Raw genomic sequence first — 278,756 nt, forward strand, 5'->3', positions numbered from 1 at the left:
TAGGAAACTCATGTGCCGTGTAAACTTTCATCTAAAACAAGTTAATATTATCACAAAGGAAAGTCAGAGACAGCAGCTTTATCGAGAGATTCGGAGGAACACACCCTGGAAGTCTGGCAAGATTGAGGAGCTAACAAGGAGCACGAGGAAGAAATGTCTGGACTTGATTGTGGTCATGGCTGCACAGCTCTCAGGAGTGTGAGTGAGCTATTGAAACGCCTGCTGTGGGAACCCTACGCCAGTGGTCAGTGACTGTTACAAAGGGAGGAATCCCTGCCGTGCATCACTTGTGACTGGCCACACATCTTTACTGTCTGCAACCAGCACGCCCACAGCCAGAATTAGGATGCATCTGTCCCTTCTTTTCTTAGCTGTATCCTCACCAAAAAGAAAAAGAAAAAGGCCGATCAATGGCACTGGGAGAGATGGCCCCGGGAGCTTCTTTCACTTGAAACCCAAATGAACCAACTGTCAAGCCTCCGGGATGGAACATGACCTTGTCATGTTCTGGCATGACCTTCAAGGTTAAACTGAAAGGCTCACCACCTTTGTAAGATTGGCCTGGCCCTCTTTGGTCTCCAATAAGCACTCAGTTGTGGAAAGAGAATCCACAGGCCATTAGTTCCTCCTTTCTTTACTCGAAGAGCAGAGTAAGATTACCTGGCTTGAAATTGTCTCACTACCCCCAGTTCCAAGCTGCTATTTCTCTACGTAAAATCATCTTTTTTTTTTAAAGAAAGCAAATGTTGGTGAAGAGACCGTGGAGTCCCCGTTGGTGGGCGTGTAAATGGCACCACCACTGAGGTGTAAAACCCTTTGAGTTCCTCAGACGGAACTTTGGGGGAGGGGAGTGGGGGGGGATGAAAAGCTGATACCAAGGGCTCAAGTAGAAAGTTTTGAGAATGATGATGGCAACCAGTGTACAAATGTGCTCAACACAATGGATGGACGTATGGATTGTGATAAGAGTTGTACGAGCCCCCAATAAAATGATTTAAAAAAAGGACTAAACCTTCTGACCCAGCAATTTCACTCCCAGGTCTACAGCCAAGACCTTGCAAGATACTTGTACACCACTGTTCATAGTCATTACTCACAGTACTCAAAGGGTGGAACTCCAACGCCCATGATGATGAATGGCTCCATACACTAAATGAACACAGCACCACACGGGTGACCTTTGAAGGCATTGTTAAGTTAAATAAGCCAGACCCGGGGGACAGATATTATTTAATTCCACTTGGGAGGTCCTTGGATGGAGTCTCAGAAACCCACAGGAGGTCAGAGACTTAGCACTGCCTGCACGGCAGTAGTTTATGAGGTACTTGCAAGAGAAGGGGTTTTCTAATCAGAGTTCATTTCAGAAACTCACAAGGGTAGTTCTACCCTGTCCTGTAGTTGGCATGGACTCAATGGCAGTGTTTCAGGTATCTGAAGGCACCCATTGGTGCTAGGGTTTATGCATTGGACTGCTATATGCAAGGTCAGTAGTTCAAAACCACCAGATGCTCCACGGGAGGAAGATGAGGCTTTCTACTCTCGAAAAGAATTATGTCTTGGAAATCCAAAGGAGCAGTTCTCCTGCTGCTCTAAGTCTGTGTGGGCTGAGGGCAATGAGTTGGAGTTTATGAGGGATTTGGAGGTGCCCTGGTAGCATACTGGTTATGCATTGAATTTCTTCCTACAAGGTCGGGGGTTCAAAACTACCACATGCTCCAAAGGAAAGAGACAAAGCTTTCTATTCACAGTCTTGGGTGGAGAGCAAATGTTTGAGGATGAAGGCAATGAATGCACAAACGCGCTCTACACAATTGACGTATATATGGATTGTTGATAAGGGTTGTAGGAGCCTCTAACAAAATGATTTAAGAAAATTAAAAAAAACAACAAAAAACAGAATTAGTCTTGGAAAACCAGAGGCACTTAGTTCTACCCTGTCCTATAGTCACCGAGTCAGAATCATCCTGACAGCAGTTGGTTTTTATGAAGTATTTAGAATAGGCAAATTCATACACTGAAAATAGAAGAGCGGCTACGAGGGATGGTGGTGTTGTTGGTAAGGTTTTGACTGGCTAATTTCTTCCTTCTTTCTCTTGTATATGGTCACTGTGAGCGGGAACTGGCTCGAGGAGGGTGTGAGGAAGAGTTACTGTTCAACAGGCAGTTTTTATTTGCACAAAATATTCTAAGGGTCTGGAATGTGATCGTGGTGAATGTCATACAAAACTGAATACACACTTCCCTGCACACTAAAACATGGTAAGTGGCTGTATTTTATCACGGTAACAGGCAACAGAAAATCTCTATCCCATCTGAGCTGCTCTCCCAGAGTTGAACCAACTTTCCCTTGTTGCAAGTCCTGGTGACCTCGAAACAGTCACATGGCAGCCCTTCCTGGCCAGATCAGTCCTCATTCGAGAGATTAAATTCCCAACCTGTTTATACGCTACCATAATTACACATTCCTCAGAACTCTTCATTACCGAGCCACTAGGCCGACCAGTCTCATTAGAAGGCAGGCATATTCATTACCATTCAGTCCTGCGTGTGCCTGGACAGTACCACCAGAGTGCTCCCTGGAGGCAAGGGCAGTGAGACTGATGCACTCTGGACATGCTGTCAGGAAAGACCAGTCCCTGGAGGATATCATGCTTGGCATAGCAGAGGGGCAGTGGAAAAGGAGGATCTAACTCCAGGATGGTGCTAGTGGGGCAGGGTTTTTGTTGTGCATGGGGCCGCTAGGGGTTGGAACCTACAAGCACCAAGTCTTGAAGTACTACCTCGATCAGCGGTTCTCAACCTATGGGTCGAGACCCCGTTGGGGGTCAAACAACCTTTTCATAGGGTTCGCTTGATTCATTAACAGTAGCAAAATTAGTGATGAAGTAGCAAGGAAAATAATTTTATGTTTGAGGGTGTCACCACAACATGAGGCACTGTATTAGAGTCGAGGCATTAGGAAGGTCGAGAACCACTGACCTAGATCAGGGGTGTCAAACTGGCGGTCCACGGGCCACATGCGGCCCCAGAGTTAATTTTTTGTGGCCCACGTTGCTCTGAAATAAAAGGTAACGAGGGAATTGTGTGTATGGTATTGCCTCGATCTCCCCTAAGTGCTATTTTCTTTAAAAAATAATTCTATTTTCAATTTTATTTCATAGCATCGTGGGCCACAAAAATTACCTCTGGGGCCACGTGACACCCTTGGCCTAGATGATCAGACTGCTGAGGCAGCCACATTGGCCCTCTGGTTCCCTCAATGCATCAGGGAAGCATTACAATCCTGAGGACGCTTTTTCCTTCATGATTCATTAGGGTACAATTCCATTTTGCTTTTATTAAAACTCCTAAATGAGAAAACAATTTCATTCAGCGCTTAATGAAATGAGTAGAAACCTCTTGGCCTTTCAGTTTCTGGTCAACGGTCAAGGCATGTCAGTCATCAGATGACGGGATTTAGTTAACATCTCAGCATCTTCCAGCACAGCCTTCACTGAGATGTTTTATTGAAAAATGCGTTCTGTGAGATAGGCAGCAAAACAAAAAACCTTACCCGCCCACCCCACCCCCACAACTAGCCTAGTTGATGTGCCGATTAGAACTCATGGCGACTCCTGTGGGCCCCGCAGACCTGTGCTCCACAGGGCTTTCAAGGCTCTGACTTGGGAAGCAATCACCAGGTCTCCAAGCCTCAGGGAACATTCAAACAGCCAACCTTTGGTTAAAACTATGTTGTAACAGAAACCTTTTGTACAGAAACCCTAACAATTGGTGATCAGCTGATCACCAATCGACTAAGGTGCTATCTCTTGTGACATCCTATCCCAGTTGCTTTACAAAAATTCTGAATCCCACGTGGTTCTGAAAGTGCTGTAAGAAGGCAGGCTCAGGTGGTCCTTTTTAACAGTTCTGGAGGATTCTAACGGGATTTCAAGATCCAGAATTACCGAGTCAGATGTAAAAGCAGTCACATCCCAAATAAAAAATCACCCCCAGTGGCACAGTTGATCAAGAGACAGCCCCACTAAACAAGCACCCTCAAATCCTGGGGCTCCATTCCCCACCAGCCCCATGTCATAACCACTGCCCACTATACACTGACCCAGGTCTCCATCTTCTCCCCAAAACTGTCTTTACTCCTTACCCCTTTTTCCTTTCTCATCCTTCTATCCAATCCCATCTTCTTCAGGTGGGCTGCAACCTGATCCTGATTAACTTCCAGAAAACCAGTGAGACCCCCCAAAACCCCGAATAAATCAAACAAAACACTACCAAGTATTTGGACACTCCTCTTAGAAAGGTTCCTTTTGTTTGGGCCTCACACATTTTGTGGGAACGCAGGATATTTAGGAACACAATTTTCTTACCTCCCTAGATAAAAAGTATACCCAGATGTATTTGTCACATACTATACTGTATGTTTATGCTAAATTAATGTGAGAATAGCCAGAAAGACTACTGTTTAGTGGCACATTAACCAGAAATGGAATCCCATCACATGAACCTCTTCTCCCAAACTTAAAAAAAAAAATCACTGTCATTTCTACAATTCACTCATATTCAAGGTGTTTCCAAAATGTGCTGCTACATTTTACAACAGAACATGGCTTTTGCAGTAGTTACAGGTGTTTGGTTTAGGTGAAATGGAACCCTGTGGTATGGCATTACACTTTGTGTTGGGCTGGTAACCACAAGGTCAGCGGTTCAAACCCACTATCCATTTGGTGGGGGCAAGATGTTTTTTGCTCCTGTCAAGATGAACAAGCTCTGAAACCCACAAGGGCAGCGCTCTCTCCTGCAGGGTCATTATGAGCCAGAACAGACTTGATGGCAGCGAGTATGGAGGGTTTATTAAAACAACTTTTTACTACTAAAATAACTTCGGGTTTATTTTCCTCAACATAGCAAAAGCTCATAGTTGGTAGTAAGTACAGGTCTCTGACTCAGGGAGAATAAATTACGATTGTAATCACAATCCTAACACCACTTTGTAGACAAAAAAAACCCCACGATTTAACAATTTTACTATTCCACACAAGTCAAAAAAAACCATAGGGACTTCAAAGTTCATGGAAGAATGGAATGAAAAATGGGATTTTTCCAGGAACTTTGACACCTAGTACTTACCTGATTTCTGTGTACTAACAACACGAAGGCACGTTTTCATGAAACAATTATAAAATCAGGTTGGCAGCACTAAGCGGAGATAAAAACCCAGTTAACTGAAGATTCAGACACGCCCAGAGCTGATCGTCTAGTCTAATGAATTCCACATTCCTGGTCATCTACTAAAGCGGGGAAGAGGAAAAAAAAAGCCACAACCCCAGAAAAAAAATCAAACTGACTTAAGTAAATGAAATCACCCATTTGTGGTGAAACACATCAGAGGACCTGCCCCAAAAATGACAAATCTGTACACTATAGGGTTGCCAGTTTGGTTTCTGGAGACTCAAAAGTATAGGCTACTTAACAGGCTTCCAGAGACCTCCAATTCCCCGTACCAAGCAAGCTTTTACACCCCTCTCCGAATCCTCATCTCTACAGAAGCTAGACCTCTCCACTGGTTTCCGTGCCTGGAGAGACTGCCCCTAGGGGACACAGGAATGAACCAGCGAAGGGGCAAAAACAGATCCCTACACTTCATTCTGGATTGCTGGCTACAGTACTCTTCCAACTGCCAGTGGGGACACAGTACTGTTTCTAAAAAAGGGGGTGGCAGGCCAAGTTAAGTTTGGGAATCTATAATCTAGACTCCTCTATTTCTAATCCTGTGTATTGGCTCGATAGCTGTTATCTTAAGAAGTCCAACACCCTGATCAAGTCCTGGTAACGGATGCACACATTTTCTGTCTATACCCTCAAGGAACCCCGAAATCCTCTCAAACGCAATAGCCAGGATTGGTTTTGACTCACAGGGACCCTACAGGGCCATAAAGGCTATTAATCTTTACCCAACAAACTGCCTTAGCAGCTTTCTCTGGCAGAGTTCTAGCAGGTCCCAAGTGCCGAGCTATTGGTTAGCAGCTGAGCACTTTATAACCACTACATCTGAACTGCTCCAAACGCAAAACAAGAACTGCTTATGTCAGGTCAACAGAGAAAACGCAGGCCAGACTGGTTCCATGATGTCAGCTAAGGAGGCCAACAACCACATCTCCCTGGGCTGCCTGTAGAGCGGTGGCTGCGGTAATGACAATAAACCCTCATCTGACCCCTCCGTCCGTGTGGCTAGTAAAAGCCACCTAGGTGGATCTGGGTGTAACAGCTGTCTGAGCTGCTCGTCATGGACAGACGGAGGCTACTCCTCGTTGTGCAGTCGGGAAGCAGCTGGAGAGCTTCCTGCAAACCTGACTTCTAGGCGGTGCGCACACGCTCCTTTGTTCTCTGCACCAACTTTTTACTGGGCATTCCTCAGAATAAAGAAAACAGCTGATTTTAAACAAGAAGTTTATTTAAACAACAAGACGCTTGACTTGAAGGGAAAACTATCCAGGCTTCATTTCTTTGAGAGTAATTTACCCCTACTTAAAGACAGATTGCCCTACATGTAACAGCTACGTACAAAAAAGTTATAAAATTGTCCTTGGTTTTACAATGATAAATGAAAAACATTAAAATTCTCCAATCCAACAAGGTATGCAAGGATTTTTTTATGTCATTGTTTTTTGTTTTTGTTAAACAGTGAGAGCAAAATAACTTACTGGAATATAGAGAGAGGAGCTGAGTGAGCATGCCGCTGATGGCGAAGGGGGGGTTTTCACAGAGCCAGTGTTTCCCCATCCCATCTCCACTTGGTGTCGATCAAAACATACCATTGGCCATTTAGTAAAAAAACAAAAACAAAATAAACAAAGGGGAAAATGCAATATGCGTGTGCACATGCACCAGTTACTTTATGTACAATAAAGGAATGGGGAAGGGGAAATAAGAGAAAACTATACTGTAGTCGTCAGGAGGTGGTGCAACCAAATTGTGGTTTTCTAATAGAGAATGGATTCTTGGTCGGTAGGAAGAGAGTTCTGGAGGAAAGGAGCAGGCTCCCTTTTAGAAGACGCCTCCTGTCTGCTGCTGGAACACATCAATTGTATCTTCATCCTCCATTTCCAACTGTCACAAGAGACAAAACAAGTCAATAAATAAATCCGCCTTTATTTCTTTATAAACGCATCACATTCAGATTTTGGCGTCCTGACAACAAGGGTTTCACCCCGTTCCCACATTCCCTGTGTGCGAAGCTCACCCTTCACCCGGACTCTGTTAACAAAGGGCACAGAAGTCCCTGTCACAGCAAACATACCCACGGAGTGAAACCAGCTCACCTCTTCTCTAACTGCTAAAAACAGAAAGGTCCATTTTTACTGCAATGCAGTCTAGAGCGACAAAAGGTTAAGAATAACCTAAAGATCAGCAGAAACTCAAAGAAATCGCAAGATATGACAAAATAATTATTTATAAATTACCAAGGGTTCATGAGGGAGGGGGGAGGAAAACTGAGGACCTGATGCCAGGGGACTGCATGGAGAGCAAATGTTTTGAGAATGATGAGGGTAATCAATGTACAGAGGTGCTTTATACAATTGATGTAGGTATGGATTGTGTTAACAGTTGTATGAGCCCCTAATAAAACAATTAAAAAAAGAAACCCAAAGAAATTAAACCAGGGCATACTTATATGGGATACAATCTCAAGTTGTTAAAGATTAAGATGCACATGTGTAGACATATGCCTGAGATACAGTCTTAGGCTAACAGCAAAAACTTAGACTAGAACCATCAAAACATTTAGTATGCTTACGCCTGTGTCTTCCAAGTGCACATGTAAGTAACGGGAACATGCCCTTGCTTAGATGCAGGAATAGTGGCTATCCCCAGGCAGTTAAGGGTCAGGAGAGGACCCTTCAATTGCTGACCATGACCATGTTTTATTCTTTTCAAAAAAGAGAAAACTTCCTCTTTTAAAATTTTAAATAAGGTTTAAAAGGTAAGCATACATGGTTCATTGTACATAATCCAACCATTTTTCACACCACAGAAAGCTTTGGCACACGTGACAACATCCTAAATGGAACTGGCTAAGTCAACAATGTATCATGCTGTAATTTCTGGGGACTGGTAATTGTCAAAAAGAAAACGGCACCCCCGAAAGCTCCTACAGACGAGAGAAAGGGACCTGTCCGAGCAAGGTTTAGGTACACTAGAAGTAGGGCTGGTGCACTAAAATATTCACAGCAATCTCATTAGGTCTCAGTATTCTTTTGTTTAAAAAGGAATTAATACAATTAGAAGGTTCAAGGGAAGTAAAGAGCTTAACAAATGCTAGGCACACACTATCCTAGTGTTCAACTAGTCGGCTGAGATGTTCTGATTTATCCTAATCCAGCTGGTGACACGTTGGGAGAAAATCTCTAAAATGAACCAAGCCCACCTATTCCACACACAGTACTTTCTCCTCAAGATCACCATGCTGAGCAGATCCTTCTCATCTTTTTGCAACTAACAGTAGTAGACAAACCCGAGAAAGCTTTTTGTTTAAGTGGGGATAAAGAATAAACACAGAAAAAAATTCTCATTACCTGGGTTTAGCAACAATGCGTATGTATATATATATATATATATATATATATATATATATGTATGTATATATATGTATATATATATATAAACTGTTCCTTGTGCAGCTCCGATGCCAAAGAAACCAAACTCAGAGGCAGACCGTGGCTGCCAGGGGGTTTAATTTGTGCCTGTTTTGACACCACGTTCACTAGTTTCCGAAAGCGAACGGGCAACACAAAGGCATATTTTTAACCAGTATTTTATTTCTAAAACTACCAAACAGGTTAATACAACTTACTGGATAGTTAAAAATTCTCTACAATTTCTTCTGTCTTCAAAGAACCAGAGCAAGGATTCCCGCCCCTCCCTCCCTCCCGCCAACCCCGAGTCAAGAAAACCCACTCCTTGTGGCTGCTTCTTTGGCAACAGCCAGAGGCATTTTCTTGAAGTTATTACTGATGAGAACTCATTCTCATCAAGTCATACAAACAAATTCAAAGTTACAGGTCTCTAACTTAAATTTCTGTTATTCAAATCTTATCGCCCCCCTTCCCATAAGAAAAGCCGTAAATGAAGGCTTGACAGTGAAAATAAACAGGCTTCTGCCCAGAAGACACCACACAAAGTAACCCAACGGATGGGATACATGAAGACATGAAGGGATTAAGTGGGTCATCTTTTGCAATTAGGGTTTGGAAAGACACCTAGTATCAAAACCCGGTAGTTCAAGCCACTGGATCTCTTTAGTTCACAAGATTTAGCAGACAACAGTCAGTCACCTGTGGAGAAGCACGTTCTGAAGAAACAAGAATGCTCTTTACTCCATGCCATGCTCACCAAGTGAGGGGGAGAGGCCTCGCTATAGTGGCTACAAGGCACAGAGACGGCTTTCTACTTCCGTGAAGAGTCGGTCTCAGAACCTCCTAAGGGCAGCATCTATTCCAAGGCAGTGCTAATAACTAAAGGAGCGATTTGCTTAATTATTTTCCTTTAGATTTCCTGTAGCTAAATGTCACTTAGTTGAGTGCTGAGAATTCTATTCTGCTCTCAAATTCTTAAACACAGGTGTATTAGAAACAAGTGTTTTCCCCTCTAATTAGCAGGAAGAGATTTTTTTTTACCTGTGCAGGTGTGTCTGTTTCATTGATTGGCTGTCCGTCAAATCGGAATCTGATCTGCCTCATTGACAAACCCTGAACGAGAAAGTTTAACAGGAATAAAGAAGCAGAAAACTTTTAAGAACTTCAAACAGAAAAAAACCTTCAAACAGAAAACATTACACGCTTATTTAACCAAAAGACATATTAAAATACATCTCTAGAGAATAACCACCAAGATGTTAACATTTTTATGAAGGTAAAAAATAGGCAAGATAATTTTTACTTCCTATAAAGTATCTTGTTTGCTCTTTGGGAAAAAAGTTATTTTTAATTGGCTTTTGAGACCTCAAAAGATATACAGCAAATGGACAGTTCAAACCTGGAGACAAGCAATACTGCATCTACATGAGCCACAAAGACACTGAAAAGAAGAATCAAATTGGAGATGCTCACAGCCACACCTTACTAATCAAGAACACTGGAGGCTCCCCCTCAAGGTGTGAAGATTAAAATCCAACTTTCCTACAGTGACATCATTCCGTCCAAGCCCTACCACTCTCCAAGAACACATGTTCCACACAGTGAGAAGCCTGACACTCCTGACCATTTAACAAGTGGTTGGTGCTGAGCAATGGGGACCTTTCCCACTAGACCACAAAGTAGGCGGCTCAGGCCTTAAACCTTTGGGCACACACAACCCCCCTGGAAATCCAGCTCAAAAACAGCACCCAATTTTCCCTTCCCTTCTCTGCAAACCCTAAACTATGTCACTCCCTGTCCACCTCTCATTGAAAACCAAGCTCTGTCTGCCCTGCTGACTGGGTTCCTGAGGTCCCCTGCTCATAGGCTGGATGCCAGCAATAGCCAGGTGAATATGCTTTTTAAAAAAGTAGAAGAAAAGAAAAAAACGCCTTAAGGCAGAAATATAAAACAGTAATTACACGTTGGTTGTAAGCCTAAAGCTACAAAGTCAGGGGGAAGCTTCATTACCCCTCAAGTAAGTATCATTTACTAAAGTTTTGCTCCAACAAAATTCTGCGCCTACTAAGAGAAATGAGCCCAAGCACTCCTCTTTTCTGCACGCACACAACCCCCAGATCCTTGGAGTCTGGCTTCTCATGCCCGGTGCCTGTCAAAGTGGCAGGGAGTGGAGCACAGAAACACCAGTGATGGCAACCACATCCGCGCCAAGACAAGGTGGGAAAGCGCCGCTGGAACAATGCTTCGGGCCCTTGTACCGCCTCAGATGACAACAAACTACCGTTACAGATGCGCTAACTCCCCGGCAAAGTGTCCCAACGAACTCACCCATGTAACATGGAGTCACCCAACCTGTCCTTAAACTTACCTGCACCTTGAAGAGCCTATGCCATCTCTGAAAAGGAATGATTTGGGACTAGTCATCTCCAGCCAGGCCTTATATTCAGGGAGCACGACCTTCAAACTTAATCTGCAATTGCACAAAGCAATCGAGAAGCCATGACTGAGGCAGACGGCTTCAGTCCTGGAAAGCCTCAGAGACAGTGCTATGGTAAGGTGACCAGATCCTAACACCGGTAAAGCAGGACACCATTGATAAAACTCATATCCCGGCGAAATAGCCACCTGGCAGCTGAAAACCGTACACCCTAGCTTGTCGTGCATTCTTTCCAAAAATCGGGACTTTCTTAAAACGCGGTGGGACACGGGGAAAACTGTTAAAAATTGGGACTGTCCCGCCAAAAGCAGGGCGTCTGGTCACCTTATAGGGTCCCTGAGTCCTTATTGACTCCTTGGCAGTGAGTTTGCTCTGAATTTGGAGATATTTGCAAATACTCCTCGGAAGGTCCCTTGCTTCAACTAAAGACCCTTTCCCAGGCTGGCTTCCTCCACCCACTGGTCACGGCAATGGCTTGGACATCCCTCAGAAGGAAAGGCAGCCAGAAAGAAACTTTATTCCTTCAGAGTCATCTCTATTTTGAAGCAACAAAATGAATGGGCACACATTAGAAAGATTCAAAGAGCTATACCGAGACTTTGGAAAGCTTGAGCATAAGATGTTTCCTATCAGGTTATTACAGGATTACAAACATCTGTTTTCTGAGATAATCCAACATTCTTTTTTAAGGTTTTGTCACTAAAAGTTCTCTGAAACTAAAACCTCAGTTTAAAAGTACAAAATTTAAGTCTTTAAGATCCCATAACCAATGTAAATTCAAACAATGCATCTCCCTTTAACCAGTATTCAAGTCCCGCTTCTCTATCGATCCCACCCCATGAGTTATGCAAGTTCTCCCCAAAAAGGGTGTGTGTTGGGGGGTGATGTGGACGGGGCACAAGTTCTAAACTGGCACACTTGTGCTCTCAGAAGCCACTGACCCCAGGATGTGATTAATCTGAGGGGTGATCTGCATTAGAATGGAACAGTATGCTGGGAAGACTGTGTAGCTGGCAGAGTGGGCATGCAAACTAACTCTGTGTATTAAATCATAATTAGCTTGAAGGGTCTCTATCATTTTTATGTGTTTAGTGAGCACATTCTTTGTGCGAGAAGCTGGCCTAAGTGCTGAGATACTTCATTGGTGGACAGTTTCTATCCATCAGGGTTACACTTTAGTGAAGAAAGACAAGAAAACAAGTAGATCAAACTATGGAAAGTGATGGGAACAGGGCCACTAGGAGAGGCTGCTCAGCAGTGACTGAGCAAGATCAGAATCAAACGGCGCCGGCTATCTGCCAGTGCTTAGCTCGCAGGGGCCAACAACAGAAGACAAGCCGCACAGCTACTTCTACAGGCTCTAGTAGCCATTTCAAAAACAGGTACAATTTTCACAAAGTATTTTAACTCAAAGGAGTAAAAAGGGCAGCATTTCAATATATAAAAATTTTGAGAATTGTCCTTCAAACCAAATTGCTAAAACTTAAAACAGCAATTTTTTTCCGAACTGGTTCCAATAACCACCTGTGGCTTGTGGTTACTATAGTACCCAGTGAAGAGTTAGTTCAACAACAGAGCCTGCAGACGAATCGGATGAATTCTCGGGACATCATCAATGACGTAAAATGCACCCAGATGTAGAACAACTGTCATTTATTAGTGGGGACGGACAGAGACCGAATAGATTTCTAGAAGTAAAAATCACGAGTGTTTTTGTGCCTTCTGCTTGAGATGCCCATCTGAGATCCACTGGACCCTCACCAGAGGTACAGTGCCAAAGGGAGCTCATCACTAAGTAAATACAAGCAGTTAATTAATCTTGAGAGGGAATCCTTGTTGAAGGCTTTCAACAGCCAAAAACGGGAGAAATGATTTCCCAGTCTTTTGATTGCTTGTACTTCCTCCCCTTAAAATGCAGCGGGGTACCAGGTCAATAATGTGACATTTCCTTAGGATGAGAGTAACCTTTTGAAAAGCAGGATGGTGCGCGCTTCACCCTGACCTCCAAGTTTTTCCTAATTTAAGGGAATAACTAAAAGAAATATTTTCCTAAGCTCTTCCTGGATCAAATCTTTCAATCCTACTTACACAGCAACAGATAAGTAGCAGAAGTCAATTAGATTTTTTAATCTAATTTTTTATCTGATGCTTCTATTTGTAAATTCAGAGTGAACCCAACAAGCTGTCAACCATAATCTCAATTATTAAACAAAGCAAACTAGGAAAAGTCAAGAGCCATTTTATTTACAGACTAATACAAAATTAATTTTAACATGAAACGTAAAAAAAAGGGCCAATGACTCTCCATTTATAGGACATTTTCTAAGAGCAAAGGATAGGTATAACAAAGTAGGAAGTGGACTTTTGGGTATTCCCTGTAAAAATCCTGCTAGAGCTTTGAAAACTTTAATAAATTGTTACAAAATCTGACCGTTTCAATATTAAAATGTAGTAGCAGCTTTTAAAGCAGTGGTTCTCAACCTTCCTAATGTCTCCACCCTTTAGTACAGTTCCTCATGTTGTGGTGACCCCTCCAACCATAAAATTATTTTTGTTGCTACTTCATAACACTAATTTTGGGACTGTTATGAATTGGGGACCCCTGGGAAAGGGTCATTAGACCCCAAAGGGGTCTCGACCCACAGGTTGAGAACCACTATTTTAACATAAAACAAGGAATACAGAGAATTTTTTTTAATGTAAGCATGAGGGGATTTCAAAAAGAAAATTTGTAGGAAATTAGAATGAAGCGATGAAAACTTCCCATGAATTTCTGAAACCGTCTCCCTCTAAGGTGACTATAACCCCACCCAAAATAAATAAATAAATAGATAGGGTTGGCTTCTAAACAATTTCCCCTGTCACCTGCAGGGGCACTAGTGACGCCAGGGACCAAATTCTTTAGCTCATTCATTAGTACCACCAAGATTCTTCAGGTAGAAGTCTATTAAAGATCCAAACTACAAAGAATTATTAAGGTTAGCATGGGAAAAATCACAAGCTTAGAATCCTATTATACAGTAAATAAGCCAGGCACAAACGCATCAAACACTTCACAAAAACAAAACAAAAATATGGTAGCTTCAAGAGCTGTCAGTTGTTTTCAAACGACTTAGGTCCTACAAAGGATGCCGAAGTATCAACTCAAATGCTACTTCCCAACTTATACAAGACTAAGCTCTATTTTTAAAATTTATATTTAGGTCTCACATGGTAGGTAAGTTTTGCTGAACAACAACAAAAACAACCTTCCCCAACTTTTATTATATACTTGGTACGGATCAAAGAAACCTAACTTAAGCCAGCTTATTGTTAGATGGACTGCCCTAGGTACCCGTTTTGCTATACTTTCAAAAATTTATCTTTCAAACTTCTGTATTGTTACAATGAACATCACAAAAGGAACTCCCTTTGTCTTAGTAAAAACCAATGGTTTACCTCCCAGCATCAGTTCTCCACTTCTTCCTGTCTACTTTTTTCTGAATAAAATGGGAATAATCCTACAATACAAGAAGGCTGTGCTCAGCGGGGGCTGGATGAAGTCAAAAATAAAAAACCACAATCTGCATGCTTCACAAGAATTGCGATGCCCCTTAAGCTCACTTTCCAATTTCTAAGTTGTTAAATGCTCCAAGATAACCTGTGTTTAGATACAAATTTCAAGTGGATTAGGAAAAACACCTGTCAAGTTTTTAAAACTTTTCATTCTTTTCTTACCACAGCACAATTTTCACATCCCTTTGGGAAGAAAACAAGTATGTGTGTATGAATATCAGTTGATGTATTTGCCTAAGACAAGATCATATATAATACAAACCAACCCACGGCAAGGTTTTAAGAAGAAATCAAACTAGCCAGTGTGTTATAAAAACGTCAAGTTCTTATCCATCCTGCTAAACAAAGAAACGTCTTTACAGTACTGAACTCGCCTAGTTCCTATTCCCCAGAAAATAAGGGCTCATGTTCTTCAAAGTTTCAGTCAGCGGAAGTGCCCCATCCGCTCCTCACCTGTCGTTCACAATAGGCTTTCATTAGTTTGCTAAGTGGCGTATGCCTCTTAATCTTAAACTGCACCACGGAACCATCCTGCCCCGCCACCTTCAAATTAATATGATCGTTGTTCTCAGTCTTGACTCCTTCCTGTTGAAAGAAAAATAAAAGTGTAATTTGGAAGATGTGAAAAACAAACACCTTTTCAAAGCAGCAGCCCCGAGTTGCCTCAGAAATCAACAGGTTTCTCATGCTGCACACTACACAACAGCAGCCTTCGGCGGCTTTCTGCCTTGGAACCAATCAGAAAGATGAGCCATCCTGGCACAATATTAAAATCGCTGTTCAGACACCAAAGGCGCCTACATGTCATGGTGAAGCTTCAAGATGGGACGGTCCCACCCAACTGACTGCAAGGCAGTGTCCCCGAAATTTCAATGTTCTCCAATGGCTTAGTTTTAATCACGCCCAAAATACATCCCCACACGCCCCGGCCCACAAAAAAAAGTGAATGTGTCCTTTTTCTTTTCAAAATGCACAAATAAGAACAAGAGGGGGTTAAAGAAAAGAGGACCCCAGAGCTGGTGATGGAAAACTCACTGCAATTCTACCGTGAAAAGTTCTCAAGCCCCCTTTAATCCCAAACCTGATTCTCCCCCAAAAGTTAAACGCTGATCATCTAATTGCAGAAGCACAACGAAGTTCACTTAGTCGAGGTGCTTCGTGTTTTTTCACTGAAGACGTCTTCTCCCCCCTCGCTTTGTTGTCAGTGAGATTAGAGCGGGGAGATTTCCACGCAGCCTGGAACTCGCGACCTCAAGTCGGCACGGGAATTCGAGGGGCTCGGGGTCGGGGAGACCGACGGCGGAGGCCGAGGCCGGGCTCGGGAGACGCGGGTCCAGCGCTCCGGGGCTCCGCCGCGGGGGCCTCAAAAACCCGCGTTAAAAGTTCAGCCCGACGGAACCTCTCGGCTACCATCTGCCTCCAACTTCTCGAAACCACATGGTCCCCGCGGTTAGGGGCGAGGGGGCACCCGGGGAAGCCCGCTGCTCCCCCGCACCCGGGCCCTCACCTCAGGCCATCCAGTGGGAGAGTCGCCCCGGGGATCCCCCACCCGCCGGCCCCCCGCGACGCGCCCGACGGGCATCCGGCCTCCGGCGCCCTCGGAGGCCCATTGATTCGCCGCGAGCCTCCCCCGGCCGCCGCGGCCGCGAGCTGGGGTCCGGCCGCCCGCCGCCCCCACGCCGAGGGGAAGCCCGGGTGGGCGGAGGCACCACCCGCCGCGGCCCCGCGCGCTGGAGGCGGAGAGTGGGCACGCCGCGCGCCCCAACGCCCCTCCTCACGCGCGCCCGCCCGCCGCCGCCGCCGCCGCCGGGCCCCTCAAGCCCCCGCCCCGGCCGGTGGGCCCGCGGCGCCGGCGACCCGCCCGCCCAAGCCGCGGCCGGCGCGCACTCCGAGGCCGCCGGGGGCGGGGGAGCGCGGCGGGGCCTCCTCCGGCGCGGGCGGGAGCGCGGGAGGGAGGGAGGAAAATGGCGCGGAGCGCCCGGGCCTGAGCCGCGGCCGCCCCGTGGGGGGCCCGGGAAGGCGCGGGGCGCCCGCGGCGGGCTCGGGCCAGACCCCGGCCCCGGCTTGACCCCGGCCGCGCGGCGAGGCTCCGAGGCCGGCGCTGGGCTCACCTTGGGTTTCTCGTCGGCCATGGCGAGCGCCGAAGTCTCCTCAGCTGCCGCTTCACAAAAGAGGTACCAGGTCCGCACCAAACGAGCACACAGGCAGCTCCAGGAGCGGCAGAAGAAGGAGGCGGCAGTGGTGGAGGAGGGAGAGGGCGCGCGCACGTCGTGCGCTCCCTCCCCCCTCCTTGCGTGCGCGAGCACGAGCCGCCGCGACCTCCCATTGGCTGCTGCCTCGCGGGAGCGCGCAACGCTTACATAACCACCCCTGCCCCCCGCCCCGCGCTGCCCCGGCCTGGGCCCGGCGCCCGCCAGGCCGGCGGGAAGCGGCGCGGACACGCGCACCCGGCCCGCCGCGGGGGCGCGCCTGGCTCTGGGCGGGGCTGTATTGTCCTTCAGTGGTGGAGCATAATCAAAATGGCTTCCAGCTGGTGACCAGTGGGGACGAGGAGGCTGGAGGCCTTCGACGTGAGACCCGGCGCGGGGGAGGCAGGCGCATCAGAAGAGCTAAGGGGAGCCTCCAACAAGCTCCAGCATGAATTCTGGGAAAATCTCCCCGCATTCGGCTCCCTCAACGTGGACCAAGTGCAGCCCTCCCCAGCGCCAGAGCGCTAGCAAACTTCCTTCCAGTCAGCCGCATCCTTCCTGCCTCAGAGCTTCTGGTTCTCGCCTCCAGTGCAGTGACTTCGTCTGTCCCGCCGGGAACCCTACCCCTTGAGCAGCTGAGGAAACACGTTCGTTTGTTCATCCAACAGACTCCTTTCCTGATGGCCTGGCCTTCCAACTTTGAAGAGGAAATGGAATCCCTAAGAGGAAAAGTCACTCCACCTAGTAGCACACCCTCCAAATCGTTCACTCGATTCCTCTTCTCCGTGCTTCTGGTTGGAAAAGAGAAAGTTGGTCCCTCCTGTCTAATGCGCAAGCCCCCAACATCTGCCCTGGATTCCATCATCTCTGCCCAGATTTCTTTATCTCCTCTGCTTTGCCTGAATCTTTTCTCCACTCCTGTTAACCCAAAGGAAGATTCCCAATTCAATTTCCCTCTCAAGTTACCACCATTATCTTCCTCCATTTGTGGCCAAACATCTTGAAAAAATGCCATACCAGAGGTCCCTACTCGCTCACCTCCCACTCTCTCCTCAATCCACTGCAGGCTAGTGCTCTCCCCATGGCCCCACTGAAAAAGCTCGCCACGAGGCCACCACATCCTGTGCGCTTCCCCGGTGGCCCCACCTTCCCTCCAACTGGCTCCTCTTCTGTGACCAGTAGGAGGTGTTTTCGGACCCACCCAACTCTTCAGCCTCCCCTTACCTCCTTGACCATTTCTGTCTTCTTATCCAAGTCCTTTCATGTTCCTTGGGGTTTTTGGCCAAGATTGTTTCTCACTCTCATTTCTTCTCCTGGCAGGGTTTCACTGACTTCTGTTACCATTTATTTGCTAGCGATTCTCAAATCTGTATCCAGTTCTTTCCTCTGAGCTTTCAACCTGCATATTTAACAGCCTTTCAACCACTTCCACTTGGGTGTGTCAGAGGTAAATTCCACTAGGTCCGCCTTGCTTTACCTTCCCTGACCTGCCCCTCGCCTTCAGGGCTCCCTAGTGCACTCACTGGTACTCAGAGACCTGTCTCCCCAAATTAAAAAAGTTGGGCCACTGCCTTCTGACTCCCTCCTCGCTTTCTAAGCCATCTATGAAAAAACCTCACTGCCATCAAGTCCATTCCGACTCACAGGACCCTGCAGCACCCGATGGGAGCTGCCCCTGGGGGTTTCTGAGATTACCAACTCCTTACGGGAGAAGAAAGCCTCCTCTTTTTCCCAAAGTGTGGCTGGTTGCTTTTGAACTGTTGACCTTGTGGTTAACAGCCCAACGTTAAATCCACTATGCCACCAGGGCTCCTCAACCAATCTTTAATCGTGTGAATTCGCTTTCTAAAAGCCTACCAGACCTGCCGCCCTCTCTTCCACCTGTCTCTGAGCAGGGCTACACGGTCTTCTGTGTGGATAGGTGACTTACGCCGGCCTTATGCAGGAGCAGAGCCTGGGAAGGTAATCGAAAGAAAGAGGAGGCCTACTTCAGCCCACTTTCTAGTTCGGACCAGTTATCTCCGGGGCTTCTGCCGCAGCCTCCTAATTGGCCTCACTAGTTTTAAAATACCTGTCACACACCTGAGTATTTCAGTGAGTTAGTAGCCACCTAGGGTGCTGGGTCCTGGGCGTGGTCCAGAGCACTATAGCAGAGTGCGGTTCTGGGATGTGCCTTTTAGCAAGTTCCCCTAGTGATTCTTAAGCACCCTCTGGTTCCAAAACCATAGGCCATTCAAAAATAGGCAGAAGCTGCTGCCACTCCCTAGGTCAGTGGCAATTCTGAGCCTTACAGGATCACACAGCCTGTCTAGTTGATTCCGACGCGAAGCAGCCTGGGAAGACAGAGTAGAACGGCCCCATGGGGTTTCCAAGCCTGTCAGTCGCCATGAGAGGGCTGCTGGCACAGAGTGGCCAGCTCAGCTCATCGTTTCCCACAGCAGATTTTCGGGTTAGCAGCTGAGCACTTTATGAAACAAAGGAGAAGAGTTATTGTAAGATCTACCAAGGCCGTGAGCGCTGATCCAGGGGTCATGGTTTCTTGCTTGCTTCTCCTTGAAGCCTCAGCTTCAGACACCCTTCCTGGGATTACGGCGAGAGAGAGACTCCATCTCACATACTTTGGACGGACGATGTGTTATGGGGGAGACCAGTCCCTGGCAAAGCACATCACGCTTGGCAAAGTAGAAGGGCAGTAAAAAAGAGGAAGGCCCTTGATGGGATGGATGGACACAGTGGGGCAACAACAGGCTCAAACATAGCTGTGAGGATGGCCTGTCTTTCGTGTGCGTTAGGGTCACTATGAGTCAGACCTGATTGAACTCAGCAGCCCCGACCCACCACCACCACCACCACTCCCGGGCTACCTGCATGTGCCTGTTTGCACTCCGCTCTTAAGTTTTGGTCCATCGGTAGGTGTGCAGAGATTCCCTGGAGGATCGGCTTCATGGAATGGACCCTTCTGTGTCCGGCCCCATGAGAGATGCTGGGGAATCAAAGCAGGGCAGGCAAAGTCCTTGACTTTTCAGTCCCTTGTCATGGGGGCAAGCAGAGAGGAAATGCAAGAAATGAAAGAGGAAGAAAACCACCACTGCTCTCCCACCTGCTCTGTGCCAGGCACCGAGGGGCTTTGCTACCGTTAGCTCATTTCCTCCTTGCACAGACACTGCCAAGTCAGCTCCGGCTACTGAAGCGTGAAGGGGTTAACCCACTTGCCCCAAATCATACACCTGGAAAGTGGTGCCCATTGAGCATCTATGAGATGCCAGGGCCCAGTCCTGGGGAGACAGACATGAAAGAGGTGCTATCCTCGCCCTTGAGATGCTTCAGAATCCACATCCCTCCCTTGCCACCTTAATGCCCTTCTAGCCTTGTGGGACACAGAATCTGCCAAGAGGAGTAGGCCCTGATAAACCGACCCTCGTGAGTAACAAGGGGCCTCCAGTAGTCAGGTGGCTATGCAGTCCATTGGCTTCAGGTCACAGGGTGTCCCACACCACCCCCTCTCTCCAAAGTGAAGTTCAATTTCAAAATTACCTTCAGGCCAAACCACCTTCCACTCATAGCATCCCTATATGACAGGGAAGAACTACCCCTGGGGAGTTTCTGAGAGTGTAACTCTTTACAAGAGTAGAACGCCCCGTCTTCCTCCCAAGGAGCAGCTGGGTGGTTTCAAACCACTGACCTTGTAGTTAGTTAGCAGCCCAACTCATAACCTTAATGCCACAGGCTCCTAAAATAGTTCTGTGTAACATGTATTCCCATGGCCCCCTTGGATGGTAAGAGCTGGGCTGAGAGGTTCTACTACAGTATGGTACACTGAGAATCTTTTCTGAGTTTCCAGGGGGAGAGTGTGAAAGATAGAAATCTCCCAATGTGCATTTCACGCCTCCATCATTTCGAGATCCCGGTGGGGTTGGAGCAACAGCAATCTAGCTGAGAGGAATTACTAGGAGGCAGAAGAAGGGCAAGTGGGATGGTGGGGCAGGAGGAAGGTAAAAGGAAACAGGAAAAATCTAGGAAGCAAAGCTATGGATAGAGGTGTAAACATAGGTGTACACTTATGTAAATATATTAATTAATATAAATAGGTATTGGCATAGGTACATATATTTATATGGCAATAAACTGAGGTAGTGGACAGATTTTGGGCCTCTGCTCAAGCTCTCCCTCAATGCAAGAACACTTTGTTCTAACAGCCTTGCATTCTGTGGTGTTCAACATCCCAACATGATCCCTAGAGACAGAATGGGTGCATAGCAAACGTGAAGACAGCTTATGGTGCCCGGCTATCAGAAGACATAGCATCTGGGGTCTTAAAGGCTTTAAGTTAAACAAGCGGCCATCTAGCTGAGAAGCAACAAGCCCCCATGGAAGAAGCACACCGGCCTGTGTGATCATGAGGTGTTGATGGAATCAGGTAACAGGCATCAGAAGATCGAAAACAAAACAAATATATATATATATATTGTTCCGAACAAAGCGAGTTGGAGCAGAGACCCTAAACCCACCTGTAGACAATGGGACATCCCTCACAAAAGGGTCACAAGGAATGGATGAGTCAACCAGGATGCACTGTAGCACTGATGAAACACACAATATTCCTCTGGTTCTTTGAGGCTTCCTTAACCCCCACTATCATGACCCCAGACCCTTTCAATTCTGGCTAGACTGGAGCATGTACACTGATACAGATGAGCGCTCAGGACACACAGAATCCAGGTCAGATAACCCCCTCAGGAATACAAATGGGAGTAGAGATACCAGGAGGCTAGGGAGAAGGGGAGGGGAGGAAGGAGGAACCGATTGCAGTGATAGACACATAGCCCCCTCCATCCTCTCAGGGGGATGAACAACAGAAATGTGGGTGAAGGGAGACAGTGGTCGGTGAAAGAAATTAAAATAATTATCAAGGGGTCACGGGAGGAGGGAAGGAAGAAGGAAAAAGGAGGAGTTGATGCCAAGGGCTCAAATAGAAAGTAAATGTTTAGAAAACGATGATTGGCAACATGTACAAACACGCTTGGTACCACTGATGTATGGAGTGTTATAAGTGCTGTAAGAGCTCCCCCATAAAATGATTTTCAAAAAGAAAAGAGTTGACAGAAAGGACGAACAGTGACTGACACTGCGTGATTTTGAACTAAGCCCTTAATCCTTGCAAAGCCTGCATTATGACGATTAGCCCATTTTATTGATCGAGTGAGACCTCGAGCGGTTGGGTGACTTGGTCACCGGCTTGAAAGTGGCTGAGCCAGTGTGGGACTTCAGCCTTCTGACTCAGAGCCCTTAATGAGTATGGTTGCAGAGAGAGGGCTGTGGCAGGCTGCAGGAAGGAAAGAAACCAAAGGCGGGGTGTGGAAATCCCAGAACAGCGTGAGGGGCAAGTGGCTTCTACTTGAATTCATGTCTGCCTGTCTTCCCAGAAGAATGGAAGTTCTCCGGAAACAGCGGAGACCTACCTTTCCTATTTCTGGTCTTACTCCCAGACTCTCCTCTGCACAGTGTCTGGGAGGCGCCTTGTGGGCCAGTCTCAAGTCTCAGACGCGTCTCACTGCCATTCACTCCATTCCAACTCATGGCGTCCCTCTGGGCTGCATAGAAGTGTCCCTGTGGGTTTCTGAGGTGGTAACTCTTTAGAAAGCCTCATCTTTCTCCTGAGGAGCAGCTGGTGGTTTTGAACTGCTGACCTTGCGGTTAGCAGCCCAATTTGGAACCCAGGACACCACCAGGGCTCCTTCGCCAGAGAAGGAAAGGATGAGGATGGATAATGCAGTGGGCAGCTTTCACCTCTGGGGGTTGTATAGGCACTTGGGTCCAAAGCCCCAAGTCCTGAACACCCTGCTGTGGAGCCTGTTCTGCCTCAGACCCGCACAACACTATGGGGCTAATAGAACTGCTCCAGGTGTCCAAGGCTGCATATCTTCACGGCAGCAGACCGCCTTGTCCTTCTTTGGTGCGCCTGGTGGATTTGAACTGCTTGATGGCCTTTAGGTTAGCAACACAACATGTACCAAGGTGGATGGACCTGGAACAAACAAGACCTAATTCCCCTTGGAGCCAAATGAAATCACAGTAACTGGTGGGTAGGAGGAAGGAGATGAGGCCTTGGTGGCACAGTGGTCAAGCGCGGTGCCGCGAGAGTCGGTGCGCTCTGAAGCCGCAGAAGTCCTGCTCTGCCGCGTGGGGTTTGCAGTGGGTCGAAAATGGACTCCGGGGTCCCTAACAACCTAACAGAAATGGAGTAAACTCACCAGATGTGCTCCTCAGGATGAAACCTCACAGAAATGAAAACAACAACTTTGTCCCAAAAAGGATGGGAGAGCAAGCAGTACAGAGAGCATTTTTCTTTCTTTCTTGAGAGCATTCTTTTTAAAGAGTAAAATCTTTGCAAAAAAAAAAAAAAACCTTGCAAAAACTCCAAAACACAAAACCCGAGAAAGCTGTCCCTGACCTTATAATACAGATGTCGGGCTGGGCAGGGCTTCTGCCAGGAGAAAACGGAGTTGCGTGCGTGAACTGTCTTTGACTGCTGCAGCGAGGGTGAGTCCGGGGGCAGAATGGCGCCGGGGAAACCACCCAGCTTTCTGTGCCTGAGTCATGGCAGGGAGGATACCACGACCCAAAATGGGACCAGCAGCCAGGGCCGAGTGCCTGGGAAATGGCACTTTGGCTGTGTCCGTTGGGGCATAGAACATAGGGAAAGATTTTCCTTGTTTCCTGAATATTGGCATTTATGTTGCAGAAACTCGATGGTCCTAGAAGTTTTCCTGAGGCCAAGTGTCATTCATTACTCTCCATCTTTATAGTCTGAGCATATAGCAAAGTTTTGGGAATCAGTGGTGAGTAAAATGTTCACTGACTTATCGTTACAGTAACTTTTTCATGGTTTTCATCTGTTTTATTGTTACTGAGACTGCACACAGTAAGGTACACACCAATTCACTTGTTTCCACATGTACCGGAGATGCTGGCGAATTCCTTAACAGGGCCCTTCTAGCCATTCTTTCTGATTCCCTCATCATGATTGGATGAAACTATGCAAATAAGGTACTTGGGACCCACCAAGGGGATTGGACAGCTTACTGATAATGCAAATAAGGTCTATCAAACTGACTCGTGAGTGATAGTTTAGAGTCACGTGTCGCCTTGAGTGAGTCATGATTTTCAGTGGGTTGGCAGTTATCCTTTGAGCAGTAACAGACTGATGTAATTATCCTCCATGTTGTGATGTCCCAATTGAGAGTAAGTGGCCAGAATAGGGTGATTGAGGCAGAGTTAAGGTGAAATGTGTCTTGGGTCACCACCTCCCCGGAGGATGTGACTCAAGTCATAGCACTTCACAGCCTGTTCAACTCCGATCAGATAACGGGAGTTTCCCCGAAGGTGCAGTCTGCATCCAAAATCTGCAAAGGCTCTGGGAAAATCCCCTCTCCTGCTCTGGACCTTGCACCTGGCTCATCCTCATCTGACTTCCAAACCTTGAAATTTGAGCCAGCATCCAGTTTATTGTCTGACTGGTTTGATAGCTCCTGCAGCTTTGTAAGTTGGAAGTATTGTCTCAAATGACCCTTTGGGTTTGTCAGCAAACAGATGAGTTGGAAGAAGCCTCCAGACTGATGCCTGACCTAGAGGTTTGGGACTTGCCAGCCTCCACACTGACTGAGCCTTTTTCTAGATTTCGCCTGAGCTTTGTGAAATATTGCAGTGAATCGCAGACCACAGCAATGGAAGGGAGCGGGCCGAGAGGAGGGGCGCTAGTTGATGTTAGAGATTGTGGAATGATTTCACAGTTTGGAAAAGTTAGACACTGAGACATCCTTAGCCTCCATCTCCCAGGAACCAGCTCTGCACTGACTCTTCGACAGTGGGTGGATTCATGCAGTACCATTTGGTGGCACGCAGGCTAGTCTTCCAGCGGGGCAACCACTGACTCCCCACCTTTCTGAGTTGCCCTCCCCCCGCGACACAAGTGCACTGCTCCCTAAGGTTCTGAGTTAATCTTTCCCATTGCTCTTGTCACTTTCACATCATATGATTTTTCACAAAGATCATAATGCTCAAGACAGACGTTCTTTTTAATTTGGTTTGCCCTTAAGAGAACGTTTGTTATCATCCTAAGCAGGACAAGGGGAAGACTAAAGCAGATGATCCAGGTGGGGAAGACCATTGACCTGGGGTCCGAATGGTATCCAAGGGATGGCTGATGGGCAGAACGTTCAAGGAAAACGGTCACACATGCATGGTTTGTGGCTACAGGTGGGGTGACTTGGCAGGTCTGTGGCCGTGTCTGGGAAACACGCGTTGTGATAGGCAGAGGAGCTTCCAAGCTTGGTCTCAGTGCCTCCCAGGGTAGACATTCTTTAATGGGTTTATGAGTTCAGCTAACTTATTGTAGCCTTGGGGGAGTATTTTGGTTTAACTTTTAAAGATCATCTATCTCTTGTGATAAGAGTTGTATGAGCCCCTCATAAAACCATTAAAAAATACGTAGAAGAAGAAGAAGAAAAAGATCAGCCATCTCAGGGCAGTCATTGTAAGTCCGGAGCATGGCAAACACCTTCCTGACCCTGCTACATAAGCCTCTGCCCGCAGGCCTGTCAGTCCCGCAGCCTCCCCAGCGAGCGCGAGGGCAGAACATCCGGGCTTTCCCAACCCTGTTCGTGATCTGATCGTGCCCGTTGGCCACATGACGTTGGAGTCAAGCAATGAGGACCAGCCGCTTGAAGCTGCTTGCTGTTTCGTGAAATGAGCAGGACAGAGCTGGAGTCCGCACCGTGCACTCTCCCCGCTCTCCTTTGTGATCACTGGGCCTGCAGGCCGGGGAGATGGTTTGGATCTCCCAAGGTGGTCCTCTGAGTAACAGCCTCAGCTTCCCCCAGGTTCTAGTCAGAAATGCAAATGCCACACCTCACCCGGGGGGCTTCTGGTGAAGAAGGGTGGGTATGGAATCCAGGAAATCCTTTTGTGTGTCTCTTAGTACGACGACGACGCCCGGTGCTGATGGCCAATGTAAAGACCAGCAATGCGATTCCAACATGATTCCTAACAACCTAGACCTTTCAGAGATGAAGGTGTGGGTCTCCCCACCAGGCATACAACCAATGCCATCTTGCTCTCCATTTTCCAATCGCATGCCTTCTAAGTCTCTGAGCAGCCAACGCAGCCAGGCCACACTGGCTATAGCCCGAGCGTCGGTATGTCATCACACATCTGCCCATGTCCCCTTTCAAGCAAAGTGGACGACCAAGTCCCCTGGTGGGAGAGGTGCCCATCGGGAGGCTGCCTCTTCACCTCCATCCTTCAGTGAGGTCTCAGAAAGGGGTCACAGCGCTGTCCACGTTTGAGGGGTGCCTTTGCGATCATGCAAAGCCGTCGGGGAACAGGGCACACGTGCTTTCCTCCTCCGGCAAGCGCTCGCTCCTAAGGAAGCCCTCCGCGAGGTCCCAGGTGCCGACTGCGAAAGGAACACGAACGGGAAAGCAATGGAGAGCAGGCTATTTGGGCCACTTCCTCGGGCAATGAGCGTGTACCCTCAGGTCCGGTTTAGTGTCTGATGTCAAATGTACCACTTCCACCTAAGGATGGAATGCCTGCCTAACCCGATGACTCTGTGGGGCAGACAACACATGGTCCATAATGGGCAGCTCAGTCTGGGGGGCACTCTGTGGCTCAAGGTCAGCAATGTAGTCTCTGCTAAGGCTCAGTGGTGTCGTGGTTATGCCTAGGGCTGCAGTCTGCTTGGTCAGCAGTTCAAAACCACTACCAGCTCTGGAGGGGGGGGTTACTCTTGTAAACAGTTTCAGTCTCGGAATGCACAGGGGGTCGCGATGAGTCAGCAATGACTCCAGGACAGTCAGTTTGAGTGTTTTTTGGAAGGCCCACTAACAAGCTAAAGTAGTTCTCCAAAGGACAGTAGTTATCTGCATAGGATGGTAGGGCTTTATCTTCCAACATCCGGGTCTGCACTGATTCACCCAGTAGGGACCTGCCAAGGACCCAAGAGCTCCTCTAGCTGCCACTGTCACTTGATCCCCCTTGGACCAGCTGGGTCATGTGGTCCACGTAGCAGAGCAGCTTGAGGGGCAGCCTGACCCTGTGCCAGGGCCTCCTCTCGCTCTGAGTCCCCCTTAAAGGATCATCTTTCCAGGTCATGGGAGAAATCGCCTGGGGCAGCCCACCCAACGGAGGGATGTGCTGCTGACCTTCCAGAGAGACCCAGAAGGCACAGGGGCCTCCTTTCAGCTGCCAGAAGGGTCAGCTGTAACAAAGTATCCTTAACTGTATTCAGAATTTCTCAACATGCCTCCCACCACTGGACACCCCCTCATCCCACCACCCCCCCTGAAGTTTCACTGCGGTGGAAAGTGTCTGGATTTTTGAAAGGTTAAATTTCTCACCCTGTAGCTTGCAAAGGAGCGAAGCTGTCACGTTGGGGACTGAGGTCGGCCCGACCCAAGCTCTGGCATCTTCACTGTCTGCTGCGCATGTGGAAACTGGACCAGGAAGACCAACGGGAACGGCTGCATTTGAATGGTGGTCTCCATGAAGAAGGGGGAGAGCACCCTGACGGCCGAAGAATAGCATCAGTCTGGAAGAAGTGGCGTCGGGGTGCTCCTGAGAAGAGAGGGTGGTGGGACTCCCTCGCATGGCCTTTGCTCTGTACTCAGGAGAGACGGGTTGGTTCTTGGTAAAGTAGATGCTCCGGGAACAAGAGGAAGACCGTCACAAGGAGGGCCGCCACACGTCGGTGAGGAGGACGCACTCTGGGCAGTGTTGCATTCTGGGGTACGCAGGGTCGTTATGAGCCAGAACAGATTTGACAGCACCTAGCAACCACAGCATGCAAATCTCTGACGAGTCGGTCTGACGTCGCGGCTCTTTTCTTCTGACCGGACCCCGCCAACATCGTGCCGTCCACGCAGTGGCCTAGCGTTCGTGCGATGGCCTGTGGCAGAGAAAGGTGATCCAGCCCTGCATACCAATGATGACGGAGGAGAACTGATGTACTCGTGGGCAGGACAGTCAAGCTGTACTGCTGACCGGGCGCTTCAAGTCACCTGCTTCCGGCGTTCCTTCGAAACTCCAGGAAAGGGCCTGGCCAAATCAACAGCTACACACAAGGTACCAGACGTGCTCACCTGCAGAAGCAGTGAAGCCACACCTGGTGCAGCAGCTGCAGGGCGTCACCTCCTGATCAAGCTGACAATAAGCCACTCTCACCGGGCTAGGCTGGGTGGACTAGAGAAACAAATCATCTCTGTGTAAGAAAGAGCTTTCTATCAAGAAGTAATTGTACATCAGGAAAACAGCCTAGTCCAACTGAAGTCCACAAGTCTGATACGAGTCCACAAGTCCCTCTGTGACCCACGAAGCCTCATGCAATGGCGCAGAGTGCAGGAAGATCACAGGCCGGTGAGGGCACAGTCCCGTGTATCCAAGGGAGGTACCCAATCTCCAGGGCTCTGGCTGGTCTCAGAGTGGCTCCTCAGTAGAAAAGTGGAGGCGGGGGCGGGTGGGGGTGGGGTGTCCCTAGGGCCCTCTTATGAGAAGGCCATGCCCACAAGGAGTCACCATCAGGCTAAACTCTACCCCTCCGCTTGACATGAATCCTGTGACCGCCACACGCACTCTCCAAGACCCAGCAGCCTGTTGCCCGGAGCAAATAGGCGAGTTGGCTGAGGTTGTGGTGGGACTGGCCCCTGCTTCTTTCAAGTCCCTGGTGGTAAGCGGCAATCGTGACGATCCCCTCAGCAACATGGCACTGCATCAGGCTTACTATGTTCTGAGGTAGAGGCAGTTCTCATGGCTTCCGCTCGGCTTTTCCGACCACAGGCGCCCGACTCCACGTCAGGGATCCTACGCTGGGTGGCTGGGTTTGTCTGCTCCACGGTGTGTTCTGGAGCTGGAGCACTTTAAGAAGGGCTTGGTGACCACAGTAAGAGGACACAGGACAGACTTGACCTCCATATGTCCTCAGTCTGAATGGTAAGCCATGGTGATGCTGTCGTCCACTGACATTAGTGTCAGTTTAAGAATCTTTTCAAGTGTAGGGAAAGCACTGGACTGCTAAACAAAAAGTTGTCAGTTCAAACCCACCAGCCTATGGAGGGGGGGGAGGGGGGGGAGGCTGTCTGCCTTCTTTTTTTTAAACAATTTATTAGGGGCTCTTACAACTCTTATCACAATCCATACATTTACATACATCAATTGTATAAAGCACATCCATACATTCCCTGCCCCAATCGTTCTCAAAGCATTTGCTCTCCACTTAAGCCCTTTGCATCAGGTCCTCTTTTTTTTTCTTTTCCCCTCCCTCCCCGCTCCCCCCTCCCTCATGTGCCCTTGGTAATTTATACATCGTTATTTTGTCATATCTTGCCCTACCCGGAGTCTCCCTTACCCCCCCTTCTCTGCCGTCCCTCTCCCAGGGAGGAGGTCACATGTGGATCCTTGTAATCAATTCCCCCTTTCCAACCCACTCACCCTCCACTCTCCCAGCATCACCCCTCACACCCTTAGTTCTGAAGGTATCATCCACCCTGGATTCCCTGTGCCTCCAGCTCCCATATGCACCAGTGTACAACCTCTGCCCTATCTAGCCCTGCAAGGTAGAATTCAGATCATGGTAGTTGGGGGAGGAAGCATCCAGGATCTAGGGGAAAGCTGTGTTCTTCATCGGTACTACATTGCACCCTGACTGACCCATCTCCTCTCCTAAACCCCTCTATGAAGGGACCTCCAGTGGTCGACACTTGGGCCTTGGGTCTCCACTCTGCATTTCCCCCTTCATTCAATATGGTGTATATATACATACACACACATACATGCACACACACACACACACACACACACACACACATATATATATATATATATATATATATATATATATACACACACACACATATATCTTTTTTTTTTTGCATGATGCCTTATACCTGGTCCCTTTGGCACCTCAAGAAGCACACTGGCTGGTGTGCTTCTTCCATGTGGGCTTTTTTGCTTCTGAGCTAGATGGCCGCTGGTTCACCTTCAAGCCTTTAAGACCCCAGAAACTATCTCTTTTGATAGCCAGGCACCATCAGCTTTCTTCACCACATTTGCTTATGCACCCATTTGTCTTCAGCGATCCTATTATGGAGGTGTGCAATGATATGATTTTTTGTTCTTTGATGCCTGGTAACTGATCCCTTTGGGACCACTCGATCACACAGGCTGGTGTGTTCTTCCATGTGGACTTTGTTGCTTCTGAGCTAGATGGCCGCTTGTTTATCTTCAAGCCTTTAAGACCCCAGTCACTATCTCTTTTGATAGCCGGGCACCATCAGCTTTCTTCACATTTACTTGTTCACCCACTTTGGCTTCAGCAGTTGTGTCAGGAGAGTGAGCATCATAGAGTTCCAATTTAATAAAAGAAGGTATTCATGCATTGAGGGAGTGTTTGAGTAGAGGCCCAAGGTCCTTCCGCCACCTTAATACTTAACCTATAAATATAGACACATATATCTATTTCCCCATCCTCCTATATATATTTGCATGTACATGTCTTTGTCTAGACCTCCATGAATGCCCTTTGACTCCTAGCTCTTTCCTCCATCTCCCTTGACTTTCCTCCTGCCCTACTACCATGCTTCGTCGCCACCTGGGCTAGAGTATACCTCTTCTCTAAGCAACCTTACCCTTGATCATTTCCCACCAGGCCTGCCACTCCGCCCTCTCTACCATTTTGGGTCCCATGTTTTTCCCTTGTCCCTGGGTTTGTTAACACCACTTCCTTACCCCCCCCCTACACCCCCACCCCAAGTCCCCCCCGGAACTGTTGGTCCCGTTGTTTTTCCTCCAGATAGTTCATCCAGCCTGTCCTATTCAGACAGACCTGTGGAGACACTAACATGCACGAAAACAAGACAGAGGAACACAAAGCAACAGTATACAACCAGACAACAAAACAACAAAAACAAACCACTGACAAAGTACAAAACAAAACACTTCACAAGAGAAAAGCTTATAGTTAGTTCAGGGATCATTTGTTGGCCCTTTGGAGCATTTTCCAGTCCAGTCTGTTGGGGCACCACACCCTGGCCCCAAAGTCCAGTTTCAGCATTCCCTGGGGACCTTGCCACTCCATTCCCTTGCTGTTCCGCTGCACTCCCCCAGTGCTTTGCCTCGGTGTGGTGGGATCAGGTCAGGTGCAATTCCCACACTGTGTCTCCGGTGCTGTCCCCTGTATCGCCCTTAGTCACTGAGGGGCATCATGTCTCATAGTAGGGCCAGCCATGTTCTCTCTGTGGACTGGCTGCTCTACTCAGGAACATCATCCTCACGGCCTGGTAGGCCAGGCTGTGCTCCACTCTCTCCTCCTGCCCCTTCATCTGCTCCCGTGTGCTCTGATCAGATATGTCCATCTCCTGGAGCTGCAGAGTCAATGTCGTCCTTTGGAACAAATTCTTTTTGGGGGAGGGGCAGGAATCCACTTAATTTATGGTGCTGGGGCCAGCCTGCTGTCTGCCTTCTTAAGATCATTATGAGTTGGAATCAACTCAAAGGCGGTGGGAGGTACTGTCGAATCAAAGCCAATGTCTAGTAATCCTTTTCCCCAATGAACAAACAGTCACTCTCATAAAAAAGCTAAAGATCCATAATCCCCTTAGGACCAACAATGAGGGGAGCGATACCAGGAGGGTAGGGGGTTAGGTAGAGGGGAAAAGGGGGAATTGATCACAAGGATCTACATATAATCCCAACTCCCTGGGGGATGGACAACAAAAAAGTGGGTGAAGGGAGACGTCGGACAGTGTAAGACATGACAAAATAATAATAATTTATAAATTATCAAGGGTTTGTGAGGGGGAGAGGGGAGAAAGGGGTAAAAGTGAGGAGCTGATACCAAGGGCTCAAGTAGAAAGCAAATGTTTTGAAAATGATGAGGGCAACAAATATACAAATGGGCTTGATACAATGGATGGATGGATGGATTGTGATCAGAGTAGTATGAGCCCCCAATAAAATGATTTTTTTGTAAAAGCCATAGCTCCCTTTGGGGAAGGCTGGGAGATAGTAACATTGGGCGATGCAGTAGGTCCTTCCTTCCTGGGAAATCTAGCTTCCCCTTCATTCCAGGGGTTGTTGTTGGGTAAACTGGCCCACGGCTTTCTATTCTGGTGATGCAGGTTACACTGCTGTTGATTTGACCTGGCAGTTCTGCTTCTACAGCTTGAGGATGCTATTCAGTAGATGTCCACTCTATTTCACTCTTGGGATGCAGAGACGACGTAGCCAATGCTCTACGGCCTCCTAAGGCAGTTTATTCTGACGGCTGAGTTGACTCCGCTGTCCATGATGGTAAACATGTCCACCTTGTGTCTGAATTAAGTGGTGTCAGTAGACCCCTACCACCAAGGGGTCCATGCACCCCCCCCCCCACTGCAGTTAGAAGTTCTCACTTAGCTAGGGAAGTGTCCACTGTCAATTTTGGCTTCCATAAAAGAGCAACCACAAGCCTCTTCAAGTGCTGGGACCCCTTTACAAATGTGTTCCTCGTCAGGGTGGTGAAAGGTGTGTGTCCTCTGGGCACTCCATGGGCGGATCTGTGGGTCTAACTCTACATCCACCTTAAAATGTCCATTTTTCTAGGTCTCTAACCTTCTTCTGCAGTCTATCAGGGAAAGTCTGGCACTTCAACTTGACTCAGTGCTGATGTTAGGTGCTGTTGAGGCAGTTCCAACCCACAGCAATCCTCTGTACCAGAGAACAAAGCTCTGCCTGGGCCTGGGCCATCCGCATAATTGTTACCTTTGAACTTGAGGGTCGTCCTCGTTTTTTTTGCTGCCCCTGTTCTTTACCAAGCATTAGGTCCCTCCTGATTAGGGCAACTAAGTCTCACCATCTTCACTTCTAAGACGCATGCTGCTGAACTTCCTCCAACTCAGAGGTCCTTGTTCTTCCTCCAGTCCAAGGTCATTTCAATATTCTTTGATAACATTGTCATTCACATGACCACTCCTTCTTTGTGCTTTCTTTTCACTGTCCAGCTTTCTTTCTCTTTTTGTAATCGTTTTATTAGGGGCTCATACAACTCTTATCATAATCCATCCATACATCAATTGTGTAAAGCACCTTTGTACATTCATTGCCCTCATCATTCTCAAAACATCCGCTCTCCACCCAAGCCCTTGGCATCAGCTCATTTCCCCCCCTTCCTCATGAACCCTTGATAATGTACAAATTATTATTTTGTCATATCTTGTCTTGTCCAATGTCTCCCTTCACTCACTTTTCTGTTGTCCGTCCCCCAGGGAGGAGGTTATATGTAGATCCTTGTAATCGGTTCCCCATTTCCACCCTCTCCTCCCCACACCCCTCCCAGTATTGCCACTCTCACCACTGGTCCTGAAGGGATCATCTGTCATGGATTCCCTGTGTTTCCAGTTCCTATCTGTACATACATGCTCTGGTCTAGCCAGATTTGTAAGGTAGAATTGGAATCATGATAGTGGGGGGAAGGAAGCATTTAGGAACTAGAGGAAAGTTGTATGTTTCATCGTTGCTACATCACACTCTGACTGGCTTGTCTCCTCCCCGACACTGTCCAGCTTTCATGTGCATATGATGCAACTAAACAATGGCATGGGTTGGGTCTGATGATTCAGAGTCACCACCTAATCCATGTTTCATTGAACCAACCTAATAAAGGATTAGATTCTTTCCAAACTTCTTGGGCTGAAACATTGAATGAAGAATGTCTTTTTTTTTACAGTAAAAAAATAATTTTATTGGGGGCTTATACAACTCTTATCACAATCCATATATTCATCCTTGTATATCAAGCACATCTGTACATTTGTTGCCCTCATCATTCTCAAAACATTTGCTTTCTACTTAAGCCCTCAGTATCAGCTCATTTTGCCCCTCCTTCCCTGCTCCCCTTCCCTCATGAACCCTTGATACTATTATTTTGTCATGTCTTATACTGTCTGCCATCTCCCTTCACCCACTTTTCTGTTGTCTGTCCCCCAGGGAGGAGGTTATACGTAGATCCTTATAATTGGTTACCCCTTTCTACCCTACCCTCCAGGTATTGCCACTCTCACTATTGGTGCTGAAGGGATCATCTGTCCTGGATTCCCTGTGTTTCCAGTTTCTATCTGTACCAGTGTACATCCTCTGGTCTAGCCAGACTTGTAAGGTAGAATTGGGATCATGATAGTGGTTGGGGTGGTGGGGAGGAAACATTTAGGAACTAGAGGAAAGTTGTATGTTTCATCATTGCTACACTGCACCCTGACTGGTTCATCTCCTTCCCATGACTCTTCTGTAGGGGGATGTCCAGTTTTCTATAGATGGATCTTGGGTCCCCAGTCTGCATTCCACAATGACTTGATTTTTCACAATGACTTGATTTTTTGTTCTGTGATGCCTGATACCTGATCCCTTTGACACCTGGTGGTTACACAGGCTGGTGCGCTTCTTCCATGTGGGCTTTGTTGCTTCTGAGTTAGGTGGCCGCTTGTTTCCCTTCAAGCCTTTAAGACCCCAGACGCTGTCTCTTTTGATAGCCGGCAGAAGAATGTGTCCTAATAGGAGCCCTGGACTCACTGTCTCACTGACTCACTGGACACACTGACTTACTCCACCACTGACTGACTCACTGACTCACTTACTCACTCACTGTCTCACTCATTCACTGACTGACTCACTGACTGACTCACTGCACACACTGACTCACTCCACCACTGACTGACTGACTGTCTCACTCACTCACTCACTGTCTCACTCATTCACTGACTGTCTCACTGCACACACTGACTTACTCCACCACTGACTGACTCACTGACTCACTGTCTCACTCACTTACTCACTCACTGTCTCACTCATTCACTGACTGACTCACTGACTGTCTCACTGCACACACTGACTCACTCCACCACTGACTGACTGACTGTCTCACTCACTCACTCACTCACTGTCTCACTCATTCACTGACTGTCTCACTGCACACACTGACTTACTCCACCACTGACTGACTCACTGACTCACTGTCTCACTCACTTACTCACTCACTGTCTCACTCACTCACTCACTCACTCACTCACTCACTGACTCACTGCACACACTGACTCACTCCACCACTGACTGACTCACTGTCTCACTCACTTACTCACTCACTGTCTCACTCATTCACTGACTGACTCACTCACTGTCTCACTGCACACACTGACTTACTCCACCACTGACTGACTCACTGACTCACTGTCTCACTCACTTACTCACTCACTGTCTCCCTCACTGACTCACTGACTCACTGACTCACCGACTGACTCACTGCACATACTGACTCACTCCACCACTGACTGACTGACTGTCTCACTCATTCACTCACTCACTCACTCACTCACTCACTCACTCACTCACTCACTCACTCACTGTCTCACTCATTCACTGACTGTCTCACTGCACACACTGACTTACTCCACCACTGACTGACTCACTGACTCACTGACTCCACTCACTGACTCACTCACTGACTCACTGCACACACTGACTTACTCCACCACTGACTGACTCACTGACTCACTGACTCCACTCACTGACTGACTCACTGACTCACTGCACACACTGACTTACTCCACCACTGACTGACTGACTGACTGACTGACTGACTGACTGACTGACTGACTTACTCACTCACTGACTCACTCACTCACTGACTCACTGTCTCACTGCACACACTGACTTACTCCACCACTGACTGACTGACTGACTGACTCACTCACTCACACACTGTCTCACTGCACACACTGACTTACTCCACCACTGACTGACTCACTGACCGACTGACTGACTCACTCACTGCACATACTGACTTACTCCACCACTGACTGACTGACTGACTGACTGACTGACTCACTCACTCACTCACACAGTCTCACTGCACACACTGACTTACTCCACCACTGACTGACCGACTGACTCACTCACTCACTCACTGCACATACTGACTTACTCCACCACTGACTGACTGACTCACTGACTCCACTCACTCACTCACTGACTCACTCACTCACTCACTGACTCACTGACTCACTGCACATACTGACTTACTCCACCACTGACTGACTGACTGACTGACTGACTGACTGACTGACTCACTCACTCACTCACTGTCTCACTCATTCACTTACTGTCTCACTGCACACACTGACTTACTCCACCACTGACTGACTCACTGACTCACTGACTCCACTCACTGACTCACTCACTGACTCACTGCACACACTGACTTACTCCACCACTGACTGACTCACTGACTCACTGACTCCACTCACTGACTCCACTCACTGACTGACTCACTGACTCACTGCACACACTGACTTACTCCACCACTGACTGACTCACTGACTGACTGACTTACTCACTCACTGACTCACTCACTCACTGACTCACTGTCTCACTGCACACACTGACTTACTCCACCACTGACTGACTGACTCACTCACTCACTCACTCACACACTGTCTCACTGCACACACTGACTTACTCCACCACTGACTGACTCACTGACCGACTGACTGACTCACTCACTGCACATACTGACTTACTCCACCACTGACTGACTGACTGACTGACTGACTCACTCACTCACTCACTCACACACTGTCTCACTGCACACACTGACTTACTCCACCACTGACTGACTGACCGACTGACTGACTCACTCACTCACTGCACATACTGACTTACTCCACCACTGACTGACTGACTCACTGACTCCACTCACTCACTCACTGACTCACTCACTCACTCACTGACTCACTGACTCACTGCACATACTGACTTACTCCACCACTGACTGACTGACTGACTGACTGACTGACTCACTGACTCACTCACTCACACACTGTCTCACTGCACACACTGACTTACTCCACCACTGACTGCCTGACTGACTGACTTACTCACTCACTCACTCACTGCACATACTGACTTACTCTACCACTGACTGACTGACTGTCTCACTCACTCACTCACTGACTCCACTCACTCACTGTCTCACTCACTGGCTGACTCCACAAAAAAAAGAAAGAAAAGAAAAAATAAACAGGAGCCCTGGTGACGTAGTGCTTAGGCGTAGGATGGGATCCAAATGGTCGGCAGCTCGACATCACCAGCAGCTCTGCGGAGAGAGACTGGACTTTCTACTCCTGTAAACACTGACAGTCCCTGCGGCCCACAGGGCGTGCCTGTGCGTCACCACTGGCTCAATGGCGGTGAGTGTGGTGGGTTCTGGAAGGACGGTGGGCTGTGGGACGGGCTGCTGACGCTAAGGTCACCAGCTGCTCCACATTGGAACCACCTTATGGCAGCGGGGTTGCTTTGGGGGTTTAGGAAGTAAGCAGTGCTGCCCCGCTCGAAGATGGCAGTCACCTGGGGGCTGTGTACTGCTGCTGCTGCTGCTGCAAACGCTGAATGTGGGCAATCCTTTGGGGCAGTTCTCTGTTGGTTCACTAAGAGCGGGAACCAACCTCATGACAGGAGGCAGCAGTCGTCCTGTTACCAGGACCTGCTGTCCGGCTAACACACAGCAGTCCACTCAGACGGACACAGTTTTACGTTCTTTGCTCCACTAGCCAACATTCTGACTCGACCACTCCCACAGGTTCCCCGGGTTTCGGTTTACTTGTACTGTGTGTGTGAATAATTTTATTGGAGGGCTCTTACAAATCGTATAACAATCTATCATTCAATAGTAGTTTAAGCACACTGGTACATATGTTGCCATCAACATTTCCAAAACAATTTCTTTCTACTTGAGCCCTTGGTATCACGTCCTCAATGTGGCTTTCCAAGACTGTAATCATTTTACGGGTGTAGAAAGTCCAGTCATTCTTCTGTGGAGCACCCGGTGCTTACGACTTGCCAACGGAGTGGCTCCCAGTCCGATGGGTCCCCACTACACCACCAGCGGTCAGACCGTGCTCGGGAGTGTGGCGTACCCCCTCCTGGGTACGCTTTATATGCTACCTTTTGGGTTCTCGGTAACTGAAGCTATGGATTTACAGGCAGATGTGGGGTTCAGGAACGAGCAGCTGTGCCCTCTCAAACACGGTGTGTACCATCCGAGTTTTGAGTGTGCGTTGTGTTCCAGACTCTCTTGCACCGGCCTCGACCCTTCCAGGAGGGAAGGCTGCGAAGAGACTTTAGGAGTTTGTTCCCTGCTTGGGCAAAATATTACAGACTCCTATTCCTTACTGTCCCCTTCCCACGTTTCAGGATCCCATCTCTCTCAAGAAACGCCCTCACTCTAGCTTCAGATACCAATCAATGGGAGGCATTCGATTGGTGTAACTCAGCCACTCTTCCACGAAGACTTTGACAAGATTAGCGTTGCTACGGCAAGAAATAAGGCTATAAGCCACCTCCCCCAACCCCACCCCTGCACAAATGGTAACCTTCAGGTTAATAATACAACTGTTATGTTTTTAATTCAGTGCTTTGACACAGTTTAAAATAAGTAAATAAAATGTCTTGGGGGTCAAGAATTGAGCGACATCTTAGCTGTGGTTCTGGCTCAGAGTTTCTCATGAGAGGGCAATTAACATGCCCTATCATTTGATCTCCCTGAAGCTCCATTTACATTTGTTCTAGTTTTTAATATTTTTTCTGCTTTTTTTGCGATTAAGGTTTTTATTTGTTTTACTTGGTTATTATTTTATTTTACTTGGGTATTTTTAAAAAATGTTTTCCTGTATATGAAATCCCAAACAAAAAACCAAACTCACTGCTATGGGGCCAGAGCAGCCCTGTGGGTTTCCGGGACTCTCTTTACAAGAAAAGAAAGCCCAGTGTTTCTCTGTGGAGCTGCTGGTGGTTTTGAACTGCCGACCATGAGGATCGTATTTCAATGCGTGACCACTGTACCACCAGGACACCGGGATGGGTCAATCTATAGAGAGAGCAGCTTAATTAATGGTTCCTTGAGGTCATGGCAGGGGGTGGGGAACTAATAACGATGAGTACAGGATTGTGGTGATGATTGTACAACTCTTATTTTATTTAATTTTGTTTTCTTGCTCAATTCTTTAAAAAAAATCATTTTACTGAGGGCTCATACAACTCTTATCACAATCCATACATCCATCTGTTTTGTCAAGCACATTTGTATATTTGTTGTCATCATCATTTTCAAAACATTCTCCTTCTACTTGAGCCCTTGATATCAGTTCATTTTCCCCCTCCCTTTCTCCCTCTTAATAATTTATAAATTGTTATTATTTTTTCATGTCCTACACTGACCAGTGTCTCCCTTCACCCACTTTTCTGTTGTTCATCCCCCAGGGAGGGGGTTATATATAGATAGATCCTTGTGATCAGGTCCCCCTTTCCACCCCACCCTCCACTTCCCCTCCTGGTATCACTACTCTGAGGGGTTTATGACTTGGATTCCCTGTGTTTCCAGCTCTTATCTGTACCTATGTACATGCTGTGGTCTAGCCGGATTGGTCAGGTAGAATTGGGATCATGATGGGGGGAGGGGTGGCGGGAAGGCCACATGAAAGAACTAGAGGAAAGTTGTGTTTCATTGGTGCTATACTGCACCCTGACTGGCTCATCTCTTCCTTGTGACCCTTCTGTAAGGGGATGTCCAATTGTCTACGGATGGGCTTTGGGTCTCCATTCTCCACTCCCCCTCATTCACATGGATATGATTTTTTTGTTCTGGGTCTTTGATGCCTGATACCTGATCCCATCGACACCCCATGATCACACAGGCTGGTGTGCTTCTTCATATGAGCTTTGTTGCTTCTCAGCTAGATGGTTGCTTATTTATCTTCGTGTTGGGAAGGTGAGCATGACAGAATGCCAGGTTATTAGAACAAAGTGTTCTTGTGTTAAGGCAGTACTTGAGTAGAGGCTCAATGTCCATCTGCTACTTTTGATACTTAACATATAAATATATGTACATAGATATACTCCCCTATCATCATTTACATATGTACATGCCTGTATTTAGACCTCTATAAATGCCCTTTGCCTCCTAGTTCCTTTCTCTATTTCCTTTTTTTTGTTAAATTGTTTTATTAGAGGCTCATTCAACTCTTATCACAATCCATATATATACATCAATTGTATAAAGCACATTTGTACATTCATTGCCCTCATCAGTCTCAAAACATTTGCTCTCAAGCCCCTGGCATCAGCTCATTTTTCCCCCTTTCCCCAGTCCCCCCTCCCTCATGAACACTTGATAGTTTATAAATTAATATTTTGTCATATCTTGCCCTGTTCGACGTCTCCCTTCACCCACTTTTCTGTTGCCTGTTCCCCAGGGAGGTCACGTGTAGATCCTTGTAGTCGTTCCCCCTTTCCAACCCACCCTCCCTCTCCTCTTCCGGTATCGCCACTCTAACCACTGGTCCTGAAGGGATCATCGCCCTGGAGTCCCTGTGTTTCCCGTTCCTATCTGTACTTGTGTACATCCTCTGGTCTAGGCAGACTTGTAAAGTAAAATTGGGATCATGATAGTGGGGGCGGGGGAGGAGGCATTTAGGAGCTAGAGGAAAGTTGTATTTTGCATTTTTTCACCGTTGCTACATCGCACTGACTGGCTCTATTTCCTTTTACTTTCCTCTTGTCCTACCAGCAATGTCCGACCTCCATTCGGCTTCAGTAATTCTTCTCCGTTACATTGCCAGGACTCCAGTGCCCTCTGCCCCACCGAGTTCAGATCAGTTGTTGTTCCCTTGTCCCTGGGTTAACACCCACTTCCTTTTCCTGCCTCCCACGTCCCCTCCAAACCTTCGGTCCCATTGTTTCCTCCTGTGGATTGCTTATCCCGCCTAGCTTATCTAGATAGACATGCAGAGACAATAATAAGCATAAAAACAAGGCAAAGCAAAACAACAAAACCCCCAAAACAACAACAAAACTAAGACACAAATAAAAATAAAATAAAAGCCTATAAAGGTGTGTTGACCTTTAGGAGTGTTTTAGGGTTGAGTCTGATGGGGTGCCACGCCCTGGCCCCAAAGTCTATATTTGGTATTCCCTGTGGACTTCATTGCCTTGCTCCCCTTGCTACTCTGTTGTACCCCCTTAGCATTTCATCCCCGTGTAGTGGTGTCAGTTGGGCACAATTTCCACACTGTACCTCCAGAGTTGTCCCTGGAAGCGCTATGGGTCAGCAAGGGACATTGTGTCTTGTGGTGGGGCCGGCCCTATGGTCCTCTCTGTGCATTGGCTGCTCTGAGCAGGAATATGGTCCTCAGGGATCGGTGGGCCAGGATGTGCTCCACTCTCTCTCCTTCCCTCTTTGCTCCCGTGTGCTCTTATCAGACGTGTCCCTCTCCCTGAGCTGTAGCTTCACTGTTGTCCTCTGAAGTGCATTCTTCTGGAGGGAGAGGGGGTGTCCACGTACTTGAGACTGGGGCCTATCCTGTGTAAAAACGCTCCTTGAAGTGATTGAACTATTGAATTGTGTGATATGCACATTACATGCCAAAAAACTGTTGGAAAAATATGTTGATTAGGGTTGCAGTCATCTGAAGGTTTGGCTGGGGTCGAAGGATCTGCTTTCAAGGACACTTGTCAGTGCTGACTGTCTGCCTCAGTCCCTTGTCCCAGAGGCTGCTTGCATGCCATCACAGCAGGGGAGCTGGCTTCCCATGTTTGAAATCTGTGGCCATTACTTGCTTGTTTCATCTTGCCATTGTCTCCAGGGAGCGCTCTCCATCCACTAGAAGGCTTCTGCCAGCAGAGGGCGCAGGTGCCATGTGTGGGAACCAGGTGGTTGACTGGCAGAGGGGGAGGGGGCGTGCTGTACCCCTGGAAGCCCCTGGGCCCACAGGCCACCTAGAGTGGGATGATTTCTCTCTTCACTTTGTCCAGTGAGAGCAGGACCAGCCACGTCCCAAGCTCCACTCAGGTGATTAAGAACCACATGCAGGAGGCAGCCCGAGGAACCAATGGCTCTGCCAGAACCTATCTAAATGTACCAAGAGTCTTCAAAACGTTTGTGGGAATGTGGAGCACCAACCTCCACAATCAAACGGGTCCAAGGGCCGTTGTGTAAGTGAGGGGTAAAACTGTAGACACATCAGACAAGATAAAGTTTGCAATTGCTCACCTCGAGGACGGCCACACTCCCAGTAGTCAGGTCACCAGAGAGAGAGGATATATTTCCAATCACGGCTTATATACATTTTCGGGGATGTGCAAGCCCCCAATTACAGGTGACCACATATGTAACAGGAAGGGGCTGTACAACAGGCACACACATCACAGGAGGGGGACGAGCTAGGGGTGTGCACGCCATAGGAAGAGGAGGCACTAGGGGTGCACATGGGACAAGATGGGCGGATCCTAGAGTCAGGACTGCAGCCTAACCTTGGTCCTCCTAGAGTTGGCTTGACCTTGTCCCTGGGCTCTCCTTTGGGGGAGTGCCCTACTATCCTATCAGCAGGGACTGGGACCTACGCAGGGTGGGACAGACTAGAGTCTGACTGCTCTAGGTGGCTGATTCCCTCAGGGAGATGGCCTCTAAAGTGTTGACTTCCAAGTGTGCAGTCATCTACCATGTGTTGGCAAGCAGCGCTCTAGGTTTGGCATATATTTGGGGGGACAACCTGGGGAAAGACCTTTCTGTATCCCACAAACTCTCTGGAGGCCCCCCCATATTGGATACAGTTCTTTCCCCTGATTTCTAATACATATCAGATTAACTGTGTGATGAGTAAGAATGTAATTTGAGTCATGGCTTCTTCAGTATCTATTTGTGACTCAAGATACACGGTACTAAACCTGACTCATTAACACACCAGTTCAGATTCACAATACGTAAAAAAGGGATAATTACATTACATATCACGTAATGGATGGTCCTCACAGCAGATCACTAAATGGAGGCCAACCACACAATATCGGGGACCACGACCTAGCCAAGAGTTGACGCGTAACATTAACCATCACAAATACAAATATTCACATAAAATTACCTGGTGGTGCTTACAGCTAAGCATTGGGTTGCTAGCTGCTAGGTTGGTAATCCAAAAGATGAGGCGATCTGCTTCCCTGAAGACTTACAGCCTCAGAAACTCTAGATGGGGTCACCGTGAATCCACATCAACTGCGTGGTGGTGGAGTGGGCTTTAATGACAATATAACATGAAGTCACGCACGTGGGACACTGAGGTCATTTTCACTTTCCCGTGCTCCTGGGACCGACTGCCATCGAGTCAGTTCTGATTCATCGTAATATGGCATTCTGAGGCTGTGCGTTTTTATGAGAGCAGACAGCCTCAGCTGTCTCCAGAGGAGCAGCTGGTGGGTTTGAACTGCCAACCTCGTGACTGTGATCCAGTATTTAATTGGCAGCAATACTAGGGCTCCTGAGAGCATTTATGGGGGAAAAACGGGGACCATCTTAAAGCCCCTTGAAAGGTTTTTCTGTGTTTTGTCAGCCTCTGTGGTTTTTTCAATAGGTTAATATTTCAATTGCGATGAGTTGTTCTTCTCTGGTTGAGCCTTGCCAGTGGTTCTGACTAGGCACTCTCCTGCCCCCCAGAGGACATCTGGAGCCAATTTTAGTGGTCACAATCAGTGAGGAGTGCTACTGGCTTCTTCTAGTGGGTAGAGGCTAGGGATGCTGCTAACCATGACAATGGAGGAAAGACCAATTGCTGGGAAAGGACATCATGTTTGGTAGAGAGTGAGCAAAAACTAAGGAAACAATCGATGAGATGCAGTGACACAGTAGACACACAGTGGACTCCAACATAGGTCACAAAGATAGTGCGAGTCAGAGCTGACTCCAGAGCAACTTACAGCAATAAGCAGCTCTATTGGCTGCGTGTATTCAAATGGTTTCATAAGGTAGCTGGTATAGGCCAGCATTTAGTCTAAAGCATATTTTCAATATTTGTTCCTTATATTAACAAGGTGTAACTCACTGCCATCAAGTTAATACCAACTCACAGAGAACCTATAAGACAGGGTAGAACTGCACCTGTGGGTTTCTGAGACTGTGATTCTGTTTTTTTTTTTTTTTTTAGTTCAAGGACTGTTTGTTGGCCTTTAGGAATGTTTTCCAGTCCAGTCTGTTGGGGTACCACGCCCTGGCCCCTAAGTCCACCTTCAGCATTCCCTGGGGACCTCGCCGCTCCATTCCCTTGCTGTTCTGTTGCACCCCCTTAGTGTTTTGCCTTGGTGTGTCGGGATCAGATCAGGCGCAATTCCCATACTGTGTGTCCGGTGTTGTCCCCTGTAGGGCTATGGGTCAGTGAGGGACATCATGTCTCATAGTGGGACCGGCCATTTGGTTCTCTCTGTGGACTGGCTGCTCTAATCGGGAAGAGGCTGTAATTCTTTACGGGAATAGAAAGCCTCATCTTTCTCTCACACTCAGAGTATCTGACGGTTTTGAACTACTGACTATTCGGTTAGGAGGTCAACTCTAACCACTATGTCACCAGGACTCCCAATATCAAGGTGTGAGTCACACAGTTTCATTATTTCTAACACATTCAAATGACATTTTGCCAGCCTTTAAATATCACTTAAGAAACTCCACAGGGAGGGCGGGGGGAGAAACTCCAGGGTATCCAGGATTGATGAACCTTTAGGAACAGCAAATAGAGTAAGAGTTTCAGGGAGGTACAGTGGGGGGTGGGGTGGGGGTATAAAAGGCAGCTGATGTCAAGACGTTCAAGAAAAGAAAGTTTTGAAGCTAATTGTGGTAGCAATCGTACAATACTGCTTGATGTGATGGAATTGTGGAAGGATATATCTGTATTAACTCCCAAAAATGGTTTTGAAGGAAAAAAACATGGCACTAGACCCACAGGTTCTCGACCCCTCTGGGTGTCGAACGACCCTTTCACAGGGGTCGCCTGATTCTTAACAGTAGCAAAACGACAGTGATGAAGTAGCAATGAGAATAATTGTATGGTTGGGGTGGGTCACCACAATATGAGGAACTGTATGAAAGGGTCGCCGGCATGAGGTGGAGAACCCCTGTTCTAGAGCTTTCCACGCCCCTTTGTCTCCTTCATTCAGATGATCTCCACCCCCACCCCATGTCCTTTTGTGAGGTGACTTTTCCTCCACTTTCATTGTCATCCCTCACCAGACTTTTCTCTGAGGGACATCAGGCAGGACTGCTCACCATCAAGCTTACACTTGGTCTTAAGTTTGGTTGATCCAAGAATTTTGAAGAGTCCAAAGCAGATATAAGAACTAGTTCCAAAAACCTCATTTATTTGCTACTGAGTGAATGCTCACTTTGCTTTTGGAAGATATAAGGCCACGAGACAAGGGACATGAATTTCTAATTTCTCTGATTTTTATAAGCTACACCATTGGTATCAGAAACTCAGATCAGTTCAAAAGTGACACAACTTGAAAATGCAGCAAGAGTAGAAGGGAGAATTGTAGAATTTTGTGCAACGGGTTGACTTGTGATAGGCAATCCGATAAAATCAACACTTTTCCTAACCATCATGGGAAACCTTATTTGTACTCATTTATAGAAATGGTTCAAGATTTCAGAAAAAGCACTTATGTCATTCACAATTTTTTCTTTCCAGATCAATTTCCTAACAGAATAAAAACTAATATTTTCAGACGCTTAAAAGAAAAAAAAAGATGAGGTAAGACATGAAAATAATGATTTATAACTTATCCAGGGCTCATGAGGGAGGGAGGGAGGGTAGAGGAGCGAAGGAAAATGAGGAGCTGATATCAGGGGCTCAAGTAGAAGGAAAATGCTTTTGAACACGACGATGGCAACATATGTACAAACGGGCCTGACACAATGGATGGAAGTACGGAGTGTGATCAAAGTAATTAAAAAAACAACCTATGTCAGTTCGTTCAAAAAGCTGCTTACACACGAAGTTAAAAATGGGCATTCTGCTCTTACTTGGTGCGTTATAGGGCGATTAACAAGGCCACACCTTGCAGGGAGTGGCGCACGGATGCCCCGCCGGTTGGGTCAACTGCACGGTGGTTTCAGGGCACCGCTTTGCCCGCCCCCCAACTCCACGCTCCGGGCCGGCGGCATGAGGGGGAGGGGTTCGCGTACGCTGGACGTGGCCGGAGGAGGGCATGATGCTGCGGACACCGGGGGGCGAGGAGAGCCGCCTCGGGCAAGCTCGGGGGGCTCCGTGAGGGAACGGGCTCCGGCCCAGGCCGAGCGCACGCGCCGGGCTACTTCCCTCGCCGGCGGCCGCGCCGGGGGCCTTCTCCTCTCCGGCGCGGGGCTGCCCGCGGCGGCGCCTGACCCGGCGGGAGAGTTTCTGTGAGGAGGGGCTGCACCTGGCGCCTTTTCCTTTAAACGCCGTGGGGCTCAGGACATAGTGACACTCGGAGAGGGGTCCCGGGGCTGGAAGCAGAGGCCCGTGCAGCGTTATGGCGTCGAGCCTGACAGGCGCCGCCGGAGACGCCCAGGCAGGGTCCTGTCTCCAGCCGGAGCGCGGCGGGAGGCCCGGGAAGCTTCGGCGGCTGTTCGAGCTCCCGGAGTCGGAGGCGCGGTGCAATGGAGGAGCTCGGTGGGGAGCCGGCGGTCACTGTAAGGACGCCCCGAGCACGCTTGCCTCGGCCTCACGGCTGAGGGCTGTGTCTGCGCCGTCGCTGCAGGCTTGCCCCCCTCTTTGCGGCTCGCGAGGCGCCAGACCCCCTTCCTTGGTGCTCACCAGCCACGGCCGAGGAGAGGTCGCGATGTGAACTGGGTGCCCGAGTCCGGCTCCAGGGGCCGCTGGGCTTCTACCCCGAGATCCCATTCGGCCCCGCTCCCACCCTTGTCTCCTCTGCCAGTTTACTTGGCTACCCGTTTCCTCTTGGGCGCCGGAGCGGGCTCGGACCGAGCAGGGCTGGCCTGTTTTCTTCCAACCGAAGCACCCTGAGGTTGGCCTCTGCTGGTCATGCAGGCGGGCTTGAGGTCTTTTAAACGTATTTATTCCCCGTGGACACTTCTAGTTGTACTTCTGTGCTTGCTTTCCGTTCAGGCTGCGCCCTCAAGGGGTTGTATCAAGCGTGAATGGTCCGTGATGATTAGAAGCGATCCTTGGGTTAGATACTAGACCGTCTTTGGCTATTGTGTTTCCATTGCCCTTTCTAACCCCTTTCTTTCTCTCTCTGTTTATTCCCTCGTGTTTTATAAACCAAGTCCCATCACCTTTTCTCGGGAAGGCCTCTTCTCGAGGCTTAGAGTTCTGCACCTTTTAGCTCTTGGAAACCTCTGGAAACAACAAAATCACAACATCAAACCCGTTGCTGCTGCTGCAGTCTTCCATTCTCACTCTAGAGGACCCCAGGCGTTACATAGTATAACTGAGTAGATAGAGTTTTCGTGCTCATAATCTTCTAAATCGCCAGGCCTTTCTTCCACGGAGCTGCTGGGTGGCCATGAGTCATTTGTGTCATCCGTCACCCAGCGACTTCCCTTCGTAACCACTAAACCTGGAAACCAAGCCCACCGCCACCAAGTAGATTCTGGCTGACAGCCACCCTGTAGGATAGAGTAGAACTGCCCAGTAGCGTTTCTGACGCCTTTTTTTCTTTTTTAATCATTTTATTGTGGGCTCCTACAGTTCTTATCACAATCCATACATATATCCATTGTGTCAAACACGTGTACATCTGTTGCCATCATCATTCTCAAAACATTTGCCTTCTGCTTGAGCCCTTAATATCGGCTGCTCATTTTCTCCCTCCCTCCCCTCCCTTATGAACCCTTCATCATTCATAAATTATTATTTTGACATAGAGACCTTTTTCTTTATGGAAACAAGTTGCCACTTCTTTTCCAAACCACCTCTGCTGTTGTGCAGAGCAGCCCAACCCTGACGCCCTGCACCTCTAGGCCTATGAATCGGTTAATCTACTTCTCTGTGCTTGTCAAGTTAACATGCTAACAGTATTCAGCTCAAACTACTGAATAGCAAAGCAGTCATCGACAAAGGCAAAATGTGGGAAAGGGGGATCACTTCAAAGCCCGGAAGCTAGAAATGGGACATGGGGTCCAAAGTGAGTTGTTATTTTCTTTGAAGCTTTTTTTTGCATGGTGTCCATCAAGTTCTATGTCAGTGTTTGCAGATGTCTCTGGGTGTGTTTTTTGTTTGTTCAGGGCACAACAAACAAAGGTTATGGCTCTTTGTTTCTTATCTTCCCTTTTCTGAAGGACCCATCACTACCTCTCAGTAGTCCCAGGTACAGCTGTCTTTCTCCTCAGCACTGCTCAGGGAACTGTTCAAGGAGCCCTAGTGGCACATTGGATTCAGCACTGGGCTGCTGTCCATAAGCCAACGGTTCAAACCCAGCAGCGCCTGTGCAGGTCGAGGATGGAGCGTTCCATTCCTGTAAAGCTCTAGCCAGCCCAGGGTGCCTGTGGGCCCGTTCTACCCCCCGCAGAGGGCTAGCAGATTCCCACGCAGTGGCAGAGGGTTTCCTTGGGGCCGAGGTCCATCAGACTGGGCTGATCGGGCGCAACAAGGCTGCACAGAGAGGTTCCTGATGAACCGCCTTCCTGGCCCTGGCCTTCGGAGATGATACTTGCAAATCACCTGATTAAGCAAGGCTCTTGGTAAGAGTAGGAGCCTTGTTGCTGCAGTGGCTAAAAGGGTTGGCTGCTCACCACAAGGTTGGTGGCTTGAAGCACTCTGCAGCAGAAAGCTGGGGCCGCTGGGTTCTGTCCAGGTAGACAACTTTGCGCACCTGTGGGCAGTTCCTTCAGGGCTGCTGTGAGAGCCTTGGGGCTGGTCAGGAGGAGTAACAGCTTCTCCGCCTCTGTCTTGCTAGTTGCTTCCAGAGGTGAACTCCAAGAAGAAGCAACTGTGTTTTGACTGGGGCCCTGGGGAGATGCTGACGTGTGAAACCTCCTTCAACAAAACAGGTGAGCTTGTCCTTTTTGTTTGCAAACTCTCCCTGGGGCCCAGTGGGTGGCTTTCGTTCCTTTTCCCTTAGTCTCCGAGACCCACTGGAGCAGGCTCTAAACACAGGAAGTCCCTTTTGGGAAACAGTCACCGTTTTCCACTTTTGTCAATTCATGAGGCCCTGATAGAGAAAAGCTTGAGGGGTGGGGGGGGCGGGGTGGATGACTGGTCGACTTCCCGGAAGTAAAAGTGGGCTTTCTCCATATTTGAAAACGCTATTTGTATCATGTTCCCTCCCGCCCCTTCTTGTCTCCATTGCCTCCATCGCTCACGGCAGCAGCCCGCTCTCTATGTGAAGGGTCCAGAGTCCGTGCCTGGTACTTTGACGCCTAAACAGGAATTCCCCACAAGGCGGCATCATTTTGGAGCCCGAGCTGAGCCCCCTGGGCAGATGGGCTGGAGGGTGCCCTGGCTCCCCCACCCAACACAGATATACACGCACACGAACATGCTGTGAGGCCCTTGTCTCTTCATTAGAAGAGGGAGGGGGTCAGGAGATGGTAAAGTGGATTTCTTGCAAATCTCTTGACAGGAGCTTTCTCTAAAAACCCGCGGAAGATTTTCTTCCCCTTTCTAAGGAGCAGATGGAGTCAGCAAAAGTCATACCGTCTTAGCAAATCATACTTATGTCATCTTAAAGGGCGGGAGACTCTGCATTCTAGAGGAATTGCCCCTTCGGGTGCGAAGTCCTCCAGGGACAGGCGGGGATGGAGGTCACACACTTGGCAGAGCTGGGGCATCTGCTAAAGAGTCCGTTTTTCAGGACAGACACAGACACTTCTGTCCACATGTCTGAGTGACACCTTCTCATAGTTCATGGGAGGGGCTTATCAGCCGGCCTGGAGTGCTGGAACCCCAGTCTTGTTCTGTTTTTTAAAGTCATGTTCAAGATCAACCATTCCATTTTCTCCAGCAGCTTGTTAAGTGGGATATTTCCACCAGTTGGAGGCTTCTAATTTCTCGTGATAGAGCCTTTGCCAAGTAACTGAGAAGGAATTCTGACCTGGCTTGGAGGTTCTGTTCAACCGTGGCTGGAGGTTTGGCTTCCCGAGGTTTACATGAGCTGGTCCCTTCCAGTTTTATTTCACGGGGTGGAGGCAGAAAGCTGTCGTAAAGTTTGCTAGTGAGCCGAGTGGAGGAGATCGATAGTTGTGTTGAAAATCCATATGTTGGTAATTGGCGAATGGTAATTCCACCCATTTTCAGTTCTTATTCATGCAATCAACTGCCAGTCTTGTTGACCACATGGTTCCCGTTTTGGCCAGCGTGTTAGTGAATCAGGTCCGCGTTTCACGTTTGTGGCGTGGGTTGCTTCAGGGAGCGGTGGTGATGGCTATGAAAATGTTCACCCCTCTTTCCTGACAGCGGAACCAGAGGCAGAGCCCAGCTGCCCCTATATCTACATCCTCCGGAAGGACATGGACGTGCACTCTCCGGTCTTGAGGAAGCTCTTCAATGAGTCCCACGGCATCTTCGTGGGCCTGCAGAGGCTGGAAGAAGAACTGAGTGGCAAACCCCGCAAAGCGCAGTAAGGCCCTGCTGAGGGTGCCGGAGCTCTCAACGATGGTGCGGAAAGGCCTCTGCGCCTGTTGGCATGACGGACAGGCTGCCCGGAGAAGTGGGGGGCCCCGGTTCTGCTCTGGGGTGCCAGTGGGGGCAGCACAAGTGCCTTGGAGTCGCAGTGTCTCTGGAGGCTGGGAGAGCTGGGGACTGACTTGCTGGTTTGGCAACTACCTTTGTGTGTGGTCCCACTTCACTTGCCTCCCATGGGGCAACGTTAGGCCACCTGAGGCCCCAGGGTTGGAAGATTTGGAAATTAACCATAAAAACCCCAAACCTGGACAGTTCTCTTGTCTTGGAAGAGTTCAGGCCTGCCTTTGGCAGGGCACCAGCGACCTCGAGGTGCCCTCCTCAGGGCAGCAGAGCCCAGCGTTGGGGGTGGCAGTGTTTTGCCAATGGTTTTCCTGGACCGCGAGGGCCGGTGGTGTCTGCTGGGCTTCTCCACGGGCCTGTCACCGCCTCTCCCTTTGTACCTCTATCTCTTGGGAAAGGTAGAGACTTATCAATGTTTGCAAATCCCATTTCTCTTCAGATTTTCACCCATGAACTTGAGCGTCTGCCCCGGGACCCCACCTGATGGTGTGTGCCTGGGGCGGGTTGTCTCTTGCCTTTGTGAACTGGAGTTCTGCTCCAGGGAAGAGCTGTCTGCTCTCCATTTCTTGACTCAGCCGTTCTCTATTTGGGTTGGTTGAGCCCGCTGCTGTCAAGTTGATTCTGACTCGCAGGGACCCCCTGGCAGAGTGGAACTGCTCCTGAAGGTTTCTGAGGCTGTTCAGAAGCTGACAGCCTCATCCTTCTCCTGTGGGGCTGTTGGAGGGTTCAAACCACTCATTTTGTGGTGAGCAGCCCAACACTGAACCCACTTTTATTTACCCCCCTGAGAGTGTTATCCCAGCCCTGGCCCCCCAGTCTGGGGCGGGCGCCTACCTGTCTTTGTGCCTGGTTAACGGTCTGGCACCACAGGGAGCGCCAGGCTCATGTCAGACACGGTTTCCTTTTCTGCAGATTGGTTCGAGTGAGCAAGAACTACCGATCGGTCGTCAGAGCGTGCATGGAGGAGATGCACCAGGCTGCAAGTAAGGGCGGTGGTGGGGGACTGATGAAGGACGGTCACGGCATTTCCTTGTCGAGCCGTTACATCGGTATCTGGAGTGAGAGTGTCTTGTGCGTGTATCATAAGAGGAATGCGATTGACACGCTGAACCCACGCTCTCAGCTTTCTCCTTCAAAAAGACCCAATACCAAAAGACAGCTGCCATTGAGTCGGTCCCAGTTCCTGATGGCCCCGTGTTGGTCAGAGGGAAGCTGTGCTCTGGGATTTTCAGCGTCCTGGCCGCCCAGCAGGGTTCCCGCCGCCACCTCTGGCGAGCAGTGGTGTATGGTTTCATCCTTGCTCACACAAGTCTTCACCTTGTGGTCAGCCTCCTGAGTCGGTGTTTCGAGTTGGTACACATTGACTTGGTTGGCGGAAGGATAGGAGCCCAAAGGGCCACGGACGGGATCGCTGACGTGGGCGTCTCAGTCGGCATAGCCTGGTTGGTGCTAGGTGCCAGCCGGTTGGTGCCGACTCACAGTGGCCTTATGCACAGTGGCCTTATGCACACTGGCCGGTCCTGCGCCACCCTCACAGTTTTTCCGTTGGAGGCCCTGGTTGCAGCCACTGTGGACATCGTCCACCGCCTCATCAAGGGTCTTCCTCTCCTCTTGCTGCCCTTCCACTTGACCACGCTTGATGTCCTTTCCAGGGACTGGTTTCTGCTGTCACCCTCCAAGTGGCATCCCTGCTCTTCAACGCCGACCGCGGCCTTGTGGAGCAGGTTTGCTAACGCGAGGTGCCACTCGGCCTCGGGACTGCTGCTTCCGTGAGCATTGCTTATGGCGTCAGGCAGGGCGGATCCTCGGCGAGCCGGAGCACGGCGTCATTCCGGCCGTCCGGCGCGGTCTTGGGCGACATTGCTGGTGTGTGCCACGAGGCAGTTAAAGGGGCTGCTTGTCACTTGAGGACTTCAGCTTGGGAACTTTTCGTCTTCGGAACCATGCTGTCCAAAGCTGTGGTGCTGCCCCTGGGGGCAAAAGCAGTTCCCTCCACTTTGCCCTGGATTACGGGCAGCCTCTAGGTTGTTGGCTGCTCTTAGTCTTTCTTGTGGCATGGGACATTGGCCAGTCAGATCGGGAACCTGTGGTCTGCAGCAAAGGACGTGAGATGGTGACAGCGGGTGGTCACTGCAGGGGCCAGGCGCGAGCCTGGTGCGAGCGTGTTGTCGGAGCAAGACTAGTGGGGCCGGGACTCACGGAGACATTCTGCTTCCCTAGCTGCTGCGAAAGATCCAGCCGGTAGCTGCCAGTTCAGCAGCCAGGTGAGTGGGCCGCTGCTTACGCCACAGGCTTCCTCTGCCCCGGGCCAGTTGGGGGAGGGGGGCGGGTGGTGGGGTCACCTCCAGCTTCCTGATGCCCCCTCAGTTGACGGCTTGGCATGTGGCAGGACAGAGATGTGCTTGGCGGTGCTGTGCGTGGTGGGGCCGTGTCCCCCGGGGGGAGAGGGAAGCTGCAGGATCCACCACGTCGCCTTCCAGAGTGTAGGCAGTCCCAGCTGGCTGCTCTGCGCCCTTACCCTTTACTGGAGCCGGCAGACGACTTCAGGGATTCCCTCTTTTTTTGGCAGGGGTGGAGGGCGTTACTGTTTACCAAACTTGGCAACGAACGGGGACAAGCCCTTTGCCCCTGAAGTCAGCAAAGGACTCCGCCCCCCCCACCCCCGCAGAGGAATTGTCTGCACAGAAGGGCAGGCTTCAGGCCTGATCCTGACGTGCTGGATGTTTCCTCTAGACACCCTCTCCTCGTTTTACTCAGACAGAGCCTCCTTCTAGATCATGAGCTACTCACAGTTCCCGAGTGCACTGCAAGCTGACGCCGCCACCATTGCCCCCAGAAGCTGGGCCCGCAGGCTGCATGGGGGGGGGGGGGGGCGTGGCAGGGAGAGCAGCAGCACAGGCGCAGAGCCTGCCCTGGCGTCTTGCTCCCAGGGCAGAGCCCGGGGCTGCTCTAAGGCGGGAAGCTGGTCTCCCGCCCTTCCACAGGTCTCCATCTTGTCTGCCGTGGAGCTCATCTGGAACCTCTGTGAGATTCTCTTCATTGAAGTCGCCCCGGGTGAGTACGGCGTGACTTTCTGGGCAACTGGTGCACATAACCCTCAGAGACAGCACGGAACACCCAGAAGGCCTTGTTTGGTCCAGTCTGCAAATAGGACCTTAGACAGAGGGCCCTTCTGGAGGCTGAAACTGTTAGACTCTCCAAATAAACACCACCAAACCTTGTGAAGGGGTGGGCAGGCTCGATCGCTGAGGGTCAGGGCTCAGAAGGCTCTGGGGATGGAGGGCAGGGTGGCTTGGAGAGCCCTGTTGCTAGTGACGGGGTTGGCCCCCTGCACACACCGTCCGATTGGATTGTCTTCTCGGCTTGAGCTGTGTGGTCAGGCCGTGCTGCCTCCAGGGTGCTCTCTTGGGGCCGTGGGCGTGTCGGCGTCTCTGGGTGGTGGAGGCCGTGCCCGATGTGGGCGCCCTTCTCTGCAGCCAGGACATTTGCTTCCCTCCTGCTAAAGCAGGGCGACAGCACAGACTCCAGGTCCGGCCTGGGTCTGTCAGCGAGGGCTCTGTGTGGGCTCCTCGCCAGGGATACACCCCTCCGAGTGTGCCCACCTGGCGGCTCTGCCCATGCTGTGGGAGGGGGACCGGCAGCAGAGGGGGTGGTGGGTGACTCGCCGCTCCTTCCAGCCGGCCCGCTCCTCCTGCACCTCCTTGACTGGGTCCAGCTGCACGCATGCGAGGCGGACAGTTTGTCAGCAGACGTCCTAGGCAGTGAAAACCCAAGCAAACATGAGAAGTTCTGGAATCTGGTAGGAGCCCGTGGCTGGCCGCCTTCCCCTCCCCTTGGCTGTGGGCACTGATGGTGCCCTGGCCTGTGGCTAAGAGCGTCCACTGGGCTTCCCTCTTCGCTGTGGCGTAGGAGAGCGTGGGGCTTCGTCACCACACCAGGGGCCAATGCTCAGGAGGCTACTAGATGGGCCACTCCCCACTGGGGTAGACTGGCTGTGAGCGGCACGAGGTGGTCCCGAGGTGACCGGCGGCTCTTGGGCAGGAGTTGTGTCTGGGGCACAGGAGATCCATGGGCTTGCGGGACAAGCTCACACTCCCAAGTGATGTGTGTGTGTCCCCAGGTGACCATCTTAGTGCTTCAGGGTCGGCTGGACGAGGCCCGGCAGATGCTCTCCAAGGAGGCCGATGCCAACCCCGCCTCAGCAGCCATGTGTCGCGTACTGGGGGACCTGATGAGGACGATGCCCATCCTCAGCGTAAGTGGGGGTGGGTAGGGGTGGGGCGCCCTGGGGCTCCCGTGTGACCCTGACATCCGTGGCCTTTCCCTGCAGCCTGGGAACACGCAGACACTGACAGAGCTGGAGCTGAAGTGGCAGCACTGGCACGAGGAGTGTGAGCGATACCTGCAGGACGGCACCTTCGCCCCCAGCCCGCACCTGAGCCTGCTCTGTCAGGTCAGACTGCGTCAGCCGTGGGCTCTGTCACGTCTGACTGTGCGTCTGAGGAGTGTGCTCTGTCAGGTCTGACTGTGTGAGTGTGCACTGTCAGCTCCGACTGTGCGTCTGAGGAGTGTGCTCTGTCACGTCTGACTGTGCGTCTGAGGAGTGTGCTCTGTCAGGTCTGACTGTGCGTCTGAGGAGTGTGCTCTGTCACGTCTGACTGTGCGTCTGAGGAGTGTGCTCTGTCACGTCTGACTGTGCGTCTGAGGAGTGTGCTCTGTCAGGTCTGACTGTGTGAGTGTGCACTGTCAGCTCCGACTGTGTGTCTGAGGAGTGTGCTCTGTCAGGTCTGTTGGCATGGCCAGGCTGGGGCTGAATACTCAGGTTGCCCCGCAGGCTCGATCCTCCTGGGCATGGCTCCCATTAGCCCTGCTGCGAAGGTCAGAGCTTGCTTTGCTGAAGGAAGCAGCCTTGGATGAGGGGAAAGTGGGGGTCCTGGGACAGGCTGGCACTGAGCCCACCCTGGTACTGAGCAGCAGCCTCCCTCAGATCCTGCTGGGGAACGAGGCTGTGATACTGGAGCAGAAGGAGCTGCTGGGGAACTGGTACCACCTGATGGTGACACAGCTGCTGTACTCCCACCCCACCGTGAAGCCCACTGAGCTGCACAGCTATGCCCAGGTGAGCTGAGACAGACATGGCGCCGGGTCACCGCAGGGAGGGACTGGCCTGTGATCCCTCTCTAGGGTCCCACTCAGCACCCATCTGTCCCCTGGAATCTCCTCTTCCCTTCCATCCTGGGGACTGAGCAGGTGGTCACCTTTCCATAGTCCAGCCTGGACCTGTTCCTGGGTGGGGAGAGCAGCCCTGAACCCCTGGACAACATCTTGATGGCGGTCTTCGAATTTGACATCCACCAGGTGATCAAGGAGTGCAGGTAGGACTCCGGTCCCCACGACCCTGCTGGTGTCCCAGCCTCCCTGCAGACCAGCGCCTCTGCCCAGCCAGAGGCAGGCAAACGATGGTGTCTCTGTGGACAGGGCGGGTGGGAGACCTGCCTGGGCAGTCACCACAGTCGATGCATCTGCAATCTAAACCAGCCAGTGGGCCTGTTTCTCAGCAGCCCCAATCACGTGTTCCAGTGCCTCTGCTCCGCGAAGGTGGAGGCGGTGCCCCAAGGAGGTTTCTCAAGGGTCTGATGGTCCCCACAGCAGCGGGGCCGCCTGCAGGGACGGAAGGGTGGCCCCCTGCTGGCAGGCCGTGGGCTTGCTTCTGGCATCCTTAGCTGGGCTTTCCTGATAGTCCTGGCCGTAGGGGGTGGGGATGTGTGGGGTAGGTGTAGCGCAGTCAGTCACTGCAGGGCCCACCGTGTCGAGGCGTGGAGCGGGGTGCGCGCAGCAGGGCCCGCCCCAGGGAGGACATTTGTCCCTTCAGGCTCTAGCCTTAGAGCCGCTGGTCTGTTTCAGGGCATTCCCCCACTGCCAGCAGAGGCCACTCAGGAGCGCACATAAGCTCACTCCGAGGGGTCGGCTCAGGACAGTGGCCGAGTGCAGACAAGGCTCTGGCTGAGGCTTGGTCGGCCTGTGGAAAGTGGTTTCCTGCCTCCAGGGCCACTGCGCGTCCACCGCCATGCAGCCTTTTCTCTGGGGACTGCCGGAGGTGGATTCTGGTTCTGTGTCGGGCAGCCTTTCTGTGCGGACAGGGCACCCTCAGGCTCCTGTTTATGAGAGTCCCATTGGTCGGCCATCAGGGTCACAGCAGCTGTGGGGGACAGGGGGAGGCCAGGCCCCCATCCTCACAGCCACTGCCTCCTTAGTGAGCGGCACCCCGCCCACTCCCTTGCCTGTGTCTGACCCACAGCATCGCCCTGAGCAACTGGTGGTTTGTGGCCCATCTGACCGACCTGCTGGACCACTGCCAGCTGCTCCAGTCCCACAGCCTCTAGTGAGTTGTGGGCCCAGCCCCGCCTGCGTCTGGGTCCCCGAGGGCCGCTGAGGGAGGGCCCCTGGCAGGGGTTGGCTGGACTCAGCTCCGGCTCCTCTCCTTCCAGTTTCGGGTCCAACATGAGAGAGTTCATCTTGCTGGAATATGCCTCCGGGCTGTTCGCACATCACAGGTGGGTGTGGTGAGGGGCCCTGGGTGCCACTGAAGCACCGCCTGCCTGTCCAAGACCCCTCAGGCCTGGGCTTGCTTTTGCAGCCTCTGGCAGCTGGGGGTGGATTACTTCGACCACTGCCCTGAACTGGGCCGCGTCTCCTTGGAGCTGCACATTGAACGCATCCCCCTTAACACGGAGCAGAAGGCCCTCAAGGTGCTGCGGGTCTGTGAGCAGCGGGGGATGACTGAGCAAGGTGAGCTGGCCGGGCTGAGCGGGGCTGGCTGGGACTGCCACTAAATAGGCTCTCCAACATCAGCGCAGGTGGGGGCAGGGTAGCACTGCGGACCAGTAAGCTCCCTGTTGGGTGACACCGAGCTCAGGTGCTGCACTTCCCAGAGGCCTCTGCATGTTCCCCATTCTCTGTAAGTGTCAGGCCTTAAAGACCCAAAGGAGAAAACTGGGTCTTGGCGCCAGTCCTGTGGGGCTGCCTGCTGACCGGGCGCCCCTCTCTGCTGGCCAGTGCGCAGCATCTGTAAGATCTTGGCCATGAACGCCGTCCGCAACAACCGCCTGGGCTCCGCCCTCTCCTGGAGCATCCGAGCCAAAGATGCCGCCTTTGCCACCCTGGTGTCTGACAGGTGCGCGGGTGGTGGGGAAGGAAGGGGGCTGGCTGGTGGGGAAAGGCCACTCTGCCGCTCACCCCTGTGCCCCGCAGGCTCCTCAGGGGCTACTGTGAGCGGGGCTGCTTCTCTGACCTGGATCTCATCGACAACCTGGGGCCGGCCATGATGCTCAGCGACCGACTCACCTTCCTGGGTAAGTCTCACTGTGCCCTGCCGCTGGGCACAAGGGGACAGTGGGGATGAGCTGAGGGACACCTGCCCACTCCCCAAGGGTGGCCTTCCTGAGATGCCTGCGTCAAACTGAGGACCCTGCCTGCCAGGTTGGGCACCTTTCCATTCACCAGCCACGAGGACACCCCGACATGCTTGCCCAGACTTGTATATTGACTGGGGTCAAGAACTTTATTCAGACTGAGTAGGTACAGGAGACACCTCCTCCTCCTCGGACCCTTCGTGGGAGTCCTCTCACGCACCCTACGCTTGTCACTGCCTCGGCTCTCATGTGGTAACGGCATCAGGCCAGTGGTTTGGTAGATTGGGTGTGCTGGCTCTCCCCCACTGCTCAGAGGGGAACTGCTGTCCCATCACCCTCTCCGTGGGATCCCTCTGCAGACTCAGCATGGAGCCCTGTCACCTGTGACTTGGCTGACTGGCAGCTCTCATTTCCCAGACTCATGGGCCTCTTCAGAGGGTGTGGAACCCTGATTTGTTCGTGGATGTGCAGAGAACTCTGGAAAAGTTGCCAGAGGGCTCTTCCAGGGGAAGTCTGGGGTGTCTAATTGCTTAGGGCCAGGGCAGCTGCAGGTGTCACGAGGCAACAGGGTGCTCCCCTCTCCCTAGGGAAGTACCGAGAGTTTCACCGGCTCTACGGGGAAAAGCGCTTCGTGGCTGGCGCCTCCCTCCTCCTGTCCCTGATGACCTCGCAGATCGCCCCCCGGTCATTCTGGATGACCCTCCTGACCGATGCCCTGCCCCTTTTGGAACAGAAGCAGGTATGGTGGCTCCACCGCCCCCGCCCCCGCCGGAAAACCTGGAGTTGACGCAGTCGGAACCACAGCTTCTGCTCTGTCCCCAGGTGATCTTCTCCGCAGAGCAGACCTATGAGCTGATGCGGTGCCTGGAAGACCTAACTGAAGGCAGACCTGTCTGCACCGAGCCTGATGGCCTGGGGCCCCAGGTAGTGGGCTCCTTTCCCTCCTGGAAACCAAGCCAAGCCCTACCCAAACTCATGAGCTTTTTGGGTGTCTTAACCTCTAACTGCTAGGCTGAGAAAGTGGGGTGCTCATGTTCTGGTCCCTCCTTCCTGCCCATCCAGCTGTCAGAGAGCCTAAGAACTGGTTTACACTGGTCCTCTGCATTCTCTGCCAACGCAGCCACCGATCCGATTGGACAGGGCAGAGCTGCGCTTCCCAGACGGTTGCAGGAATAGATCTGCCTTTCTCATCCCACTCGGAGCAGCTGGCGTGCTTTGTACGAGCGCTACGCCACCAGGGTCCGCTCCATGCTCGTTCCTTCCACTGAGAAAGCGCCTCAATGCTGAAGTGCCCTCCCTGTGGGCAGATCCTAGCTCCTCCCTGCTGGCCTCACAGTCTCTCTGCTTCTAGGATGACGACATAGAGACCACTAAAGTGGAGATGCTGAGACTGGCGCTTGCCCGAAACCTCGCCCGGGCAATCATCAAAGAAGGCTCCTTGGAAGGTTCCTGAGGCTGGCGAGAACGGCTCTAGCTGTGTATATACATTTCCAAAAGAATAAATGTCCCCTTTTGAAAACACAAAGCAAGTTCTTATCTGGCTGTACCCTCTCTGAAGCAGAGATGTGAGTTGATGTGTCATCTACAAGACACTGCTCCTAGAGTCGGCTTATGATTTGAAATTTGAATAAGAACCTAGGTAACCCACTCAAAACTTCCAAGTCTGGCTGCCTTCAGAATCTTCAGAACGTGTGTAAAATGAATTCAGGAAACGGTTTTATCAAAAACACTCCTGCAACTCCAGCACAGCCCCACACCTTCCCACTGGGAACCCTATGTAGCCCTGGCCCTCCCCGCAGGGAGGGGGTGTGGGGTGCCTGCAGCAGGAGTGCACAGAGGGGGACACAGTTTATTTCACATGCAGCACGACAAGGCCGGCAGAACCTCGGTCTGTCCAGCACTGCCCACCGACAGGGACACACTCCATCTGAATGTCTACAGCCCTGGGGTTTACTCCTTCAGCACGGAAGTGGACTCACCTTTGGATTTGCCTGGGAGGCCTTGGCCCTCTAGATTTAGGATAAAGATGCCCAGGACGGGGTGGAGAGGGCCTGGCTTGCTGCTCCAGCTGAGCTCAGAGAAGCCACTTGTTCCTCCCTAGCTTGTCAGTGGGCAGCTCACTCCCCACTTGGCTTGTTGAGCCTGGAGTCCCTGGGCCTCGAGTAGCAGGCGGGCTGAGACTGAGGCAGTAGGGTTGGCCCTCATCTCGCTGACAGTGCCCTGAGCAGTCGGAGTCCAGCCGGGGCTGATTTAAGAGAAGGCGACTAGTCTAGTGCACTCTGCCTGCTGTGCTGCGGCACCAAAGCCACCAGGAGCGCAGACAGGGCTGTCCTCCCCTCAGATGGGGTGAGCTGGGTGGTCTTTCATGCCAAGCAAGAGGTAGTGAATTGGGCGGCCTGGCTGAGGGCAGGCCACGCACTCCTCCGAGAGCCGAACTGGGCCTCCAGAGAAGCGAGGTCCCTGCTGCCTGTGCCCAGGCTGAGGCAGCAGCTTCCAGGAGCTTGGGCTCCACGCCTGCTAGACGGCAGCCTGGGACAAGCGAGCAGCACCCACCACGCCAGGCCGGCATCAGTTCCAGGCCAGCACGTCCTCCAACTCAGGCTCACAGACCCTTCCAAGGTCCTGCTCCCCTGCTGGCCATGGGGCAGGACAAGGGGCAGAGGCGGCTCAGGCTGAACCTCTCTTTGCAGGGTGCTAAGACGGGGTTCTTGAGGAGGCCCTGCTAGTTTCCCTGAAGATCCCCCATAGCAACTAGGATTGACAGTAAGGTGCCGGGAGCCTCCAAGCCTGGGGCGAGGTTGGTGTGTGTCGGGTGACTTCCCACCCGACAGCCTATGGTCACTTTAACTCACACAAGTCAGTAAAAACAAGTCCTCTTGGGGGCAAAAGGAGAGATGACAGTAGCAGCGAGGTGCCTGGTCCCCCTTTCAGATCAGGCTGCAGGCAACTCGGGCACGGCCAGCTGTGGGCTTCGCAGTGTGGAGGCCAGCAGGCTCCGGGGTCATAGGCTGCCCCACTGCTCCACGGGCGGGAACTGATCCACTTCGCCTACCTCGGTGCTCAGCTGCTCCCCAAGGGCGAACGTCAGCCGGTACCGGAGCCGCACCTTCTCCTGCCACAGAGCAGAGCCCGAGTCCTGGCACCACAGGACATGTCTCGTGTACTGGAGGGGTGGCCCCTGCTCCCACCCCCACCCTCACTTCCATCCCACATGGCGTCAGGGGCTGACCTTCAGTGGGTTGGCCAGCAGCATGACCTGCGTGATGGCTGCCGGTGGCTGGATGGGGCTGAACGGGGAGAGCTCTGTGCCCGAGGGCGGCTGCAGCTTCACCTTCATGGACTGCAAATGAGGGGGAAGTTCCTTTGAGCCACACTCTTGGTGGGGACGTGGGTGCTGCCCTGAGATGGCGTCGGCTGGTGGTACCTTGGGCACGGCGGCCTGCAGCAGGATGCTCCTAATGGGCAGTGGGGCCGTGTTCAGCATGGACACCACCACCACCAGCACATCGGGTCGCCCGGGCGGGCACTCCTTGGCGAAGTGGAGGAGGATGCGGAAGCCGTTCTTATCGTAGGCAGTCACAGGGAGGGCACTGCCTGCCAAGAGGGTAGTGTGTGGACGTGGGGAGCGGACCCCGGCCCCACTCCTCCGTGTCACAGAGCCAACCCCTCTCCCACTCCTCCTCTGCAGCACCTACTAGGCTTGATGGACTCCAGGGGGACATGAACGCTGGCCAGGGAGAGCTCAGGCAGCTTTGGGGGACTGCTCTGGGGCTGGAAGAGGGGGCTGCCAGGCCCAGCTGGGAAGGAGAGCAGAGGTCTGGCCGAGGCAGCGGTGGGGAGGAGCGGGGAGGGTGTGGCCGCAGGGAAGATGCTGGGGGAGCCTGAAGTCCTAGGAGGGCAGAGGCTAATCAGAGGGTAGCCCACTCTCCCACTGGAGGCCACACATCTGTGCCCAGGCCCACCCGGTAGCCAGCCCGTGCCCTGGGTGCATGATTACACTTGGGCCTGGTCCAGAAGTGGGTCTGGTGCATCCAGTGGGGCTGGGGCGCCGTCACCCAGAACTGAGCCAGGGTACTTTGGGCCCAGTGCCGGGGCCAGTCCCGTGGAGAATAAGGAGCCTGGACTCTGGGCAGGAAGGCTGGATGGGATGACTGGCATGGGGAAGGGAGGGGGCTGCAGAGCTGCTGGCTGTAAGGGAGGGCCATCTGCAGAGCCTTGGGAAGCAGGGCCCAGTCTGGGGCCGAACAAGTCCAGGTCTGGCTGCTCATTCTGTTGGGGTAGAGACAGTGGGTGAGCGCAGGCCCCCAGCAGCCAGCCCAGGACCTATGCACTGGAGGGCTGTGTTACCCCTACCTGGAATAGGTGCCACTGGCCATTTCCAGTGGTGTTTTTAGGTGGCACACTGGGCGCTGGGTCAGCGAGGCCTGAGACGGAGACGGAAACTGAGCAGGGCCGTGCACAAAGCACAGCGTGGGCTCATGGGGCCCAGCAGTCTCTCAGAGATGGGCTGGCCTTCTGAGCCGGGTGCACTCGGGATGGGGCTGAGTCTGGGGCCCGAAGTGCCCGCCCCGGCGGGAGACACAGGGAGTCTCAGCCTGCCGTGGGGCCTTACCCAAGCAGAGCAGCTCCTCGTCCAGCAGGGAGAGGGCGTGGCTGCCACAGGTGGGCCCAGAGGCCTCGGCCTGGCTGGAGGAGCGGCTATGTGGCATGCCTGAGGTCTGTGGGGGCGGCGGGAGGATAGGGATGCCCGAGGAGGGTGGAGAGAGAGTGGGGGCCGGGGGTGAGCTGCTCGGGGGGTCCGTCTCCGCCAGGTCGATGAGCGTGCCGTGGCTGTCGTTTCCTGGACACACACAGGAGAGGGTGCTCCAGGGGCTGGGCCGAGCAGTGCGGGCACCCTCCACCCCGACCCAGGTGGGGCAGTCGCTGCAGGGGACAAGGCCAACCAGCTGGGGCAGGCAGCAGGGAAAGTGCCCCCTCATCCGGCCTCCGGGAGACGGCTTGACATGGCTTGGACGCCCCTGGGAGCTGCCAATGGTCAGCCTGCACCCTGTACCGTGGGCTGGGGTGAGAAGGAAGATGATGAGGCTGGTCTGAGTGGCCCAGATGAGAAACCAAAACATTTTACCTTCCGGCACAGGTGGGGCTGTGGTGGCCATCTCTCCATTAACGACCTGCCCTTGGATAATTGCTTTATAAGAGTTGATGACCCGGGACAGGTTGTCACTGGCCTCCAGGATGTCCCCTAGAGCCGAGAAAGAACCCTCACTCCTGGCCAGGACTGTTTCCACCAAACTCAAACCCATGACTGAGTCAATTCCAATTCACATTGAGAAAAAAAAGCATTGATGTTGCTGAGAACTCACAAAACATCAAACAGTCCCGGTCTCTGCACCCATACAATTCAGCCAAACCTCCACCCTAACCACCCGCACCCTGCCCTGCTCTCGTCCAGCTCTCCAGGTGCCACGGTCACAGGGAGCCACGCAGACAGGCGTGGACGAGCACGGTGCTCAAAGGCACTGTTCTTTCTTGGCTGAACTACAGGCTGGTTTTCAGAAGACTTGAGGGAATATTTCTGGTTTGAGGCTCAAAGACAATCTCAGGGCAATACTTTGCTGGGTTCGCCTGGTCTCCCAGGCTCTGTAAGGTCTTTGTCCGACATCTTCTCCCTTTTGATGAGGATTATTTTACAGACTCTGATGAAGAGTTCAGAAGGGTGACCAGCAGACTCTATGGCAGCAGACTGGCTGGGCTTCCTCCCAGGAAGTAGCTGGGGGCCACACGGACCGCCTTGCTCACTGCATGACCACACACACCCTTCCTCACTCACGCCGTCCGTCATCCAGCCACTGCTCCTGCCCCTCACCCAGGCTGCTGTCGTTGTCCTCCGTCTCGCTGGCCAGCTTGAATAATGTCCGCCTCTTGTTCTCACACCGATCGAAGAGCTCCTGCAAGAGCCTGGTGTGAAAGGCAGACCCACCGAGGCCCTTCACAGCAGGGCGTCCCGAGTGTCCCCTCCCACACTGTACCCTGCAGCACAGAGCACCGTGGTGCCTGGGGCATCACTGCCTGACACAGACCTGAGCCTGAGGGCAGCAGGGAGCGCTGAGAGCATGTCAGAGTCAGGCTCACATTCTACCCCTTCCACCCAGAGGAATTACCTCTCATGCTAAACAGGGATGCCAACACCCGGGTGCCTAGCTGCTGGGCAGACCCGTGAGTCCATGTGCCCCAGTGAGCGCAGAGCCTCGGCGGAGGCGGCCCACCTGCATGAGCTCCTTGTCCGCCTCGGAGGAGTCCTCTCTGCGGTAGTGCAGCAACATCTCGTGGAGCAGTTTGACGTTGTTGTTGACTTCCTCCAACGTGTGTGTCCGCCTGGTCACCTTCTGAATGCGGGCCTCATCCTGTGCCACGGCCGAGAACAAGGACAGAGCTCACCACCCACAGCCTTCCTACACCCTCCCAGAAGCCTGCAGGTCAGCGGAAGAGAGCTCCTTTGGAAGGCACGGTTCATTCCATCCTGTCTCTTAAGTAAAACAATCCCAGCCCGTGTGGGGCCCCCACATTGGGCTTCATCAACTCGGCTTCTCCAGCGAGGGGGCGGGGCAAAGGGGAAGAAATCGCTGTGCCAGCACACGCACCTCCTTCACCATGGACTTGATGAGCTTGTTGGCCTCTTGCAGGTCATCTGGGTTTTTGCTCTTCAGCAGCTTGGCTAAGAGCTGGAACAGGAGGGTATTAAAGGTGGGCAGAAGCGGGACACCCCTCCCCGCCCCCGCCAACCATACTCAGGGGACCAGAGAGGCTGGGCCAACAGCAGTCCTTGGGCAAGGCCACAGCCCCCCCCTACTGTTGCCCCAGCCTGAGAAAATCCATCATGGGCACCCCTGTACCTTGGACTTCTCTTCATCATCAAATACAGGGTTTTTGGGGCGAGGAGGTGGAGAAGGGATGAGGGTTCTGTCAGCAGGAATCGGGGGGTCAGAATGCACAATGCCTGCAAGGAGACAGGACACGAGCTCACGTCGGCCCCTGTTGGTTTGACCCCCACCTGGGCAATTAGCCCAGCGAGCAGGACCGGCCGAGGAGACAGGATGACAGCCCCATCCAGCCCACCCCCCTTTGATAAAAGTTATTTGTCCCAGAGAGGGAGCCTGAACTCGCCCCCCACCTGCAGCCCCTCCCGCTGGTTGGCTAGACAGCTGAGGGGGCCGCCCGGACCTTGTCTCTTCAGCATGTGGTAAGCATCCTTGATCTTGGACTCCTCGGGCAAGGCCAGCGTCCAGCTGAAGAGCAGCTCAATCACCTTGGTCTTCACTCGCTCCGAGACCCGCTCCCCCAGGTACTGAGGGGAAAGGGCACAGGCACTGGGAGGCCCCGTGGCAGGGAGCCCGGGAAGGTGCTGAAGGCTCTTTCTTCACAGCTCATAGGCATTAAAGGACGGCTAATTAGCGCCCTTCCGGAAGCCCACTCAAAACCCAAACCAGTAGGTGCATGCAAGACAGACGGGGGAGGGGCAGGCTGCTGAGGCGCACCCCTGCCAGCTGGGAGGCCGTCTGAGGTGGGGAGGGGGTGGCGACACAGGGCACATGCCCAACTGCCAGAAGCAGGCCCATGTTTAACATCTTGAGCAGGAACGAGGGCTCCCTCTGCCAGGGCGCCCAGAGCTACACGATGCTGACCAGCCGGCGGCTCCCTGATGGGGAAGCCGGCTCCGGGTCCCCACGGGGACAAGCCAGAGCTATGTGCAGGCTTCTGCTACGAGCATGGGAGCCCCTCCGGCTGCAGACCTCCCTCCCCCCACCGGGCTCCATGGCGGGAGGCAAAGGCAGTCTTTCCAGGGCCAGGCCTTGCACAGGGAGGGCGGGGATCGGCTGGCCGATGGAGATGCTGGCTGTGTCCTGAGAAGGGGCCATGGAGGGAGGGCGTCGCCCGGGACTGACCTTGGGAGAGACGACTTTGATGAGCTCATTCAGGAAGCGGAACTTGCCCACTTCGTTGTGGAACCTCCGTCCGCAGTTCTTCATGCATGCCTCCAGCACCTGGGAGGGGGCAGGCTGCTCAGGGGCGGGCCAGGGATACCAACAGAGCAGCTACACGGCGCATCCCTATGTCCCAACTCTGCTGGGGGAAGCTGAACAAGATGTCAGGAGGCCACGACCAGGGTCTACAAGGTTCTGCTCTCGAGCTTTGCAGGTGAGGAAACTGAGGCTGAGAGAGGAAGTCTCTCTGATGCATGCTCTGGGGCTCTTGGGGGGCGGGGGAACAGGAGATAAAGGGAGACGCCCCACTGGCAGGTGGCCCGGCATGAGGTTTCAGTGCTCGGTGGTTTGAAGCCCTCAGTTGGCTGGAGAGAGACCGACCGGTCAGCTCCCATTAAAACAACAGACAGCCCAGGGCCCAGGGGCGGGGGGCACTTCTCCTGGGCCTGCTGTTTGAATTCCAACACTGTCTTCCACCTCGCTGGTCTGGTATCCCACCCCGACCCCTTCATGCCTTTTCCTTCTGGGGCCAGGAGAAGCCCCTGGGCCCTGCAGAGCCACCGCGCTCCAGACACAGCCTTCGAGTGGTACCACCCCACGGTCGGTCGGGACTGTGGCCTTTCTAACCTGTCCACCACCAGGAGCCCAGGGCCTGCAGGGAGGCGTCCAGCCTAGGCTCCCCCGGGCGCAGCACACACTGGAGCTGCGGCCCGAGCGTGTACCAGCAAGCCTGTCGCCAGTTTCCCGAGCAGCAGTACGCTTCCCCGTCTCAGCATCCATCACACTCACCTCACACATCCCCGTCCCCGCGACCAGTGCACCAGCTGCTCGGGGGTGGGGAGATGAGGCTGACTGCTTCTCAGAACTGGCAAGGCAGAGACGCTGCCCCTGCCGGTGGGGCTATCTCCCCAGTAGGGGACCCTCCCCAGCACCTCAGCCTCGTGCCCCAGCCCAGGGGTGTCACACCGGCAGGAACACATGCTGGTCACCTGAGGCCTCATGCCTGGCACCAGGGCGTGGGACTGTCCGTGACCACGAGTGTGTGCACACATCCTGCTGTCCTGGAGCGTGAGTGCCGAGCCCCGCTGGGCACGTGCAGGGGCTGGGCCAGAGGAGGCAACACTGCCCCTGTCTCCAACAGCAAGCACCTACCGTCAGGGCCTGCACCGCCTCCCATTCCTGCGGGGACTGGATCTTGTGGGCCAGCAGCCGGACCGAGATCTGTGGCCTGGGGACAAGTGGGGCCCCTGTGAGCGCTGGCCCGGGGCACCCATGCCCGGCCCCCTCGGCGCTCCCGAAAGCCAGGCTCACCCCTCCAGCTCCTTGTTGATCTGGTCGCAGAAGCCGATGATGTACTCCCAGTCCTCCTGCCGGTTGGAAGGGTTGGTGGCTTTATCTTGGGGGAGAACAAAGAGGGTAACCGTAGTCAAGCAGCAAACCCCAAACCCAACCATGTCGGCTCAAGCGTCTCCACACTCCACTATGTGGAAGCCGATATCCAGACACGGCAGGGAGAGGACGTTTGCTCTCAAGTTTCCCCCACGGAGGGGAGGTGTGAGGCTCTGGGAGTCCCAAAGGCAAGCGGCAGCCTCCTCAGACACAGGGAGCCCGACAGAGCGAGTGACTGAGATGCGGTGACTGCAGTCAAAGGACAGACCACCCGCAGCCACCTGAACCCTTGTCACATCACCCCTAACCGAGCAGGCAGGAGGAGGCAGTTCTTGGAGAAACGAAGTCGGACTGGATGAGAATATGCAGACTGCAGAAACAGTTGGGCTGGTCGCCGACAGCCAGGTGGGTTCTGACCCACAGGGCGTCTTTGTGACCAAGGGGGACGAACGGTGGGATTTTCCTGGCCACCACCATCTTTATGCTAGGCTGTACTTCAGAGAAGCAGTGGGGTGGGTTCGAACCACCAACCTTCCAGTTAGCAACCACTGTGCCACCAGGACGTCTTTGAAAGTATGATTCTTATTTTACCTTCAAAAAAGATATCTCTAGACTGGTGGGGCTGTCGGGTAATCACTGGACTGAAAAGCACAAGGTTGGTAGTTCAAACCCACCTACTGCTCTGTGGGAGAAAGATGAGGCTGTCTGTCACATCGATAGTTAGCGAGGATTGATAGTCAGAATCGAGTGCACGGAGTGGGTTTGGTCTAGCTTTCTTATGCCGGAGCGCGGATTACACCGCAGTTCAGAGGGGACAGCGTGAAGCACCTGTCTTGCATCACTGACACTGGCCCCTCGGGTGTTGATGGGCGGGATCCCCACCACCAAAGACAAAGGTCTGGGTGTCCTCAGGGGAGCAGGAACGCAGGCCCTGCATGTTCACAGCCACTGCCCGTCCTCTCCAGAACCCGCGCTAAGCGAGATGGCCTCAGCTGACGACACCTTGCCCTGATTCAGATTCGAGCCCATCTCTTCCACAAAGCACGCCCAAGCTTTCTGCTAAATTTAGGGCTGCAGGTTCAGAAGACAAATGGAAGCACAAAGACGCACCTCCTTTCAAAACACCTGCTCTCTCTGCAGTCTCCCACCAGGGGCAAGGGCGTGGCCACAGAGCGGGGTCTTGCTGGTAGCTCCGCACTCTGTTTCTGATTGTCCCAGTGGATGCTTTCTTAGCTTCTTCCTGTCCACAAGCAGCCCTACTGGCCACCACCAGCTGGATGACCAAACCCTAATGGAGGCTCCCAGGCTCCAAGCTGGGCATCTCGCTCTGAGCTGTAAAAAGCCAGCAGCTGCTCCGTCAGGGCCAGGATGGTGGCTGGGTGGACTGGGCACCAGGCTAGACTCATGGGGCTCGGGCTTTGCCCAAGAGGGGACCAGTTGGACGGTTTCTGGTCACATTTGGAGGGCAGGCGGCGTGCCCATCCTTGCTCTTGAAAAGAGAACTGACAGGCCCTCGGGATGTCAGACTGAGGGGAGGAGAGGAACTGGGCCCAGGGAGACCCTTTGCGAAGAAGCGCCTGCTGTGAGGGCCGAGTGGCCACCTCCCGAGAAGCCCCCGAGAGCCCTGCCGTCCATCGTTGTCGGAAATCTCATCAGGTGTTGGCTTGGTCACCACTCCCTGTCATTCGAGACGCTTCTCAAAACAAGAGGCAGCAGGAGACAAAGCCAGGCCTACCTGCATCGGTGTGACCCCTCAGACCTGCCCAGACCTCAAGGCCTAAGAGAAGCCAGCCCATCATGCCCACTGTTTCCCCCACCCCCAACCTAGGTCCTTATCACACAGCCTGGCAAGCGTCCTCTAGCCTGGCGGCTTCCTAGAACACCCCTCCAGATCTGTCAGTGTGCCCACCTCCTCTCAAATCCCCTCCCTTCTGGCTTCAGAATACGTGGGCACCGAGAGCTCTGCTTCTGGGGTTGGGCAGCCCCTTCCCAGTTCTCCAGACCCCTAGGGACAGTTCTGGGTGACCACCCCCACCCTGCCTCCCCAACTCCATCAACTTCCCAGTGCACCCTGGGGCCAGCAGCGCCTGGGCTCTGACTCCGAAGAACCTTCTCAAGTCAAGTCACAGCGCCTGCACCCCATGCTGCCATCGCCCTGACATCCCGGAGACACACCATCTACGTGGCCAATGACTTAGAAACAGCGGAACGTGGGCCAGAGAAGGTGCAATCCACAACCCCCAGCACGAGGGCTTGAATCAAAAAGGGAGTCTCGGGCGCCTCCCAGCCTTTGCTCAGTGCCCTGAGAACCTCAAGCCCTGCCGTGTGGCTCTGGGAGACTAGAAAAGGCCACCACACAGTTCCCCTCCCTGAGGTGCCACAACCTCCCGGTCCACAAGCCAGACAGCATGCAACTCCTAGCTGCTAGCTCGGCACAGAACCACGTCTAAAAGCCACCACGCCACTTCAGGCTTCCCTGTCTCTCTCAGTGGGACCGTGGACTGCTATTCAAGAGCACCCTTTGGCCCTTCGCCTGGCATCCAGGTTTGAAACTCCACCCCTGGCTCCTCCTCTCTCCCCCCACCCATTTTCCTCAGTTCCATGACCCTGCCTTCCCAGAAGCTGCACACCCTCTGCCCGTGGCCCCTTTCCTTGCTTGTCCAAAGGTGACCCAACTTCCTGACTGCCCACCTGCTTCTAGAACTCTGTTCCAATCCAGGCTATATGACAGATGGGTCGGGTTGCTATGGCCTTGTCTGCCCTGGTCTTCTGCCAGCTGAGTGGGACTATGTGAAACAGGTGTTTGTGACCCACCAAGGGTATTGGTCAGTTTACTACCAATGCAAACTAGGTGCACAGCACTGCTGCGGAGCAGGATTAGTGTCTGAAACTGTACCCAGGGGATTGATTGGTACCTGGCTTTGTCACTGCACTGGGCTTAACACGAGCCATCCCAAGACAGAAGTGGGAAGAGGCGGAAGTGGAGTGCATTCTTTGGACTGGAAAGGCAGCAGATGCAGGCAGCCCTATCCTAATCCATGGGGGGCCCATGGGTGGGGGAGGGGTCTGGTTTCTGTTCCCTTCCCTGAACTCCTCAGAAACGTGAAGAGGGTTAGTGAGGTGTGTGCAAGCCACTGCAACCAATAACTGAGCAGAGAAGGAAGAGTGCTGTGGGAGGGAGCGCCGTGGGCAGAACTGGCAAAGCCGCCACCTCAGGGGCCAGCCTCCAACTGTGCTCTCAGGTGAGATGGAGGCCCTGCGCCATTTCTATTAAAACCCCTCTGGGGGAGCGGGAATAGCTGCTACCTGTGGGGATGCAAAGGAGCCCTGGCGGTGGTGCAGTTATGTGCTAGGATGCTAACCACAAGGTCAGCAGTTCAAAACCACTCCCTGATTCTCAGGAAAGACCAGGCTTTCTACTCCTAATGTGAGTCTCAGAAACCCACAAGGGGCAGCTCTACCCTGTTCTGTAGGGTCGTTATGAGTCGGCATTGACTCAATGACAATAAGTTGGGCTTGGTTTGTTTAGAGAAAGGGAAGCTTTGCAGACCAGATCCAGCCTCCCTAAAATGTGGTCTTCCCATCGCAGCTTTCCCTCCCCCAGTGCCCCACGGGAACACACCGCCTGCAGGTGCCAAACTTCTTCCTCGCTCCACACCACTCCAGGGCGGTGTCTTAGCCAATGTTCACTATTTCAGCTCTAGTGTCCTCTCCTCCTGGACCAAGGAGGGAGAGTCACGGATTATGTCCCTGGTTCCCCAAGAAGCTGCCTGCATTGGGGCAAGCAGGTGACTGCCTTGTGCCTTTACCTTGTTCTGTCAGAATGCCTTCTCCACCCCCACACTCAAGGGAGAGACCTCTTGAAGGTGAATTTCTGGTCTCAGGACACCTCATAATCAAAACCAAAAAAACCTAAAACCCGTGTCGATTTGAACTCCCGGTAACCCTACCCAACAGAGGAGAAGGCCTCCTTAGGGCTGCAAGCCGGTGGTGAGCCTAAAATACCAACCTCACAGTTAGCAGCCCATGCTTAACCCACTGCTCCACTACAGTGCTTGCTGCCCAAGTGTGGTAACTCAGCACTTGAGAGGAAGCTGGAGTCACCATGGGACGGCTCCCGGCAAGGAGAGCCTGGGAGGACTTAAGGCACTTGGTTAAACAATGAGGCGTGGGGCTCCTCAGGTAAGGAGCCACGTGTCTTGGTGGGTCAAGAACACCAGGAAGGTGTTCACCAGGAAGGGACGAGAACCAAGAAGCCACGGGGGAGCAGGCAGGGCATGACCCAGGGCCAAGTGGCAGTGGTGGCACCAGGAGCCAAGTTGGCAGCAGTTTTTAGACTTGTCTGGGAAGATGTGGAATGAGCTGAGGAGCAGAGGAGTGAGTCCAAAGGAGGCCTCTGCAGTGACCCCAATAAACCCAGGGGTGACAAGGACTGAGACCAAGATGGGGAATGCCAACAAGGGTTTGTCCATCTGGTCCCGTGCACAGCCTGAAGGTAAAAGAGCACACAGGTGACCAGAGAGCAAACGTGGAAGGCATCTGCACACTTCCCAGAAGGCATCTCTGTAACTGGAAAGGGTAGTGGCCAGACTGAGCCCGTCTCCACAGAGCCAGCTCATTCGCCCTTGGCATCTCTCCACTCCTCAAAAGCAGGTTTGGTCCACTCTGACTTCCAAATATATTGCAAGCCCCCAAATCTAAGGCCCAGGAACCATCTTTAAACCTGGAACTTACACTGTCTCCAGAAGCCACGGCTAAACTAATCAACCAGCCCCAACCAAACTCACTGCCGTCAAGTCGAGGCTGAGTCACAGCACCGCTACAGGACAGGGTAGAACTGCCCCGTGGGGTTCCGAGATTAACTTTGGATGGGAGTAGATATCCCTTTCCTCACCAACTATTAATATATAAATGATCAAGGATTCACAAGGTGGGGAGGGTGGGGAAAAAGAGGTGCTGATACCAAGGGCTTGAGTAGAAAGAAATAGTTTTGGAAATGTTGATGACAACATATGTACAAGTGTGCTTGATAGTATTGAATGATGGATTGTTATAAGATTTGTAAGGGCCGTCTAAGGAAAGGGTTAAAAAAATCCCTTTTTCTTAAGGAGCGGCTGGTGGTTTCAAACTGCCGACCTTGTACTTGCAGCCCAACACATAACCACTACACCAAGGTTCCTTAAACTAAGCAACCATTAGTTAGCCCAAAATATAAAGAAAAGGAATGCGGAACTCAAGTAAGGCCCATATGAGCTCATTCGGACGGCAGTGGTCTGCGGCGTCCATGAGAACTTTAAGGGGCTGCGCACCTGTTTTCATATTGACCGTGGTACAGAGTCCAGGGAGACTTAGCGAGAAGGGTGGTACACTGTGACAGCGGTAACCAGTGTCATTGACCGACTTATGTAGGAGCCATGAATGGCCATGTTTGGGTGTGTCGACTGCCAAAAGTACGTACAATGTTAACAATATAGATGCATCCCCAGGAGGGGGCCTCACGCTCTGGGAAAATTATACACGGTGGGCTCTACACAATCCTAGTCTAGCAAACTCAGTCTCAGGGCCGCCAAGTTAATTCCTGACTCAGTCACCCTGTAGGACAGAGAAGAGCTGCCTCACAGCCTTTCATTGGTTCATTCTGAAGGCACCACACCTTTCCCTCAGAGCCACGGGTGTGTGTGAACCACCCAGAGTGCAGTCGGTAGCCTAGTGCTACCGCACCACCAGAGAGCCTCTGAAAACTCATGTGGTCAACCGATGTGAGCCGGCTCTCCCCAGCAACGTCTGTGGCTGGACTCAATTCTGCTGTGGGTAAGCCAGCCGGCTGGTTCCGGGCAGGCTGCCTGATTGGAGGCAGGCGTCCTCCTGCTGTGAACAGAGGCAGTGGAGCCTACTTCCCGGGATGCTGCTGACGGGTGTCTGCAGAGCCATGTGAGGTCCTTGGAGAACAGTATGCAAAGACCTGCCTGCAGCTGTGGACTACCCCCCCAAAAAAAAGGGGGGAATTTGGTATTTTCTGCCTCCTGGGAGGATGCACACCCCTCCCCCACCCCGCAGGCACTCACCCTCCTGAAGAGGGTGGGGGGCTCTCGTGTAGAAAAGGTCTGGTCATTGGGGCAAAGAGAAGAGCCAGAGCACAAGGCGAGGTAGCTAAGCATCTGACCTCTCTCCTAACAGCCCGTCCGGCTTCTGACTCCGCGGTGCCCAAGCCTCCGGGGAAGCTCCTCCGCAGCGAAGGGCTCTCATCCAGCCTTCCTCAAAGCCCCATCCGCAAGGTTAACCCACATTCCCTTCACAGCAAGCTCCAGGTACAGCGCCTGACTCTGCCCCCCAATTTGTGCGCAGTTTACTCAGTCCTGAGGACTCCTCAGGATGCGCAAGAATGGGGGGCGGACAAGGACACAGCGTTCACCCTGCTTGGGCCCCTGCAGGAGGAAAGGCAGGGCTCTGCCCCCCAGGCTCCGGCACCATATATCCCGCTCCTCTCGGGAAATCGCTCTCCCGTCACTCTGCCTGCGCGAAGGTCACTTTTCCTCCCCTACCCAGTCCCGATTCGGAAGCTGCCAGGCGTGCCAACACGGGCAGCGGCAGCCGTCCTTCCCGGAGTGTGGGCACAGTCGGGAGCCTTTTCCTCCGTCAGGGACGCGGCGCCAGGCTCTCGGAGCCGCAGCCCGGCGCAGCCCCCCAGCCGTCCTTCCCAAGGCGCCGGCGCAGCTCAGCCCGGGGAGCCCCGCCGTGGCGTTGCCCGAGCGGGCGAGGCCCGGACAGCAGCCGGAGGACGCGCCGCGGCGAGGGCGAGGGCGAGGGTGCGGGTGCGGGCGGGGGCCCGGCTGGGGAAGGGGTGTGATCGCCGAGCGCGCCCGGCAGGGGCGAGCCCAGGCGCGGGCTGCCCGACGGCGCCACCGCGGAGCCCGGGGGAGGCGCGGGGTCCCGAGCGGGGAGGCTCGGCAGCGAGGGGTGCTGGTCGAAGCGGCCGCGGCTACTCACTCAGCCAGGACTCCAGGCTCTCCCCTTCGGCCTCCGCCATATTGCCGCCGCCCGGGCCGGCCCCGCGGCCCGCAGCCTCGCGAGAGCCCGCGAGATCCTGCGAGAGCCGGCGCGGGGCGTGGCCGGCGGGGGCCTGCGAGCCGCGGGCGCGGGCTCCCCGGGACGCGCCTGCGCTGCCTTTGCCGTCTCCGGGGGGCCTCGGAGCGGGAGGAGCCCACGCCCGGGCTTGGGCGTCCTGTAATTCGGGGAGATACAGACTTAGGACCCTGGGGCGTCTTCCCCCTCCGTCGCTCTTCACTCGCTCAGGCGCGCCGAGGGCAGCCCGCGCGCCCAGCCAACATGGCTGCCCCCGTGCTGACTGCCGTGCGAGGGTGGTCGGGCCTGGCCCTGAGCGCACGGAGCGGGGTCCCGCGGCTTCCAGGGTGAGCGGTTACTTGACAGCTGGGACCGCCGCTTGGGCCCTGGCGGAGGGGCCCGTGGGAAAGGAAGGGGGCCAGAGACAGGCCGCGTGGCGCCCAGGCGAGAGCAGTGCCCGGAGGGGTCGGCCAGCAACCTGGTCCAGCCTTTTGGGTAGCTCCTTGACCTTGAGCCAGTGCTCAAGGCCTGGAGGCTGCGCCCGCTCGAGGGGTCGGGCTGCCCTGGGTATCTCCCTCGGGGCGGAAAGAGCGCGGAGCCGCGTTCTCCCGTGCTGGGACGTGCGGAGAGTTGCATAGGCGGGAAGCCTCGCCTGAGCCTGCCCTACCATAGGGACGTGACAACGAAGAAAACGCCGGCCTGTGTGCGGGGAGGCCCTCCCACCTCGGGATGCGAGCCAGGATTAACTGCGGGTCAGGTCTAGCGGCCTCCCCGACGCCCTCGTTGGCAGGTCGGCCAACAAGCCCATATTGTTGAGTCAGCTCTGACCCAGCTCCCCGCTGTCCCCAGGCTAACCCCGGTCAGGTGGAGCCGCTACGGCCCCGAATACCAGGATCCCCAGACCGACAAGGAGTATTTCCGAAAGCCCGCGGCCGAGCTGACCGAAGAAGAGCGGTATGAGCAGGATCTCCGGAAGACTCAGTTCATCAAAGCGGCCCCAGCCACCAAGACGGGCTCCGTGTTTGAAGACCCAGTGATCAGGTTAGTGGAACACTAACAGCGTTCGTCTTCTTGCAGACTACCATTTTTTGCCCCAGGGAGGGGGTCTGTGAGACCACCTTAGGGAACTAAACATAATCCTTTTCTTCCGGAAGTAAATTCACCAACATGATGATGAAGGGAGGAAACAAAGTGCTGGCCAGGCAGCTCATGGAGCAGGTAAGCGCCCTGGCCTCTTTTGCCCCCCCTCCCCCTTACCTAGCTAGAGCTGTTTGCGGCTGTCATTTTACCTTGCAAGAGAATAGATTCATACCTGCACCTTAAAAGTTAGCTTCTCTGTAAGCATGTGTAACATGTCATAAAGCAGAGGCTTGTGTGTCACTGATGCTGCTGTTTCTAGTACTGCCAGGGTCACCCGTGGTGAGCAGGTCTCAGCAGACTAGGGAGGAGGGGGGCCTGGTCAGCTGGTGCTTAGTGCTTTGGCCGTGACAACCTTCTGGATAGTAGCGGGACGGCGCTCAGCAGAGGCCATCACCACAGGAGAGGATGGCACAGAAACGGGCCGTGGTTCTGTTCTGCTGCACACTGGGTGGCTGTGAGTCAGCACCCACGCCAGGGCACCTAGCTGCAACCAGATGTGTGTGAGGTGGGAGCTTCCAGTCTGGTAGAGTCAACCGCCGCCCTTGCCCCACGCATCACAAAACTCCACCCACCCTTTCAGTCCATTCCAGCCTGGCACTAGGGAGGCACTAAGGAGCTGGTGCCTGGCATAGGCTAAGGGGGAGGCTGCATGGCCATTAGAAACGGGCCGAGGGGAGAGAAGGGCAAGGCATAAGCTGGCCCCTGTAGGCAGCCTGGGGCAGCCTCTCACACCCTCTTCTCCCTGCAGACCCTGGAGGCTGTGAAAAGGAAGCAGTTTGAGAAGTACCACGCCGCCTCGGCAGAGGAGCAGGCAGCCGTCGAGCGCAACCCCTACACCATCTTCCACCAGGCTCTGAAAAACTGCGAGCCTGTGATCGGGCTGGTCCCCATCCTCAAGGGTGGCCACTTCTACCAGGTGCGTGGAGGGAGAGGGTTCCCGTGTAAATGAAGGGGAGGGGCCCTGGGGTGGAAGGGCCCCCCGCGTTGGGCCAGGATGGACAACTCCGTAGGGAACAAGGACTGTGTGTCCCATGCAAGAGCCGGGAAGGGAAGGGAGAGAAGACCAGCCAGGTGGCCTGCTCCATCCCCACGCTTTGCTGCCTGAAACTGTCAGCATTTCGAGTCAAAGGGCCATGGAGACACTCCATCTGTGTAAACGCCAGTGTCTGGCAGAGGTGGCGCTTGGTCCATTCAGAGCTAGTCGTCCCTGTCCCAGGATTTAGTTGTGATGGGGTTCTTGTTGCAGGTTTCCTTGTCTTCCCTTCTCTCCTCTCAGTGTCCCATCCATTCAGGTAGGGACTTCCTCCAAGCCTGCATTCTGTGTCTGGCATGGTACTGGGCCCGAGTGGAGGCCTGGCCAACAGGTCTTGGATGGAGTGTCTTCTTCGGAAGCACCTGTGTCTTGCGGTGCCCCGAGGCACTGCCACCACGTCCATTCTGACCCTCACAGGGATCCGCGGTCCCTGTGGGCCCCCGAGGCTGTGGCTCTTCAGGGGAGTAGAGCAGTCACCCCAGTAAGAGGAGTTTCCCACTTGGTGATGGTGGCATTGTGGCCAAGCTCCCACTCCGGGGGCCAAGGAGCGTTTGCTGAGTGGGTGCCTCTTGTGTCTGCCACACTGAGGTCACCCCAGCCTAGAGGCAGCTCAGTTAGAGGAGCCCGTGGCTGTTCCCACAGCTCAGGGAAGCAGGAGGTCTGTCTGTCCTGTCAGGTCCAGCTTCCCAGTGTCCTCTCTCACCCAGGTCCCTGTGCCCCTAACCGACCGGCGCCGCCGTTTCCTGGCCATGAAGTGGATGATCACCGAGTGCCGGGAGAATAAGCATCGGCGGACGCTGATGCCGGAGAAACTGTCACAGGAGCTGCTGTTGGCGTTCCACAACCAGGGCCCGGTGATCAAGAAGAAACAAAATATGCACAAGATGGCCGAGGCCAACCGCGCGCTGGCCCACTACCGCTGGTGGTAGAGGGCGGTCGAAGCTGCTCTGGGTCGTTGTAAAGTCCCCGCAGGTTAAAGGCGCAGCTTCTTTGTAAGGAAGGCCAGGCCTTGCCAGTACTTGTGTGCCTGCTTCGTTCTTGGTGGGAGGCGCTAGAACTTGCCCCTCGTGGCTCATCTCCGTACAAAGGGGGAACATGTTGACTTGGGGGTTTCGTCTGAGGCTCTCGGGGCCGGCCTTTGGCTGGTAGAAAGGGAAGCAGGAGTAGTTTCAGAAAAGGTTTATTAGAAAAACTTCATTCTGAACAAATGCTGCACGAGCTGCAGTGCCACCATTCATTGAAACCGACAGAAGAAAAGGGGCTGGTTTCCAAGGTGGCCTCCAGATAAAATGTGCAAAATCCATTTCTGGTGTGACTTGTGCTCTGATCTCTGCCCTTGTCGTTCCAAAGTGTCGCACCAGTGGTCACAGACGCCTGCTTTACAGATGGAGAAATAGGCCCCAACGCAGCTGCCATCCCAACAACTGCATGGTGCAGTGGCTACGAGGTGCCCTCTCTGCCGGCAGGTGGAAGGTGATGGGAATGGACCGAGGGGCCTCTGGTGGGGCAGGAGATCACTGGCAGGCCCATCCTAGGGGACCAGGCCTGTTTGGGCCGGGGGTGCTCAGGGCAGGTCCATGGCATGAGTGGGCAGCACCTGGGGAGGTGGTGCAAGTCCAGGAGCAAAGACGTCACAGCCTGGCCGGGTGGTGGGGAGGACAGGGTGGTGGTGCTGGCCTCGTCCCAGGAGGCCTAGTCGGCCACCTCGCTGTAGTAGTAGTTTTGGGCTGCCGGGGTGGTCTTCCAGCCGGCTGCTCGGAACTCGATGATCTCCAGCAGCAGCAGCTGGGCCAGGGAGCTGAGGCCAGTAGGTAGCAGGAAGCCATCCCGGATAAGAACAAAGAGCTCGTCCATGCGCTGCCCATTCATCTTCTCCAGCTGCTCCCCAACCCGGTGCAGCTGCAGCACCAGGCAGTCCACCTGCAGGGCCGAGTGTCACACAGGCAGCCAAGGGTGGCACCCTTCACGCCCCATGGCCCCACCCTCATGCCACCCAGGGGATGCTGCCCTCCACTCGCATCCAGACAAAATGTGTAACTGCCTCCCCCCCACTGCCTGGCCCTGATTTGGTTCCCGGGCCAACTGCCCCCACAGCTGGCCACAGTCCCACCGTGCCTTCTACAGGTCAGCTTTCCTTCTGGGAAGTCCCTGAGCCATTTGTGTTGGGGCTCTAAATGTCACAGCTGGTACTGTGACAGTGTAAACACTCCCACCAGGCTCCTGTTCCAGGAAGTGGAACCCTCAAACCCCGCCCCCCGCCCCCTGAAGGCTAGCTCCCGATTTGAACCAGACTGCCCACACCTCCACAGGCCACCCACCTCCTCCTCCTTGCTCAGGCTGTCAGGCTGGGCCAGCCGGAAGAGGCAGTCGTAGACGGGGTTCACTAGGGCCATCATGGGCATATTGTTCACCTGAGGGAAGGGCCAGAGCAAAGCTGAAAGTCGGGAGCAGGCCTCCTGGTCCTCAGGACATAGGCTGTCTGCCACCCAGGTGGCTGCTGGGGCCTCACCCACCCTCAGGTAGTCAAAGATGTTGCAGATGAAGGTGACGTAGCAGACCCAGCCCTGCAGGGAGCGGGCGCGCAGCTGCTCGCGGGCCTGGTACTCCAGCTGCAGCCGGTTGAGGAGTCCCCGGCGGAAGAGGCTCTGGCCAGCTTGCTTGCTCTCCGCCTAAGAGCCAGAGGGGCTGGAGTGGCAGGACACTGTGCCCTCCTACCCCAATACTCACAACTGATACCCGCCTGTCCCCTTCTTCCCCTTCCCTGGAAGATCCTCTTGTTTGTGTGCTGCTGGTGCTCCTCCCCGCCTCCCCTCCATGCGCACACCTGGATGATGGCGTAACACATGCGTCCCGCCTCCTTGCTGAAGACACCGTCCTGCAGGGAGTGGTCCACGATCACATTGGCCACCTTCTCCAGGTCCACAGCGCCCGGATCTGAGGGCAGAGGGAGGAGTGTGGGCTCCCGCGGTTGGGTGCTATTGAGCCCGCTTCATTTCCCCGTGCTTCTAAAGAAACTGCGTGCCAAGCTGAAGAGAGGGTGCACCCATGACACCCTTAGGAAAAAGCGGTTTGGATGTAAGTCAAATTTTTCCTTTTTTCATGCTATCGTCAAGATCCATCTAGGTCGTTGGAGGTTGGTAACCACAGTTCACACCAAGACATGGTCCTCAGTGTGCACCACTGATGCACAAAGGGAGAGGGGCAGGTCATTGGAATGTGAATACGCTACCAGTGGGGACCGCTTGTGTCTGTTGACACTGAACTCAACACCACGCAGAGGGGCCGATCGAGAAGCATGGGTGAACACCTTCCTGGCCGGCCAAGCAGAGGGAGGCCCGAGGCTGCTGTGGTTTTGCTAGACTTGTGTTCTGGGGGGGCAGGCTTTCCATCTGGGTGCCAACACTGTCGGGCTGGAAGGTGGTATGCCACTGGTGTTTCCAATTCCAGCAGGCACACACGGCGGAACCTTTCGGTGGGGTTTTGAGATGAAGGTTGGGAAAGATGTCACCTTGACTGAGGGGCGCTTGACCCAAACCCTGCGCTGGTTTCAGGCACCTCGTGTGCGATGGACAGGGCGTGAGAGCCACATTTCCATGATGGTGTTGGTGAAGAGTCCTGACCAAAGTGTGTATTCCCAGAAGAACAAACGGGTCACAAATCTGTGTTGGAAGAAGTCCATTCAGAAGGCCTCTTGGAGGTGAGGATGGCGAGATTCGCCTCACATACCTTGGGCGTGCTAACAGGGAAAACCAGTCCTTGGAAAAGGCATCGCACTTGGTAAGACGCTGTGAGAAAGGGGAAGGCCCTCCCCAAGATGGACAGACATGGGACTGCAACAGCGGGCATGCAGGGCACCTGAGAGGACAGCGCAGGACATGACGTTTTTGTTCTGATGGGGGAGGGGCGTTGCGACGAATGAGAACCAACTGGATGGCCCTGACGGCTGAGGGGAGCTCCACGCCGCTGAGTGGGCATCGGAGAGAATGTCTTCAACAGCGTTTTTGGGGGGGTGGTGAGCAGTTTCGGGTGGGGGGTGTGTGACCTGGGATGACACACAACCTCCAGGAGAAGCAGCGGGCAGCGCCTCCCCTGCCGGCACGTTCCAACGCCAGCTGAGTCTCTCGGGTACTGAACTCTACCCTCTGCCAAGCAAAAAAGCCGCTGGACAGCGATGCACTTTCCAGAGAGCTGCAAATGTAGGTCCTTAAAGGGCAAGAACTAGGTCTCCTCTGCACCCCATTCCCCTCTCCCTCCACAAGTCCTTTCTAAAAAGGGTTTTGCACAACTCACTGCCGTTGAATCGCAGGGGACTCAGTGACCCTTCAGAGCTGGGTAGAACTGCCCGTGAGTTTCCAAGACCAACTTGCTGGTTGTGAACTGTGGACCTTGTAGATTACAGCCCCACGTGTAGCCACTACACCACCAGAGCTCCAGAAAGGACTTTGCAGACGCCCAGATAGCTGCAGGCCGGGAGCTGTTCAAGTGTCACAGTGCTGACGCCTATGAAGGGTGGCCCACAGGCTGCAGCCTCGGACTGACTCCCATCCTGAGGCTCAGGCTCTCTGGACCCCGGGGACCTGCTCCCTTCTCTGCGGCTCCTGACCCGGCTCGCTCAGGGAGGGTGCCCACGCTCACCTTTGAGTGCTGTCTTCAGTAGCTGCTGAGTCTCTGCATCAAAAGACTGGATTTTATACTCCTCTCTACTGGGCTCCCCCATGACCATCTGGCCCAGGAGCTCTTCACTGGGATGGGGTTACTGGCAGCACCTGGGGAGAAGCGAGGGGGGACCAGCCTCAGGGGTGCAGGTGGGGCTGGCCAGAGGCTCCTGGGCCAGCAGTGCATTTCAGAGGCTGGCTGGGAGCCCAGCAAGCTTGGCAAGAGGACAGTAACCAGGCACCTGCTCGTCGCCTAAGGGAAGCCCAGGCGTCTGGGATGACACTGGTTGAAAGCCATGATACAGCCCGTTGGGCTGAGGCAGGCGCCCAGCTGGGGGTGGTTAGTGGGTACTGGAGACTTGCCCACCTCTGGACAGCCTGGCCTTAGGTAAACCGGCCTGGAAGCTGCCGGCACAGGCCGGTTCCTGGCAAGCAGGGCTGAGGGTGGCAGCTTGGGGCCCTCTGTCCCTTCAGGGCTCCGAACCGCCTCCCCACGCCGCTTCCGCCGGCTTCAGGGTCAGCCCTCGGTCCGCCAATCGCGCCGCGCCAGCGTCTCCCAGGACCCGGACTGGTTAAACTGGCCTCCCGAGTGGCGGAAACCCGTCCCTACCCACCCAAGACTCCGAACTCCTGGGCCCCTCCCTGAAGGATCGGGGCGAGGTGATGTGTCCCCCGAGAGGGCAGGCCCGCTGGGGTCCCCCTTCGGGCTTGGGGCCTCCCTCCCCTCCGGTCAGAAGACGGGGCTCCGGACGGCGGCAGGCTCCCCAAGCCTTGAGTGCTCTCCTCGGCGCCGCCGGCGCCGGGACCCACCTGCCGGCGCCGCGCCGCGCCCGCGCGCCCAGAAGCCGCTCGGCGGGCATGGCGCGCGCGCCCGCGTCCGCAGCACAGCTGGTATGGCCGGCGCGCCTGGCCGCCACTGAGGCCGAGTCCTAGCGCGGCCCGCGGGGCGGGGCGGAGGCCGGCTCTCGGGCGCCCCCTGCCGGAACCCCCGGCCCCCGGCCCGCCTGAAAGCCTGGGGCTTAACGGGGGCTCGGGTGACAGGGTCGGGGAGGGAGTGGGCCGTCCGCACGGCGCCGGGGGAGCCTGCGGGGGCGTGGCCTCGCGGGCGGGAGGGGCAGCCGCCGCATCACCCACTCCCTCGCCTGCTCGCAAGGGCAAAGATCCTGGTAAACTAGGCTTCCAACCAAGGCGGGCAGCCCAAGAAATGGGTCACAATGGCAGTGTGCTGGAAGGGCACGGTGCGTGTGGGCTGGGGCAGCGAGCGCCGGGCCGGGCGCAGCGTACTGGCTGCACCCCGGAGGGCCACGGCCCACTCTGATTTGTGGGGGGCCCAGAAAAGTAGGGGAACCACTGCCCCTTCCGCCTTCGCTTAAAGATATGCACGTTTGTACCTGGTGCCGAAGCTCTCCCCCCTTTTGCAAGCCGTCCTCAGGTACAGGGTGGGGCAGAGACCTCGAGTCCCCAAACAAAACAAACCACAGAACAGGATCAGTGCAAAAAAACTTTACTGCGATGGTCTCAGAGCCTCACTGCAACCACTGGGCAGCTGGGGCTGCAGCCCTCCGCCTGGTCCCAGACGGCCTCCAATACCTGGACCAGTCAAGGGGCTCTTGTGCGTCCAGCACCCAGCCATGCCTCAAAGACCAGAGGCCCACCTCCACCTGCTGCCAGCAGAGGCTGGGCGGAGCCAAGGTGGGCTCCCTGGGTGGGCTTCAGCCTGCACCTCCATGCTGGGTTCCTGGAGCTGTAGGGGAGCTGAGGTGGTTGTGTGCAGGGCCCTTTCTCCCCTCCAGCCCCCAGCCCCAGTGTCTGTGCTCAGATTGACATCTCTGGTGGGCCTGGGTGTGTTGCCCACCCTCTCTCAGGCACTCTGTCCTCACTGAGCTGGCAGGCTGTCAACCCCTTCCTCCCACCCACCCCTTCACTGGGCTGCTGCAGACTCCTGGGAGGCCTCCAAGGTCACAGAGGGGGTGGCATGCAAAGCCATGCTCTGAGCTGAGGGGCACCCCAGTGCCAGCCTGCCCAACATCCAGTGAAAGAAACCCACTTATGGCTGCCACCCATCTCTCTTCCCCTTCCCATCAGCATCCACTCCACACCCCACCTTCACCGGCAGGGGGACCCCACCGAAGCAGTAGCAGGGCTTACTGGAGAAACACTGACTTTGGGGGGTGGGTGGCAGGTCCCCTCCTTACTATGTGAGCAGGGGGGTGATCTGTGTGAGGAAAACGATGAGGAGGAATGTGTTATTTTTAGCTTTAGTGTCTGAAGTAGGTCGGTTGGTGGGAACCACAGACTCCCCCCAAGTGTGCGCCACCCTAGACCCACAGGCCCCCTCCTGGCCGACGAGGCTCAGACAGATGGCCTGGAAAGACAAGAGATACTGCTTCAAGCTCGTCCTCAGCACAGGCAGGCACTTCCAGGGCTCCCCCAGCGAGCCCCACCTTCTCCCCGTGCTCCTTCTGGTGGGGTCAGAGCCGAGAAGGGCCTGAGGCCACCGCCTGGTCAGGAGGAAGACGGTTGGCGAGAGGGGCAGCCCAGCTAGCACCTCTCCATGCATGACACTGGAGAGGGTGTCTTCTCTTCGGAGAGTCCCCTCCAAGCTAGGACTCTGCCTTCTTCAAGTTGTAGAACATGGTGCAAAAGAGCTCATACCAGAAGAACATCAAGCCCGTGGAGAGGGCCGCCTTCAGCAAGCTGGGCGACAGGCCCTTGAAGAAGCCCTGGGAGCCCTCCTCTCGCAGCACCTGCTTGGCACAGTCCAGGAGGCCGCTGTACCTTCGAACCTGGGGCGAGAAAGGATACTGGAGTTGAGGAGGGAGGAGGCGCCAAAGATCAGGCTGGGGGAAAGGATCAAGTTCATCTCATTCCTTCTTTCCCATGTGGGCCCTGTCTGCTTGCACAGAGGTGGTGCCCACAGGTCAGAGCCCCTCCTCAGAGGCGCCCCAGCTGGCCGTCCTCCGTCATTGCTGGCACCCAGCTGTTCCCAGGGAGAAAAGAGCTGCTGTCTCAGAGCCCCACAGGGGCTGCCCTGCACTGTCCTACAGGGTGGCTGGGCGTCAGAGTGGACCCGTGGCAGTGGGCTTGGAGCCTGCTATATGAATATAATCTAGGTATTCTATGGCTAAAAGCAGAGACTGGGTGTCCCTCCCCCAGCTCTCTCCTCCATGCACGAGGGCACAGGGCTGCTGGAGCCTTTCCTGTGTGCTGGGCTCCCCGAGGCTGGGCTGGGGCTCGAGGGCCGAGATGACCAATGCTGCCTGGCCCGGTGGGTGGGAGCTGACCCTCAGCGTCTTCCGGTGCCCGGTGACCAGGAAGGGCCAGAGTTGTCTGTGGGGAGGCGGCTCACCTGGCCGAAGGTCTCTCGGGCGTGCTCAAACCCTCCAACCTGCAGCCGCTTCTTGAAGAGGTCCAGGGGGTATGTCAGTATCTTGCTGATGACGCCGGCTCCACTACCACAGACCAAGTTCTTGATGTTCCCTGAGCCACGGGAGTGGGGTGGGGGCAGAGAGGTCAGAATGGGCAGCCGGCCAGGAATAGGGGCCGCTGGAGGGAGCCTCCTGTGACCTCAGAGAGGGATCTCCTCTAGGCCTGACCCAGACGCAGCCACCATGCAAGCAGAGGGGCTACTATGGAGGGAAGACCCCACAGGACAGCGCAGAGCTGGCTCCCAGATCTCCCGAGAGAGCCTGAGACATAGGGGTGGGGGGGGGGAGCAGTGGGAGGAGACAGTGCCTTTCACATGGGGGCTGCCTCACCGTTTGTCTTCCCCTCGGCTGCAGGCACGGCCCACTCATAGGCCTGCTTCAAGCTGCTGTAGAAGGAGAACTGGAAGCCGGCGTAGGGGAAGATGGCCAGCAGCGTGGGCTGCAAGCCCTTGTAGAAGACCAAGGGGCCTTCTGTCCGGTACATGGTCACCATGGCTTCCTGGAGCGTTTTGTAGACCTAAGGACACACATACACAACTCATGAGGCCGTTTGACCAGACACTCGGCCCACTGTGGGCCTCGACCCACAAACAGGAGGACTCCTTCCAGTCACAGAACGTGCTGAACAAACACTCCAAGGTGGGGCTTGCTTGCCACCCATCCCGGGAAGGTACAAGACAGACACACTGGCCAAGTGCACAGGGGGGTGCATTCCAGGAGATGCACTCTGGATGCTCCCGTGGGGGAACCACGGGGAGGAACCCCATGGGCATTAAGCACAGTGACAGACGCCAACCTCAGATTAGATGATTCCGCGTACTGTGAAGTCAGTAGAGGCTGGACCCAAGTAGGCTGACTGACAGGGGCCCTGGTGGCTTAGTGGTTACATGTTGTGCTGTGATACGCATGGTCGGCAGTTCGAAACCACCGGCAGCTCCAAGGAAGAGAGACAGACTGGGCCTTCTATTCCTGCAAACGGCCGCAGTCTCGGAAACCCACAGGGGTCACTATGACTCGATGGCAGCGAGTTTGGCTTTTTATTTGGATGTTGAGCGAGGCAGAGGCAGGAGGGAAACGTGGAGAAGACTATCAATCATGGTCGTCCAACACACAGAGCACAATCAATGGCACCAAACTGTGGAGTTGGAGACTGTTTCGTTGTGTAGATTTTGGCCACAACGAGAAACAAAGAAGAAATCATGTGGGTAACGCCGAGCACAGAGGAAAAATGCTCTGGGATCGACTGTGGTGATCATGGTAGGAGGCTTCCTGACAGGACTGGATTACTCAACGGGATGACGTGTGGGTGAAGTGCTGAAAAAACTAACCAGTGAAGGAAGAGAACATGAGCCAGGGCCTCTCCCTCCCCTTCTCTGACCAGGCTGCAAGGTAGCAGCCTCCGCCCACCCGTCTTTCTCACAGAATCCACAAAGGCTTCAACGTACAACTAAGGGGAATGGCAGAGCCCGTGGCAGCGAAGGGAAAGGGCTGTCAGGAGTCGACTTTCCTTCGGCCCAGCAGCCACCAGGTGCTGCGGTCTGCCTGCCCCTTTCTCAGTAAACACTTCCCCCTTCCTCTCTCTGCCTCCTCTCTCCCACCCTACCCCCAAACTCCCATTTTGACTGAGCCAGCCCCAGGCCCCAATCATTCACTCCAGACTCTTCCCTGGAGCCTCTGCTCTTCAACAAAAAGTCACGGGGAAGTCTCCTCGGCCCTGGGAAATACAAAGACTGCAAGGGGTCAAACAGGTTCCTCTTCCGGGTCCCAGGTCACTGTTTTTGTAAGGCAAGAGGCCTTTCCCAACAACAGCTAAAGGAAGCAGGAGAGACCTCGTCTTTCTCCACAGACACCGAGGTCGGCTGTCCCACTAGTGCTGAGACTGCGGTCTACCTCCGACTGAGTGCTGTGTGCATGGGGACCAGGGTCCTCAAAGCCTTCGTGGTCTTCTAAGGTGTAACTATCAGTCTCTCCCGTCGGGGCAAAGAGATGCAAGAGCACAATTCGTCCAAAGGATTATCGGACCCCTCAAACTTCTGCCTCCGTGGCTCGTGGCTCTGAGACCAGAAGAAGTAGATGGTGCCCGGCTCTCCTGCCACCTGCTCTAAGAGGGTCGTGGGAAGAGATCCTGGCAACGTGAGAGAGAACCAACCCCTCTCCCTCTGGCTTGGGCACGCACACGCGCGCGCACACACACGCACACGCATGAACGCGCACATAGGTGCTCTCCTCCAAGGTGTTCAGGAGGAAACAGATGCGGGGGCTCCATTTCAGGGTTTCATCCGTGAAGTTCCCTCCACAGGGTGTTTCTATCTCTCCCAGCCCAGCCCACTCTGTGGAGCACGGACAGTGTCACAAGGGCACAGCGGCAGGCTCTCCTGTCTCCTCAGTCCCTGGTCCCTGCCCGTGGTGGTGTGGCCTTTGTCCCTTTGTTTGCACTGAAGAACGAGAACCCCAACCCTTCACAGCACCCGCCTACCGGCCCTCTGACCCCTGGGCCCCTGGCCACTCACCCTAGGCTCACCCTGAGCCGCAAAGCGGGTGCGCAGCACGTCCATGGGCTGCACGGCGAGGGTGGCCGCACAGGCCGACAGGCCGCCACACAGGAAGTGCACCGAGAAGTCACGGGCATCGTACCGGCTGGCTCTGTGCATCAGCTCCGTCAGCAGCTCAAAGGACAGGAACTGCAAGAGCAGGTGAGGTCCAGGTCAGGGGCAGCTGGGGTGGGGGTGGGGTGGGAGGAGCCTGGAACAGACCACACAATGCCCCAGGGCCCCGTCCAGAACCCAGGTGAAGCCTGGATGTAAGGATGAGCAGGTGGGGAGACTCAGCCCACTCAGGGATGGAACAGAATCAATCCCAAACCCCCTGCAGAAATCAGATGCCAGCTGACGACTCCATCTAAGTAACCAGATGCAGGCAGGACTAAGGAAAGGCCCCCAAAAGGAAAACCCACACTCACTCCCAGCGAGTGGGTTCAGATGCCCAGAGACATCCTAGGGCAGGGCAGAACTGAGCCTGTGACTCCTTGTGGGCATATAAGAAGCCTTATCCTTCTCCATGGGACAGCTGGTACATTTGAACTGCTGACCTTGCAGGTAGCAACCCAGCAAGCACCTAACCGCTAAGCCACCAGGGCTCCTCGATTACTACGCAACGACTGGGAAAGCTACTGGCGCTGAGTTGACAGTTACCTAGAAACAGACCCATCCCCACCAGGCTGTGTGACCTCAGACAACCCCCACGTCACCTCCTGGCGACCTGCCTGTCACCTGCTCCCCTTTCCTCCAGTGCTGCTCTGACTTCCAAATGGTGCCAGAGGTGAACATGAGATTTCAAAATCAAAAGCACTGGTATTGCCATTCACCCGGCTGGCCTGTGGGCCCCTGGCACCTAGACAGCCTCCCGGGTATCTAGGGGGATGGGAGACACCATGGCTACAGCTCAGTCTGAATGAGCTGCCAACTGGCTGGACAGGTCCCCATGCTCTGAGCAGGAAGCGTGCGTGTGGCCTGCCTCTTCCTCTGGCCTCCTCCCCCCACACCCTGCCCCCTCAAGTCCCTCCACTGAGCCACCATCACCCCAGGGACCTGGTCAGGCCACCTGCCACCTACTTGGACAGCTCCGTAGCCGATGGAGAGAATCTGGGCTGGGATGTGCCCTTTCCAGAAGGCTGCCAGGCCCTCTTCCTGTAGGATCTTTCGCCCGGCCTGCATGATGCCATGGTATTTTGCCTGGGGGTCATGGCGGGACAGGCGCTCGATCTGAAGCTGGCATTGGGGGAAGGCAGTTAGGTGGCAGGATGGGAATGGGCGCAGAGGACCCAACGGGCAAGGGATGCCCAGGCTCACATGTGCTTACTATGTACTAGTCTCTGGCCAACAGTGTCACATGTGGTTCGTTAGCATGCACACGGGAGCCTGTGCTTACCTTGCTTCCCGGGCGGGCATGTGGATGAGGGGCTTTGCTTCTGGAGGAAGGGGCCATGGGGTGGGGAGAAGGATGCAGCCCCACCCAGAGCAGCACCCTTCGTGACACTGTTCGCCGCACGAGAGAGGGAGCACCCAGGAACCCATACTTGCCGGGCCCTCTGACCCTAGGTGAGATGGGCACTTCCAGAAGCCATCGTGAAAATGGGTTTCCCCTGAACCCACAACTCCGAGGGCTAGGGGACCCTGTGCACCCTCACCCTCAGCTCACCTGGAAGCGGATCTTGATGAGGTCCAGGGGGCTGATCAGCGCCCGAGTGACAAATCCAGAGAGGGAGCCCGACACTGCCACCTGGAACTTGGAGATATGCTTGCAGTCTGTGCTGGGGTCATAGCCGACCATCCCTGCGGCCCATCAGTAGCAAGCTGAAGGCAGAAGCACACAAGCAAGCTGGTCCCAGTGTCGGCTAAAGCAGCCCGCTGCCCCTTCCCGTTTCTCTCCTCTCCAGCATGTGGCATTTGGAGAAGCCTTTGTTTCTGGCAACTGCCCAGCACCTCTGTCCCCAGACTGGCGAGGGCTAGGCTGGGTGCCATCAGCACCAACTTGGATTGACTGGTAAAATGAGCTTAGTAGGGGCTCCCTTTCCCCAGAGACCACTGGGCTTCCTCGGTGCCCTCTGGCTTTGTGGGCAGACCTGTTCTGAGGTCAAGCCCTGGGTGGCATTCCAGCAGGCACAGAACCCATAACAGCTGGGCACTGTGAGGATGGGCAAACAGGCAGTCAGAAAGCCGATTCTCAAAGCAGCCACTGACCCCACAAAGGAGCCCTGAGCCCCTGGCTCCTCCCTGCCCCCCACACACCCAGGCCACCTCTGTGGTGGGGCTGAGTCACCCTGTCACAGGACATGTCCAGGACCCCAATGGCCTCTCCTTAACCTCCCCCTGGACCACTAGTCCCCTTCCTGCATGCTGTTGACCTTGGATCTGCAGACAGCCACACACCTCCAGTCCCTGTGGATGAAAGCGCCCCCACACCCACCCGTCATCAGACTGGCCCCCCTCATCCTCAGGGCTCAGTATGTAACCACCCACCCAGGCCTCCCGCTGCCCCAGTGCGGGGGTGATTTCCACGCTGGCAGCTGTCAGTGTGTCTGCCCACTTTGAGATGATAGAAGTGACTGGGACCTGAGGGGAAACCAAAACTCTAAATCCAAACCCACTGCCCCCGAGTCAATTCTGACTCGTAGTGACCCTACCGGTGTCAGAGGAGAACTGCTGCTGTGGGCGTGTGAGGCTGCGACGTTTGTGTGTGTAACTAAATCATTTCATTGGGGGCCTTACAGCTCGTATAACAATCCATGCATCAACTGTATCAAGCACAGCTGCCATCTTCATTTTCAAAGCATTTCCTTTCAACTGGAGCCCTTGGTATCAGCTTTTCCCCTCCCTCCCCTCCCTCGTGAACCCTTACTAAACTATAGATTATTTTCATATCTTACACCGTCTGCTGTCTCCCTTCACCCACATTTCTGTTGTTCATCCCCCGCAGGGAGAGTTATAAATCAATCATTGAGATCGGTTCCTACTTCCTCCCACCTTCCTCCTACCCTCCTGGTATCATTACTCCCATTATTGTGGGGGGTCACGTGTCCTGGATTCCATGTGTCGAGAGCTCTTATCTGTTCCAGTGTCCATGCTCTGGTCTAGCCGGGTTTGTGAGGTAGCACTGGGGGGCCATGATAGTGGGGGAGGGAGGAGAAGGAAGCATTAAAGAACTAGAGGAATGTTGTGTGTCTCGTCAGTGCTGTTACTGTCTCCTGGCTGGCTCAGCCCTTCCTTTGGACACTCTGTGGGGGGATGTCCAAATGTCTACAGATGGGCTTTGGGTCTCCACTCCGACCCCCATCATTTGCATCGATATATTTGTTTGGGGTCTTTTAATGCCTGATACTTGCTCCCGTTGACACCTCCTGATCACACTGGCTGGGGTGCTTCTTCCATGTGGGCTTTGTTGCTTTCCTAATAGATGGCTGCTTGTTTACCTTCCAGCCTTTAAGACCCCAGAGACTATGTCTTATAATAGCCAAGCACCATCTGCTTTCTTTACATTTGCTTATGCACCCTTTATGACTTCAGTGATCCTGTCAGGAAGGTGAGCATCACAGAATGCCAGGTTATGAGAACAAAGTGTTCTTGCGTTGAGGGCGGACTTGAGTAGAGGCCCAAGGAGACTGCCACGGGTCTTTCTCCCTTGGAGCAGCTGGTGGTTTTGAACTTGAACTGTAGACTTTGTTGTTAGCACTCCCACTTGTAACCGTTCGCCACCAGCTCAGTTTGTAGGGAACAGATGGGGTGGGGTGGGGTGGGGGGGAACCACCTGATGCTTTTGACTTCACCTCCTTCCTCTTGGAAGTTCGCCCGCTCATGGCCTTGATCTATTTCACAGGAGCCTGCTCCTGTCTTTATAAATACAAGCGGTGCTCACGAGGCATTTCCGTCAGGATCATCCTCAGTGTCATTTTAAACGGCGGAAGCATCCCATCGAGTTGCTGCTGCTGCGAGGTGCTGTCCTGTTGGGGTTCCGACCCTGTGTCTGGCTAACCTTGACCTTGTATCTAGCTGTGTTAGTCGGGGCAGACTAGAAGAAATAAATCCAGGGAGACCCATAGGTGAAGAAGAAAGAGCTTTATATACAAGAGCAATTGGATATGGAGAAAACAACCCAGCCCAGTCCAGATTAAGTCCGTAAGTCCAATATTAGTCATATGTCCGATATTAGCCCATAAATTCCTCATTAGACTCACATGCAATAACGCAGCCATGCAATGACGCTGCATGCAGGAAGCTCACAGGCTGGACAGAGGGTGCTAAGTCTTGTGGATCCAGTGGAGGTAGAGGCATCTCAGCGCTGGCAGGGGTCTCCATGTGGCTCCTCCACAGGAATGTCTCTCAAGGAGTGAATGTGTTTCCCGCCTCCAGTGAGCTATTTATCTCCTTAGCGCCTCCAAATGAGGTCATCACGCTGTGACCTGACTGACAGGCCAAACTCCACCCCTTCATTCTTCAGTCTTGAATTGACAGCAGGTGATGTAACTGCCACACTGGGCAAGTGAAACACTGCCCAGGCCTACATCAGCCTCACAACCGTTGTGTTTGAGGCACTGGGCCAATCCATCATGCAGCCACACCTCACATGTGGAGCAAGGGGGTTATTTCATGGATGTTTATTTTCAAAAGGCCTTGGAGTCTTGCCACCAAGATCAGAGCTTCCCTGGGCCATGACTGACTGTGGGTCGAATTGTCCCTCACTGTGTGGCTGTCCTGTGCATCATCATCGCGTTTGACAGCCTCCCTGGTGTCTCCCACTCAATGCCAGTATCATCCTGCCCTGCCTCACCCAAGTCACAATCAGAAGTGTTACCAGAAGGGGCGAAAAGTCCCCGGGGGGGCAGCACTGCTCCTGTTTGAGAATCACAGATGGAGGGAAATGCTAGCCTGGGTGCATAAACCAGAAAGTCAAGTCCACTACCGTTGGGTGGATACCGACTCAGAGCAAGCCTACATTGGGGCTTCTTTCTCCCAAGGGAAGACAGTGGGTTTGCAGTCACCCAGCAGCACCATTGCAGCTTCTTGGCAAGGGCGTGTCCTCACTGCCATTGGGGTAATTCTGACCTATACTAACCCACAACCGGCAAGCTCTGCCCTGTGGCTTTCCTGGGCCTGACATCTTCACGGGAGCAGGAAGTCTCCTGTGAGCCTGGTGGGCTTGAACGGCTGACTTTGCGGTTAGCAGCCCAATACTCAACCCATGCCACCGCCTTTGCATGGGAGCATTAAAACCCAAACCCACTGCCATCCACGCACGGTAACCTTACAGGACTGTCCCTGTGGGTCACCAGAGTGGAGAGGCACTCCTTCTCCTGCCCCGAGAGCACAGGTTGTTACATTCAGCTTCATTATTTGTAACACTGGGCACACGCAGCAAACAACAACAACCCCTGGCCCCACCTCTCTGCCGGTGAGCCATTCTGTGCTCTTGCCAGAACCAGAGAGGCTGATGGAGTCAAACCACCAACCTTTAGGTTCGCAGCCCGACACTTTAGCTACAGTGCCACCAGGGCTCCTTTGTTCTTCAACAGCTTGATGGCTAGCCACAGGAAGCCACGGCTTGGCACCGGATGCCACCCAGCCATCACAAAGCATGGTCCGAGCCCTAGGGCCTCCCTCGACAAAGGGTCACAAGCAGCCACCTGCCGCCGAGTTCATTCTGGCTCCTATCAGCCCTAGACGACAGAACGGAACTGCCTCTTTGGGTTTCCAAGTTTCCACAGGAAACTCTTCCTCCTGAGGAGTGGCTGGGGGGCTCATGCTGCTGGCCTTGGGGCTGGCAGCCCGATGCATAGCTCACTATGTCACCTTGGTGACACACACACACACACACACACACACACACACACACACACAATCAAAACCAAACTCCCTGCCATCAGGTCAATTGTGACTCACAGGGACCCTCTGAGGACAAAGTAGAACTGCTCCAGGGTGCTTCCCAGACCATGACTCTTTATGGGACGTAGAAAGCCTCCTCTTTCTCCCCAGGAGTGGCTGGAGGTTTCAAACTGCTGTCCTCAGAGTTAGCTGCCCAACGCGTAACCAGACAGACACCATGAAAAAGCAGGGTTTGGAACAGGACGGACAGTACGAACCCATCTGGAAACCAGCAAGCCCTCTGTACACTCTGTACAACAGAATACCAAAGCCTCACCCAAACTCCTGCCACAAGACAGAGCAGAACTGCCCCCCTGGGCTTCCGAGACTGTCGCTCCTTATGGGAATGGAAAGCCTCGCCATTTTCCCTTGGAGGAGCTGGTGGTTAAGGGCCGACCTTGCTGTTCGTAGCCTAACTTGTAACCCTCTCCTCCACCAGGGCTCCTGTACGACACAGCATAAACACATGGACAGAGGCCTGCAATGACACCCTGGTGCCATCCGGTCTGCGGGTCTCTTTGGGGGAGGAGTCGGGAAGGGAAAAGGGAGGGGAGATCTCGCCCTACCCCTTTATAAACGGCTACAATTTGATTTTGTTAGGAGAAAATAAAATTTAAAAAACACAACTAAATACAAAATGAAGTTAAAAGGTACCCCGGGTACCTAGTTCTTGATTACCTTCAGTAATGGGGATGTCACGACCACACAATGACAATCTCTCCCTGCAGCTCTTCCTCCTCTCCCAGAGTCCCACCCTGGGACTCCTGGGCTTACAATCCCGTCCCAAGTCCTCCGACACCTTCCTAAGGGACTAAAGTGAAATTCCCTCCATCCTTAAAATAGGTGTGGCACTTCCCCAAAGTCTCACAGCATGAAAGCTGCCAGGAATGCGCCCCATCTTGGCCCCTTCTTCTCATACCTTGAAGACTGGACCACCTGGCTTCTCCCATCCACTTCTCTGTGACACAGCTCCTGCTGCGCCTCCCCAGGAGTCTGGGAGGTGCAGTTTCAGAGATGGGAGGGCCACTGAGAGGCCAGGCCTCTCCCAAGGTTACTCAGACTCTGAGGTCACAGAGGTGGGAGGGGCGCCCCAGGGAGGAGCAGGTGCTGCGGCTCTGTTTCAGGGGGCAGTCACAGTGGATCAGGCTCCTCACTGGGGGAGCCCTGCCTATAATGGCAGGAAACACTGCTGGTGGGGAGCGGGTGATGGGGGCGGTACACTGGGTTGTGGAGGAAGGATCCAGTCCTACAAATAGGCAGCCCAGCCCAGCAGCTGTAACCTCAGACCTCGGATTAGGAAGCTTCAGTCCAAGTACTGCCTCCCTCGGGTGGCCGGAGCAGGTTTCTTTAAACTGGCTTACGTTTTGTCCGTTGGAAAATGGGCACGATGTCAGTCCTGATAGCCCAGAGAGCTGGGCATCATGCAGGATGTTACCTGGGAGCACTTACGTTCGGACCACAGCTGAAGGTTGGCCACTGGGCCCTATCCAAAGGTGGCTGAAGAGACGGCCAGCCCGGCCACCGTACAGACAGACTGCAGCCCTGCTCAGCACACGTGATGTCACGGTCGGAATCCACTGGGTGGATTCCCAAACAAAACAAAGCACACGTCTCACTGCCAGTGAGTGGATGGCGACTGCTAGTGATCCTACAGCACTGGGGGGAACTGCCCCTGTGAATTTCTGAGACTGCAACTCTTTGGAAGTAGAAAAGTCTCATCTTTCTCCAGAGGCACGGCTGGTGGTTTTGAACTGCTGATCTTGCACTTAGCGACCCAACACATAACGGTTATGCTATACAAGCCACGCCACCAGGGTTCCTTTAAATAATATATATATGTCCAATAATATATATATATATATATATGTCCAAGAAGGCACTTGTTTAAAAAGGCAGTACACCAGTGGCCACTTTGCTACTGGTTCAGAATGTACAGTTTCTACAATGGCCAGGGTAGAACTGCTCCACTGGATTTGCCAAGCCACATCTTTCTCTCTGAAGCAGCCAGTGGCTGCCTGCGTTCACCGCCACTGTGCCACCTGGGTTCCTTCTAGTCTTGGTGCTTATTTAAAAGGATGGAACTTGCCCGGCAAATGCTGACTCATAGCGACCGGCTTTGAGTTTCTGCTCCTGTAACTTTTTCCGCAGAGCAGCTGGTGGTTCCAAACTATGTGAACTATGTGGATCCCAGCTCAATGCATAACCAGTACCCTCCACGCCCAGGGCTCCTATGCTATATAGATATCTAGGTCTAATGCAGGAGTGCAGGAAGGCTTAGGGTAGGAGAGAGAGGTGGAAGGAGTGGAGATTGCCATCAACGTTACAAAACGTGTATGAATTGTGGAATGGAGAATTTGCTCTGTAAACTTTCACCCAATCACAAGAACGACACACCCAAACCTAGCACCCGGAAGCTGTCCGGTACGGGGGGGGGGGGGGGGGAGAGAGAGAGAGAGATCGTCTTCCCCCCCTTCTTTCTGCTTAAGCCACCGCGGGTGTCAGGTACACAGGGGTCCCGCGGCGACAGCGAGCGATTCTGTGCCAATGTGTCCAGACGTCCCAGCCTACGACTTCTCTGCGGTTATCACCGCGCGCGCGCGCGCGCGCTAGCGAGCTGACAGGGTCCAGGTGTGCCTCACCTGCGCCCCCAGCCTGAGAAGACGCCGGCGAGGAGGGCGCGCACCTCTCTATCCAGGTGCCTCCCGCGCACGCGACACGAGTGCATACATGCTCGCCCCGCGTGGGCACCCGCGCGAGTGTGCTTCTTCCGGCCAGCCCCGCGGCGCCACGGGGCTGTCCCCGAGCCGACGGCGAGGAGGGCGGAGGTAGAGGTCACTCACCCGGCTCAGCGGGCGCGGCCCGGCTCCCGGCGCGTTCCTCTCCCGCCCTCCGCACGCGGTCCCACAGCACAGCCCAAAAGCGCGCAGTAACGGACAGGCTCGTGGGCCAATCGTCGCTCAGCTCACGACAGACGCTGCACCAATGGTTGTTCGGCTGGGGCCAAGGGCCCGCCTCCCGCAAGGTGCTTCTGGGTAATGTAGTACCGTGCCGAGAGCTTTACGCCGGCGAGGCTCAGGGCCTCCTGGAGGACGTAGCGCGCTGTTGGCGCACGCGCATCCGGCCAGCCAGACGGAAGTAGGAGCGCGGCGAAGCCTGGTCGCGGTTGTGAAGGACGCCGCGGACTGTGCCGCGTCTCGGACGTCGGTCTCCGGTGCAGGGAGAAGAGGACGAGCTGAACTTGACCTCCGTGCCTCAAAAATTAAGAATGACTGGAAACGTACCCCAAATCCGAAGGGCCTGGGGTTTTGAATATGAGAGCGAACCGTCCAGAGTGGAGAGTTTTTGTTTAAGGTTTATTGTTCCTAAGTTCTCATTATAAAAATAATACACGTGGAGGGAGGGTGGGGTGGAAAGGTGAGCCGATTACAAGGATCTACATGTGACCTCCTCCCTGGGGGACGGATAACAGAAGAGTGGGTGAAGGGAGACGTCGGACAGTGACAAAATAATAATTTTATAAATTATCAAGGGTTCATGAGGGAGGGTCGGCAGGGAGGGAGTGGAAATGAGGAGCGGATGCCAGGGGCTTAAGTGGAGAGCAAATGCCTTGAGACTGATGAGGGCAATGAATGTACAGATGTGCTTTACACAATGGATGTATGGACGGTTTGTCATAAGAGTTGTATGAGTCCCCAGTAAAATGATAAAAAATAAAAATAATACATGAGGAACCTAGAGGGGCAGCAAGTAGCCTGCTTCGGTGTGCGGACCCCAATCACGACCGTTCTCTTGCTTCCGTGGCCGTTTGTGGCTGTGATGAATCACTGTGCCAACAATCCTGGTTTTGTGACACATTTCCTGTAATTTCCATCCTCCATCGGTAGCTAGGGGAGCCCTGGTGATGTAGGGGTTATGCATCCTGCTGCTAACCTTGGGAGAAAGAGGTGGCTTTAGACTCCCCTAGTGTTCCAGTCTCCAAAATACACAGGGGCAGTTCTACACTGCCCTCTAGGGTTATGCTATGAGTCAGCATCAACTCGATGGTAGTGAGTTTTTTTAAGTTTTAATTAATTTTTTTTTTTTAGTTTTAGAATTTAAAAAAAAACAAAAACCTTAGGGCACATTATGACCTCATGCTCCTGGTTTTCCTTATTGGAATGATTAGTCTTGTCTTTTCCCTGTTTAAGTCTTAATAAAGGAGTCTCTAAGAAATATATCTGAGTTTGGGGTGTATTCCCCCTTAGAACAGATCATGTTGTTGGTGTCAGACCTAAGAATTATTAGCCTCAAATTAATCTTTGCCTTACCCAAGGTTATAAAGATTTTCACTTAAGTTTTCTACTAGAGATTTCATTATTTCATAGTTTATATTAAGGTCTCTGATCCATTTGGGATTATTTTTTGTATATGGTGTGAGGTGTGGATCGAAGTTCAGGTTTTTGCCTTCAGATTGTCAATTGTTCCAGCACGTGGAACACTGCTGAAATCTCTCCTTTTTTCTACTGAATTGCCTCTGCACCTTAGACACAAATCAGTTGTTCCTCTGGACACACCAACCATTTCACCTTCTGTTGTGTTTTACTCGTAACGTAAGTGATGCTTGCCTTGCCCACCCAGGAAAAGGGCAGCTTGGGAAATGTCAGAATGGTGCACAGTGAGCAGAACCTGATTTGGTGTACAACCGTGGTGGGAGCCATATGGCACTACCTCAAACTGGGAATAGAAACTTCATACGAGACAGCAGTCCCTCTGCTGGGTACACACCCTGAAGAGGTAAGAGCCAGAGCACGCACAGACATGCACGCCTACGTTCAAGGCAGCACGGCTGACAATACCAGGAAGCTGGAAACAGCCCAATGCCCATCAGTAGAAGACCAGATAAAGAGACTTTGGCACATACCTGCAATGGACTACCATGCACTGCTGAAACATGATGAGGCCACAAAGCACCTCATGACATGGATGGACCTGGAGAACATGATGCTGAGTGAAGTCAGCCCATCACAAAAAGACAAGTACTGTCTAAGACCACTACTTTAAGGATAGAACCCAAGTCAAAAAACCGTGTGCCAAAGGAAACAGACTTTGGAGGCTCCCAGGGGAGGGAGCCCAGGTGGGAAGACGAAGCAGGGGACAGGTATTGATTTGAGTGAAAGGGGGGAAAGAGGTCAGGAGAGCGGGTAGGAGAAAATGAAGGAGGTGGGGTGCGGGGGAGTGGTTTGACCTGCTGAATGCAGAGCTCCTGGTATGGAACACAAACTCCTCCTCCACCTCACTCATAGTAGAAAATTCACTTTCAAAACTCTGATTCAGAACGCTGATGCCCTGCCTCTCTGGGGTGGTATTGTTGGTAACTTTAAAGTCAGCAGTTCAAACCCACTAGCTCCTCCTAGGGAGAAGGATGAGGCTACCAGCTCCCATAGTGATTTACAGTCTCAGGAAACTTGGGCAGCAGGGTCACAATGATTTGGGGCTTTTCTTGAAAGTGTCCCTCTCCTTGCCCTTTAGGGATCTCTTTATCCGCACTGGGTGCCTTGCTTAGGGATGGTCGGATTTACCCAGGAGCCCCAGCCTGGGTGTGACATCTCTTTTCCTCAGATCCGTGATGGCTAACTCCTGTCTTCTGCCGAAGAGCTCTCTGAAGGCCCTGTGTTCTCTCTCCTGCCCTAGAACAAAGCTGCCTTTGAGAGTCTCCTGGTTGATTGTCCTTAAGTGGATTCTGACTCTGGCAATGTCCGGGAACCGGGTAGAACTGTCCTGGGTGAGGTCTTCAGAAGTAGATTTCTAGGCCACACTCCCAAAACGCAGGGGGGTGGGCTCAGCCTCCCCAGGAGGTAAGCCAAGGCGGGGCTTGTGGCCACAGCTTACTGCAGACAGAGTGAGCCTCAGGGAGTCCTAGGCCATCAGAGCCTGGAAGTCATTTTAAATTAGCAGAGGGGCAGAAGGACTTGGGTGATGGGCCACTGGCCCCTCAAGGTCGGATGGAAAATGGGTGGGATGAGATTTTTCTCCCCGCTCCTTCTGCTATAGCATGTGCTTGTGTTTTTGCATATTTGGAAATCCGATCGCTTCATTTCAATTATATTTAGTAGATCAGATCATGTGAAAAGAGAGGCCGGAACATAACGGTTCCCTTCAGTTTGAGGAAGTGAACTTGGCTAGAAAGACAGTTCCCGTTAACTTAAGTCTGCTGTGGCCTCAGCCACACTTACCTGAAACAGGCCTATTAAAAGCGCCTCTGGACTTCCCCCACCTCCTCAGCAGGAGTAAATAGCCCCTTGGTCTTGGCCCAGTGAAGCTGCTTTCAACAGCTGCCTGAGCCAGTCTGTCAGCCATGCTGTGTGGAAGGGCCAAGAGCCAGGGCCCTCCCTGCTGGTCCTGTGCCGTCTGTGAAGGGCCCGGGGCTGGGCTACCTCTCTGCTGGCTCAGGCCTCAGAAACATGGCAGGGTGGAGAAGTCTCAGGGTCACCTGGGATGCTGCTTTCACCCCTGCGGTCCCTCGTCTCTAAGCCTCAGAGTGAGTCTAAGGGCCATTCTGGGGTGACTCTTGGGAACAGGCAGCGGTGTGGTGGATGGCCCACAGCTGGAGGAGAGACACTATTTCTAGAAGGTCCACACACCACTTCCTCATCGCCTTCCCGACTCCCTTCTAGTGATTTATTTACGGAGGGATGTTCCCTGCCCTCCCCTACGCTACCTCTGCTTTAAAAAAAAAAAAAAAGAACCATTTTAAAGTGTAAGCTTCAAGGCCACCACCACCCATGCTCTAGTTCTGAGGCACTTACCAAACTCACTGCCGATGAGTTGATTCTGACTCAGAGCAGGCCTCTAGAGCAGAGCAGGGCTGGCCCTGTGTGTTTCTGAGACTCTAACACCTGACAGGGGCAGAAAAGCCTCATCTTCCTCCCACAGAGCACCGGGCAGGTTTGAACGGCTGACCTTGCAGCCAGCAGTGTGATACCTAACCCACTAGGGCGCAAGGGCTTGTGAGATGAAGCCCAGTACCTGTTGAATACAACTCCCCAGCCTAGCCCCCGGCGACCAGCGCGCCTGTGGGTTTACTACACATAGAAAGGGAATCACACCAAGGATCCCTGGTGGTGCAGTGATTCAGCACTCTGCTGCAAAGCAAAAGGTCACCTGTTCAAATCCCCGGGGAAGAAAGAGGTGGCCGTCTGCTGCCGGTAAGCTTCACAGCCAAGGACACCCTGGGGCAGGTCTGCTCTGTCCTCTATGGACCCTATGAGTGGGTTGGGTTCCTGAAATCACACAATCTCAGACCCTTTGTGTCTGGCTCCCGAGCACTGAGCGGATTGCTTTGCATGTGGTTGCCTGCATCGGCCCTCTATTCCCTTCAGGGATGAATCATGTTCCACTGAACGGCTATGCCACGGCTTTCCAGGGGAAAACGTCTGTTGGTTTTTACCTTTGGGGTGTCAGTTTGAGACACTGAAAAGTCCCAGACTATTAGCGAATTCGAGAGGAAGTCCTGACAGGCTGCGGGGGCCAAAGGCTGGGGAGCTTCTTAGAAGAGTTCCTTTTTCTGTCCTTTCAAATGAGTCAACCACTAGCAAACGACTCGAGTCTCCCCAGAGGATTTACTGGCCAGTACCTTTCAAGAACTGATTTCATTTCAACTTGCTTCTGTTGCTCTGCTCAGGAGATGGAGGGGGTGGGGGGCCAAAGTCAGCCCCAAGGGTTGGGGAGGGGCCGAGCAATGGGTTCTCCAACACCAACCAGCTTTGTAGGTAATAGCACCCCACCCACCACCCACTTCTTTGCTGCCCTGAGGTGCGAGGCCAACTCCATCTGGGGCAGCTGGTCTTCACTTCCACACCAGATGCACACAGGAGAAGAGTGGGTGCCGCCACACCCCAAGGAGAGGTGTCTGTGGGCCCCATGCCGACCACGGACTTTGTCTTCCAGTCTTGTGACTGGGTTCTGCCTGACCCAAGGATGAGTGCATTAGGGGTACATAGGCCAGCTTCAGGGAGCCCCAAATCTAAGAAGCAGGCTCTAAAAACAATGGTCTGGAGGCTCTTCAGACCCACAGGGGAGCCAGAGGGATCAGAGAGGGCACCCACACACCCCTGTCACTAAGTCGATTCCGACCCATCCCAACCTATCCAGCCCGTTCCCTCTGGAGCAGTGGTTTTCAACCTGTAGGTCGCAACCCCTTTAGGGGCCGAACGATCCTTTCACAGGGATCGCCAGATTCATGACAGATGAAGTAGCAATGAAAATAATTTTGTGATGACAAAATAATAACAATTTATGAATTATGAAGGGTTCATGAGGGAGGGGGAGGAGGAAGGGAGGGGAAATATGAGGAGCCACATAGAAGGCAAATGTTTTGAGAATGATGATGGCAACAAATGTGCAAACGAGCTTGACACAATGGATGGATGTATTGTGATGAGAATTGTATGAGTCACCAATAAAATTATTTTTAAAAAAGAAAGAAAATAATGTTGTGGTTGTGAGGTCACCACCACATGAGGAACTGTATGAAAGGGTCGCGGCGTGAGGAAGGCGGTATCCACTGCTCTGGAGGGTTTCCGAGAGTGCAAACCTTTACAGGAAGAGAGCCTCGTCTTTCACTTGCGGAGACACTGGTGGGCTTGAACTGCCAACCTTGCGATTACCTGACCTACAGGGCCACCGGTGGTCCTTCTAGCCACAGAGAGCTAAAGAGGAGGAAGAAGCTGCGTGGAACATGAGGAAGGCTGTCCTTGTGTGCCCGAAAGTCCCTTCTGTCGCCTAGCGACTCAACACAGGTCTCCCCTTCTCCACCTCCATCCCCGGTTTTTAAAAGTCTGATTTTTTTTCCTGCCCCGCTTTTCCAGACCTGCTTCTTCTTATTTTTCCCAAAATAATTTTATTGGGGGCTCTTACAGTTCTTATAACAATCCATACATCCATTGTATCCAGCACATTTGTATCTATGTTGCCATCATCGTTTTCGAAACATTTTCTTTGTACTTGAGCCCTTGGTATCAGCGTTTTTTTTTCACCCCTCCCCATGAGCCCTTGATAAGTTATGAATTATTATTTTCATATTTTTGCACCATCCACTGTCTCCCTTCACCCATGTTTCTGTTAGGGACCTGCTTTTGCTCACTAAAAGATTTTTCTTTTTTTTTTTTGCTTTTACAAGAATGGGGTGGGGGTGGGGTGAAACCAGCATTCACATGCTGGGCAGCAGGGAGCCTGCTTCTTCGCTGGGTCACCAAGCCCCACCCTGGCCCTGAGCTGTACCTCTGAAGACGGTTGCTGTTATTTTAGCCATTGTGTGTTATTTGGTACGGTTTAGTTGGTTATTTGGGGGGGGGGGGTTGTCTGGCTTCACAGCATTTGGGCTTGTGAAGTTTCACAGGCACGCCCCTCCTTTCAGATTGAGGGGACCTGCAGTACCAGGGACTGCCCCACCGTGCTTTCTAGAGGCCTTGGTGGTTGGTGCAGTGTTTCAGCACAGAGCTACCAACTGCAAGGTCAGCAGTTCGAAGCCACCAGCGGCTCCGGGGGAGAACGAAGAGGTCTACTTCTATCACAAGCGAGTCTTGGAAACCCACAGGGGCAGTTCCACCCCATTCCTCTAGGGCAGTGGTCCTCCACCTTCCTCAGGCTGCGACCCTCTCATGCAGTTCATGTGGTGGTGACCCCCTAACCACATTATTTCCGTTGCTCCTTCATCACTGTCATTTTGCTACTGCGAAGAAACGGGCGACCCCTGTGAAAGCGTCACGTCGTTCGACCCCCCAGATCGCCGCTGGGTCTCCATGTTGGACTTGACTCCACGGCTGGGAATGGGAGCTCCAACCCCGAGTGTGTCTGTCGGCGTGTGTCAGACGTGTTGCTGTGATGTTAGAAGCGAGGCCTTCTATCTTTCAAGTACCAGCAGGGCCCCCTTAGTGGGCGTATCTCGGCAGTTTCCAGACAAAACAGGGAAGGACGGTGATCGGCCAGTGACAAGGTTAAGGATGGCAGGGAAACCTTGCCTGATATGGTGCCAGGAGACGCGCTGCTCAAAAGAGATGGGAGGAGTTGTCTCCTCGAAGCGAATGATGGGGAGGGAGTCAAGCTCCCAGGACCTTCGTTTGCTGGTGGGCACGACCCCCAAGAAGACACAGCTGCACGCATCCACTAATCCTTGGATTGTCGGAAGGAAGGGCGGGAAGTTTACAAAAATTAAACGGAACATTTGAAGATAGGCAAGCTAGGCTGCAGGGAGCTATATGCAAACGACACAAGCTTGCTCGTGGAAAGTGAAGAGGCTTTGAGGCACTTCCTGCACCTTCAGCGTGGGTGAAGAAAAGAAAAACTTAAACCCTCAGGACCAACAATGAGAGTGGCGATACCAGGAGAAGGTGGGGGCGAAAGGGGGAACTGGTCACAATGATCTACCTATAACCCCCTCCCTGGGGGACGGACAAACAGAAAAGTGGGTGAAGGGAGACATTGGTCAGTGTAAGACATGAAAAAATAATAATTTATAAATTATCAAGGGTTCGGGAGGAAAGGAGGGTAGGGGAGGAGGGGAAAATGAGCTGATACCAAGGGCTCAAGTAGAAAGTAAATGTTTTGAGAATGATGACGACATATGTACAAATGTGCTTGACACAATGGATGGATGTATGGATTGTGAGAAGAGCTGTATGAGGCCCCAATAAAATGATTATCAAAAATAGTAACAAAAACCAAACAAAAAAGAAAACCAGTACCCAATAAATGTAACCTGTGCATGAAGAAAATATAAAGAAAGAAAATAAAAATCCTCTGGACCGGACCAGTAAGCAACATGATGATGAGGGAGAAAACATGGACCCACAGTCCACACCAAGCAGAGACCAGCGCAGAAATCACACGTGTTCTTACACTGGGCGAATCTGCGGCCACAGCCGTCCTCCGGTGGCACGCCCACCCAAGCCACGGCATTTGCACGTGCCGGGTCAGCATGTGCAATGTGAACTTCAGCCAGAAGAGGGAAAACGTGATGCACGTGAATTCCGAGGGCGTCCGTGAAAAGTACGGACTATACCGTGGACAGCCCGAAGAACCAACCAACCTGTCTTGGAAGAAACACCGCCAGAAGGCTCCTTAGAAGCAAGCGGGGTGAGACTCATCTCCCTGACTGTGGACGTGTTGTCGTCGACCTAATGCTTAGTCGGGAGTCAGCGGCAAAGGCCCTTAGCCACACGGAGTGACTCAGTGGCCGCCACAAGGACGATACAGGACCCGGCAATATTTCTTTCTGGTGACGGAGAGTCACTGAGGCTTGGAACAGACCCAATGGCATATAACAATACTAACCTAAAAGCTGAGGGTTCAAATCCACCTGGCGACTTTCTGGAAGTAAGGAGGCCTGGTGACCAATTTCCGCCAGACCACGGCAACGGAAGATCCCACGTTGGCAGTTCCACTCTGAGGCGCACCATGTCACCCCAGTCGGAATTGCCTGGAAGGCACTGGGCTTGGATTGGGTGCCGCTTCACACACACTAGCTCCTCGGGTCCCCTCAAACACAACCTGAAAGGTCCTCTGGTCAAGGCTAATCAGCCATTCCCAAAGCAAAGGATGCGTAAGGCTTCTCAAGTGGCTTACACCTCGGTTCTTGGCTTCACATGACTAAAGAATTCGCGCAGAAGCCCGTTTTGTGATCTAAGTGGGTTTTGATGAAGGACGGGACACATTTCAGGTGTTACAGTCTCGAAACGGTCCGCGCGATTTCGGGGAAGCATGTCAAGCTGCGCTGGGGCTCACAGTTGGACACGAACAACCACGTGGAAGCGAGCCCCCACGCGTGTGGAACTGGGGGAGATCCTGGGAGGCCAGACGCCTCAGCATCCCAGAGGCCATGGCCCCGAGTAAGCTCAGAGTGAGCCCTGAGGAGGCATGTCTGGTGGCACGTGGGAGCCCCCACCCTGGGACCTGCCTGGGACCAGGAGCAGGGTGAGATATGGCAAGCCTCTGGCTGGGGGGGGGGGGCGTGGCTGATGGTATTGGCTGACCCATTGGCTAGGTTGAGCCCACCTGGGTGATGTCATGAGCCTGGGCCTAGTTTGGACCACTCAGGTGTGCTGTCCACCTGTCTCGGAGCTTGGATTGGAGCATGCTCAGTTTGGGGTCTTCACAGGCATCTAATGGTCACCCAACCTCCTGTATGGGGGCCTTTGCAGGCATGGGGGGGGGCAAGCCCTGTCCCTAAATCTGGCTACCTGAAAGAAGTACCCAGCCCAAGGTTTCTCTGTTCAGACCCAGGCTGTTACCCATTGGGCCCTGCTCCCTCTGGGCTGCAGATCTACACCAGCGACACCGAGGTGACTGAGCAGGGCAGAGGCGGAAGCAGGAAGCAGGGAGGGCAGGTTAAGGAGCTGTCCATCCTTTAGGCAGTTGCTCCTCCGTTGGGAAATCAGACTCCAGACCCAGAAACTGGAGGAGCAGGGCATTGGGTTCGGGTGGGAAGGTAGCAAGACAGGAAACTGGCCTCTGGCTTCTCAGAAGAGGTGGGGTTTCTCCAGTCAGTTCTGCTCTGTGGCTGTGATTCGGAAGAAAAGAGGCTGAGAGGTCATTGCGGGAAGGGACAAGTGATAAGCCAGAGACAGAGAGAGCAGGGAGGAGACATGTTATGAATCAGAGACAGAGAGCAGTCGAGATCTTTGCCTCCGGTCCCAGAGAAGACAGGTGCTGATGAACCTGAAGAGCCAGGCTCAGAGCATCACCATTGTCATCAGCGCCAGCGCCTGGGGCACTGAACTGCGTCACTGTGCAAACATCTACCGACAGAGCCACACAGGATGCTCCCATCAGTCTGGTGCTGTGTGCGCGCACACATGTGTTAGAAACAGATGCCTGAAGGGGAACAGAGATTAAAGGACCTGCCCAAAGCCACAGCCAGCAAGGTGTGGCCCAGAAAGCAGCCCAGGCCTCCCGCCCTTTTTCTCTCCCTGTGGTGGCCACTCCTCAGGGTCAGGCGTTTGGACTTCGTCCTCCAGATCCCGGCAGCTGAGGGAAGTTTCTCCAAAGAGGGAAGGCAGGGCAGGGCCTTTGGGAGCCAGACTGGCTGGGGGAGTGGGTAGGAGCAGAGAGCAGCTAATCCAGGGTGGAGGAACCTGGGGGAAATGCCAAGTTGAGAAGGGAGACGGGGCTGGAAGCTGTGCCTGCTGAGCAGTGAAGCCCCAGGTGTGTGGCCGGATGTGGAAGACACAAACCTCCTTGTGATCGTCTATTCCAATTGATGGCGACCCCATCCATGTAAGCCAAAGTAGAAAGATGCCCAGTCTTCAAGGGCTAACACATCTGTGTGTGTGTGTACACGTTGACAGTCACACACACGAAAAGATTCTCAAGTCGATTCCGCTGCACAGCAACCCAGGGTAGACCTGCCCTGTGGATTTCCTAGATTGTAACTCTTCACAGCAGAAAACTTCATCCTTCCCCAAAAGGGGCTGGTGGTTTCACATTGCTGACCTTGTGAACACGTCACCCACGACACCACTGGGGCAGGGCTCCTCCTTACACACACCGTCATTTGTGTTGCTGGGCCGAGAATGCACACAGTAGGACAGATTCAAGGATTTCTAGAGGGATCGTCCAGGGCCAGTGAGATTTTTCAAGTTGTACAACCTTTCCCCTCCTACGAGTTTGTCCTCGCCGGTTGACACAAACTCCCTGGGCCTCAAGTGCCCCATCTCATCTTTCAAGTTAATGTCACTTTGGACACACACACACACACACCCCATTGCCCTCAGGTCAGTTCCATCTAGGGGACAGGGTAGCATGGCCCGTGGGTTGGAACAGGGGTAGGTAGCCTTGTCACTCTGCCCTTAGGCAGCCACTGACATGATGCAAGCAGGGAGGCGGATCTCAAAGGAGCACAATGCTCAAGGAAGTCTTTACTCAACTCCAGTTTGGTTTCCAGATAATTTAAAGGAAATTTTTTTGGGAGGGCTAAAGTGTAACCATGATTTTAAGGTACTGGTTGGTTGCAGGGGTTGATCCAGCAAATCTGGATCCCACGAGACACGGGCTGACTTCAGGAGCAGGGTGCGCGAGAGGCTTTGCTTCTGGTGGATTCCCGACTGCTTACACAACTGTACAGATGCCGTCGCACGTCTACTGTGGCTTGGCCATCATGGCTGCTTCCTTAAATTGTAGCTCATGATGAACATTCCCGCTTCCTGTCCTAAACCTAACAGCTCTTAACCAAATCACCAGATCTCTCGTTTCTCTTTTCCTCGTTAGTGCTCCATTTCAGTCCCGGGGGTGGGGGTGGGGTGGGGTGTCGTGTTAATCTAGCTGCTGTCATGAACACTAGGATTTGAACACACAGGACTTAGTACATTTCCCGTCTGTCCTTTGCTGGCTCTCCTGCCCCGAGTCCGCAAGGGGTGGACAAGAGGGAGCGGAGGGCCATGTGGGAGGACCACCAGTCCACCAAAGCCACAAGCAGGCTGGGCTGAAGGCCGGCTGAAGAGGAACGAGACTCAGGCTTGGAGGCCAGCCAGGCCCTGCCTCAGCTGCTTACTTTCTTGACCGAACACCTGCTGGGAAAGACCTGCCCAGTGGAACTGCCACTGCCCAGTCCTGCGCCAGCCGCACAAACGTTACGTTCTAAGCCCACCGTTGCAGCCACTGGTCCATGGGTCTTTCCCACAGGGCAGACCGGAGGGGTTCCAATGGCTGCAGGGTGCCACCCTCTCTCCTTGGAAGTCTCCCCAAGACCATGCCCCTCCCCCCACCCGGACACTGCAGCAGTTCCCCAGAGCCTGTGACAAGCCTGAAGCTCACACGCAAGTGGCACTTTCCCGTGGGGCTGATGAGGAGGTGTCAGAAAAATCCGGTGAACTTTCAGTTCCACTTCCCTCACTCTCTCGTATTTGGTCTGAGGTTAAGACAAGTGAGATCCCCACGGGCTCCACTTTTCGATTCCTCAGGAACCTCAACGCCGCCGGCCATTGGGGTGCTGTGTGCTCAAACAGGCCCCGTCTTGACACTGGCTGCAGCAGACCCAACAAACAGGGCCTGTAGTCCTGCTCCATTTCCTTCCCTCCGCCCCCACACACACGGAGTGGGGTGGTGGCGCTTCTTGGAAGTCTACTTCCACCCAGGGGACCTGCTTCTTGGCGGCCACCCTTGTGAGAGCGACCACCAGGCCTTTCTTCTGCAGTGCTCTGGATGGGTTTGCACTCCTGATCGTTGAGGCGGCAGCCAAGCACCTGGCTGTTGTGCCACCAGGACCCCCGAGGGCAGCAGGAGAGGCTGGCCACACTTCCAGAGGCTCCCTGGTTTGCGATGCAACACTGTGAGAGGTCTGGGTTCCAACAGGAATCAGGGGCAGCAGTCTGGGGCGGGCACCCACATGCTTCCTGAGGACGATGGAGGTACGCACGCCGGACCCAGAGTGAAGAACTCACTTTTATTACTCACAGTTAATGACTGCCTCTCGAGTGCTATCCGCAGAGTTAAAGGTCATTTTATTCAAACACTGATTTGTTTTCCTTTTAAATATATACACACAAAACTTAGTTCAGCAAGGCTTCATGATATACACCAATTCCAAAATAAAACAATCAAATGGTCCAGGTGTAGAATGCCCGATTCCTTGTCACAGCCCCGGGGCCAGGCGCAGGGTGGGGCGCAGTAGGCTCAGGCGGGGCTCTGCCTGGCCGGAGCCTCTGGGGCCAACTGCACCAAGCCCCCCCATCCCCCGGGGAATGGCACCCCCAGTCAGGACCAGAAGCCTCGCTCACAAGGAGAGAAATGTAAGTGGCCTTTTTCTGCAGTGGGAAGGGGGCGGGATGGGGCGTAGATGCGGGCTTCAAGGGCTGGCAGAGGGCACACAGCCGTGTAAGGACAAGGCCTCTGGCCTGGGCTTCACTTGCGGGGGACGGGGGCAGTGGAGCAGCATGAACAGACTGCTGTGAAAGGAGGTGTGACAGCCCCACCCCCACTGTGGTCCTGATCAGCCCGGCAAGGGAGGTGAGAGCCACAGACCCTCATGCGAGGGGCAAGACCATCTCCTTTCTCCTGGCCTCACCGGGTGCGGGGACAGTGAGGCAGGGCTGCAGTCCAGTCTCATATCTGTGTGCTCTCCTGGGCTGGAGCTTGTAGGGTTTCTGTCCGAGCCAGGCAGCCCCTCCACACTCGAATGGGCTCACAGGTGTTAAAGCTGACTCTCAAAGACCTCTGGCCCTCATCAAGCAGGAGACTGCTACGTGTCCCTCTTCCTTGACCCTGCCCGCCCCCCACCCGCCATGCCGGAGATATTTACAGAGTAGGTGACAAATTGGCTGAAAAGCGCTTGACTGACTTATTGCAAACAAAACAAACCGAACGCCCGATCAGAAGCCGCCCTTGAAACACGCACAAAGGCACCATGAGGAAAGAACACGCGTGACCATGCCACTGGGAAGGAGGACTGGGCGCGGTCCGACACGCCTCACTGCAACCCGCACCTGTGAGGGCAGGGACCCCGAGGTGGGGCGGGGGAGGGGCTCCATGGTCAGTGGGACGTTTGCATAGCGTCCCAGGCCACTGGGGGTCTCTTCCTGCCCTGGGCAAGGAAGACCGAGGGGCTGTGGCATCATGCACTGACGGACAGAAGAGAGAAGACAGAAACAGAGGACAGGGCAGAGGACGGGAGCAGCGGTGAAAATCTGTAATAAAAACTCTTCTCTTAATTTATAGGTATGTTTTGGCATTTTTATATCCAACCCCTCCCATCCCACCCCCCCAAAGTACTGTCCCCAGTGAGCGGGCCACCAGGTAACCCGCCAGGTGTCTGCGTGAGAGGCAGCTGAGGGCTCTGACTTCTTGATGTGTTTTGACATTTTCTCTTTAAATAACCCTGGCTCGCTGCCTAGACGTTCCGGTTCACGGGGGTGACGTAGTTGCGGGGAAACATGCCGGTCTGCCCGTGGCAGGAGCCTTTCCACCAGTTGGGATCTGAGTTATCCATGACGTGGATAAAGTCTCCCCGACGGAACCCCAGCTCGCCATCCTCCTGGGGGTCAAAGTCAAAGAGGGCCTGGACGTAGGTCGGCTGCTGCAAGAGAGGGAGGGGGGGACAACACACACACAGTGCAGTCACACCTGCAATGAGGGCATTCAGTGCAGCCCACCTCTGGTGCCCGCCCACATAGGGCTGTCAGGCCCAGGGAGGGTGAAGTTCTCCCCACGGTCAGTGCCCCCGAGTGGGCCTGAGACTGGGGGAAACAAGTGTGAAATCCCTATAACCTCTCAAAACAGCCTCCCGCACCCCATCCCATCTGTCCCCCACAGCTCAGCTAGCTGGGTGGAGTGGGTGCCGTCCCCACCTACCCTCATGGATGGAGGCCACCAGGCCGCCTTCACCACAGCTCACCTGTGCTCACTCCTGCCCGGCCAGTCCTGCTCCGTCCCTGTTCCCAGGAGCAGGGACTGTCTCCTCATTGTAGTACGCGCTACCCCGGAGAAGGGTAGTGGGGCCTGCCAACCCACTCCGCGCCCCGCAACACACCCCAGGGTCCAAGATTAAACCTTTCCGACGGGATCGCTCTCCCATGGTGCACTGCACTGGTGGGTTTGAACTGCTGACCCGAGGGAGCAGCCCAATCTTCACCAGCTGAGCCACCAGCTGGGCCCTTCCGCGTGCCGTGACTCGGGCTGTGGCGAGTGTACAGCAGCCTCACCTGCGGCACCTGCTCTATGTCCCGGAGGAAGATCTGCTGGTTTCTGGAGACGGAGGTCGACCGGTGGTAGTCCACCAGCTCATTGAGGGAGTTGAACTTCACCACCCAGAGGAAGTACTTGCCAGCCCCGTCTCGGAGCACCTTGAAGTGCTGCACGTCATTGCCAAACCTGGGGAGACAGGGCACAAATCATAGAGGACACTGGGACAGGTGCCTGTCACTCTGCCCAGACCCAGAGTTCTCTGTGAAACAGAAAAGTGCCCCAAACCACGACATTTCCCACACACCCCTGTAGCAAAGAAAAGGGAGTTTTAGTTCAGGTGGGAAGCATGACTTAATTTCTTTGAGCAAAATATAACTCACACACTGTGGGCTATTTAAAGAGCAACAAGGTGAGAGAAGGAGGGGGCCGGACTCACTGCCAACCTTGTCCGGACAGGGCCTAGCTCAAAGGCATGGCCACCACTCGGGGTCTGTGCTCTTCCCATTGGGGAATGCCCTGGAACTAAAGAGCCCGGGGGCAGCACAAGGCTCCAGAGAAAGGCTTCCCTGACATCTGGTCACAGCCCCATTTAGTGGCCAGCACACCCAGCACGAGCCCACAGCTGTGTCAGTGAGAGCTGGTCAGAACACAGGCCCTCTGCAGGCTGTCCCCTCTGTCCTGGTCACTGTGTGTCCTCACTGCCTATGCAGGGAGCTACACACTATAAATACCGCTAGCTGAATGAGCAGCTCCTTGATCTTTAAACAAAGAACAAATGCTTCTTAAAATCAAGCCAGCAGGTGGCAGCACTGAGCTCCACGGGAGAAACCGAGGAAGGCCAGCGGCCCTGCACTGCTTTGCCAGCCACAGACCAAGGGCCCGCAGGCCCCGCAGCAGCCGGCTCCCAAGAGGCACGGCGGAGCCTTTGAGGGTCTGAGCTGCCATCTCAGAACCGAGACAAACAAATGAGACTGCTGATGCCAGAACCTCCTTCAGAGGCTTGTGCTGCGAAAGGCAGCCGTGACATCAGCTCATGGTCGAGCTCAGACACGAGAAGTGAAAGGAATGCAGCAGCGCCTCAAGTTACTGTGCGCCGGGCACCGTGGCACCTGCTCTGCGAGCACGTGCTGAGCTCGAGGGGAGCCTCATCCTCAGCGAGGCACAGATGACGATGGCCCGCATGCAGAGACCGGGGAGCACCAGGCCATCCGAGGACACGTCTCCAGGCCCTCACCTGCACGGGCATCTAGTTCAACGCAGCAGGAGCCTAGAACACCCTGACCAAACTCGGAGAGCAGGCCGACTGGAACCCCGAGTCCTCCCGGAGCCCAGACTTCCTGGAGCCATGGAGGCTGCGTGAGCCCTTGAAAGGACTGCCCTCAGATCACCCTTGAACTGCACACCAAAAGCATCCCTGAAGCCTTCTTAGAACCACATCATCTCTGTGCTTACGTCAGCCTCCGGCCTCGGTGGGCTTAACACCTACCTACAGGGACCAAGGCCAAAGGAGCCACTCCAGAGAGGAGCCTGGAGCCTCGGGGCCACACTCAAAGACTGGAGTCACTGAGCTCAGCTGTGAGCATTGACAACCACAACAGACAGGCCAGTGTTCCCTGGAGCAAGCAGAGGTGACCACTGCCAGTACAACCCTTTCACACACTCACCCTGGTGACAAACTCCACACTTTTCCAGGAGAAAAAGAACCTGGGGGATATAGACTTCAGCCGGCACGTTTAAGAAAAGCTACATGTTAGGTCCCAAGACCAAGCAAGGTAGCCTGTTCACTTTTACATTTGAAGAGTGTCGCGTTGGTTTACAATTAAATGGTGACCGGCGTGTCCGACCTGACCACCCCATGATCCTGGGGGCACCTGAAGAGAGCTGGGAGATTTCCGGGGGAAACAGCGCACTATGAGAAGGGCTCAGGGAATTAAAACAAAACACCACGGGGTGTAATTCAAAATCCTTCAAAGAGGAGGAGGAAGGATTGGTTACGATCATCCTTGGAGCTGTTCTCCTTGCTTCCTCATGCCTCGCCCCTCCCCCATCCACCACCAGGGAGAGGGGCCCAGTGAGCGAGAGCGGGGGCGCAAAGGCAGCTGCCCCCCCCCCCCCCGGCGCTGGCTCGGCTGTCCGGTCCGGAGCTGCAGGAATCCTCAGCACTGAGGTGGGAGGGATGAAGGCCAAGTGGCGGGCAGGAGCCATCTGAGGGGCGAGGCCTGCACCGTGTCCTCATGGGACTCCCATCCCAGTGCGGTGAGCACTGAACTGCGGGTGCTGTGAAGTGGTCTGGTTTGGGAGGCACTAAGGGGGAACTGTAGCCCGTGCGCTCCAGAGGGGGGCCGTGTGGCTTCCAGGCACGGGGCGGTGGCAGGCAGGAAATACTTACTTGACAGACAGGGAGAAATCGCCAGGAGCACTCTCACTCTCTCGGATAAGGAAGGCCCCGTCGTGTCGCTGTTTGCTAAGCATCTCTTCTGCCTTCGCTCTGGGGATTTTGCCAAAAAACCACCTAATGAAGAAGGAAGGCGAGCAGTCAGCATCTGCTTCCCCACAGAGGGCTGGGGCGCCGGTCTCTGAACTCAAGGACCACAGGGGGCCTCTGTCCTCCCCCGTCTTCACCCGGCACCACGCACAGGGCGACTCACAAGGCACACTCTTGGCCACTGCTGCAAAGGGGCCTGCGAGGCCCGAGTTCCTGGGCTTCCTACTGACTCATCAGACAAGCTGGGGAAAGCCCCAGGTCCACGGAGCCGCAGCATAGGACGCTGACTGGGAGCGCCAGGCCCCTACTGCAGCCGGCTGACAAGCTGGCAGCTTTGCTCCAGGGGAAAGACGAACAAGGCACCAGCGGCCTCTGGGCGGCCTGGAACAGGGGAGCAGGGCTTGGTGACAACCACTGCTGTGGCCCAAGGCGGGCACTGCATGAGGTGGCTTGGGGAGGGAGCCTGGGTCCTCACAACCTTAGATTTTTCTCTTGAAGTTATTGACACTCTGCCAGAAGACAAGGCTCCGGAGCAGAGGAGGCCGCAGTCCCAGAGCGACATCGCTACCTCTGAGGACAGAAGGGTTCTGAAGACAGCCTTCTTGTTGGTCAATCACTACTTACCTGCTTTTTAAAAAAAACGTTTTATCAGGGGCTCGTACAACTTGTATCACAATCCATACATACATCAATTGTGTAAAACATATCTGTACATTCATTACCCTCATCATTCTCAAAACATTTGCTCTCCACTTAAGGCCTTGGCATCAGGCCCTCTTTCCCCCGGCCCCCTTTTCCCGCTCCCCCTTCCTGATGAGCCTTTGATAATTTATAAATAGTTATTTTGTCATATCTTGCCCTGTCTGACGTCTCCCTTCAACCCCTTTTCTGTTGTACGTCCCCCAGGGAGGAGGTCACATGTAGACAGATCCTTGTAATCAGTTCCCTTTCCAACCCACTCCTCTACCCTCCCAGTATAGACACTCATACCCCTGGTCCTGAAGGGATCATCCGCCCTGGATTCCCCGTTTCCAGTTCCTATCTGCACCAGTGTACACCCTCTGGTCTAGCCAGACTTGCAACGTAGAATTCAGATCATGATAGGTGCGGGGAGGGGAGAGAAAAGAAGCATTTAGGAACTGGAGGAAAGCTGTATTCTTTCTTCATCGGTGCTACATGGTGCCCTGATTCATCTCCTCCCCTAGACCCCTCTGTGAGGGGGTCTCCAGTGGCTGAAAAATGAGCTCTGGGTCTCCCCGATGCACTTCCCCCTTCATTCACTATGGTAAGATTTTTTTGTTCTGATGATGCCTAATCCCTGATCCCTTCGACACCTCGTGATCGCACAGGCTGGTGTGCTTCTTCCATGTGGGCTTTATTGCTTCTGAGCTAGATGGCCGCTTGTTTACCTTCAAGCCTTTAAGCCCCAAGTCGCTACACCTTTTGTTAGCTGGGCACCATCAGCTTCCTTCGCCACATTTGCTTATGCACCCATTTGTCTTCAGTGATCTTATCATGGAGGTAAGCACCCAATGATATGATTTTTTGTTCTTTGATGCCTGATAACTGATCCCTTCGGCAACTCGTGATCGCACAGGCTGGTGTGTTTCTTCCATGTGGGCTTTGTTGCTTCTGAGCTAGATGGCCGCCTGTTTATCTTCAAGCCTTTAAGACCCCAGACACTATCTCTATTGATAGCCGGGCACCATCAGCTTTCTTCACCACATTTGCTTATGCAACCACTTTGTCTTCAGAGGTTGTGTCGGGAGGGTTACCTGCTTAACGTAGACGCCTTACATGGCAACTAGTCATTCACCATGCCAACTATGATCCCAAAGATGTGAGACAGCTCCGCCACGCTCCAACTCCAACTCTTTGTTACTTACGAGCAGCTGTCCTGTAAGAGGTTTGTAGAACACCGCTGTGCTAGAATGCCAGCAGAGATGGGAGCTGCTAGGAGGGACACGCTCAAGAATGACCACCAATTTAAAGGGTGCTCTGTCCGACCCTGCCTGCCTTTCTCGCTGTGCACACTCAGATGCCCATTGCTGGTGGGGCTAGTGCGCTACGCTCTCGTGCTCCCCCACAGGAAAAAGACCCACAGGGAAGCCTCTTTTCCCTAGGGGAGAATGTCTCCACGTGACAACCAGCAGGACCACATCTTCCCTGTGGCGTCTGGGTGCTGCCCTTCACGCCGTGCTGGGATGTGTTCTACAGTTGTATGGTCACATGGGCCGTGGGGACGTACAGCACTGAGGGGCGGGGATGCAGCATAGGGGTTGGATGTTTTCCACACACAAGCTGGGCATGCTGTATGGGTGCCCAGTGAGAGTGGGTAGGTGGGGGCAGGCAGAGCTTGTGACCACACAGCAGCCCCCCCACTCTCCCGCCTCCCTGATTGGCAGTGGGGACAAAAAGGACTGAGATGTTCGTGATGGAGACACACAGCGCGATGCCCCCTCAAGCTGCCCAGGGCAGCACCAGGCGTCTGTGTGTACCCTTCCCCAGCTGCAGACAGACGACGACGTAGCTCAGGCCGGCTCTAAGCCAACTCAGTCCTACTGCCATTTTACAGAGAACCAGCTGTGGAGAAGTCTAAGCTCCGCAGAGAAAACAACGCTCTCTACTGGAATGTTTACAGGGTAAAGGTCATGCATATTCTGAGCACCCAGAATAAAAAAAATCAAAACTCAGTTTGGGGACCACTTAATCTAAAAAGAATTCTTTGCTGTGCACACAGTATTTGGCTCGGCTCTCTGGTGTGACGACCAGTGGCCACTCTCAGCGCCACCCTGCACCCCACGGCCTTCCGTTTCGGCAGCGCCTCACCCAGCTGCCGTGTGGTTAGCTTCTTGTGCGGGTGGTATCGTGGGACCTCGTGGCCAGAACAAAGCTTTTACACTCTTTAAGAAACCAGCCGTCACTTCCTGATCTGTCCCGTCTGCTCTCTGCCTCACCAACAGAACAGGGGGGACCCTGGCCCAGTATTTTCTGCCCCACCCCAGCCATCAACTTCACTTAGAATGTCCAGTTAGTGTGCCATCCGTCCCACGTGGGGACACAGCACAAAGGCCATGGTCTGTTTGGACCAGACGGCAGACTTACAGACTGTGACAGTGGCGCCTACAGGCAGCTTCCAGATCAAGTGTGCTCCTCAGCGTCGTGCTGGTGGGACCAAAATGACCAGGAGGGACCCGCAAAGTGAGTCTGCCTACAGAGTCCCCAGTCAACCTGGTCAGGGACGGCCCTCAGAGGCAGGCACCCTTCCCCATCTTCTCAACAGCCCGATTAGAAACGCCGACGACAGTGACCTGACACAGCCAGAACAGCCAGGACTCTTGAGCAGAGACTGGCAGCCTCGGAAACAGCGGGCAGTCCCACCTGTCTAACTCAAAGAAACCTCGCTGCCAGCCAGTGCATGTCAGCACAGAGCCACAAACCCATCTCTGTGAGCTTGAGGCTGCCACTCTTTTTGTCTATATTACTGTTCATCTTATTTTACTTATTTTTAATCATTTTATTGGGGGCTCGTACAATTCTTATCACAATCCATACATGCATCCATTGTGTCAAGCACCTTTGTGCATTTGCTGCCATCATCATTCTCGAAACATTTGCCTTCTACTCGAGCCCTTGGTGTCAGCTCCTTGAGGCTGTCACCCTTTACGGAGCAGGAAAGAGGTCTGTCTCTCCTGCAGAGCCACTGGTGGTTTCGAACCGCTGACCTTGCAGGTCGCACAGCCCTACTTGGAGCCACGAGGCCACCAGGGCTCCTCTGCACCATCTTACAGGGTCGCTCGGACTCTGAGTGGAAACTGAGTGAGCAGTGGGTTAACCTTCAAGGGAGCAGATCACCAGAGGCCGTTCTCCTGTGGAGCTGCTGGGTGGGTGGGTGTGAGCTGTCAGAAAGCTCAGCCAATTCATGATGAGGGCCGCACTCTGAGGATGGCAGGAAGGAGAGGACACCCACAACCTCCTGACTTCTGCAGGGCTCACAGAACCCCTCCCCCCCCATACTCGGTACAGCCACTGCACAGCCGGGCTCGGTACCCCTACAGGAAACCTGCAATCACCTCCTGTTCTTCTTAGTCATTGCCACCGAGCTGCCGGTGCAGAGCCTGGGCGTGGCTGGTGATGGCCCCTAATCTTAGGGGCCAGATGAGGGCAGGATCTGCTCACCCCTCTTCCAACAGGAGCCTCTGGAGGTTTTCACGCTTCTAGTTTTTATCATCCTCAACATTTTGATTCAGATTTTAGTGTAAGAACTGGGGCCTGAGCATCAACTTAAAAGTGATTACAGAGGTGGGCAGGAGCAGGGCCCAAGTTAAGATGGAGAGTGTGGAGAAGCTGGAGGCCCTGCTGCATGAAGGCTGGAGATTCAGGCTCATCTAGAGTGGCCTAGGAAGGAAGGTCTGGCAGGAGTCAGCAACCATGTCCCTGTTCACAGAAGCTACAAATAAAAGCTAGGAACTATCCCCTAGTGGGGGACTGGCTTGTACTGTTAAAGTGATTCCAGGAAACTCTTACTGAGCCAGTGGGAGATCCCCGATTCTGCTCAGGGTAAAGTGACATCATTTCCTTGGGCGCCTCCCGGGCTCAAGGAGGGGCGAACACCCTCTCATTATCAGCTCGCCTGGCCATCGTTTCAAAGCACTTCACAGAACCCTCACTTCACAACACGCAATGATGCCCGGCACCCATAGGGCCAGTGGTCCTAGGCTCCAGGCAAATAGGAGGCTTCACGGTGGGGCTCCCCAATGTTCTGGACAAGCAGGCCTCCCCGATTCACCTGTCACCTTTGACACGTGGCGTGAGGGTTCACGGCAGCTCTTTACTAAGGAGTGTGCATCAAAAATGGCTGACGAGGAAGCAAGGATACTGGTTAGTCCCTAATCTGTAGGGCAAAGAGGAAAGTAGACACAAAAGTGCCACTGCTGGGTGTCCCTGTAGTCGGTGTGCTCTGCTGACCCCAGCACCCCGCTCTGCACTGAGTGCAGGGACAGGCCCAGGGGAGCTCACTGTGGGGAGCTATTGGTTATGAATGCACCCTGGCTCCTGCTTAGGGCTGCTCTATTCTAACAAACAGCTACCGAGGGTCTACTATGTGCCAAGTACTGTGCCTGGGGGCACAAAGATGATGAAGACACGGCTCTACAGGGCACTCACCCGCACACACAACTGGGAATGCACCAACTAGCACAGCATCCTGAGCACAGGCCTGTGCCCTGGGCATAATGACTGGTACCTTGGGTACCCGGCCCATCAAAGGGAAGGGGCCAAAGCAAACGTGGATGACTGCACTGAGAAGGCCCCGTTCCTGGGCCCCCATGTTGACCCCTAGAACAGGGAAGAATTGTCCCTGTGGGTTTCTGAGACTGTCGCTCTTTTTGAGACTAACTCCTAAGCTGTGTCTCTATCTCACAAAGGGGCTGGTGGTTTCAAACAGAGACCCTGATACTTAAGAAAAGGGAGGCAATCCCCCTTCTCAAAGACAATAAGGTCACTTAGAACGGGCCTTTTGTTGGACTTCAGAGGGGGAGGCCCACCTATCCCTTACCTACAATTCTGAAATCTAGAGCCCTGGAAAGTTACCGGGCAAACCATTTGGGATAAACGTGCCCTGCCTTGAGGTTAGTAGCCTGTAGCCATTTTCACGGCCCGCCCCCACTCAAGGTGCACATTGAGGCAGGTGTGGCCGGCTGCTCTTCCCACTAGCTCATGACAAGCTGATGCTCCCAGCCTGCAGGGCGTGTCTGCGTGACAAGTGCTCGCAGGACTATGAAACCTGTCCAGACCCCAAGGCTTCATAAGGAAGTGCGGAGATCTGCGTGACTCACTTCTGACTTCAGTCTTTGATTTAAACCATAGGCTCCCAAACTTATTCGGCTGACCAACTCATTTTCAGGGAAAAAAAAAACAAAAAACAAAACTCAATGCCCCTGCTGTCACCCCCCACTCCTGATTAAACACTTCTAAGCCATCACCTAGGATGAGGGGTGGGGATCTGCTCTTGCAGTCCCCTGCCTGGATTGTCCCAGTGCCCCCATGGGTCGCATAGCCTTGATGAGCAATCTACACCATACAGGACCATTAACTGCACCCCAATGGATGTGTTTTGTTTATCTGCTGGGAAGAGAATGAAAGGGTGATAGCCCCCCACCCCCTCCATTCCCATGAAAAAAGGGATAGAGTTTGAAACCCATGAAAAAAGGGAGAGAGTTTGAAACAAGTAGGTGGGCCATGACCAACTTACGGGTGTGGTTTCATTTCTATGTAGTTCTTGGGGATGAAGCCATCTTTCCCATTGAGCTCGGCCTTGTACCAGTTCTGATCACACTCTTCGTTCAAGACCTGAAGGAGACAGAGAGACGAGGTGAAATTAAACCAAGCATCCATTTCCTTCTCATGAAGGGCAGCAGAGAGAACAAAGACGCTGTCCCCCCATGTCTGTCGGGTAAAAGGTGCTTCTAGACACGCGGAGGTGAGACTTCTTATGAATTCCAAACTGTCGGGATTATGCTAAGCTCTCGATACCTAGAATGACCAAGACACTTGGACAGGATAGTTGGAACTCGCAGACATCTGGTGTTGGCCCTCAGGAGGAAAGCAGGGGAGAGGAGAACACTCAGGAAGGCTGGGACAGGTCTCTAAGAGGCCCCGGGCAGCAAGAGAAAATGCTTCCGGATGCTCCTGGGCTTCCGGAAAAGCTTCCCTACCTGTCTGGATCAGCCATGAACCACCCCTACCCCCCAATCTGGGGAGCTGCAAGGTGTCTGGTTCCCTTAGGGCCCCACTAGGTTCAAGCCTATGCTGGAGTTCCACCCCAGTACAATTCAGGAGCAGACTTGGGTTCACAGAACAGAGCCATCTCATTCTTGAGATGTAAAGACAAGCTTAAGTGAAAAGACTCACTCCCCGAGCTTATGGGGTAAAAATCATACTCAGGCCTCCAGATCCCCAGAGTGCTCTAGTCCCCCCCTCGCATCACCCTCACTCCCACACGGGCTTCCTGGCAGAGAAGGCTGTCCCACTGTGTGGAGCACAAGAATCAGGTCTACGAGAGACTGAATGGAAATGTGAACAGAAGCAGCACAGGGATGGCTCACTGACATGACACACCGTGACCACGGGCCAGCTCCCCGCAGAGGGAGTTCTCCAGGCACTCACAGCTGTCCCAGACGGGGCTGCCTGGGTAAGTGCCGCCTACGGAGCCATTTCAGAGCGAGAGTCAGCAGCAGGCAGGGGAGAGGAGACTGATGAAGAGACCCAACAGAGAGCAAGAGCAAGCTGCAGTAAAGATGACTCCATAACTGATAACTGGCTTCTCGGCTGGGGCGGAGCCACAGTTGTACCTGGCTGGACCACCTCTGTGATGCACCCCCACCTCTGGCCTAGAGAGTGGGCATTGCCAAGTTGACGGATGGAAGCCAGCAGAACTAGTCAAGGTGAATGGCCATGCTCAACACAGCAGTTTGGGGACTTCTCATGCACACACTGACAGTTTCAACCAAGATTTTCTAAGTATCATATATGTATTTTGAAACTAGCTTTATTAAATATCAAAAAGATGTCCACAAAATAATCTATCTAGAACACACTCATCATTTCAAAAGCACGGGACTGTGCTGAAGGATCTGTGGGGGCAAGGAGGGAGGTTCGCCAGGGGCAGCTGCAGGAGTGCACCGTCACTGCCACCAAACAGTCACCAAAGAGGGTTTTCCCCATCACGAAGGGAAAGGTGCATTTTAAAGGCTGCTTGGGCCAGGGTTCTGTGTAATACCTAAAGGGAGAGCTTGAAGAAATTATCAAACACCTCATAATTATAAAGCACCATCCTCTCACTGCGATGATTCAGTACACACGCACACACGCCCAACCATGAAAATCCAAAGCCTGGCCTTTTATATGCAAGAGTCTTCCAAAATGAGAGGAACTCCCTGAAATGGCGAGGGGTGTAAAGACAGCCAGCCACGCCCACTGCTGCGGAGCTCACCGCCCTGCACCGAGCTGCCATCTACACAGAGCAGGCTGGCACTCTTTCTCCTGGCAGGCAGTTGGGGGACTCGAACCCCAGATACCTCATGGTTAACAGCTCCGAGCTCACCCACGATAACAAGGCTCTTTGGGGGAGGGTACACCTGCTGGAGAGATTTCCTGAGAGAAAGACTGACAAGGGGTTTGGTGTGACCCAGTTAGGCAGCAGTACAGCCTCGGGCCATGTCTCAGGACAGACCAGTGTGGCTTTATAGCCAATAACCTCAGCGAAGAGAGAACCATTTTACAAGCCAGCAATTAATGCAGTTGGTACATTCACAACAAGCCAAGTCACTTCCCTGAAAAAGTGCCCTCCTTCCATAAAGGAGACTGTGGGACTGCCAGCATGCCCCCACAGCTGCGAGCTCTGCTCTCTGACAGATGAAAGCTCTCTGCTATAAAAAAGGCTGGGCTTCCTGCAGAAGCTAGAGATGTGGGATGATCTGCGATGTTTCTGTCTCACGAGTGTACAGCTCTACGCACATAAAGGATAGAGAAGACTGGTTCTCTGGAAAATGCCCGTGTGCAGAATAACACTCGTGCAGGTAGCCCGGGGTTGCCATGTGAGCCTCAGCAGTCTAACTCCAGCATTTAAAAAAGGCGGGTCCTGTAGGTGGCAACAATCTGCTTATGCGGGCCCAGAAAAGGTGGTGAGGTCATTAAAAGATGTTGAGAAAGGAACTCCGACTTGGGTGATTAATCCAGAAAACAGCCCAGAATACCAATGAATACACACCTCAGGTGAAGCAGGACAGGAGACCAGGATCACAGACAGGGGTGCGCTTGGATCCACAAATACGGGCACTTCCTTCATAAAGAAAGCTACTTTTTATTCTGCATTTCTTCGGTTGTGTGGCCGTTCCTTCTTTGGTTTTTGAGAACGCACGCAACAGAACAAACGACAAGGACAGTGCCCACACAGTCCACCCAGTGCCTTGGATGCCACAGTCCCCTGGCGGGGCAACCATTCTCACCCTCCGTCCCCCAGCTGCTGCTCCTCCATCACCAGGCACTCACAGCCCCAGGCTTCCTAGCTAATCTCTCAAGTTGCTGACGTAAATCTGACTGTACAACAGCCAGTCTTGGAAACAGTGCAGCCAGGATGCTTAGAAGCCAGGATGGTGAGACTTGATCTCATGTACTTTGGACATGCTGTTAGGAGAGCCCAGTCACTAGAGCAGGACAACATGCTCGGTACAGTGGAGGGGCAGCAAACTCCTCCAAGAGATGGACGGACACGGTGGCTGCAACCATGGCCTAAGACATAACCATGGTGAGGAGGGCGCAGGACCGGGCGGTGCTTTGTGCTTTTGTACAGGGAGATGCTCTGAGTCAGAGCTAACTTCATGGCACCTAACAACAACAATGACCTTAACTGAGCTGAGCACAAGGCGCAAGAGAGACATTTTTTATTAGCTAAACTAAATTATATTTAGTTTCGAGAAGACTTCCGGGGTTACTCTTGGTGTCAGGTGTAGGGATATCTCAGGGCAACCATTTCAGGCTCAACCAGGCTCCAGTGTGGATTCTTTGAGCATGTGACATTCTGTCCTGCATTTCTCCCTTTGACCAGGATCCTTCTACACTTTTGATCAGTGTTCAGCACTGGAAGCGAGGCACCATCCAGTTCACAAATAACGCTGTGAGGCCTGGCGGGAGCTCTGAGAAAGCGGAAGCTGCCCTGCTGCCACTTCCCCACCACGAGCTCTCCACCCGCTCACTGGCACTCACCCCTACCAGGGGAGTGGGCCTAACAGCAGGTGTGACGTGTCACCTTTACAAACACTCCCAGGAACCTGAGCGCCTTCTCTTCCCGGGCTGGTTTCTCCTGGACCCCCCACCCTCATACTCAGGGCCCTGCAGCCACAGCACTCTGGGGTGATGGCAGACTGACAGACGGAGATTGATCAAGAGATGAGATGGTGAAAGGAGGAAGAGGGAGGTTTCGGTGGCACTTTTTGGGGGAGGGGAGCATGGGGACCGAAAGGGGGAACCAAAAAAACCCAAAAACCCCACACTTTGAAAACAGTGTTAAGGCCCAAATCAGGAAGAAACTTAAGGGACGAAGATAGATGTGAAGAGGATCATCTATTGGGGGGCTGGGGGAGGGCTCCTGGGACACAGCAGGGGCTTTGGGGGTGCTAGGGTTCTTGGCGCACTCCCTGTATGGCGACTCTTCTCTGTGCACACCGCAGTCACAGTGACATGACGCCCCTCACACCAGGACAATCAAGGCAGGTGGCATGCAGCCCACCCTGCTCCTGGGAGAAGGCGATCACTGCAGACACTCAGCCTTCCCGTCCCCAGCTCGTGATTCCATAGCACCTCACCCCCGCCCCTCAAAAGAACACCCACTTTCCATGATGATCAAGACCAACTTGAACTTTTCCTTTAAAGGGTGGGCAGAGGTAAACGTTTTAGGCGTCTCGGCTCTCTCAGGAGTGCCTGATGAGATGGCGAGAATGCAGGAGACCAAATTCCAGTTCTGGATTTTGCTTTCCATGCCTCTAAGAACCCAACCAAACCCACTGCCCATGAGCTGGTTCTAACTCACAACAACCTGCCAGGGCAGAGAAGTGCTTCTTAGGTAGAACCTTTACCACAGTGCACGGCCTCATCTTTCTCCCCGGAGCAGGTGGCGGGGCTTCAACTGGCAACCATGTCCCAGCAGCCCAGCACTTACCCCACTGCACCACGAGGGAGGCGCACTCCTGGGCTGTGCAGTGGTACACTGCTCCCCTCCCTTGAAGGGTGACTGAGGGGTTAAATAGAAACTCGAATCAGCTGTGTAGCAAACAGCACGTGCTACATTCCATTGTCTCAGTAGGCCCACTTAACTCTTAACATTTTTCTTTAAATATTGATGAGTATTAGCTACACAAAAGTTGGCAATCCCTGGGAAATGACTTTTGAGAAATTCGGTGTCTTTGATGTAGGGTCTCAAAGGGCACAAGTAGTAATAAACATTCATCAGAAGCCTCAGACTACTCGTTTTATTCTGAAAACACACAAGTGCAAGACTTCCTTGAAAAAACACTTTTCGTGCCAAGCTCAAAGACTACAGTAGTTAATTCCCTTGCTTTGTCCCATCTAGAATAATACCGGGAGACAGAGGAATGACATTTAATTTTCTATGTAAATTATAGAGAAGGGTATCTGAAAACAATAGCTAAGCATTTTGTTTATTGTACACTGCTGCACTCTGAAATTTGGGGATGTTTTGTATGTACATGTTCAGTCATCTATCTACAAGGGAGAGGCTTCAAATAGGCTGGAGAAATGGAATGAAAAGAGAGAATTTTTCTACAGACGAACCAAAGGCTCCTTGTATAAAAGAACATGATTAAAAAATAAAAAGGAAATGCACCTTGCAGTCCCCATTACAGTTACAGAACCTCTCAGCGCACGTGGGTAATGCTTACATGCCTTCACGGGAGGCTGTGTCCAAAGAGAGGTCAAGTTGAGAATCAAACACCCCAAAGTTACTTTGTTTAGAAGCATTTGTGCCTGGCAGGAGAGAGCAACAGTTACATTTTAAAAGGATCCCTGTGGTGTAGTGTTTATGAAGCGGGCTGCCATCCTCAAGGCCCACAGTTTGAAACCACCAGCCCCTCCTTGAGAGAACGTTGGGGCTTTCTGCTCCCAGTCTTGGAAACCCACCAGGGAAGTCCTGCCTTGACGGCAGTGAGCTTTCAGTGTTTCGACCGCCAGTTCCTTGATGTACAGAAACTCACTGCAAGCCGGTGAGTTTCCCCAGATCTTCGAGTATCCAAGACCCCAGTCTAAGAATCAGCCCAGCCATTAGCGCAGTGTTCCTTCCACACACCGCCATGACTTGAAGACAGATTCACGAATTCTAGCGAGACCACCAGCACTGGAGGGAGGCTGTCTGTTTCCGGACAGAGTCACAGCCTTGGCGACCCTCCGTAATAGGGCTGCTCTGTGGCAGTGGGCTTGGTTCATCCGGGAGCTGGCTGGCGGTAAACGTACCATGAACGTGGTTTACAATCAGTGTCATTCCACTTCCTGACACATAGGAGACTTCAAAAAGTTTGTGGAGGAACAGAATTAGAAGATGGAATTTTTCCATTATCAAGCCCCTCCTCATTCTGGTGTCATTATGAGCCCCGTGTTCCCCCAATATCCCCTGCCCAAACCCTAAGAAACTGTTAATCTGGCTACTGTCTCTACAGATTCAACGTCTTAGGCTCCCCCTTAGGCCCGGCTCAGCAAGCTACAGGGATCCATTACTCACACTTAAATAGCTGCCTCACAATCACCACCTCCATCTGTCGAATTTTTTTGCTCAACATGAAAAACATTCACTGCTGTTTGCTGTGCACCAAATCATGAAAAACACCCACACTGCAGATAAGCTAGGCTGCATTTTAATGACGAGATAATCAACTTAAAGGGCGGGCATCAGTCGAGAAGGCCCCGCCACTGCTCATCAACAGATCATCAGCCACTGTTCTGGGGAAAGACTTAACGGGCCTGTGTCCCTGTGAGTCAGAATCACTCCAGGAAGCAACTCCCTGGCTGTCCTTCGGCCTGGCCCCACAGAGGCTTCAATTGCTTAACTCATGAGCCAGTCTCCCACCCACTGCAGGCGGGCATGAGCATGAAAAGCCTCTCTGCCCATTTGAGCCAAGAAGGTATGCACTTGGCTCGTGGTGAAGAACCAGAATGCCATTGGGGGGTGGGGGGTGATTCCAGAATTTTGATACATGTGTAAAAGTGTGTGTAGCCATTTGACTGTGCTGTCTTATTAAATGGCTTTCAAAAAGCTACCCCTTCCTGTAAGGAGTATCAACTCTAATGATATCAAATCAGAGGGGCTCTCGCTCATGGTGATGAACCTTTCCGTGCCAGTCAGTATCTGCTGGAGAGAGGAGAGATGAAGCTTAAGTTTCCTTTGAAATGGATATTTCCACAAGCCTCCTTTTCCTGGGGCTCCAGGTGTTCTAACAAATCCTTGATTTTTCAAGGACTCTATTTATCAAACTAAAGAATCTTTCAGGCAGCTGTTGACCAATGCTATCTTCTGAGTACGAGCATCATAACAGTGAGAGGCGCTGGGCTGTGTCCTTTGAAAAGCGTGTAGAAGAAAAGAAATACAGAGGATGGAGCAAAGACAGGGAAGGGGGGAAATCCCTCAATTCTTAAACTTTCTTTGGTAAAAGCCTGATTTCCACATTTCCCTTTGCATATGAACAAGCTGCACCCAATGGAACAGCAAGTGCCCCTACCTTGTCACCACAGCTGGAGCCCAGTGTGGGTCAAGAGACCCCAGCCCACCTGAAGGCCAGGTGTCCTGCCTTAAACCTGGACTTGTTTAATCTCAATCTATTCAGTGATTCCAAATCCTTCAACATCTGAAGTAACCTTTGGTAAGTAAGTCCAACTCGCCCTAAGTTTGGTAACCAGTTACCACAAGATCAGCAGTTCTACCCAGTCCTACAAGGTCGCTCTATGTCAGAATCAACCTGACAGCACGAGTTTTTATCATCCATTTCAGAAGGTCTGATGGTGTTGGCCTAGAAATGTTGGGACTGCTGACCAAAAAGGTCAGTGGTTCGGATCCATTGGCCACTCCTTGGGAGAAAGAGGTTGCTTCCGCAGCACATGTACTAAAACTGGAACGATGCAGAAAGGTGAGCACGGCCCCTGTGCCAGGATGACACGCACATTCCTGAAGCGTTCCATATTTTCCTGCTCGCCTTGTGAGCCCTTCCTGGGAGCTGGGGCAGAGCCACTGGCAGCCTTGCCTGAGTTGACACCACCCTTATGGCGGCTGGCGCCACGCCCATGTCTTCTCCCATGAACCATTTTTATTTCTTTGTATGTAAGTCGACAGGGGCAATGCAGAGCCTCAGAAACTACTTAGAATCACTAATGGTGGGAGTCAGCGCAAAGACGGGTTCTGTTTTCCTTTCCCACCCACTTGTTCGTTTGTAGACCGAGAAGGAGCTATTGAAACAGGATCAGGGATAGTAAGTGGTTTGAAATCAGGAAAGGCGTGTGCCACTATACTTACTCTGCTTCAATCCAAATGCCGAGCCAGTAATGCCAGCCTCTGGACTGTACCAGGGTTGGAGGAAGATTCATTCACAAGCTGTGATCTGCAGAGGGCACACCACTGCTTTCTGAGAGCAAAGCGGGCTCGAAGCACTGATGAAGACCCAGGACTGCTGCTTTCAGTGCTGTTTTCAACTCAGTGTGAAGAGAACACACAACTGGACTGAAAGGCAACATGGTAGCAAACAGAGGCGGTGGGTGCTGTCTAGGGTTCCATTTTACTTGTGCCTGCTCTCAACGCTCACGAAAGCAACCGTCAAGGAAGTAGACGCTGGACTGTGCGGTGGGCTAGGCGCCGGGGTGCTGCCCATGAGGCTGGTGGTCCAAGATGAGGCGGGGTATGCTCCAGTCACGACCGACAGTCTGGGATGCTGGCAGTGGAAATGGACTCAATGGCAGCGGGCTTCATTGCATGAAGCAAATATTCTGCCAAAGACCTCCTCAGAGTGTTAAGGAGCAAAGACGCCACTTTGTGAGGACTCAGGTGCAGCTGGTCTAAGCCATGGTGTTTTCAGTGGTTTCATAAGAAGGTGAGAGCGGAACAACGGATGATCACAGCCGAATGAATGCATTTGAATGGGATGTTGATGAAGAAATTACCATGGGAATGCCTGATGAACATTGTAGCCTTGGAAGGAGGACCGCCGCCCCCCGCCCCCCCCCCCCCCCCCCCGCAACGTTTCTTAGCACAGAGGATGACAAGGCTTTGTCTCCCCTACTTTGGACATGATGTCATCAGGAGAGACAGGTCCTTGGAGAAAGACAACACCATGCTGGGTAAAGTGAGGGACAGTGTAAAAGAGGAAGATCCCTAATGAGACAGTCTGATGCTGACACAGTGGTCACAATGGGCTCACACGGAACAACAGTGGTGAGGAGGGCACAAGACTGAGCAGAGCTTTGGTTTGTTGTACATGGGGTCGCTTTGACTTGAACCAACTCCACAGCACTTGACAACCTAACCTGCTCTTTCAGAGAAACGCTTCAGTGCAGCCAGCTTGTCACCTCGCTGTGCTCTCTCTCACTGTTGCCGGCCCCTCTCCCGGACTGTCTAAATCTTCCCCGGGCTCAGACCAGATCTTACAACCACGGGGCCGGCTTTCTCTCTGCTGCATTTTGGTTGTGCCTAGTGCAGGAGCACTGACGCAATCTCATGACATCTTGCTGTGACTACTCTGTGCCCAGGCCTCCTCCCATACGGAGCTGCAAGCTTGGAGCTTGGCGTCACGTCTGTATTCTCCGGTGTTGACAGCAGAACCTAGCAGTGTTTTGAAGAAATGACTTGCACATGGGAACTTTGTCCACGTTATGAAACAGTGTCACAGAGTGGGTAGCTCTAGGGACAGTCCAAAGAGCATCACCCATCGTTTCAGATTTGACTGTGGGAAGCTACAGCCTTCTCAGCAGACCCTTGAAAGACCGGCAGACTCTCATCTAAGGCAGTGTTTCCTAAGGTGTTAGCTCCTCCCCCCTGGGGGGGGGGCACACTGGAAGGATTCAGGAGGGCTATAGAAGCAGGTACCTACCTCCACTTTAATCCTTGGTTGGGTTACAATACAAAAGTTCTTAGCTGTCAGGGGGTGCTGTGTAATTTTTTTTCTTCTTCTGGAAAGAGGATGTTAGGCCAATTAAGTTTGGAAACCTCTGAAGACCTTAGTTAGAGGTGGAGGGTAGAGGAGCTGCTTGCCCTGGGGAAGGAGAGGCAGGATGAAGGAAGTAGCAGGGTGAGGCAAGCAGTCTTCCTGTTAACTGAAGCACCAATGCTCAGACACCCTTATATGGGCTCCCTCAGAGGCGGCAGCACCAAATCTTTCCCACAAGACGAGGGACTTCTGTCTCCAGCTGAAGACACATGTGGAGGGGTGGACAGGAAAAAGAGACCCAAGTATGGAAGGGCTAACGGGGAGCGGTCTTGGGTGAACCCCGTCCCTAGATATGTCCGCGCAAAGCTATCTCAGCATGGTGGCACTTCATGGAACGGTCAGACGCCCGGCTCACTCAGGAGTGACTGGGTTTCCCTGGATGTAAATTTTATAGCTACAATTCTGCAGGCAAAATTTCTAGAAAAGACCATTGGGAGTACCAAACACAGCCTATCGATTCTTCCACGGAACGGCAGTGACACTGATGTAGAAAAAAAAGGACTGCGCACACACGTGCACGCAGGCACACGTTGGAAGACGACTGGTCAAATCCCAGGTGTTTCTCTCAGAAACGTTTCGGTACTAAGAAAAGGAAAACGAGCTGATCTCATCAACAGCAGCAGGCTCAGCACGCATTAAGAAAGCTGCTGTTATTTTTACGAAACAAGCAGGGAGGGAGTTCATACTCAGGTGACATGACTCCATCCAGAGAAATCTGGAGGCACCAAAGCCTAAATGCACAGCAGTACCCCCAAATAAACTTTTTCTACCCAATGGGGACAGAGTTTCCATTCAAAATAACTGTCTTCTGTGCCTTGTGACACACGGGACACTCGTTACTGATAAAGCTGATTGTTCAACGGTGACATGCCTGCAGAATTTCTCAACCAAGCAGAAGGGAAGGAGGGGATATATGGGCCCCGTGAGAGGAACTTCTGGCTACCCAAGGGGTCACTAGGAGTCAGAAGGGACTCAGTGGCAGGGAGTCTGGTCTCCTAGGCAAGAAACGTGCAAGGAGAGAAAGGGTCTCAAGTCCGGAGCTAGGTGTGACTACAGACAAAGCTCCCAAGGGACTGAAAGAGACAAAAAGAAACAACCCCCTCTGCTGGAGTGTCCACCCTACCCCCCCCTTCACCGCCTGGTGCCCATGAGCGTTTCAGGCTCTACCTGCACTAGGACGTGTATGGCAGGAGACTGATCACCTGGCCCCCTCTCTCTCTCCAGGGCACAGTGGGTGCATTCGAACCGCCAATCTTCTGGTTACTAGCGAGGTGTCGCCTAGGGCTCTTCCCAAGGAGCACACGTCTAATACATTGGGAGTGATGGATGCCCCAAGTGGGGGAGCAAAGGGGACTCTGGCAAATATCAATATGACAACAAATACCTCCCTGCCACATGCCAAAGGGAAGACCTACCTTCTAGGTTACGAGGCAAGCTTCAAGCGAGGTTTTAGTCCTTATTTACGTCTTTAAGCTCTGTCTGTGTTCGGCCACCCTAAAACTGTGAGTGGAAGGAACAGGGCCAACTCCCCAACTTGCTATCAAGTCAATGGAGGGATTGTTCTCAGGGCCACACAGGGCTGCCCTTAACTGAAAGGCTGATTGAGTTTCCATTTCTAACGTGAAAAGGAAAACCTTTACTGAAGGTAAAGGGGAGAATCTAACTGGAATAACTGAAATCATCTCAAAGCACAGCTCACTCTTTACTTCAACCCTGTCTGTTGGGCTACTGTCTTTTCTATGTTGTTGATTACAGAAGGCTCTACTCAAAAACCAACTGAAACAGAAAGCCAGCAACAACAAAACAGAAAGCCACCCTGGCCAGAGGAGCAGCAGTTACAACCCGTCTTCAAATGACACCAAGCCTGGTCAAAGTCCCCCGTGCTGAGACTCGATTTACTTCCTGCTGATTCAACACCACATGAGACAAAGAGGCACTCCCAACAGGGCCCCCACCCCCTAATGAAATGACAACAGAAAGAGCTTATTAAACTGCATTTCAGATCTAAATCCAGAGAGCTCGCGGATTCAAGACGTGACCAGCTAAAGGAGTTACTGATTTATAATCATTCTATGACACAGGAGCCAACTCAAAAATTGCAATAAAAATCATTAAAAAAAGAAACCAAACATAAGCAGCCCAACTCATAACCGGGAACCAAGCAGTGTTTGCCGCTGAGCTCATCAGGGTCATGGACAGACGGTTCATGAGAGACAAACTGAAGGCCATGTGTGACTTCCCTAAACCTGGACGCAGTTTAAACGAACTTCTCACATCTAGAGCAGCTACCCTCGCTCCAAATACAGGGGAGTTTATAATGACAGGACAAAGGGCCGGGTAAGATGTAAGCCCTTGCTCTCTGCAGGTGATAAAACAGGTAATTACAACAGGACAGTGAAAGTGTGCTTAGGGTGAGGTTCACTTCCGGATAAAACAACAAAACAAAACCAACTGCCACTCAGTTGAATCGGGCTCCCATCCAGTCTTCCTAACCCTTGCTGTAAGGTCCCATCCATCAAGTCGGTCCGAATCCATAGCAACCTTAAAAACAACAGAAGGGAGCACTCCCCAAGCCTGTGCCACCCTCACAATGGCGCTATGCTTGAGCCCGTTGGTGCAGCACCACTGTGGCAATCCATCTCCGTGAGGGCTGCCCCTCTAGGTTACCAAGCATGATGCCGTTCTCCAGGAAGTGCTCTCTCCATCCTTGCTTCTAAGGAGCACCCTGGCTTTATGGGAGTCTTTATAGCAGAGATGGTAAAGCTTTAAGGGGGCAGTGGGCCTCATCTTTTTGCCCCACAGAGAAGCTGATGGGACGTGATGTCAGTGACCCAAAGTGCCACCCCTGGGCTCCTTCCAGTTCAGGGGACCTCACCTCCGTGAATGACATCTGCAAAGGAGTAACTTGTACACTCCAGAAAAGTCAGAAGCCCCCCATGTGATGAGCACACCTTGCTCTGGCTGTTGTGTGGGGACAGACTGGAGGGAAGACCCGTCCAGGAGCTAATGGGGTAGCGGAGGGAAGCAGACAGGTGGTCAGTTTTTAGTCCATTTAGAGGCGCTTGGTGAGAAAGGCCTGGTGATCTACTTCTGACTGACACTGACAGCCCTTCAGTGCCCAGCTCCACCCTGATGGCTATGGTTCCGTCATGAGTTGGAATCAGTGGTGATTTTTTTAAAAAGCTAAAACCTGGTTTCCAGTTGCCCTGGAGTTGACTCTGACTATGGTGGTCCCCTCCTGGAGGAGGGGCAGGGGTGGACAGCCAGTCTAGTTGCCAGGTGTTAGGTAAGTAGTTCTCCTGCAGTGGAGTAACTGTCAGCAGCTGTGCTCGACTGACACACAGACCACATTCAGCTGGCCACAATGCATGAAAGTGCCCTTTGCCATCTGCCTGACCGCTCCACGGATGGAGGGCATCGTCTGCCTCAACAGCCATGGCCCACTCACTATTGGGTCCAAACTTACAGGCGAAAAGGAAGATTCTGTCGGCATCACACAAGCTAACACACTCTGGTTTACTGCCTGTAATAGATCCCCACTCTTACTGCTCCAACCCCAGACTCTTTGTTCAAGCCCTTCTTCCAGACATGGGTTGCATTTTTAAAAAGATCAACCACCTAGCTAGTTGGGAGCATGTGCTAAGAATTCCATATTTGATGCATACGCTGCAATTTCCCTATCCCACTTTTCAGCTGCGTCTCTCCGTATTTATGGACATTCTGAGGGCAGGAACTGTGTCCTGTCTGTTTTAAAGGCCTTCCTTACCACAGTACTTTCTACAGATTGATTCTGAACTCTGTGCTGAGAAACGGCCTGAAGCTACTGGGAGGGAACACCACAGGCCTGCCATTCTGGTAACACAATATGGGGCTCGGATTTCAGAATAGTGGGCTTCATATAGCCGGGGGTGGGATTTGGACACTCCCGCACTGTATGCCACCTAACAAAGGTCATTTTATAGGAGGAAATGAATCCTTAAAGAGCCAAAGGACACACACACAACTGATTCGAGGGCGTCTTCATAGGAAACACATTAAAAAACAAAATTAAACAATAAGCACCACAAAGTGGTTTGCTCTGAGTTGCAGGGTGCAGTAAGGCCTGGCTTCCCGACTCCCGCGGAGCATCTGGGCTTGATGACTATCTCTGAGGGAGGCCGTGGGAGGGCGTGGCGCCAGAGGCTGTCAGGAAAGCTGCACCAGGGCCGGGGTATTTTGACTGTTCTGAGAAGCCTCTGGGCATTATTGTCAGAGTCTGCCCTTGAGAAGGCAGCACATTTCATGTCATCGCGCAGCCTCTGAAGATGCCCCTTTTCTTAAAAACCAGAGAACACTTCCTTACCCCCCCCCCCCGAAACACAAACAGAAAGAAGAAATATCGAAGGGGAACACAGGTGGTGTTTTAATCGCTGCACAATTTAACAACAGCAACACCATATCCACGTGGCTTTGCTCAGACGCCACTTCCCGAAGACACCACAGCATGCAGAAAGGGCAGCTTTCACCAGCGTGCGGGGCTTCAGAGAGCTCGGGGGAAATCCCACCATCTTTTCCATTCCATTTTCCCCCAAGGACCCTTTTGGGGTTCCCTGGTATGTCCTCTGCCATGTGTAGATTCACTTATTCCTTGTACTTCCTCTACTTTCAAAAAAGGCGACGGAGGCTTCTGAGACTCCAAGGACGAAAGCTGTGTGAAGAAACTGCTACTGGGAGCGGAGGCCGGCAGAAGCCTGGTTAGCAGACAGGTTAAGCAGCCAGCCCGCCTCCCTTTCCCTGCCAGACCCGGCCCTGGAGCAATTAGCTGGGGGCCTGGCCTCCTCCTGGCAGCTGCACGGCTGGCTGCGAAGGCGCAGGTTCGTTGGCAGGCTGGGGGCAGACAGAACCACCGCGCCGCCTGTCATCAAGGGGGAGACAGGCCTCAGCGCACTCCGCCCTGAGTGTTCTCTCTCCAAGCACCTACTCACTGTTCTGTGTGGGAAATCAGCACTTTCAGCCCACGGAACCATCACAACCTGCAGAGAAGAGAGGGGCTGAGAGGACTAAATAACAGGCTGCATTAACGCCAATAGCGGGTCTGTCAGTCTCCAGCTCACAGACAAGAACAACTTCCTGACTCCAAGCTGCTGTTAAAGTGAGCAACTTGCCACGCTGCTGGAAAGCTCCCCTCCGTGCTGCTTGGACATGGAAGGGACAACTGGGCAGATGGGGCCCGCTCCTTGAACCACCCAGAGAAGGTAACTGTTTGCAGCTGCAGAATGGGCTCAACAGGCCGCTGCCCCATCCGTCAAGGTCTGGTCCCACAGATGCCTCCGGCTAACAGAACTGTCATGAGTAAGAGATCAAATCTGAGCTGACCAGAACCCAAACTCCACTTCCTCCAGATGAAGTGTCATCAGGTCACAGTGTACAGTGGTGGGAGGAAATGGTGAGCTGGTTTTAAAAATATGCTTTTATTGAATGGCCCCGTTTTCCCTAGGCATTCTTGTCTTAAAACATCTTGATTTCCTGGCTTTATTACATTCCTAAGCCATTGTACCCGCTCTCTCATGGGTGGCATGGAATGTATGGAACATTCTTCCCCAGATGCCCCTTTAAATCTACGCTAACTGCTCTCTAAGCCTGTCCCCGGGATCACCCTCGAATGCCCTGCTGAACGGGAATGTTGCTCGGCTTCCTCGCCTGGGTTCCGGCTTCTTGCTGTTGCGGGTACTGCCACCGTGCTGAAGGCTGCAGCCTGACGGTTACCAGTCGGCGCTTCACATTGAACAGCAAGGTGTGCGTGTCATAGCTCAGGGGGTTATCGGAGGTACCGTGGGTGGCCAGGAAAACCACACACCTGTCTTGGAAGAAAGAAGTACAGCTGAGACGCTCCTCGGAGGCGAGGAGGGAAAGACCTTACTTCATACACTTTGGACCAAACCCTGGAGGACAGCATGGCCTTGCAGAGGGTGAGAGACGAGGAAGCTCCAGAGGATGGCCTGAGGCTGGACAACCATTTCATTCTGCTCTGCACACGAGTCAGAATCAACTTGATGGTAGCCAAGGACAAGAAACCACGTTTTCCAGGAAAGAGTTTTAGGAAACAAACCTGGGAGTCTGGGAATATCTCCATTCCATTCCATGCTCATACTTGAAGGAATGACCGGGTACAGAATTCAATAGAAGCAACCTGAATAGCCCTTTAACAAGCTCCGGTGAGGCCTGGTGGGGTTACTACTCACTGGGTTGCTAACCACAGGATCAGCAGTTCAAGGATGAAAGACGAGATAGCTGGTCATTATAGCCTCAGATCCCCCAACAGGGTGACTATGAGCCGCAATCAACTCGGTGGCAATAAGTTTTGAGTGAGACGACTGTATTCTCCCGCTTTCTATAACTTTTGCCGATGTTTCCAATAAATACAATTTCACTGTAGTCGTGGTAGATATCGTCTCATTTTACCTACCCCAAGACATTAATCGAGTAGTTTTGATCCAATTATTCCTGTCTATCTTGGATCTTCACTCTCAGGGTCGCTAAGCATTGGGATGATTGTGCTGACAACCGGTTCATCAACAGCTCTTAAGAGAGCATAGTGCTGCCTCCGGGTCCAGTTCAGTGCCTGCCTTACCCATGGACGGCCCTGGTCCCAAAGGCTGCCACAGAGACACTAACTCATGGGCCCTGTTCCTCTTGCTGAGCCTCAGGGATACATTTTGTTACAGACATGGAAAAAAACAAAGAGCATAATGCTCAAGGTAGGTAGTCTTTCCTAGTTCACCTGAACTAGTACTGGGGTTTACGAAAACTTTAGGGGTGCATCAGTCTCCGCAGAATCTGGGTTCCAGGAAAAATGGGTCTGTCATCCTGTTCTTTGGATGAGGAGGACTCGTCTAGAGAGCCGTTTGTCACCATGCTGAAGTCAGGGTCACAGGGCAGCAAATACTGTCTCGGTCTTGTGGAAAGGAGGTAGCTGTCCAAGTAAGCAATCTGCTCTGTGCTCCATGTCCGCCTCCTATTCCCGACTCGCTTCTGCCCTCCAGGGGGGCAGAGACCACCATGCTACCTTAGAGGGTCTCTCACAAGCGTTTTACACCCTCACCTCATACATTTTGAACCGTTAAGGTGCCTCCCGGCTCGTCCCAGGACTGGCTGCACTCCCTCCCTCTGTGCATTCCTTTAGTTTCCTCATACAGTGTCACTGCTTGTCAATTTCCCAAACTGGAGCCTTTCTCTCCACTTCCACCATGACCTCATGCTTGATAACGGCAACGGCTTCCTACTGGGCGTCACTCACTTAAGAGTTGCCTTCTTGTAAGTGTCCTATAAACCAAACCGCCAAAGCTAAGTTATCTAAGGAGCAAGTCATGCTAACTAAATGCAATGTACTATCTACCTAGATGGGATCCTGGGACATGAAAAGGACATCAGGTAAAAACTAAAATAGGGGGAAAGTGTGGGCTTTAGTTACAAATCATGTCAACATCAGTCTGTCCATTCATTATGATAAATACATCATACCAAGGTAAGCTGTCAATCACACTATGGAAACCTGGGCATGGGTCTGTAGGAACTCTGTAGTAGCTCGTCTCAAAGGAGTGCTTTGCCACCACTCAGGCTCATCCCTTACTCGTCAACATCACATTCGCCCACCTGTGATTCCTCTGGTCTAGCCCTAGGGCTGGGACCCATGTGGAGCTGCTCACTGCAAGGTCAGCAGTCTGAATCCACCAGCGGCTCCGTGGGAGGCAGCTGCAGCCGCTTTCTACTCCTGTAAAGAGTCACAGGGGCACTGAAATGCCGTCCTAAAGGGTCGCTCTAAGTTAGACTCGACTTGATGGCAGTGAGCTAGTTCTTGAGTTGGTCGCACTCTGTATTATTTCTCTTTAACGGGCAGGGCCTGCTCTTCCATGGATGGACATGGTGCTCCGTGCTCCCTTCCCTGCCCCCCAAGCTCTCTCCCGTATCTCCATCAGGGCCTAGATCAAATGTTCTAGCCAGTCGGTCAGGCAGCCCCTGGTCATCTTAAAATCAACTTCCACCTCATGCACAAGCATCGTCTCCCTTCGGCTCCCTTGTCTCAGGTCAGTCTCCTGTTCTTGTCTTTGTTTGATGCGCCTGGAACCGCATCAGGCAAAAAGCAGGTCTTCCGTGAACTCGTTTCTTCAACAAGTACACCAACAGTAGCTCTAGCTCTTACCCTTGCCTCACATATTGAGGGGACTTCTTCTTTCAACCCTGCTATGGACTCTTCAACTTGGGCAACCTCAGACTCCACCCCGCTAGCATTTTATCCTTGATTTTGAGATGCATGTCTTCTTTAGAACAGCGGTTCTCAACCTGTTCGGCCTTTGGGGGTGGGACGATCCTTTTTTTTATATCGTTTTATTAGCGATAATATCAGCGATCGTTTTATTAGCTCATACAACTTTTATCACAATCCATACATACAATTGTGTAAAGCACATTTGTACATTCATTTCCCTCATCATTCTCAAAACATTTGATCTAAGACCCTGGCATCAGCTCATTTTTCCCCTCCTTTCTACTCCCCTCTCCCTCATGAACCCTTCATAATTTATAAATTATTTTGTCATATCTTGCCCTGTCCGACATTTCCCTTCATCCACTTTTCTGTTGTCCGTCCCCCAGGGAGGAGGTCACATGTAGATCCTTGTAATTGGTTCCCCCTTTCCAACCCACCCTCTCTCCACCCTCCCGGTATCACCACTCACACCACTAGTCCTGAAGGGATCATCTGCCCTGGATTCCCTGTGTTTCCAGTTCCTATCTGTACCAGTGTACATCCTCTGGTCTAGCCGGATTCGTAAGGTAGAATTGGGATTATGATAGTGGGGAAGGAGGAAGCATTTAGGAACTAGAGGAAAGTTGTATGTTTCATCATTGCTACATCGCACCCTGACTGGCTTGTCTCCTCCCCAGACCCTTCTGTAAGGGATGTCCAGTGGCCTACAAAGGGGTTTTGGGTCTCTACTCTGCACTTCCCCCCTCATTCACAATATGTTTTTGTGCTGATGATTCCTGATACCTGATCCCTTCGATACCTTATGATCCCACAGGCTGGTGTGCTTCTTCCATGTGGTCAAACAACCCTTTCACAGGGGTTGCCTGATTCATAACAGTAGCAAAATGACAGGGATGAAGCAACAATGAAAATAATTTTATGAGTGTGTGTGTGGGGTCACCACCACATGAGGACCTCTATGAAAGGGTCGCAGCATTAGGAAGGCTGAGGACCATTGCTCTAGAGCTCGGAGGACTGGGGAGTTCAGTCATGCTCTCTACTGGGGCCGGTTTTCCCATCTAACTTAAATCCTTGTGCCCCCCCCCCCCGTTATCTTGTTTCACACCTTTCTCAAATGTCTAGTGCCCCTGGATCTGTGATCACATTGAAAAGGAGACTCTATCAAGGAAGATCTGTGACTCTATGGGTATGGGCGAGGCCTGATAACTGTAAGACTTAGATAAGACACATAAGGATCTAGTTGTAGGTTCCCGAAGTGGATACACACCATTATTTCTAATGACTTAAGGTTCAGTTCCCCGCCTTCCCACCCCGCAATTTTGGCCAGAGTTCAGCCTTTGCTTATACCCAAACCCTCTCTTCCTATTATAACATGTTTGAAATGACAGGATCTGGTTACTGAGCCTCGTTTTGTCCTCCCTTCTTTAGACCAGTGCCCTAAGATGCCCCAAATACGTACCAACCAGGATTAGAAAGGAATGAGGCGCGAACAAGCCTGCTGACCAACAATGGCTAATGCAACTTACACTGGGTACCAACTAACAACCAGACCCCAAATGCAGGGACACTTGGTTTCATGCATTAGATCTAAACACACACTCACACAGCTGTTTACAGTCCTTTATACTTATCTGTGTGGGCACCGGATCTGGCTCGCCTGTAACTCACAGCAATCCCCACCAATTATTGTGGTGCTGGTTCACAGTATTTTTAGATGGGTGCGAAGCAGCATCCCAATGCACATGCACAAAGTCCCCTAATGTCTGGCCTCAGCCTCTTTTCGGCTCCTTTTGGCCGTGAATTCCAGTTTCAACAGAAGTACAGCTACTGGCAGTTTCTTCAGACTTTGCCCATGTGGGTCCCACCGCTTTAGATGGCAAACTCAATGTTAAGGACCACTTGCCCCTTGTATGAAGCACTTACCACGTTTCAGCCACCAACGCTGAGCACAACATCCCCGCGAGATGAAGCCACCTGCGGGCAGGACCCTCACGCTTCTAATTGTGGTCTTCTGAGGGCATTCAGTTAGTCTTTGACACAGTGACTTTTTCTCTTGAAAAGAACACCTTTAGGTGGGGAAACAGTGCCCTAAAAAATATTCGAGTGCTTTCTCTTGAAAGCAAGGTCAAGTGCTTCCCTAATGTGACCGAGATGTGACTATTCCAACAGTGACGCTCAGGCCCACTTTTCTCTTCAGGCACAGCCCTGGTCTCAAAAACATGCTTTCAGCAGATCCAAACCACGTGGTCTCCCTCTCCCCTCCCCTCCCCTCACAAAGACAATTCTGGACCACAGGGATCAATTTTATGTGTATTTGGATTAATTCCTGATAAATCGTAAGCCCTTCTTCACACATAAAACAAAAGAGCAGATGGAATTTTGGGCACTTTCCAACCCATTTTCCTATTACAAAGCCTCCTAACTACAGTAACGAATACAGGCAAGGTAATTACCCTATTTTAGAAGGCTTCCACAGAACCATCCTTTAAAAACCTATACAAGTGTGCTCCTAGAATCGAATTACCCTCAATATAAATTTAGTTTTTCTGAGATTCCTTACCCCCATGTGAGTTGGTTCAAACTCAGCACTGGTTCACACAGGACACAAAAACACCCCAGCACCATGTGTCTACCGGGTAAGGAATGCGAGGACAGGGATGCGGGCCTAAGAGAACGAAATGCACAACTGACCCTGCTCTCTCCCTGAGGCCACGCCCTCTAGCCTAGCTCCAAAGTCCCCTGGCAGTGCTGGGCTTCAAAGGAATTCCTTGTCAAGTAAGAGTGCCACAGGCTTTTAATTTTACCAGCACATCTGAGAGCGAAGCAATTTGTGGTGCAGCTGTTCTGTGCTATTTATCAGGCTCCTGTGAGGAGGACAATGACATTACAGAGAACAAACAGTGGGGGGGGGGGCCCTCCAACGGGCCCCATGCCTTGCCCCACACACAGTCATTCACATGCCGGTCTTATTCTACAAACATTCTGCTAACTTGCGTCCTTTAAGAGAGAGAGGGGAAAAAGAGGGTGGCCATCGATGTCACTGACTTACTGGCGAGCTAAGCAGAATCAGGCCCGGCCAGTACTTGGATGGGAGAAACTGGTGCCTTGGTCTGTGTTCTACTGTGGAGATGCTCAACAACGACAAATAACATCATTTTAAAAACCCTCAAACCACAGTGGCCCTCAATGCCACTGAATCACAGAAACCGTTGAATGTTCTGCACATCTGCAGTTACAACAGCAAAATAATTATTTTTCCAACTATGAAACTCAAATTCACTGCCAACTCATAGCAACCCCGCAGGATGGACTAGACGGCCCCTGTGGTTTCCTGAGACTGTGACCCTTCATAGGAGTAGAGAACCTGATCTTTTTCTCAAGGAGTGGCTGGTGGTTTAACTGCTGACCATGTAGTTAGTAGCTTAATTCACAAACTACCAACCCTCCTGGAAAACAAACAAACAAACAGCAACTAGGGATTGGGTAATCTAGAAAGTGCTTCTCCTGTGTGGCTGTGAATACATCAAGTGGGTTCATGCTCATGGCAACTCCAGAGACAACAGAACGCAGCACTGCCCAGGCCCCCGCCATCACCCCAGAGACTGCGTGGCAGTAACTGGGTTAGTCCATCCCAGTGAGGGGCTTCCTCTTTTCCACTGACCCTTTATCAAGCATGAAGTCCTTCTCTAGGAATTGGTCTCTCCTGATAACATGGCCAGATACGAAGTAAGACTAAAGTCATGCAATTCTTACTCCAGGGCAAGTCTCCCAATCCTTGCTTCCAAGGAACAGTAAAGCTCGTACTTCAAAGACAGACTTTGCTCGCTCTTCTGGCAGTCCCTGCCCCCAAGCCCCCTTTCCCAACACAGTAATTCAAACACAGTAATTCTTCTGTCTTCCTTATCCCCTGGCTTGGGTCAGGGACACACCCTTTCAAGAGGTCTTTTGCAGAGTTGTCCAATATACTGTTTGATTTTGACCACTGTCTCCATAGGTGTCGATTGTGGACACAAGTAAAAGTAAAATCGCTGACAGCTTCCATATGTTCTCCATTTATCGTGATGTTTATTGATTCAGTTATGAGGATTTGGGGTCGAATCCACACGGAAGGCTGAAGTCTTTGACCTGTGTCAGTAATGCTGCAAGGCCTTTCTATTGAGCAAACAAGGTAATTTGTATATCAGAGGTGGGAATGAGCCTTCCTCCAACCCCAGCCACATTGCAAGCTGCCCTTTTCCTGGATTCTTTGCTCCTCATACCGACTGAGTAAATAAAGTACAAGGATACGACCCCAACACCCACCTTTGGCTGCTGCACGGGAAGGGATAGGAGCATCCTAAGACAAATGGGTTCGAATACTTGGCTTTTCAAATGTCACCATACAATCTATCCTCTCCGTTCAATTGAGATCTATCAGGAAATGCCAGCACATCGCTTCTGTTACAGATCAGATTACACAGGAACTGGGTGATCTTCCTGCAAAACACCTTTAAACCAAGCTATGAGGAAAACCTTAAGCAGCTCAAGGAGCTGTTCTCAAAGTCGCATCGGGTGGGAGGCACATACTACACAATAAACTCCCCACCAAATCGGGAGAAAAAACCCACTCAAGAATAAAGCCTTGCCCCAAGTTAGCAGGCTTCACCGTCTCCAAACACAACACAGCAAGATTCTGTGTGCAAACCACATTATACTCATTACTATGCAAGCAGCTCTACTCACAAAAGACCGCTGCCATTAATATTCCAAATTATTGTGCTGTGAATACTTTACAGTTCATCTCTTCCCACCCCTAGTATTCTTCTCCCCAGCTCATTTTCACTCACTGATGCCAACCTCCAGGTCCCCGGGTAGAGGGAATGGCAGAAGAGTCCCTGCTGAGGCCCATGTTGCTATAACTTAAAAAGTCCTCGTAAGTGACCTTTCCCGATGTACTTCTGGGAAGTGACAGTTTGTCATCGACAGCCCCACCAGACTGTTGACACCTCAGGACAGGCTTCAGGGTACGACAAGCCCTCAACAGGAGAAGCCTACTTCACTCTGCCTCCCCGACCCCTGGCATGATCAGAACCACCCACCACCCCAAGTAGCCATTTTACCCATGTCCTCAGAATTACCACCCCTTCATGGAATGTTGATGCTCCAGACATGCATCTATCTGTTTATGTCATATGTTTTATTCATAAATGACCCCCTCCCTTAAGAACTAAACTTTGCCTTTGGAAGAGAAATGGTCCGAGGTGACAATACATGGTTTATTTAATCCACTAAATTACTCAGAACAGGCGCAAGAAGCTAGGAACCATTGGAGACCCAGCAGGTACCATGTATACTCGAGTATAAGCCGGCCCGACGATCAGTCGAGGTTCCTAATTTTATCACAAAAACTGCATTAAAAATGTACTGAAGAACTTGGCTTATCCACGAGTATATTCAGTAATATCTGAATGTGATTTCACCAATAACCAGTCCCAACAACTCACTGCCATCGAGTTGATTCCAACTCAGTGACCCTTATGCGACAGGATAGAACTGTGGCCCAACATGTAACCCACTATCCCCCCAGGGGTCCCCCAATAAGCAATAGGGCCCAATTATTTAACAATTTCCCCTTTACTCTTGGTACTTCAAAGTGCTGGGTGAAGGTCAAGAAAAACAGGCCTGGCAAATGGGTATTTATAGAGGTCTAAATACAGGTATGCACATATGTAAATATATTTACATATAACAATAGGGAAATAGATCTATGTACATATATTTATAGGTTTAGTATTAACGTAGCAGACAGACATTGGGCCTCTACTCAAGTACTCCCTCAATAAGAACATTTTGTTCTAATTACCTGGCATTCAGTGATACTCAGTTTCCCAACAAAATCACTGAAGACAAAATGGGTACATAAGCAAATGTGGTTAAGAAAGCTGATGGTGCCCAGCTATCAAAAGATATAGCAAAAAAAAGATATAGCATATGGAGTATTTAAAAAATCCTATCAATGTGAATGAGAGGGTGTACGGAGTGGAGACCTGTGTTAGTCTGGGTACATTAGAGAAACAAATCCATAGAAATTCATATGTATAAGAGAGTTTTATATAAAGGGTAAGTGCACATCAAGAAAAATCCCAATCCAGTGCTGCCCAAGCCCATAAGTCCAACATTAGACCCTATGTCCAACACCAATCCACAAAGTCCTCCTCCATCTCACAAAACACACACAGTGATGCCAACTGCAGGAGGAAAGCCAAGTCAGTGAATGTGTAAGATTTCGGCGCTGGCAGGGGTCTCCACACAGCTGCTCCAGCACCTAGCGCTGCATCGGAGTAGGTCCATGTGGCTTCTCCTCAGGGATGTCTTGCAGGAAGTGAGCCTTGCCAGCTGAAGCAGGGAGCTGGCTAAGGCAGCTGCACCCTGGTCCAACCATCAGAAAGCAAGAGACCCACCTAGAAAGGCAAGGCTCACCAAGCCATTTATCTCTCCACCCTCCAATTAACCCCACATGTGTTTATTCGCCAGGTTGGCACAATAAACTATCTCAAGACCCAAAGCCCATCTATAGACAATTGGACATCCCCTTACAGAAAGGTCACAAGGAAGAGATGAGGCAGTCAGGGTGCAGTATAGCACCAATGAAACATACAACTTTCCTCTAGTTCTTTAATGCTCTCCCCACCTCCCTGCCACTATGACACCAATTCTACCTCACAAATCCAGATGGACCAGAACATGTACACAGGTACAGATAACAGCTGGAAACAGAATATAGGGCAGGTAAACCTCAGGACAAATAATGAGAGTAGTGATACCAGGAGGGTAAGGGGAAGGTGTATTATCCCTTCCCGAGGGGACAGACAACAGAAAGTGGGTGAAGGGAAACATCAGTCAGTATAAGACATAGAGAAAAAGAAATTATCAAGGGGTTATGAGGAGGGAGGGGAAAATGGCTGGCTGGCTGGATTGTGCTAAGAGCTGTATGAGCCCCCAATAACATGATTAAAAAAGAAAAACAGGAGGGGGGAGCGGGGAAGGAGGGGAAAAAAAAGAGGACCTGATGCAAAGAGCTTAAGTGGAGAGCAAATGCTTTGAGAATGATTGGGGCAGGGAATGTATGGATTGTGATAAGAGTTGTATGAGCCCCTAATAAAATGTCAAAAAAGAAAGAAAAAAGAAAAACAGGCCTGCAAATTCTCAGTAAACCTCATGCCACTGGCCTGCCCTAGGTACAGGGGCTTCCTCTTTAAACATCCTGAAGCTAGTGTCACTTCCACCCACCCACCCACCCACCCAGTGTCTTGCTTTTAAGCCTTAAAACCCAGCCGGTTTGCCTCAGGCTCCTGTGTGGGCACCTCAGCACAATGATGCGTGGGCCCATCTTAAAAAAGGGCAGAACAGCCCCCCACCCCCAGCCAATATCAACCCATTACTAATGTGACAAGTTCCGACAGCCAAATACAGGACTGCAGTCAGTTCACAGCTAAAGGCTTTCTTTCACATTTGGGAATGGGGAAGAGCAGTAAGTGCATGCAATGGACGGGGAGAGGCACCAGAGGTGACGACAGATGGGGACCCGAGTGATCCAGGAGCAACACAGGGTTTGCGCCCCTTCAATTTGTCACAATGTAGGCGTCTGATCATAGGGCTCTCCTCTTTTCTAACTGTGGCAAGCTTTCTCTGGACCCTCGGTCTTGAGCACTGCACCTCCCTTACCATCCAGACCCAAACCCCAAAGCCAATGTCACCGAGTCCATTCTGACTCAGCGTCTGAAGCTACAGCTCTTGGGGGAGGACATGGCCTTCCTTTCTCCCTTGGAGGACTGGTGGGCTTCACTGGCTAGCTTTCGGCTAGCTGTCCCAGGACTCCATAACACACAGCACACGCCAGCAGGCCTTCCAGTTTAGACCTGCTACTAAGCTTTCTGTCTGGAATATCTTCCCCACCTTGGAAAACTCGTTGGACATGTGAAGGACAATGATGGACAGAATGGCTCAGCATTATTTCCAGATCCAAAAGTACAATGACTGCAAAAAATAGATTTGAAAACATGTCTTGCAAAAACTTTCATTCTTTAAAAAAAAAAAAAATCAGGCTTTTCTGGTTGAGCTTGTCCTAGGAGCCTTGTCAGCTGAAGACCACAAACATACAGCGGATGGGGAGTGTGTACCACAAAGCCAACACTGTAGCACTCCTGACGATGTCCTCTTCCCATGCCTCTTCGGCTTGTGGGGTGGAAAGGATGCTTCCAGGGCCCTGTTCACTGCTGGCCCCTCTTTAAATGTGTGGCATGCCTTGGGGTTCTCTTCTTCAGTATTCTACCTTTGGGATTTCCCTTCAGACAAATCTCACCTCTGCACGAACTTCTGCCATGTCCTGCACATCCTGCTAATAAGCTACTGGGATAGACCAGGTCTCTCGAGCCCATACCAGTACACTCAACTGCTTGCGGACTCTTTGCCTGGATGTCTCACACTCACCTCAAACTTCACCATGGCCACAGGGGACCTCCCCCTGACTGGTCCCAGCTCACAGTCCCCCCAGCTAAGCCTCACCCCCCTGTCATCGAGATCCCTTTCATTAGAACACTAGCACATGGCCTGGTCCTCAAAGGTTCTGCCTCTACCACTCTGCGACAAGTTTCCATTTTAAACTGCAACTCTGACGTTACTGCCATGCTTACTGAGTTCCCACCAGTAGACTACCTGGTCACACAGCTTCTGACTTGCTCCCTCGCCCGCCCTGCCCCGCAAAGACTACCCAGGAGGACTGGAAGGAAACTGCCCACAGCTCCCTCACAGTCCCATGTTTTCTCATGCGCCCCCAGGCCTGCACTCCCCGTAAGAGCACAGCCAAGAAAAGCCCCTGCGCTGTGCTACAGAGTCTAAGGACCGGCTCATCGATCGCTCCAGCAACAGTACCCCCTTCCTGGGAAAGCTCCTCCCAAAGTTCAGTCCCTTCATCTTAGGCCTCTCTTCAAAACCTGGAAGTGTGGTCCCTCTGTTGTGGAGTCGACAAAGCTCCCAGTAAGCTGAAACTCACTCTATGCCTCTCAGAGAAGCAACCTTGGTTTTACTGCGTATCTGTATAGACAGTCAACCTGTACATGAAGAATGAATAACTCCTCCCTTAATAAAGAAGGGAAACAAAAGCCTTATGTTTATGAAGCATGATGTGTCAGCATCTCTGACCTCTTAGACCATCCCCATCCTTACAACAGTATAAGGGGGCATTATCCCATTTTGCAGACGACAAATCAGAGGTCTATTCAAGTAGGCCAGACACATTGCCCAAAGAGACATGATTTGTAAGTGGAAAGGCAGGATTCAAATTCAGGGCTGCCCAACTGTAATGTGCAGGTGGGTAACCACTATGCTATTACACCCCCCCCCCCCATGTGCTGTTTGATGTGTTCCTTAGTGGCTCTTGGAACGTGGTACACACTACTTCTGCCTCCATCAATAATCCAGCCAGGTTTCCATTAGGCTGAGGGGATGGAGTTGTTTCAGATTAGAAAGGTCATGGACAATAAGCTCATAATAATAGGATTACTGTAAATGGCCTCACACACAGGACCTGGTTGCCCAGCCTCTAATCCAGATTTGGGGGGGGGGGGGGATGTGTGTGGGATCCAGCCAGTCAGAAAAGAGTAGTTCTCTGAGGCTTCTTAGGAACAGAAATCTGCTCCTTATACTCTCTGTGCAGCTCAATCCTCAAGGGGGAAAAACAGCTCCTCGCAATTTCTGGGAGGCAGGGCAGTCGGGAAAGATCCAATTTGTCTTTATTTGGTGGCACGGGGCAGTATGATCAAACCAATCTTGCAGCAGCTCCTCCTCTGCTCCCGGCAGCCTTTATTTATAGGGCGCTTTGTGGCAGTTCCAGTACCCAACAATGGCTTCCACGAGGATATGTGAGTTTCACAGGCTGGCACGTGTCGAATGCCAATCCTCCACCGGCCGCCTGCCCAGATGCTTCTGGTCAAACTAGGGAAAAGTCAACTGAGCCGGCTTATGTCACATCAGATCCCCTACTGCTCACAGGCTCCAGATGAACCCCCACTGGCTCTAAAGGAAACCCACTTACTCGGTCCTGGGCAGACTCTTTATACTGAAACCCAAATGGGAATGAATTCTACTTTGCTGTAACTACTGGAGCAGAAAAGCTGCTGCCCTTATCTGGGGTAAGTCGGCTCTGTATTTCTAACAAATATTAAACAGTGAGACTAAACGGGCAGCCAGGAGGTTATTCTGAAAAGATGTTGTCCTTACTCAAGTCTCCCCTTATACAAAATTATACTCTTTGCCACCAAGTCAATTCTGACCCCTGTCCACCCTAAAGGGCAGGGTAGAACTGCCCCTGTGGGTTCTAAGAGTAACTCCACACACCTAACTGCTAAGCCACCAGGGTCCCATACACAACAGGGCCGAAAGGCTTCTGACTCGCAAAGGAACAACTACTTCAAGGTGAACAATTCAACTCAAATCCAAGAGCACTGGGGCTATGGGGCACAGTGAAGTCAACAGAAAAGGCATGGTCCGTACCGACTGGAGACGCTGAAAGGTAGTGTAGCCAGAACCAGAACCAATTAATAAGCAGTGGGTGTTGCCCGGGCACCCAGCCCACCTGATGGACCGTACACTCCACTTATGCCAGCCCACACCACTCAACCTCCAAGACCTTGCCCATTTCTACCTGTGGAAACATCACATGGCACAATGGCTTCTCTGCTCTCTTGCAGATTCACATCTAATTAGGTATCAAGTTTTATTCTTTCTTTAAAACTCTTCAAAATACAATAAGGATGTTCACGTAACCTAAGTATTCTTTTAAATAGTGGACGTGAAAGTGTGTGTGTGTGTGTGTGTGTGTGTGAGAGAGAGAGAGAGAGAGAGAGAGAGAGAGAGAAAGAGAGAGAGAGAGAGAGAGAGACCCCATCCTAAATATACAACAGTTGTGGAAGGTCAAAGTAAGTTACTGACAATCATATAACAAAATACTGAGCAGCCATTACAAATGGACTTGTAACCACACGAGGGGACTAGACATTGTGGTGGTCTACTCCAAACTGACCCCCCCCCCCCGAAATTTTCTCCATTAGGAAGCAGCCATGTGGTTTGGCTACAGCCCAAACCTCCAGAGCAAGTTCATCTCCTCTGGTCCTTGGTTACCACGACTATCAAGCCATGCTATTCTCCTGACCTGAAGGACAGGCCTGAATGTGTTGTCGAAGTCTCACGGCTTTGCTAGAGGCGGGAGGCATCCTTCTTTCACTCTTCCCTGGATGTGAGTGAGGTGTCTACTAGTTAATGCCCAGCTGGCAGTCACATGGGGGTCATGAGGGAAAAGAACAAACAAAACTTGTAACAGTTAACAGCAGCCGCCATAAAAATAACCACCGACTTCGACAGCCTGCTATCCTGCCAGCTGCCGATCCCATCTCTGTTAGCAGCACTTTGCCCATAAAGCACAGCTGTTTCTGTACTGAGGAGCCCCTGTTGGCATGGTGGGATTCAGGTGTTGGACTACTAACGGCGAGGTTAGCAGTTTGAACCCACCAACCCCTCTGCTGGAGAAAACCTGAGGCTGTCTGCTTCTGTGAAGAGGCATAGTCCCAGAAACTCAATCTACTACATGCTTGAAGCCCATGAGTCAGAAGTGACCCTCTGGCAGTGGGTTTTTCATTTCTGTATTAGTTGTTTCTACCCAATTAAGTAGAAAGTAACCATGTCAAACTTTTTCGTGCCTAGTATTTTTTTTAAGTGCATTCCATTGTGAAATAAAGCAGAGGTTTGGGTTTTTATTTCTAGAGGTTCTTAAGATGGATTTAAAAAATAATAATTTGTTATACATATAGCAGAATACTGCAACTCAACAGTTTCGATTCAAGTGACGCTGACTCTTGGTGGGCACCCATCCTTAGCCTCCTTGGCCGAGATGTTCCTCCCATTCTCAGGAGCTCACTGGGGCCTACAGTTCACATGGAAACTGTGTGGTTGCTGTCGTCACTTTGACCCCACATACATAGCTCTTAAATGATTATAATGCTCCTTACTAGTTAAGCCAGACTATTGCTTGGTTTTCAGAAGACTCTGGAGAACATTTTTGGTTTAAAGTTTAAGGTCTACGATTAAGATTTTCTCAGGGCATTAGTTTCAGGGGCTCATCCCATCTCCATAGCTCCAGAAAGTCTAGAGCCCATGAGAATTGGCAATTTTGGGTTTCTACTCTCCTTCTTTTGATCAGGATTCTTGTACAGAATCTTTGATGAGCAGGCACTACCCGGGTTTCCGGGTCTTGCCCTGAGTGGCAAAGGGGGCAGTTGTCCCTGGAAAGAATCAGCCACACAGTCCACATCCTCCTTCCCCTGCCACTTCAAGGGACTCCAGACCCACTGCTGTGCCCAAGGCAGCACTCCACAAGGAACTAAAGGACAGAACATTAGGTCAATTAACCGGACGGCCCATGAAACCCTGACCCCAAACTCCCATGAACTTTTTAGTTGTAAAAAGGCAGTTTCTGCAGCCCCTCTTTTGTTTGTGAGGTTTGTGGTTGTTAATGCACCCATTTCTCACTTACCAATATGGGTATGTTCCAAATACCAAGTCCTTACACAAAATCGGTGTTGATTAAAAAAAGGGGGCATTGATTACACATACACACATTACCCCCACAAGAACCCCCCCCCCCGTCTGTTCCTCCAGTGCCTTGAGTAGAGCAGAGGGGCAACACTTGTGGGCTCTTCTGGGAAAAGCTCGGCGGCCTCTTCTGCAAAGGTGGCTTTGGTGGAAGGGATGGGAGAGAAGAGGGAGGGCTGCTGCAAGTTGGGGCTGGATGCCGGGTGGAAGCCCAGGTTAATGTGCAAAATCGTCAGATTTTTCTCTTTCCATGTGCCAGTGACCAGGCTATGGGGGCTGCTGAAAGGAGCAGCCCCCATGCATACACCCCAGCATCGCTCTGGCCCACTGCCATCGACTGGAAAGCTGTACTTGCACAACAGCACCCAGCAACCACGGGGCATCAGACTTTTAAAAATACTTTTATTGGGAGCTCTGACATCTCAATCACAATCTATACATTCATCCAGTGTGTCAAGCACATTTGCACATATGCCACCATCATCATTCTCTCTTCCCACTTGAGTACAATATCAGTTACCCATTTCTTCCCCCTCCCTCCCCCGCTCCCCTCCCTTCCAAACCCTTGATAAGTTATAGATTAGTATTTCCATATCTTACATCGCCCTCCGTCAACCCTCACCAACTTTTCCGTTATTCGTCCCCCTGGGAGGGGGTAAATAGATTTTTAACTCTTGTGGGAAATCCAAATTGTCAGAGAGTGAAAGACTTGGTGAAAGGTAGGTGTGTATGGTATGCCCACTGCCAGTCAACTTTTTCCAGGTGAACAACTTACTGACAGCAATGTAGCTTTCTCGTCACTTTACACCAAAACTCAGTACTCCCTCCATTGAAGTCATTCAAAATTTGTCTTTTGTGATAACACTTCACCCAGCTTCATGTCTCCAAGCTCCATCCATATTACAGCATGTGTCAAGAGTACACTGCACATACCCGTCACATTGGGTTTATCCATTCATCTGCTGAACGGCATTGGGGGGCGGGTTACCTTTTGCTATCCAGACCAGTGTGCAGGGGTGTGGAGGTCAGAGTGAAACTGCTGCACCGGCTCAATACATATGGAAAGACATCTGGGGAATCATGTAAGAACCCAAGTGTCTTGAGTCTACTGCTCGTCTTTCTTTGATGATGATGGTGTAGTGTGCATTAAGAAGCCCCGGTGGTGCTGTGGATTAAGCGGGGTTAATGACTAAACTAAACATCTCTCCATGTGCTTGGTGGCCACTGCAATGTCCTCTGATGAATTGTCTAGCCAAGTTTTAGTCCAGTTTATAACTGGGTTGTCTACTTTGTTAGGGAGTTGTCCATGTTTTGTAAATCTGTTGGCTATATGTCTACCGGTCGTTGGCTTGCCTTTTCACCTTTTTTGATGAACAAAATGGTTTTTGAGGAGTTCCATTTACTTACTTTACCTTTTCCTGTTCCTGCTTTAGTTACATAATCCATTATTGAATGCCAGGCCCCAAAGCATTGCCCCTGTTTGTTCTTCTAAGAATGTCATGGTGTTAGCATGCACATGGCGCACCTAATCCATTCGAGCACCTGTGCGCAGTGTGAGGCATGGATCCTGTCCGTTTTTCTACGTGGGAATCCCAACCAACACCGTCTACTGACGAGACTCTGTTCTCCTCACACGGACTGGACACTCTCATCAAGAAACAGATGTGTGGGCTTATTTCTGAACTCTTGATGCTAACTGACTGATCCACGTGCCTACTGCTGTACCAGCCCTGAGCGGTCGGTGCTGATTATCTACAGCCGTATGACATGGTTAAAATCAGGAAGTGGGAGTCTTCCTCCTTTGTTCTTCCTCGGCCTGGCCTCCTGCCAAACCACATGAAGCGAGGACTGGCTTCTCCGATTCAGGGGCTACCGTGGTAATATTTATTGGAACTGTGCTGAATTGGTTGCTTTAGGTAGTACTAGTATCTTAACAATAACGAGTGTCCCGATCCATGAACACAGAACATGTTCCGACTTACTTTAGGTCTTCTTTCATCTCTTTTCAACACTAATTTACCACTTTCAGAGTGTCTTTCGTGTCCCTGGTTAGACACAGCTCCTAGATAGTTTATTCCCTTAGATTGCTAATGTAAGCAGAATTATTTACCTACTTTCTCTTTCAGATTTATCATTGCTGTGTACATAAAAATCCAATTAATATGGGCTCTTTCTATGTGTTTGGAAAGGAATTAACCGCTTTTGATACATAAAGGGCACAAACTCAAAAACACTGTTTTAAGAACTGCTGCAAAAGATTCAACAGACTAGTCTCATATTAATAGCTAAATGGACCACCAATAAGGCAGCGATTCCCTGTTAAAAATAGCCTGTGACATTCTACCAGTCAGCACAAGTGAAGAGTCACATTCTGAGTGTACTACAAAACACAGAAACCTTGCAGGGACATAGTACTTGGACAAAAAGAACACAGGCCTTCCTGCTGACAACTGGTTCCTTTCCACTGGCTTGTGGCAGAGCGGCTGTGAGCTCACCCCTCGGTTTCTATGGCACAGCTCTGTCTGACCTGAAAACATTTGTAATCCAGTCAAGAAGCGTTTCTTGGGCCAACCATAATAAGCACAGTAGCTTAAAGGGGCTGATGACGAAGAGCAAATGAATATCAGGCTTCAGAACTCCAGGACCTTTTAATTCAGATGTGGGATTTTTCGCACAAATCTATCATTTATAGGGTCCACACTGTTCTTTGTACAAGAGCCACAACCAAAGTGAAAAATTAAGTTTTACTGTAACCAGTTCGGGAACTCTATGGTCATGGCAACTAGTAGGCCACAAAGGGTCATCGGCTCATGCCGGCATACACTCCGTATTTTAAGAGCCACTAAGTGGTACAGGACTCAAACTTTACGGGCTGCAGAGAGCAGGGAACTTGTGAGGGCCAAAGACATACTTTTATTTTTACCTTGTACTTAGCATTGGTACTCTGTAGCCACAGTATTTGCAGCCAAATCGCCGTTTATGGCTTGTTCAGCCTCTAGCTTTCCTTTAACTTGTCCATTTCTGTGAATGGCACCAGCTCTCCCTCAGCCTTGGGCCCTTTGCCTCAGTGGGCCCTTGTGCTCCACCAGTCTGTTACTGCCTTCCTTTTCACACACTCTGGATTCTGACTCCTGTTTCCTATTCCACCGACATCTGCCCTCAGCTTGCCTACAACAAAACTGCATCCTCAAAACAACAGCTCAATGCCCTGTGGGTTTCCGAGACTGTTACGGGAATAAAAAGCCTTTCTCCCGAGCAGCAGCTGGTGGTTTCGAACTGTGTACCTTGCTGTTAGCAGCCCAACGCGTAACCACTATGCCAAGTGCATCCTGGCTCATGCTAACATTTCCTGTGAACCTGCAGCTTAAAAGGGCACGCATATTCCCCATCCCGCTTCATCCTCACAGACATCCAAGGAGGCTGGCATCGTTATTTTTCCAACAAGGAAAGAAACGGGCATAGACGTTACTTGAAGGCAGTTCCAGCCTGGGCTCTTCTTCCTCTACCATGTGATGACTCCAAACCCAGATTCTCTTTCTAAAGCCTGGCCTTGGTGGACATACTGAATCCAGAATCTAGTACAAAATGCCCGTCTAGTTCAGCAAGACAAATGCCCACATACCTCACCCTTCCACCCTGGCCCCCACTTGAAATCTGAACCTAAACAGCCTGGCCCCCAAGCCTGTTCTCCCTCTTCTTAGCTGGCCAATTCCACACAAGTCACTCAACGTCCCAAAGCCCGGGCTAGTGCATCTGAAAAGGCTTCCTCATCACTGAGGATGAAGAGGGTCACAGGGCTGGCTGCCAGTGCTAGAGGAGCTCACCAGAGCTGGCTACTTGCCCCACAGGACACTTCCCCAGGCATGCATGCCCCTGCTGCCAGTCACTTCTGTACTTTCAGTTCCCCCAACTCGAAGCCAATGAGGACAGGAGTGCGCACCTGAGGCCCCACAGGCACCTCTGAGTCTTCATGCAGCATTACCTGGTGTGTCTCCCCCCGCCCAATCCGACGGCTTTATCGACACAGCACACAGTCACTGTATGGAATGCTTTCTTTCTCTAAATCCTCGGAATCTGCTGTCAGTCTGCAGATATGACTAAAGTAAGGGTCTCAGAGATACACGCACACAGCTCAGCTCTAAGTCCCTAGAAGTTTGAAAACAGACCTTGACACAGAATAAAGCTTGCTGACTGATGTATACAATGTGGAATGAGAATTTGTAGAAATTGATGGCTTCAATCTTCTTCATTTCACATCAACTTATGGGCACTTGTTACTACAAATTCAAAAAGGGACAGCAGTTAAACTATTTAAATTCTTAAATAGATTATTTCAAGCAAGAATAGTGACGGTGACGGTTTCTGTGCATCACCAGACCAAACGCCAGAAATGCAAAGATTCAAGACCCCATGCCACTACGTTTCTGCTCTCACTTGGAAGAGTGATCAACCTGAAATGGAAGAGAAACTCTGGCTCCTTCCTTTGCTTCTCCTTAATCCAGTATGTGAGCCTCTGAGACAAGGTCTGTGGGCCAGTTTGGGCTACCCTGCTTAGCGAATGAATTTCTGATGCCACCAGACGGGCACACCTGTGGACAGCGCAGGGCCTGAAAGAGCGAGTTGACTTCGGTACACACTTTAACTGTCATTACTAAAAAAAATATCTCAACAAGTAGGCTTTCACCTCTGCTATGAGGAGGACAGCATTACTGACACAAAACAGGGCCTCTCCCATTCCTCAGGAAGGAGCAGGTAAAGCTGAGCCCCGGACCTCCTCTTGGAATTAATGGCTACAAGCCAGGGCCCAGGAGAGATGCACACTTTTTCATTATCCTACACACAGGACGTCAACACAGAGCACTCGTGTGATCCGGCTCTGTGTGTGCCACTTGGACAGGTTCGAGCTGGCTTCTCCGGGCAAGGTTTAAAGAGGCGTTTCTGCACTGAGGATCAAAATCCCTACACTAGGCCAGGTCTCCAGCGGTGGGTCCAATCGGCCTGTGCTACCTTTAGATGCTGGGTTCCGGTTCTCAGAGCACTTGGACCACTAGTTCATTGGGACTCTGCAGGGCAGGCCCCTCCTCAGCCTACCTCAGAGTTGTAGCAGCAGAGAGAAAAAAAGGTATCTGAGCATCTGTGAAGAGACCTCTCCTCTGGAAGCTGCTCTCCAAAGCCCTGGGCTGTGTAAATGATGCAAAATAGAACAAACCCTCCTGCCTGCTTCAACCCATTGTTCCAGTTTCTCACACTCACAAAGCCTAAAGAACAAATCTGTGCCAGAAACAAAAATTGGGGTAAACTGGGAATATTTTTGCCAGCAACTTCTGAGGGGAAAAAAACCCCAACACAACCCAAACCCCCAATTAAGTATTCTTTAAAACGTATGCACCACCACTGCCATGGTGCCAGACTCTCAGCAGAGGAGGGCGGCCACACTCTCTGATTTCAGACTGTCGTCCCCTTCCTTCGTCGAAGCAGAAAGCCTCGCCTTGCTCAGCACAGAGAGGGGCTGGTGTGTTTAGAAAGATGATCTTTCAGGGAGCAACCAATGCTGAACCCCCAGCACCCTGGGGCTCCCACAACATCTGTGCAGTGAAGTACAATCATATTGTATAAAGATGCAGAGGAAATCGGCTGTGAAACCTAGGCCAGGTGGTAGGAACAAGCACACCACCCTGAAACTCAGAAGGGGCCGAGGCCCCAGCAGCATCAGCCCTGACTCTGCTAGGGCGCAACTAGGTCTGGGAGGCAGACAGTACCGGCTGCAGGCTGATTCATATGGAGAGGTTTGAGCATGGAAATTTCCCTGCCAAACGTATGAACTAGCATTCGGCCAGGTTTTGGTCATGGCACTGAGCCCCAGGAACCACTGGGGCAGGGGGAGCCAGGAAGGCGGATCTAGGATGCTGCGGCAAGAAGTCCACGCGGATGCCACAGGGCACTGGGAAGAGGAGAGCATAAAAGACGACCTGCTCCGACCATGAGGGAAGGTCAGAGGCCAGAGGCCAAGGTCAACAGGTACTGAAGGTTGTTTCAGACAAAAGGAGCCACAGGCCTGACAAAGCCTTCTGCTCAGGGAACCCAAGCAACCAGATGAAAACGGATCAAATGGCTGTTCAAATACAGCCACTATAGGATGGCTTTGCCCTCCTCATTCCTGGCAATTACTGGCAAACATGCTGATCAGCCGGTTTTGAGAGTAAGAATATGAAATGGTACAAAATGTTGGTGCAAGTTAACACAGAGAATCAAAATGACTCTACAATAAGGGGTAAGACTTTGCCTAAGATGATTTACGTAAAACAGAGTTCTGAAAAGACAACACAGTAATTATGGTTTTGCTAAATTCCAAGAAATGCTGTCTCTGCTCTCTGCACAGGCCTCAGACACTGCTGTGTGCACACCGAGCTCAAACCACAGGACCCAGACAGTGACACAGCAACCCCAATTACGAGGAGGCAGCCGAGAGACACTCCAGAGCATCTTACAGTGCGCCCCGCACCCGTCCCCAGCTCCCAGTAGATGCACTGTAAGAGTATCCCTCTGGCCCTCCCACTTCCAGATGCTGCGCCTGGTGGCAACAGGCTCCAGCCTCAGCTTTTGCCCAGGCTGGAGGGGGCTCGGGAAAACTACAGCTCACAAGGAAAGGGAGCAGAGTTGCAGGGAAGGCACCCGAGGAAGGGAAAGCTTGCCCCCAGCCCACAAAGCATTTCCCCAATTCTGCCCCCAAACACAGGGATCACCCACGCTCTGCAATGAGAGGAGACCCGAGTCCTGGCATTGGAAAGTGCGACTCAAAAGCTACTCCTAACACAGACAATATTCCGGTGGCTGCCCCAGACAATTCCTCAATGACAGAAGCACCAGCCGCCTGGGATGCTGCCCACCTGAAATCCAGCTAGAGCAACCAGGAACAGGGTTTTATAGAGAATCTCAGTTCACTTAAATGTACCCAGCTGTGGTTACGCAATGGATTACAAACGTCAAGGTCAGCAGTTCGAAACCACCACTGCTCAGGGAGCACAAGGAGGCTTTCTGCCCGTGAAGAGCTGGCTGGTCTCAGAACTCATAGGGGCAGCCCCACCCTGTCCTATAGGGTTGCTACAAGTCAGAGTCAATCTGGTGGCAGTGAGTTTGGACTTGGTCATGCACAGCTAGTGGTCAGAGTGCTGACTAGTACTACTTAGAGCACCATGTGAATTTGAGGTACATGGAAGCGATGCAGTTTTGGTCCATCTAAAATGTCATTACTAAATCCACCACATGAGAAAGAACATCTTCTGCAGAAATGTCAATCAATTAGCAACTTTCATAAAACCATTTGTCACTCAGCAGAGCCCGCTCATTTCTGGCAATTACTGGCAAACATGCTGATCAGCCGGTTTTGAGAGTAAGAATATGAAATGGTACAAAAGGAATGAGAGCTGGGAGGTGAGCAACACAGTGAACACCGGAGACCCACGAGGTGAAGTGCACACACCTCCCAAGGCCTGACTCCGGCACTTCACAAACCCACAGGTTCAAATACAAATTTCAAAAGTTGAATGAGGCAAAAACAAAAGCAGAGTCAAACGAGCAAATACTTAACGTATTCAACAATTCACGCAGAATGTGGTGTCCTCAAAGTACGGACCTTAGGTAACTCTAGTACATACAGCAAACCCCTCAAAAGCCCTCCCCCTCGTCCTGGTCAGAAGGGACATCTCCATGTATCTTCCAAAAGGAGTCACAGAAAAGGGTGAGACAGGCAAGGACACTGCCGAGGGAGGTGCAGCGCGGCTCTGCGGGTTGCTGCAGGGAAGCAAGCAGCAGAACTGGCCAAAGCAGGCCCTTCCCTACAGCCCAGCCCACCACTCGGCTTTCTCCTCTCTTCAACTGAGAAAACAAATTTCTTTTGATTAAAGCGCCACACACACACACACACCACTAAAATAAATAAATAATAATGATAAAAGGAAGAATTTCTCAAACGAAAGACAAGTGTTAAGAGACTACACTGCCACGCTCACTGCCGTTGTGTCCCCGATTCAGAGACCTGACAGAGCAGAGGAGCTCTTGCCCCATGAGTTTCGGAGGTCGTAACTCGTTATGGGAACAGAATGTCTCATCTCTCTCAGACTTCGAACTGCTGACTTAGTGATTAGCGATTCAAGGCATAAGCCACTAGCCACCAGAAAAACAAGCCCGTTGGCCAGAGTTCGGTTCTCCTGGCTTTCCCCGTGGACTAACACTGACTCATCAATTGTACCAAACACACTACACCAACAGGGAAAGCTGGTTGTGGAAAGAGAGCTCTGTGTCTCATCTTTGGCATTTTCCTATAAATCTAAGTGTTCCAGAATTAAAAGTTAATCATCTCTTTCTATTTGCCTTGGACTGAAAAAAACCCAAAGACAAAACCTCCTGGTTCCAGACAGAGAAGTGATAAACTCTGTTTCCATGCCAATGAAGAGGAACCTTCCGCTGTTTGAGTTACCGGAATCACAGTTTTTCAAAGGCATGTCTGACTCTACTTCACTGGATCACCGCCGTTTTAAACTCCCTAGCCGGCTCTCGGCTGGACCCAAAATTCAAAGTCAGCGTCAGGTGATGCTCAGTGCCGTGCACTGGTAACCTCCCATATTCTCCCCAATACTAGAGCACCTCCTCTTAGAGGAATGTGGGGGGCGTGAAACTTAAATCTGAAGACACTTCTCTCGTCATGTATGAACTTCCAAGGCAGGTGGCAGCACAATTGCAGTACTTCAATGCACAATAAGGTACAGGTCTCCCCCACAGCATTGCCAAATCCACTGGGAGGCAAACTGCGTTCCAAATAAGGTTAGCAGTTCAAAAACGAGCCACTCCGTGAGAGAAAGCGGCAGCTTTCTGCTCCCATCCAGGGTAAAAACCCACAGGGCAGTTCTACTTTGTCCCATAGAATCGCCAAGTGTTGGAACGGATTTGATGGCGGCAGTGAGTTTTGTTGTTTGACGGTGGACAGTAAGCTTTGTAATTTTAGAAGGGTCCATGCAGATCAAGAGTACCTGGGTGGGCAAAGCAGTCCTGAGCAGTTCTCATTCAGCTCAGATTTCGGTATCTGGATCTTACGGGTCAGCTTTGTACCTCCCAACAAGGCCCCTTCAGTAGCATACTTGAAACGCCTGGTCTACAAACGCATCACCTGGTCTCAGCTCACTCTTAGCACTCAGCACATGTCTGTCCCCTCTCCACCTGACAGCTACTCATCCACCAGTTGTTAGGAATCACCAAGTACTGAATAGGTAGTCATAAGGACTCATCAACAGGCTGCCCTTCTGACTACTCACATCAAAAGGAAAAACTAACGAAGCAGCCTAGCTGACAGCTAACAGGGGCCAAATCAACTTTCTCCTCCAGCACAAAGGGAAACGACCCCCAGGAAAAGAGCCCTCCACAGGTTTACAAGAACAGAAACCAGCTAGGGAGGCCTGACAGGACACATCCAAGCTGAAGGAATTTGGGGAAACTCACAAACAGGGACATTCAACCATATTTTCCCATAAGGGGAAAAAAATCACAAGGGCATTTTTTTTTTTTCTGAAAAAGCACAAAAAAACACAACAGCGTTTTTCTCTGGGGAGGAGGACATTCACCATATAAATTTAAACAATGAGTGCCATATTTCTGTTTGCTCATTTATTTAATTCCAAAGCAGCTGTCTTGGTGACAGGAAAAGAACAGTCTTTCCTTTACCCTATCTTATTAAATCAACCTAATCAATATCTAACGAGAATGAAATGAAGGCACTTTAGCCACATCAAAATGTCACTAATAATTAAAAATCCTTATCCTGTCTGCTCATTTTACTTTTCAAATCCAGACGTTGACATGACAGAAGGAAAACGAAGATACAAATAGCCTTCGAGCAAATCTGCCTGCATTAGCCATTTTAATCCAACCTGTAGACTGCTCTACACCACATTAAATAAATACATTAGAAAACACATGCCAGCGCCTTCCTATGCGGTGCAGAAGACAGACACGCTAGCCAGAACTAGACATCTGGGCGGCAAGGTCAGTGTTAAGGCCAATTTGTTTATTAAAAGGCTGAATGGCTTTTCCTTTCTACACAAGTGTCCGGAATTGCCCTAGACCACTTGGAGGACCCATGCACCTCCTGCACGTAGAGTCTAGAATAAGACAAGCCGGCCCCGCCCCCCATGAAGCTGCAGAATGGCTTTCTCTTTCCTTAAAAAAAAAGTAAAATTGGCCTTAAAACGTTTGTAAACTGACATCTGGAAAAAAAATTTTAAATACTGTTTTCTTTATTGTTTCTGGTTACAAACTAATGTTTGCTATGGAAGGTGGAGTTCCCCACCAAGCCCCAAACCCAGGGAAAATCCACTGCCAATCACATGAAGTTTTAACTTTTGCTTGTGGTTTGGGTGAAAGTTTACAGAGCACATTGGTTTCCCAGCGATCCAGAGAAGCCCCTGGAAGTGAGGACGTGTGTCCACTAAACACTACTACCTATGTAAACACTGCTAGTCTATGGCCCTCCGCGGCCTCTGGCCTTTGAAAGCTCCACACTGGCAGCAGGATCTCAACACACCTGGGTTCTCTGTCTCCCCAACCTTCTCAGAACAAGCTTTAGGAGGGCCAGTCTCCCTCTACAAACGTCATTCCACCCAAAGGTGAAAGACTGAAGCAAAACTGGGTCTATGGGGAGAAAAAGGGACCCCACAGCCATGTCTGGGGGTCCTCGGCAAGTGCTTCAGCTCTCCAAAGGACTCACTGAACCTGACACAGCTGGGAGGGCCCAGGAACCACTTCAAAGACAAGCAAAAAACAAAGTGTGCCCCTGAAGGGCTCTGTGCTGCCTTTGAGCACGTCACAGGCTGAGCAAAGATGCTTCGTCATGTCCCAAATCCCATTACCCCAGCGCCATAAAACACCGCCAACTGTGCCATACTGACCAACATGGAGATCGATGGGGAAAAGACACAAGCCTTGGCTGTGTTATGCATTCTGGCCAGGAGCAGGGGGCTTGATCTCCAGTAGGTAAAACCACTTGCCCAGCCCTTGAGGGTGATGGGGCAATCTATTACAAAAGCCTCCCTTGGTGATGATGAGCGGTGAGCGAACTTACCAGTAGAAACAAGCTGTAAGATGTGCTTTATACAATTGATGTATGTATATATATGAACTGTGAAAAGAATTGTATGAGCCCCAATAAATTGTTAAAATTAAAAATATATATATATATATATATATATATATATATATATATATATATATATATATATATATAAAAGAAACAAGCTGTAAAAGTACCCAGCCACAGGGACACGGTTAGGCCAATTATAGCATGTTCACTTCATGTAACACACAACCATAAAAATAACGAGTAGCACTAACACAGGGAAATGTGGCTCTCACTACAAGGCTGGCATTACAGAAGGTGCTCATCACAGTAAAGCCTAGAAGGGTTCTCTAGCAGTGAAAATATAGGAGGAGGGGATTTCTCATTTCCCCTCTTTCTCTCTCCTCAGGTAAGAGAGTAAAATGGTCAAGCGACATTCCCAATATTGCCCAAATGTGGTCCTCCTCCCAGCACTCCTTTTCAACGTCTAGGTTTACCTGTCGAAATAAAGGTTTATTTAATAGTAGCTTGTAGAAGACATGAACTAACAACACTCTGGTGGCACAGGCTCCATTTCTGTGCTCTGGGAAGCTAAACTTCAAGGTCCTAAGTGCATTCCCTCCCATCTCAAGAGGAACCACTGTTTCCTGTCCCATTTGGACACACCTGGGCTTTGGGGATTTTTATCTTTTACCTTTCTGTGACGTCTGGAGTTTCGAAGTCTACTGTTGGATTGAAAAGTGCATGCATTAGGTGACCGTAAAAGTCATTGCTGGGCGAAGAAAACAGCAGTCAACAGTGTACTGTAATTATCAGTCGCTGCAGTGATGGTAAAGGTTATGGCAGAAAGCGGCCCACGCGGGCTCTAGGGGGCTTTCCTGCCAAGTCGAGAAGGAAATATATGAAAAGATTATTTATAGCATTTTTAGGATGTAAAAAGGTTGTTTTGGGAAAATCCGCTACTTCCGGTGTCGGGACTGGAGCAACTGTTCTCTCCATTGAGGCTCCAACAGGTAATGCAGGAGCCTGTGTACAATTACAGTTCCTGCACAACAGCCAGTTCTTCGTCAGTCCCTCGGAAGTCTGTCTCAAAGCTGGGCTCGGCTGCCCCACGGAGCCCAAGCCAGGTGCCTTCAGGCTGAAGTTTACAGCAGAGTGACCTGCCTTTTGGGCAGGTATTGGCAGCCCTAAGAGAGCTTTGTTAGCATTGCCCACACAGGGCAGAGGCCAAGAGAAGAAACGGTAGCCTGAGTATTTCTCACCTGAATGAACTTACCTAGTCAACCCGTAATCTTGAGTACTATAGCAATGAGTTGTTAAACCCAGCAGGAAACCGAGCAGTGGGTCACTAGCTCCTTGGATCTGAGCAGAGTCAGGCTGCCCAGCACTCAGAAGGGAGAGCATCTGGGAAGCCTGGGTGCTGGAGGAGAGGCACCTTGGTGGCAGTTGGAATCCAGCAGCTGTTCAGCACCCACTGCCCTAGAAGGGTCGCTTGGAAACAACCCAGTGGCAGTGAGTCTAGAAGAAAACACCAGGAAAACCAGCTGCCACTGAGTTGCTCCAGAGGGTTTTCAAACACTGGCTTTGTTTTTCCAGAAAACAGTGCCAGGCCTTTCTTCCAAGGCACCTCTGGGTCATCTCAGCCTCTGACTTTAAGCTAGGAGCCAAGCATGTTTAACATTTGTGCGGCCCGAGGACTCCTAAGACGGGGCAGAGGAGCCTTCTTGTGGAGAGCTCCAGGTAGAGATGGGGTGCTCAGACCAGGAAGGTAGGTACTATCGTTCTCCTTTCACAGATGGGGCAGCCAGGAACAGAGGTTCCTTCCGTGGCCTGTGACAAGCCCGGAGCACAGGGCTTCCCTCGGATGCCTTTCATTCCCCATCCTCAGGGAGCTCAGACTGAAAACCAAGTGACACTCAGGGGATTTCAGAAGACAATCTGGTGGTGTGGGCTTATGTGCTCGGCTGCTAACCGCCCAACAACCCACGGAAAAAACAGCAATCCGCTCCCACGAACCTCACAACCAAAAACACCCTGTGGGCAATTTGACGATGGCACAGGAGTCTCAGGGTCACACAAGTCACAATCACTCAACAGCACCCAGCAACCACAGAAGCTGTGACACTGAGCGTGGCTGCAGCTGGTGGAAGGGCTCATCGAGCCAGCGCCGACTCTTGGGGCTCCACACACAAGAGACAGAACACTGTCAAGTCGGGCGCCATCCTTTCCACACTTACGTTTGAGCCCACTGGACCAACCCATCTTGTTCAGGGCCAAAGTATATGAGACGATGTCTCGTCTCACCATCCTTGCTTCTAAGGAACATCCTGGCTATACTTCCTCCAAGATCTGTTCTCTCTTCTAGATGTCCATGGTACTTTGAGTCTTCTTTGCCAACACCTTAATTCAAAGACACCGAGTCTTCTCTGGTCGTCCTCATTCATGGTCCAGCTTTCACATGGACAGGAGGTGATGGAGAAGACCATGGGTTGGGTCAAGAGCACCTTAGTCCTCACAGAGACAGCTCTGCTCTTGAACATGGTTAGAGAGATCTTGTGCACATTTACCCAATGCTACAAACCAAGTTTGAGTTCTTGATTGCTGCTCCCATGAACATTGAATAATCAACTTTAGGCTGAGAATTTAGCCACTGGAAAGAAAATAAACAAGCAACCAACAAAAACAAGACCTGAGCAGGACAGCTTAATTTCTTGGAACACCTTTCAACGTAAACTAGATGCAAAGCATTAAATATGAGCACCAAAAAGAGAAAAAGTAAGCCCCATCTGAAATCCACTCGCACCCAGAGCTAACTGTTAGTGTCTGGGGAATCACCTGGAAAGCTGTCCCTGCGCACAGTAAAAGCAAACAAAAACAGACACAACTTCCCCTCAGAGGCACTGTCTCCCCAGTGGGCTCCTGTTGGGCACAGAGACGTCCCCAGGTCAAGGAGCATGCCTCCTGTACTGCGGACATGTGGTCAGTGAAGAGCAGTCCCTGGAGCAGGTCTGTCTCATGCTTGCCAAAGCAGAGGGTGAGAGGAAGAAGGAAGACCCTCAGCAAGATGAATGGGGCAAGCTGGCCGCCACAGTGGTCTAAGATGGCAACGATGGTGAGGTTGGGCTGGGGTCAGGACGGAATCTGGACTCCATGAGGCCTGGCTATGAATCCAAACTCAATCACTCGCTCGGCTTGGACAAGTTAGTTTAGCCAGACCCTCAAGAGTCCTGGTAAGTACGATGGGGACAAGGTGCCTGCAAGGTGCCTGTTGCTGCTAAGCACACCACCCAGCTCAATGCAAGGGCACCCATGGCTCTCAATGTTAGTGTCACTGTTACTTATTAAATAACCTCGCTTTTAATCTGGATTTCTTCCACTACTGAAGCCAATTTACTTTTGACAGGATGTCTGGGCGACCGGTCACCCAATAGGAAATGTTTGGCCCTGTCCTGGCAGGCAAGCACAGCAGGTCTGCTTGTCTGCCTTACTCACCCCTGACAGTCAACAGAGGTATAATGTAATGCAGAAGGAGCAAGGCAGTTAGATACAAGATCAAATCCAAGCTTTGCCACTTATGAGAGCTCCGTGAGCCTGAGCGAGTGACCTAGCTTCCCTGGGCCTGTTTCCGCACCATCTCAACAGGATGGCAGCACTGCTGCGAGGAGCCGTAATGGGCAGCTGACTGACGTAACCCAGATGCTTCATATTCAGCAGTAACTGTCCTCATGATGTGGTGAATCTCCAAAGACCCCAAAGGGACATGAGGAACGCGGTTAATTTCCTTGCTCATTCTTTCTCCAAACAGAGATGACTGGCCTTCAGCTAGCTGCGCAAGGAACTGAAAGTTCATTCTCAGCACCGACTTGGAAACCATCCATTCAGCTGACAGGAGAAAAATATAATGAAAGGCACGCAAATTATTTGCTGTAAGAGAACTTAAGCAACACATCGCTGTCGTTATTAAGTCCTAAATGCAACTGGCTAGGTTTAATCAGCAAGAGAGCTAAGAATTACCGAGTCTATAGAGGAATGGTGATCAAAAGGGGGAAAATGCAGAACAGATTGTTACACCGAATCCAGACTTTCTGGACCCTCAGTTATCTGTAAACCGTAGGCCAAAAATATACCCTGAAGGTTTCTTAAAGTCAAACAAAGTAAAGAATGCCTGCCTCAAACAATATACTCACTTAAGAACTATCTATTGCATTCTTGCATATACTATACCTATTACATAAATCCAGGAATGGGGGCAAGGGGGAGACGGAGACACACACACACACACACACACACACACACACACACTAGGAGAGGATTTGCTCCCCAAAGCACATCTAAAGTGTGCAGGTTATGTGCATAAGATGTGTTCTGTGGGACCAAAAAGACAAGAGCGACTTGGGGACGAGACAGGAACCTTCTCTGACTGAGAGTGGAACACCCCAGAGACAGAGGAGCAGGGCGGCACAATGTCACGAAACTGTGCCGACAGAAACCATTGATTGCTGCATGTTTCGCTGTGTTACGTTCAACAACAAAAGTTTTTTTTAAAAGACTGGTAAGAACTCCTCAGTAAGCAAAAAGGACACTTCTACAATTAGGACTTTAAAATGTGGGGGCTGAAAAAACTCCCTAATTTTCAACTTTTAGGTCTCTTTATTCTGTCTCAAAATGTGACTTCTTGCATTGGAATTCAGGGCTTAAAGCAGTTAGAAAATGAACGAGCCAATCAGCAGGCATTCCTGCCTCAGTTACAAGGAGATGGAGTCCTGCATGTCCCAGTCGAAAGGCAGAAATCCTATGACTTTCCTTCCAAGGTAACCTGATGATGTCAGCCCTCCAGCCCCTCCTCCATTTTACTGGGGCAACCATTGCATCAGCTACTTCCAAACTCCCTCCATCGTCCACATGTTTTTCTGACCTGCCTTCCATTCCACCGAGACCTTGGTTTCAACCATGCTTCCATCTCCAGCCTGTTCTAGTATTCCTGTCAGTCACAAGTACCCTTTCCCCCAGCCTTTCCTGGAAAACCCTGCCCCTTCCTGAGGCTGCCTTCCCAGGCATCTCACAGGTCCTGTTCCCATCACACCTGTGCTTGAGTCACAGCAAGGGTTTTCTGGATGTCAGTGCAGAACACTCTGACTTGCCCGAAGGACTCTGGTCATGACAAGGTGCAACACCAGGTTCTCGTGCCACTAAGTGCCGGCTCACCACCAACTCTTCGTGGTTGTGTGGTTTTGGACAAATCATGGAAACCTCTCTGGGCCACCATTTTCTAGTCTGTACAAGAGTGAAGTCTAGATTAGGAGATTTTTAAAGGCTTTCTCCTGTTCTAAAAATGCTAATTTTCTGTACACACATGGCTTCACTCACCCCAGACCTGCTCCCGGAGCTGCCCCCCACACCGGCAAGTCTAGAATAGACCACCCAGCATTGAGACGGAGGAGTGGGGCAGACAGCCAGCTCTCTTCTGAGGCCGGCCTAGAGAGAAGCAAGTAGAAAGGATAAAAATGTTAAATGTTCCTTTCCCTCCTCTGCAGCACTGCTGAGGGTTAGCTATGCACGCGTCTACGCGGTGGGGCAGCCACAGGCACCCCAGGGGAGGAGTCTTGTTTGCTGGAGGCACAGTGGTTAAAGTGCTTGGAATAGGACCCAAAAGGTTGACTGGTCATTCCCAGAGAACCCCTGGAGCTGCCTCGGCCTGCCCTATAGGGCGTTCATCTCAGGCAGGCAAACCTAAAGCCTGCAACAGAAGAGCAACACCTTTCACTTTTCCGCCCAGCATGCCAATCCCAAGCAAGAAAAAACAAGCTTTGATACAGGAAAATATAATCAAGACAGGTATGTGAAGCATTGTTTCACCTTAGGCTCCGGTAAAATGTTTTTGTTTTCCCACTTTCTTCTTATGGGTAAAGGAGACCTGGTGGCCCAGTGGGTTATGTACCGGGCTGCTAACCAACCACAAGGTCAGCAGTTCAAACTCACCAGCCACTCCCCAGGAGAAAGATAAGATTTTCTACTCTGGTAAACATTTATGGTCTTGGAAACACACAGGGGCAGCTGTCCTATAGGGTTGTTATGAGTCAGAACTGCCTTGATGGCAGTGAGTTTAGCCTTTGAATTTTCCCAGTGGATGAATGCACAGATAGAAATAAAGAAGTGGTCTGCGTCAGGTCAACCAGGAGTGAACCAAGAGACGGAGGCGGTGAGAGGATATGGCCCTCTGAACCTGGGACAGAGTAGAGGGCTCGGCCCATCTCTAATCTCACCATGACCTGTAATTCAAGTTTATCCACTACCCACCTTCCCACGACCTCATCATCAAGGGAAGGTGAATCAACCCTCTTTCACTCAAATTAAACCCGCCAATGCTATTCCAGTCACTTCTGTGACATGTGTGGGCTCAGAACTAATTTCCCCAAGAGCGATCAAATCCAATCCAAGCCTCCGGAAAGCGACCAGCCGCTCCTGGAAGACTCCGATGAGGAAGACTTTGCTTTGCTCCTGACGGCTCTTAAAACCAGCCCTGGCGTGCCTCTTCTTTCAGCTGTTGTAGTTAGGAGACAACTACTGACTCCCGCCTCCTCTTTGTGGGGGGACTGCAGTCACAAGCTGACTAACAAACAGCAAATGGCCACTGCTCCAAAGCAATGATGGCTTTAGGCACGATGTCCCAGTCATCTACCACATGGTAATGCACCAAATACAGGTTTTCACTCTCCCCAAAGGAAATCTGACCATGAAAGTGGGCCCTGATTCCCCGTCCCCACCGCCCTACACATGTCCAAAAACCCGGGACGCTTCTCCTAAAGCGTGACCTGAGCACCGACCGTCGCACTTCAGTCCAGACTTCAGGAGAACGGAAGAGAAATGCTGGCCCAGCAGTGGAAGGCCCAGCCTAGGAATTCTTAGACCTCACCCCCCCGGCTTTGTTCTCATCTGCTGCTTCAGGGCCAGCCAGGCCAAGGATGGAGGCTTAAGAGGAAAATGGGAACTGCCAGTTTCCACATTCGAATACTAAACATAAACGGGCAAAGTTAGGTTTGTATTATAAAGGGAGGGGAAAAAACAAAACCCCGCACCCCAGGGTTTTGTACAGACACAAATCTGGGTGCTTAAAGAGCCAATCTCTTTATGATATGATGAGCAGATTATCTGCTGCAATCAGTAATCACCTATGAAAACACCAAATTATCCCCTTTGTCCACCAATGACACAGGGTAATTTAGCAGTCTGAGTTAGAGAGACTAATTTCTAGCTAAGAAAACAGAAGCTCTGGGTCGTTCTAAAAGCCACTGCCAGTCTGCCTGCTCTGAAAATTTAGTGCTGACTTTGAGCACAGGCACAGGAGCCCACATCCATGCAGCTGTCGACCCTGATTGAGCTTTTCAGTGTCACTTACAATACACTTCTAACTAAGAAAACTACTCCAAAGGCGACCTCAGAGAACTCCTTGACCTGTACAGGGCAGTGGTCACTATCGGGAGGCCCAATGCATCTCTCTCTCTCTCTCATGGTCACTATCAGTAGGCCCAAGGCATCTCTCTCTCTCTCTCTCTCTCTCTCTCTCACACACACACACACTTTCATAAAGAACCATATTTTTAACACTTAGACTTCATTCTAAGCGTTAAATAAAATTCTAAGAATTTCCTTCAAAGGTAACCAAATGAGTGGGAAATTCCTAATAATCATTATCACAGGGGGAGGAGGCTAAGGGCGGCTATTCACAGAATGAGATACTGAAAATATTCAACATGTAAACCTTTAGGTTTTAAAGTGGACACACTGCCCAGGGAGCCCCTGCAGGCCAGGACCCCCAAGCCAGCCCCTGAAGTCATCTTTAAACACACACCAACAAACTAAACTGATCAAGTAAAGAATGTCACCCTTTAAGTACTGTGGCCTTTTTAAAACAATAAATAATTATTCCTGAAGCCAAAGTGTGGATGGTAACTGAACTGTCAATGGAGAAGTTTGGGGGGCAGTGCAGTGAGTATAAGTCAATAGGGGTGAATCAACTACAGCGAAAGAATAAGAAATGTTGCCACAATGGGAAGACTGTAACAGCCTTCAACATTAACACTTGCAGAAACTGTTAAACGGGAGTATGTTTTCCATGTCTCTATGTAAATTATATATACTTGTTTCTATAAACAAAAACCGGGTGCAGTAATGTATTAATAGTTTTTGATAAAGAAGGTCAACACGGATTGCTAACACCCACCTTTGTCAAAATCAACTGCAAACCCAAAGGGCCCAAGGATTCGGGCCCACTGGGGAAAGGGTGCAGGGCAAGCCCTGGTGCAAACCATGGAGCGCACTCAACATGGGCTACAACTAGTGCAGCAGCTTATTTCTAAACTGCCAGCAGGTTTCTTTTCTGCAAGCAGAGTTTAATAAGGGGTAAGCACTCCTCAAGTTTCTTTTGAGAAAATCGAAATCCGATTGTACCCTAACTAGTGGAGCCTGATTATTTCAAGGGCCATTCGCTTTTGCACCCAGAATAAAAAGATACACGGATGTTCTTGGCTGAGTTTGTGCACAGCCATCTCATCACCCCTGCAGACCAGTTTCCGAACCGCCAGGAGTGCATTCTAAAAGGCAGAACTCTTCGGGCTAGGTCAAAGACTGACAGAATGCTTTCCCATAAATATTGCATGCTTAAATCTTTAAAGAAAAAATCAAACAAACAAACCAACAAAAAAACCCAAGCTTCCTATGTTTGTAACACCTTACAAGGCAAATCAGTCTGTGCATATACTTCTCACTGTAATCCTATCACTTGGACTTCACGTGCAGCATCACCACTAGCAACACACAAGGAGAGGCAGCCACACAAAGGCAGTTAACGACCACACGCCACCCCAACTCTCCCAAGTCATACTGGATCTTCTCCTCAGCATCGGGCCAGCTCTCCGGAGCACTCGGGCTGGCAAGTGCTAAGGTGTGGGCTGGGAGGGGAGCGGCTTCTTTGTGTTCCCAGGGCGGCACAGGAAGGTGAGGCCAGCTCTGGCCGGAGCTCAGTCACATCAGCACCTACCTTGAGGATGTCCCCCCGTTTGAAGCTCAGCTCGTCATCTGCAGTAGCTTTGAAGTCATATTTGGCGATGGCTTCCATTCTGAGTGCTGCTCGGCGCTCCGCAGCCCGAGGCAGGGGGAAGGGAGTCTTCCCTGCTGAACCACACCGGGCACTGGGCACTCTGCCGCGCCTCTCTCTGGGACGTGCTCCTGCGCTCGGAGACCACAATGCCACCCTGGAGCAGAAGAGGGACCATTAAGAGAAGGGGCCAGGATTGAAAGCAGCCCCGCCCTGCCGAACGGCCTGCGGTCCCAGCCCCCACGCCCCCTGGCTCCCTGGGCTCGGCCTCCTCCCTCCCTCCCAGGCAAAAGCCCGGTCGCCTTCTTCCTCTTTCCAGCCTCAGCCCCAGGCGACTGACAGGCCCGGCGGCCAATGGCGGCGGCCGCGGGAGCGCTCCCAGCACTCACTTCCTCTTCCTCCTGGCGGGGGGCGCGCGGGCAGCAGCCGCCGGGTCCCGGGCAGCCCCCGCCTTTCCTCCCGGCGCCCGCCGCGCCGCCCTCCTCCCCGGAATGGCACCCCTAGCTTCGCCCAGCAGGCCCAGCGCCCTGCCACCTCCAGCCTTTCTGGCTCCGGGAGAAGGTGCGGTGGCGAGAGCAGCAGAGCGGGCTTCGGTCCCGAGCCACTTTTCTGAGACTCCACCGCTACGGCTCGCGGGCAGCTGGAGCCGCGGACCTCTCCCGCTCCTTTTCGCCCGTTTACGCTCCAGCTTCCACTTCCAGCTTGGTCAGCACGCGGTGGGGGGCCGGGCCAAGCTGTGAGTGATCAAGCTGCGTAGAGGCGCCCCTCCTAAGAACACAGCCGGACGCGGGTCTGTCTGTCATCCCCACCCATGCAGTCACTGAAATCGATGACGAAGTTTAGCAAGCCAGGAGCCCTGGCATTTCTAACCCGCTCAAGACGTGCGCTCCTCAGGAATCCCTCCCCCTGCAGAATCGGGGCGCCCCAGGATCGCAGGGACAGCACCAGGGGCGGGGCGGTGGCGCCGGGCGGGTGGCCTGCCTGCCTGCCTGCTCTCCAGGGTCGGGGACCAGAGCGTCTCGGTAGGAGTACTACTAAGTGGGAAACGGCATTTCACTCCAACCGCTGTGCGGTGTCTCGTCCACCAAAATGGGGCACAAGCGGACATCTGCATGCCGAAAACCAGCTCCCTCCTTTCCTTGGTTACCAGTCACACTGCTAGGTCAGCAGTTCGGACTCAAGGAAAAGCAGGAGGCTGGCCCCTGAACCGTGCGGGACTCCAAGGCCGCTGAGTCGGAATCCACTGGAAGGCGGGGTGTGGGGTTGGAGTTTTCAGCGCGCTGTTTCTCGGCATTTGAAACAAAAGCAGCAACAGGGCACTGCACTGGCAGCCCGGGCACAGATATTTATAGTGACACCTCTCTCGGATAATTACCCCCTAGCAGAGAGCTCACTTGAGGGGTACAAGTGATTATTAGTCTTTTGTTCTAAAGTTAACAACTGGGCCATGAATCAGGCAGAGCTGCGATTGCGGGTGGGCACATGGCGAGAAGAGATCAGTATTTCCCGGAGAGGAAGGGAATCATCTGGTAAGATACAGGCCTTCAGGCAAATTCTGAAGGCCAAATGTTCCCAAGCAGGTAACCAACAGGCCAAACCGATGCTGACGGATCAGGCCATACCTGGCTCTCCCAGTCAGCTCTGTAGCAGCTAAGGAGAGGGCAATTTCTACCAAACATACAAAACACGAAGATTCCTGTCAGCTATTTCTTTTTGGGTGTCCTTAAATGCCTTTACATGTCCTCAGGCTGTACTCCCCAAAGTAATTTCATTTTTATCAAACTAATCCATGTACAAAATTTGAAGGTGGAATACTGAAGAAACCGCTTTCCAGCCCAACAGCTTCATTTCTCTTTCCAAGTTGTCTCTTTGGACCAGCATTTATTTCTACTGCTGTTAAAATTTACCCCAGCTATTATCTACAACCAAGTCATAGATCGATGGTTGGACAGCGAGTTAAGCACTGGGCTGCTGACTGAAAAGGACCAGCAGTTCAAACCCACCAGCCTCTTCTTTTGGGAGAAAGCCAAGGCTGTCTGCTGCAGCAGGGACTCCGCCTCTGAAACCCTCAGGGCCAGCGCTCCTCTGACCTGGAGGGTGGCCCCAGCGTAATGGGTTTGGTTTTAAGATCTATTACCTGGCAGACAGGAGGTGGCTGGTTGACTCCTGCCAGTTTCCCCCTTGCCCTAGCCCAGTAAGACCACCTCTCCGGGTTTCTTTAGTATTACATTGTGATGATCACTGAAATAATGAACGACACCCACACTTCCTATTTTTGTACAGTCCTTCAAGATTTCTCAGAAGGAATGATCGATGTATGGCAGCTTTTTGCCCAGTTTCCAAAGTATAGCTACTTTTATTTTTTATGAACCCGAAAGCTCCGTTACATGTCTACCAGTAGGTGCCAGTTCTTTTTAGCGGTGGGTCGTTGGGGTCTGATCACTGGAACTCTTTATCAGTGGTGAGGAACCAGGAATGGTTGCGCAAACGTGGAAACATACATACGTCTCTATTCTTGAAAAATGGAGATGGACAGAAACTCAAGACTCAGCAGCTGGACGCCAACTCTGCCATCTAAGGTTGAAGACAACCACAGTGTAACAGAGCAGCCACAACCCATGAAACACAACATTGTTTCAACGACGATTACTTAGTAACTCAAGCTCCGCCACCACCCAGGTCTCAGAGAGAAAGCGAGGCAGAGGGGCGCTCGGGAAAATCATCTTTCAAGCAGCTGCTGCTTTGTGAGATAGTCTTGGGAGAAAACGAAGACCAAGCACAATCAATACTGGCATGACTATGCCAAATAAAAACTACCCCACCACGCTCTACTCATTCAGCATACAATGGAGCCGCGAGCTCTAGGATGCCAGGCAGGGTGCTTGCTACTGGGTTCTAATACCTTCAGCGCCCACATTCCAGCAGGACTGATGAGCTTCATCTTTGGGAGAGTCAGCTGACAATTTTTAAAAGCAAACCCTTGATTCAAGCAATTTTATTTCCAGGAATTATATCACTGTACCAGTGACACAAACCACAATGGGCATGCTGAATCACATGATAGGCTGATTTAACGTAACTTTACTATGCCTGGGTAAAATGGCAAATGTTTTGTCACCTATATATTCACAGTAGAAAAAGAATGACCCCAGTACATAAAATATATACCTGATCAATACCCACAACTATACCTCTAGAATATCTTTCTCAATATAACTACTAAAATATATTATCAATTTAAAAAACAAAAAAAGCCTTGTAGAAAAATATCATTTATTCCATTTCTGTAAGGCAAGGTAATGTGAGAGTACTTCAGTCTTCTTGGAAAAATTCCGTGATTGTTTCATTCCATTGCACATACACTTTCTAAGGGCCCTCATACCTGTGTCAGAGTGTGCTCCCCATCCCCCAGGTCAACAATGGCCATCTCCAGGATTCAGACCCTGCATAGTGTACACCATACATCTCACTGCTTGCCAGGAAGTATGCACTACTCTCTAGTTAAATAAAACAAAGGCCCAAAGGCAGCTTTACTACTGATTAACCAGCTGGGTGAGTGACACTGAAGAAATAGCTTAGATTCTCTACCCAGTAGCATCGCTCAGAAAAGGGCTAATAACACCACCTACCTTGTAGGATCATTTTAACCAAGAGATAAGGCATGTAAATGGCTTAGGACAAAAAGTCCGGCATAATACCTGCCCAAGAGGTATTAACTAGCTTGATAGGGTTTCTTATCAAATAGTGGTCCATGAGGCTGAAGCTTTAACTAAAGCAGGCATCCTCAAACTGGCCCACCAAGGACATTTATCCGGCGCGCAGGGTGTTTTTGCCCCGTTTGTTTTTTTACTTCAAAATAAGCTGTGTGCAGTGAACATAAGAATTTGTTCATAGGATTTTTTTTTTAAATCTATAAGCCGGTCCTCCAACGGGTCTGAGGGACAGTGAATTGGCCCCGTTTAAAAAGTTTGAGGACCCCTACTCTAGAGCTCTAGTTCCATGCATTTTTCTTATTAGCTTCTTTCTACTGTAATAGACTTCTAAAAGACGAAGTCACCATTTTGGTATGTATGTAGAAGCTACAAAAAAGCTTCTGAGTTCATGGGAAGATGGAATTAAAAGGGTAATAGAAGTTTTCAACCACTGTTTGGAAGCCCCCATATATGTAGATGGAGTCTTCTGTGGGTTAGGCATTTGGCTGCTAAACCCCAAGGCTGGAGGTTTGAACCTAACATCCCCCTCAGATTAAGAAAGGTGAGGCTATCTGCTCCATTAAAGACTTACAGTCTCTCTGTTGAGTCACAATAGATTGGAAGGCAGCCTATTTGGTTTTAGATATTTGGAATGGAAGTACCTCAGGCAACAGTCTAGGGCTCAGAGGACTGCATCCCAGTAGTTCTGGTCTGTGGACCATCTGCATCAAAATCAGCCCATTGATGTGGGATGCCCGCAGGACTTCAGGACCTCAGCAGTGCAGGGTCTTAGGCCCCACACTGGATTTGGAATGCCATCCCCCCAAGTAATTCTTATGCTTACTAAATTTTAAGAATCACTTTGATATGACAAAAGGTTGCTTTGTCAAATGTAAAAATTTGCATCAGCTGGTCTCACACTACAACCAATGCTTTTGCATAAAGTGAAAATCAGATATATTCAACTGGTACACCTGGAAAAAGGGCAAGGTTCATGCCTTTTGAAGAACCAAGAATCTTACTGGCAGTTCAACACTGCTAATGGTAGGGTAGGGGGTGGTCCTGAAGCAAGCAAATAACAAGGTCACTCCACAGTGCCCTGAGGCTCTCAATTCTGTATCTCTCCGCCCCCCTCCCCCCACACACACACATTTCTCCACAGAAGATGATTACCCTTCGCCTGCTCCCTCTAACAAGGACAACACTCTGGCTGCCCGGCCAGCCGACACAACAAGAACTGAGAAGAATTTCTGAGTATCGTTTGTAACATCCAGAAAAGCAATCCTCCCAAATCTGAATACACAGGCACAGCAGAGAAAGTAAACCATCCCAACATTTCAATATCATTTAAACGTTTGTCTTCCGTCTCAAAGGTGGTGGGTTACAAGAATTAGCTACTGCTTTAAAAGCTTGGGGGGGGGCGGAGAAAAATGGTAACACTGGGAGGGAAAACTGACCAAATCAAGGTAATTCTTTTTGTCCAAAAAGAACAAACAAAATAAAGACTGCTATAATAGGGAGAGAAAGGCAGCCAGGTAAGAGTCCTCTTACAATGGGTCCGCTTCAACTGATTCATCAGGGTCTACCAACAGAAGTCCAGTCCTATGTATTTTTCATACATACTAGCTTAGTTCTGCTGTAACACAGGCTTAGTACCGATGTTCACTTTTGTCTAACACTACCCACCTCCACCAAAAGTCAAGAAGCCACCCGAGAACCCCAAGGGGCCCGGATTTTTCTGACAAACATAAGGGAGAGAAAAACAGAAGCCGGATCAAACATGTAGAAGGGGAAACGACAGCACAAGGGACAGAAGCAGACCACACTTGTGACCTGGAGGCTCGATCGATTATTTAACGCGTGAATTCAGCGCTTGGAGCCCACAAGGTGGGGTGGGGTGGGGTGGGGGTGGTTTACAGCTCGGCGGCTCGCAGGGCTCTCTAGCAGCCCTTCTGGCTGCCGGCACACAGTGGAAGCCCAAGAGTAAAGGAAGGTAAGCAGGAAAGCGGGTATGTATGTTCTCCGAGAAGGAAAAATCGGGACTCGATACAGCAACTGAGATAAATAACAACGCCCAGCGCCAGAAGCCTCTTTTGAAAGAAAAATTGAGGCAAGGAGGGGGCTGACAGTAAGGAGGAAGGGAAAGCAGATTAGCAACACCACCCCCCCGAAAACAAAGGGGTGGGGTGAACAAATGACTTGCATTACACAAGCTTTTAGTGTCCGTTCCATAGAGCAGAGAGAAGTAGCGACAAAAAGGGAAGAAAGACGGGGCAAAAAAAGCCTCAAAGTGAAGCGAGGAAGTCAACAGACTGACGCGACTTTCTGGTCAACAGTACCAAGTACCCAAAGTACCCTTTCAGCTCCGGTGCAAACAGGACAGGGACAGCATTTGAAGTCAGCCCCTCAACTTTTCTAAGCCAGGCGCAACCCAGAGGCTCCCAGCTGCAGACGCGCAAAGCGTCGCTAATGTCACATGTCACCAGGGCTCCCCTTCTCGCCGGGACCTTTACACCGCCACCCCCGATCGTGCCTGCTCTGGTTCCCTCACACCACTTTTCCAGGGAATCGCTGGAAAGACAGGCGACAAGAACGAAGGCACCCTTACCGGCGCCGGCTGCACCGGTCCTACTACCCGGTCCCGAAAGGGTTGGTGGATTCCCTCGCAAAATTCCCGACCGAGACACGGGCGGCTGGTGACGTGGTGGCGAGCAGGTCGCGGGAGCATCCCCGCGCCGGGAGCCCGAGCCGGATCCCCCGCCTCCGGGGCGCAGTCAGACTGACTCACGGACTCGGCGCCCGGGCCTCTCCGGCTCCTCCCGGCCCCTTCTGCGCACACCCACACGGAGAGGGCACGGGGTTGAACCCGAGTCACTCGGGGAGCACCCGGTCGCGACCCCCGGAGTCGCGGGAGGACGGTGCCCAGGACGGAAGCGCTTCCAAAGAGGGCGCGTGGAGTCGGAGCCTCGGGGACTCCGCTCCCGGTCGAGGGCTCGCCGCCCGGCCCGACTCCCAAGCCCGGCCCGGTGCCGCTTTCCGCTGCCAAGCGGGGAGGAAGACGCGCCGAAGCTGCGCCGAACGCCGTCGCCCCAACTCACCGAGGCGCAGCGGCTCCGCTCTGGCCCGGCCGGCCCCTCCGAGCGGTGCGAGCGGCCGCCGACCCCGCTGCTGCTCCCCGAGGGCAGCGCCTGCTCCTGCCGCCGTCGCCGCCCTCACCGCCACAGCCGCCGCCGCCGCCCGGTCGCCGAAGCAGCAGAGCCGCCTCGCTTCCGCTCCTCGTCCGGGTCCCGCGAGAACTGCCCCGCGCGCCCCGCCCCGCGAGACTCCCTCCGCGCCCCGCCCCCTACCCCCACCGCCGGCGGAAGAGGCCCAGCGCGCAGGCGCGCCTCGGCGGCCGGGCCCCCGCCCGCGGCGACCAGCTGGGTGCCAGGGCGCAGGCGCAAGCCCGCCCCGCAGCAGGTGGCTCTCGGATGGCCCCGCCCCCGGGCCGCTGTAAGCTGCTCGCTGACGGCGGGAGCCGGGCAATTAGACCTCAGACACTTAAGGAGGTGTGATGCTTGCCAATCCATGATCACGTCCCTTCCCACCCAGCAAACCAAGGTCATGCAAAATAATAACAACAACAAACGCAGCATGAAGCGCTTCCAGAAAATCAGGTCTTGAAATGTTTCAGAACCTGGTCTATACAGACTGCAATGTTGGATGAATCAATGCGCTGGTTCATTGATTGAACCACCAGGTACGTCGTCGTCGTCGTCGCTGTTAGATGCCATCGTACCTGTTCCTACTCAACAGCGACCCTAGGTACAACAGAATGAAACACTGCCCTGTGCTGCGCCATGTTTACAAGTGCTAAGTTTGAAGCTGTTGTTACAGCCATGTGTACTCCATCTCATGCCATCAAGGGTCTTTGTCTTTTTTGCTATGCTTGTACCTTACCAAGCATAATGCCCTTTGTTGGGCATAGAAGATATAAAGGAAACTGGTGGTGCAGTGAGTTACACTTTGATTGGCTATCCGTAAGGTCAGCAGTTCAAATGCCGTCGCTCAGCGGGAGAAACATGAAACTGCCTGCTACCATAACAATTAGAAGACTGCAAACCCGAAAGAGCAGATGTGATGAGGAACACACACATACACACACACACACAACCTCAAGAAATTCAGAGTCTACAAAAATTGAACAAAAAGAAAGCCAGGCATACCATTAAGTACTGTTGTAATTATTGGGGGGTTGCAGGAAAGGGCAAAAGGATGGGGAGAAGAATCGTTGCTCAACCCCTCCCATAGAAAACCTTTACAGAGAAGGCGGTGGATGTGGCTCTTGAAACGGGCGTTGAGGGATGAGTAGGAGTTTGTCAGGCTGAAGAGGCTAGGTAAGGGCACCCCAGGTACCGGGAACAGAGGCATGAGAGAGAAGGCTTTTTTCCAAGCAAGGCTGAGGCGGTGACGCCCACACAAAGTGGGCTAAGTGCAGGGGAGTGGCTGAAGCCGAGGCTTGAAGAAATAACTCTTCTTTCTCGGTTCCAAAAGCTCTTTCCAATTCAAGGACAGAACAGAACGTATATTGTTAATGTGCTCTCTGGAAGCCAACAGAATGGCCTAAAACGCGAATGACCAACCATCTGATTCTAAAGAGCAAATAAGTCTGTGGAAATAATCAAGATGGAGTGCTCTTACACCAGATATTTATTGATCCGCAACTGCTGGCAAGGCATGATGCCGAGTAAAAGACAGGTCAGACAGTACCTCTGCTTTCAGCAGTTTAGAATCTGCACAAGATTTGCTGAGTCTGCAAAACAAGCTGTTGCACATCTCCCACCCCCACCCCCCAGGGCACTACTGAACTAGATGCAAGACTGCCAAGGAGGGAGGGAGCCATTACTTATGCCGATGTACTCAGGGAGGACTTGGTGCTTGAGCTAGAACTTGAAAGCAGGGAGGAAAGAGTGATGGATCGGCCAAGAGTTCAAATTGGCCAAAGCCCAGGATCCAGGGGGAGGAGTCTTGAGAAAGCAGCCAAGATGCACAGCCTGGGACTAAATGATGTGCAGCCGCTGAGGATTTCTGAGTCCATGTTTGATAAGAGGTGATAAGGACAAGAGGACCCTCGAGTGAGCACCTGATACACCCTAAAGACAAAGCTGCTGTGTGGGTTGGCTAATATCCCCATTTTACAGCCTTAGCAACAGAGACTTAGAAAGATGCATCATTTACCCAAGGAAAGCCACATATAGCAATCCCAAGATTTTAATCCATCTTGTCCCCAAACCCATGTCTCAGCCCCATCTGCCCCACCACCACACCCATACACACACACACACACACACACACACACACACACACACACTGACCCTTGGTTCTAGAATGGTGGCCAGGAAAATAGAAATAAGAGAGAAGGACTGAGCCAGACCCTGTTAAGCACTTGCTATCAAGTCTCTCCTTACTCATGGCGGCCCCCTGTGTGGCGGAGCAGCGCTGTCCTCTGTAGGGTTTTCAATGACTGCTTTTTCAGAAAGAAGATCACCAGGCCTCTCTCCTGAAGTGCCCCTGGGTCGACTTCAACCTCTAGCCTTTTGGTTAGCCTCCAAGAGCAATTGTTAGTCCCATCCAGGGGCTCCAAGACCCTATTTAGCCAGGTTAAGAGGGAATGGGTGTTCTAAATGGAAGGCACAGCAGGAAGCGAGAATTCAAAGCCAGTTCTCTCCAGGAGGAAGAGCAAAGAGTAGAGAAGGCCATGGGTGACACGTGGCTGAAATGGCAGCGAGGCATTGTCCCAGATGTGGGACATGATTCTCTGTGACACTCAAGCAGCAGTGGGCTATGGTCAGCCATTCCAACATCTTGTCCCTCTGGCGGCAGGATAGAAAATCAATGGGGACTAAGAATTGTACCAACTACATGATCATATCACACGACCTTTGAGAAAGCCTAAGTGATCTGGCCCCTGCTTGCCAGCCTTACCCACTCTTTCCCCAACCCTCCCTCCTCCGCCAACACACTCCCTCCAATGCAAAGCCATGTGTGGTTTCCCAGAGGTGCCGGCTCTGTTCAGGGTCCTTATCTGTGCGCATGCAGCTTCCTCTGCCTGCTTGGCAATCGCCTCCTCTTTAGATTCAAGCCCACTTCTCCGAAACCCGCCAGACCTCCCACTTTATCCCATTACTCGTGTTGTTGCTTCCCTGCCCACAAATGGTCCACAAGCTCCAGGACAGAGAAGGACACACCTTTTCATAGTGGTATATTCCCAGCCACCACCAGCAAATAAATTTAAAAGCAAACAAACAAACAAAAATCTCACTGCTATCCAGTCAATGCTGACTCACAGCGACCCTACAGGTCAGGGGAAACTGCCCCAGCGAGTTTCCAAGACTGTAACTCTTGACAGTAGAAAGCCCCTTCTTCTAGAGGAGAAAACAACAACAGGACCCACATGCCCCATGTTCCAGGGGGACATGGGAGTGGGGGAGGTGTGGGGAAGGGACAAGGGAACAACAAGTGATCCAAATTGGTGGTGAGGAGGGTGTGGGAGGCCTGGTAGGACATGATCAAGGGTAATGTAACCAAGAGGAATTGCTGAAACCCTGGTGGGGACTAAGCATGATAGTGGGACAAATGGAAAGTCAAGGGAAATAGAGGAAAGAGCTGGGAGGCAAAGGCCATTTATAGAGGTCTAGATAAAGACATGTACATATGCAAATATATTTATATATGAGGATGGGGAAATAGATCTATTTGCCTATATTTATAGGTTTAGTACTAAGGTAGCAGAAGGACATTGGGCCTCCACTCAAGTACTCCCTCAATGCAAGAATATGTTCTGTTAAATTGGCATTTTATGATGCTCACCTTCCCGACACAACCGCTGAAGACAAAGCGGGTGAAAAAGCAAATGTGGTAAAGAAAGCTGATGGTGCCCAGCTAGCAAAAGATATAGTGTCTGGGGTCTTAAAAGCTTGGGGGTAAACAAACGGCCATCTAGCTCAGAAGCAACAAAGCCCACATGGAAGAAGCACACCAGTCTGTACTATCATGAGGTTTTAAAGGGATCAGGTATAAGGCATCATCAGAACAAAAAAATCTTACCATAGTGAATGAGGGGGGGAGTGTAGAGTGGAGATCCAAAGCCCATTTGTCGGCCACTGGAGATCCCCTTGCAGAGGGGTCTAGGGGAGGAGATGAGCCAGTCAAGGTGCGATGCAGCAACGATGAAAAATACAACTTTCCTCCAGTTCCTAAATGCTTCTTCCCCACCCCCACTATCATGATCTGAATTCTACCTTGCAAGTCTGGCTAGACCAGAGGATGGACACTGGTACAGATAGGAACTGGAGACACAGGGAATTCAGGGCAGATGATCCCTTCAGGACCAGTGGTGTGAGTGGCAATACTGGGAGGGTAGAGGAAGAATGGGTTGGAAAGAGGGAACCGATTACAAGGATCTACATGTGACCTCCTCCAGACAACAGAAAATGGGTGAAGGGAGACGTTGGACAGGGCAAGATATGACAAAATAATGATTTCTAAATTATCAAGGGCTCATGAGGGAGAGGGGAGCAGTGAGGGAGGGGAAAAAAATGAGGACCTTATGCCAGGGGCTTAAGTGGAGAGCAAATGTTTTGAGAATGTACAGATGAATGTACAGATTTGCATTACACAATTGATGTATGTATCGGTTGTGATAAGAGCTGTATTAGCCCCTAATAAAACGATTTTTAAAAAATGTTATAACCACTCCCCACCCTCCAGGGGGATGAACAACAGAAACCATGGGGGAAGGGCGACAGTGGTTGATGTAAGATATGAAAACAATAATAATTTATAATTCATCAAGGGGCCACAAGGGGGGCAGGGAAAATAGAGGAGCTGATACCAAGGGCTCAATAAAAAGCTAATGTTTAGAAAATAATGATGGTGGCAACCTATGTACAAATATGCTTGATACAATTGATGTAGGGATTGTGATAAGAGCTGTAAGAGTTCCCAATAAAATGATCTTTTTATATATTAAAAAAAATAAAAGCCCCTTCGTTCTCCTGCAGAGCAGTGGGTGGCTTTGAACTGCTAACCTTGCTGACCGCAGCCCAATGAAAAGCCAGCACATTGAGTGAAGAAGAGGATGGATGGATGGATGGATGGATGGATGGATGGATGGATGGATGATGAAGAAGGAGGACTTAAGATAAAACTGGGGCTGTTCTGTGGGGTGGTGATATTTGCAGCTAAGGAAATGAATGAGACCTCAAAAAGAGGCTAGGTGCCTAAGAAATCAGGGGGAAAAAACATGATAGACTTCCTTTTTAATTGTGACATTGATTTGTGTTGTTGTTAAGTCTCCGAGTATGTGTATGCAAAATTAAGTGCCTATGAGCCAGATTTGGAAGGGAACATTTAAAAATAGTTGTGTTGAGCTCTTGCAATTCTGGGTGACAAAAATAAAATCCCCAACGGTTGTCACATTCTTTCTTCAATGCTTTTAGGTATTGTTCTTGTTCTGCAGCCACAAACTCAGAAAACGGAGAGAACATTGCCTGCGATCATTCCACGGGGTGGGGACGGGGGCAGGGAGGGGGGGGGGACACGCAGTGTTTTGAGTGTGTATTTGTCACCAAAGTTAAATCCGAAAAGAAAGTGGAAGAAGAGGCAAGCTGTGAATCAGAAGTCACACCCCGGTATGAAAATCTACTGAAACTGTTGCAAAACTTGCTAATTACCAACTGGCCACATCAGTTATTTTAGAACGCATCAATTAATCATCAAGAAGTCCTTCTCAGTTGGCTTTTGGTTCATTTGAATCCTCAGAGAGGCCAGGCGGCTCTCGCTTTGCTTTTGAGAGTTACGGTGCTGCCACCTCCAGGTGGAAACTGGACATTGACCTGGAATGCCCTGGCGCTGCAAGTTGGGCCTTGGGTTTCGAGCATCGAAGACAGCAGTTTGAGACCACTCGCTTCTTCCCAGGAGAAAGATGAGGCTTTCTACTCCTGTAAAGAGCGACCGTCTTGGAAACCTACTGGAGCATCTCTACCCCGTCCTGTGGGGTTGCTGTCAGTTGTAATAGGCGGGCCGTGAATTGAGTTTTGAGCTTTTCAGAGGGTTAAGCAGTAGGCACCTATCCTCAAGTCGACAGTTCAAACTCTCCAGTGCTTCCTAGGAGAAAGGTGAGACTAGGTGATCCCATAAACTCTTACAATCTTAGAATCCTACCTGTATAGAGTTACTATGAGTTGAAGCAATTTGAGGACAGTTGGTTTGGGTTTGGGAGGTCTTCAAAGACTTTCTTTTTAATTGTATTTTCTTTACAGACACCCAAACCCACACCCACTGCCTTCCAGTTGTGGTTATTCAAAGGACCTCTGTGGTACAGTGGTTGATCACTGGGCTGCTAGCCAAAAGGACAGCAGTTCTAACCCACCCATGGCACTGTGGGAGAAAGACGAGGCTGTCCGTTCCTATCACGATTGACAACCTTGGGAACCTGTGGAGGGGTTCTGCCATGCCATAGAGTCAAATCAACTTGACGGCAGTGGGTGTTTAAAGGTCTGTAGAAGGAGCCCTGGTGGCCAAGGGGTTAAAGCATCTCACTGCTAACAGAGAGGGGGGTAGTTCCAGCTCATCAGCTGATCCATGGGGTGGGGGCTAGGGAGGAAGATATGTGACATACCCCACTGAGAAGAGCTCTGCTCCACCCTCCAAGGTCCCTCTGAGTCAGAATCGCCCGCACCTGGTTGTGCTTTGTTCGTTTTCTTTTGCAGGTCTGGATCCCTGCATGGTGCAAAGGGTTAACATATTCAGCAGTGAATCAAAAGGTGAGTGATTCAAGGTCACTCAGAGGCCCCTTGGAAGAAAGGCCAGATGAGCTCCTTCTAAGAAATCCACCACAGGGAACCCAGAGCCCATCAGCTCTGGAACACAGGAGGTAGTGAGGGAGAGTCGAATCGAAACCACTGTGACTGCTGTGTTGTTTTAATGAATTTTTTTCATTGTGAATTAGGCAGAGGGTTTGCATGTCAGACCCTCAACTTGGCATTAGGCAGTTCAAACCACAGCCCACCCCTGTATTCTATCCCACGCCCTCCTCTGATATCTCTCCCCCCTCTGTGAACCTCCACCTTCCCTTTCACCCAAGTCGGTGCCTGTCCACCCTCTAGTCCAGGGCTGGGCAAACTGCCCTGAGGGCCACACGCGGCTCCTGCAGAACGTCCAGGTGGCTCTGAAAACGAAAACAAAGCTCTCACAGTTTCACTTAGACATTTTTAAAGGATATGATTCAGACAACGGTGATTTCATTTACCTGTAAAAATAGATTTGTGAAGAAAAAAAAAGAGGACCTGATGCAAGGGGCTTAAGTGGAGAGCAAATGCTTTGAAAATGATTAGGGCAGGGAATGTACGGATGTGCTTTAGACAATTGATGTATGTATATGTATGGATTGTGATAAGAGTTGTGTGAGCCCCTAATAAAATGTTTTAAAAAATAGATTTGTGACTCTTGGACTGTTTTTAAGTTGTGTGAAGGGTAAGATCGGCCCCCCAAAATTCGCCCACCCAGTTTTGGTCCCGCTTTTCTCCACCCTCGTCCTCCCTCATTCGGGAGCCTCCCAAGTCTGTTCCTCTTGGCACGTGGATCCTGGTCATGGTTTTTATCCTTAGAGTAGTTGTCTCACGCAGTGCTTGTCCTCTTGGGACTGACTGACTTCACTGTGATGTTCTGCAGGCCCATCGGTGTCATGCGGTGCTTCATGGTTTCGTCATTGCTTTCTTAGCGATGCGCACGGTACCCATCCTGTGTGTGTGCCAAAGTCCATTCAGCTGTTCTTCTACCGAGGGCCATTGGTGCTGTGTCCAGGTTCTTACTGCGGGGGACACGGGCGCGCCTCTGTCAGGGCGGCTCTGACTCTCCATGGCTCCTTCTCAAGCACCCAGAGGGATTGGTGGCCTGGGTGCCATGTCTAGTCCCAGTTGTTAGAGGCAGCTCCATAGTCCTCTCCACAGTGGCTGTGCAGGCTGCACTTGTCCTGTGTGGTTTTGCTGTACAGAACTACTGCAACAGCTGACCTTCTTCTCGGAAGAGGACGGAAAGACCATTTCTGAGCTTTTCTCTAGGGGAAGAACCAGACAGTCAAGGCCAGCCTAAACCTCGTCTGAAATGCCCCCGCCCCCATGTGTCCGATTGACCTGGGAAATTCTTAGCTAGGATTGCCTTTGCTCAAGTTGGAGGCCAAGGCTGCACATACACCTTGCAGGCTTTGAGGGTCCTCTCTGATACTGAGCCCATCGAGGGACACCAAGTCCTTTGTCTTCCAGACCTCCATATCCTACTCTGTTTCCATCCCATGACCTGGCCCACAGGAGCCCTGCGGTGTAGTGGTTACATGTCGGGCTACTAACCACAAGGTTGGCAGTTCGAAACCACCAGTTGCTCTCCAGGAGAAGGATGAGACTCTCTACCCCTTAAAGAGTCACAGCCCTGGAAACCTCCAGGGACAATTCTACCTTGCGCTATAGGGTCCCGATGAGTTGGAATTGGACTTAATGGCAGTGAGTTTGAGACCCGCTCCTTGTCACTGCCCTTCCTAGATATCGTGGGCTAGGGCCTAACTAAGCAGCGCCCCCTCCAGGGCATTATCAAGGTTGCAGTCAAAATGGGCTTTCTAAAAGACAGCACTCATCCTCCATGAGACCTTCCACGGCTCTATCTATCCTCTGACATCTGAACCACGTGCCACCACCTCTACAAAGCCTTCCCCGATGGCTTCTTGTCATGCACCATCGCCCATCATTGCTCTTCTCACAGAACGAATGCTGGTCCTGAAGCCCAGGTGGTGCAGTGGGTTAAGCGTAGGACTGCTAACGGAAAGGTTGGTGGTTCGAACTCACCAGCATCTCCAAGGAAGATTGAACAGCAGTCTGCTTCTGTGAAGATTTACAATCTCTGAACGCCTAGGGAGTTCTACTCTATCTCTAGGCTTACTGTGAGTAGCAGCCCCTCAACCTGGGGGGTTGGGTTTGGGTTTAAGCTAGTCTCCTGTTCCTCATCTCATCCCTTCCCTCACTCACTGCCAGCGGGCTGATTCTGACTCCTAGTGCCCCATAGGACACAGCACAACTGCCCCATGGGTTCTGACACTGAATCCATACGAGAGCAGAAAGGCTCATCTTTTTCCCTGAAAGGACTCTGGTGGTTTTGAACTGGTGAACTTGGCGTTAACAGCCCAAGTCTTACCGGCTCCTTCTTCCGCTTCAGACTCTGAGTTCTTCAAGGACAGGGGCCATCTTATTTGTTTTTCTTGGCTCTCCACTCCTAGCCCAAGACCTGGTGATAGTCCACCTCAATTCAAGCTTCACAACCAAAGGATTGTCTAGTCCAAGGCACTGTGGGGGAACTTGAAGAAAGGGAACTTGAAGAGTGAGGGAGATATGGAATCGATTTTTTTTGGTCAAGTATTGTTTGATATTTTTCATTAATTTTTAAAATTCTTTCTTTAAAAAATCATTTTATTGTGGGCTCATATAACTCTTATTTCAATCCATACATTGTGTCAAGCACATTTGTACATTTGTTGCCGTCATCATTCTCAAAACATTTTCTTTCTACATTAGCCCTTGGCATCAGCTTCTCATTTTTTTTCTCTTCCCTCCCCACCCTCCCTCTCTCACAAATCCTTGATAATTTATAAATTATTATTATTTTTTCATTTCTCACACTGTCCAATGTCTCTCTTCACCTACTTTTCTGTTGTCAGTCCCCCAAGGAGAGGGTTATGTGTAGATGATTGTTATCCATTCCCCCTTTCTCTCCCACCTTCCCTCCACCCTGCTGGTATCGCCACTCACACCACTGGTCCTGAGGGGATCATCTGTCCTGGATTCCCTGTGTTTCCACTTCTTATCTGTACCAGTGTACATCCTCTGGTCTAGCCGGATTTGTAAGGTAGAACTGGGATGATGATAGTGGGGGTGAGGAAGCATTAAAGAACTAGAGAAAAGTTGTAAATTTCATTGTTGCTACACAGCACCCTGACTGGCTCATCTCCTCCCTGCGATCCTTCTGTAAGGGGATGTCAAGTTGCCTACAGATGGGCTTTGGGTCTCCACTCCCCGCACTCCCCCTCGTTCACAGTGATATGATTTTTGTTCTCTGATGCCTGATACCTGATCCCATTGACACCTCATGATCACACAGGCTAGTGTGCTTCTTATATATGGGCTTTGTTGCTTCTCAGCTAGATGACCGCTTGTTTATCTTTAAGCCTTTAAGACCCCAGATGCTATATCTTTTGATAGCCGGGCACCATGAGCTTTCTTCACCACATTTGCTTAAGCGCCCATTTGTCTTCAGCAATCATGTCAGGAAGGTGAGCATCATGGAATGCCAGTTGAATAGCATAAAGTGTTCTTGCATTGAGGGAGTACTTGAGTGGAGGTCCAATGTCCATCTGCTACCTTAATACTAAATCTATAAATATATGTACATAGATCCATCTCCTCATCGTCACATAAAAATAAACTTACATATGTATATGCCTGTATTTCGACCCCTAGTTCCTGCTTCTATTAAAGAGTGGATTTTAAAAGGTGGAAGAAAGGGGTGGAGAGAGGGAAAGAAGAGAAGAGAAAGGAGAAACCAAAGGCGCGATGGTGGTGGGGGAGGACTAAGTCCTTCGCCATCTTTGGGATCACTGAAGACACGCATGCAAAGGTGTCCCATCTTTTTCCAAAGGATTGGCCAGTCTCCACGTGTGGAGTCTCTACCGCATGTGGTTCTTGCGAAGACAACAAGAGCTTTGGGAACCCGGTGGCACAGTGGTTACCAGCTAGGCTGTGAGTCACCAGGTCAGCAGTTTGAAACCACCCACCAGCTGCTCTCATACAGAGTGACAGTCTGGGGGCTCACGGGCGGTTCTAAGCCCATCCTACAGCCTCACTATGAGTTTTTGTTGGTATTTTGAGAAATGTGCTGCAGATTTCTTCAGGGTCAAAGGAGTGCTGAGCTCACTGCTGTGGCCGAGTCGATTCTGACACATAACCGTCCCATGTGGCAAAGTAGAACTGCCCCATAGACTCTCCTAGGCTGCACTTAACCTAGCCTTAACCACTGCAGCACCAGGGCGCCTTCCAACCTCTGCTCACCCAGCACAAACCCACACTCACTGCCAGCACGTTGGTTCCGACTTATAGAAACCCTGTCGGACAGACCGGAGCTGCTCTGTCCCGGAGGTTCTGAGGCTGTAAATCTTCTCAGAGACAGATCCCTTGGTCACACCACCCACCTTTCAGTTTGTCGTCCAAACGCTTAACCCATGGCACCACCGTGTCTCCTCCATGGCCCTCAGCTGTCTGTGTCTACTCCATGTCGTATTTCTTTCATCTTTCAAAGGCAGAAGGTGTCCGTGTCATACGTAACCTGGTGGAAACTCAGTTGGAACAACATGTAGGAGCAGAAAGACATCAAGGGCCGAGATGCAGGCTCAAAGCAGGTGACATTGTGGGAGAAGAAAAAGGAGGCTCAGAGGCAGTTGTTTATTCTCATATTAAAATAGACTCAAGCCAACATTGCAGCAACTGCCTGGTAGGGAGCTGCCAAGGCTTCGTGCCCGCAGGCTTAGGGACAGTGGGGAATTTCCATGCTCGCACGGGGCTGCACACATTGCGGCTGATGGCCAAGATGGGCCTGACTTCATCACCCTGACGAACTAACTGCGGGTGCCCTAATGAAGCCAAGAGGTGGACCTTAAAACAGAGAGAATGGAGTGGGGCCAATCTCCTCTGAACTTGGCCCTCCCATTGCTACTGAGAGCAATTAAGATCAGAGCCTATTTTCTAATCTGGACTTTGATTTATTTGCCCCGTGCACCACCCCACCCCCTCCAGACTCTGACCACACCAGGGCACTTTACTGGCACTTCACAGCTGCAGGCAGGGAGGGAGCCGGCCATTGTGTCCCCAAGGTCCTTCCCTGATTCCAGTAAGCTAGGGCCCATGGGAGGATGCGGGAATCCCTGGGACTGGATGCAGGAAATGTGGTCCAAAGTTGACCAGCCGAGAACTCTTTGTCTTCGTGGATTTGAGTAACATGCTTCTCTGGAGTCAGGAAAGTCACATTTTTAAAGAGGACCCCAGGCGGTTCTCTGGACCACTGAACTCTGACAGCTGGAGTCTTCGAGCCGTGGAGCTCTTTGTGTGCTGAAAAACCTTGGTCTTTGGCCTAAGGTGACTTCAAGGGGCACCACTGGCTTGTTAGCTATTCTCCCAGATCTCTCCAACACCCCTCCTCCACGAAGCCTCCCTAGACTATTGCGCAGTGCACGCACACTCTCCTGGACGCCCTTAGCACTCCGTCGAAGCCCTCGAGGCCTTGGTCATGCTGCGTCACTCAGGTCAGCCGCTCTCGTCATTGCAGGTGAGAACGTTTAGGAAGATGCACACTTGCTAAGAAAGCGTCTTGTAGCTGTTCACCCCCAACCCAAGTTCCAAAAACTGTTCCAGAGAGCAGATGCGCAATTTTTTTAAAAAGTTGAAAAAATGAATAGCCCTTGATAAATTTAAATTTAGGAATGACAAAATAGGAAGAAGCAAAAAAAAGAAAAAGACTAAGGGATGAGGGAGTGGGAAGAAAAGTGAGCTGGAGGAGAAAGGACAAAAGGAAAACTGGCTCCTTTTTATGTCACCACCTGTCTGTCTGTCAGTCAGTCAGCTATGGGGGCTTCCCTCTTGCTACAATGCTGGAAGCCACCTGGTATTTCAGAGACTAGGAGGGTCACCCAGGGTGGACAGGTTTCAATGGAGCTTCCAGTTGAGGGTAGAGTAGGAAGAAAGGTCTGAGAACCAGCCAACACAAACCTCAAGGGTCACATGAGATTTTTACCTGATACAGTGTTTGGCAGGAGCCCTGGTGGCATAGTGGTTGTGCGTTGGGCTGCGATCCTCAAAGTCAGCAGTTCAAAACCACCAGCTGCTCCTCGAGAAAAAAGATGGGACTTTCTAGTCCCATAAAGAGCTACAGTCTTGGAAACTCACAGCTCCATCTGGTCACTATGGGTTACTGTGGGTCAGCACGGACTCGATGGCAGTGAGCTGAGTGACTATTTGAAGAGGGTCAACGCATGGGAAACACTCCTTTCTGTTGTACTTACGGTCACCATGAGTCCGCGGTGATTCAGTGGCACCTAATGACAACTGTCGATGCCTAAGAGTGGACTGATGGAGCTCACAATTCTGTGGGGACAGGTGGACCAGCCAGAAAACCTACAAGCTGTCAAATCAGCAGTCTGTTCATTAGAATGGAACGGCAGCTTCTTCTAGGGTGGTGGGTGGGAGATGAACAGAGGGGCAGTGGGCATGGGTGAAGCTGAGGTTTTTGCTAGAGAGAGAAAGGATGGAGCAGGGGAGAACCTTCTGCTGGTCATTGACGGTGTGTGTGAGAGGTGAGTGTGAAGGAGGAATACAACCTTGGCTGCCAAGTCCTGGTCTGGGGCCCTGGAAGGGCAAGACATCAGAACCAGTAACAGAAGAACAGGGCTTCATGGCGCTGAGAGGGAGAAGCGATGTAAGGGAGATGGTGACATCCAAGCTCACCATTTCCTGGCCATGTAATCTCTAACACACCATGTCGCCTGTTTATACCTTTGTTTCCCCATCTAGGAAAAAAATGGGATAATACTACATCACAAAATGTAGTTACCAGTAGGGATAAAGCTACTGTATACAAACATTCCTGGGGTGAGGACCAGGTAGTATGGCAGGGGCCAGACCAAATCCAGGGGTACATATGGTAGCCAACTAAACAGGAGGGTGGTGGGGAAGGAAAAAAAAAAAGAAATGGGTAGTGGGGGAACAGGGCACTAACTCACCCAAGGGCAGGGTATTGTTTATATCTCCACAGGGAAAGAGGGACCAGACTTCAACCCAGTGCTCCAAGATGTGAATGCAACATGCCAGCATGGAGTAGGGAGCCAGTGGAGAGTTCGGAGGGGCCGGCCCCTATCCCAACTACGTGGACACCTGCCCCTCCTCACAAAAGAATTTATTTCAGAGGACAGCACTGAATCTGCAGCGCAGGGAGAGGGACATGTCTGGTCAGAGCACTCGGGAGCAAATGAAGGAGGAGGAAGAGAGAATGGAGTACATCCTGGCCCACCACTCCTCGAGGATGATATTCCCGCTCAGAGCAGTCAATCCACAGAGAAGAACATATGATTTGTCTCACTATAAGATATGACATCCCTCACTGACCCATAACCCCACAGGGGACAACACTGGAGACACAGTGCAGGAATTCCACCCAATCTGATCCCACCACACCGAGGCAAATCACTAAAGACTTGGAACAGAACAGCAAGGGGGACAGAGCAATGAAGTCCCCAGGGAATACCAAAAATAGACTTTGGGGCCAAAGCTTGGCGCCCCATCAGACTCGACTGGAAAACACTCCTAAAGGCCAACAAACAGTCCTTGAACTAACTGAACTTTTCTTTCTTGTTGTTGTATTTTGTTTTCTTTTGTTGCTTGATTTTGCTCTGTCTTGTTTTTGTGCATGTTATTATCTCTGCAGGTCTGTCTAAATAAGATAGGCTGGATGAACAATCTGGAGGAGAAAACAATGGGACTGACAGTCCAGGAGGGACATGGGAGAGGGGAAAGTGGGGGAAAGGTAGTGGTGTGAACAAACCCAGGGACAAGGGAACAAGTGATCCAAATCGGTGGTGTAGGAGGGTGTAGGAGGACTGGTAGGGCATGGCCAAGGCAATGTAACCGAGAGGAATTACTGAAACTCCAAATGAAAGCTGAACATGATAGTGGGACAAGAGGAAAGTCAAAGGAAATAGATGAAAGGGCTAGGAGGCAAAGGGCATTTATAGAAGTCTAAATAAAGGCATGTACATATGCAAATATATTTATATATGAGGATGTGGAAATAGATCTATGTGCATATAAGTATAGGTTTAGTATTAAGGTAGCAGATGGACATTGGCCATCCACTCAAATACCCCCTCAATGCAAAAACACTTTGTTCTATTACACTGGCATTTCATGATGCTCACCTTCCTGACACAATCGCTGAAGACAAAGCAGGTGCATAAGCAAATGTTGTGAAGAAAGCTGATGGTGCCTGGCTATCAAAAGATATAGCATCCAAAAAAAAAAAAACGAGATAGCATCTGGGGTCTTAAAGACTTGAAGGTAAACAAGTGGCCATCTAGCTCAGAAGCAACAAAGCCCACATGGAAGAAGCACACCAGTTTGTGCAATCATGAGGTGTTGAAGGGATGAAGTATCAGGCATCATCAGAACAAAAAATCATATCATTGTGAATAAGGGGAAGTGAAGAGTGGAGAACCAACGCCAATCTATAGGCAATTGGACACCCCCTTACAGAAGGGTCTCAGGGAGGAGATGAGCCAGTCAGGGTGCAGTGTAGAACAATGAAATATACAACTTTCCTCTAGTTCCTAAATGCTTCCTCCCCACCCACTACCATGACCCCAATTCTACCTTACAAATCTGCTAGACCAGAGGATGTACACTGGTACAGATAGGAGCTGGAAACAGGGAATCAGGGCAGATGATCCCTTCAGGACCAGTGGTGAGAGTGGCAATACTGGGAGGGTAAAGGGAGGGTGGGGTGGAGAAGGGGAACCGATTACAAGGATCTACATGTGACCTCCTCCCTGGGGGGCAGACAACAGAAAAGTGGGTGAAGGGAGATGCTTGACAGTGTAAAATATGACAAAATAATAATTTATAAATTATCAAGGGTTCATAAGGCAAGGGGGAGTGGGGAGGGAGGGGTAAAAAATGAGCTGAGGCCAGGGACTTAAGGGGAGAGCAAATGTTTTGAGAATGACGAGGGTAATGAATGTACAAATGTGCTTTATACAATTGATGTATGTATGGAGTGTGATAAGAATTGTATGAGCCCCTAATAAAAATTTATATATATATATATATATATATATATATATATATATATATATATATATAGTTGCCATTTGCTCTGTCCCCTTTCACCCAAATCGCAAAAAAAAAACAAAAAAAAACCAGAACAAACCCAGAGGCTTTGACGCAAAAAGGAAGCCAATGTCTGGACCGGAGTGTGGGCAGTGACACGGAGAAGGGCTCTGGACACACGCATGCAGGTCAGGCAAACCCCTCAGCAGCAGTAACGGGAGTAGCGATACTATGTGGGTAGGAACCAATCACAATGATCGATGTATAACACCCCCCCCCAGGGGAATAAACAACAGAGACGTGGGTGAAGAGAGAGAGCGGATGATGTGAGGTATGAAAATAATAAGATATCAAGGAAGGGTGTGGGAGGGAGGGAGGGGAAGAAGAGGAGCTGATACCAAGGGCTCAAGTAGAAAGAAAATGCGTTGAAAAGGATGATGACTACATGGGTACAAACATGTTTGATACAATGGATGGATGGTTACAAGAGCTGTAAGGGCCCCCAATAAAATGGTTTCTTTTTAATTTAAAAAAGAAAACAAAACAGATAGTCTTAAGGGGGGAAAAGATTTTTTTAAAAAGTACTTCGGAATGGTTTTAACCATCTCCTTTAAGGGATCCATGCTTCTAGTTTCTTCTTCCTAGGCTTACTCTCACCTGGGTCCAAGTCCACCCACACACCCATTGTCATCTACACAGGGCTCCTGAGACTGCAGATCTTCACAGGAGCAGGGAGCCTCAACTTTCTCCTGAGGAGCGGCTGGTGGGTTTGAGTCTCCTAACTTGTGGTTCAGCCCAGCGCTTCCCAGCAGCGCCACCTGGGCTCCTTCCGTGCCCATTCACTGCCACCAAGTGGATCCCGACTCATAACAACCCTCTGGGGCAGCGTAGAAATGTCTCTGTGGGTTTCTGAGACGATAACTCTTTATGGGAGTAGACAGCCTCATCGTTCTCCCTCAGAGCCACTGGGGGTTTCGAACTGTTGACCTTGCAGTTAGGAGCCCAACTTTAGTGTAACCCAGGGCTCCTCAAAATTTTAAACAGGGGCCAGTTCACTGTCCCTCAGATCCGTTGGAGGGCCGGACTATAGTTTAAAAGAAAACTATGAACAAATTCCTATGCACACTGCACATATCTTATTTTGAAGTAAAAAAACAAATGGGATAAAAACTCCCAGCGGGCCGGATAAATGTCCTCGGTGGGCCTCATGTGGCCCGCGGGCTGTAGTTTGAGGACCCCTAGACTGTAACCCATTGATCCCACCAGGGCTCTGGGGCCATGCCCACAGTTCTTAAAAAGGTATCAACCCCCATCTTTGGCTGTTGTCTTATGAGCACATCTGTATTTCCAAACCCAGAGCCTTCGTGGCCTGTGGTGGTGGTGGTTAGGTGCCGCCCTTTAGGCCAATCTGACTCACTGCGATCCTGGGTACAACAGAATGAAACGCCGCTGCTCCTGTCCACACAGCTGCCTCGACCTCTATACAAGTTGCACATGAGCACAATGGCGTGTTCTGGAATTCCAGTTCTTCTCAGGGCCATCCAAAGTTTGCTATGATCCCCAAAGCTGAGTGCCATGGGATAGTCGATAAAAACACCAATCAGCATCTTTCTGGTAGTCTCTGCTTTCAGCCAAGATCTATCAGCAATGATATCCCTTGTTCCACGTCCTCTTCTGAATCCAGCCTGAAACTCTGGCCTCTCCCTGTCAATCTACTGAGGCAACCGTTGTTGAATACCATCAGCAAGGTGAAATGAAGGACAATTGTTCCATGGCTTGCACACTCTGGTAGATCACCGTTCTTTGGAATGGGTCCAGATATAGGTCTCTTCCAGTCGGTCGGCCAAGTAGCTTCTTTCTAATGTCCTGGCGCAGACGAGTGAGTGAGTCCAGGGCTCCATCAGCTTGCTGAAACCTTTCAGTGACACTCCGTTGGTTCCTGGAGCCTTGTTTTTGGCTAGTGCCTTCAGTGCAATTTGGACTTTTTCTTTCAGTATCATTGGTTCTTGCTCATATGCTACCTCTTGAAATGGTTCGGTATTGACTAATTATTTTGGGTAACAACAGCAACAAAGTCACAGCCCCGGGGTCGGTAGAACTGTCCCTGTGTGTGTCTGAGAGTGACACTCCCAGGAGTAGAAAGCCCATCTTTCTGACGCAGGGGCGGGCTGCTGGTTTCCAACCTGAGACCTTGTGGATCGCAGCCCAACACATAGCCACTAAGCTACCAAGGGCCCTCCCTTTTTCTGGTACAGTGACTCTGTTCTTTCCATCTTCTTTGTGACGCTTCCTACATCATTCAATATTCTGCCCTTAGACTCTTTCAATATTGCAATCTGAGAATTGAATTTTCTTCGTTCTTTCATTTTTTAATTTTAATTAAAAATAACTTTTTTTCGCGTTCTTACATTTTAAGATTCTGAGCGTGGCCTTCCGTTTTGGTTTTCTAACTTCAGGTCCTTGCACTTTTCATTATATTAGTCTTTGTCCTCTCAAGCTGCCCTTTGCAATTTTCTGTGCGCCTCTCTGACTTCATCATTTCTTCCATTTGCCATCGCTAGTCTATGATTAAGAACAGGTTTCAGGGTCTCTTCTTCTGACATCCACTCTGATCTTTTCTTTCTGTCCTGTCTTTTTAATGACAACCTTTTGCTTCCTTCATGGATGATGTTCTTGATGTCTGCGCATAGCTCTTCAGGTCTCCTGTCATTAGTGTTTAATAATCAAATCTGTTCTTGAGATCCAGGGGGAGAGACGCAAGGTGGCATCTTCACTCTTGCAGACTTGCTTCCGTTGTCTTCAACTGCAACCTGAACGTACATATGAGCAATTGACGGTCTGTTCCACGGTCGGCTCCTGGCCTGGTTTTAGCTGCTGACATTCAGAGTGTCTCCTCGGCTCTTCCCACAGATGGAGTCAATTTGATTCTGTGTATTCCAGCTGGAGAAGACCATGTGTATAGTAGCCTTTTAAGTTGTTGCAAAAAGATCATTGCTATTTGATCTTGCAAAAATTCTATCAAACTTCTACCTCCAACGTCCTGTCTGTCACCAAGACCATGTATTCCAACTACTGCTCCTTCCTCTCTGTTTCCAACTTGTGCATTCCAGACACCAATAATCATCAGTGCATCCTGATCGCATGTCTGATCCATTTCAGATTGAAGACGTTGACGGGATTCTTTTTATTTATTTATTTATCTATTTATTTATTTTTTATTATTATTATTTTTAACGGGATTCTTTCATTTCTCCATCGCTAGCTTTAGTGGGTGCAGCATAAATCTGAAGAACCGCTGTGCTGATTGGATTTCCTGGTGTGCAGACAGACAGCACCCTCTCACAGGCAGCAAGGCGCTTCAAGATCCATCTTGACACGTCCTTTTTGATGAGGAAGGCAAAGCCATCCCTCTGGACATAGCCTGACCATTCTCTGATTCAAAATGGCCAAGTGCCAGTCCATTTCAGCCCACTAACACCTAGAAGACAGACCGTGATGTGCTGCATCCCATTTTCAATGATTTTCCACTTTCCTAGATTCACACTTGTACATTCCGAGTTCCAGTTACTAACGGATGCTTACAGCTGATTCTCCGTTTGAGTCATGCCCATCAGCGGATGAAGGACCCACGGGCCTGCCTCCTGCAGGCCGGGCCCGTCTGCATCTCTACGGCGACTGTACTTGAGCAGGCAGGCCTTCCTCGGTCATCCTCTGAGGGCCTTGCCACCCGAGGGCCCATCTTCCGGCTCTGTCTCCAACCGGGTTCTGCTGCTTCTGGGCATGAGCTTCTCAGGGACCGGCAATGTCTCCATGCTATGCGCGGGCCTTTCCGTGGCGAGTCCCTCTGCAGGGGGCAGCCTGCTCCTTCTTCATAGTCTGTTCTCAGTCTGGACGCTCTGCTGAACCCCGTTCCCTGTGGGCGACCCTGCTGGCATTTGAAAGACCAGGGACACCGCTTCCAGCCTCACAGCGGCACCCAAGCCACCACGGTTCGGCAAAGTGACTGACAAGTGAAGTGACAGACAAGTGGTGGGATGGTGGCACAGTGGGTGATGTATTGGACTGCTAACTGTAAGGCTGACAGTTCAAATGCACCAGTTGCTATGGAGGAAAATGAGGCTTTCTACTCTTGGAGAGATTTACAGGCCTGGAAACCCAAAGGGGCAGATCTAGTCTGCTCCATAGGGTCACTGTGAGTGGGATTCAATCAATGGCAGTGGGACTATATTCCCAACCAAGGGGTCCTGGAGGCACCATGGAGAACCCTTCCCTTGTTAACAGAAAGGGAGTGGGCTTGAGCCCACTTGGGAGAAAGAAAGATGTGGCAGTCTATTTCCATAAAGATTTACAACCTTGGAAACTTCTAGAATCCCTATGAGTCTGAATCAGCTCACGGCAGCTGGTTTGGGTTGAGCTTACAAAGGAGCTTCCATGGCCTTTTAATTCCATTTTCTAGGAATTTTCGGCAGCCCCTTCATCTTCCCAATTATCCAGTGATTCCAAAACCAGCCTTAATTATGGCCCCTCTAGAGAAGAAGCCTCCCACTGTCCACCTGCACCCCAGGCAGGTTGGAGTCCTTTAAGACAAAGCACACCTTCAGCAGGCCAGGCGGGCGCTGGCAGACAGTCACGGGCATACCGCGGCTTCGTGCTTTATGTGAAAGCGCAAGGCAGGCTTTGAATTGGCAAGTGGAAGAAATTTAACTCGCTCGAGTTGTCAAGCCTCCACGTCACCATCAACCACAGGGTAAAGGAAGGACAAAGAAGCCGTCTTCCTCCCCACCGAGTCGGGCGTCATTCCCGGCTGTGGCCGTTAGATGGCGCGTGAGACGGGCCGGCGCGTCCTTGGCGGGTTCCGAAGCACTAATTGTAAAGGAATGCTCCCCTTTTGGCTCCAAAATGGATTCGACCTCACTGCCGGGACTCGCCGCTCACAAGAGTGCCAGGATCCGTGGTTGTTCGCCAGGTCCCAGCGACGGAGCCGGGAGGAAATATCGAGTTGCATCCCCTGCAGTGGAAACTCTGCTTCCCTGAACCAACCAGCAACCTGGACTGAAGAGGCCAGCCCTCCCCTCCCACCCTCCCTAACCCCCCAAGCCTGTGCTAATCACAAGTTTCAATTCTTTGCGGTCGCCAGGGAACAGGAGTGCTATTTTGCCCTTGACTGCATGACCTCAGACGCTGCATTTTCTCTGCCTTCGTGCGTGGAACGCCTTCTCCGGCTCTGCTGGACTTGGCTTTAGGGACCTGGGGCAGAGAGTCAGGGAACTCCTGTCTCCAGAGGTGGAGAGCGGACAGGCAAGGTTTGTGGTGTCTCCCTTCGCTGGCAGCGGTCCTCGGTGGTTGACCATTCTGGCTCCGGAGCCCCGCGCAGTAACGCAGGGGGAATGTTGAACTCTGAGTCTGGGCCACAGTACGCTCCTAAAAAATGCTCCGTGTGATTGTCACGATGTTGGCGTCTGACCCAGGACAGTAGGATAATTGTCAGCCAAGACCCAGAGGGACAAGGCCCACGGCAAGGATACAATACCGCCCCAAAGCCACACCCAAGGTGGCAGGGCACCCTAAGCCCGTTGTCACCAGGAACACCCCTCCCCCACCCCAGCAGTCTGCCCACAGGCGGCTGAGCCACGTGCTATACTGAAAACCAATAACGTGCCCATCGACTGGCTGGCTTTTAGAAGGCGATTTATCTAAGGGTTTTAATCATCACCTGGGGGGGGGGGGATCGCCCGGAATAAGTCAGCTTGAGACTACCTTTCCTCCTTGCTGTTGAAGAGAACTAGCTTGTACTCCGGGGCCAGTGTCGGATCCCTACAGGAATTCTTGCCCTCCATGTGGGACCTGTCTCTGGAGAAGGACACTGTGAGCAGCCTGGAAAAGGAGAGGGTCAGTAAGCAAGAGGAAGCCCCTCGGCCAGATGGATGGGCACAGTGGCCCCCATGATTGTGAGGACGGAGCAGCACTGAGCAGTGTGTCCTTCGGGTGTGCGCACAGCCGATAGGCATCAGGACCAGTGCAGCTGCATCTCACTGCACGGTGATACTGGACCGGTGTCAGCAGAACTTCCAGTCTCAGATGGACCTGGAAACCTGCTTCTGAAAAACAGGCGGTGACAACTCCGCGGATCACACGGCAGCCTGATCCGCCGCCAGTTGTGGTGAAGGTGCAAGACCAGCAGTGTTTCCTCTCCTGGTGCATAGGGATCACCTTGAAGCCAAGGCTTGACTCAGTAAGACCCCATGCTGGGTGCAGCTTGGTGGAGGGATGAAGTGTTAGGCTGCTACCCGCAGGGTCAGAGGTGCAAACCCAGCTCTGTGGTCCTATAAAGTGTCCCAGTCTCCGAAGACCCAAGGAGCTGCCCTATGCTGTCCTGGCCGCTGTGAGGCTTCATCAACAAGAACAGCAGGGTGTTTGAGAAACACTTTTCGTGTTCATCTCAGCTGAAGAGAGAAGAGGATTGTTTGCAAACCAATTCTAATGTCTTGTGATTTTTCCAATCCGCCCCCCTCCTATTTGTTTGTTTTTTAAATCTAGATGAGTGTTTTATGAAACTTCATCCAGTGGCCGTGGCCCAAAGAACCAGACAGAGCACCTTGTCCCCCAATCTCCCCTTGGTGGCTCTAGGCATCAGCTCCCTTCCTTCCCGGGTCTTTGACTCCGCTCAAGAAATCAAATCTCCCTCCTCTTCCAAATTAGGAAAATTCAGTCTCAATGAGCATCCTGCGCTCAGATCAATATAAATAGCCGAACTGCCGAGGGACCTGAAGCGCCCCGTATTACGCACACACTCTGACAGTCCAGCCTCTGCGCTGGGGGAGCCTCTTTGGCTTTATTAGGCTGTGCTTGTCTTCACCGTCTGCAGAAGCGGAAGATGAGTCAGGCGAGCAGCTCCTGCCCCCAGAAGGATGCAGGGAAGTGAAGAATGGTGTGAAGGCTGCAGCCCCGGGGTTCTTCCTGGCATTGTCTGCAGAGAAGGCATCTTTAGCCTGAGGCTTGGTTTGGGGGCCCCTAAGGGGGAGGCCACCAACCTGAGCTGCAGGAATCAGAGCTGTCAGGGAAAGAACTTGAATGGGGCTTCATTTCAAATGAAAGTGGGGAAGGACGAACCTTGAACCTCGAAAACCCCAAGCTAAGTGAAGGAAGCCGTCACAAAAGTCCAGAGGTGTCTGACTGTACGAGGGGATGTCAAGATTAGGCAAATCCATAGAGACAGAAAGCAGACTGAGCGTTCGAAAGAACGGGGCGCACTGTGCAATGTGAACACACTCACTGCCATTGAGTCGATGTCCACTCACTGGGACCCTGTGCGATAAGACAGAACTACCCCCGTGGGTCTCTGAGACTGACTCTTCACAGGAGCAGAACAGGGTTTCTATTTGGGGCGAAGGAGTGTTTGGTGAAGCTTGCAAAGCGCTGTGAATGTAACTTGTGGACACCATGTTACATTTACACACACATACACACGCGCACACACACACCAGTTCCAAAACATGAATGGAGGAGTTTGAGCGTCTTAGTTCTCAATTACCCAGAAGATGATCATGACTGTTTTCCTGATTTATTCCTTTATGTATTTATGGCTGCTTCCTTTATGACAAGCAAATTCCAGCTCAGTGAGTTCAGGTTAGAGCCCCACAGGAATTCTTTTTTTTTTTTTTATTTTAACTAAGGAGAATTAAGCTCTGGAATGTATCGCTGAAGTCATCAAATCTCTTTCCATCGGGATAAATGATACCTGTTTGTTGGGCAGATGATGGGCGACGGCTCGGGTGTTGACGCTCTTGGCCCTATACATACACAGGGTTAGTCTACTCTGTTCACAGGAGGGCAGCACATAGCCCGGCTTATCTGATCAACAGGTGCAGCTGGACTGGAGCAGGGGTGAAATGTACCGCGCCCATCCCGGATTCAAGTTAAATATGGGGGTTTTACAGGCCAGGAGCTGAGCCCCAAAGGGCTAGGAGGAGAAGGCGGGAAAGAGCGGTATCCTTGCTCACATCACGTGGCCCCTCATCCTCATTCTCCCCAAGCCCCTTGCCGGGACCCTCCAGCAGCTGAAGGCAAAGCTATGTGACCCCAGGATCTCTTTTCCAGGAGGACAGGAGAGAATCTAAGCTTCAAGGGAATGTTGGAAATGTGGGCTTGGCAAATGGGGAATCCCGGGAATGAAGCCACAGTCCAGAGTTCATGCCTCCCAACTCTGCTGCACCACGGCCTGGCCTGGTGTGCTCCATCTGCGAAAGTCCCGCGGCTCCGGGAAAAGGCTCTCTGCTTCTGGAGCTCTGGCTTGGGCCCCTGAATCATGGGGCTTTTCTGAGCCCCTGCACCTTATTATAGCGAGCGAGACTTGGTCTGCGCTGGCTCAAGTGGCAGAGAGCTAAAATATGCTGTCCCAAACTTGGGGTGCAAAGAGAACACCCCACAGCTGTGTCCTTTTTCTATTCTTATTCTCAAAACATTCTGCCTCAGGTCAGGCTCAGCCAAACATTTCAGACAAACACTCCCATCTCATGAGGCTCCTCAGAAACCAAACGGCCTCTGAAGAAGCTTTTCAGAGTCGTGAGAATTATTCGAAGGGTGCTGGCGATGGGGGTGAGGGGGGAGAACTAGGGTGTAAGTGCAGTTCTGTTCTGAAACACAGGGGGTCGCAAGAAGTCAGAAATGACTGGGCTGGTTGCTTGGTTGGTGTGTGCTCACCTCTCTGGGTCCCTCATCTCAATAGCTCCGTGGTTCTCAATCTTCCTAATGCTGGGACCCTTTAATCCAGTCGCTCATGTTGTGGACCCGTTGAATTATTTTCTTTGCTACTCCATAAAATTGTTTTCCAACCATAACATGATTTCCATTGCTACCGCATCACTGTAATTTTGCTACTGTTATGAATCGGGCGACCCCTAGGAAAGGGTCATTTGACATCCCCGCCCCCCCCAAGGGGTCACGACCCACAGGTTGAGAACCACTACAATAGCTCCTTTCACAAGCCTATGAGGAGATTCCGTGATTGTCCAGCTGGGGCCCTGACAGCTCATGGTTAAATGCTGGGCTGCTAACCACAAAGTCAGCAGTTTGAAACCACCAGCCACTCTGTCTGTGAAAGATGAGGCTTTTGGAAACCCATAGGAGGAGGGAGCTCCACCTGGTCCTATTGGGTTTCTATGGGTCGGCACTGACTTGAGGGCAGTGGGTTTTTGCTTTTTGTTACTTTTTTTTTTTCTGGAGTGAATTATAAGTTGAGCTGCTAACCCTGAGGTCCACAGTTTGAATCCACCAGCCACTCCTCAGGTGAAAGATGAGGCTTTCTGCTCCTGTAAGAATTTCCAGCCTTGTAAACCCACAGGGACAGTTCTACTCTGCCTTTTAGGGTCTCTGTGGGTCAGAATCAACTCCATGGCCATGAGTTTCATATAGAGACATATACATACACATGCACAGATACATATGAAAAAACTAGATCTCGCCACTTAGCATATCAAATATACTTATATTTTCATATATGTATACAAACTAAAAGGCTAAGCGAAAGGTCCCCACGGGTAAGTTTCAAAAGATCCGGAGCTCAAGCTCAGGTCTGTCCCCATGAGCGTCAACTTGTCACCCCAACGTGTACTGACTCCCCCAGTGTGCCTAAGAATGCTGAAGGATTCAGTATCCTCCAACGGGGCATCCTCACCCGCGTCTGTCAAACAGACCCCCCAGAGGCTCTACAAGGATGGAGCTCATCCAACGCAGGCTTTGGGCCTGCTCCCTTGGGTCGGCAGCAGGGGGTCTTCCTCTTGTCGGGGGCATGGCTCATTAGGCAGGATGACACACTAGCCAGCTTGTCAAAGTCTGAGCCGCTGATTCCCATGAGCACAGCCTGGGCTGAGGAGCCTCTCCATGGGACTCATCTGAAGCAGCACTCAGGTGCAAAGAGAATCCTTGGGGTTCGCGTTAGCTGATACCACCACTGGACACACCAGGCCTATTTCTGTTTTTGCTTGCGTTCAGAAGCGGCGAGAATCTCAGAGGCCCCGGGAAAGGGCGACCTCTTGCATTGCTGGGGGTTTCTATGGACACAAGAAGAAAGGGCAGGACTGCAGAGGACAGGAGCCGAGCAGCCAGCCATTGGAGCCAGGGCTGGAAAAGGCCAGGTGGAATAACAGCTGATAATATATCACACCCCTCACAAAGCCCCTGCCACCCAAAGATAGAAAGAGGGTTTTAAAAGCAGCCATCAATTCTCCCGACAGCTTTGCGAGGGAAACGGATGCTGGAGAGCTCAGAAGCGCCCTTAAGTAACCGGCTTGCCCTCCAGCAAGGGCCCTGGAGGATGCAAGCGTTTTGAGAGTACCTCTAACGGGAAGGCTGCTGGTTCAAAGCCATCCAGTGCCTTCGTCAGGAAGAAAACCTTGTAGGTCCGCTCTAGTTCACCACCGGTGAATCAGGATCGACGCGATGGGTGCTTGATTCCCATCGGTTTCTTCAAGCAGGTTGTTTACACGGCTAAGGAGGACTTGTAAACCCGCACCTGAGATGCAGTTTGACCGTGTCTTCATTTGCATCCTCTCATTTGAGCAAATGAGGGCTCTTGTCCTCCTGCAGTCTTGGGGGCTCAACAACCTACTCTGTTCCTTAAGTGAGGAGCTGCCTTTGAAGACCAGCAGGGGTCGGACTCTGTCTCCACAATCTCTTCTGCCTAAAGTATTTGGGGGCTTCTCAATTTTATAGGAATCCCCGGGGAGTGCACGAGTGATTGAGCCCCTGATCCCAAACTAAACCCGCTGCCATCGAGTCTGCCCTACAGCGGACCGCAGAGGGCAGAGTAGAACTGCCCCTCCCACCCCACCCCCAGGGGTTTCTGAGACTGAATCTTCATGGGAGTGGAAAGTCTCATCTTCCTCCCTCAGATCAGCTAGTGGTTTTGAACTGCGGACTTTGCGGTTAGCGGCCCAATGCGTAAGCACTAAGCTCCCAGGTCCCTAAGCACTTGACCACTAGCTACAGAGTTGGCAATTGGAACACACCCAGAGGAGCCTCAGAAAACAGGTCTGCTTCCAAAAGATCCCTCCAAAGTCCACTGCCAACGAGTCCATTCCAAAGCATACTGGCCCTATAGGACAGCGTCTAACTGCCCCTTGGGTTTCCGAGACAGACTCATCTTTCTCCTGCAGAGCAGCTGGTGGGTTCTAACCACGGACCTGTGGTTAGCAGCACAATGTACAACCCACCGCCCCACCGGACCTCCCTCTAAAAGGTCACGCGTCCTTGGAAACCCTTCGAGCAGCGCTGCTCCGCACGCGTGCCGTCCCCAGGAGTCGGCGACGACCATCAGCACACCCCTCAGTGTCACGAGCAAGGGAAAGAGACGAGTGGAGAAGACTCGCTGCCTCTGACTCGTGACGTCGGCGCAGAAAGCTGAGCAGACCGCCGGCCGGCCAGAAGCATGACTCGCGGAGGTGCTGTCAGATTGGTCCTTCGGAGCTCGGCTGGTGAGACTTCATCTCCGTTTCTCTGGGCACTTCCTCAGGAGGGACCGGTCCCTGCAGAAAGAGATCCTGCTTTCTAAGTAGAACACCTACGCACAGCCTTCACGTCAATGCTCACGCATAGCGTTTCCAAGACTGTAAATCTTTGGTGGGGGGGACCATCTCAGCTCTCTCCCTCAGAGGGGCTTGTGGGTTGAGACCACGGCTCTTTCGGTTAGCAGCCTAAGGCCTAACCCACGGCGCCACCAGGCCTCGGTGAAAGGTCACTGAACCAGAAGGAGGCCTTCCAGGAGGAGAGGGGGATTGACCTAGTGACCACAAGGGCCACACACCAGCCCTGATTGGGAAGGTGGTACAGTCCTGAACAGCTTCCGCTCTGTTACCTGAAGGCACTACGAGTCGGGGCCAACTCTATGGTCCCTCAGAGGAACTCAGTCCCTAACAACAACCCTAAACTCACCGCTGCCCAGTCACTGCTGACCCATAGTGACCCTTACAGGACAGGGTAGAACTGCCCCCGTGAGTTTCCAAGACTGTAACTGTGGTGGGAGTAGAAAGCCCTGTCTTTCTCCCTCAGAGCGGCTGGTGGTTTCGAACTGCTGACCTCCACCTAACAGCCCAATGTGTACCCGCGACACTACCAGGGTGCCTGGGAAGGCCTCCGGCTACTGTAGCATCTAAGACAGTTTCAGCTGGCAGGAGCAACCCCCGCCTCCTACCTTGGAGACAGCATTACCTCCATCACATCCGTTTCGAATGCCTTCCATAACAGACATCCCAACTTTTATCTTTAAGGAGCGTAATTTGTCTCCACAGAGGGCCCCTTATGCCTGGTTCTTAACCTGAAAATAATGAGCTGAATTACCCAACTGGTATCACAAGCTGAATAAAGTGAAAAAGCCTACTTTGTGTGTGTGTGCATACATATCTACCTAGATATCTTGTTTCAGTTGCTTCTCATTATTTATTTTTTCTTGTCGTCATCGCACCGTTTGCCGGTTCTACGTGTTTACACGTCTAATCCAGTGACCGATGACATTCACCAGGTTGTGTCACCTTTCTTCTTTAGACATTTGGTCCTCCCTCGAGCAGGTACATCTCATCCCAAGCATCCTTTGTTGCATTTGGAAATCTGTGTCCCGTGAGAGGCCATCTGTAGCCAAATTGTCCCTCTGGTCGCCTGCAACAGCCGGCTTGTGTATCCAGGATGAAGACTACAAGTGCAAGGGCGTGCTGGACCTTCGAGCTAAGCTTGGACGGTCCCTCCTAGACCAGGAGCTGGAAGGGCACCTTTGAATCGACTGGGCTCCCCTGGGGGTGCTGCTGCTGGTGGTGGTGTTGGTGGTGGTGGTGGTGTGTGTGTGTGTGTGTGTGTGTAGCAGGCTAACTCTCCCCAAGAAATGTGCCCCCTTCCCTCACAAACCCAGAAGGCACTGGAAAGACAAGGAATCTCCTCCCGCTGCAAGAGGAGAGCCAGGAAAGACCAGCTTAGGGGTGGTTTTCAGCCTCTGCTCCCCGCCTATTGACTGTGTCATCCTGAGCCAAACCACGCCGCCTGGCTGCTGCACGTGCAGCCCTGCTGGACTATGGCTAGGACGCCCCTGCACGTGCAGCCGCCCCCCTGGACAGAGCAGTCCGAAGGTGGAGCAAGGTCACTGTGTGTGCTTCTTAAAGAGGAAAGATCGCGTGTGGCCGCCACTGCACATCACGCTGGACTTCAGCCTGGAGCAGCCACCCAGGGCGGTCTAAAGTGTGTTTGGTTCCGATCAACACCGTGACCGCACCCCGTGATAACGTCAAAACATAACCAAGGTAACGAGCCCTGCTTGCTGACCTCTTCACCCCAGACAAACTGCTCAGCGCAAGATTGTCTTCTCCTGGGCGCCGGGGAGTCCCTTCGCAGGGAGGGCACCTGGATTGATGAGTTGACACAGGCATTTCCCATGGGCCATTCGGCTCTGGGTCTGGTCACCTTGTGACCCCGGGCTGTCCAGCTGGACACTGACTGACCTGAGTGCCATGTGGCCTGTAGAACTGCCTAGGCGTCTATACAGGAGCAGAGGCCAGGTCACTCTCCCGTGAAGCCACTGGGTCGCCTGGAACCACTGACCCTTCGATCCACAGCCGAGGTGCTTAACCATTTGTTCTACCGGGGCCCCTTCAAAGGAAGACACAAGGGATTGCCAAACAGGAAGCAGTGACCTGAAGGGGAAGTCCCAGGTACGAGTCTCAAGCAAATCCCAAGCACTCACCTGAAGATCTTTCTGCTCCTTATTGGTGGCTGCTTGCTCCCGGGGATACTGCAGCAAGCTTCCATTCATTTCACCTGTCCCAACCGAGGTAGATGTGGTCAGCTTCCTAGGGGAAGGCCCACCATGGTGAGGAGACACAGCCTCCATCTCAAAGGGCTGATAATGGGGGGTGTGCATTAACTGAATGTTGGGAAAAGGTACCAACGAGCCCTCTCAACACGCAAAAACTCACTGCCATCAGGTGGAAAGCTGACTCAGACCAACCCTATGGGACAGGGTAGAACTGCCCCTGGGGGGTTCTTTACGGGAGTAGAAAGTCTCACCTTTTCCCCAAGGAGTGGCTGGTGGTTTTGAACTGCTGCTCTTGTGGTTCGCAGCCCAACGTGAGTGTTGACAAGCACATCGGTGCCTTTTGAAAAGGGAGCAGCATCAACCTGAAGGACTCGGCGTTCTCATCAGAGACAATCGCTCTCCTCTCTCCATGTCAGTGCGTCCCAAACGATCGGCTGCTCAGGTGATGGAGGGGCTGGCGAGAAGACTGATAGAGAAGGCAACTGATGGCAAATTCGTTCACTAATGAATGAAGGAGGTGGCCGTGTTGTTGGCAGGTGTCTGTCGAGGAGTTGGCTCGATGGGTGACCCTGTGCACAGCCAGGAAACACTGCCAGGTCCTGACCAACCCACCAGAGCTTCCTGCCGTTGGGTAGAATCCAACCCATCAGTCAGGGAACAATAGCCTCTCCGGGTTTCCAACACTGGAGATATTGATGGGAGCATAAAACCTTATATTGTTCTCAAGGAGGGATTGGTGGGGTCGAACTGCTGACCTTGTGGTTGGCAGCTCAATGCATAACTCCCTACACTCCCAGGGCTCCTCTAGGTAACAGTGTGACGCGGCAATTCCACTCCTAGGTATTTACACGAGAGAAGGAAACACATACGTCCGTACACAAAGTTGGACACGAATGTGGCCATGCTTATTCAGAATCGCCAGAGGGGAAATGACTCAAATGTCCCTCAGCTGATGGACTGTGGAGAAGCGTCCTTCCAGGGGACTTGGTCTGAGACGGCGGGGGCGTGTCTTCTAGGTCCTCAGTTTCCCACGGAGGCTCCACCATGGGCAGGGGATGAAATGCGGGGCATCAGTACAATGGCATCTCACTTGGCCGCAAAGGAGCGACGTGCCGACAGTCGCTGTACCATGGTGAACCCTGAGACCCCGATGCTGAAGAGACAGGCCTCCGGGGCAGTGGTTCTCCACCTTCCTCAGGCCGCAGCCCTTCCATACAGTTCCTCATGTGGTGGGACCCCCAACTATAAAATTATTCTTGTTGCTACTTCGTCACTGTCATGTTGCTACTGTTATGAACTGAGCGACCCCCGTGAAAGGGTCATTCTGGCCTAGTGCGATGCCCTTCGTGTGAAACGTCCCTGATCGGCAGCTCTGCAGACAGAGTGCGTCGTGGGTTTCGGAGCTGGAGGGGAGGGTAAAGGGAAGACTAATGGTTCTGGCTTTTCTCTTCGGAAGAACCAGATTGTTCTGAGATTCACAATGGTCATGGCTCTGCCATCCCGTGACTTTCCTACAAGCCGTGGAGCTGTGTGGCCACCCCAGGGGACTCGGAGGAAACGCAACGCGGTCCTGCGCCATCCTCACCACCGGTCCCATGCCTGAGCCCATGGAGGCAGCCCCCTCATCAAACTGTGAGAAGACAAACACACACACAGCACCTGGCCCCTGGAGTTAGATGGCCGGCCTAGCTCCTGCTCTCCCACGCACTCGCTGGGTGCTGTAGCCGCAAGCTGGGCCTCGGTGCCGTGAGGGCTCAAATCGAAGGACATGCTCTGACGTGGGGTTTGAAGAGATCCCATTGGCGCTGTGTCCCTGCCTGCCGGAGGGCAGGGGCAGCAAGGGGAGAAGCAAGGGCCTATGAAGAGGCTGTTGCAGCAGGGGCTCGGACTTGGGTGACAGAGCTGGAAGTGAAAGGAGTGGACAAGTAGGGTGTCATCTGGAGTTAGAGGCCATAGCACGCGCTGGTCACTGAGTGTGGGAAGCAAGGACAAGGGCTCGGAAAAGCCAGGTGGCTCCTAGGCTTGGGCTAGAGCATCTGGGTCGTGGAAAGCCTGAGAGAATGAAGCTTTTTTTTTTTTTAACAGCCTTACATCACTTATTGTTAAACTTGATTAGGAAGCAAAAAACCAAGGAATAAACCAGATTATTTGCCAATAGAAGTTCAAGTCATCAGATGGGGACAAAATTTGAGCCTGGGAAAATGCAGCCATGCGTGCCACCCTTCAGGGGGCTCCTTACAGCCCCAGCTTGGTTCTTCTCCAATGTCTTCTCTTGGAGTTGTACCTGATTTTATTACCGGTTTTCATTCGAATCCATTGGGGAATGGGCCGATTCTGCTTCTGTTTCTTGGCCAGGAATCTCTTGATCCTGAACATCTTATGAGATGACATGGTGAAGTCGGAGCACCGCCACACTCGCGGTGGCAGAGAAACGGAGAGAGGGAGGAGAGGAGAGAATGAAGCTCTTGCAGGGAAGAAGCCACGAGCTCGAGCGTGGGTGTTTTTGAGAAGTTTATTAGGCATCCAAGTGAAGACATCCAGTGAGCCACTTCAGGGAAGAAGTTAAGACTGGAGAAAAACGGGGGCGTCGTCAGCATACATGTGGTAACCCATAGTGACCCCTGTGGGTTTCCAAGACTCTGTTTATGGACGTAGAAAGTCCAGCTTTGAGAGCAAAGAGCTGCTAGTGGTTTCAAACCACCAACCATGTAGATCACAGGCCAATGCATAACCACCACGCCGCCAGGGCTCCCTAGAGAGGTGGTAGCAGCTCTGGTACCTAGGGTTGACCAGAGGAGGAGCTAGCAAGAGAGGGGTTGAGAAGAAGGGACCAGTGAGGTGGAAGGGAGGACTAGATGAGCCCGCAGACCTGAGTGTTAGAGGGAGTGGTGAGGGCTTCTGTCCCAGGAAGCACGTCTGTCAGCCTGAACTCAAGGGACAAAGGGCACGACTCTAGACAACGTGTGATCAATGCTCCCCATCCCCTCTTGCTAATGTGTCTTCCTTAACAGAAGAGCCAGGCTTCCAGCAGACTAGCAGTCTGTTAGCAATCGCAGCAGGTGAGACCAATCCAGTTCTGGGGACCCCCTCCTGACAGCAATGGGCATGCCACGCGGAGACCAGCAGCGGGAGTCCTTATTTAGTCATTTTAGCGCTAGACAGCAGTCACTGAAAACCCCAGAGCAAAGACTTCTCTGCAGGGGGCTTGTGTTCTCACGGCCACTTCTGCTTCCCAGTTGGGTTGGGTTTAGCCAGGGCGTTTCTCATAGTCCCACTGCTGTCTCCTGACCCAACGGAGATGTGACACGGACCCTTGCCCTTCCATGTTCCCTGAACCAACCATACCCACATGCAGCTCTGGTGGAAGAGAGCCGGGAACGAGGGATGCACATGGTAGAGACCCGAGTCACTTCAGTTCTCAATACTTCGTTTTAATCTGACTTGATTTTTCAACAGTTTGGTTGGCACATAATTCACATCTCATACAATTCAAGAGTTCAATCACATCAAAAAGAGTTGTCCAATCACCACCATAGTCAGTCTGGGAACATTTTCTTCACTCTGCAGTGATGCCTATTAGCTCCCCATTTCCCACCCAACCTCCCCTGCTGTATCCCCAAGGAACCATTAATCCAGTCACTGTCTCTATCATTTTATTTTTTGCTTGTGAAAATAGACGCTGCAAAACATACAGCAGTCCCCAGTGTCGTTAGGCTGGATTGACTGGAGAAACGAATTCATCGACACTCATATAATGTATTAGAAAGAGCTTTATATCAAAGAGTAATTGTATATCAAGAAAACATCCCGGTCCAGATCAAGTCCATAAATCTGATTATTAGTCGATAAGTCCGATACTAGTCCAAAAACCCATCTTCAGATTCACACAGTCACAAGCAATGAAGCAAAGTGCAGGAAGATCACAGGCCGGTGGGTACAAAGTCTTGTGGATCCAACGGCAGTGGAAGCATCTCAGCTCTGGCACTGGTCTCCATGTGGCTCCTCCAGCTCTCCCAGTGTGGCTCTTCAACAGGAAGGTGAAGCAGAGAGAGAGGAAGTTCCCAGAAACCTCGTGGGAAGGCCACGCCCACAAGAAGGCATCACCAGGCTGTGACCTGATTGACAGGCTAGACTCCACCCTTGTACCTATTTATCGAGTTGACATGAAATGATGGCACTGCCCCACCCAGTTTCTACATGTTCAGCGACATTGACGACATTCTTCAGGTTGTACGACCAGGCTCCCTCTCTTTCTGAATTATGCCTCCGCCATCAACACACACTCGGTGGCCCCCACGTTTCCCATCCAACCTTGCGAATTAAGGTTGTTAATAAATATGGTTTTAATATCACGAGGAGCCCAGGGACTCGGCAGAGAGCAGGGGGATGAGAGGGACAGGAAATTACAGAGGGAGGGAGGAAGAGTGGAAGGGAAAATAAAGAAATTAAAGAAGAACCACATTTATGGGGGGGCTGTTAATGGGATATTATTACTCTTTTAATTTGTCAAGATGAGCTGTATAACTGTACACAATATGCTTCTTTTTTGTTTTGCTTCTTGAAAAGTCAAAATAATTAAAAAACAAAAAACAAGAGTGAAGACACAACTTTAAAAAAAAAAAAACTACCTGAATATTGGTCTCCGTGGCTGTAAAAAAGGAGGAAAGGTAAAACTGCAGCAGACTTGCAATCTTTAGTGACATACAAGTTCACTTCAAACATGTGAAAGAAAGAAAAGGGTAAAAACAAACAAAAGAGCATGTGACTATGAGCGACTTTCAATTCAACGCTGGGACCCCCCCCCCCCAAAGGTCTGCCGCACACGTCTCCAGGGTGCAGCCTCCAAGGTTCCGCCCATTGCTCACACTTCCTCATTGCGCTTTCCTCTCTTCTTCCAGTTCTTCCAGCTCCCAAATCCGGCCTCCGTTCTCATGCAGAACGTTTGTGTTCAGAGTCTCTTAAGACTTTGCAGCCCGCAAGCCTAGGCCATTTGGGCCTCCTCTTTCTTTAAACCATTTATCAAGTGATTTTCCTAAACAAAGCCAGTTTCCTTCCGGTGAGGACTTTTGGTCCCAGCGGCCGGTCATAAATGTACAAGTAAACATTCATCCTGCCAATCTCCCAGGGACCAGAATACAGTCAGCTCCAGTCCTGGGACTCCAAAAGCTTACCATGGAACTAGGGCAGTGACATTACACGGGAAATACTAATACAACCCAACGCATCGCCATCAAGTCGATTCTAACTCATAGCCGCCCCCTCCCACGGAGTCGACGTGCTCCCTCGGGGCTCCCAGGCTGTAAATCTTTAAAGGGGGAGACAGCCTCATTTTTCTCTAAAGAAGCACCCAGTGGTTTGAACTGCTGACCTTGATGTTAGCAGCTCAATGTGTAGTACGTCATACACGACGCCACCCACACTCCTGAACCCTAACCGAACCTACTGCCATCTAGTCAGTGACAGTTCATAACGACCTGACCTTGTAAGACAGGGTAGAACTGCCCCGGTGGATGTTTCCTAGGCAGTGGGAAAACTCATCCGCATTCTAGATCAGTGGTTCTCCACCTTCCTAATGCCACCGCCCTTTCATACAGTTCATGTGGCGGTGACCCCCACGCCCCAAACATAAAATTATTTTTGTTGCTAGTTCGTCACTGTCATTTGGCTACTGTTGTGAATCAGGTGACCCTTGTGAGTTGGTTGACCCCCCAGAGGGGTCGCGACCCACAGGTTGAGAAGCCCTGTTCTGGAAGGAGGCGTCTAGGAAATCAAGTGCTGGTGACAGTTCCCTGGGTCAGGGTGTGGGGAAAGGGAGGCTGTGTCTGAACCTGGCAGCTGGCTTACTCGCCGATCGCCTCCTCTTTCTTGTTCCTCTTCTCCAAATGCTGGTTTCTTCTTCCCAAAGATGATGACCTCATTCTCCAGGTCAAAGTGTGAGGTGAGGGGTGGTCTCCTTTGTGGTTGTGGTTGTTGCACTTGCTGAGGCCGTCGAGTCGGTTCCGACCCACAGGGACCCCGTGCACCACAGAAGGAAACACTGCCGGTCCTGCGCCAGCCTCGCCGTGGTTCGTGTGCCTGAGCCCACGGCTGCAGCCACGGTGTCCGTCTATCTCCTCGAGAGCCTTCCTCTTTGTGGCCCGCCCTCCATGTCACCAAGCATGCTCTCCTTCTGCAGCGACTGGTCTCTTCTGACAACATGCCCCAAAGTATGTGAGACGCAGTGTCACCATCCTGTCTCCACGGAGCATTCTGGCTCGACTTCTTCCAAGACAGATTTGTTTGTCCTTGTGGCAGTCCGTGGGGCTGTCCGTGGTTCGGTGGGCTCCTTTGCCAGTGTCTCATGCCCGTGAAAAGCCCTGTGGATCACAGCGACCCATTCCAAACCGGTCATGGGAACGACTCAGGACTGGGCAGCATTAGGTTGCCATGCGTGGGGAGGCCAAGTGGATAGCAGCGACCGGGAACATCCACACGGCCGCTCAGGAAATGGCCCAACCCCCTCTAGTATTAGTTCCTGGTGCCCTTCCTCCTGGCAAGGCCCCAAACCAGCCAGCCGCCACAGGCAAACAGATTCATCTCCATTTTCACTGTGGCTTCTGTCCCGGGACCTTGGACAGACCTGGATGTAGGAACCATGGTGGCACAGTGGTTACACGTTGGGCTGCTAACCACGAGGTCGGCAGGTTGAAACTGCTGCGTGCTCCCTGGGAGAAAGATGAGGCTTTCTACTCCCGTAGAGTTTGTCTTGGACACCCAAGGGGTGGTTCTATGTTCCTCTAAGGCAGAAAAGACCTAGTGGTAGTGAGTTTGATGTTTGGAGGATCATGATGTCTGTTCAGGGCCCTGGTGGCTTAGGGGTTACACGTTGGGCTGCTACCTGCAAAGTCAGCAGTTTGAAACCACCAGCCGCTCCACAGGGCCACTATGAGTCAGAATGGAGTGGATGGCGGTGAGTTTGGTATTTGTGTTTTGGAGGGAGTTTGATGTCTCTTTTGTTGTTGTTGCTGTCAGGTGCCTTTGAGTCAGTTCTGCCTCACAGTGACCCCAGCTACAAGAGAGTGAGCAGGCGCTGCCCACCCCGCTCTGTGCCATCCTCACAAATGCTCTGCCGTTTGAGCCCGTCCTGCGCGGAAGCTACTGTGCTCCGTAATTCTGGACTGCCAACAAAACAGAGGCGCCCCGAAGGCCAGAGGATGCCTCGGCCCTGGCTGGGGGGAGCTTCTCAGCCACTTACTGCGGTTTGGGCAGGTGTGTCAGGGTGGGGGGTGCCCTCCTGGGCACGGGAGGGTGTTCGGCAGCATTGCTCATCCATACCCACTAGACTCCAGTAGCACCCTTCAAGCGGTGACAACCAAAAATGTCTCCAGATGTTACCCAAAGTTCTCTGGGGGGCAAATTCCTCTGAGCTGAGAACCACCAGGCTAGGGAGATTGTGGAAGGCATGGAATTATTGGGGGTTGAATTCTCTTCAGGGTCACCTGTCAGAGCTCAGAGATTTCTCATTCTATTCTTCTCAGTGGGCATATGTACATGCATTGAGTTGGTCTGACTTATAGCAATCTTTGTATAAGAGAAAAAAACATGGCTTGGTGGCGCTGTGGGCTAAGTGTTGGACTGCTAACCACAAGGTCGGGGGTCAAGTACATCTACCACTCCTTAGGAGAAAGATGAGCCAGTCTGATGCCATAAAGATTTATAGCCTCAGAAATCCTAGAGAGGGCCACTTTGAGTCACAATCGACTCGATGGTAGGTATGATTGAGCCCACTGTTGCATCTACTGTGTGGGTCCATCTGGTTGAAGGTCACTTTTGCATGTCCTCTACTTTACCAAGCACGTACGTGCATATTTTTTAGTAATCATTTTATTGAGATATAATTGAAGTATACTAAGATGGAGACCTGAGAGCATGGTAGGTTATCTGGAGGCCTTCCAATACCAAGGTCAACAGTTGGAATCTACAAGTGGCCCTGTGGGGGAAAGATTAGGCAGTCTGCGTTCATCATGAGTCATAGCCTTGGACATCTCCAGAGCAGTTCTATTTAGTCTACCACAGGATTACTGTGAACCAGAATCCACTGGGTGGCATTGGGTACTCCAGGTCTCGTGTCATTTTCCCTCCCAACAATAAAAATTAGCCTTTACTGATCATGAGAGGAAAACAAGTAGCTTAAGATGCACAGATTTCGTGTGTGTGTGTGCGTGTAAGTGCCCTCGTGGTGCACCCATGAAGCACTCAGCTGTTCTCACCGGTGGCTACATCTTTCTCCTGCAGAGCCCTCAGTCAGTTCGAATCACCAACCTTGCATGACCAGTTAAGGGACTGACAACTGCATTACATTGTTTTTTTCTGAAGGAGAACATGGTAAAGCTTAATCCTTTCTTTACAGGCTGTCTAGACCACTTTTGATCAAGAAACTGTAGAACGTTAGTGACTGCCACGAGCGTGCGCCGGGCGGTGGCGTGCCTCAATCTTCACAGAGCCCTGCTTTGCGGGCAGGGGGTCTGAACGCACTGCCGGGCTCTCCGCTCACACTCGCTGGATCAGTCATGGCAGATTTCAGTCGCTTTTCCCCGTATTTCTCTGTAAGCTCTTCAGTGTTCTTAGAGTCTTTTACGGTCCTTAGAGCATTCTTCGGCTAGGTCGGCCCGGAGTGGGTGTTCAGGCTGGGGGTCGTTGACTAGGGCTATGGGGGACTGGATGACTTGGTCAGTTTGGGTGGCTGGCTTCCAGTTTCCAGCGCTCATCACAGACCTGCCCCTTCCCGTCGATGTTCAGGTGGTAGGTCTTTGCTTTGAACGTGATCTTTGGTGGGTTGAAGTGGGGGCTCTGCTGGAAAGCGGATTTCAATTCTGAAGGCTCCCTAATTACATGGAGGGTTGTCAGGAGCAATAAGCCCTTGACAAGTCAATAAATCAGCTTCCTCAACCTGGATGTTACGGACGTTTTTCATTCCACATTTGCAGATTTCTTCAGACTCCTTCATCCACCTCCTGCTGGCCGCCATCTTGGATCTGGTGCTGCTGCGGTCGCTGCATTGCAATTTTTAATACGATTTCCTTTTTCTTTTACTAGGTTTCTGTGTTAGTCTGGGTTGACTAAAGAAACAAATTCATAGCCACTCATATGTGTATAAGAAAGAGCTTTATAGAGAAGAATAATTGTATAGTAAGAAAACATCCCAGTCCAGATCAAGTCCATGAGTCCAATATTAGCCCATGGCATGCAGGAAGATCACAGGCCAGTGGGTGGAGAGTCTTGTGGATCCAATGGTGGTGGAGGCATCTCAGCACTGGCAGGGGTCTCCCTGAAGCCCCTCCAGCTCCAGGGCTCTGGCTGTCATCAGCATAGCTCAAGATGGCTTGTCAACAGGAATGCGAAGTGGAGAGTGAATGTATTGGCCTCCAATGAGCTATTTATCTCTGTTGCACCTCCAAATGTGGTCACCAAGCTGCGACCTGATTGACAGGTCTACCCCTTCACTCTTAATAGTCTCAAGTTGACACTAGATTATGTCACTATCACAGACTCCTTTTCCAAACCAAGAACCAAATCCACTCCCCTCTCATAATGACCTCCTGTAGGGTTTCTGCAGAGCCCCTGGTGTTTCTGAACCATCAACCTTACTGTTAGTAGACTAAATGCTCTCCTAATACCCAACCATCCTTCTCAACCTATGGACCTTCCAACAAGCAGTATTGTTGTTCTTGCTTCTGTGCTTCCTTCTAGACCCTTCTTCCTCTTCTTTTGAGGGTTATTCTGTCGGGTGATGATCTGTGTCCCCACATCTTCTACTCTGCTCCAAACCCTAACCTGACCCTATTTAGATAGCCCATCCAATAGCTTAGCCTCTGGGATTCTTGACTTCTTTGGTGTTAAGGAGCCTTACCTTGCAGATCTCTTTAGTTCCCGAGTCCCATGGCCGTAAAACTTTGAATGAATGAATAAGCAAATTCATGACTTGAGATACATAAAACACCTGCTCTATTTGCAAAAGATTATACACTCACCCCACTCTGCCTATCCATTCTAAATCCTGTGAGAGAAAGGGCTCTTTTGAAACACACACACACACACACACACACACACACACACACACACACATCGTTGGAGCTATCTCCCAATGCTTCTTATCTTAAAGAGACAAAGAGGAGACATATCTGATCAGAGCACACAGGAGCAGATGAAGGGCAAGGAGGACAGAGTGGAGCACATCCTGGCTCACCCTGTCTTGAGGATAATGTTCCTGATTAGAGCAGCCAGTCCACAGGGAGGACCACATGGCCAGCCCCACTACGAGACATGACGTCCCTCACTGACTCATAGCCCTACAGGGGACAACACCAGAGACACAGTATGGGAATTGCGCCCGATCTGATCCCACCACAGCGAGGCAAAACACTAAGGGGGTGCAACAGAACAGCAAGGGAATGGAGCGGTGAGGTCCCCAGGGAATGATGAAGGTGGACTTTGGGGCCAGGACATGGTTCCCCAACAGAATGGACTGGAAAACACTCCTAAAGGCCAACAAACAGTCCTTGAACTAACTACAAGCTTTTCTTTCTTGTGTTCTGTTTTGTTGTCATTGGTTTGTCGTTGTTGATGTTTTGCTGTATATTGTTGTTTGGTTTTGCTCTGTCTTGTTTTTGTGCATATTATTGTTTCCGCAGGTGTGTCTAAAGATAGGCTGGATGAACAATCTGTAGGAAAAAACAACGGGACTGACAGTTCCGGGGGGGACATGGGAGAGGGGGAGGAGAGGGGAAAGGTAGTGGTGTTAACAAACCCAGGGACAAGGGAACAAGTGATCCAAATCGGTGGTGAGGAGGGTGTGGTAGGGCGTGACCAAGGATAGTGTAGAGGAATTACTGAAACCCAAATGAAGACTGAGCATGATAGTGGGACAAGAGGAAAATCAAAGTAAATAGAGGAAAGAGCTTGGAGGCAAAGGACATTTATAGAAGTCTAGATAAAGACATGTATGTATGCAAATATATTTATATATGAGAATTGGAAATAGATCTATATGCATATATTTATAGGTTTAGTATTAAGGTAGCAGAAGGACATTGGGCCTCCACTCAAGTACTCCTCAATGCAAGAATACTTTCTTCTATTAAATTGGCATTCCATGATGCTCAGCTTTCTGACACAACTGCTGAAGACAAAGCGGGTAAATAAGCAAATGTGGTGAAGAAAGCTGATGATACGTGGCTATCAAAAGATATAGCATCTGGGGTCTTAAAGGCTTGAAGGTAAACAAGTGACCATCTAGCTCAGAAGCAACAAAGCCCATATGGAAGAAGCACACCAGCCTGTGCGATCACGAGGTGTCGAGGGTTCAGGTATCAGGCATCATCCGAACAAAAAATCATGTCATTGTGAATGAGGGAGGGAGTGTGGAGTGGAGACCCAAAGCCCATTTGTAGGTCACTGGACATTCCCTTACAGAAGGGTCTGGGGAGGAGACAAGCCAGTCAGGGTGCGATGTAGCAACGATGAAACATACAACTTTCCTCTAGTTCCTAAATGCTTCCTCCTTCCCCACTATCATAATCCCAATTCTACCTTACAAATCCGGCTAGACCAGAGGATGTACACTGGTACAGGTAGGAACTGGAAACACAGGGAATCCAGGGCGGATGATCCCTTCAGGACCAGTGGTATGAGTGGTGATACCGGGAGGGGAAAGGGAGGGTGAATTGGAAAGGGGGAACCGATTACAAGGAACTCCTCCCTGGGGGACAGGCAACAGAAAAGTGGGTGAAGGCCAGGGAGAGGTCAGACTGGACAAGATATGACAAAATAATAATTTATAAATTGTCAAGGGTTCATGAGAGAGGGGGGGAGCACAGAGTGAGGGGAAAAATGAGCTGATGCCAGGGGCTTAGGTGGAGAGCAAATGTTTTGAGAATGATGAGGGCAATGAATGTACAAATGCGCTTTACACAATTGATGTAGGTATGGATTGTGATAAGAGTTGTATGAGCCCCTAATAAAACGATTAAAAAATAAAGTTGCTATCTAATAAAAAAAAGTTAAGGTTAAAAAAAAAGTCAAAGAGCTGATCATTTCTTACCTTTTATTACCCATTTTCAAAGGGCCCTGAGAAAAATGTCCAATAACAGCAATTTACCCTCCAACCAATGAGTAATGTATAAATATATCCATTTCACCGGAGCTTCCTGATAAAGTTTTATTCTTTTATCCAATGAAAGTGAGATATGACACTTTCACATGTTGTTTTTTAACTAAAGAATTCTATAAAAAAATATTTTTTTAAAGAAATTATCTTGATAGGAGCTAATCCAGACATCATACCATTCCACAGTTCAATCACACGAAGCAGGGTTGTAGAATCGCTACCACACTCAGGTCCAAATGAAACAAACATCTTCTTTCTTGAACTCTTTCATGTCAGCTGCTCCTCAATCCCCCCCACCACCTCCCCCTGTAAAAATATTCTTATGGTGATCAAAGTTTCCATTCAAGCCATTTTTGTGGGGTCCAGTTTTGCAGCTTTGACTGTATTCATAAAGTCATGTAGCCATCGCTACAATTTATTCCCCAAACATTTCATCCTCCATGAGTCCTGACGGTGCAGAAGAAGTGGGCTCCGAGGGAGAAAGGAGCGCCAGTCTGCTTCTGTAAAATTCTGCTTTGGGAGACCTTCTACTCTGTACGTTAGAGTCACTGGGCGTTGTTGGCAACTTGATGGCAACGGATTTGCTTTGGTTTTGATTTATTAGTACGATGGAATCTATTTCTCCAACACAGAATTTCCTTTTTAAAGAATTTTGAGCGAAAATAAACACACTCATATACCGACAGTTTCCACATAGACAACTCAGTGGCGTGGATGATTCTTCAAGTTGTACAGGCATGCTCACCAGTCTTCTTTTAAAAATCATTTTATTGGGGGCTCTTACACCTCTTATCCCATCCATCCATCGTGTCCAACATATTCGTACATATGTTGCCATCATTGTTTAAAAAACATTTTCTTTCTACTTGAGCCTTTGATATCAGCTCAGTCCCCCTCCCTCATGAACGCTTGATAATTTACATATACACCCCCTCATGTCTACACCAACTGCTGTCTCCCTGCAGCCACTTTTCTGTTGTTCAGCCCCATAGGAAGGGGTTCTATGTAGATCATTGTGATGGGTTCCCCCTTTCTCCCCTTGCCTTCCCCTTCCTCTCCTGGTATCTCTCATTATTGGTCCTGAGGGGTTTATTTTGTGCTGAATTCCCTGTGCTGTGAGCTCTTATCTGTATCCCTGGACATGCTCTGGTCTAGCCGGATTTGTAAGGTAGAACTGAAGTCATGATGGGCGGGGGAGAGCATTAAAGAACTAGAGGAAAGTTGTATGTTTTGTTGGTGCTATACTGCACCCCGACTGACTCATCTCTTCCGTATGACCCTTCTGTAAGGAAATTTCAATAGTCTACAGATGGGCTTTGGGTCTCCACTCTGCATTCCCTCTCATTCCCATTGATACGATTTTTTGTTCTGGGTCTTTGATGCCTGATACCTGATCCCATCACCATCTCAGGATCACACAGGCTGGCTCACCAGCTTTCTGAATCTTCCCACCACCACTGACTTAGACCCACGGCACCCTGCCTGCTCCTCTACCCTTTCAAATTGATCTTGTCCATTTGTTCTCACATAGAACATGCGTTACAAGGGCATGCACTTTACTTTTTTTTTTTAAAAGAACATTGTCCATTTTGTTTCCTTTCAGGTTTATTTTTTCAGCTTCTAATCTTTATATAGGCTTTGGGGGTGGTCGTGGGCAGCACCTGATGGTCCAAGTGTGTGTGTGTGTGTAGTGGGGGTGCGCGAATTCAGTCGCTTGGCTTCATGTGACTGGGTTCCTTGTTGGGAATGACACAATCACACAACAACGTAGCTTCACGGACACCTTGGGAAGCACATTTGCATTGAAGATACTTGCTTCGGAAATGCCTCTGATGGCTGCAGCCTCCACTGGTGTTTCTTACTTCGAACTTCGTAATGGCCTTGTCTTTGGACACACAGCGAGTGGTGCAGCAAGTGGGCTGCACATGGCCACTGCCTTTCTTGGCACGACCATTGTTATGCCTTTTTGCTGTCCTCACGGAGAGAGGATGCTAGAGAAAAGCCTGCTTAACTTGTGATGGGCACCTATTCTTCGTTACTACAGAACCCACTTGATGGGGTCAGTGTCCAAAGAAATCATGGATCCTTTCTTTCATGGGATGCCGTGTCTCAAAGGTCTCCTAGGATTCTCTATCCTTGTGCTTCTTTTGTGTAAAGTTCTACTCACATCCCCTGCCTGTTTGGCCCATCGCCTTTCCAGGAGATTGGAAGTGCCGACAGGACCGTCAGCAGCTTCCACTGTAGCGGTGGACAATGGGCCGGACACTCCAGGATGTTGACAGCGCTATTTCTGGCCAGGGACTCTAAATCTGAACATGGGGTCTGGCTCAGTGGACTTCAAAGAGTTTCAGCCAGTTGTCCTGAAACAGGTGATTAGACTGAGCGGAATGCAGGTGGGCAGTTCGGGGAGGAGCTTGTTTCTGCTTGTCCTGTCGTTGAGTCACCAAGTCACGCCTTGTTCAAAGCCTGAATCAGTCCAGCCCGATGACTCACGCCTCTGACTCACTCCTGGTCTCTCCATCCAAGTCAAGTGGAAGCTTCCGATCATCTTTTCCAGATGATGTTCTAAATCAGCGGTTCTCAACCTGTGGGCTGTGACCCCTTGGGGGCTGCAACAGCCCTTTCACAGGGGCCCCCCGATTCGTAACAGTAGCAAAATGACAGTGAAGTAGCAAGGAAAATAATTTTATGGTTGGGGGGTCCCGACAGCATGAGGCACTGTATGAAAGGGGCGCGGCATGAGGACGGTAGAGAACCACTGTAAATGAACTTATCCTAGGCTGAGAGGGGAGGAGACAACACTGGGCTGCCTTCCAGATTTGCCACCATGGGATCCCAGTGCCCTGGAGGGCACTCCAGCGCAGGGAGTTTCCTTCCCAGCTTAGGGACCATGGAGCTGGATAAAGGCCATTTCTCCTGTTAGAACACATCTCATGAACTCCAAGGAGCCCTGGTAGTGAAGGGAGTTACGCTCTGGGCTACAAACTGCAAGGTCAGTAACTGGAATCCATCAGCCACTCCCAGAGAGAAAGATGAGGCTTTCTGTTCCCGTAAAGATTTACAGCCTGGGAAACCCAAAGGGGCAGTTCTCTCTGCCCTACAGGGAGGGCACCCTGAGTTGGCATTGACATGATGGTGGCTGTGAGGGTTTTTTCTGGTTTTGTTTTTTGAGGTGGAAACCCCTCCTCCCCTTTTCTCCGTCAACCCTAAATCCAGTGACTTTGTAAGTGTTGGCTCTTCTACCTGCTAAATCTCTCTGAAGAACGTTGATTCTGCAACGCCCACAATGGTGAGGGGTCTGCGTTGCTGAGGCAACAGGCAGCGCTTCCTTTCAAACCTCAAAGCCACCCTTGCATCTCCGCTGAGCAGTATTACACATGCCAATCGGATCGTGGGACTCTTTCACACAAAGCCTCCGGGGGGCAAGAGGTCCCACGTGGCCTATGGCCCGAGTCTCCCACAGCTTTGCCTTCATCCTTTCTGCTCCAGCCATGTGAATGGAAATCCTCCCGCTTCTTCAAACTCATAATCTCCATCCGGAATGTGTTTCCTCATTCTATTTCCCCTAACTTATAGGCAGCCTTCAAATACTGGCTCATACCTGACTCCTTCAGGCAAACCGCCGCTGGACACCGAGATTAGATCCCTAAGGCTGAACCCCGTGATACATGCTTCTTGGCCACACGCATCTAAGGAGACAGTTGTTGATTTGACTTCTTGTCTTCCCTGCAAGACGATTAGTTACCGGATGGAGGCAACCTCTCAGTTTTGTCTGCCACTGTCCCCCTGCCCCCACATCCTGTCCCAGGTCCAGTATATACAAGGGGATTAGTAAGGATTTGTTGACTGATGGATGGCAGGTGGACTGTCACAGTGTCATGTCATCGACAGTTCTGAGAGGCTTTTTTCTTTTTCCAGGCTAATGTATTCAAAGCATGTATCCTAAAGCCTTGTGGGATTGATATTTTCTCAGCTCTTAAAATATTTCATTGGGTCCCAAAGGAAGCAGCTGGTTGTGGGGAGAAGCGAGTCCCCAACAAATCATCATGGGTCCAGTAGGTGCAATTGTGCAGCGATAATAAGTAAAGATTATAGTAAAGTCATAGCGAGCATGAGAGGTAGAGGAGAGATTGGAACAATGGAGTCAGATACAATTCATGGTAGCATGCTCACCTCAGCCCTGCTCGGTGGATCTTGTTGGGGGAGCCCGGCTGTGAGAGGAGAGAGCCCCCATTTATCGCTAACCCTGGGTTATATCCCTTAGGGGGGCATGATTACAGGTAACCACACGTCATAGGAAGGGGCAATACAATAGGCAAACACATCATAGGAAGGTGATGTATGATAGACATAAGCGTGACAGGAAGGGGATGAGCTAGGGGTGTGCCCACAGCAATGGGAAGGTCTAGGGGTATACATGTGACGAGATGGGCAGACCCTAGATTCATGATGGCAGCCTAACCTTGGTTATCTTAGGGTGGGTTTGACCTCTCTAGGGTCTCCCACAAGGAAACAGACAACTACTATCCTTATGAGAAGGGAATAGGTCCTACATGTTGTGGGATAAACAGTGGTGACTGATGGCTGATAGCCCTCAGGGAGAATGACCACTGATCTACTCCTGATGACCTCCAAGTGTATAGTCATTCGCAAGCAGCTAAGTTTGGCATACATCCGGGGGAGATAACTTGGGAGAAATCCTTCTGTTTCCGGCAGGTAGTCATTCATTCTGTGTACAGTTAAGAGCTGAGATGTAGCCTCCTGGCGTTTCTGTGTCAGCTGGTGTTGACGCAGCATCACAGAAAGGCTTCCTTGTGCAGATTGCTTCCTTAGCTATAAGGCAGCGGGCTGTCAGGTAAAGCTTACGTTTCTTTTTTCCCCCTTTTATTTCTTTTTCATTACTTTGTTTAAATACTTTTATTGGGGGCTCTAACATCTCTTATCACAATCCATACATTCCTCCCAGTGTGTCAAGCACATTCGCACACACGCTGCCATCATCATTTTCTTCTTTTTTAATCGTCTTATTAGGGGCTCATACAACTCTTATCACAGTCCATACATACATCAATTGTGTAAAGCACATCTGTACATTCATTGCCCTCATCATTCTCAAAGCATCTGCTCTCCACTCCCCTGGCATCAGCTCATTTTCCCCCTCCCTCCCCACACCCCCTCTCATGAGCCCTTGATAATTTATAAATTATTTTGTCATATCTTGCCCTGTCCGACGTCTCCCTTCACCCACTTTTCTGTTGTCCGTCCCCCAGGGAGCAGGTCACATGTAGATCCATGTAATCAGCTCCTTCTTTCCAACTCACTCTCCCTCTGCCCTCCCAGTATCGCCACTCACACCACTGGTCCTGAAGGGATCATCCGCCCTGTACCAGTGTACATCCTCTGCTCTAGCCAGGTTTGTAAGGTAGAATTGGAATTATGATACTGGGGAAGGAGGAAGCATTTAAGAACTAGAGGAAAGTTGTATGTTTCATTGTTGCTACATCGCACCCTGACTGGCTCGTCTCCTCCCTGAGACCCTTCTGTAAGGGGGTGTCCAGTGGCCTACAAATGGGCTTTGGGTCTCCACTCGGCACTTCCCACCTCATTCGCTATGGTAAGATTTTTTGTTCACATGATGCCTGATACCTGATCCCTTCAGCACCTTGTGATCACACCGGATGGTGTGCTTCTTCCATGTGGACTTTGTTGCTTCTGAGCTAGAAGCCACTTGACCACAGATGCTATATCTTTTGCTAGCCGGGCATCATCAGCTTTCTTCACCACATTTGCTTACGTACCCATTTGTCTTCAGTGACCGTTATCATGGAGGTGAGCACACAGTGATATGATTTTTAGTTCTTTGATGCCTGATACCTGATCCCTTCAACACCTCGTGATCACACAGGCTGGTGTGTTCTTCCATGTGGGCTTTGTTTCTTCTGAGCTAGATGGCCGCTTGCTTACCTTCAAGCCTTTAAGACCCCAGACACTATAACTTTTGATAGCAGGGCACCATCAGCTTTCTTCACATTTGCTTATTCACCTGCTTTGTCTTCAGCAGTTGTGTCGGGAAGGTGAGCATCATGGAATGCCAATTTAATAAAAGAAAGTATTCTTGCATTGAGGGAGTACTTGAGTGGAGACCCAATGTCCTTCTGCTACCTTAATACTAAACCTATAAATATAGGCACATAGATCTAGTTCCACATCCTCATATATATATATATTTGCATATGTAGATGTCTTTATCTAGACCTCTATAAATGGCCTTTGCCTCCCAGCTCTTTCCTCTATTTCCCTTGACTTTCCTCCTGTCCTACTATCATGCTCAATCCCCACCTGGGTTTCAGCAATTCCTCTTGGTTACATTACCCTTGATCACGCCCTACCAGGCCTCCCACACCCTCATCACCAATTTGGATCACTTGTTCCCTTGTCCCTGGGTTTGTTAACATCACTTCCTTTCCCCCTACCTCCCCCTCTCCCATGTCCCCCCGGAACTGTCAGTCCTGTTGTTTTCTCCTCCGACTGTTCATCCAGCCTATCTTATTTAGACAGACCTGCGGAAATAATAACATGCACAAAAACAAGACAGAGCAAAACCAAGCAACAATATACAACAAAACAATGACAAAGAACACAACAAAACACAAGAAAGAAAAGCTTGTAGTTAGTTCAAGGACTGTATGTTGGCCTTTAGGAGTGTTTTCCAGTCCAGTCTGTTGGGGCACCACGCCCTGGCCCCAAAGTCTACCTTCAGCATTCCCTGGGGACCTTGCGGTTCCGCTGCACTCCCCCAGTGCTTTGCCTCGGTGTGGCGGGATTAGATCAGGGCAATTCCCACACTGTCTCAGGTGCTGTCCCCTGCAGGGCCATGGGTCCGTGAGGGGCGTCATGTCTCATAGTGGGGCTGGCCATGTGGTCCTGTGAACTGGCTGCTCTAATTGGGGTCATCATCCTCATGTCCTGGTGGGCCAGGGTGTGCTCCACTCTCTCCTACTCCCCCTTCATCTGCTCCCTGGTGCTCCGATCAGATATGTCCCTCTCCCGGAGCTGCAGATTCAATGCTGTCCTTTGAAATAAATTCTTCTGGGGGAAAGGCAGGCGTCCACTTAGTATTTGGGACTTGGGCCAGCCCCCCCCAGTCCTCTCCACTAGTTCCCTACTCCAGCTGGAATGTTGCATTCACACCTTGGGGAACTGGGTTGAAGTCGGGTCCCTCTTTCCTTGTGGAGATATAAACAATACCCTCCCCATGGGTGGATTAGCGTCCAGTGGCCACCATCATTTTCTAAACAATTCTCTTCCTACTTGAGCCCCTGATATCAGCTCCCAATTTCTTCCCCCTCCCCCCCCCCATGAACCCTTGATAAGTTATAGATGCTTATTTTCATATCTTACATCGTCCTCCATCGCCCCTCACCCACTTTTCTGTTATTTGTCCCCCTAGGAGGGGGTTCTAGGTTGATTCCTTGTGATTGATTCCCCCTTTTCCCCCACACCCTCCCCTAATCCTCCTGGTATCTCTACTCTCCTTGTTGACCCTGAGGGGTTTGTCTATCCTGGATTCCCTGTGAAAGCTTCATGTTTCAAAGCTCCTTCTTCCTCTGTCTCTTTCCTCATTTCCTTCTCTTGTTCTCAAGAGAGGCCAGAGCTGTGCATGCTAGTGGGGAAGGCCCAATTGAAAGGAAGAGACAAAAGATGCTAGATAGTGAGGGGGATGGGTAACCAGTTCAGTTACCCAGCACAAACGTATCAGGCACCTACTATGTGCCGAGGGCTTTGTTACCCCACAGTGGCATCAAGATGCAAAAGGCAGTCCTGGAACTCTTGAGATGTACAACCTCAAAAGAGGCCTAAACTCACTGCCATTGAGTCCAGGCAAACTCACAGCAACATAGGTAGGACATAGGACAAGGCAGAACTGCCCCTTGGAGCTTCTCAGGCTGTAACTATTTCCCGAAGTAGAAAGTCCTGTCTCCTGAGAAGCCACTGGTGGTTTCGAACTGCTGACCTTGAGGAGCAAAGCCCAGTGCATAACTTCTATACCACCAGCGCTCCATTTACAGACCGACTGTGGGAGAACTGATACCTGTTACATCGCTCTTCTCATGAAATCACACCTCACCATGGTGTGTCATTTTTTTACCCAGAATTGTGTACAGAGAAGCATTCGTTGGCTTCCCCAAAAAATAACCGCAAAGCAACTTCTCATCTTATTGTCATTTCTGAGGCGCGCACACACAAAACCAGCCAGAAAACTGCCAAAGGGGAAATGATAGGAGTTATTTACAAGAACCCTTCTTGAAATCCTCCTCCTGCTTCGAAGGGGGCCTCCTGTCTTTGCCTGTCACATTCCAGGCCAATTGTATTACTTGAGTGATAGGAGAATGGTGTTTTCTCTGTTCACTTCATGGGCTTGATGGGACAACAGCTTAGGAGGAGACCAGAGGGGAAGGACTGATCACCTGCTGCCCTAAAATGATTGTCCTCCTTCCACACTTTTCCCTGATCCTTCTCTCAACTGGTTTCTCCTTTCTCTTCCCTCTCTCCCTGTCCTCTTCAAAACCCATCTTCTGTCATCTGCTGCTCCATCAATCCCATCAATTCACTCCATCCGACCCTTCCCCTCCTGCACTGAACAATGCTGTGGGAACTTTGCCAGCACAGGCAGAATGCTCCTTGGGCAGGTGGAGGGCAAGACACTTGGAACATTCAGGTACAGCTAACATAATTTATCTGTCAAACAGATGAAACCATGTGGTAAAGGAAGTGATTCCGTTTTCTACTAAGAATGATGGGAAAACAGAGCAGGGACATCCTAAGCCGACCTTAAAGGATGACCTTAAAGGATGATCAAGGGCGAGCCGGGAAGAAAGGAGGAGAGGTCACTTCGGGCACAGAGACCATCCAGATGAAGGAAGGCACCATGACTGAGTGCTCAGCTGCGAACTTTCAAGGTTGGAAGTTTGAACCCACCCTCTTTGGCGCTTTGGGAGACAAATCTACTACTCCGCTGTAAAAATTATAACCAGTCAAATCTATGGGGCAGTTCTACTCTGTCACATGGATGGCCATGCGTTGGAATCAACAGTAATAGATGAGGTCAGAGGGGAAAGGCCTGAGAACACAGACACATGGGGAATTAGGTCTCAAAAGGAGTGTTTACTCCTTTGACATACGTTGAGCAGGAAGGAGAAATTAGATGAGGAATACCAATAGGAAGACTTGTCTCCTCATCTAGATCAAGCTCACTCAAGGGTGACCAAGGTTAGGCTGCCATACTGAGTCTAGGGTCTGCCCTTCTTGTCCCTAGTCCCTCCCCTTCCTATTACGTGTACACTCCCAGCTCATCCCCGTCCTGTTACGCTTACACCTATTGTGCAACCCTTTCCTGTGACATATGTCTTTACCTGTGATTAGGGGGCTTGCATGCCCCCAAAAGATATACAAGCCTTGGTTAGTAATAAATCTCTCTCTCGTGCCCTCTTTGCCCATGCTGTGCAGGGACCTGGCTATTGAGATCATGTCCATCCAGGAGGTGAGCATGCTACCATGAAATGTGTCTGTCACCTTCATCTTCACCAAAAAAAAAAAAAGTGTCTGCCTTCTTTATTTTACTCCCCATTTCACCATGACTTTACTATAATCTTTGTATTTCTTAACTATCCAATTGTGATTACTGGACCCTGATTAGTTGTCGGGGGCTGGCTTCCCCCACACATAACTACAGGGACTGAACACACACACACACAAACACACACACACACACACAAGCTAGCTAGTGGAATTTAGGATGGGCCTGTTGACATGCAACTTGGTTTGAGATTTGATTTAGTTCATCAGCAAAATTTAATAACTCCAGGGACTTTCAGGAGAGACAGTGAGGGCAAGAAGAGAGTATGGCAGAACCCCAACTAGTGGTAGATAGGTTGGAGTTTGCTGAGTGATATGCATAAAGATCAAGAGAAGCAGAGAGGCAAGGAGGCCAAAGAGGGCTGAGGTACAAGATGAAGCAGGGCTGGGCAATGTGTTACACTGCTGAATCTCGCACATACAGCCATGTATATGACTGGGATGAGGTGGAAAAGGAGAAAAAGCCAGGCAATTGACTACTTCGACTTAGACTTATTGGGATACAAGGCACCAAGTCAGGCTGCCTTCAGGGAGTTTGAGGTCTTAGAAAAATAACCGAAGGCTGAGGCAAAGTCTACTTTTGTCAAAGGGGCAATGGAGTCACAAAGAAATGGGCATAGCCGGGCACAGAGAGTCAATGAGAGTTAGGGAAAGCATTTGAGAAGGCCGCCTTTCTGGGTGGACAATTAGGATGGGCAGATAGCTGAATGGTGCTTTTTTCCTTTTTACTGGGAGAAAGAGACCTTCTTAGCTCCGGGAACCATTTAAACCAAGGAGCAGATCTAGAGTTCCACGCTGGGTCAACGGATGGTGGCAAATCTCTGTGGTTTGCCATCTGGCCTTTGGGGGGGTCTGGCTTCGTTAGGAGGGAGCTGAAGGATGGTCTTTACGTGTTGGAATCGACTCCATGGCAGCCAGTTTGGATTTTCCACGTCGGGTGGAGGGATATGGATTTCACAAAGATAGACCAGGGATGATTTGCGTCTAGGTAGTGAGCTGAGTGATTTCACCAGCCTCAGTCAACCAAAAAAAAACCCAGGTCAAGAACATACAGTTAGGTGCTAACCTTACTCAGCTGAGAAGAAAGGGGTTTTAATAAGGTTCCTGCTGAAATTCATTAAGAGGGGAAAGGACTCCTAACCAAGGCCTGCTTCCAGTTCGATAAACAGAATTTGTTGTTGTTGAAATCTCCCAACTTAGATCCCTGGGAAACAGACATAAATACTGACACAGGCTTGCTTTTGTTTTCCCGAGAGAGAGCTCCCAGGCGATATCTCTTAATTATCCAGAAGAAAGAAAAAAAACTTGTTTTTTTTTTTCCCCTGTAGAGTTCAGTGGAGCTGAGGGGACAAGAGCAGTATTGCCTTGGATTCTCCAGCTCTGCTCTGGCCGCGACATTGGTCCCCGAGGGCCTCCCTAAGAGGCAAGGCATCCCGAGGGATGGAGCGTCGAGGAAAGTAAGAGAAAAATAAGCGCGCTGCGAAGGGCTTGTTTGAAAAGAGGACCCGACGGAGCGCCGTCCATCGCCGCTGGACACGAAGCGCGGTTTTCCGTGGGAAACCGAATCGGGCGGGAAGGCGCGTCCTCGGCCGGCACGCTCCCGCGGGGCCGCGCGGCGCACACAATTCCGCCAGGTTCCCCGAGGGGCCGGCTGCAGCCACAGCCCCGCGCGGCGCGCAGCCAATCAGAAGCGGCGTAGCGCCGTCGGTCTCCGGAACCGACCAATCCGCGTCCTGGACTTTAGCTCGCCGGCCGGCGCCCCCGGCGCCCGAAAAGGGAGCCCAGCCCCTTCAGAGTTGCCAGTAACGGACATGGCCGCGGCCCCTGGAGGAGGGGACGCGAAGTGAGGAGGGGGCAGGGAGGGGATTGGACCGGGGCGCGGAAGACAAGCCCTCGGGCCCCGGTAAGTACGAGCAGGCCCGTAGTCCCGACGCGGGGGGCAGCGGGGCGTGGGGCTCCGGCCTTCCGCGTCCTCCGGGTCCTGCTCGAGGCCAGGGGACCCTGGGGTCTGCATCCAGCGAGTGGCCTCGGGGGCTTCCTACGGAGGGGGACGCCCGCGGCCCGGCTCTTACCTGCAGCTCTGGGCCGTTTCCTCGCCCCAAGCCCCTCAGACCCCTGCCTTCGCCCCCGGCGACCCCCAGTCGCAGGCACAGCCCCCCGCCAACCGGGAACCCCTGCGCGCTGGGCCCGGGCCCAGAGGGCCCCCAGCGTGCTGTCCTGCGTCCCCCTCCCCGGTGGCCGAGTCAGACCGTTGTGTCGCCTTCGCGCGCCGCGCCGGGCCGGGCAGCGTTGGGCCTCTGGCCGCGTTCTGGTTCCGCCTCCCGGGCCGAGCTGCCCTGCGCTTGGGCGCGTTTGCTGCTGTTGCGGTCCTTCCAGAATCGGTCCTGGGCTCCTTCTCCAGCAGCGCAGTGCCCGGCGCCGTGGGTGCCTGGGTGCCCGGCGCCTGAGGCGCGCGGCTGGGGAGGGTGGGGGGCGGGGGGGGCGACCCTGCGCTTCTCTCATTGGTGCGAAATCACAGACAGCGCTTTGGCGCCTTGGTGGATTCGATCACGTGCTGCAGCTTCCCACCCTCTCTTCCGAGTAGTTCTCAGCTCTGGGGGCGGGAGGCGGCGGCAGCTTTTCCATCCGGTAGGTAGCTTTCTGTGCCTGGCAGGGGAGGGTAGATTGCCCATGTTATCCAAGACACTCGGTTTTAGGGACACAGTTGCACTATTCCCTGGGTATTAGGGGTGCAAGTGGGGATCTGGGGAGGGCTGCCGATTTCTCATTTCACTCCCGTTTGAAGAGGCAAAGGGGTAGGGTTAAGATCAAGGGGAAACTGAGTCAGGCAGGACTCAAACACACTCTCACCAGTCGATACTGGTTCATAGTGACCCTCCAGGGCAGGGCAGAACTGCCCAGGTGAGATCCTGAGACTAGAACTCTTTAAGGGAGTAGAAACCCTGGGCTTCTTCTGAGGAGTACCTGGTGGTTTCAAACTGCTGACCTTACAGCTAGCAGCCCGATTCATAACCACCAAGCCTACAGGGCACCTCCTTGAGCGAGTGTTTTTCCAGAAGTGATCATGGGAAATCAGGGGCCACGATCCCTTGCAGCCTTTAGCCATGGTTGTAAACATCCGAGCAGCTGGTTTGTATCTGATTCTGTGTACATGGTGTGTGTGGTGAAAACATACACACCAAAACGTACATTTACAGCCCATTGACATGGATTACATTCTTTGAGATGGGCAACCACGATCAATATGTTTCCCAAATACTCCACCACCATGAACATAAACCCCAAACATCCCCTTCCGCCATCTTTCTCACCCTGGTAACCATTCATTACTTAAGTTTCTATGCTGGAATATTGGCTTCTTTTAGATGAAGGAGAACCTGTGATATTTGTCCTCTTGTGGCTGACTTCTTTTGCTCAGCATAAGGGTTTCGAGGTCCATCCCTTCCTCAGGGCCTAATTGTTAGTCTCAGGAGCCCTGGTGGCACAGTGGTTACCCATTGGGCTCCAAACTGGAAGAGTGATAGTATCGGGAAACTCGGGAACAGTTCTAACCTGTCCTACAGGGTCACACAGAGTTGGCATCAACTTGATGGCAGTGAGTTTTGAGGTAGGACATTGGCTTACTTTTTGTATTAATGTCTATTTAGGGGGAGGCGTATAGTATTATAATAATCCTTAGTGTGTTGAGTGGACAGAACAAGGCCAGATTAGGAACGGGTCATGCCTCTTGCACCTTTGGGGGCCATCATCGACGTGTAATGAGAGGTGTCGGGTGTAAAAAGTGCGGGGACAGAGAAACCACCGAAGATACCATTGAGGTATCTCTTCATGGTATTCTCAAAAGAAGAGCCAATCTTAGTATCCTAAGGGGGGGTGGTTTTTGCTTAGTGATTGAAAGCAAGGGAAACAAGTGCTTTACCGAAAGAGTAAACTTTAGGTAATCCAGGGCACAAGCCAATTTGAAAATCACCGTGAAGGCCAGAGCACTTCAAAGAGCAGGCTGCTGTTGACCCTGGAAGAGGGGCGAGCATGTTCAACTAAAGCCCCAAGTAGCCCGCACCTCCTCTTTCAGCTGCTCTACTGGCTTGGCTTCCTTGTTCGTTGGTTCTTTCTGCCCTAATGGCAGACGAGGAAACTGAGGGGTACTGTGGAGTCTTCGAAATCATTTATTGTTGGCAAAAAATGTGCACAGCGAAACACACAGCAGTTTTTACATGCCCAGTCAATGCCGTTGGTTACATTCGTCAAGTTCTGCTGCCCCTTTCCCTCCACTTCCCAATAGCTCTTCCACCCTTGGCCTGGGCTGGCCCCTCAGAAGTTTCTTCTGGAACTTTTCCTCACAAATGATTCCTTCAGTCCGGGAGCCCCAGGGTGGAACGTTGACTGCCCTTGAGCCACCCCAGCCCCAGGGCAGGACAAGGGAATGGAAGAAAACAGAAAGCACTTGACATTGCTATTTTGAGGAGCTGCTGGTGAGTGCCAGCTCCAAGTGTGGAGAATCAGCCCTTTGGGCAGCTTAACTCCTGCAGGACCAACAGGAAATGAAGGTCACGGCCCTTCACTTCCTCCTGGGACTCTCGCGCAGCCGGTCCCTGGGAAACAGTTTCAATAGGGAAAGCAAAGATCGCAAATCTACCCATCACCAACACCAAGGACCTTATTCCACAAAAGCCTGAGCTGGTGAGTCCTGTGTGAACTTCACCCATAGCTGTTTGAGCTAGAAAGACCTAAAGCCTCAATTCCTGATGTTCCAGAAGATTCCAGGTGGCGATTGGCGCTTCTCCACGGGTAAACGTGTGTATGTGTGTGCACATAGATATATGTAGTGGTGACAAGTTACAAGTGGAGCTGGTAAGGTCAGCAGTTCGAAACCACCTCGGGGAAGAAAAGGAAGCTTTCTGATTTCCCTAAAGGGTTAGTCTTGGAAACTCACATGTGTCTCCTTTGCCCTATAGGGCCACTGTGAGTAGGGACTGACTCAATGGCAGTGAGTTAGGGGCTTGGTTCCTATTTTTAAAATTTTAAAAATGAAGTCCGGGTTTGGGTGTAGGCTTGGTTTGTTTGAGGCAGAACACGTGAGCTCCAGAGGGTGGGCCTGGGCTAAAGCAGGAACGTGGTTCCTTTGAGCAAGCCCACCAGCTGGAATTCTTGTGGCATGGCGATTAGGGCATTTGAATCATAATTAGCTCTGCCTGTGGCTGCTGAGACAAGTAAACAGTTATCTGTCACGTGGCTTGGCAAGTCGGAAAGGGCCAGATTTAACTGATGCCCTCATAAGGCCAGACAAATCTAACCCTGATTGCTTTGGACCTTGCTGGCGCTGAAGACAGAAGTGATGGGGTTGGTGGAGTATCCGAGGGAAGGAGACCCTTCCAGTGCTTAAGGTTGCATTTGGGCAGTCAGACGTCGAACGGAAATGGTGGCGGTGGCGGCGGCACGTGCACCAAGGCCATGACAGACAGCCTGTGTTACAGCAGAGTGAAACACTGCTCCACCATCGGTGTTACGGTAGAGCCCATTGTCGCTCGCGTTCGCTGTGCCCCTCCGTCTCCTTGAGGGTCTTCCTCCTCTTGGCTGCGTCATGTAGGGTTACCCCCATAGCATTTCCAAGGCTGTTCATTTCTGTGGAACGGGACTTCCCTGTCTTTCTACCACTGGGCAGCTGGGGGGTTGGAACATCTGACCTTGCAGTCAGTCAGCAGTGCTAAACCACTGCACCGTCAGCCTGCCCTCAAAGACCAAGGGCCCCCAGAGATCCATAAAGCTCCTAGCTCAGGAAATCCCATGGGCCTTGGTCACCGTGTGACCCTGAGCCAGTGTGCGTCCCCATCTGGGGGTCCTGCAGAAGCAGATACCTATACTTCATCTTGGCTTAATATGGGGGATCTCACAAACATTTGTAATTGCCAGGGGTGGGGTGGGGCGCCGAATAATTCCGAAAAGGGAGTGGTTGGCCAAATCAATTTAGGAATCTGGGCCAGAGTATAGCCACAGCCGTGAGGATGGTGTTCAACAAGGACGGCCTCTGGGTGCTGCCCTGTCTGAGACGGTAATACCTGTGTTCTGAAAACGCACGGAAAAGAATGTTAGGAAACTGATTGTGGTAGCAGTTGTGCGGTTCCGCTGGACATGATTGAACTGTGGAGTGCCATGTCTGTATTAACTCCCAGTTAATATAAAAATAAATAGTACAATAAAGACAAAGCCCATGGAAGCAGAATGCGGCTCCATATTTTCTTTTAAAAAGCCCCCCCCCAAAAAAAAAACCCCAAGCCAACCCCCAAGACCCGTACGGGCCAGTGTTGCTCTGTCACATGGGGCCACTGTGAGTTGAAATCAACCTACAACAGCAAGAGCAACTGCACAATATTGTCTAAGCATTGCTCACAGTGAGCCCCAGTCTGCCTCCCCCTGATCCCAGTCATTTTTTTACATCCTCCCAGAGTGGGCCTGGGCCTGGGCTTTCTCTTACCCGGCTCTAAAGGTGTTTGAAGGCCGACCAGAGCACCCATCTGAAGGAACCACGGTGGCGCCAGCCGGGAAGCTCTCAATGCCGATCGAAAGGCCATTGGTTCAAACCCACAAGCCAGTCTTCCTTTAGGAGAAAGATGAGGCTAGTCGGCTCCCATCGAGATTCCAGGCGTGGGGACCCTGGGCCGTCTGTTCCACCCAGCAGGACCACTGTGAGCTGGAGTCGACTCCTTGGGTTTTGCTGGAGTGTGGGTATCACGCCTTTTTAGTTTGTCTGCTGACTAAGCATCTCCAGTTCTGTCTGCCCTCGCTCCTGGCACCGTTTCTCCAACCTGCTTGCTGTTCTCTGGAAGCACGCCAACGTTGTCGGTGACCTCATTGGAGTGTGCAGTGCAGAATAGAACCCAGCTGTCCCTAGCGCTTTCATACGTGCAGCGGACGTGGCAGGCCTGTGGACGTCTGTTGAAAGTGGTCGTGGTCTCTGCCCGGTTGTCTGAACTTCAGTGCGGGTCTTCATTCTCTCCCCAGTTAAATGGCTCATTCACTGTGGACCATCATTTCAGGCCCTTGAAATCGTTTGGGGTCTGGACCCTGCTCTCCTTTCCAGCTTGATTAGCATGCCACCTGCCTCCTCACCTCTAGTGATAGAAATACTGATTGGGAGGGTAGAACCCTGATGTTTGTTTATTTAAAGACCTTTCTCTTGCTATCCATCCATCCAGTACCCTTTGAACACAGCAAGTTAATTGATGACAAAATCCCCAAAAATGTGTCTCAGTGTGTGATATTAGGCTAGAGCAGTGCTTCCCAAAGTGGGTGGCACTGGAGTGACCTTGAGGTCCTGCAAAAGCAGGTGCCTGCACTTCATCTTAGCTTATGGGGTTATCTTACAAGTGTTTTTTATTGCTGGGGGTGGTGGCGGTGCTGAATGATTTTGAAAAGGGGGCGGTAGGCCAGATCGGTTTGGGAACCTGTAGGCTCAAGGTCAGCAGGAGTGAGGATGGTGTTACAATAAACAAGAAGGACTCCCCCCCCCCTCCCTCCTGGCTCTCTGTGAGCCTGAGGCTTGGGGGCCTGCAGAACTCTTTCTGCCTCTGGGTCTGAGGGGGGCAGACGGGGCGGGGTCCATCTAGTTCTTAAGCCATATGACTGCGCTTTTGCCACATACATGGGTCTTGGAAGTAAAATGGGAAAAACTTAAAGCATATTATTCAGATCAAGGGTGATTTTATTTGTCTCTAAAAAATGTATTTATGGGCTTTTGAATAATTTTCAGTTTGGGGGAGGCACGGGATTGGCTCTTCCATCCCCCAAGTTTGCCGGTGCCCTCTAGCCCATTGTTCTCGGGGCCAGTGATAAGGAATCAGATGTGTGGTCAATGCCTCTCCACTCCTTTGCTTACACTGATGCCGACTCCCAGGCCTTCACGGGCTCCTCAGAACCTCTCTGGAGTGACCTGTGAGAGCCTCAGAGCCTGCCCTCAGTGCCCTGTCCATGTGGCTCTTTAGTCCCTCTTAGCTGCTCAGGCCTTCTTGTGCAACCCAAATAGGTCCCACCACTCAGCCTTAAAAGGACGACACACACTCTTCCTTGGTGCCTTGGTTGGGACTTGCAGCTCTTGCTGGGACCCCTCTCCATCTCTTCGCCCTCCAGGTACGTGCAGCGCAGGCCGTGGCTTCTTTCTAGGAAGCTGGCTCTGGCCCCCAAGCCTTCCAGGCCTGTCATTAATCATTCTCACTAGTCATCTCAGTGCCTACTTGAGTTTTATTTATATGCCCTCCCCCAGTACCCTAAAATTAACGGCAGAGCAAATTCCTGTCAACAAGGGACCAAACCTTATACAGGCAGGTCCCCAGGCTATGAACCTCACAGATCCCCCCTCCTTGCCCTAATTGAATGCGACGTGAACCTGTCCTCCCTTTGAAAGAAGTGAACCAGCCCCTACTTGCAGCAAATTCTTCATCACAGTCACCTTCACTGGCTGCCCATGCATTAAACCGAGAAAGCTTTTGTGATAAGAGTTGTACGAGGCCCCCCCCCTCAAATGATTAAAAAAAACCACAAATAAACCGAGAAGGCTTCAGCCTTCTCATTTCTACATACCTATGGCCCTAGGTGAAAGTTTGCACAGTGATCTAGTTTGGCGTTCAGTAACTCATACACAGACTGTAGCGTGACCTTGGTGGCAGCCTCTGCAAGGTGACAACGCTCGCCCTCATTCACCCTGTGTCCCCCAGTTCCCCTGTGTGCTTTCCCTCCCTCCCCTGCCTTCTCGTCTTGGCTTTGGGGCAGGTGTTCCCCTCTTGGTCTCCCATAGTGGATTGGTCTAAGGAGCACTTTTCTCTTGCATGTTAGTATTTTAGAGGCCAGTCTGTTATTTGGTTGAAGGGCCGCCTCCAGGAGTAGCTTTAGTTCTGCAGTGAAAGGGGTGCTGAGGGCGGTGAGCTCCTGTGTTCCTCCAGCCTGTATCTCACCAGGAAGTGTGGTCGTAAGCGTTTGGCTTTCCTTTGGCGTTTCTCTCCCATTCTAACCAGGACTTTCTGTTGTGTTCCTATTCTGAATGGCACCACCTAGTTCTCTCCGGCTTCTGCTAGAGTAGCAGTTCTCAGCCTGTGGGTCGTGGCCCCTTTGGGGTTCGAACAGCCCTTTCACAGAGGTCACCTAAGACCATATTTCCGATGGTAGGAGCTGAGACACTGCTCCTCTATCCGTCTCTAGGCGGGTCCACCCACATGCAGATACGCCCACATATGGGGTCACCACAACACCAGGAACTGCATTAAAGGGTCGCTCCATTAGGAAGGTTGAAAACCCCTGCTCTAGAGGGAGGAGACTGTGGTGCGAGTCCTTTGGACTAATCGCTTCTTTGAGTCTTTGGTTTTCTGAACTCTTTTGCTGTGGGGGATACAGCTCACTCGCTGCTGCTGCTTCCCCCTTGTCCTCTTTTATATCCCCCAATCGTGCATGTGCTAGGAATTTTAAAAGGCATTAAGTTGATTTTGTTGGACTGCAGATTCCCCTTTTTTGTGTGTCAACTTTATTGAGGCAGAACTCACATGCAAAAGATAGACTTATTTTAAGAGTCTAGTTGCAAGTATCTTGACAAATGTATACACCCATGTCTCCATAATCTGAGATTAAAACACTGAACATTTCCATCTCTCCAGAAAGGTCCGATTCACTCCCCTACCTCAGGCAGCCATCCAGCCCACTGGCCAGTTTGCTTCCACCATTGATTCGTTTTGCTTGTCAATTTTGCATAAACAAAATCATATGCTGTGCATTCTTGTATCCGGCTCCTTTTGCTCCTTGGCTGCTTTTGAGGTGTAACCATTTTATTGTGGGTATCACCACTTCATTCTTTTATTGCTGGGTAGAATCCTATTGCACAGACACACCACAGTTTGTGCATGCAGACACTTCACTTCAGAGCAATTGCTGTTTTTGAACACATTTTCATTTCTCTTGGTATCTACCTAGAAATGGGATTAGTGGGTCACATGGCGGGTGTATACTTTCCAAGAAAGTGACAGGACCTTTGGCCAACGTAGTTGTACCCTGCTCCCCTGCTACCAGCAGTGCGCGCTCATGTCCTCGCCAGCACTTTGTTGTTGTCATCAGGTGCCATGGAGTGGGTTCCAAGCCACGGCGACCCCACGCACGACCCAGGGAACACTGCCCAGCCCTGCACCCTCCTCCGCATCGTTCCTGCGTTTGAGTCTATTGTTGCCGTCATATAAATATATGTACATCGGCCTATATCCCTACCACTATATATTAATATGTTTACATATGTACATGCCTATATTTATACCTCTTTAAATGCCTTTGCCTCCTTTTCCCTCTGATTTCTGTTACTTTTGTCCTGCCTTACTATCATGTTGGACCTTCACTCACCTCTCAGTAATTTTTCTCGGCTACATTGCCCTTGATTGAACCCCACCAGCATTCTATGCCCTCCTCACCATCAATTTTAGATATTTTGTTATTTCTCTTTTTCTTTCCTTTTTAATTATTTTAATCATTTTATCGGAGACTTTCACAGCTCTTATCACAAACCATATATCCATCCATTGCGTCAAGTACATTTGTGCCCTCATCATTCTCAAAACATTTGTTTTCTACTTAAGCCCTTGGTATCAGCTCCTCGTTTTTCCCCTCCCTCTTTGCTCCCCCTCCTTCATGAACCTTTGATAATTTATGAATTATTATTTTGTCATATCTTACACTATCTGATGTCTCCCTTCACCCACTTACTTCCCTGTTGTCCTCCCCCCAGGGAGGAGGTTATATGTAGATCCTTATCATCAGTTCCCCCTTTCCACCCCACATTCCCTCCACCCTCCGGTATCACCACTCTCACCCGCTGGACCTGAAGGGATCATCTGTCCTGATTCCGCCATCATTATTTTCTAAGTATTTTCTTTCTACTTGAGCCCTTGGTATCGGCTCTTTTCCCCTTGCCCCTCTTTTTATTTTTATTTATTTATTTTTTAATTTTAACAATTTATTGGGGCTCATACAATTCTTTTCACAGTTCATACATATACATACATCAATTGTATAAAGCACATCTGTACAGTTTTTGCCCTAATCATTTTTTTCTCTTTTCTTCTTTTACATTTTATTAGGGACTCATACAACTCTTACCACAATCCATACATATACATACATCAATTGTATAAAGCACATCCATACATTCCCTGCCCCAATCTCTTTTTATTTTCTTAATGGTATCTTTTGAAGAGCCAATTTTTATTTTGATGAAACTTCACTTATCAATTTCTTATTTCTTATTTATCTTTTTGATGATTTTATATCTATTTTGCTTGTGTGTATCCTAAGAAATGCTTACTCCGAGGTTGTAAAAAATTTATGCTAGAAATATGATTTCCATATTATGAACAAGGACACTGAGGCTCAGGGGAACAAACACTTCTCCAAGGTCACGCATTTGCTATGTGTGAGCGCCGGGATTTGAACCCAGGAGTACTTGACTTGGAAGATGGGCCCTTCTTTCACACAGTGGGCCAGGAGTAGGCCTGGCCCTTTAAGGACACAGCTGCTGGCTCCAGATCAGACAGTTAAGAGCAGCTCTCTCCCAGAATCCCATGTATGGAATGATGGGAAAGCAGAGCCTCTTAAGAAAATGCCCCGTGCCTGGGCGGTTCCAGCTGGACGCAGCGATTCACCCTCTGGGGCCTGGGCAGCCTGAGCCAGAGAGGGGGCCTTGGGGAGGAGTGGGTCCCACGTCATGATCCCATTTCAGGACGGCAAGGCTGCTTCCAGTCCCTGACCCTCTGTCCACCCAGCCCTCTTGCAGCCCACCCTGACCCTGGGAGGCAGCGGTTCTCAACCTGTAGGTCACAACACCTTTGGGGGTAAATGACCCTTTCACAGGGGCCTCCCGATTCATTCCAGTAGCAAAATGACAGCTATGAAGTGGCAGCGAAAATAATGTTATGGTTGGGGGTCACCACCACATGAGGAACTGTATGAAAGGGTCGCGGCCTGAGGAAGGTGGAGAACCCAGTCCGAGGCCTGCTCGACTTCATAACCATCAGCTGGAAAGGCAGAGGGAGGGAGTGATGTGCCCATCCAGGATGTGGTCTCAGCATTGCTGCCTCCTTGCGAAGAATCAGCGTAGGCTTTCTCTGTGCAGTTGGTGGCTGCAGAGCCTGGCGCCGGGCTGGGGTCCCCTGGGCACAGCATTTCTGTTGTGTAGGGGCAGTGCTGGCTCCTCCTGTCTCCTGGCTTGGCTCTGCTGCAGGCCCGAGAGAAGTGCCTGCCAACAGGGGAAGGCTTGCTCCCCAAGGAGTCAGCTGGCACCAGACTAGATTAGTCAGTAGCATTCTCCCCAAACACGCCCTGGTCATTCATGTAGGGCTGGCTCCCAGGATGGATGGGTGAGGGTCAGGGGATGTGGGGGCAGGGTGAGGAGCTAGGGATCATTTGTATTTGCCCGGCAACTAGCCTCCTTTCACCAGATGGACTGTCAGATTGCTCATCACTGGGGACACTGCACAGGTGCCTCTCGAGTACTTCAACTGGCACGAGAGGCCTGGGGAGATGTGTGGCCTCTGTTGGTTCTGTAGAGGGTGTGTTGGCTGTGTGTAGGGTATGTGTGTTATGTGTTGAGTATGTGTAGTGTGTGCTGGATATATGTTGGGTATGTATAATGTGGGGGGGTCTGTTGGGTATTTATGGTGTGTGTTGGGTACATGTGTGTTTCCCACTAGGGGAGCATTGAGCAACTTGCTCTGAGTTAGTGCCCCCAGGGGTTCTCTCTGGTTTTTGTTGCAAAAGCAGCTTTGCTTGAACGTGTGTGTGTGTGATGGCTGATTTAAGAGAACAGTGTGCAGCTGTGAAATGTTGTTTCCTGCTCAGGAAAAATGTTGCAGAAACTGTTGTGATGTTGACCCAACTTATAAGGGCAGAGGCATAGGAAAAACTCAAGTGTAAGAGTGGTTTTCTTGTTTCAAAAAGGTGAAATATCAATTGCTGACAAGCCTCATTCTGGATGTCCGTCAACTTCCCAAACAGACGAAAATGGCGACAAAATCCATACACGTGTGCTCAAAGACCTCTAATGGGCCAGTGAAGAGGCGGGGACGTCACCTGGACTGTCTCAGAGCTCGTTCAGCAAGTTTGAACGTGAGATTTGGGAACTAACAGGGTCACTGAGAAATTTGTGCCTCGGGTTCTGACTGACCAGCAAAGAGAGCATCCAGTGGAAACACGCCCTGCTTAGCAAGAGCAGCTCTGAGGCGACCCAGACTTTTTCCCAAGGTCATTACTGGTATGAGACTTGGTGCTATTCTTATGACTCTGTAAGCAAACATCAATCAAGCCAGTGGAAGATGTCATCGTCACCTTGCCCCAAAAAAGATCATCCAGTTGGAGTCAAAGATCAAGACTGCTAATTTGCTTATGTTTTTTTAATGTGAGCGGGATAGTGCTTTTGGAGTTCCTTCCACCAGGTCAGACTGTTCATCAAGCTTTCTATTTAAAGGTTCTGAAAAGATTGTGTGACAGCGTGCGACCAAAAAAGGCCTGATTTGTGGCAGACGGGGGACTGTTTTTGCCACCACGACAATGCACCTTCTCATGCAGCCATCTCAGTGCTCCAGTTTTTGGCAAAAAACAGCATGCCTCTCTTGCCCCACGCACCTGACTCACCTGACCTTGCTCCATGGGACTTCTTTTTGTTTCCGCAAAGACAGACGTGAAAGGGCAGCAATTTGACGACATAGCAAAGGTGAAGAAAAAAGTGAGGGAGGTGCTGTCAGCCATGCAAACAGATGAGTTTGAAAAATGTTCTAAGAACGGAATCGCAGGCATATATTGGGTATTGTGTGTTGGGTATGTGCAGTGTGTTTTGGGTATATGCGGCGTGTTGCGTATGGTGTTGGATATTGTGTGTTGCGTATGTATGGCCCATGTTAGGTATGTGTGACACATGTACTCCACTCCTGATGGCATCAGTAGCGTGAGCGTGTCTGTTTCCATCTTTCGCCTGCTCTCCCCATGCCGTCCCGATTGAGTTGTATCTGGATTTCAGTTCACCTTAATCCTAACTTTGCCGTGTAAATGCTGACAAGCCACAGCCTTTTCCTGGCTACTGGTGCCTTCCCAGATGAGAGCAGGTGTTGTTAGGTGTCTCTGAGTCAGTGGTGACGCATAGTCCCCTCTGTGCAGTAGAGTGAAGCCCTGCCCGGCCGGTGCCACCCTCATGGGCAGGCCTCTGGCTGGGCCATTGTTGCAGCTGCTGGGCCTCTGCCTCGTGGGAGGCCTTCCTTTCCCCTGCTGGCCCTGCACGCTGCCCTTCCAGAGCTGGTCACCTCCTGACAACACGCCCAAAGACACGAAAGAAAGTCTCAATGCCCTCAGGCCTGTGGTGCATTCTGGCCATACCTCTTCCAAGACAGGTTTAGTTTTCCTCTGGCAATCAATATTCAGTATTGATAACGTGGCATATTCAATATTCGTCAGCAACTCCCCAATTCCCCTTCAGCCTCCCTTGTTCTGTGCCGGCTTTCGCAGCATGTAAGAGATGAAAGGTACCCTGGGGTCAGGAAGAACTTAGTTCTCACACTGGCATCTTTGTTTTTTAGCACTCTCACGAGGTCTCTGTCCGCGAGCTTGCCCTGCGCAGTACGCCGTTGGGTTTCCAGATGGCTGTTTCCATGGGCATTGGCCTTAGGTGACCAGACGTCCCGCTTTTGGTGGGACAGTCTGGATTTTTAACAATTTTTCCCGCATCCCACGGCGTTTTTTAAAAGTCCCGATTTTTGGAAAGAATGCACGACAAGCTAGGGTAGACGGTTTTCAGCTGCCATGTGGCTATTTCGCCGGCATATGAGTTTTATCAATGGTGTCCTGCTTTGCCAGTGTTAAAATCTGGTCACCTTGCCATAGAGGCACATGAGCGAAGTCTTTGGCAATTTCAGCGCTTTCTCCATTTACCACGGTATTGTCGGTTGGTCGAGTTGTGAGGGTTTTTCTTTCCCTGTGTGCAGGTGCACCCCATACTGAAGCCCGTTGTGAGTCTTCAGGTTAAGGGGGAGAGCCTCTGTCCACAGCCCCCCACAATGCCCTCCACGGCCCGCTCACTCCGGGCCCATGTTTGATGGTTGAGTGTAACACGCAGCTGCCCCTTCGGGCGATGGAGGCATTTGTGTGATAACTTCCTTCTCTTTCCCCCCCAGATGCTGTGACTGACAGACTCACTGGGGTTTGTACATGTTGGGGAGGGGCCTTCCCTTCGGGGGTGACCACATTCATCTGGGAATGCCAGCAGCCCACCAGACCCATGGACCTGAAGGAGAAGCTTCCGGTGAGCTGTGTTCTGATCCCCTTGGGCGTTACCTGCCTGTGTGTCTCTGGACGCGCTCTACCTGTGTGTGCCTGGGAGGGCCTCTTGTGGGGGCTTTAAGCCCCAAGTGAGAAGGGGCTGTGGTTTTGTGAGCCCTAGGAGGGTGCCATTGTTTGGTTGGGAGGCTGAAGGGTGGGACAGCAAGTACTGAGCAGGGAGTGAGCTTCCTGATTGGCTTTCAAAATGGCTCTGGGCCAAGCCTGCACTTCTTGCCCAGGGCTGTGTAATTTCGTCTGCTGGCTCTTTGCTGGGGCTGTGCCCGGGCCTGCTGAGCCATGGTGGGCAAGTTCAGTTGTGCAGGGCACCCTTTCTGTGGTTAGTGCAGCACTCCCCAACCCGATTCCAAACCCCGCTTGCTTCATCAGCTGGTGGAGAGCAGACAGGCAGGGCAGCCCATCCCCGGGGCGCAGCCTCCCTCTCCTCCCAGCCTTGCCCAGCTCAGATGTGTCCACCGAGCAGCCCTCGCCGAAGACAGAGACTGCTCCTGAGCAGGAGCTAGCTGGTGCTTCCTCTCTGGCCTGACCCACAGGGTGATGAGAGCGGCCCATCTCTGGTTTCCATCCTCCACACAGCAGGCGGATAGCCACCCGAAATGCAGAGTGACCTTTAGCCTCCCTGCGGAACCCTGGCCCAGGGCTACTGACAAGATCCAACCTTAGCGTGATGCGCACAGCCCCTCGCTACGTGCCCTGCCCGTCTTGTCAGCCTCTAGCCTCCCTGCCCTTGACCTCTAGTCATCCCAAATACCTCATAGTGGCAGCCCACACACCCCAGTTAAGGGTTTCTGAATCCCCTTGACTTGCAAACTCATTCAAGACTGCTGTCGCCTCAGCTGCTCCCTCCTTTCAGCAGTCACGGTGCTGCCCCGGGTGTGGAAGCCACCTGTCTGCCCCACTCTAGCTCGGACCCCTTGGACTCTAGCTCAGCGCCCTGCCTGTAGCAAGGACTTAGTAAGAGCTTACCGACCCCCGGAGCCCTAGTGGCGTCGTGGGTCATGAGTTGGATGACTAACTGCAAAGGCAGCAGTTCAGAACCACCAGTTGCTCCTCAGGAGAGAAGTGAGGCTTTCTACCTATTCCCAGAGCGAGTCAGTCTCAGAACCCCCAGGGGCAGTGCTGCCCTGTCCTATAGGGTCACTATGGGGCGGCATTGACCCGATGGCAGTAAGAGTGAGTTTCGAGGAACCCCGGTGGCATAGTGGGTTACACGTTGGGCTGGTAACCACAAGGCCAGCAGTTGGAACCACTGCTGGAGAGCAGCCTTAGAGACTTGAACTGGAATTGCGAGTGTTCAAAGATGCCTCCAGCTGCCCCGTGAGCCTCCATCCTATTAGTGGTTGGCACAGAGGGGATGCCCTGCTCACCTCCTGGAACATGCTGCCTGAGGCTCCGGTGTTCTGCAGTCTGGCGGCCTGAGTGGGGAGGCTGGGGGCCTCGAAATCAGAAGACCGTGTTGTCCTGCGAGTCCTCGCGTGCTCCGGACACAGGGCACTTTGAGGAGCCCAGGCTGCCGCTCTCGGGCTGAGTGCCCCGGAGGAACTTGTTCTTTGTCCTCCCCCCCTCCTTTGTGGGGTGCTCGCTTTGGGTTAGCAGAGCTCCAGGCACTGGGGAGGAGGGTTCTGTTGTGGAGCTGTGGCCAGGGGCTCTCAAGAACCGTTAGACAAGCCCTTCAGGGCTAGAACCTGCGGCCAGGCCCCGTGTGAGTTGTAGAAGCAGGTTTCTCACAAAGAACCCTGCTGTCAGAGGCTCCTTGGAGGAGTGGGCCTGAGGTGAGCTGGCATGCGAGGGGCTGCGGGACGGGCTGCGTCTGTTGGCCACTGTGGGGTGATTTTCTGCGTCACCCCCCACTTTTCTTTCTGATTCACACTTGTCATCCTCCTTCCTCGTCTTTCTCCCCATCTGCTCCTGGTCCCCAGCCCCTGATTGGGGGGGGGGGGTGTCTCTGCAGCGGTGAGGCCTGCTTTCTGTCTCCAAAAACACGGATCACATATTTTATTTGATCTTTGTGATTGTGGAGAAGACACACAAAACACATCAGTTCATCCATTTCTGCATGCACACTTCAGTGGCCTGGATGACATTGGCGCTGGGCATTGACTTTGGCCGTCCTTTCTCACGTTCTATTTCCAAATCCTCCCTCCGACACCCCCCTACCCGCCATGAACATAAACTCACCGCCCCCCTTCAAGCTGCTGCTGCCAACCTAGTCCCGAGCTCGTCCTGGAGAGCACAGTGCCCTTTTCTCAGCATTGTTTGGCTTAAGGAGGCGCTCAGAGGATGATGCCCGTGGGTTCATTTTGCCCTCCAGAAAGTCAAGCTCATGAGAATTTGAGGTTCAGTTTTGCCTTTTATTCCCTCCCCGCCCCCTTTGATCAAGAGCCTTCTATGGGATCGCTGATCAGTGTTCCGTAAAGGTCGCCAGCACCATCCCGTGCCTTCTGGTCTCTTGGCTCAGGGGTCAGTCAGCCACAGGGTCTCACCTTGCTTTCTGCTCGGCTCCAGGCGCATGAAGCCCAGGTGTTGTCCTGGGGAAGCTGTGAAGTGTCAGGCACGAAAACACGAGGAGGTAGAAGGAGGAGCATGAAACATGTTATTAGGCCAATTAACTGAGGCCAATTACCTGGGCTGTCTCGTGAAACCATGACCTAACCTCGGAGCCAAGAACCCAGCGCTCAGGAGGTGTTTGCTTGTGCGGGCACCCTTTGCCCTGGCCTGTAGGCTGGGCAGGAGAGGACTCCCCGAGCCGTGCCTTCTAGGGGCCTGCGTGGAAGCAGAGGGGATGGGAGTGGGAAGGTGGGCTTTCTCCTGGGTTCTCTGAGGCCCTGCCCTCGTAGCTGCCCTTAGGGATGCTGACGCTGCCTCCCCCTCTCTGTTCTGCCTGCCTTTCACCTCAGGACACAGCCCCTTCAGCCCCTCTGCTGTCCTGGGCCCTCCCCCCACCCCAGCTGTGCTAGGGCAGGTGGGGCCCCTGGGGCTTGGGGTTCTGTCTTCCCAGGCAATGTCGTCGTCTGGGAAACGCAGGGCCCTGGAGAGGCACGATCAGCCTCTAGTCCCAGCTCTGCTGGCTGGACCGTGGAGCTGTTTCCTCACCCATGCGAAGGGTGGTCTGAACCCCGGCAGAGAAGCTCCCAGCCCACTCTCCAGGCCTCTAGTCTCCCTTTGTGGAGGGGACTGTGTGGGGAGCTTCCGACTTGCCCAATTCATAGTCCCAGGGTGATGCTTCTGCTGCCCTGACTCCTACAGGCTCTGCCTGATGTTGAAGGAGAGGCCGGGGTTGGAGCCCAGGGGGCTGGAGAAGGGGGCTCCTGGGCATTGGCAACCTGATAGACTCAGCATTCCCACACCATGGGGCAGCACCTCTGTGTTGGAATCCTGGAGGCCCTGTTGTTAGCCGAGTCCCCCAGGACAGGGCGTCAGTTACTGGCTGCTCCGCAATGCTCCCCGGCAGTCTTCCCACTTCCAAGGATGCGCTGCCAGGAATCATTCAAGGACCCCTGCCCTCCACCCTGCAGCTCTGGCTGTGCAGAGCTGTTTTTGGCCTGGCTCAGTGCGGGGGTGTGTCTCCGAGTGGTCTGGCTGGCCGTGGGCCACTAAAGGGCAGAGCTCAGGGTGCCCCTTCAGGGCTTCAGGCGACAGCAGCCATGTCCTACGCAGCTTCTCCTGTCTGTCTGTCTGTCTGTCTTGACTGGCGAGCAGTCTGTCTGAGCCCTGGGCAGCATCTAGCCCAGCCTCACACAGACTTTCTCCTCCTTCCCAGGCTGCTGGGGAAGGGAGCCGCCTCTGCTGCTGGGCCTCCCCCTCCCCCTCCCCTCTGAGCCTGCAGTGTGACTGGAAATAGGCTGAATTAATCAGCAGATGGGAGCGCCGCCGCCGCTTGCTCGCTGTGCCCGCTCTCTGCAGATCAAGCCCCTCTTCTCCCCTTCTCTGCAGAGGGCCCCTGGGGCTGGGGCGCAAGCTCCTGATGCTCTTTAAGCAGGCAGAGCTATGGGTGCCCCAGCGGGCCAAAGGCAGCCAAGTGAGTACACCCGTGTGCTGGTGAGATGTCTGCTGGCAAATGGCTTGTTCCCTCCCTGCTTTGTGCTCAGCAACTGCCGGGATCCAGAAGATGGGTGCAGACCCTGGGCTGGCGGCTCAGGCTCTGATGCGGGAGGAAAGGAGGGGAGGGCGAAGGACATTGGGGGGTGGGGGGCAGAGATAGGGATGCTCCAGCCCCCAAGTCTGCAAGACTGGAGGCTGAGCCTCTGCAGGCTCTCTACCCAGCTTTCCGCAAGGACAGCCTGGCCAGGTACGCTAGGATCTGGCCCCCATGTGGCAGGCAGCACTGGGGATGGGTGGGCTTGGATGCCAGACTCTCTGGACCCTCAGTGGGCCTCTCCCACTGGACCACATGAGACAGGTGAGAGCTTTGGGCTGGTTGGGGTCGGGGAAGGCAGCAGCGGCAGAGGAAAGGTCAGGGTCAGCCTTGGCCTGGGAGAGACAGAGGAGAAAGCCCCTCTGCTGGGGTGGCCACTGGCTGGCCAGATCTGGCCTGTCCCAGGAGAAGGGCCTAGGCTGCTGAGATGACCCGGGGCCTGGTGGCTGAGCCCCTGCTTCGACATTGTGTGCAGCCCAGCCTGGTCCCCTACTGACCCAGAAAGCCATGGCCAGAGGCCCCAGCCAGTCCTATCTAGTGGTCATCTGCTCTTGGCAGTGGCCACCAGGGTCAAGGCCTCCACTCAAAACCTGGCCCCCTGAGCCTGGCAACATGAGTTCTACCACTCCCACATCACCAGCCTTGCAGCCTGACATCTTACCTGGAGCTCAGTAAAATGGGCGTGGGAAGGGAAACAGCTGCTCTGAGGAGCTCCTGAGCACCCCAGGGGTTCACCTGAGAGGCCTGGCTGAGGTGGGCGTCGAGGCTCGGGGGAGGGTGCAGAATGACAGGCAGCTTCTCCTGCAGGCCCCGCTTGCAGAGCATCCAGCCTGCTGGCCTGTCCTGCTGGTGTTGGTGGAGAGGCCTTCCTTAGCCAGGGGCCAGACCTGCGGCCTGGGGTGACTGGGGCCAGCAGGAGGCATCTCTTTGGTTTCCCTTTGGCCCTATGCTTCTCTGACCCTGGAGGGAAGGTGCTAGAAGGCGGACAAGGGAGTGGAACTCAGGTTCTTGTTGCTTACTGCTTAGGGATCCAGCCTGTCTGTGTGGTGGGAGGTACTGGCGGAGCCTGCCCCCCTCCAGGCAGGTCAGTCTTCCCGGAAGTGGAAGGGCTCTGATGCCCGGAGGGGAGCTGGTAGGAAGGCTTGGCCCCACTCTTACTTGACCTTCCTGCCAAGGAGGGTGTGAAGCAAGCCTTCCTCGTCTGTGCCCCCGTGCTGGTGACCGCCCGGAGAGTGGGGAGGCTTGTTTTCCCCAGCCGTGCTGTCTGACGGAGATGGCTGCTCCTGGACAGACACAACCAGCGGAGTGGAAGCAAGCTGTCATCCTCAGACCCTTCTGCCTCAGCCGGCCCCACCCCCAGACTTGCCACCCTTGGCCCACGCCTCCCACCCCTGGGGGCAAGCGTGCAGGGTGTCTGTGGCTGGCCAGGGCCACAGAGAGAACCAGTTTGGCATGGGGCCTGGTGCCTAGAGTGAGGTGGCTGGGACCCAGTGGGCTGAGGCTTTGCTGATGGGTCAGCATCCCCAGTGAGGGTCTCCGGGCACTTGGGGGCCCCTCTGAGCAGTGCCCTCATCACAGGCTGAGTCCCAGGTGAAGTGAAACCCCATAGGGTCAGCCCCACTCTCCTCCTGCCTCCCTCCTCACCCCAGACTCTGGAGGGGAGTGGGGTGGTGGAGGCCAAGGCCACAGGATCAGCTGTTGCTTGCTGAGTGGTCGTTCCCAGCTGGCTTTGGAAAGGGAGAGAATGGTGAATGGAAACTTGCACCGGTGTCCCCTCCCCTCAAGTGTCCCCCAGGGCTCCGGGGCTTGTGTCATACCTGGCTTGTGCCCAGCCCTAAGCCTCTCTCACCCATTGGCATGGCTGTAGGAAGGCAGCCCATCTCCCTGCGAAGCTCTGGGTCCCTTTTCCCTCTCCCTGGCCCCCGCAGGCTGGCTTCCTTCCCCAGCAGGAAGTCACTGAGGCCCTGGTGTGGGGCCTGCAGAAGGGTTGTGGGAAAATTCCATCATCTTTTCGTTCCGTTTTTCCAGGAATATTTTGAAGCTTTCCCGGGCAGCTACCTGTAGCTGGCCTTCCAACGTGTGCATTTGTCCTGGACCACAGCCCCTGCTGCGAACAGGGCCCCAGGGTCCTTGCTAGAAGGGGTTGCCCTGGAGGGCTCCTTCCCATGTAGGGCACAGCCCCTGCCCAGGGGACCACTGCTTTCTGAGCAGAAAGACCAGTCTGTCCCTCTTACTTCCATAACCGCCCTAAGCACTGTGCAGAGTGGGCATTCGGGGAGGGAGCTGGGAAGTGTCTCTGCACAGGGTCCCTCCTCCTGCCGAGAGCACTGGCAGCAGGCCTACCTGTTGGGGTGGGGGGTTTCACTCAGGAGGTGCCCCCAGGTGACAGGCAGATCTTGCCTCTGCCCCCTGAGCCTGCGGTATGGTGGGGTGTTCTGTGAGAGGCCAGGCTTGCTTGCCAGGTAGAGAGGAAGGTGGGCAAAGCCAGGACAGGAGCTGGGCAGTGGGGGGAATGAGCTGAAGCAGCCAGTGTGTGCCAGGTCCCAGGCCCAGCTACCTGTTCTTGTCTGGACCCCTCCATCAGGGACCCACCGAAGGGCCCTTTCTTAGGTGACCCAGATCTAGGGACTGCCTCCCTGTGGGTGTTCACAACTACGTTCCCAGCAGGTCCCTCTGCAGGCCCACCTTTGTGATCCCTCATTTGGATATCCTGGGGCCCCCAAACTGGGGGTCTGTGTCTCAGATTCAAACCCTCCCCCCATCTCAGCAGGTGTGGGCAGGGCCTGGACACACCAGTGTCCAGAGCCCCAGGTGTTTCTGCTGCAGCTGCGCCTGGTTCTCTTAGCACTGGGGTCAATGTGGGTCATGGCCTGTTGCCCATCGCCCAGGGCTCCCTGAGCTTCCATGCTCCAGGACGCCTTCCCAGCTGGCGGTGGTGGGTGTGGGGCGGGCACTTCATTACCTGTTTGAGGCCATGCAGCCTGGTGGGGTGAGCCAGACAGCACAGTCTGTAATTATGGTCCGTACGAGGCCTGTGGGCTGCCCACGCCTCCCCCTGAAGTACTGCCGCACTGGGCCTGGGATAGTTTCCACAGGAGGGGACGCTGGAGCAGAGGCTTGACAGCGACAGGCGCTAGGTTGGGGTTCTAGGTACTGGGAGGAGCTGGGAAGCACTAGTGAGGGGCAGAGGGCAGGGGCAGTTCCTGAGTGCCACCCCCATTGCTCCTGCTCTGGAGGAGGTAGAGATGGGGTGAGTGGATCCCACAGGCGTGGTAGAGCTGGTCTGGAAACGTGAGGGCTGGGGTAACGGGCCAGGTGATAGGTGCAGGCTACTTGGACTCATGAGGAGGCTGAGGGGCAGGCAACTCCGAATTTGGGCTCAGTGAGCTGAGGGGCAGTGGGCCAGGTGACTGAGTGGGTCTGAGTTGGTGGTGGGGAGTGCTATGGGCTGTGAGCTTCTGGGGGTTGCCCAGGCCAGAAGACGCCAGGCACGGACTGTGGGCTAGATGGAGGAGGAAGAGCAGATGGGAGGGCCCAGCGGGACAGAAGCCAGGGCTCAGGTGAGTGTGTCCAGGGGCTCATCACCTCTTCCTGTGTGGGGCCCTGCTTCCCTCCTCCGAGGGGGCCAAAGGGGCAGTCAGTGTGGAGGCCTTTGCTGGGGGGAAATCTTTTCTTCTGAAAGTCTGTCCTGCCTAGTAATTTACTGACAACATAACCCTTTTTCTGTGGGGTGTGTGTGTGTGCGCGCGTGGCGGGGGGGGGGGGGAAGATTCAGAGGACTGATGACTGAATGTCTAGTTAGCCCCCCTAGCTTTGGTAGTCCCAGGGTCCCTGGGTCAGACTCTTGTGACCCAAAGAGCATTCTTTCGCTGGCTGGCTTTAAGGAGTGGAAAGCGGGGAAGTGGGCACATTCTCTTCATTTGTTCAGACGCCTTTACTAGGAACATTGGGGGCGGGGGACTTAGCATCTCTGTGTCAGTCCCCTCCCGTTTTACACGGGTGGATTTTCTGGCCTCTGTATAAAAAGTCTGGAACCGGGATCTACACCAGGAGGCCAGTGGCGGGAACAACCTGAGGGAGGTGGGCAGGCAGGAGACAGCAGACTGTGAGTGTAGTGGAAGGCGGGCGAGTTTGATACCTTGCTTTGAAGAGAAGGGCTGTGACTGGGCTGGTGGTCAAATTGGTGGAGGTTGGCATTTTTTTACCATGCTCCCCAGTGGACTGGGCTAAGGGCCCGGCCCAGCGGGAAAGGTAGGCTCCCTTCTGGCAGGGGGCTGCGTCTCCAGGGAGCCACTGAGGTGCCTCTGCACCCCTCCCCTCCCCTCCCCAGGGCGAGCCTCCCCTGGCCCTGGGCCTGTCCACCCGGAAGGCTCTCAGCATCCTGAAGGGGCAGCTGGAGGCCGTGCTGGAAGAACACCTGAAGAAGCGGAAGAAGCGCCTCACATGGAAGGTGAGCTGCCTCCCTGAGCCACGAGCCAGCCGGCTGGCAGGGGTGGGAGGCCCCTTCTCAAGGCTACAGGACCCATCCCCAGGCAGGGGTGAGAAGTGAGCAAGGAGCCGCTGCACCCTGCAGCCAGGATGAGAGCGAGGGGCCCAGGCCAGACAAGGCAGGGTGAGCGAGGGGGAAGGCAGCCCGAGTCTCAGTGGACCAGAGCTGCTCCCTTCCCTGGCGGCCGTCCAGCTCTCACTGCAGCCTAGCTGTCCGTCCGTCCCGTGTCTGCCTGCAGGAGGGGTGGCGAAGCAGCTTCCTGCACCACAGTAACCGCTGCTCGTGTTTCCATTGGCCGGGAGCCTCGCTCATGCTGCTGGCTGTGCTGCTGCTGCTGCTGGGCTGCCACGGGGGCCAGCCGGGGGGCAGGTAACCCAGCCCCTGCCAGCAGCACCCGGGCTATTGGCCAGAGACCCGTCAGTGTCACCCTCCAGAACGCTAAGACTTCATTTGAGTCTGGATGAGCGTACAGAAAGCTCAAGAGTCACACATTTCGGTCCCGCCAGCGTGACACATTCCCTGTCCCCAGCCACCCCCTTTGTGGTCCTCCTTTCACCCCCCTTCCTGCCTCCCAGCCTTGTTCTGGGCGCTCTGGCCATCCGGCCTGCCTGCCGTGGTTTGACTGCAGGGTGGCCCCGCCCCGCTCTTGTCGGAGGGCCTGGGGTGGGAAGGCTGGGTGGGAGAGCCTCCTCTGCTGGCAGTACAGCCTCGACCGTTCGTTCCTACCCAGCCACGGGGTGGCGCTGGTGAACGCCTCGGCACTGGCCCTGCTGCTGCTGCTCAACCTTGCCCTCATTGGGCGGCAAGAGCGGCTGAAGCGTCAGGAGGTGGAGCGGAGACTCCGCGGGATCATCGACCAAATCCAGGGTGAGCCACGGGGCAGGGGCAGGGGCATGATGACTGCCTGGTGAGGAACCTTGAGCAGGGCCAAGGGAGCGGCAGCCCTGGGGTCAGCATGGCAGTACAACAGAGATCTCCTCTCCTCGTCTGCCTGGTCTGCTCTGGTCGTACTGGGCTTTGGGCAGGAGAGGTGGGAGGCCGGAGCAGAGTCTGAGATACCTTCTAGCAGGGGGTGGCACAGGAGCCGAGATCCCCGTCCTGAGGGAGAAGGGCGGGTTCAGAGGCAGGTCCTGTCATCCCAGGGGTGCTGGCTGGGCTCTTTGGGAGGGGCAGCACCTTCCCCAAGGGGGCTTTCTCCAGCAGTCCTGGCGGTACAGGGTCAAGGACTGAGTCAGCCTGCCTTCACTCCTGAAACAAGTGAGGGCTAGCCACCTGCCGGGCACGGGAAGGGTAGCGGTGGCCCAGGAAGCCAGGCCCAGCTCGCTGGGAGCTTTGCTGGGACGCCACGCAACCTGGGGCCTCTGCCACGGCCCCTGGACCCCCTCACCCACTGCTAGTCCCAGGCCCCCCACCACTGCTGCCGCTAACGCCCTGCCTTTGTCCCACTCTTGTCTGCTGGCCCTGCTGTTCCCCTTTCGTCCCGCCCACCACTCACCTGTCCAGGCCCATCTCTGAGGCCCATGTCCTGAAGCCTGCGCTGTGCCCACCAGCGCTGGGTTGGAGTTTTCCTTCTGTGGCTCCCTCCCCTCCTGGCTGTAGCTCCTGGGGGCAGAGCCCAGGTCGGTGAAGAGAGGGGTCCAGTGGAAGGGGAGTTAGCATGGGAGGAGCTTAGGCAGGTGCTGGGCCCAGGTGGGTGAGGAGAGTGCTCCCCACCCTATTCTTCTCAGATGCCCTGCAGGACGGCAAGGAGACCAGGTGGCCCAGTGCCATGTACCCTGACCTCCACATGCCCTTTGCACCATCCTGGTCCCTGCACTGGGCCTACAGAGACGGACATCTGGTCAACCTGCCGGTCAGCTTGCTGGTAGAAGGTGATATCATAGCTCTGAGGCCAGGCCAGGAGTCCTTCGCCTCTCTGCGGGGCATCAAGGTAGTTCCACGTTTCCTCCTGCCCTGGGAGGGCCAGGATGTGCACACAGGCAGATGTGGGAGGCCTCACTGCCCCATCTTGCCCGTCCCCATCCCAGCTCTGGGGGGCTCCTTGATCAGGGCTGTGGGGCTTGGCCCTGTCCTCTTCCTTTCCTGCCCTTCCCTCTCACTCCTCTGCCCGTGGCCCCTGTGACATGTCTCCACGTGGTTGCACTGAGCCAGGAGACCCCCATCATCCGCCCGCCTCCCTCTGTGCCCACAGGATGATGAACACATCGTCTTGGAGCCAGGAGACCTGTTTCCTCCCTTCTCCCCGCCCCCCTCCCCCCGGGGCGAAGTAAAGAAGGGGCCCCAGAACCCCCAGCAGCACCGGCTTTTCCGGGTCCTCGAGACGCCTGTGATTGACAACATCAGGTGGGGGTGCTGCCCAGCCTTCTCTATAGCCCCCTGACTTCTCCCCTGGCGGCCCTCCTCCCTAGGGTCAGTTCAGAGAGCGCAGGCCATGCTCCCAGGGGCCCCTGGCTAAAGCAAGGGCACAGCAGGGATTCCAGGGGCCTTGAGGTAACGTCCACTCGAGATCAAGAGTCCTTCCAAGAAGGGGGCTTCTGGCCCCTCCCCTGCTTGGGCCTGAGGGTCATCTTTTGCTGCAGGTGGTGCCTGGACATGGCCTTGTCCCGCCCGGTCACTGCCCTGGACAACGAGCGATTCACTGTGCAGTCGGTGATGCTGCGCTACGCTGTGCCTGTGGTCGTGGTGCGTGCGTGGGGCAGGCCCTCGTAGAAGGGGGCCCTTTGGGGAGGGGAGGAGACTGGTTTCCCGAGCCCCTGGGCCAGGCCCAGACAGGCATGCAGGCAAAGGCGGGTCCTGAATGAGGGGTGAGATGCACACGTAGGGCAGCCTTGGCCTCGGGGCAGGTGTGGAGGCCGAGCTTGCCCTGTGTCCACAGGCCGGCTTCCTCCTCACCAACACGCTGCGCTTCATGTTCAAGGCCCCTGGGGTTACCTCTTGGCAGTACACGCTGCTCCAGCTTCAGGTAGACCAGCCCTTCCTTCCGCCCTGCCCTGCGCCTGTCCCCTTGTGGTTCCCTGACTGTCCTTCCTCTTTGAAGTCCTGAGCGCTGTCCCTCGGGCCCCCATGCCTCCCTTCCTGCCCTGCACAGCTGCCTTTCTCCTCAGGGACCGGTCATGTGGCCAGCAGCTCCCCCACTCCGACTCTGGGGTGGTAGCTGGCCAAGGGCCTTCAGCGTGGCCCTCTGCCCCCCAGGTGAATGGGGTCTTGCCCATCCTCCCTCTGCTCTTCCCAGTCCTCTGGGTTCTGGCCACCGCCTGTGGAGAAGCCCGAGTCCTGGCCCAGATGAGCGAGGCCTCCCCCAGCTCGCTGGTAGGTACCCTGGGGTGGGAAGGAGGGGGCACCAGCTGCACCCAGAGACCGGAGTCCAGCCCAGCTCCAGCTTGGCGCCCCTGGCAGCCCGGGCACTCTGCAAGGTTGCACCTTCTGTTCCCAAAGAGCTTGCAGATGGGGGCTTGGGGACAGCCTGGAGGTCTACCATTAGGGGGGTGGACCTGGGGGCCACCGAGGGGGGGTGTGGTCGTCTGCACATTGAGACCGTTGTCCTTTCTCCGTGCAGCTGGCCAAGTTTTCGGAGGATACTCTGAGCAGCTACACGGAGGTCATCTCCTCCAAGGTACGCTGTCTGGGGTCACACCATGGAGCCACTGCTCCCCCATTTCAAGTGGACTTGCTGGACAGACACGTCTGCTGCCTAGCGCTCCCCCAAGTTTGCCTTTCTCGCCAGGCCTCCCCCCCACCCGCATGAGTCTGACAGGCCTCCCCTGTCCCTCCAGGAAATGCTGCGCTGCGTGTGGGGCCACTTCCTGAGGGTGCTCCAGGGCACCTCCCCGACCCTGAGCCACAGCTCCAGCCTGCTGCACGGCCTGGGCTCCGTCACGGTGAGCGCAGGCGCAGACCTCGCCCCTGCCTGCCGCACCCCAGACGGGCGGGCACCCGAGGCAGCGCTATCTCTCCGGCAGGTCCTGTGCTGTGTTGACAAGCAGGGCATCCTGTCATGGCCGAACCCCAGCCCCGAAACGGTCTCATTCTTCAGCGGGAAGGTGGAGCCCCCTCACAGCAGCCACGAGGACCTGACGGATGACCTGTCCACACGCTCCTTCTGCCACCCTGAGGTAGAGGAGGAGGCAGGGCCGGCTCCTGGCCAGTGGCCCTGGGGAGGGGACGGGGACGGGGAGGACACTCCTTGGACCCATCAGCTTCTGTGCAGTGAGGCAAAGCCACAGCTTCGGAGCCTGCGGGCTGCAGTGCCAGGCCTGTGTGCCTTGCTCTCCTCAGCCCCACGAACGGGACGCCCTCCTGGCCGGCTCCCTGAACAACACGCTGCACCTGTGCACCGAGCCGGAGCGCGGCGACTGGCCCGGTGATGGCGCCAAACCCCCAGAACCCCACGCTCACCACAAGCCCCATGGCCGCAGCAAGCACCCGTCTGGCTCTAACGTGAGCTTCAGCAGGGACACCGAGGGCGGGGACGAGGACCCTGACAAGGTGAGCGGGAGCGGCCCAGCCCCGGCCCGGGGAGCCCGAGCGCCCAGTGGTGACTCCTGCTGCCTGAGAGCTGTCCTGTCCGCCAGCAGCCCTGCCACACCTGTCACCAGACCCCTTGCCCACTCCAGGCCTCACAGAGGGTTGTTGGCCGGGCTGCTCCCTTGCTGAGGGAGCCCTGGCCGCGCAGCGGTTAACTTGCTTGGCTGCGGTGCAGTGGACACACAGCCTACCCTCAAAGACGACGGCCGCACACACCCAGGGGCAGCCCAGCTCTGTCCTGCAGGGCCGCTGCTGGGACTCGGAGTCCACTGGACGCGTTTGCTGAGTCTGTGTGGGTAAAGGTGAAGCCAGAGAGTCCTTCGAAACCACATTCCCCTGACCGCAGGCAGTCCTTCCTGTGACCTCCTTGGTCGCCCCTCTCACGAGGGCTGGTCAATGTCATCTCTGGCCACTTGCACAGACCAGAGCGGCTGTTGGGTCCAGAACAGGGCAGGCGTCCCCCTTCCCCTCTCGCCCCGACGAGGAATGCCGGATCCTACCCGGTCAGGCTGAGGCGGCGCTCCCTTGTGTCCCCAGCGCGGCCAGGACGCGGAGCCCTACGAGGCCGAGGACGTGGTGTGTGACTACCACCTGGAGATGCTGAGCCTGTCCCAGGACCAGCAGAACCCCTCCTGCATCCAGTTTGATGACTCCAACTGGCAGCTGCACCTGCCCTCCCTCAAGCCGCTGGGCCTCAATGTGCTGCTGAGCCTGTGCGACGCCAGTGCCACCGAGCGGCTCTGCCGCTTCTCGGACCACCTGTGCAACATCGCCCTGCAGGAGAGCCGCAGCTCTGCACAGCCCGTGCACGCGCCCTGGGGCCTCTGCGAGCTGGCCCGCCTCATCGGTGAGCCGCATCCCCACCCCGAGCCCTGCCCAGCGTTTCCTGGGGAGGTCCCGAGCGTCTTGCTGTCCCTCTGTGTCGTCCTCCCCTGTCCCCCCACAGGCTTCACCCCTGGGGCCAAGGAGCTCTTCAAGCAGGAGAACCACCTGGCGCTCTACCGCCTCCCCAGTGCCGAGGCGGTGAAGGAGGCTTCGCTGGGGAGGCTCTCGTGTGTCACCAAGCGGCGCCCCCCGCTCAGCCACATGATCAGTCTCTTCATCAAGGACACCACCACCAGTGAGCCCCACCCTGCAGGCCCAGTAGGGAGGGGACAGGCTCTCCCTGGCGGGGCTGGGGTAGATCTGCCACCCGGCCGGCCTTCCCATGGGCAGACCGCTGCAGGGTGGGGTTGTGTGGCTCTTGAACCCACAGGAGGATGGGAACTGAGGGTGTCTGCAACCGTGGGTCCTGGCGTGCGCTCCCACAGACCCCTCCCCCTCTCCAGGCCTCCTTAGCACCCAGGTTGGTGAAGGTGACATGGGCACCCACAGCTCACCTTCTTCCTGGTGCCCGCAGACACGGAGCAGATGCTGTCCCACGGTACGGCCGACGTGATCCTGGAGGCCTGCACAGACTTCTGGGACGGTGCTGACATCTACCCGCTCTCAGGGTCCGATAGGTGCGCAGAGAGTGCAGTGGGGAGGGTGCAGGAGCGTCAGCTGGCCAGGGGCGGCCTCCCTCCCATAGGCCCCTCACTTGGCTCCGCTCCTCGTGCCACAGGAAGAAAGTGCTGGACTTCTACCAGCGTGCCTGCCTATCCGGGTACTGCTCCGCCTTCGCCTACAAGCCCATGAACTGCACCTTGTCCTCGCAGCTCAACGGCAAGTGCATTGAGCTGGTGCAGGCTCCCGGCCAGGGCAGCATCTTCACCCTGTGCGAGCTGCCCAGCACCGTGCCCGTCAAGCACAACAGCCGCCGCAACAGCTGGAGCTCCGACGGTACCTGGCGCCCAGGGCTCCACAGCCTGGCGGGACCCAGCAGACAGTTGGCCTGGCACTCGCTCTTGGGAGCAGAGTGGGGGAGACAGACACCCCTTGGGTTGTTCGTGTGTGGATCCCTGCCGACGTGGCCCTGCCTGGGTCTGGTGGGATGCTGTGTGGGAGGCATGGCCCACCCGCTGGCAGCCTCCGGAGGGGGCTGGTGGGCACAAGAGACCCAGGGTGGAGGCAGCCTGAGGGTGGGGAGCAGGCAGGGCTGGTAGGGGAGGGAGGGCTCCCGGGACTGACGGCTCTTTCCATCGTTTCTTCTCCCGTGTCTGTCGACTCCCTCATGTGACTTGACTGTGTGTCTTTATGGGTCTATCCGACCCTGTGTATCTGTATCTCTGTGCGTGTGCGCGCGGCCCCCCGGGGCATGGTGAAGAAGGGCTCGGGGAGGCGCTGGAGCAGGAGGACTGCGTGCGGGCACTGAGCGGGCAGATCTTCATGGGCGTGGTGTCGTCCCAGCACCAGGCCCGGCTGGACGTTGTGCGGCTCATCGACGGGCTGGTCAGCGCCTGCATCCGCTTCGTCTACTTCTCCCTGGAGGACGAACTCAAGAGCAAGGTGGGGGCGGCCCCTTGGCAGCTGCTCGGCCTTCCTGCCCCTGGCTCGGGCCCGAGGGTGACGCCCTCTGCCTTCCGCAGGTCTTTGCTGAAAAGATGGGCCTAGAGACAGGCTGGAACTGCCACATCTCCCTCACGCCCAACGGGGACGTGCCCGGCTCCGAGATCCCGCCCTCCAGCCCCAGCCACACGGGTTCTTTGCATGACGACCTGAACCAGGGTGAGCCACAGCCAGAGACGCTCCTCAGAGTCCCAGCAGCTGGGGAGGGGGTTCGGGAAGCCCTGTGGTCCTCCCAGAGGCCAGCCCCCGCACTTCTGTCCCTGCAGTGTCACGAGACGATGCGGAAGGGCTTCTCCTGATGGAGGAGGAGGAGGGCCACTCAGACCTCGTTAGCTTCCAGCCCACGGACAGCGACGTCCCCAGCTTCCTGGAGGACTGCAACCGGGTATGGCTGGGAGGAGAGGGTGTGGACTGGGGTCCCTGCTCCAGTGGTGGCCGCTGAGGCCAGGGTAGGGGGCAGTGGTGAAGGGCAGACCCTCCCCAGTCCTGAGGCCACTGGGCTCTGCTGTCTCCAGGCCAAGCTGCCTCGGGGGATTCACCAGGTGCGGCCCCACCTGCAGAACATCGATAATGTGCCCTTGCTGGTCCCCCTCTTCACGGACTGCACCCCAGAGAGTGAGTACCGGGAGCATTCATCTAGGGTGTCAGTTACCCTTAGAGCTGTGGGGGCCCCCTCCTAGTCTGTTGGCCTCCACGTAGCCCCACTGCCGGCTGACTCGTTCCCCCCCACTGCACCCCCAGCCATGTGCGAGATGATCAAGATCATGCAGGAGTACGGGGAGGTGACCTGCTGCCTGGGCAGCTCCGCCAACCTGCGCAACAGCCGCCTCTTCCTGCAGAGCGACATCAGGTCAGAGGTCCCAGGCTGGCTGCAGGGGGTGTTTCCCAGGCTCCCCTATGTGGGGGCCCGGGGGCCTGGGGAGGTATATTACATAGCACTGGGGGGTAGAGGTCCAGAAGCCAGGCTTCAGGACCAACCGTGGGGGCTGCAGGTGTGGGGCCGGGAGGAATGTTGCTCCGCCCCATGGGGCGGGGCCTTGACCCCTGGCAGCTGACGGTGCCCCTGCCCGGAGCAGCATCGCCTTGGACCCTTTGTACCCATCGAGGTGCTCCTGGGGAACCTTCGGCTACGCCACCAGCACCAGCGGGGCCCAGGCAGCGGACGGCCTGTCCCCGCTGCAGCTCTCTGGCCAGCTCAACAGTCTGCCCTGCTCCCTGACCTTCCGCCAGGAGGAGGCCATCGGCATCATCCGGCTCATTGAGCAGGTGAGGAGGGACCGGCTGCGGGGAGCCTGGGGCGGGCGGCACACAGCATCTGCAGGTCCTCCTGTCAGCTGTGTGAGCAGCTCTCCTGGCGGGTTAATTGCCCTCCGCTCCTTCCTGGCAGGAGCCTCCTGTGGGGCCTCTGGCTGTGGGCTGAAGCTTGTCAGCTGTGGGGCCTGTGAGGGGCCAGCCAGGCCCAGGCATAACCTGTCCTTCTCGGTCCCAGGCTCGGCACGCCACGCACGGCATCCGTAAGTGCTTCCTCTTCCTGCTGCAGTGCCAGCTGATGCTCGTCGTCATCCAGGTGAGGCCCGGCCCTGCCTCGCCTCGCCCCTCCCTGCCTTTGCTCAAGGTGGCGGGAGGGAGGCTCAGGGAACCCCTGGCTCTCGGAGCTGGCCTCTGTGGATGAAACGATGTCCCCTGGCCCTACTCCTCTTAGCTGGGACTGGACAGGGCACCCCAGGGGCGCTCTGGGCTCCATGGGCCAGATTGAAATGCTGGCTCTGGTCCTTGCCTGGTCTAGTTCTTGGCTTGCCTGGTCCAGCTGCCCCCGATCCTGAGCACCACCGACATCCTGTGGCTGTCCTGCTTTTGCTACCCCTTGCTCAGGTGAGGGGCAGCACGCCCGGGGAGCCCCAGGCTCTCTGGGACTGGGGGCGCTGGGAGGATCCCCTAAAGGCGTCCCGTGGGACTTGGGGCACGGGGGCCACTGACTGGACACCTGATTTCTGCTTTTCAGTGTCTCCCTGCTGGGAAAGCCCCCTCACAGCTCCATCATGTCTATGGCAACGGGGAAGAACCTTGTGTCCATTCCTAAGAAGGTGTGTGCCCAAGATGCGCATGGACCCCATCCGGCCCTCCCTCCTGAGGGGAGGGAAGACAAGAGGGAGGGTGACTGGGGGCTGTTACATCGCGACCATAGACGGAGGAGCCTGTGGGCCATGCGCAGTGGCAGAGGGTCCCGGGCGCGGCCCCCCCAGTGCAGCGCGGCCCCCCCAGTGCAGCGCGGCCCCCCCAGTGCAGCGCGGCCCCCCCAGTGCAGCGCGGCCCCCCCAGTGCAGCGCGGCCCCCCCAGTGCAGCGCGGCCCCCCCCAGTGCAGCGCAGCCCTTGTTCCCACAGACCCAGCACTACTTCCTGCTCTGCTTCCTGCTCAAGTTCAGCCTCACCATCAGTTCCTGCCTCATCTGCTTTGGCTTCACGCTGCAGAGCTTCTGCGACAGCTCACGGGCCCGCAACCTCACCAACTGCTCCTCCATCATGCTGCCCAGGTGGGTGCATGCCCAGACTCCCGCCCCCCCTCCCCGGTCTTGCCTGCCCAGGCCCCCAGAGGAGGCTGAGGTCACTTCTGATTTGGCAGCAATGCCGACAGAGCGCCAAGCTGGCTGGAGGACTTCGCCAACGGGCTGCTGTTGGCCCAGAAGCTCACAGCCGCCCTGATCGTCCTGCACACCGGTGAGGCCTCTGGGGGCAGGGGCTGAGGGGGCCCAGGCTCTGGCACAGGGCAGCCCCGACAGGTTCCCTTCCTCCCCCTGCCCCTGCAGTGTTCATTTCCGTCACTCACGTGCACCGCACTAAACCCCTGTGGAGGAAGAGCCCCCTGACCAACCTCTGGTGGGCCATGACGGTGCCCGTGGTGTGAGTATGAGGCCGAGCAGGGTGGGGGGCTAGTGCTGGTGGGGCTGGTGAACCATGACAGTGTCTGTGGTGTGAGTGCCTTGGGATGCCAGGCCCCACATGCCCTCCCTGAGCCTGGCTCAGTGTGAAGAAAAGCAGGGGCGGAGGCAGGAAGACTCGGGGTTCATGTGTGCTGCCCTTCCTCCTGCAGGTTGCTGGGCCAGGTGCTCCAGACGGCGGTGGACCTGCAGCTGTGGACACGACGGGACAGCCGCCTCCGCTTGGGCCTGGAGCATGTGCCTCTGCTAACCTGGCTCCTGGGCTGCCTCTCACTTGTCCTGGTAGTGGTGGCCAATGAGGTGGTGAAGCTGCATGAGATCAGGTGAGGTGCCCGTAGGGCCCCTGGGCCTGGTTATGCTGAGGGCCCACGTGGGGACCCCCTCACTGCTGCCTGGCTGTGCTCTGAGGGCCCATGCTGACCAGTGCCCCATCTCCCACCCCCTAGGGTCCGGGTGCGCTATCAGAAGCGTCAGAAGCTGCAGTTTGAAACGAAACTGGGCATGAACTCGCCCTTCTGAGCCACGGGCTGTGGGGCCGCCCGACCAACCTGCCTCTGAGCCTGTGCAGTCGGTGTTAGGAATGTTCCAGGGTTTGCTCTGCCAGGCACTCGAGACCCAGCATATACGATTCCGTCACATCGCCCCCAGGACTCGGCCTGATACTATGGGGTAACCTCGGGGCCTGGCCCTCCCGAATGTATGGCTTCGTGTGGCTAGACTCTCATGGCCTTGCAGGGACCCGTCACGGCACCTGCTGCTGTGGGTGTAGGGGCAGACCCACCCTTGCACAGGCATGTGCCCTCCAGGCAGGCCTGGGGGAGGGGCCAGAGCTGCTGCTCCCTGTGCACCTTCACCCAGTCTCCCTGGGCACAACACCCACAGGGCCCAGCCGGCCCATTATCCCTGCCCTTGTTCTGTGAAACTGTTTTTACTGGGGTGTGTTTTCTACTGGAAATGAGCCTTTGGGGGGGAACGAATGTAGATGGTTTGTATTAAAAACGTATAAAGTGCTCATGTGTGGCCAGTGTGTGAGGCTGCGGCGAAGGGCTCTGGGTGAGGGTCTTAGTGGCAGGAGGGGAGGGCTCACGCCATCCGGCACTCAGGCAGGTGCAATGTGCCGTGGGCTGGAGGTCGGTCCGTGCACAGATGCAGACACACAGCTGTCCCGTGGAATGACATTTTCATTGGTATTAGTTGGGGGAGGCAGTTAATGGTTACAGAGCAGGGTGGGGCCGCTCAGACCTGACCTTCAGCCCCAAGGTGAGGGCAGGGGGTGCACCTGCAGAGGCCTGAAGTCCCCACCCCCCAATGTCATCCTCTTGGGCAGTTAATAGATAGAATAAATTCCATTTAAAATATATGCATTTCTCTCTGCTTAGAAAAGAAAATTTACAGTTGAAAAGCTTGGGCCTTTGAGATTGGGGTCTTCAGTCCCACTGCACCACCCCTACAGCCGGCGGGGGAGCAGCCTACCCCGACCTCTTATTCACACATCCTACTCTCGGAGGGAGACAGCTTGTCCGTCCCAGGGCTGAGCCTGGGCAGCCTGTGGCCCTCTCAGCAGGACCCCCAGGACCCTGGCCACGCCCTTTCGGAGAGAAGCCCTTGCTTTCCTGGGCTGTGGGTGGATCCCCCATGGTGCTTGGGGAAGGGCTTGCTGGGGGCCCGAGTGTCCCCTCAGCCAGTCAGGTTCTAGCCAAGTTCCACAGGTCAGCGCTGCAGAACTGCCCACCGCTGACTCAGGGGGACCCTTTGGGAAGGAGCTGCAGCCCTCTGCCTGTCCCTCAGACAGCAGCTCTTTGCGTGCTGGGGTCAGGCCACAGGTGGCGGCAGCCGGCTCAGTCCAGCATGGCGTCCAGCTGGTCGGCCAGCGCGTCGAACATGGTACTGATGTCATCCAGAATGTGCTTGGTGGAGAGGCCAGGGGCGCTGCAGGGCGGGGAGAAGAGGTCACTCAGGTGCCAGGAAGGGCTAGCTGGCCCCGGGCCCTGCTTGGGGGGCGTGAAGGCCTCCCTCTTGTTTGGATGGTTCCACCCACCCGTGGAGGGTCAGTCTGGTGGTTCCAGAGCCCAGGCCGCTGGGCTGTCACCTGGCAAGGCCTCCGCGCCCCAAGGTGCCCGAGTTGTGGGGACCCCTCACCCTGCTCGCTCCTCAGCACCAATGCTCTTCTCAGCGGCCCTCAGCACGGCTGCCAGGGACGAGCTGGTTTGCTCTAGTCTCTGCTGGGCACGGCCGGTGCCTGAAGGCCCGCTACTCTCGGGTCTTGGAGGGGGCACAGGGCGAGGGCCGAGCCGAGGAGCCAGCTTCGGGCCAGAAAACGCCAGCTGCGTGCAGGCCACGGACACAGGCTTGGGGGCTGTTCCTGCAGAGAACAGGGTGGCTGGTGGACCTCCAGACTGGCTGGACCCCCGCAGCCCATGGGCCCTCCCCATAGGCCTCTGCATCTTACCTGCTCCAGGCACCTTGACAAGGGCTGAGGGAGGGGCTAGGGGCTCCACCTCCCCATTCACGCGGCTGACTGCCAGGTGCTCCAGGCTTGGCCCGGGGCAGGGGAGCACTGGGGTGGGCAGGATCATGGGGCTTGGAGAGAGTGGGGCTGGAGCCGGAGGGCTGCTATGGTCTGGGCTGGAAGGGGGTGATGCTGGGGAGGGGGCCTCACTGGGGGGCAGCGGGCTCTGGGGAGCTGGGGCATTGGGCATGGCACCAGCCACACCAAAGGCCAGCAGCGCCGTCTGCAGCGGCTCTCTCTCCCGGCACTTGGGCCTCCGCTTCACAGTGTCTGACTCGGTGAGGTTAAACTCCAGGCCGGCGGGCAGAGAGGTCTCCCGAGTCGGGGGCCCGGCCGGCTTTGGCCTCTGTTTGATGGTCAGGTTTCCCTCCTCGGCAAACGGCAGCCCCTCCCCGGAGCTGCCCCGAGATGGGGTTGTTGCCTCGGGCCCCACCTCCTCTTCCGTGTCCGACGCGGGGCCAGTTGGGGCTGGGGGGCCAGGGGGCTCCAATGGTCCAGCCGGTTCACTCAGGGTTCGTCTTCGGGGCCCTGTGGCCCCCTCCTTGGGCCCAGGGCTCCCGTCCTGTGGAGCTGGCTCAGGAGTGGGCCCCGAGACAGAGCTGAGGCGCTTGGGGGGTGGAGGTGGGGGTCCCTTGCGGCGGGCCCGAAGAGCAAAGGACTGGCTGCGGGGAGCCCCTCGAGTGGGGGTAGGGGTGGGACTGGTCCGGGGTAGGGCGCTGCGTCCTGGTCGCCGAGTGAGGGTGGCGTAGCTGCTCAGGGCACTACCCACTGGCCCCTCGGCCTCCCCCTCGGCCGGGCCAGGCCGGCTTAGGCTGTGGGACCGGCGCTTGGGCCGAGGTGGGTCTGGGGGTGCCACCGGGGAGCCAGCCAAGTAGGAGAAGGCTCGGGTTCCTCCAGGAGTCGGCCCTGAGGCTGGGCTGGAAGGTGTGCTCTGGGGGTACATAAACACATAAGAGGGGGCCCCTTGCCCAGAATGCGGGGAGCAGAGCTTTGTGGGTCTCTCTGTGCCTTCAGGAAGGTTCCGCTCCTGTGGGGTGCTGGCGTCTCCACCATTGGACTGGGGAGTGGGGTGCTCCTGCGAGTGACCAGACCCCCGTGATCGTGCTCCAATGCTCTCCTGGCTGGGGGAGCGGGTGGGCGGCAGGGGCAGCGGCTCCGGGCTGCCCCCTGCCATGGCGGCCTGGAGAGCTGGGCTCAGCTCGCTGCCCTGGAAGGTGAGGAGGCGTGGGCCGGTAGCGGCTGGGCCACCCCCATTCTCCAGCCCTTCAATGGCCATGAGCTCCGGGCCCCTGGCCAACCGGCGCCCACTTTCACCGGGGGCATCCCCCTGCAGCAGGCCCCGCCGGAGCTCCGCCAGCCGCTTCACCCCGAGCATGAGCTTCTTCTGATGCCCTGGGAGCATGAAAAAGGTGCAGGGTCACCCCACATTCCTCATGAGCCCCAGCCTCGACCCCGGCAGCCAGTGGGGGGAGCCCGACCCCCTGGCAACAGCCCTCACCGAGCTTGTTGACGCCGACCTCCTGCAGCTCCTCCCAGGTGAGATCTGCCACCAGCCCCATGGAGTCGTAGCCGCTACTGACCAGCTGCTTGTGGTACTGAGGCAGCCCCAGTGCACACAGCCACTCCAGTAGGTCCGCCTGGGAGAGCCGGGCATGAACACAGCTCTCTCAGCCCGTCCCCCACCCCTGCTGCCACAGCCTGAGCCCTCGGGGCCCTGTGCCTACGGCCCCTCACCGGAATATAGCTGGGTAGCCACTCGGCGATGTTGAGCTGGGCGATCTCTGAGGCAATCTTCTTTCTGTGCCCAGGCTTGGTCACCCCGATGGCTGTCAGGTCCTGCCACACAGTCGGAGGGCTGTCAGTGCCCTTGTTCCGCGGGCCCCCCGGGCCCCCGGCCCCTCCCATCCCAGCACTCACCTCGGGCGTCATGCGGCTGATGGTGGGCACGTCGTAGCCGGCCTGCAGGAAGTGGGCAGTGTAGCTCTCCAGCTGGAACTCACTCAGCCAGTTGTGAATGGCCTGAGCATCCTTGGGGGCGGGTAGGCACAGGGACACAATGACACCCGGGGCTGAGCCAAGGCCCTGCCTGTGGGGGGTGGGGCACCTAGGCAGCTGACTCCCGTGAGGCCCGGCCCAGTGTTTCCTTGGTGAGGTCCAGAGATGTGGAGCCCGCCTGCCCCGGCCCTCCCCCGGAGGCACACCTTGCCCTCCAGCAGCTTCTCCGGCCTCACGTCTCGAGTGAAGATCTGCTCCCCAGAGCGGTAGGGGGCCAGTGGGTGGGGGCTCAGATTGTCTTCCACGAGGAAGGGAAGCAGAACAAGAGTCAGCAGGAGGAAGGGGTGCCCAGCCCTTGGCCCCCCACCCCAGGGGTGCTATGTCCTCCCTACCTGCTAGGGGTTCGGGGTACAAGCTGGGTAGCAGGTGGTCCTCTCCGGCAGAGGGCAGCAGCTGGATAGCAGGATGACAGTGTTTGCTACTGTAGTAGTGGGGGTGGCTGGCCACCCCCTAACTCCCCGTCCCCTCCTACCTGGGCGTTCTCAATGAGAAGGGCCGTGCTGTGCCCATTGGTGCCCTCAGAGCTCTGCCCGCTGCCGGCACTCCGGATGCTGCCCACGCTGCCCTCACTGCCCACGCTGTTCCTGTCACCTGCTGCGGGGGCCCAGGGCACAGGGTGAGAGCTCTTGTTGGCCTTGCCAGTTGCTGCCCTTGCTCACTCCGGGGCCCCGCACTGCCCCTGGGAGACACGCACCTGGACTGTCGGGGCCAAGGCCCCCTCGAGGGAGCTGACTGCAGGAGAGAGGGTGCAGCGGGTCGTCTGCAGGGGGCTGTGGTGTCCTGGGGAAGCCGGGGCACAGGGGGGCAGGGACAGAGGGGAGTCGGGGGGCAGGCACGGCCACCCGCTTGCTGAGCACCTCCACGATGGCCGGGGGGAAATAGCCCACGCGGTCAGTGCCCCTGGGGCTCTCATGGATGTGGCCCTTCCAGCGCCCGTCCGGATGCTGCTCTAGCACCTGTGGCAGGCGGGGTGGGCGGTCACTGGCTGCCAGGGAAGTTCCCCTGACACACGGGGTGCCCAGGAAGGACCGGGGCTGTGGAGCCACGTCCTCACCGTGATGACGTCCCCAGCCCGGACGTTGAGGGCGGTGGGATCGTGCAGGTTCCAGAAATCCTTCAGAGCACGCACCTTCAGGACCCCAGAGGCCTCTGCGAGGGGGGCAGGGCAGGCTTTACTGAGCGAAGGTCACACACTGTCCCACCCTTCGGTCCCCTTCACCCCTGTACATCCTGTGCCTCGCCAGGGCTCCCCAAGCACTCACCCCGAAGTAGCTGCTTGATTTCCCGGCTGGCCTGTGAGGTGGTGAATTGGTTGACAATGTCCAGAGCAGTCTGGTTATATGTGTTCCGGATGTTCACGTCCACCCCGCCCTATGGGCACAGAGCAGGTCAGTGCCTGCTGACCCTGACCTCCCCTCCCTGCTGCCCCCAGCAGGTGTCCCTCTTGGGTTTCCAGTCTTCCAGCAGCCGCCAGGGAAGTGCCCACACGGGGTGAGGGACGAGGTCAAGGTCACTCAGTCAGAAGCAGAGCTGGCTGGAGCAGCCTCTTCCCTCCCTCCCCCCGCGATGTGCAACATCCCCCAGTTCCGCCCCTCTGTGAGCCCTGCCGGGTGGCCTGAGAACACCCCCACCCACCTCTAGAAGCAGCCGCACCACCTCCGTCTTGCCATAGAGCGCTGCCTCATGAAGTGCCGTGCCCGCTTTGGTCTGGCGGTTGATCTCAATCCCAGCCTTCAGGAGCTGCCTGGGGGTGGGCAGAGAGCAACGGAGGGTAGGAGGCATGTCTCCAGCAGGGTGGGGAGCAGGTGGGCATGGGGTGGGGGGAGGTCGGCAGCAGCAAGTACCTGATGACCTCTCGGTGGCCATTCTTGGCAGCCAGGTGGAGGGGCGTGGTGTAATTGGGGTCACATGGGTCCTTGGCCTCGCCCTCCAGCAGTGCCACGCACAGGTGGCTGTTCAGGAGCAGCTGAGCCACCTGCAGCAGGCAACAGCCAGTTAGGGCCTCTTCTGGGGTCCCCCAGATGCCAGGACTGACCCCCGAGGCTGCCAACCTTACCTTGAGTCTCCCGAACTCACAGGCCAGGTCCAGGGGTGTCTTCTTGGCTTTGTTGACCAGGCACGGGTTGGATTGGTGTTGTAGGAGTGTCTCTGACTGGTGGGGGAGGGCTCGGTGAGCCAGGATGCACCGAACCTGCCCGCCCCACTCCCCAATTCTGCTCGGTCCCCCAGCCACTGAGGGGTTCCCGTACCACTTCATAGTGTCCGTACTGCGCGGCCAGGTGCAGCGGGATCTGTCCATCTAGCGAGGCAGCATTGACGGCCGCAGAGGCCCGCAGGAGCAGCCTCACAGGCTCAAGCCGGCCCTGCCAGGCTGCATAGTGCAGCGGGCGCATGCCTGGCAGGAGGGGGAGGGGTCTCGGTGGGAGAAGGGCCTGAGCCAAGTCCCAGAGAGAGCGCAGGATCCCACTGGCCCCACCTCTTGGCAACATAACCTTTGAGTCTCGACATTCTCATCTGAGCAATGGGCCAATGGCACAGTGCCCTCACACACACGGGATGCGTGAGCAAGGCCATGTATATGCCGGGAGAAGCTCTGCCCGAAGGTCAGCAGTTGGAAACTGCCAACCACTCGGAGGGAGAGAGACAAGGTTTTCTACTCCCTTGAAGTTATCATCTCGAAACCCACGGGGGCAGTTCTACCCTGTCCCTCAGGGGGGCTGTGAATCGGACTCCACTTGATGGAAGTAGAAAACCAGGACAACCAGGAGCCGCCTCAGATGCTCATTGCAAGGTCAGAGGTACAAGGAGCACTTTGGGAAAAAGGCCTGGCTATCTATCTCTGAACCCCTCACCACTGGTCCTCTGACACCTGTGGGGGTGCCGTCCCATGCCGGGAGCCCTCTGACCCCAGGTCTGAGCGGAGCCCCCTCCTGCCCTGACTGCGGTCGGGGAGGGGCGCGCATCTCACCATTGCCGTCCTTGATGTCCACCGTGGCCTGTGCCTCCAGCAGCAGGGCTATGAGCTCCAGGCTGCCCCCCAAGGCGGCATGGTGAAGTGCGGAGAAGCTGGCAAGGGAGGGGGGCCAGGACGGGGGTGTCTGTGAGCAGCTTGCCCCCCACCACCCCCTGCCCTAGTGTTCACAGCCTAGTGCCACCCAGCGGGCTGGCAGGGGGGCCGCCTTGCCTACTGTGGCCTGTGCCCCGCCCCCACCCGCCGGGCCGTGGGAGCTAGGGCGGGATGAAAGAGCCCAGTGTCTGGGCTGAGAGGACTGTCTGTCCCCCTGCCGCCAGCCCGGGGAGGGGGCCGTGGGAGCAGGGCCTGAGGGCTCCTAGCCTCCAGGGTGAAGAGGGGGCCCAGCGAGAGTCTGACCCACAGAGTCCCTGGGAGAGGTGCAGGGCCCCTGCTGCCCACCCTACCTCTCAGTTAACACACTTCAAGGGTCTACTCTGACCTGGTGCCCAGGGTTTTCCTGTTTCCTCTCCCCCCTCCCAGCTCCCCAGACATGGGGTGGAAGGCTCAGGCTCACCCGTCGGCATCTTGGTAGTTGACGTTGAGTCTCTTGGTGGAGCCCAGGAGCTCTAGGGGTCAGAGTGGGGGGCATCAGAGAATCATGAAACCGTTCCACCCACCCCCTGGCTCCCTCCACTGGCCTCTTCGTAACACCCCACTGACCTCTGGGAGTGCAGGAGAGCACCTGCCCCATAGCCCTCTCCGTCTGGCCCTGTGGCTCCCACCGCTCACTCTCCTGCAGGGCCCGGCTTGCTTATAGCGGCTTGGGGGCCGGCCTCTGTGCTCAGGCCAGACAGGCCCACGGAACACATGGTTAGCATTCCTGGCTGGACTGGCCAGGGAGGGAGCCCCATTGTCCCACCGGGCGGAGGAGGGGCCCCAGAGAAAGGCGAGGAGGACATTAGGCAAGATGTCAGGCCGTCCTGAGTGGTGTGTGCCTGTGAAAGCACCAGGCAGCCCCGCACCCAGCCCTGACTGCCCGGTGATCTCATCCAGCCACTTCACCTCAACATCCTCATTTATGCAATGGGCTGACCAGAGCACAGGCCTCGCAGCAGTCGCGGGTACCTGGCCTGGCCTTTGTCAGGTGGCGCTGTGGTTATGCATCGGGCTGTGATCTGCAAAAACCACCAGCGGCTCCGTGGGAGAAAGATGAGGCTTTCTACTCCCAAAAAAAGTTAGGGTCCGGGAAACTGACAGGTGCATTCCACCCTGTCCTAGAGGGTCACTATGGGTCAGCACCGACTTGATGGCAGTGAGGGGTTTTGGACCATTATTGAGTCCCTGGTTTGGCAGGGGGAGGAAGGGAAGGAAGGAGCAACCTATTTGACCTCAGCTGCTAACTTATAGGCTTGAAGTGTGAACCCACCCAGGAGCGCTGCAGAAGCAAGGCCCGGCGACCTGTTTCCTGATTGATGTCAGTTTGGGAAAATATATGATGGGCCTCATTCAATGTTATTTAGCGAGCAATAAGTTTTGTTTATTTGTGATTTGTTTACTTGTTGTTTTTCTTATCCCCACTGTGCAATGCTTACTGGTGAGCTACCCACAGGCCTGGGGCCCTTCTGACTCAGAGCAACCCCACAGGGCAGAGTCAAACTGCTCCTTAGGGTTTCCGAGGCTTAGAAATCTGTGCGGGGCAGACAGTCTCATCTGCCTCCTTTGGAGAGGCAGGTAGATACAAACCGATGACCTTGTGGTTCGCAGCCCCAGGCTTAACCCGCGGTGCCACCAGGGCACCTTCCTTCCTCGTTCGCCACTATCACCCGGGCCCGTCCTCAGTGAAAGCTGGTAGCATTCCCCACTGTCCCTGGTTCCAGCGAGCCCTCGGCCTGTCCCGGGCTAACTGCTGACTGCATCCACAGGCCCAGGGTCAGCCGTCCTCACCCTTGCAGGGGCCCTCCTGGCAGCTGGCAAGAGGAGCTGGGGGCTCGGCAGGGGCGGCGAGCTCAGTGCTCTCTGGGGACAGAATTGGTGCAGGTGTGGGACTCTGCAGGGCTGCATGGTCACTGAAGTGTGCTGGGGATGGGAGGGGAGGGAATGGGGTGGGAGGGGAGGAGAAAGGGGCAGGCCTGGCCCAGGCAGCCCTGCCTCCTGCTACAGCCCACCCTTGCCAGGAAGGAGGTGGCCTGGCTCACCCCAGGCCAGGCAGGGTGCCAGGCACGCTGGTCCAGGCCTGCCCCCGGCCCTGGTGGGCCCCTGAATGCCCCAACAGCCTGGGCAAGACAGGGCCTCATTCCAACAGGGAGGGGCCAGGCGAAGGGGGAGTGTGGGGCGGGCAGGCGGGAAGGGGAGAGCCACAGTCGGGGCTGAGCTGAGTGACGCCACTCCAGAAAGGTAAATACAGGGGCAGGAGTGGCGAGCCCGGAGCCGGAGGCCCCCAATCCCCATGCCTGGGTAGCTGGTGGTGGTGGGAAGTACGGGAGTTGGGAACAGCGAGTGTGCAATTCAAATCCCCACTCTGCCTGCTGCTGGCTGTCACCTTGGGCAGCCCTGTCCCTCGGGGAAGGTCACATGTAAAATGCCCTTCCCCTGCCACCCCGACGCCAGCCTGGACAACCTGGGATGGGCAGTTCCAGGGAGGGGCAGCACTGTGTGACAGAAGGGACTGGAACACGGGCAGGGCAGGCTGGGTGGCTCCGGCCCTTCTAGAACAATGGCCGGAAAGGCAGTCCCAGGAGAGACTCAGGGACTGGACTGGGGACCGTGGTGGAGGGCAGAGGGGCCGGGTTCCTGGAGGTGGCTCCAGCCACTTCCCCTGCGGCACAACCTTCTGCCCTAGCTGGGGGTGGGGGTGGCATGGTCACTCCTGATTTAGGCCCGGCAGCGGATATGAGCTCAGGCGGACACTCCCGGCCCACTCCATTTCCTTAGGCCAGAGAAGGGGACAGCTAGGAAGGGCTGGGGTAGAGGAGGGGAGGGGCCGGGCAACTGCTCAGCCCCCCTCCCCCTGCCACCTGCTCCCTGAAGATGGCTTGGGATGGGGGCAGGGAATGCCAGCTCCGAGTGACCAGAGAGCGACTGGAGGAGGTGGAGGCCACCCATCTCCTGCTTTCTCCTTGGATAGAAAGTTCCAGAAAGTGAGAGGGGAGCCTGGAGACCTGCCTTCCGGCAGCTTCCTTGCCACACTCTGGGAACTGGCTCCATGTCACCTGGGAGCTTGCTAAAGGGCAGTCTCAGGTGCTCTTAGAACAATGGTTCTCAACCTTTCTCATGCTTTAATACAGTTCTTCATGTGCTGGTGACCCCCCCAACCATAACGTTATTTTCGTTACATTTTATCACTGTTACTTTGCTTCTGTTACAAGTGGGGTGACCCCTAGGAAAGGGGTCGCGACCCACAGGTTGAGAACCGCTGTCCTAGATGATTCTAGATTCAAGGGCAGTTTAGGAAGTCTGCATTCTTAGAACAATCCCCAGGTGATTTGGAGCGAACAGAGGGCAGAGGCTTGGCTCCGAGGCTGGACACTAACCACGTGACCTTAGGCAAGGCCCCAAGCCTGCTGGGGGCAACCCTTCCTCTCTGCGATGGGACCCACAGAGCTCTCTCGCAGGGGGCCCCTGCGTGCATCACGCCATGAGCTTCTAGCTCCAAGGGTAGGACTTCCTGTCCACCCAGAGGTGCCGATGCAGAAAGGTCTGGCAATCTGATCCTGAGAGCCCTGGGGCTCCTGGTTCTGCTCTGACACACATGGGGTCCCCAGAGCCACCAGTGCCTGGATGGCAACTGGGTACTCGCAGGGAGGTGGTGGGGGTTCGAGACACGTGTGAACTGTTGGGGTTGGTGCCGCTGAGCCCACCTGACAGGGGAGCTGCCTCCCAGGGTCTCCAAGCCTGCGCTTCTCCTGCAGAGCGGCTGGTGGGTTTGAACCACCGACTGCCTGGCTAGCCGACAAAACACGTCAGTCACCATGGCCAGCGCCCCCCTTGCCAATGGGAAGGTTTGCAAATGACCCCAGCAATCTTGCCGTTGTCAGCAGTGGGTTCAGTAAGGCTCCCGCAGGGGCAAACTCTCCCCGAGGGCTATGGGACCGGCACGCATGCACGCACACACACCTGTTCCTTCTTGGAGCTGAGGCTCCTACCACCCACCTCAGCATCCCACCTGCCTGCCCCCCAGGGCCTGAGGCAGCCCCTGCTCCAACCAAAGCCCCACTGGGCAGCTGGGTCAAAAGCAACACGGAGTGGGGAGATGAGTGGATCCCACCCAGGTCTCCATAGCCCTCTCCTGGGCCTCAAGGCACCTTCTTCCTGTGCGCTGACCCTGTGCCAGCGCCCTCAGGGCACACACAGAGAGCCCCGTCTCCTGCTCTGGCACACACATGTGCACACAATGCCTGGAGTCTCAGAAATCCCCTTTCCAGTACGGCCGCCCAGATGTGGGTGGGTGTCATTAGCTGTTTTCAGGAGGCCGGGGGGTTTCTTCCTGCCCATGGGACCAAGGTGTCTTGGGGCTAGAGCGTGAGCTCCCGGGAAAACCCTTCCACCAGGAAAAACCCCGCCTTCTGGCCCAATCCCATGACAGGCCACCTCCTGGTCTAGGAACTCAAGGTGACAAGTCTAGTGACCTCCTAGGAGCTCATCCTGAAGCTCGGAGATCTGTTTTGCTGGAGCTCTGTTTTGCTCCCTAGCCTGTGGAGAAGCCCCAGGATATTAACTTTGGCCACATTCCCCTAGGGGACCCAACAGACCAAGGGGCGGGGGACGGCTGTCTGAAGGGGGTTAGACTGTACTTCACTTAAAAAAAAAAAAAAGCAGAACTCTTTAAAAACAAACATGTTTTTAAGGTCCTTCCATTTCAACATACTCTAAGATACCCTGAAGGATGATTGTGTGTGTGGGGGGGGGAGTAGGGGGCAGGGTTGAGGGGCCAAATCTATTCAATCTCTCCCAATCCACTACCAGGAAGGACACACACACCCCTTCCAAAGAATACACCTTAACGACCACCAGCTGTAGGCAATGCCAAGGAGCCCCGGTGAACTACAGAATGATATCTGTCGTAACTCCCAACTAGTAATACATTTAAAAACAAAAAAGGCACACGACGCTGGCAGACCCCAGGGACCAGTCTCACTCTTCCCCCTCCGGTGGCTTTGCATCAGAACCGACTCCACACGGGTTCCGTCCGTTGGGTTCACTGCGGTGGCGTGGTGCTTAGGCCGGAGCCTGGCACGCAATCAGCATGCCGGGAAAGTCTGAATTCAAGTACCAGATCTCCCAAAGTACCCCATGGCCCAGCTGACTTCACAGGAGGGGAAATCAAAGACCACAGGGGTCAAGTGATTTTCCCGGGGGGGCACACGGTAAAAGAACCTAACGACTTCTCTGGTTCTCCCACTTTTTCAATTCAAACAAAGCAGGCATTCTGAGTGCCCATATCCCTGTCGCGCTCCACCCTCCCCAACGCCGCTCTACAACCTGAATACACAAGGATGTGTCTTAGCTGACAGCCTCTACATCAGGTACTCACTGGTCTTTGCAGCCTTGACCTTGGCCACCAGCTTCTGCACGCCCGTCACGTCCCCGTTCTTGACGGCAAGGATCAAGTCCTGCTCCCGTCCCATGCTGGGCGCTGGGATCCTCCGAGGTTCAGGGGAGAGGCAGGGAAAGCGGTGCAAACAGGCTTCAAGGAGCCATGCCTGGGCCTCTGCAGGGCCAGGGGTCCCAGGGGTGTGTCTGGTGCCCGGGCAAGGGGCTGCTGGTCACACACAAGATGCTCCGTCAGGTGCTGCCACCACACACAGGAAAGCTGATCTCTGAGGGGGCGGAGGCTGTGTGGAAATTTGGACGGATGTCAGCTTGCAGCTTCCGACAGCCCGGGACGCGCTGGCGCTGGGACTGGGCCCGCCACTCGGCCCAGCTTGGTTGGGAGCACTAATAACCCCCCAGCGAGCAGCCAGCCTTCCCTTGGGTCTCGGGCCATGAACACGTCAGTCTCAGGGGTCTGGCCAAGGTGTCCCAGCCTGCAAGGGTCCCAGAGGCAGGGCTCAGATGATGGATGAGCTGGGTGGGGCCTCCAGGGAGCCCCCAAATTACCCAGGGGTCATGGGAGGGACTGAGCCCCTCAAAGGAGAGAGGGTGCCGCAGGGAGGGGAGAGGCTGTGGAGGGCTAGGTGTGCTGGGAGGGAGGCTGAGTCACCTGTGCCCCAGGGTACCTGGCAGCACCTCAATCTGGGGCAGGAGTGTCCTGGCGGCACGACCCGGGAGAGGCGGCGCCAACAGCCTGTTCTCCACAGCCGGAGGCCCTGACACCCACAGATAACTGGCAGGCCAGTTGGCAAGTGGGCCTGGGTGGGCAAGGCTCAGCGTGGGGACAGGAGTTGGCTACTCCTTGTGGAAGGTGCCTGACCCAAGTGGCCTCTGTATCTATGCTTAACGTCAACAGCTGTGAGCTCTGGCCCTGGGCTCTTTATGAGACGGGGCTGTCACGGGGAGCTGATGGCCTCCCCATGGTGGGTGGAAAGGTCCTTCTTCACAAGGGAGAGGTCCACCGGCACCTGTTGCTGACCCACCCTTACTCTGTGTGGGGTAAGGGTGCAGCACAGGCACAGGGCTGGGGGCACCGCTGGCAAGCCAGCTCCGAGGGCCCCCAAGCCTCAAACTGAGGCCCACAGAAAAGCCGCCACCAGTACCTCGGCGACCAGACTTTGCTGCCCACGTCCTGTGGCATGAGCCCATGCAGGCCTAGGGCCCTGGCGGGGGGCGAGTCGCCCCCACCCCCCACCCCCGCCTCAAACGTCCCAAGCCCAAACCAAAGGGCACTGTCTTTCACAGCCGGCGGCGGGCAGCGCTGAGGGTCGGGCTGGCTCCCCCGCCCCACGGAATGCCCCTCCAATGCCGCGCGACCCCCAGCCCGGCCCTGCGCAGGCCGGCCGAGGAACAAAGCGGCGGGAAGGCTCCGAAGGGCCAAGCGCCAAAGGGAGCGAAGCCAGAGGACTGGGAAAGGGGGCGCGCGGAGGACGGAAGGGGCAGGGAGATGGAGGCGCCCGCCGATCCCACAGGAAAAGTTAGTTTGTGTCCGCCCCCAAGGGCGCGGACCCCCGCGCGGGCCCCGCAGCCTCACCTCTCGCGGCTGCCTGGCCGGGGTCCGGCTGGTCCTGCGCGGTCCCCGGCTCTCCGGACGGTGGCTCCCACTGCCCCCTGCCCCCTTTCTCCTCCTCCCCTCCTTTTCCAAGGCCGGCTCGGCGCCTCCCGCAGGAAATCCCGCCCCTCCCCCGCCCGCCCGTTCGGGAGCGCAGGGACCGTCCCGACCGCGCAGTCGGGATGTCAATCGGCGCCAGAGGCCCCGCCCCCACCCGCTCCAGGCCCCGCCCCATTCGCCCGGTCGGACCGGGGGCGCCGGTCGGATCGCGCATGCGCCCAGGTGGAGCGCGCCGGGTGGGGCGGGCTGGGGAGGGGCTCCCTCTAGGAGCGTTCGCGCCGTTCCGACCGGTCCCGGGGCCACCTGGGGCTCACGAGTCTAGATTGAGGGGCGTGCACCCTGAGTGGGACAAAAGACGTAGCCTTGAGGGACTTGGGATCCGGGACTCAGGGATCCACTTGGGTAGCCCCCCTACGTTCCCCCTCTCCCGTCCCGGGACTCCCGCGGGCAGCGACCCCCGTCGGTGCCAGTCACCCCGCTGCGGTCGCTACCCGGAGCAATGGTGCCACCTAGCGGACGCTGTTGGCGCGGCTCGCGGCGCCGCCGGCGGCGGGGTCCCCGGGCCCCGGGAAGGGGCTCCAACGGAGGGCTGGGGCGGCCGGCGCGTCAGCACCTTCGTGTACGGACAGCGCCTCCTGCCCCTGCTCGAACCCAGGACTGGGAGCCAAAGCAAGGTAAGCACGGGCTGATTAGTGTGCATTCACTACAGATAGTGAGTAAGCACAAGTCGCCCTGTGCTTACCTTGCCTCCTGGGTCCTCCGCCCCTGTCGTCGGGGATGCTAACTTTGAAACGAGGCTTTGATTCTGTAGGAAGGGACTGGTGGAGGTGGGCAGAGATAGATGCCTGCCAGACCTAGCACGGGAATCTCCCATGTGCTGGGGAAGCGTGAAGCTTCTCGTTACGGATGAGTAAATGAGCACAAGGAAGTCCGTGCTTACCTCGCTTATTAGGCAACCTGACACTACCTTGAAGAAATTCTGAACCTCTGGGGGACTGCACCCTAGAGCCACAGTTGGGCTTCCGTTTTGGAAGCTGGCATTCGGGGGCGCACTGCCCTCCCCTCTAAGGCCCTTCTTCCTCCCTCGTGCAGCCCGAGGTGGTGGGCCCGAGCAGCTTCGGAAGAGGTCAGACATGGTTCTCAAACGGTACCAGCCAAGAGCCGCAGCAGGAGGTTAGGGGCACGAGAGGAACGGGGCGCGAGTTACGACTCCTAGCGAGCCCGCGTGACCGCAGAACTGCCCCAGGGAGTTTCCTGGACGCCGCCTGTGTGGACGTAGTCCTGGTGGCACAGTGGTTAAGCGCTTAGCTGTCAACGGAGAGGCTGGCGGCCCAGGAGTACAATGACAGCATTGGACCATGTGGGGCAGCGCTCCTTTCCTATAGTTCACGGTGAGGCGGAGTCGAATCCACGGCAACGGGTTTGGCCTGGATTGTGGATCTCCACGGGAGCAGGTCGTCAGGTCTTTCCGCCGCCAGTGTGTCGAGCCGCCCTGGAGTTCACGGGTCGCTCAGCTCCGCGAGTCGAGGCAGACCTGTGAGGACGGCGCTAGGACCCAGAACTGCCCGGAAGGCGGAAGTCCAGTGAGCGCTCCAGAAGCTTGCCTCGGCGGGCGCTAGGGCCGCGCGGAGCCCCGGGAGTGGGCGGGGCGTGAGGGCGGCGCGCGCGCGCGCAGCCGCAGATGGCGGCCCGATGGAGCGCGATGCCGACTCTTCGGACGTGGAGGTTCCGGCCGGGCGCCGGCTCAGGTGCGAGCGGCCGGGGAGGACCGGGGAGCGTGGGACCTCACGGGCCTCGGGGAGGGGTCGCGCGGCCGGGCCGCGCGGTGCTGACCCGTCTCCCTCCTCGCCAGCGCCCGGGAGCTGCTCGCCGCCCGCGCGCGGCCCCAGAAACTGCCCCAACGCTCGCATGGCCCCAAGGACTTCCTCCCCGACGGCTCGGAGGCCCAGGCCGGCCGGCTGCGCCAGTGCCGCGAGGAGCTCTGGCAGCTGCTGGCGGAGGAGCGCGTGGAGCGCCTGTAAGTGGGAGGGCGCCGGGCGGCCTGGC

General features: G+C 53.0%; 10 protein-coding genes, 4 non-coding genes and 1 pseudogene across 22 annotated transcripts in view; 6 read left to right on the forward strand and 9 right to left on the reverse strand.

The window, feature by feature from the left end:
• Window positions 1-6,863: 6,863 nt before the first annotated feature.
• On the reverse strand, window positions 6,864-16,903 carry SUMO2 (small ubiquitin like modifier 2). The gene is made up of 4 exons (XM_075562199.1): window positions 16,737-16,903; window positions 15,079-15,210; window positions 9,675-9,746; window positions 6,864-7,107 (listed from the first exon to the last, which is right to left on the reverse strand). The coding sequence occupies exons 1-4, from the start codon at window positions 16,755-16,757 to the stop codon at window positions 7,045-7,047; spliced, it is 288 nt and encodes a 95-aa protein (XP_075418314.1). The 5' UTR covers window positions 16,758-16,903; the 3' UTR covers window positions 6,864-7,044.
• LOC142460535 (small nucleolar RNA SNORA13) lies at window positions 8,662-8,796 on the reverse strand. Its single transcript, XR_012786723.1, has one exon. It is a non-coding gene; the product is annotated as a small nucleolar RNA SNORA13 (small nucleolar RNA).
• A 29,320-nt stretch (window positions 16,904-46,223) lies between the features above and the next one.
• NUP85 (nucleoporin 85) lies at window positions 46,224-59,329 on the forward strand. The gene is made up of 19 exons (XM_075562201.1): window positions 46,224-46,377; window positions 48,606-48,699; window positions 50,105-50,267; window positions 51,305-51,375; window positions 52,613-52,656; window positions 53,377-53,446; window positions 54,070-54,191; window positions 54,513-54,647; window positions 54,723-54,845; window positions 55,380-55,511; window positions 55,661-55,767; window positions 56,691-56,774; window positions 56,881-56,946; window positions 57,030-57,181; window positions 57,449-57,566; window positions 57,644-57,744; window positions 58,392-58,543; window positions 58,627-58,728; window positions 59,156-59,329. Exons 1-19 carry the CDS (start codon window positions 46,345-46,347, stop codon window positions 59,255-59,257), a joined length of 1,971 nt encoding a protein of 656 aa, XP_075418316.1. The 5' UTR covers window positions 46,224-46,344; the 3' UTR covers window positions 59,258-59,329.
• Window positions 59,330-59,519: 190 nt separating this feature from the next.
• Window positions 59,520-74,302, reverse strand: GGA3 (golgi associated, gamma adaptin ear containing, ARF binding protein 3). The gene is made up of 17 exons (XM_075562200.1): window positions 74,163-74,302; window positions 67,098-67,182; window positions 66,939-67,014; window positions 65,748-65,846; window positions 65,026-65,149; window positions 64,698-64,801; window positions 64,446-64,526; window positions 64,071-64,208; window positions 63,671-63,752; window positions 62,930-63,046; window positions 62,417-62,644; window positions 62,158-62,228; window positions 61,802-62,073; window positions 61,500-61,693; window positions 61,229-61,398; window positions 61,034-61,144; window positions 59,520-60,916 (listed from the first exon to the last, which is right to left on the reverse strand). The coding sequence occupies exons 1-17, from the start codon at window positions 74,200-74,202 to the stop codon at window positions 60,806-60,808; spliced, it is 2,103 nt and encodes a 700-aa protein (XP_075418315.1). The 5' UTR covers window positions 74,203-74,302; the 3' UTR covers window positions 59,520-60,805.
• A 3-nt stretch (window positions 74,303-74,305) lies between these two features.
• On the forward strand, window positions 74,306-77,713 carry MRPS7 (mitochondrial ribosomal protein S7). The gene is made up of 5 exons (XM_075562208.1): window positions 74,306-74,584; window positions 75,087-75,278; window positions 75,392-75,455; window positions 76,126-76,293; window positions 77,118-77,713. The coding sequence occupies exons 1-5, from the start codon at window positions 74,502-74,504 to the stop codon at window positions 77,337-77,339; spliced, it is 729 nt and encodes a 242-aa protein (XP_075418323.1). The 5' UTR covers window positions 74,306-74,501; the 3' UTR covers window positions 77,340-77,713.
• Window positions 77,574-82,009, reverse strand: MIF4GD (MIF4G domain containing). Of its 5 annotated transcripts, XM_075562206.1 has the most exons (6): window positions 81,876-82,009; window positions 81,046-81,176; window positions 79,235-79,344; window positions 78,924-79,079; window positions 78,729-78,821; window positions 77,574-78,330 (listed from the first exon to the last, which is right to left on the reverse strand). In XM_075562206.1, exons 2-6 carry the CDS (start codon window positions 81,131-81,133, stop codon window positions 78,103-78,105), a joined length of 675 nt encoding a protein of 224 aa, XP_075418321.1. In that variant the 5' UTR covers window positions 81,134-81,176; window positions 81,876-82,009; the 3' UTR covers window positions 77,574-78,102. The 5 variants fall into 5 exon arrangements, with proteins under 5 accessions (XP_075418321.1, XP_075418322.1, XP_075418317.1 ...); XM_075562207.1 differs by lacking the exon at window positions 78,924-79,079; XM_075562202.1 differs by having other exon boundaries at window positions 78,729-79,079.
• A 544-nt stretch (window positions 82,010-82,553) lies between these two features.
• SLC25A19 (solute carrier family 25 member 19) lies at window positions 82,554-95,845 on the reverse strand. Of its 2 annotated transcripts, none has more exons than XM_075562209.1 (7): window positions 95,748-95,845; window positions 88,691-88,845; window positions 88,105-88,260; window positions 87,004-87,174; window positions 84,824-85,010; window positions 84,415-84,545; window positions 82,554-83,851 (listed from the first exon to the last, which is right to left on the reverse strand). In XM_075562209.1, exons 2-7 carry the CDS (start codon window positions 88,820-88,822, stop codon window positions 83,669-83,671), a joined length of 960 nt encoding a protein of 319 aa, XP_075418324.1. In that variant the 5' UTR covers window positions 88,823-88,845; window positions 95,748-95,845; the 3' UTR covers window positions 82,554-83,668. The 2 variants fall into 2 exon arrangements, with proteins under 2 accessions (XP_075418324.1, XP_075418325.1); XM_075562210.1 differs by lacking the exon at window positions 95,748-95,845 and adding an exon at window positions 95,547-95,727.
• Window positions 95,846-108,363: 12,518 nt separating this feature from the next.
• Window positions 108,364-176,839, reverse strand: GRB2 (growth factor receptor bound protein 2). The gene is made up of 6 exons (XM_075562211.1): window positions 176,657-176,839; window positions 169,810-170,023; window positions 119,298-119,395; window positions 112,949-113,071; window positions 110,577-110,745; window positions 108,364-109,951 (listed from the first exon to the last, which is right to left on the reverse strand). The coding sequence occupies exons 2-6, from the start codon at window positions 169,885-169,887 to the stop codon at window positions 109,766-109,768; spliced, it is 654 nt and encodes a 217-aa protein (XP_075418326.1). The 5' UTR covers window positions 169,888-170,023; window positions 176,657-176,839; the 3' UTR covers window positions 108,364-109,765.
• Window positions 126,689-126,790, forward strand: LOC142460428 (U6 spliceosomal RNA). Its single transcript, XR_012786637.1, has one exon. It is a non-coding gene; the product is annotated as a U6 spliceosomal RNA (small nuclear RNA).
• Window positions 135,378-135,509, forward strand: LOC142460531 (small nucleolar RNA SNORA5). Its single transcript, XR_012786720.1, has one exon. It is a non-coding gene; the product is annotated as a small nucleolar RNA SNORA5 (small nucleolar RNA).
• On the reverse strand, window positions 149,917-150,049 carry LOC142460667 (small nucleolar RNA SNORA84). The gene has a single exon (XR_012786832.1). It is a non-coding gene; the product is annotated as a small nucleolar RNA SNORA84 (small nucleolar RNA).
• Window positions 176,840-212,403: 35,564 nt separating the features above from the next.
• LOC142458416 (ubiquitin-conjugating enzyme E2 L3 pseudogene) lies at window positions 212,404-216,487 on the reverse strand (annotated as a pseudogene).
• Window positions 216,488-229,854: 13,367 nt separating this feature from the next.
• TMEM94 (transmembrane protein 94) lies at window positions 229,855-263,002 on the forward strand. 3 transcript variants are annotated; one of them, XM_075562212.1, is made up of 32 exons: window positions 229,855-229,981; window positions 243,258-243,385; window positions 251,886-252,005; window positions 252,283-252,413; window positions 252,775-252,911; window positions 253,772-253,974; window positions 254,236-254,387; window positions 254,624-254,726; window positions 254,920-255,006; window positions 255,237-255,353; window positions 255,601-255,657; window positions 255,818-255,922; window positions 256,004-256,156; window positions 256,320-256,529; window positions 257,106-257,415; window positions 257,515-257,688; window positions 257,968-258,070; window positions 258,172-258,389; window positions 258,814-258,995; window positions 259,076-259,214; window positions 259,322-259,440; window positions 259,571-259,670; window positions 259,797-259,905; window positions 260,132-260,321; window positions 260,545-260,622; window positions 260,842-260,927; window positions 261,058-261,139; window positions 261,439-261,587; window positions 261,677-261,771; window positions 261,861-261,954; window positions 262,145-262,315; window positions 262,439-263,002. In XM_075562212.1, the coding sequence occupies exons 2-32, from the start codon at window positions 243,362-243,364 to the stop codon at window positions 262,509-262,511; spliced, it is 4,071 nt and encodes a 1,356-aa protein (XP_075418327.1). In that variant the 5' UTR covers window positions 229,855-229,981; window positions 243,258-243,361; the 3' UTR covers window positions 262,512-263,002. The 3 variants fall into 3 exon arrangements, with proteins under 3 accessions (XP_075418327.1, XP_075418328.1, XP_075418329.1); XM_075562213.1 differs by having other exon boundaries at window positions 258,817-258,995; XM_075562214.1 differs by lacking the exons at window positions 260,545-260,622; window positions 260,842-260,927; window positions 261,058-261,139; ... (3 more) ...; window positions 262,145-262,315; window positions 262,439-263,002 and adding an exon at window positions 260,443-260,527.
• A 153-nt stretch (window positions 263,003-263,155) lies between these two features.
• Window positions 263,156-276,762, reverse strand: CASKIN2 (CASK interacting protein 2). 2 transcript variants are annotated; one of them, XM_075562216.1, is made up of 20 exons: window positions 276,633-276,762; window positions 275,040-275,340; window positions 270,084-270,135; window positions 269,525-269,622; window positions 268,806-268,951; window positions 268,613-268,708; window positions 268,401-268,531; window positions 268,192-268,300; window positions 267,819-267,927; window positions 267,611-267,705; window positions 267,251-267,512; window positions 267,029-267,147; window positions 266,889-266,949; window positions 266,703-266,794; window positions 266,419-266,529; window positions 266,236-266,337; window positions 266,000-266,138; window positions 264,442-265,893; window positions 264,132-264,354; window positions 263,156-263,921 (listed from the first exon to the last, which is right to left on the reverse strand). In XM_075562216.1, the coding sequence occupies exons 2-20, from the start codon at window positions 275,131-275,133 to the stop codon at window positions 263,831-263,833; spliced, it is 3,582 nt and encodes a 1,193-aa protein (XP_075418331.1). In that variant the 5' UTR covers window positions 275,134-275,340; window positions 276,633-276,762; the 3' UTR covers window positions 263,156-263,830. The 2 variants fall into 2 exon arrangements, with proteins under 2 accessions (XP_075418331.1, XP_075418330.1); XM_075562215.1 differs by having other exon boundaries at window positions 267,029-267,150.
• A 1,601-nt stretch (window positions 276,763-278,363) lies between these two features.
• Window positions 278,364-278,756, forward strand: part of TSEN54 (tRNA splicing endonuclease subunit 54) — a 7,593-nt gene continuing 7,200 nt past the window's right edge. Inside the window, exons 1-2 of the mRNA XM_075562218.1 lie at window positions 278,364-278,458; window positions 278,563-278,727. Of these exons, the coding sequence (XP_075418333.1) occupies window positions 278,403-278,458; window positions 278,563-278,727 (221 nt within the window). The 5' untranslated portion in view covers window positions 278,364-278,402. The remainder of the gene's footprint in view (window positions 278,459-278,562; window positions 278,728-278,756) is intronic.

This window comes from Tenrec ecaudatus, chromosome 10 (genome assembly GCF_050624435.1).
Source record: "Tenrec ecaudatus isolate mTenEca1 chromosome 10, mTenEca1.hap1, whole genome shotgun sequence".
Lineage (NCBI taxonomy): Eukaryota > Metazoa > Chordata > Mammalia > Afrosoricida > Tenrecidae > Tenrec > Tenrec ecaudatus.

Bases quoted from the DNA above. Each gene is read 5' to 3' on its own strand.
- SLC25A19 (XM_075562209.1), bottom strand. From the start codon at position 88,822: ATGGTCGGCTATGACCCCAGCACAGACTGCAAGCATATCTCCAAGTTC. The intron at 84,546-84,823 runs GTGAGGCAGCCC...CCCGTGGCTCAG, and splicing joins AGCCGAGGGGAAGACAAACG to GGAACATCAAGAACTTGGTC. The intron at 83,852-84,414 runs GTGAGCCGCCTC...TTCTCGCCCCAG, and splicing joins CCCGAGAGACCTTCGGCCAG to GTTCGAAGGTACAGCGGCCT.
- SUMO2 (XM_075562199.1), bottom strand. From the start codon at position 16,757: ATGGCCGACGAGAAACCCAAG. The intron at 9,747-15,078 runs GTGAGGAGCGGA...TTTCTCGTTCAG, and splicing joins AAGCCTATTGTGAACGACAG to GGTTTGTCAATGAGGCAGAT. The intron at 7,108-9,674 runs GTAAAAAAAAAT...CTCTTGTGACAG, and splicing joins AAACAGACACACCTGCACAG to TTGGAAATGGAGGATGAAGA.
- MRPS7 (XM_075562208.1), top strand. From the start codon at position 74,502: ATGGCTGCCCCCGTGCTGACTGCCGTGCGAGGGTGGTCGGGCCTGGCC. The intron at 75,456-76,125 runs GTAAGCGCCCTG...TTCTCCCTGCAG, and splicing joins CCAGGCAGCTCATGGAGCAG to ACCCTGGAGGCTGTGAAAAG. The intron at 76,294-77,117 runs GTGCGTGGAGGG...TCTCTCACCCAG, and splicing joins AGGGTGGCCACTTCTACCAG to GTCCCTGTGCCCCTAACCGA.
- GGA3 (XM_075562200.1), bottom strand. From the start codon at position 74,202: ATGGCGGAGGCCGAAGGGGAGAGCCTGGAGTCCTGGCTGA. The intron at 65,847-66,938 runs GTAGGTGCTTGC...GCCCCCTCCCAG, and splicing joins AGGCGGTGCAGGCCCTGACG to GTGCTGGAGGCATGCATGAA. The intron at 64,209-64,445 runs GTGCGTGTGCTG...GCCGTGGCACAG, and splicing joins TCAAGTCCATGGTGAAGGAG to GATGAGGCCCGCATTCAGAA.
- GRB2 (XM_075562211.1), bottom strand. From the start codon at position 169,887: ATGGAAGCCATCGCCAAATATGACTTCAAAGCTACTGCAGATGACGAG. The intron at 113,072-119,297 runs GTAAGTTGGTCA...CTTCTTCATTAG, and splicing joins ATAGAAATGAAACCACACCC to GTGGTTTTTTGGCAAAATCC. The intron at 109,952-110,576 runs GTGAGGCTGCTG...CCTCTCTTGCAG, and splicing joins ACATAGAGCAGGTGCCGCAG to CAGCCGACCTACGTCCAGGC.
- CASKIN2 (XM_075562215.1), bottom strand. From the start codon at position 275,133: ATGGGACGGGAGCAGGACTTGATCCTTGCCGTCAAGAACGGGGACGTG. The intron at 267,706-267,818 runs GTGAGTGCTTGG...CCCCCCTCGCAG, and splicing joins AATCAAGCAGCTACTTCGGG to AGGCCTCTGGGGTCCTGAAG. The intron at 267,151-267,250 runs GTGCGTGTCTCC...GGGCCCCCGCAG, and splicing joins CCTTGGCCCCGACAGTCCAG to CAGGTGACAGGAACAGCGTG.
- MIF4GD (XM_075562202.1), bottom strand. From the start codon at position 81,133: ATGGTCATGGGGGAGCCCAGTAGAGAGGAGTATAAAATCCAGTCTTTT. The intron at 79,080-79,234 runs GTGTGCGCATGG...TCTGGCTCTTAG, and splicing joins TGTGTTACGCCATCATCCAG to GCGGAGAGCAAGCAAGCTGG. The intron at 78,331-78,728 runs GTGGGTGGCCTG...TCGGCCCTGCAG, and splicing joins GCCTGAGCAAGGAGGAGGAG to GTGGACTGCCTGGTGCTGCA.
- NUP85 (XM_075562201.1), top strand. From the start codon at position 46,345: ATGGAGGAGCTCGGTGGGGAGCCGGCGGTCACT. The intron at 51,376-52,612 runs GTAAGGGCGGTG...CTGCTTCCCTAG, and splicing joins GGAGATGCACCAGGCTGCAA to CTGCTGCGAAAGATCCAGCC. The intron at 55,768-56,690 runs GTAGGACTCCGG...TCTGACCCACAG, and splicing joins CAGGTGATCAAGGAGTGCAG to CATCGCCCTGAGCAACTGGT.
- TMEM94 (XM_075562212.1), top strand. From the start codon at position 243,362: ATGGACCTGAAGGAGAAGCTTCCG. The intron at 258,996-259,075 runs GTGGGGGCGGCC...TGCCTTCCGCAG, and splicing joins AGGACGAACTCAAGAGCAAG to GTCTTTGCTGAAAAGATGGG. The intron at 260,928-261,057 runs GTGAGGGGCAGC...TCTGCTTTTCAG, and splicing joins TTTTGCTACCCCTTGCTCAG to TGTCTCCCTGCTGGGAAAGC.